Genomic DNA, 231,473 nt, shown 5'->3' on the forward strand with positions numbered 1-231,473 from the left:
ATCTGGTCAATTTGTACTTCTTGCTTTTGAACAAAGGACAATGATATGTTTTAGCCTCTTATGATCGAGAATACGCTGCCAAGTTAGTATATAGACTATAAGTAAACTTATTTTTTGTGAATTACATAAGTACAAATGTAGAAGCTCAACACACATGCACACTCACCCTTATGAACACATAGACACAAATCCTACCCCTATGAGCATCTTCGAAAGACTGTACCGACATATCTCGAGATTGCGAGGTCACCATAGGTGCCTCGACGGGAACAACACCTACCACTGAAAGCACCACGTTGTTAAGTCCTAAAATAAATCTTAGAAAATACGAACACCGTGCCAAATCGAGGTCTTAAACCTAGGTGGACAACTTCCACCACAAGGGACCTAACCAATTGAGTTAGGCTCAGTTCACAGAGTACGAGTAACCTTATTTTGTCCCTCAAGAAAATTAGGGGCTACGACTTACAACCTCCGCCCCCCCTATGTTAGTCATTCTGGCTCTGTATTTGTGCAGCAAAAAAAGCATCTGAACGTGGACATAGAGGGTGTACAGGTGCATTGACTATTGTATGAACTAGGTGAATTCCCCGCGAGTTGATGCGGGATTTTCTTAAAAATAAATTATTATATACATGGCATTACTATATGGTATTCAATACATTATGTATATATACATGTATATAAATTTGACTTGCATATATTTTATTGTATTAGATCTAGTAAAAAATTGTACTTCTTGCTTTTGAACAAAGGAAAACTAATATTTGGTTACATTATAGAGGAATTGGTGATGAAACAAATAGTGTATGCACATGATGTGTATGTTAATAGATTAAAGAGTTAAAGTATTTCACATGATATAGATAACATGGTCATTTTTTATAATTAATATGGGATGACATGGATTTAGTGGAGAATGATGTGGACACCTTGAATGAAGAGAAAATTTATCTAGTGGGGTTTAGTTTATAAGAGTATATGATCTGGACATCTAGTACTACTCCTAGAACGACTCACATAGGGGGACGGAGGGAGTATACCACCACTAAAAAATATTCACATGTGTGGATGATGTTCATGTTCATATGCATAGCTAGGAGAACCAAAGAAAAAAAGAAAAGAGACTTGATTCCATCCTTTTGAATATTTCATCTTTTTATGTGGCATAAAATTAATCCCATCTAAGCTAGGTTGTATTGGAGCTAGCTACGATGAACCCTGTGTTTGAATGAAAATGCTGAGAGAGAGAAGTGGTCAAGTTTGTGGAGAGAAGCTGAACGATTCTTTCCGTTTGGTAGAGCTCATCCTGTTCCATAATTTTTTTTTGTGAAATATGATTCTTTGGGAAAAATGATTCTAACTAGTTCTAAGACAAACCATATGTGAAAGGCGAAATGTGAATTAAGAGAAGCTACTATTTTTTTTGCTTCCAACCTCCTAATTCATTTTAGAGGATTATCTATCAGAATCAACACACATAATCACTTGTGTCCCTGAAATACTGCTTAGACTGCTGTGATACTAAACTTTAGTCTCTGTCACATTGGATATTTGGATATTAATTTAGAGTATTAAATATAAACTAATTATAAAACTAATTACATAGTTTGAGACTATTTTGTGAGATGAATCTATTAAGCCTAATTAGTCCACGATTTAACAATGTGGTGCTATAGTAATCATGTGTTAATAATAAATTAATTACGTTTGATAGATTTGTCTCGCTAATTATTCTACTCTTATATAACTAGTTTTATAATTAGATCATATTTAATTCTTCTAGTTAACATCTGAATGTTCGATATGGAGAAATTGGCTATTATAGGACTCCAAACAAGTGGTTTCTCTATAATAGTATTCTTAATATTGATTTATCCAAAATAGGACTTCAAACATTTAGACTAAGCTCTAATGACATTATGTGTCTTTTTAATCTCTTTTCTTATCTAAATACATGTATTTGTTCCAAAATGATCTTTTTTTACCCTTCAGTCATTAAATTGTGAGATCAACTCTATTACAGGAAAAAAATTCACCGTGGCCTAGCTGGTTCACTGTCTTGCCGTCTTCTTGGCTGGCCTTGGCTAGGCTAGCTGGCATGGTCATAGCTGACCTGGCATGGCTGGCTGTGACCATGGTAGACTGGCCACCATATACGTCATGCCAGCACAGTCAGCCAGCCAGCACGCACGAACAGTCGGCCTGCACGCACAGCCAGGCAGCTAGCCAATGCAAGGCAAGTCGTGGGAGACGGCAAGGCAGCGAACCAACCAGACTATGGTGAATTTTTTTCATGTAACAGAGTCGACCTCACGATCTAATGATCGAAGGGTAAAAAGATCATTTTAGAAACAAATACATATATTTAGATAAGAAAAGAGATTAAAAAGACACGAAATGTCATTATAGCTTAGTTCAAATATTTAGAGTCCTATTTCGGAAAAACTAACGCTAGAAATCCTATTATAGAGAAACCAATTGTTTGGAGTCCTATAGGCTATAATAGCCATCTCTTTGAGATGTCACATACTAAACTCTTGAATCCACGTTACCCCGTACTCAAGACCCTGCAATAAAATGCCATGTATGTGGACTGTGGTAGGCTGCTACTGCTAGCCAATGACGACGTGGATTGTGATAGGCTGCTACTGCTAGCCAATGGCCACGCACATGTTGGGGTGGGGGGTTGACCGGGTGGATCGGAAACCACCACGGTACACGCATGATGGATGCATGGTCCACGTCCGTGAGACTCTTCAACAACATCTGTACCAGGTTCAGCTTGCCTATGGGGCTATGTCCATGTGTCAGCGCCAAGAGGACATCCAATCGATAACCGTGACAGTGACAACAACCTGTTGGTTGGCGAAGACTGCCATCACTTACGAGTTACGACCGGTAGCACGCAGTGACCGGATGGCTCTTGCACAGTAGTTGCACTACTTTCTTTCTGCCCCGTGAAGTAGGAGGCAAGCATATGCCAAAAATAAAAGCACTCCTTCCATTTAAAATTAGTATGTAAATTTTACAAATTTCACGGTGCAACGTTGACACTCATAATGCACGTACACTTACTTCTATGAATGCACATAGGCAATTCTACCTCTATAAGCATCTTTGAAGGCTAAACCGATAAATTCTCAAGATTGACGAAGTCACATATAAACCCCTCGCCGAGAGGATAGAGATCATTGAATTCTTTTTACTAATACATTTTTAATAAGCATTTGAGATATCATGGTAAAAAATTCTTTTACTAATACATTTCTTAATATAAATTTTATATCATTAGGTTCATATTGAAAAGAGAGTCCGTGTGATTGTGGTTTTTCATCAAAAGAGGTGCTTCTCAGTTTCTTGGCCCTTTTTCTTGAACTTGCTTATTTGGCCTTAAAATGAATTTTCTTTGGTTTCTAGGCCCTTCCGTTGCTTTGATGGGCTAACAATGTTAAACTATACATGAAATTGCTCTTTTACCCTTAGCTTGAAAAATAATTATTGAAAAAAATGATTTCATGCTTAAAAAATATTTTACCTTGTTTTAGAAAATTATTGATAGAGGTAGCTTGAAAGACCTGTGATCTATAGCCTCCTTGCCAAGGGTAAAAGAGTCATTTCGTGTACATGTTAACACCATTAGCCCATCAAACTATCAGAAGGATCAAGAAACCAAAGAAAATTTGTTTTAGGGCTAATAAGCAAGTTCGAGAAAAAGGTCCAAAAAACTAAGCAACACTTTTTTTAGGCAAAGGAAATAACTTCCTCACATAAGTAACATATTAATGGAGTAAGTGTGGTCAAAGTCTTGTCATAACAACATAATTAAAAACACATTTACACTAATTCAAGTGGAGGTAGTACCAGATACGAAGTTGAAATGAATGTCCATGCTGCGAGTTGATATATTAATGTTTAACCTTTTTTCTGCTTATACTTATCTTGAAAGCTAGCCCTCTAGGCATCCAGATCATATATCATCTTAGTATTTGACCAATAAAATAAGTGAATATGTCAATTCTCAATGTATAGGAATTACCATGTTAACTAGGAAAAAAAATTTGAAGTAGCCCCGACGAATGCCCAGACCAAACTTCATGTGTCGCCATTGGGCGGAATCTGCTTTGGCAGCCTAGAGTTCATCGCTAATCGCCCCATCATATAGGTTGTTTGCTTCAATAGCTAGGATTTCATCAATGGTGCCTTTAGTGACTGTAGCTCTAGGATCGATCACAGCTCTAATCTAACAAGCCTTTTTAGTGCCCTGACCTTGAAGGCGGGCTATTGGTATATGTTGACATCCTAAAGCATCACATCCATGACCACTCTAGGTTGGATCCTTACCCCAAGGATAGCCACTACACCTACTATGCATTGACCAACATATTATCCTGGCTCTCTGATAGACCATCAATAATGCCACCAAAGAACGAGTTTTATGACCCTAAGGATGAACTCATGTTCGCCTTAAGAACAAGGCATACACCTACGAGCGGGAGCTCGCACATCGAATGCACCCTCGCTCTAACCTCCATCTATGATCTCTTGGAGGACCCCTCTAGTGATGACTCGCTTTAGCCAACAGCTACCACCCTTCCCATGCATGAATGGAATATGGATAGCCTTTGCAGCAAAAACCATCGGTAGCAAATCTAGGACCATTCATACACCACCAGGTCAATCACATGCTAGGAGAAAGAAGAGTACCTACACAAAAGGCACAACATATTACCATAATGTTGTATTATCCAAGATTTTGTATTACCCAAATGATACTAAATACATGTTTACACATAGTATAACTCCATTGGAATATCCATTTGTTGGACCATGTCAACCACTCATGCAATTCCATGTGCCAGTACTAGTCACAACAAGGTGGCGGCAGTCGACTTTCTTGTATCCATAATATGCAATGCATATGATGAATCATCATGAATGCATAGTCCCTTATTGAAGCACAATGCTGCCTTATTAGCCACCCATTCAACCATAATCCATGCCATTGTAAACTTTGGTGATTTAATGGCAAGGAGTCATCAACAAGTCTAACATGAATCACTCATGATGCATCATCAAGAGGAGACATCGCATAATTGGAATAGAGCTGAAAACATGCATTGTTCCACATCCATCACCGATCTCACCAACCACCCAACATTGAGCATAATCAATATAGGCACAAACCAAGGCATGATTCAATTGTAAGCTTACACGGGCAATCAAAAAATTAAAGCAAGTTATTATTGTTGCTGTATTATGCTCTATTTTGTTCATAAAACATAGCATGGGGCACATCCCTATGTGTTACTTGACTTTATCAAAGTAACATGACCGAGTCTAAGCACAATTGGGTGAAACATTTCCTTGGGAAAAAGTAGTATATAGAGACATTTAACACGAAGATTCATAGCACCGAATGTAACAATATCCCTACACACATGAAGAAAACCCCCTCCAATGTAAAAGAAAGAAAATATATTAGACTTCCACTCAAGATTTAACCTCAAATTACATGACCGAATATTCAGAAAACATCTTTATATATCCTAACTTTTCTGATCAATAGCACCATATTAATTATCAAACTAAAAATGCTTTGCAAACCATATATAGGGCATATGCATGACATAGAATATATATTCCTATCTAGATTACTACAATACAAAAAAGAATGAATACATTACTATATGCATGTAATAAGGGATTCCCGGTAACTTTGGCATTCACAACAAAAAATAATAATGCCTCTTATTACTATAGTTAATCTAAGTCATCAGGTCACCCTGAGGATTTCCTACCGGACTGCAGACATACGCAGCCTGACTTCAATAGTTCTCTATCTCCAGTTTGAATTAGTGTTCTAGAATCCAATGAAAAGATAAATAAATGTACCAGAACTAGAACTTTCTAAAATCCCTAGACTTAAAATTTGACAATTTGCTGGTCTTCACCTACACTTGCTCCGTAAGAGCGACCTTATTCAAGATATCTCAAAACAGAACTAACAGTAGAAATCATCACAAGATCCAGTAGAACCTGACCAATTCACCTAGAAAGATAAGTTGTCTGGCGACAATATGGAAACCATTGAATTAGCAAATTTTCTTTCTTCACACAATAATAAAGTCGAACTACTAGCTAACATAATATATATTGCATCTCTTAATAACTATATTGGTAGTAGCCTTAACAGACCCTTTAACAAAACCAACATAATTACAACTCAATTATACATATCCTTGTGGTTCTTTCCTTCCAACCTAACAGCACAGAGAAAGGGTGGCAAAATTCATGCAAAAAACTAGATGAAAACATTTAACAATCTTGCTAAATATTTCCCTTCCCTTTAGTAACAAAATGCTTGAACGCTTAAAAAAACTAACTTTTGTTAAGGTCGCCAAATAGTCAAAGGGTAGGCATAACTTTGTTAGAACCATTCTAGCATACTCACCTTTTGTTTAGACATAAAACACAACAAAGCTATTTAGCATTCTGATCCAACCAACTGTAGCTAATGCATCATTTCACTTGGGCCATCCCAATATAATCATTTAAGAATCCCACTAGACACTAAACTAACCACAATGACAATACATACAATAAACTAGTTCTCCATCTTAAGCTCACTTTAGAAAATACCATGCAAATTAAGCAATTGCAACTAATGAATCACACTAATAATTCCTGAGCATGATCTCTAATGGAACTGCACATAGTAGTTCTGTGCGTGAACAATTATACAAATGCTTCACCCAATTAGGGCTCCACCAAGATATACTTCATAATACCCCCCAAATAGTTATGCCTAGCATCACCATGTTGTGTTAGTGGTTAAGATAAATATTATACAAGGTGATTGGAAAGAGGAAGATATTATACAAAACATCACCATCTGGTTATGTATAATAGTTTGAGAACAAAATGGCTCTACTGAGAAATAACCCTATAGTAGAAACAAACCACAAGATAAAAAATAGAACAAAACTTCAATATTTTGAACTAAATTTAGCTCACTTGCTGTGTATAAAAAATTCTATCATATAGTTGTTAGGTTTACAAGTCAAAATACTATACATTTCAATGTTAAGGCTAAAAATGCAACCACTCTAAAATCTAGGTTAAGGACATAATTATCCACACACACCTCAAACATACGGAGAATAAATAACAAGATATGTGGGCCAGTCTACTCCACACCCAAACTAATAGTTTCATACATCCTAACACTCAAGGAACCTAACTTGACATTGTGGAGAAACGTCTAGTGGCCAATGCATTCGATGACCCACAATAATACTCCCTCTATTCCAAATTTTGAGACGTTTTAATTTTTTAGATACACTGTTTTAACTATTCATCTAGACAGTGTGTATATCTAAGTGCATAGCAAAAAATGATGTATCTAGAAAAGACAAAACGTCTTATAATTTAGAATTGAGGGAGTAATAATTAACTTTTATAATTGGTATTGAAGTATAGTCTGGTCCTACAAATGACAACAACAAGGGACCAAGGCCCTGCTTGCGGCAGCTTTTTATGTTGTAGCTGCAGCTGTGGCTGCAAACAAATAACTAATATCTATTATAGCTACTATATATATATCAAATAGTTGTATGAGTAGGCTGAAAGCTTTAGCTCTGATTTCTAACCGTGGGACTATCAAACTTATACCATTGAAAAAATAAACTTGCGAGCTTACAAATTCAAAGGAAATGATAACCCATTGCAACAACACGTACTTAACAAGTAGATAATATCCCTAATTAATACTCGCATCCGAACATATATATATAACACATGTAATGAAATGCACATCCCATTCCTAGCCTATTGTGCAAAGTATTAGTAATTGTAGCACCCTACTCCAACTAAAGCTATTATAGAAAAGTCAGAAAGTTTGTAGCAACTCATTTATATTATTGTAAGCAAAGAACATTGCACTTTCATGTAAATATATTTCAAACATGGCATAAGATGTATTGCAACTCCTTGTGTAACAACCTTACTTCTCAATAGTTTACCAATGTCAAGTGGCACACTGCCAACAAATATTTAACAAATACCCTGCATCAAACAAATATTTAACAAATAAATTAGATCAACATAATTGTAGTAAGGTGGTTCATACATGCCTCCATGTCCCTAACAACCCATAATGCATGCCTGTCGATGTGACCCAAACATACCCATGAAAGCTATAATGGGTGAGATAAACTTCACAAGCAACAACCATGAATATACATATAATGGAAATTAAGTATATAACAAAAAGATTAACCATAATGTTAGGCTAGGATCTGAGCAGTTAAAGCAAACATCCTCATATATAATATAGCAACTGCCAGCAAACTCCCTAGAAGCCCATGATATTAACAATTAAAAAATCTGAGGTATTTCAGAAATGTGTTCTATGTAAACACTAGAGCAAGGTTGGCACACATTAGTACATTACAGAATTCATAAACATTTGTGAATCTGACATCAGATAATTAAAGTAAATCATAACAACTCCGACACATAATATAAATAAGCATGCTCAGATGATATCATATGTATATGTAATCATTCAAACCAAATAACATTGACAAGATACCAGATATGAGGACTGCAATTATCTGAAATTCCAGTTTGCACAGCTAGTGCACAAATGAGGTGGAACTGATTTTGTCTTAATTAATAAGCATACGAAAGATGGAATGTTGTACGGGTGCTATGGTAAAAGAAGACATAGTAATGCCATGTTGCATGGTATATCATACAGATGCAATGCTATATTGAGTGAGCTCACACAGTATGTAAAGAAAATTCAAAGAATACTGATTAAGAACTATCCAACTATTACTAAGGCCAATCTCAGTGGGTGTGCCATCTGAGTTTGATTTTCATTTTTAAATAGGTTGTTACATAAGTATCTTTTATGACATGACACTGTATTGAAGAAAAAAGAGAACTCTTGGCATGATTATCAACTCTCTATGAGTTTTGAAATTAAATGCCTATGAAACCATAGAATGACACTCTCCTTGAGAGTGTGTATTTCTTCCAAGTTTTATTTTTATATATATATATATATTATATATATTATATGCCAGTATTGGAAACAACGCCATAAAACTTCCCTCTGAGACTATCTAGACTAAGTACTTCACATTATGTAGGAGTTGAGACCGGTGGGACGAAAAGATGGCCAACCGCTAGGCGAGCAAAGCTCAGGTTGATAAATTTATGGGAGAACCGGAAAACTCATACCAGTGGGAGAGGATGGCCAAGACCAACCACTAGGACAAAGCTTAGGTTGATGGATTTGGGGAAGAACCAGAAACCTCATGCGCGTGGGAGAGAACGAATAAAGGCCGGAAATCTTTACCCTTACGCGTCACGCACATGAGCACCACAATGTGCACCCCCGTCTCTCACCCTGCTTAGTGATGTTGGGCTCTTTGCCAAGTCTTATATATGGAGCGCTTGCTCAGCTTGCATATGTTCTATATGTTTCAGGCGAGCACACAAGTACCTGCTGTGACATGACGTGCTACTAGTTTTGACGCCTCCATTGTTGCATACACGGGAAAAATGAGACGACTGTGACTGAAATCTTACTAACAGGAGTATTTTTTTTACGCATGGAGGATAGAACTGATTTTATATAGTGAGACTATGTGATAATCATAGATGATATACTATACGATGGAAGAGGTAACATATATACATGAAAATCATCATACCAACAAAGGCAAGCATTTGAAAACAAACCATTTCACGAACTTGCATACGACAGAGTTCATTACAACAACATCATGTTGAGTACAAGATAAATAATAACTAGTTCACCAACTCAATTCAAACTGACAAGACTGAACTAAGCATCCAAAATGTCGAATGCGGGAGGAATAAAAACATCACATACAGTTCTCTCAGAGCATATGTCGTCACACTACTTGATACCAGCGGTGGCATAGGAAGCTACATGCTCCCCAAGTCTACGCCATGTTGAAGCTACATAGCACGTGTGACGGCTATGGACATGGAACGCACCAAAATGCGGTTGATGGGACTTGCAAAACCGAAAGAACACCGTGCCACGATCAACCGAGAAGTAATAGTTGGTTCTCGGCAGAAGCACCGCACCTCGTGGTCCGGTAAAAATAGCCCGTTCACCTAGGTCAAGGATCGGCAACAGCGTTCCCTTCTCCAGATCGACATGGAATAACTCGATCTGTGTCTCCGTTAAGCTGCTACGGGCACCGAATCGTACAACCTGCTCCAGGCTGCAGACCGCCATGAGCCTGCCGCTGTCGTCCACCAGACTGACAGTGCGGAACTGCTGCACCATGTCGGCCGCGACCACCAGCTGTCGTTGATCCAGGTCTAGCACCATGAGGTTCGTGCGGTCGACGCAGTAGAAGCGGCACTGGAAGGTAGCCGTGGATCTCAGTGGGAACTCCGGGTTGAGGCCACCAACCGGGGTCCAGAGCGCGTCTCCGGGCTTGACCATGGCCATCTGGTTGATGCGGCCGAAGTAGACGACGACGGTCGACGCGTCGGCGAAGCCGGCGGCCGTCACCACGTGGTTCACGCGGAACGCGAAGGGAATGGGCCCCCAGTGTCTGTCAGCTGTCTGCAGCGTCTGCAGCGACGGGAGGTCGACGACGTGGCGGGTGAGGGGGTTCAGCAGGCGCACGACAAGAGTTGTCATCTCGCACACCACCAGCATGCCCTCCGGCGCCGCGGCGGGTCCAGGGATCACGGCGTGGCCGGCGAGCTCCGGCAGATGGACCTTGATGATCTCCCGGGTAGTGACGTTGAGCAGCTTGCGGCGCGTGGGCGTGGGCGTGTCCTCAGGCGCCGGCGGCTCCGTCAGCAGGATCCACCGGCGAGGGTGGAAGCGGTGGTCGATGACGTGCTCACCGAGCTCACGGGGCTTCTGGGTGCTGCTGCCGGCCATCCACAGCTTGCACACCGCGCGGAACCGCATGAAGTCCGCCACGTCGCGGTCCCGGACGCGGTCGGCGATGGTCTCCACCGCCAGCGACGTCACGCCAGCCCAGTCACGCCTGTTGGCGACGATGGGGACGATCCAAAAGTATTTGTAAGCGATGACTATATATATATATATATATATATATATATATATATATATACACACACAGAGCAGAAATCGGCGACAGATCTCGACTTCTCGAGTTGTCTCTCGGCGACAAGACGAAACGGAGATCGCAAATCGGTCGGATTATATTGCGCGAGCCAAGGACAAGGACGGAGGGCGAGAGAGCGCGCGTACCATTTCGGGTCGCGTCTGGCATGGCCAACGCGCTGGGCGATGCGCTTGGACCTCCTCAAGGAAGTCTCCGCCGTGGTCGCGTCGGGCGCGGCTGGTCGCTTGGTCGCCGCCGGAGAGGGGCCGCCGGCCCGGGCGGCGATGCGCTGCGACCTCCTCACGCTCGAATCCGCCATGGTCCTCGCGCGCGCGGCGCGGCTCGTCGCTCGGTCGTCGTCGGGGAGGGGGAGAGGAAGAAGAGGGTGGGGACGACTGCGGGGGCTGCGCGCCGGCGGAGAGTCGGAGAGAGGAGAGGAGGTCCACGCCTGCCTGTTTAGGCCAGTGTGCTTATATATAGGGCACCGATGACCACTGAGAGGTGGGCCCGAGCAAAAGAAACGGTCGGGTGGCGCGGGCGCGGATCCCTATCCCTAACACGTCACGTTGCTCGATCGGTGGGGCAGCGGCAGCAGGCGGCGGCGGGGCCGGGGGGAGATGTATTCGTGCTGGGCTGGCTGTCTGTCAGGGGCACTGCGCGGCGGCATGCAAAGGAGAGCTAGCTCTGCCGGCGTCGGTTGGCAGAGCGCTGCCAAGGAGAGCTAGCCCTGGCCCTGCCGCGCGCGTGAAGCTAGGCGGCGGCCTTCTTGGCGTCCATGTTCCTTCGGCACTTCGGCTACGAGCGAGCGAGCAACACGCGCGCGTTGCGTTGGCCTACCGGGAGCGGGAGGTGGGTGGGTGGGAGTGGGACCCGGCGACCAGCGTCCAGCGCGTGACGGCAAGTGGGGGCCCCTCCTCCGTTCTGGAAGCAGCGCGTCTCTGCAGCTTCCAAATTAAAACTAGCTAGCTAGGGGCAGCGGCATGGCTGGCGCCTGGCGGTGGCGGGCAAGCAGGGCCAGCCGAGAGGCGCCGAGGCCGCGATCGAGGCTCCGACTGTCCGAGGCAGGAACAGCTGTGCCGGCTTGGCAAATTGCTACTATGGTCGATTCTCGATTGGAGTTGTTGCCACCAAGAGCGAATTCTCAGTTTGTAAGTTAATTTAGTTACTATTAATTAATTGCCTTCCCATTTCAATATTATATACTCCAGGCAAATTGTGAATGTGACAGTAAGGCTAAGCAGAGGAGCATTTATAGATTACTCGTTTTAGATGGTTGCCACTTTCATACTTGAACAATGCATGGGTACTTATATATATATTTTTAAAATAACTAATTAAGTTACGATTGATTTTATGAAACTATTTCCTCAATATCTATATATACATAATATATCTATATCTATATCTATATTATATTTTCTCAATATCTATATCAAATATTAAACTATTTTGCATACAAACAGCCAAACAACCTTACAATATATTTATAAATAATACCAAAGGCATACGGACTGGGCACATACTCCCTACATAAAGCACATAGGGATCATCAAGCACTGTCGATGCAACATCCCACTTTTCTATATACTCCTGCAGACAAACATGGGAGCTCCTCGGCTATCCAAACAAAACACTAATTCACGAGCGTTCATTTGAAATAAATCTAGCGGACAATCTTTCGACCAATCAAAGTATCCTTTTTAAAAAAGTACTCAATTCGGCATGATATCATTTTTGGACAGACCTAGAGACACGTACTCCCGGACTCCTTTTCGGACGGATGTTGCGTGCGCTTTTTTTCTTTTTGTATGCAGCCACACGAGCGACGGTAGTTTCACTTTCATATTTTTTTTAAAATCACAAGCATAACTTAGAAAACTGAGTTACACAGCATAACTTTTAAGATTAATTTAGTAGTTCTAAGTTATACAACATTACCTTTTTCTTTTTGCACAAAATTTATATTATTAAAACAGTTGCGAGAATAGCATTCTCTTTACGTTTCATTGTTTTTTTTTCAGAAATTAATCATTTGGGAACGTAGAAAAAAAGATTTTAAAAAGGGTGGGGGAGTAAAATAAAAATAACTTTTACACCTTATACTACACAACAACTTCCTTATAGATAATGTGAAGCTACGTAACAAGTTACATAATAGATTTGCATAATTTATACAACTATGATATTCAGCATCTATTTGTTTTTAATTGAAAGATATGCAATATATATAATGTATAAAATAATAAATTCAAATAACAAAGTTGACTAGAAGAAACACTACAGTTAATAGCAAGGCTCCAACAAGGCCTGGATCCCCCCTCCCACGCATTCGGCAGCTAGGACTACACATCCCGCCGCCTCCGGCCATGCACGCGAGGGGAAATCCTTTGGAAAGGGCACCAAAAGGAGCAATCTCGCAGTTATGCAAGGGTCTCTGAGGGATGGGGAAGGAATGGTCTGGCACAGGTGCGACTGCAGTCTGCAGCCATTGAGACGTCCGAGCTGCAGTCCGTGGTGACCTATAGCTTAGCAACATGAGACCTCCAGCTACAACAAGATCATCAATTACCAGGCGCTGGTGACTTGATGCGTGGTGACCGATGTCCATGCATGGCCATGCGGACGTGAGGACATGTGATGTCACAGTGACTAATTTTAACTTACAATTACAAAATACAATTGAAGGAATACCTTCATATACGTACATGTATAATGAGGATCTATAATTCAATCCGTAGCCTCTCGTGCAACGCATGGACATATATCTAGTATCTCTCTCTCTCTCTATATATAAGGTAACGTGGATAAATAGGATCTTAATCCAAATATATCTCTCATCTTGAGTAGTAACTTGAATAGGAACCTTAGTCCAGTTTCGAATCAATTTTGCTTTACCTACGTGCGTGAGTCCAGGTCTGTGTCCGGATTGGTTGGTGTCAAGGTATGCTATGTGTTTCTTTTTAAATTGTCCATGTCCTTACTGATTTGGGCCTTATTTAGTTCACTCCGAAAACCAAAAATTTTTCAAGATTCTCCGTCACATCAAATCTTAGAGCATATGCATGAAGCATTAAATATAAACGAGAATAAAAACTAATTGCACCGTTTGTCTGTAAATCACGAAATGAATTTTTTGAGCCTAGTTAGTCTATGATTGGATAATATTTGTCAAATAAAAACGAAAATGCTACAGTGCCACCGTTTCTTCGCACGTGCAGCGCCCACTTTTTTAAGCAAAAGTTCAGCGTCCAATTCGGATTTGTTTGGCACAGCTCAACTTTATTAATAAAATTTTTTAAAAAAATAGTTTTATGAGCAACTTTCTAGATGAAGCTGAGTTGTTTTGAAAAAAAATATTTAGTAAAATAGCTTCACCAACTACTTCACGCATAGATTAGAGAGAGAAATGAGAAAGAGAGCTGTAATAAGCTACTTTTTCAGCTTCATTCCAACTCATGTCTTTTGTGAGAGGAGAATGAAAACAGCTTCACCTATAAAACTATTTTAGAAATAAGTGTTTAAAAAAATAATAGCTCAGCTCAAAAAGCTGTTTGAACTGTACCAAATAGGCCTTTCAATAGTCGGTTTTCAACTTCCCTTTCTAATTTTGTTTTTCTATAAATATCAATAAACAATATAATAATACTAACCTTTAACCTCTACTTTAAGAAATATATATTTTCACCGCTAAATTGTTGATATAGCTTTGATTAGAAATATCTTATCATCATAACCTTGCTCGGCCGATGGTCTAACCGTGAATTGAAATCTAAAAGAGATCTTGTTTAGTTTAGTTGATGAAAAATTTTAGTTTTGTTACTATAGCATTCGTTTGTATTTAATAATTATTATCTAATCATAGACTAACTAGATTTAAAAGATTCGTCTCGCAAATTACAAGCAAACTATACAATTATTATTTTTTTATATTTATATATAATGCTCCATGCATGTGTCCAAAAATTCGATGTGACGAAAAATCTTTAAAAAATTCGAAAAATCTTTGAAACTAGGTCCATAGTTTGCTATTCAATTTAGTCTAATAAATATTTTTCTGAACACAATCTAGGTGAGGGCTACCGTATACAAAAATCGAGAGATGCTTCCCGACATAATCATTAACGGGTAGACCAGTCTTTTGACATATTGGCAACTGCTACCTTGCTTGATTTAATCAGATATTAGAATTACACTTTTTATGGGTACAGAAAAAAAATTAAGTAACTTGATATCTAGTTGTAGTGCTGTACCAATGTATGTAAAGTATGAAATTAAATTATGATATATTTACAAGTAAATGTTTATATGTGCTTTGTAACAGTAGAAAATAAAATTATCAAGATTATATTTTAAATTATATATAGGCTTTATAGGATATTATCATATTATTACCAACATTAGTTTATATTATGGATATCATAGTCATCATAAAACAAATAATAGCTTTTTATAGAAAGAGCAAAATTATTCCTCTCCTCATTTTTCATGAATGTTTGGTACTTTGGTAAAATACATAGCTGTGAACGCATAGATTTTGTGTTCGGTAATTTTGCATAAAGTTATCACACATGTGGATACCTTTCTGATTTAAAATTTATTATTTTTATATCTCACAAACGAATTCGAATTTGGATAAGATCTTTTACAAGATTGTGTATATAATCATATCATCTACATGTGTGATTTTTTTGGTGAATTTAGACAACATTTTTGCCGTGGTTTGCACGGGTTTTCATGAAGGTTGTGGTTTCCACTAGATATGTTCCCTTTCTATTTACCATAAATCTAATGAATAAACTATAAAATTATACATAACTAAAGTATTTTTATTTTTAACATGAGATGCAAGGTTTTTTCTTTGTAATATACGTGCATATTTGCTATCCATATTCTTACAATATTAAAAGAATTTTTCTCTATATTTTCATTGTTTACTCTCTTTATCTCCGCCAATTCGTCTGTCTCTTCACTTCTCCAAGCATTAGATTTTTGTTGGTTTCCCTAGGAGTAGTATGCTATAAATTATTGATACGAGTGGTGATTGGCTTAGTATCAGTTTGTTCGCTTGAGTTTATGAGTCAAATCAGTCAGTCACTTAGCAGTGTTTTTCTATCACAACAAATCAGCGAACAGTACAATCATGGCTCAAAATTGGTTTCCAAAACACATTAGAATAAGACCATGTATCTTCTGTTGCAACACATGAGCATATTTCTGGTATTATATGATTACAACTATGTTGCATTGTAAATACAAAATATTAGGTTCTAGGTTACAGAAATAAACAACATTTTAAATACCCAACGTCAAAATTTTGAGTCCTCTATTCCAAAATACAACATCAAGTGAAAACAAATTAATAAAGAAAAAATTGACTTTATTATAGGCTAGTCCGAGAGGGTCCAACATAGGTCACCCCAACCGTCGGCTCCATGAGCAAGATCCACCGGAGACAATGAAAGCGATGGTCGATGACGCCTACGTGGAGCATGTGGGGGTTCGTGGTGCCCATCCTCCACGGAGTGCACACCATGCAAAACCTCAAATTCCGCCATGTAGCATCCAGGACGTAACCCATGACATTCACTAGTAGCAGACTGGTAGTAGGCATATGCGCGCGAGAACCAACGACGAGGGCAAAGAGAACCATAAAACCAAGAGTATATCAGTGCATGCATAGAAATCAAAAGAAATGACGACGCAGAGGCAGATGTCGAGTTCTCGACCATAAATAACAGATGACAGATATGGAAAAGGAGCTAGAGATGTGCGAAGGACTGAGGCAACACTAGAGCGTACTAGTTAGGGTTGGCTTCCGCCAATGAAGCATGTTTTGTGATGCACTGGCATCTCCTCATGGGTGCCGCCATGGTCGCTTAGTTAGAAGGGGATAAGAGTGTGGAATAGGTCAATAAGGCCATTCCGAGTCTAATGACATAATACTTGGATATCCAAACTTGTCGTGTGGCTAAATCATTTACCACAAAGCAAAAGGTGTGTGGGCCAGCCATTCACCTCCAACATAGAGATGTAAGGCGGGTTACCTGCATATAGGCTGAATTTTTCTAGGTTCCCCACAAAAAGTTGTCCTATTGCAAGTTCATGGACAACCCACCTTGCATCCCTACTCCGATAGATCTACCTCGAGGACCTGCTTAGTGGCCATGCTAAGGAGCTTGCAGTTCATGGCCCTAATCATCGGCTCCGTCACGATCTACATCTCGGACCTTCTAAATCGATGCGGTTGTTGCTCTAGGTCCACCGCTAGGAGCTCGGTGTGGTTGACGTTGTAGAAGCGGCCCTAGAAGGTAGTCATGGATCTCTACCAGAACTCATGGTCGAGGCCACTTACCAAGATCCGACCCGCATCTCTAGGCTTGGCCATGGCCATCTGGTTGTCATTGCCGAAGTAGACCACGATGGTGGACATGTCGGTGAAACCTGCTGCCATCACCCTCATGGCTCTTACGAAACATGTCTGGCCACCTGCTGCCACCCTACAATGTCCGTAGCATCAGGAGGTCAACGACGTGGCTGATGACGGTGTTGAAGACATGCACGATAGGACCTCTCCTTGCGCACCACCAACATGCCCTTCGGCAACGCGATGGATCCTAAGACCCAGGCATGGCCATCGAGCTCTGACAGATCATCGACCTTTATTATCTTCCTTATGGCCACATTGAGAACCCTGCGACGTGTGGGTGTAGGCTCAAACGCTGGGTTCGTCAGTAGGATCCACCTATGAGGCTGGAAGCGATGGTCCATGATGTGTGCATCAAGCTCGTAGGGCTTCTTGGTGTCATTGTTGTCCATCCACACCTCGCACATCACACGAAACCATGTGAAGTCTGCCACGTCACAGTCCACGAGGCGACCGGTGACATTCTCCACACCAAGGGCGGCAGTCCTGCCCAATCACACCTCTTTGCGTGGGAACCAGTGGCGATGGGGATGTCAAACACAAAATCACAAGCCAAGTATTAATAAGAGACTAACTACAAATGTATACAGAGAAAAATCAATTATAGATCTAGAGTACTCTCTCAGATAAACGAAATGGATCAGATTGTGTGAGGGAAGGACAGAGGACCATAGCACGTACCATTCGGGTCATGACTTCGGCAAGGGAAACACACCTGGTGATGCTCTTAGACCTCCCCACGGTTGTCTCCACCATGGTCGTCATGGCTCATCGCTCGGTCATTAGAGAGGGATAGGCATGGTGGGGACTACGGCTGCATGTTTAGGTGAGTGGTTATAGGGCATGGAGGTGGGCTCATTTTTTCTCTCTAGCAAAAAACTATCAGGAGCTAGGCGCGGATCCATATCAGTACATACATTATGTTTTACATGGCAATGCATGTAGTGGACAAGAGCAGGTGGTGGTAGGGTTAAGACACACTACCCACACTAGTACGCAGACTGCGACCTTCGCTACCCGTGGTGGTAGGCAAGTGCATGCGAGAACCAATGATAAGGGGGCAAACAAAACCACAAAGTTGTCATGTGGGTAAACCATTTACTTTGTGTGTGTGAACCACTCACCTCTGGTAGATCTACCTCGAGGACCTTCTTAGTGGTCATGCTGAGGGGGTTGTGGTTCATGGCCGTAGTCACTAGCTCAATCATGATCTACATCTAGAACCTTCAAAATCTTACTAATGGGAGTATGCTAATTGTTTAACCACATGGAAAGAACTGATTTAGAGACACTATATGTGATAATCATAGATGATACACTATATGAACAGGTAACATATATACAAGATATCATCGTACCAACAAGGGAAGCATTTGAAAACAAACCATTTCACATACTTGAACATGACAGAGTTCATTACAATAACATTATGTCAAGTACAAATTCATAACTAACTAGTTCACCAACTCAATACAAATTGACGACATTGAACTTTGCAGTAATGTCGAATACCCCAACTATCAAATCAAATTATTATAATGCAACAACAGTTTACTAGAGGAATAAAACGTCACATAATAATATGACATCACAAACCACAATGGTCTCAAAGCATGTCGTTACTACTCGATGCCAGTATGAGTGGTGACAAAGGAAGCTACATGCTCCGCAAGTCTACCCCATACTAAAGCTATATAGCCCATGTGACACCTACGAACTTGGAATGCACCAAAATGCCTAGGGTACCTTCTAAACCGAAAGTACATTGTGCCACAGCTTGCACACCAGGCAAAACCGCATGAAGTCTGCCATGGTCGACGAGGGCGAGGCTGGTCGCTTGGTTGCCACAGAGGGGCCGGCAAGGGAAACGCGTCGGGTGGCGATGCGCTGCGACCTCCTCACACTCGTCTCCACCATGGTCCTCCCGCGCGCGTGGCTTGTTGCTCGGTCATCGGAGAGGGGAGAGGAAGAGGGCAAGGATGAGAGGACTGCGGGGGCTGCGCACCGGCGGAGAGTTGGAGAGGAGCAGTTGTGGGGGTTGTGGGTTGCGCCTGCCTGTTTAGGCTAGTGCTTATAGGGCACTGACCACTGAGAGTTGGGCCTGATTTCTTATCTCCAGCAAAAAGAAATGGTCGGATGGAGGGCATGGATCCCTATCCCTAACACGTCACGTTTCTCGGTGCGTCAGTGGCAGCGCGTGTGGGAGTGGGTGACATCATCGAGATGTAGACGTGCTAGCCTAGCTGTGTCAGGGGAGGTGGCGGCATGTCGCATTGCCGCTGCAAAGGAGAGCTAGCCCTGCTGCACACGTGAAGGCGCCGGAGCCCGGAGGCGGCGGCCTTGGCATCCATGTTTGGCACTTCGGTGGCTACAAGCGAGCAACACGAGTGTTGGGTGTGTTGGCCTACCGGAAGGTGGGTGGCTCATCGCTCGGTCATTAGAGAGGGGATATGCATGGTGGGGACTACGGCTGCACGTTTAGGTGAGTGGTTATAGGGCATGGAGGTGGGCTCATTTTTTCTCTCTAGCAAAAAACTATCAGGATCTAGGCGCGGATCCATCTCAGTAAATACATTATGTTTTACATGGCAATGCATGTAGTGGACAAGAGCAGGTGGTGGTAGGGTTAAGGCACGCTACCCACACTAGTACGCAGACTGTGACCTTCGGTACCCGAGGTGGTAGGCAAGTGCATGCGAGAAAAAATGATAAGGGGGCAAACAAAACCATAAAGTTGTCATGTGGGTAAACCATTCACTTTGTGTGTGTGAACCACTCACCTCTGGTAGATCTACCTCGAGGACCTTCTTAGTGGTCATGCTGAGGGGGTTGTGGTTCATGGCCGTAGTCACCAGCTCAATCATGATCTACATCTGGGACCTTCAAAATCTTACTAATGGGAGTATGCTAATTGTTTAACCACATGAAAGAACTGATTGAGATAGAGACACTATATGTGATGATCATAGATGATACACTATATGAACAGGTAACATATATACAAGATATAATCATACCAACAAGGGAAGCATTTGAAAACAAACCGTTTCACATACTTGAACATGACAGAGTTCATTACAATAACATTATGTCAAGTACAAATTCATAACTAACTAGTTCACCAACTCAATACAAATTGACGACATTGAACTTAGCAGTAATGTCGAATACCACAACTATCAAATCAAATTATTATAATGCAACAACAGTTTACTAGAGGAATAAAACGTCACATAATAATATGACATCACAAGCCACAATGCTCTCAAAGCATGTCGTTACTACTCGATGCCAGTATGGGTGGTGACAAAGGAAGCTACATGCTCCGCAAGTCTACCCCATACTAAAGCTATATAGCCCATGTGACACCTACGAACTTGGAATGCACCAAAATGCCTAGGATACCTTCTAAACTGAAATTACATTGTGCCATAGCTTGCACACCAGGCGGAACCACATGAAGTCTGCCATGGTCGACGACGGCGCGACTGGTCGCTTGGTTGCCACATAGGGGCCGGCAAGGGAAACGCGTCGGGTGGCGATGCGCTGCGACCTCCTCACACTCGTCTCCGCCATGGTCCTCCCGCACGCGCGGCTCGTTGCTCAGTCATCGGAGAGGGGAGAGGAAGAGGGCGAGGACGAGAGGACTGCGGGGGCTGCGCACCGGCGGAGAGTTGGAGAGGACCAGTTGTGGGTTGCGCCTGCCTGTTTAGGCAAGTGCTTATAGGGCACTGACCACTGAAAGTTGGGCCCGATTTCATGTCACCAGCAAAAAGAAACGGTCGGATGGAGGGCATGGATCCCTATCCCTAACACTTCACGTTTCTCGGTGCGTCAGTGGCAGCGCATGTGGGAGTGGGTGACGGCGGTGAGATGTAGACGTGCTAGCCTAGCTGTGTCAGGGGAGGTGGCGGCATGTCGCATTGCCACTGCAAAGGAGAGCTAGCCTTGCTGCACGCGTGAAGGCGCTGGAGCCCGAAGGCGGGCGGCCTTGGCATCCATGTTTGGACATTCGGTGGCTACGAGCGAGCAACACGCGTGTTGGGTGCGTTGGCCTATTGGAAGGTGGGTGGCTCATCCCTCAGTCATTAGAGAGGGGATAGGCATGGTGGGGACTACGGCTACATGTTTAGGTGAGTGGTTATAGGGCATGGAGTTGGGATCATTTTTTTTCTCTCTAGCAAAAACCTATCAGGAGCTAGGTGCAGATCCATATCACTACATACATTATGTTTTACATGGTAATATATGTAGTGGACAAGAGCAGGTGGTGGTAGGGTTAAGACACGCTACCCACACTAGTACGCAGACTGCGACCTTCGCTACCCGTGGTGGTAGGCAAGTGCATGTGAGAACCAATGATAAGGGGCCGAGGCAAACAAAACCACAAAGTTGTCATGTGGGTAAACCATTCACTTTGTGTGTGTGAACCACTCACCTCTGGTAGATCTACCTCAAGGACCTTCTTAGTGGTCATGCTGAGGGGGTTGTGGTTCATGCCCGTAGTCACCAACTCGTTCATGATCTACATCTAGGACCTTCAAAATCTTATTAATGGGAGTATGCTAATTGTTTAACCACATGGAAAGAACTGATTGAGATAGAGACACTATATGTGATAATCATAGATGATACACTATATGAACAGGTAACATATATACAAGATATCATCGTACCAACAAGGGAAGCATTTGAAAACAAACCATTTCACATACTTGAACATGACAGAGTTCATTACAATAACAGTATGTCAAGTACAAATTCATAACTAACTAGTTCACCAACTCAATACAAATTGACGAATTGAACTTTGCAGTAATGTCGAATACCACAACTATCAAATCAAATTATTATAATGCAACAACAGTTTACTAGAGGAATAAAACGTCACATAATAATATGACATCACAAGCCACAATGCTCTCAAAGCATGTCGTTACTACTCGACGCCAGTATGGGTGGTGACAAAGGAAGCTACATGCTCCGCAAGTCTACCCCATACTAAAGCTATATAGCCCATGTGACACCAACGAACTTGGAATGCACCAAAATGCCTAGGGTACCTTCTAAACCGAAATTACATTGTGCCACAGCTTGCACACCAGGCGGAACCGCATGAAGTCTGCCATGGTCGATGAGGGCGCGGCTGGTCGCTTGGTTGCTAGAGAGGGGCCGGCAAGGGAAACGCGTCAGTTGGTGATGTGCCGCGACCTCCTCACACTCGTCTCCGCCATGGTCCTCCCGCGTACGCGACTCGTTGCTCGGTCATCGGAGAGGGGAGGGGAAGAGGGTGGGGACGAGAGGACTGCGGGGGCTGCGCACCGGCGGAGAGTTGGAGAGGACCAGTTGTGGGTTGCGCCTGCCTGTTTAGGCAAGTGCTTATAGGGCACTGACCACTGAAAGTTGGGCCCGATTTCATGTCACCAGCAAAAAGAAACGGTCGGATGGAGGGCATGGATCCCTATCCCTAACACTTCACGTTTCTCGGTGCGTCAGTGGCAGCGCATGTGGGAGTGGGTGACGGCGGTGAGATGTAGACGTGCTAGCCTAGCTGTGTCAGGGGAGGTGGCGGCATGTCGCATTGCCGCTGCAAAGGAGAGCTAGCCTTGCTGCACGCGTGAAGGCGCTGGAGCCCGAAGGCGGGCGGCCTTGGCATCCATGTTTGGACATTCGGTGGCTACGAGCGAGCAACACGCGTGTTGGGTGCGTTGGCCTATTGGAAGGTGGGTGGCTCATCCCTCAGTCATTAGAGAGGGGATAGGCATGGTGGGGACTACGGCTACATGTTTAGGTGAGTGGTTATAGGGCATGGAGGTGGGCTCATTTTTTTCTCTCTAGCAAAAAACTATCAGGAGCTAGGTGCAGATCCATATCAGTACATACATTATGTTTTACATGGTAATGCATGTAGTGGACAAGAGCAGGTGGTGGTAGGGTTAAGACACGCTACCCACACTAGTACGCAGACTGCGACCTTCGCTACCCGTGGTGGTAGGCAAGTGCATGTGAGAACCAATGATAAGGGGCCGAGGCAAACAAAACCACAAAGTTGTCATGTGGGTAAACCATTCACTTTGTGTGTGTGAACCACTCACCTCTGGTAGATCTACCTCAAGGACCTTCTTAGTGGTCATGCTGAGGGGGTTGTGGTTCATGCCCGTAGTCACCAACTCGTTCATGATCTACATCTAGGACCTTCAAAATCTTATTAATGGGAGTATGCTAATTGTTTAACCACATGGAAAGAACTGATTGAGATAGAGACACTATATGTGATAATCATAGATGATACACTATATGAACAGGTAACATATATACAAGATATCATCGTACCAACAAGGGAAGCATTTGAAAACAAACCATTTCACATACTTGAACATGACAGAGTTCATTACAATAACATTATGTCAAGTACAAATTCATAACTAACTAGTTCACCAACTCAATACAAATTGACGAATTGAACTTTGCAGTAATGTCGAATACCACAACTATCAAATCAAATTATTATAATGCAACAACAGTTTACTAGAGGAATAAAACGTCACATAATAATATGACATCACAAGCCACAATGCTCTCAAAGCATGTCGTTACTACTCGACGCCAGTATGGGTGGTGACAAAGGAAGCTACATGCTCCGCAAGTCTACCCCATACTAAAGCTATATAGCCCATGTGACACCTACGAACTTGGAATGCACCAAAATGCCTAGGGTACCTTCTAAACCGAAAGTACATTGTGCCACAGCTTGCACACCAGGCGGAACCGCATGAAGTCTGCCATGGTCGATGAGGGCGCGGCTGGTCGCTTGGTTGCTAGAGAGGGGCCGGCAAGGGAAACGCGTCAGGTGGTGATGTGCCGCGACCTCCTCACACTCGTCTCTGCCATGGTCCTCCCGCGTACGCGACTCGTTGCTCGGTCATCGGAGAGGGGAGGGGAAGAGGGTGGGGACGAGAGGACTGCGGGGGCTGCGCACCGGCGGAGAGTTGGAGAGGACCAGTTGTGGGTTGCGCCTGCCTGTTTAGGCAAGTGCTTATAGGGCACTGACCACTGAACGTTGGGCCCGATTTCATGTCACCAGCAAAAAGAAACGGTCGGATGGTGGGCATGGATCCCTATCCCTAACACTTCACGTTTCTCGGTGCGTCAGTGGCAGCGCATGTGGGAGTGGGTGACGGCGGTGAGATGTAAATGTGCTAGCCTAGCTGTGTCAGGGGAGGTGGCGGCATGTCGCATTGCCGCTGCAAAGGAGAGCTAGCCTTGCTGCACGCGTGAAGGCGCTGGAGCCCGAAGGCGGGCGGCCTTGGCATCCATGTTTGGACATTCGGTGGCTACGAGCGAGCAACACGCGTGTTGGGTGCGTTGGCCTATTGGAAGGTGGGTGGCTCATCCCTCAGTCATTAGAGAGGGGATAGGCATGGTGGGGACTACGGCTACATGTTTAGGTGAGTGGTTATAGGGCATGGAGGTGGGCTCATTTTTTTCTCTCTAGCAAAAAACTATCAGGAGCTAGGTGCAGATCCATATCAGTACATACATTATGTTTTACATGGTAATGCATGTAGTGGACAAGAGCAGGTGGTGGTAGGGTTAAGACACGCTACCCACACTAGTACGCAGACTGCGACCTTCGCTACCCGTGGTGGTAGGCAAGTGCATGTGAGAACCAATGATAAGGGGCCGAGGCAAACAAAACCACAAAGTTGTCATGTGGGTAAACCATTCACTTTGTGTGTGTGAACCACTCACCTCTGGTAGATCTACCTCAAGGACCTTCTTAGTGGTCATGCTGAGGGGGTTGTGGTTCATGCCCGTAGTCACCAACTCGTTCATGATCTACATCTAGGACCTTCAAAATCTTATTAATGGGAGTATGCTAATTGTTTAACCACATGGAAAGAACTGATTGAGATAGAGACACTATATGTGATAATCATAGATGATACACTATATGAACAGGTAACATATATACAAGATATCATCGTACCAACAAGGGAAGCATTTGAAAACAAACCATTTCACATACTTGAACATGACAGAGTTCATTACAATAACAGTATGTCAAGTACAAATTCATAACTAACTAGTTCACCAACTCAATACAAATTGACGAATTGAACTTTGCAGTAATGTCGAATACCACAACTATCAAATCAAATTATTATAATGCAACAACAGTTTACTAGAGGAATAAAACGTCACATAATAATATGACATCACAAGCCACAATGCTCTCAAAGCATGTCGTTACTACTCGACGCCAGTATGGGTGGTGACAAAGGAAGCTACATGCTCCGCAAGTCTACCCCATACTAAAGCTATATAGCCCATGTGACACCTACGAACTTGGAATGCACCAAAATGCCTAGGGTACCTTCTAAACCGAAAGTACATTGTGCCACAGCTTGCACACCAGGCGGAACCGCATGAAGTCTGCCATGGTCGATGAGGGCGCGGCTGGTCGCTTGGTTGCTAGAGAGGGGCCGGCAAGGGAAACGCGTCAGGTGGTGATGTGCCGCGACCTCCTCACACTCGTCTCCGCCATGGTCCTCCCGCGTACGCGACTCGTTGCTCGGTCATCGGAGAGGGGAGGGGAAGAGGGTGGGGACGAGAGGACTGCGGGGGCTGCGCACCGGCAGAGAGTTGGAGAGGACCAGTTGTGGGGGTTGTGCGTTGCGCCAGCCTGTTTAGGCTAGTGCTTATAAGGCACTGACCACTGAGATTTGGGCCCAATTTCTTGTCTCCAGCAAAAAGAAACGGTCAGATGGAGGGCATGGATCCCTATCCCTAACACGTCACGTTTCTCGGTGCGTCAGTGGCAGCGCGTGTGGCAGTGGGTGACAGCGGTGACATGTAGACGTGCTAGCCTAGCTGTATCAGGGGTGGCGGCGGCATTCCGCATTGCCGCTGCAAAGGAGAGCTAGCCCTGCTGCACGCGTGAAGGCGCCAGAGCCTGGAGGCGGGCGGCCTTGGCATCCATGTTCGACACTTCGGTGGCTACGAGCGAGCAACACGCGTGTTGGTGCGTTGGCCTACCGGAAGGTGGGTGGCTCATCGTTCGGTCATTAGAGAGGGGATAGGCATGGTGGGGACTACGGCTGCATGTTTAGGTGAGTGGTTATTGGGCATGGAGGTAGGCTCATTTTTTCTCTAGCAAAAAACTATCAGGAGCTAGGCGCGGATCCATATCAGTACATACATTATGTTTTACATGGCAATGCATGTAGTGAACAAGAGTAGGTGGTGGTTGGGTTAAGACACGCTACCCACACTAGTACGCAGATTGCGACCATCGCTACCCGTGGTGGTAGGCAAGTGCATGCAAGAACCAATGATAAGGGGGCAAACAAAACCACAAAGTTGTCATGTGGGTAAACCATTTACTTTGTGTGTGTGAACCACTCACCTCTAGTAGATCTACCTCGAGGACCTTCTTAGTGGTCATGCTGAGGGGGTTGTGGTTCATGGTCGTAGTCACCAGCTCCATCATGATCTACATCTAGGACCTTCAAAATCTTACTAATGGGAGCATGCTAATTGTTTAACCACATGGAAAGAACTGATTTGAGATAAAGACACTATATGTGATAATCATAGATGATACACTATATGAATAGGTAGCATATATACAAGATATCATTGTACCAACAAGGGAAGCATTTGAAAACAAACCATTTCACATACTTGAACATGACAGAGTTCATGGCAATAACATTTTGTCAAGTACAAATTCATAACTAACTAGTTCACCAACTCAATACAAATTGATGACATTGAACTTAACAGTAATGTCGAATACCCCAACTATCAAATCAAATTATTATAATGCAACAACAGTTTACTAGAGGAATAAAACGTCACATAATAATATGACATCACAAGCCACAATGCTCTCAAAGCATGTCGTTACTACTCCATGCCAATACGGGTGGTGACAAAGGAAGCTACATGCTCCACAAGTCTACCCCATACTAAAGCTATATAGCCCATGTGACGCCTACGAACTTGGAATGCACCAAAATGCCTAGGGTACCTTCTAAACCTAAAGTACATTGTGCGATAGCTTGCACATCGGGCGGAACCACATGAAGTCCGCCATGGTCGACGAGGGCGCGGCTGGTCGCTTCGTTGCCAGAGAGGGGCGGCAAGGGAAACGTGCCGGGTGGCGATGCGCTGCGACCTCCTCACACTCGTCTCTGTCATGGTCCTCCTGCGCGCGCGACTCGTTGCTCGGTCATCAGAGAGGGGAGAGAAAGAGGGTGGGGACGAGAGGACTGCGGGGGCTGCGCACCGACGGAGAGTTGGAGAGGACCAGTTGTGGGGGTTGTGGGTTGCGCCTGCATGTTTAGGCTAGTGCTTATAGGGCACTGACCACTGAGAGTTGGGCCCGATTTCTTGTCTCCAGCAAAAAGAAACGGTCAGATAGAGGGCGCGGATCCTTATCCCTAACATGTCATGTTTCTCGGGGCATCAGTGGCAGCGTGTGTGGGAGTGGGTGACGGCGGCGAGATGTAGACGTGCCAGCCTAGCTGTATCAGGGGAGGCGGTGGCATGCCGCATTGCCGCTGCAAAGGAGAGCTAGCCCTGCTGCACGTGTGAAGGCGCCATAGCCTGGAGGCGGGCGACCTTGGCATCCATGTTCGGCACTTCGGTGGCTATGAGCGAGCAACACGCGTGTTGGGTGCGTTGGCCTACCAAAAGGTGGGTGGGACCAGGCCACCATCGTCTAGCGCGTGATGGGAAGTGGGGGCCCCCGTTTTGGATCAGAATAATTTCCCACAAAGTAAAACGTGTATGGGTGAGACATTCACCTCTAGTTGTCTACCATGAAGTTAATTCCCATCACCTCCTTATCCTCATGGAACACATTTGAAATTGGCCCCAGGTGGCAACCGCTGTCGTGTCCTCAGTGTCGAAAGGTCAATGATGTGAATATGTGATGGGTCAAAAGGTTAAGGAGGCACATGACAAGAGTCCTCATGTGCACCACTAGCATGCCCTCTGTTGCCGTGTCAGGACCTGGAAGCAGGGCACGCCCATCGAGCTCCGACAGATCAACCTTTGATGAACTTCTAGGTGGTGACATTGAGCAGCTTGCAGTGCGTGGGTGTAGACTCAAACGTCAGCTCCGTCAGCAGAATCCACCGGTCAGGGTGGAAGCGGTGGTCGATGATGCATTCATCGAGCTCATAGGGCTTCTTGGTGCCACTATCATTCATCCATAGCTTGTAGACCAAGTGAAACCACAATTAAATGATGTCACCCTAGAGGCAGTCGGTGACGTTCTCTACCAGCAGTCATGGTGTGCCAGCCCAGTCATGCCTGTTCGCAAAGGAACCAATGAAGATGGGGACGACAAACACAATCATGAGCCATGTATTTATAAGTGACTGACTACACAGAGATGGAATCGACGATAGATCTAGAGTTCTCTCTCGGATAGACAAAACATATCAAATTGCAGGAGGGAAGGATTGAGGTCGAGCACGCATATGATTTAGAACTGAATCTGGCAAGGGAAACACGGTGGGGCAATGCACTTCGACCTCCTTGCGGTGGTCTTAACTATGGTCATCATGGCTCGTTGCTCAGTCATCAAAGAGGGGAAAAGTAGGGTTAGGATGAGAGGGCTACGAGGGCTACATGCCGACGGAGAGTCAAAGAAGGACAGGTGGGATGTGGTGATTGCGGCTGCCTATTTAGGTGAGTGGTTATGGGGCATGGAGGTAGGCCTGGTTCTTCTCTTTAGCAAAAAAAGGTTGGGTATTAGGCACAGATCCCAATCCCTATGTTTGTCACGGGTTATGTGGCAACGCGTGTAGCAGCAAGGTCTAGACGCGTTATAGGTGTCACATCGCAAAGTTCAAAGGCATCATGTGTGGCACTGGCATCTATGTTTGGTTATGAGCGAGTAGGAGCACCCATGTTGGTTGGGTGATGCCTTACCTTGGCCTACCCAGAGGTGCATGGGACCTGGCGTTCAATAGATGATATCATTGAGCATGATGGGCACTAGACCCATTTGTTTTGGAAATAGTGCATATGTGGCTTCCAAAAAACTAGGGGCAAATTTCAAGCAAGCGGGTGGGCTAACCAGCAAGCACATCTAGTTCACCATGTGGCACCAGTACGAGCCCATGACCTTCACTACTAGTGGTCGTAGGCAAGTGCATACGAGAACCGACAATGAGGAAGACAAACAAAACTACAAAGTTGTCTTGTGGGTGAAGCATTTACCACAAATCAAAATGTGTGTGTGGGTGAGACATTCACCTCCAACACATGGCTAAGGAATAAAAACATCACATGCTATAGTGCTGTCAGAGCATATGTCGTCACTACTTGATAGCAGCAATAGCACAAGAAGCTACATGCTCCACAAGTCTACCCAATATTGAAGCTATATAGCCCGTGTGACGCCTATGAACATGGAACGCACCAAAATTCCTTTGGGACTTTCTAAACTAGAAGTACATTGTGCCATTTCTAAACCAAAAGTACATCATGCCACGATCAACCGAGAAGTAATAGTTGGTTCTCGACAGAAGCACCACACCTCGTGGTCTACTAAAAATAGCCAATTTACCTAGGTCAAGGATTGGCAACAACATTTCCTCCTCTAGATCCACATGGAATAACTCAATCTGTCACCAGTGAACTCCTACGACACTAAATCTTCAACCCGTAGACATTCACCTCAAGCAGATTTACATCAAGGACTAGTTGTGTGGTATGTGACCCTCAATGGGATCCACCAGCAAGGGTGGAAACAGTGGTCAGTGACCTGTTCACCACGCTCATGTGGCTTCTCAGTGCCAATACTGGCCATCCATAGCTTGCACACTAGGAGAAACCACATGAACTCGGCCATGCTACCATATTAAAGGCAATCGACAATGGTCTCCACCGCCAGCAATGGCAGGCTAGCCTAGTCACGCTTGTTCATGCAGAAACTAGCGATGATAGGGACTACAAACACAAAATCATGAGCTAAGTATTTATAAGTGACTGACTACATAACTACTCAGAGAAGAAATTGATAGTAGATCTAGAGTTCTCTCTACATAGGTGAAATGGATCAAATTGTGTGAGGGAAGGACGAAGACCGAGAGCATGTACCATTGATGACTGACTTTGGTAAGGGAAACATGATAGGCGATGTGCTTGGACCTCTTCACGATCGTATTCCCATGGCCCGATTTCTTATCTCTAGGAAAAAACGGTTAGGTACTCATCACAGATCCTATCTACATACGGCATGTTTTATGGGTAGTGCATGTAGCAGCCAGGACCTGGAGGCGACACGGTTGAGATATGTTGTAGACCTCGGACCGCAGAGCGCATAGGTGTGCTGTGTGTGCGTGTGGCATCCATGTTCAGCTATGAGTGAGTAGGAGAACCCTGCATTGGATAGGTGATGACCTACGTCGGCCTATCCGAAGGTTGGTGGGACCAGGCAAATTACAACAGTGACACTGAGCATGATAAGGAGTGGGCCCTTCATTTTAGAAAATTTGCATACATGCCTTCTAAAACTAGCAATGAATTTCTAGCCGACGGGTGGACTAAGCAGTGAAAGCAACCAACGAGCATAGGTAGTCGGACATGTGACATGGGTACGGAGCCCGTGACCTTTGCTGCGAGTGGTGGAAGGCAAGTGCGCGTGAGAACCAACGAAAACGAGGACAAACAACCACAAAGTTGTTGTGTCGGTGAACCATTTACCACAAAGCAAAAAATGTGCGGGTGACACATTCACCTCCAATAGATCTACCACAAAGTCGACACTGGTCACCCTGTGATCCTCCCGCTACCAGGCTACATCGTCCTTAGTGTCGGGAGGTCAACGACATGACGGGTAAGGAAGTTGAGGAGATGAGAGCCATCTCATTGTGTAGCACCAGCATGCCCTTCAGTGCCACAGTCGGTCTTGGGACCACGGCGTGGTTGGCGAGCTCTAACAAATCAACCTTGATGATCTTCCGAGGGGTGAGGTTGAGCAGCTAATGGCATGTGGGTGTGGCCTCAAGCGTCGACTCTGTTTGCATGATCCAACAGTGAGGGTGGAAGTGGTGGTCGATGACACATTCACCGAGTTCACGAGGCTTCCCGGTGCAGCTGTCGGCCATCCATAGCATGCACACCAAGCAGAACTACATGAAGTCCACCACATCACCATCTTATAGGCAGTCGACAATGGTCTCCACTGCCAGTGATGTCAAGCCAACCCAATCACGCTTGTTCACACTGGAACCACCAACGATGGGGACAACAAAATCATGAGCCAAAGTACTCATAAGCGACTATATAAATATAACAAAAATTGAGGATAGATCTCGAGTTCTCTCTCGACGACAGACAAAATGGACTAAAATCGGATTGCGCAAGTGAAGGACGAAGGGCGAGAGAGCGTGTACCATTTCGGGTTGACTCTAGCAAGGGCATACGCTTGGACCTCCTCAAGATTGTCTCTGCCATGCTCATCGCAAGCGTGACTAGTCGCTTCGTCGTCGAAGAGGGGTCAACAAGGGAAACACGTTGGGCGGTAATGCACTTTGACCTCCTCACGGTCGTCACCACCATGGTCCTCGAGCGGATCATCGCTCGGTCATTGGATAAGGGAGAGGAAGGGTAGGAACGAGAGGGTTGTGGGGGCTACGCCTCAGTGGAGAGTTAGAGAGGGACCAGCGTGGGGGCTACGGCTGCCTGTTTTAGTGCTTATAGGGCATTGAGAGGTGGGCCCAATTTCTTGTCTCCAGCAAAAAACGATTGGGTAGATGGCACGAGCTTGCAGATGCCCCTTCATACATCGCACTTTACGTGTGGAAGCAGCAGCACGGGTGGTGGCAGGCGAGCTAAGTAGCAAAGGAAACCAGTGAGCACAGCTAGTCGGCCATGGGGCACTAGTATGCAGCCTATGACCTTCACTACCAATGGCGTTAGGCAAGTACACGCGAGAACCAACAATGAGAGGGACAAACAACCACAAAGTTATCATGTGGGTGAACCGTTTACCACAAAGCAAAACATGTGTCGGTGAGACATTCACCTCTAGCATATCTACCATGAAGCTGACACCTGTCACCTCGTGATCCTCATGGAACACATTTGAAATGGGCCCCCTACGGCTACCAGGCCGCAACGTCCTCAGTGTCGGCAAGTCAAAGACATGACAGGTAAGGAGGTTGAGGAGGCAAATGACGAGAGTCACCTCATTGCATAGCACTAGCATGCCCTTCTGTGCCACGATGCGTCCAGGGACCATGACATGGCTGGCAAGCTCTAGCAAATCGACCTTGATGATCTTTCGGGTGGTGAGGTTGAGTAGCTTGTGGCGCGTGGGCGTGGCCTTAGGCGCCAGCTCTGTCTACAAGATCCAATAGTGAAGGTGGAAGTGGTGGTCGATGACATGTTCATCGAGTTCACAAGGCTTCTCGATGTAGTTGTCGGCCATCCATAGCATGCACACCAACCAGAACTACATGAAGTCCACCACATCACCATCTCGATGGCAGTCAGCAATGGTCTCACCAGTGATTTCAAGCCAACCCAATCACGCTTGTTCACACTAGAACCACCGACGATGGGGACAACAAAATCATGAGCCGAAGTACTAATAAGCGACTATATACATAGAACAAAAACTGAGGATAGATCTTGAGTTGTCTCTCGATGACAGACAAAATGGAGTAAAAATTGGATTACTCGAGTGAAGGACGGAGGAGGACAGAGTGAGTACCATTTTAGGCTGATTCTGGCAAGGGCAGCGCGCTAGGCGATGCGCTTGGACCTCCTCAAGATTGTCTCCGCCATGGTCGTCGTAGGCTTGACTGGTCGCTTGGTCATTGGGGAGGAGCCAACAAGGGAAACACGCTGGGCAGCGATGCACTTCGACCTCCTCACAGTCGTCTCCACATGGTCCTCAAGTGGCTCATCGCTCGGTCGTTGGATAGGGGAGAGGAAGGGTAGGAAGAAGAGGGTTGCGGGGGCTATGCGTCGATGGAGAATCAGTGAGGGAGTGAGGGTTGCGGTTGCCTTTTTAGGTTAGTGCTTATAGGGCATTGAGAGGTGGGCCCAATTTATTGTCCCTAGCAAAAAAACGGTTGGGTGGACAGCACAATCTGTGGGTTGTGGATGCCTATCCCTTCATACGTCACACTTTACGTGTGGCAGCAGCAGCACGGGTGGGGGCGAGCGAGCTAAGTAGCGAAGGAAACCAGTGAGCACAACTAGTCAACCATGTGGCACCAGTGTGCAGCTTGTGACCTTCACTACCAATGGTGGTAGGCAAGTGCACGCGAGAACCAACAATGAGAGGGACAAACAACCACAAAGTTGTCGTGTGGGTGAACCATTTACAAGAAACCAAAACATGTGTGGGCAAGACATTCAACTCCAACATATATCTACCATGAAGTCGATACCTATCACCTCGTGATCCTCATGGAACACATTCAAAATGGGCCCTCCCGCTACCAGGCTGTAACGTCCTTAGTGTCGGGAGGTCAACGACATGATAGGTAAGGAGGTTGAGGAAACACATGACGAGAGTTGTTTTTTCGTAGCACCAGCATGCCCTTCGGCGCCATAGTTGGTTCTAGGACAACGGCGTGGTTGGCGAGCTCTAGCAGATCACCTTGATGATCTTCTGGGTGGTGAGGTTGAGCAGATTGTGGCGCGTGAGCATGGCCTTAGGCATCGACTCTGTCTACAAGATCAAACAGCAAGGCTGGAAGTGCTGGTCAATGACACGTTCACGAGGCTTCCCGATGCAGCTGTCGGCCATCCATAGCATGCACACTAAGCAGAACTACATGAAGTCCACCACATCACCGTCTCAAAGGTAGTCGACAATGGTCTCCACTGCCAGTAATTTCAAGCCAACCGAATCACGCTTGTTCACGCTGGAACCACCAACGATGGTCATGAGCCAAAGTACTCATAAGCGACTATATACACAGAATAGAAATCGAGGATCAATCTTGAGTTGTCTCTCGACAACAGACAAATTGGACTAAAAATTGAATAATGCAAGTGAAGGATGGAGCGTGAGAGAGAGAGTACCATTTTGGGTTGACTCCGTTAAGGGCAACGTGTTAGGCGATGCGCTTGGACCTCCTCAAGATTGTCTCTGCCATGGTCGTCGTAGGCATGACTGGTCGCTTGGTCGCCGGAGAGGGGCCGACAAGGGAAACACGTTGGGCGGCGATGCACTTCGACCTCCTCGTGGTTGTCTCCACCATGGTCCTCGAGCAGCTCTTCGCTTGGTCGTTGGATAGGGGAGAAAGGGTAGGGACGAGAGGGTTGTGGGGGCTACGCGTCAGTGGAGAGTTAGAAAGGGACCAATGTGGGGGCTGCAGCTGCCTTTTTAGGTTAGTGCTTATAGGGCATTGAGAGGTGGGCCCAATTTAATGTCCCTAGCAAAAAAACGGTTGGGTGGACAGCACAATCTGTGGGTTGTGGATGCCTATCCCTTCATACGTCACACTTTACGTGTGGCAGCAGCAGCACGGGTGGGGGCGAGCGAGCTAAGTAGCGAAGGAAACCAGTGAGCACAACTAGTCAACCATGTGGCACCAGTGTGCAGCTTGTGACCTTCACTACCAATGGTGGTAGGCAAGTGCACGCGAGAACCAACAATGAGAGGGACAAACAACCACAAAGTTGTCGTGTGGGTGAACCATTTACAAGAAACCAAAACATGTGTGGGCAAGACATTCAACTCCAACATATATCTACCATGAAGTCGATACCTATCACCTCGTGATCCTCATGGAACACATTCAAAATGGGCCCTCCCGCTACCAGGCTGTAACGTCCTTAGTGTCGGGAGGTCAACGACATGATAGGTAAGGAGGTTGAGGAAACACATGACGAGAGTTGTTTTTTCGTAGCACCAGCATGCCCTTCGGCGCCATAGTTGGTTCTAGGACAACGGCGTGGTTGGCGAGCTCTAGCAGATCACCTTGATGATCTTCTGGGTGGTGAGGTTGAGCAGATTGTGGCGCGTGAGCATGGCCTTAGGCATCGACTCTGTCTACAAGATCAAACAGCAAGGCTGGAAGTGCTGGTCAATGACACGTTCACGAGGCTTCCCGATGCAGCTGTCGGCCATCCATAGCATGCACACTAAGCAGAACTACATGAAGTCCACCACATCACCGTCTCAAAGGTAGTCGACAATGGTCTCCACTGCCAGTAATTTCAAGCCAACCGAATCACGCTTGTTCACGCTGGAACCACCAACGATGGTCATGAGCCAAAGTACTCATAAGCGACTATATACACAGAATAGAAATCGAGGATCAATCTTGAGTTGTCTCTCGACAACAGACAAATTGGACTAAAAATTGAATAATGCAAGTGAAGGATGGAGCGTGAGAGAGAGAGTACCATTTTGGGTTGACTCCGTTAAGGGCAACGTGTTAGGCGATGCGCTTGGACCTCCTCAAGATTGTCTCTGCCATGGTCGTCGTAGGCATGACTGGTCGCTTGGTCGCCGGAGAGGGGCCGACAAGGGAAACACGTTGGGCGGCGATGCACTTCGACCTCCTCGTGGTTGTCTCCACCATGGTCCTCGAGCAGCTCTTCGCTTGGTCGTTGGATAGGGGAGAAAGGGTAGGGACGAGAGGGTTGTGGGGGCTACGCGTCAGTGGAGAGTTAGAAAGGGACCAATGTGGGGGCTGCAGCTGCCTTTTTAGGTTAGTGCTTATAGGGCATTGAGAGGTGGGCCCAATTTAATGTCCCTAGCAAAAAAACGGTTGGGTGGACAGCACAATCTGTGGGTTGTGGATGCCTATCCCTTCATACGTCACACTTTACGTGTGGCAGCAGCAGCACGGGTGGGGGCGAGCGAGCTAAGTAGCGAAGGAAACCAGTGAGCACAACTAGTCAACCATGTGGCACCAGTGTGCAGCTTGTGACCTTCACTACCAATGGTGGTAGGCAAGTGCACGCGAGAACCAACAATGAGAGGGAGAAACAACCACAAAGTTGTCGTGTGGGTGAACCATTTACAAGAAACCAAAACATGTGTGGGCGAGACATTCAACTCCAACATATATCTACCATGAAGTCGACACCTATCACCTCGTGATCCTCATGGAACTCATTCGAAATGGCCCCTCTCGCTACCAGGTTGCAACGTCCTTAGTGTCAGGAGGTCAACGACATGATGGGTAAGGTCGTTGAGGAGGCACATGATGAGAGTTGTTTTTTTCGCAGCATCAGCATGTCCTTCAACGCCACGGTTGGTCTTGAGACCACGGCGTGGTTGGCGAGCTCTGGCAGATCGCCTTGATGATCTTCCGGGTGGTGAGGTTGAGCAGATTGTGGCACATGGGCATGGCCTTAGGCATCGACTCTGTCTACAACATCCAACAGCAAGGGTGGAAGTGGTGGTCAATGACACGTTCACCGAGTTCACGAGGCTTCTCGGTGTAGCTATCAGCCATCCATAGCATGCACACCAAGCAAAACTACATGAAATCCGCCACATCACCATTCGGAGGTAGTATGCAATGGTCTCCACCTCCAGTGATGTCAAGCTAGCCCAATCACGCTTGTTCGCAATAGAACCATCATAATGGGGACAACAAAATTATGAGGCAAAGTACTCATAAATGACTATATACACAGAACAGAAATCGAGGACCGATCTCAAGTTGTCTCTCGGCAACAGACAAAATGGACTAAAAATCGAATTATGCGAGTGAAGGATGGAGGGCGAGAGAGTGTGTACCATTTTGGGCTGACTCCGTTAAGGGCAGCGCGTTAGGCGATGCGCTTGGACCTCCTCAAGATTGTCTCTGCCATGGTCGTCGTAGGCGTGACTGGTCGCTTGGTCACCGGAGAGGGGCCGACAAGGGAAACATGTTGGGTGGCGGCGATGCACTTCGACCTCCTCACGGTCATCTCCACCATGGTCCTCGAGCGGCTCATCGCTCGGTCGTTGGATAGGGGAGAGGAAGGGTAGGGACGGGAGGGTTGTGGGGGCTACGCGTCGGTGGAGAGTTAGAAAGGGAATAGTGTGGGGGCTACAGCAGCCTATTTAGGTTAGTGCTTATAGGGCATTGAGAGGTGGGCCCAATTTCCTGTCCCCAGCAAAAAAATGGTTGGGTAGATAGCATGAGGTGTGGGTTGCGGATGCCTATCCCTTCATACGTCACACTTTACGTGTGGCAGCAGCAACACGGGTGGGGCGGGCGAGCTAAGTAGCGAAGGAAACCAGTGAGCACAACTGGTTGGCCATGTGGCACCAGTGTGCAGCCTCTGACCTTCACTACCAATGGTGGTAGGCAAGTGCACGCAGAACCAACAATGAGAGGGACAAACAACCACAAAGTTGTCGTGTGGATGAACCATTTACAACAAAGTAAGACATGTGTGGGCGAGACATTCAACTCCAACATATATCTACCATGAAGTCGACACCTTTCACCTCGTGATCCTCATGGAACACATTCGAAATGGGCCCTCTATAGCTACTGTAGCATCCTTAGCGTCAGGAGGTCAACGACGTGATAGGTAAGGGGGTTAAGGAGGCACATGACCATAGTCGTCTCATCGCGCAACACCAGCATGCCCTTTGGCACCACGGCCTACCGCAGGACCACGGCATGGCCGGCGAGCTCCGTCAGATCGACCTTGATGATCTTCCAGGTGGTGATGTTGAGCAACTTGCGGTGCGTGGGCGTGGCCTTAGGCACCAGCTCCATCAGGAGGATCCACTGATGAGGATGACAATAGTGGTTGATGACGTGTTTACCGTGTTTACAAAGCTTCTCGGTGCTGCTGCTAGCCAACCATAGCGTGCACACTAGGCGGAACCACATGAAGTTCACCACACCGCTGTCCTAGAGGCGATCGACGATGGTCTCCACCGCTAGCGACGTCAGCCAGCCTAGTCATGCCTATTCGTGCGGGAACAACCGACGATGGTGACAACAAAATCACGAGCCAAAGTACTTATAAGAGACTATATACACATAATAGAAATCGAGGATAGGTCTAGAGTTGTCTCTCAGTGGCAGATGAAATGGATCAAAAATCAGATTGCGCGAGCGAAGGATGAATAGCAAGAGAGTGTGTACCATTTTGGGCTGACTCCTGCAAGGGCAACGCACTGGGTGATGCACTTGGACCTCCTCAAGGTCGTCTCCACCATGGTCATCGCAGGCGTGACTGGTCACTCGATCGCTAGAGAAAGGCCAGCAAGGGAAACATGCTAGGTGGCGATGCGCTTCAACCTCCTCACGGTTGTCTCCACCATGGTCCACGCGTGGCTCATCACTTGGTCGTCGAATAGGGGAGAGGAAGGGTGGGGATGAGAGAGTTGTGGGGGTTGCCCGCCAGTGGAGAGTCAGAGAGGGACAAGTGTGCGGACTACAGGTTGTGGTTGCCTATTTAGGTCAATGCTAATAGGGCATTGAGGTAGGCCCAATTTCTTGTCTCCGGCAAAAAAATGGTCAGGTGGACAACGCGGGCTATGTCACGCTTTACATGTGGTAGCACGGGTGGGGCGGGCGGGCTAAGCAGCGAAGGCAACCAACGAGCACACCTAGTCGACCATGTGGCACCAGTACGCAGCCTGTGACCTTCACTACCAATGGTGGTAGGCAAGTGCACGGGAGAACCAACAACGGGGGGACAAACAAGCGCAAAGTTGTCGTGTGGGTGAACCATTTACTACAAAGCAAAAGGTGTGGTCGAGACATTCACCTCCAGCAGATCTACCATGAAGTCACATGTGTCACCTCGTGATCCTCATGGAACACCTTTGAAATGGGCCCTCTGCGGCTACCTAGCTGCAGCGTCCTTAGCGTTGGGAGGTCAACATGACGGTAAGGTGGCACGTGACGAGAGTCCTCTCACACACCTCTAGCACGCCCTTAGACGTTGTGTTGGGGCGGGAGCACATGGTCAAGCTCCGGTAGATTGACCTTGATGATCTTTCGAGTGGACGTTGAGCAGCATGCGGCGTGTCGGCATGGCCTCAGGCGTCAACTCCGTCAGTAGGATCCACCACCGAGGGTGGAAGCGGTGGTGATAGATATAGCATGGTGGATCCAAAAAAGATAGTGGAGTAGTAGCTATCTGCTAATAACTATTTGTTTTATATCCAAACAAAGTATACTGACTAATTATTAGTTAGATCTCTAATATAACAAATATGTCACTAGTTAGACCAAATCAGACAATAACAGCTAATAGGAAGCCAACTTTATCCCTTCGCGTGACTGCCTCGCACTCACACGCTGTGAGGGGGTGCTCACAAGCGTCGTCAAGTGCTCGTCTGTCGTGCCGCACCCCTCCACCCTGTCTCGCTTCCCTCGCCCCACCACTTGCCTTCGCACCACGCCTGGCTTCACACATAGCTCACGCTGCCTTCCATTGCTAGGGCCTCCTCTGCCTGCCATCGGGCCACCAGCATGGGGGCAGTGTTGCATCCCTATTCTAAGCAGATCCCCTCCCCTAATAACAGGAATTTCAGTTCTTCATCGTGCTCCCGTCCCTCTTCGCCTACGGCCCTACCACGTTGGCCGACCTAAAGCTAACCACCTGTGCTCCTGTTGTCGCCCGCCACCTTCGCTAGGTTCCGCAGCCTGACCGCGTTGGACCTCGATGCCATATTCTCCGGTGAGAAGGGGGTGGGAGCGACTGGAGACCATGACCTTGACAACCGTGCCAATGCTGGAGAAGCTGTGGCCAACAAACATCGCCTTTCACCATGCCGCCCCCAACAAGGGCCTCCCTGTCCCTGGCTCCTCCGGTGGCTGAGCTAGGTTCCGTTGCCTGACCGTGCTAGACCTCTAGTAGTCATATTCTCCTGAAAGAAGGGGTAGAAGTAGCTGGAGGCCACGGTCTCGACAGCCACACCAACGCTGGAGAAGCTACGGATGGCGAACATCGCCCTGCACCATGCCAGCCCCAGCAAGGGTCTCCCTATCCCTGGCGCGTGGATCATCCACATGCCCAACCTCCGGTGGCTGGAGCTGCGACTGACGATGGCTAGCGCTGGCTCTTGGGAGCTGGGGGCACCTTCCCAAGCCTGACTACGCCAGCATCATGCTGAACACCCAATAGCCAAGAGACTATGAAGAGGCTGCTCACTGAGCTATCTAGCGTCAGGGAGCTTGAGATCCGTAACTTTGACTGTGCCACATTTCAGGTGTGTGCGAGCATATACCACCATCAATGCATAAAAGCTTTTCACAGAGCCGTTTTTTTATTTCCATAAACAGGCAAGCGGACCACCTCTAACAAATGATTCTGTTAATTAGCTGGGTATCCAAACACCCTTACAACTGATAGGTAGATTGTGAATTGTTATCCAACTAATATTAGCTATGTGATATTAGCTAGCTAACTACTACTATCAAGTATCAACTAATGGATCCAGACAGGTTCTAATTATTTCAAAATTCGATAAGAAATGTGGGCGAACCAGTCACCACAAACAGGAAGTGTGCAAGCCACTTCCCGCAGCAGCTACTGCTGAAACAACACACTTTGTGCACACGCAGTCAGGCACGGCAGGGTACAGTTGGGATCATAAAAAATATCACTAGAAATTAGCACAGCAATACAATGTACACATTTCCAGAAGGAGATATCATGATTGTTAATGAGTTTATAACAAAACTAAAACAGGTGGAGAAAAGGAATTCTGCAAAAAAAAAAAGAAAAAAAAACTAGGTGCCCCTAGCTCGAAACAACCAACCATACCACACACAACAAACTCAAAACCAGCACATCAATGTCCCTATAGAATCAGCCACCACGACAACACCAAATGACAACTGATGAATGTTAACTAGATATAACGAATGGAATAAAAAATATGCCTACAGGGAAGGAGGAAGCAGTTCAAGGATGTCAGACTATGAACAAAAGAACTCTAAGCCAAACGAATGCTTCTTGGAAGGCAGATGTATTGTATAACTAGAAGGTGGTATTGCTTTCACCTGCAGATATAGAGCTACCCTCCGACTTCACCACGACCTCTGCCTCTGACTTCACAGCCATCGAACCTTTTCCGATGTCCAGCCCCTGGAGCCGCCCAAGCGAGTCTTGCTGCATCATATCCGAGAGGGAATTGGGGTGGGATAGCATCTGGTGACTCGGGACATTCGGTGGCGGCTGTTGGAAATGATGTGGCAGCTGAATATTTCCATGCTGCTGAACTGTGTGTTGCTCTGAGAGCTGGAAGAATGAAGGGCTGTACGAGATGTGCTGCATTCCCATATTAAATTGTTCATTGGACTTCGACATCTCACCTGTTGCTATCTTAAGCCTCTCCACTTCCTGCTTCAGTGCATCATTTAGAGCTGCATCGGTATGGATATTTCGTCAATAAATAACAGTCATCTGAGAATCAGTGCAATGGTTGCAAAATTTACAGATTGTTCAAGCACTACTAAGTACTAACTAACCATGTGTTGACATGGTACAGCTTCTGAAAAAACAGTGCATGAGCTACCTAATATGAAGCTAGGCTACAACAATGGGACACCCTCCCACATGAACTTATTACGAAAAAATGAATAATGCTCACCATCACGCAGTTGAGCCTGCTGCTCCATGGCCTGCAACCTTATCTTGAGCTCAGCATTTTCCGCCGAAAGTCCAGTTGTGTCTCTCTGCCGAGTAAACAAATCAGTGTGAAGGATATTAAGCATATTAATACAAGAGTAAATTGCAGACCTCGACCCAAAAGTATTATGTGATCCTCGTTTGGGTTGGTCTATTTGGCTCCCTAACATATTTTAGTGATCTTATCCCGGTCCAAACTAGACATGGGGACACCTAGAACCCAACATGGCCATCCATATGGACGCGATTTAAGCCAAAAAAAAACTAAGCCAAGTAAAATTTTGATTTCATTGTTCTTTGCTGATGCCTCAATCGTCTGACATGCTCGGCACAGTGAGCCTGCGCGGTTCGGAAATGTCATGGGCCTCCCACTCGAGCACCTCATTGCAGCAGGTGGTCAACATCAGGTGAACAAGGTCAGGAAGGTGCTAGGGGCCGAGAAGGATCCAGTCAGTTAGGGGGCGGTTGGTCTTCTCTTTCCTCTCCCTCATCTCAGCGTCGCAATTATCCCTCTTCATCTAGTTGCTTTCCTAGTTGGCATAATGGCACAGTGTTGCTGGCCTAGCACACCTCACGCTCTAGGTTGCCCTCGCCTTGCTAACCTTAGCCAAGTCAGGGTGCTCTACAGCGAACCGCAACACGCTATTGTCGATCCGTGCAACGAGGTCAAAGGTTTGGCAAGCTGTGTTCTCATAGTGGATGGGAGCCAATTGTTTTGCTAGCACGTATGGCATGGCTTGTGACCCCACCACAGGTTGCATCACGGACCATTCCACGGCGAGGCCAACGACATGGTGATAGACCCTATGTGGAGCGGCCCACATCAGAGGGGGTCATGCCCTGATGCGTGCCTAGGCGGTGGCAATTAACTGGCAATGGGGCGTCGAGACGTAATGACGACATGGGGTCATAGCAGTTCCAATTAGGCAGTAATTGCCGAGACACATCAAGTGGGCGCGATGTCTGGCCGGGCTATGCACCGAGCAGTAGCATGTACAAGTGCGGCAAGGCATTGCATGGTGCAAAGCATAGCGGCACGGCTAGCTCTGCCGTGGAGGGTGGGCACAGAGAAGTTGCCCGAATGGCACAATGGCTAGGCGACGGTGCACCTTCCTCGCCGAAAAAGAGAGCAGGAGAGAGAGGATTGGAGGAAATGAGTGAAGACAGTCTCATGCGTCCTTACTTGGCTATGAACTCACCCGCTAGCTCTAGATGGACGAAAAGAAGAGGTGTGGCCGCTAGAGTCCAAGGGCACAAGTCCATGCATTTCAAATCCTAGAAGGGACACAGGGCATCTGGAGGGTTTCTAGGGTAGTGGCGGCAGGCCCACCCCTCCTTGGCATGCGCAATATGGATGCTCGAATCAAGGACACTGTGGACTTCGACCTGTAGCGTCCACATGATCACCTTCAGTGAATGACCCAAGCTCCACAAGATCACCGGCGAGGTCCAAACTCTGCGACGACCCTAGCGCAGCCACGACCTCCATGCCCACCTCCTTCCATTGCGCCGACTAGCCCACCCGTAGTCCCCGTGGCCCTGCACCCACCTGCCAATGCTACCTAGGCCCACTCATGTGCGAGAGGTGGGGAAAAAGAAAAGGAGCCGAGGTGAATAGATAAGGCAAGCTCAGCGGGTTTTCTTCTTAAATCATGTCATCCACTGCAAGCACGCATGCCGCACATGACTTTACAAGGCACGTGGATGGCCACATCAGTTCATGGGCGTTGTTGTGTCAAGTTTGGACCAGGATGAGATCACTTGAATACATTAGAGAGCCAATACGTGATTTCATAGTTTGGGGACCTAGACGAGAATCGCATAATATTTTAGGGACCGGACATGCAATTTATTCTTAATACAAAAGACATGGACACATTGCTCGTAGATTCAGAAAACAGAACCAGACAAGATCTGCTGAAAGTATATGCTTAAAATTTGAAGTTGCTAGCATAAGATTAACCAAGTAAGAAAGTGCTTATTGCAACGAATTGGATCAATGGGGATAGTATAGTCGCCAAAACTACAGTGCTGCTCAACCGAGAACACAGTTCTTTTACTGCCATCGACCAAGTATTATTATTCAGATCTCCAACTGTTGAGAAAACTATATAAAACAACCCCAAAGAACATTTCGCCCTAATCACTACATGTGGCATTAGTCAATACTCAACATGATCACATAAACTATCCTAGCATGTGTTATAGATCTCATTGCATGTGCATCAGTCCAAAGAAAATATTATACTAACTGTTGATTTGTAAAGCAACTGGAGTTTAGCTGATACAGGTTACAGCCTTACAGGTATGGACTATGGAGTGCAGCTGGTTGCACAGTATATAACAAATAAAGTGTCACTGTGCACCGTGTTATTTTCACACTAAAATAAATGAACTGAACACAGTTCAGCAATACATGAGGCAAGCAGAAGGATGAAAGGCACCTGGAACAGTGTTAGCTGCGCTGAAAGAGTAGTAGCCTCTGTCTGAAGAGTTTGAACCTTCCGCTCCAATTCTGTTATATATCGAGCTTTTCTTTCCTTTGACCGTGCTGCAGATTGTCTATTTGCAATAATTCTGCACAAAACCCAAGCTCAGGAACTCAATAGGCATTCATAAATTATAGGTTACAAATACAACAAGCTGGTTAGATGATTTAGGTAAAACAAAGTTGATTTGGACAGATCATACAGTCAACTGATTAAGATAATTTATAGGTAAAGTAATAAAGTTAAAACTAGTTGACTTAGATTTACTAATCTGTTAGGTAATGTAGTAAAGTTCAAACAGTTGAAAAGGACAGATGAAAGTTAACTTCCTAAGTTCAAACATTATGGGTGTCAATACAAAGATCATGAATAATATTTACGACAGTTTGCCAACGCTCCAGAAACTTAACAGAATTTCTCATTGTATTTCTTCTGCCTGTCATAAAAAAAATTCAAGGTATAACGCTACACACAGATCTGGGAAATTAATCAAAATATGGTTGTGCCACAGAAGCAAGGTCAAAAATTAGTAAATGCCAAATAAAACTTAATAGCTTCAACAAGTTTCAACAATCACATAATGAAAAGAAAATCAATCAAATCCCGTTTGGAGCTCTGTCGCATCTGTTAGCAGCTGCAGTAACCTATTAATCTAAGCTAAATTAGTTGCAAATTTGATAGTGTTTCATAGCACAAATGAATATCATGGTTTAAGTGTTATTTTATTAGCACTATTGCAACAAATATCGCCTAATATTAGATAAGTTAAATATTAAACAAATATTACAGAAATCAAAATGTGGCTGTAATCCAGAGGCAACTGTACCAGCCAGCAAAATGTAACCCTAAATTATAAATACAGGTTTACACAGCTTGCTTGTAGTGCAAACTCTTAGGAAAATACTAATGTCCAGTGCAGTTAACTGGAACAGGAAAAATATATATATTTGTGATATAGAACTATAAGGCACATTTAACAGAGTATCAACATTCACCCCAACTTCATTTAACATGTTGGAGGGCCTTAGGCATGACATAATAGGAAGATAATGACATAAAACACTGCATGCCTATTTAATATGCGACAATTTTCTGCCATTTACAGCCTCTTTGCTGATTTGAGAACTGTTGGCAATGAACAGCCTCTTAGCTGATTTAAGAACCTGTTTCGACAATGAACAACATAAAACAATCTTCAAGAGTGAGATACTAGCATACCTAATAAATACATCGATACTAACAATGTTTGTGCGAGTAAAAGTGACTATGCTATCTCCGTTGTATCAATGATTGCCAATACAGAAACGTATCAACGATAAATAATTAAATGTTACCAAGGTCAACGAGGACTTTAGGTCTTGAGGAAAGCAAACATGGAAACAATCACATGAATTATCACAAGAGAAACACCATATCGTATAGCTTGGCCCTAATACAAAGTTTTGACAAACTAAATTTAACCATCTCCAGTGTAACTTTAACATATGCCAAAAGGGAAACAATATTTGTAGCATATAATTTTGTGCTAGAAAGAACCAGTTAGAACTTAGAAGTATGCCACGCTACTTATTGAGTATCTTGGAGGGAATCTTAGATAACGCGGAGTGTCCAGCGAGGAAAACATTGCAGCAAAGCAAATAAATGTTGTGTCCTGCCTCTTTTGATCTCCATCTCTGTTTACTTAAGACTAAACGAACAGAAGCACCTTTAAGGACCATGTCACTAACCAACTAAACAAATACAGACACCTCAATAACTTTAAAAACATGGAGAGAAAAATACCACGAAAGCAATTTAAATTGATGTCACATCCCGCCAATTTCGGCCTGTGCCTTCTGCTTATTTAAGGCTACTAAACGACACGAGACACCTTTACAAACTAAGACACTAACTAAGCAAACAAAAAATGACATCTAACTTTTTATGGGTGCTTGCTTTCACTTGGAAAGAAACCTAGTACGCGACAAGGATGAGCTAGCTATATCCAAATATCCAATTCAGTTGGTCAGCTTGCTGCAACCCTATCCAATAAGCTTCCTTTCACTATCCCGATGATTCCAAACCACGTTTCAAGTAGTTGGCAAGACTCACAGGTGGCGATGCTTCTTCTTCTTTTTCATTTCGGTGCACACAATACCAAAAGTCATTAAGCATTATGCCGCTTTTCATTTTTCAATCAATATAGATCATAAAAAGTAAGAGCCATCTCACCTGCAACCCTACCAACCAAGCAACTACCAAGTGCAGTCCTAGCTAATAGTGTCAGAATGCGAGGACGGTTGCAATGGAAGAAGGGAAGGAAAAAAAAAGGCGTCACCTTTTGGCGCGCTTGGGGTCGATAGCAGCGAGCTCAGCGAGCTGCTCGGATGACATGGCCTTCTTGGCCTCCATGACCTCTCCGAACACGCCTCCGCCGCCGTCCTGCTGCCCGCCCGGGCCGCCGGCGCCGGCCCCCATCCCGAAGCCGTCGAAGGAGGCGCTGTGGCGGTGCTTGGCTGGGCGCGGCGGCGAGGAGGTCTCGGCGGCGCGGTCGCGGTCGGCACCGGCGATCTTGTCCATGTCCATGAAGGTGGAGAAGAGGTCGTCCTCGGAGCCGATCTCATCGAAGCCGCCGGCCCCGGCGCCGGCCAGGTCGTCCGGGAAGCGGAAGGCCACCTCAGATCTGGCACGGCGGTGGTGGCCCACGCGCGGCGGGGGCAGCCCGGCGCCCGGCTGGTGCTGCGGCGGCGGCGCAGGCGCCCCGCCCGGGACCGGCGGCAGCGGGCAGGGCAGGTTGAGGTTGGGGCTCCGCCCCGGCGAGCGCTGCGGCGGGTCGCCGGGCTTCGGCGGCATCGCCATTGCGACGGGCAGGTCTGCTCCTCTCTCTCTGTCTGTCTCTCTCTGGTCGGCTGGGCTGCGCGTAGTTTTTGGGTCGGGGCTCGGGAAGCGCACGCGGCTACTCCAACTCTTCTTGGCTAGCTGCTCGTAGACAGTGGCGTGTTGGGTTCTGAAAGAGAGTGGAGTGCGTGCGGGATCTGGGAACGAAGGAGGTGCCGGGTGGGGTGGGGTGGGGTCATGTGATCGCCTGCCTTGTTTCGGGCTTTAGGCCTTGTTTAGGCCTTGTTTAGTTCCCAGAAAATTTTGCAAAATTTTTCAGATTCCCCGTCACATCGAATCTTTAGACGCATACATGGAGTATTAAATATAGACGAAAATAAAAACTAATTACACAGTTCGGTCGAAATTGACGAGACGAATCTTTTGAGTCTAACTAGTCCATGATTGGACAATATTTGTCAAATACAAACGAAAGTACTACAGTGTCGATTTTACAAAATTTTTTGGAACTAAACAAGGCCTTAGTTCCCAAAAAATTTTACAAAATTTTTCAGATTTCCCGTCACATCGAATCTTTAGACGCATGCATAGAGTATTAAATACAGATAAAAATAAAAACTAATTACACAGTTTGGTCGAAATTGACAAGACGAATCTTTTGAGCCTAGTTAGTCCATGATTGGACAATTTTTGTCAAACACAAACGAAAGTGCTACAGTGTCGATTTTACAAAAAATTTTGGAACTAAACAAGGCCTAGTGGGCTGGACACATCTTGGGTCGCTTCAAGAGCAGATAAATGGGCTGGATTATGGATGGACCTGTGGTGGTGATGCAATGTTGCTCATAGGCCTTGGAACACCAAGAACAAGCTATCAGCGGCGGAAGAAGGGACTTCTAAGAGCATCTCTAACAATTTACTAAAATTCATTTGGTAAATATTATAATTTGACAACTTTTTAAAATATATAACAAGTGAAATAATAGACTATCTTCAATAGTTTGGTATTTTTACTTAGGAAATTTTTTTAAAAAAATAGACCTAGAACCTACCAAAGCAAATCAGCAGGACCAGCAGAATCTCTCCCGTGACATCCAAAGAAGAACAGCCGGCTAGCAGCAGCATCACCTGACACGCGAGGACCTGCCGGCCAGCAGCAGCATCGTCACATCTTATCGGTCGCATCGGACCATTCAGCAGCACAAAGCAGGACCGTATACTCCAATCACAATCATACCACGACGCCATTCACAGTCTGCGCAGGAAAGAGAAGAAGTCACGCCAACTAGAGGCAGCGCTGCGCGAAGACCAATTGCCAAGCTCCATGCGCACGCGCATATTTCAAGTTGGAATAAATGTACTGTTGGAGACTATTTTTTCTTGTTTTGCTAATTTTTTGTGAACGCCAAATTAAAATAGCAAACTGTTGGAGATGAGTGGTAATGCTTTTTATAAAAAAAATAATAAAAACAGGATATCATTGATTATTTTAAAATTTTTGAAAAAGTTGAGTTATATTAAGATTTTATTTATTTATATGAGTGAAAATATAACAAGGGAAAAACTAAAAAGAAAGAAATAACGAGGCGAACCTCTGTTGCTGTGAAAATAGTTGAAATCGAATACCGTGAATCTCACAATGCCAAAGACATCCAATGATCCAAACACCGGAAAAACTCAATTCCAATTCCAAATTCCATCCCTGAATATCTACATACAAACGCTACCTTATGCTTTTCGTAGGCAACTCTTCTTGAACTAAAAACCACATCTATTTGAGTTTGAGTACGATAAGAAAATCTTGTTATTCTCCAACTATGATGTGAACGTATGATGCGACTTTAGTGACTCAGCATTTTTCTTCGTCATCACACATGCAAATGTCTAGAAAGAAATTGTTGTTGAATCCTCTGTTGGGCCGGCCCAGCAAAAATGTGTTGTGCGGAGCGAGTAACGCCCTTATGGAGTAACGGGCCAGGCCCAATTCAATTTGCTCAGCGTCGCTGCGCGCGTGACTTTTCGGCATTGCATTGCATAAGTACCACCTTGTTGACAAGCTCTGTTCCTGTCCAATGCAGAAGCATATAATAGGACCAAGGCGACATTAGGAAGACACGCAGCTGCGCGGTGAGCACAAAGCGAACTATTCTTTCGCCTTTTACTAAAGAAATACCGGCCCCCAAATAGCAGCATATGCTAATTTTTGAAGGGGATTTTTCTTTTGGAGGTCCCCACAATTAAAATCAAACTTCTCTTTTATATAAATGAAATTATAAATAAAAAAAAAAATTACAAAACTGAACCATCTAATGGAAATAATAAAATTGATAAGATTTTTTATTTTGAAAAAAATAAAGTTGTTTGCATAGCGATTCGTGAGTTCATAAAATAGAAAATTTCTTTTGTGGGTGTGAAAGTAGTGTTTGCTAACGCTAACCCTTAATGTTAAGGCGAACATAGCAGAAACGCAATAATTCCTCTTTATAGAAAAACAAACTACTTTTGGATTGAACATATAAGTTATATGGGCCAAATTTGTTCAAAAAAAGTTTTATGGGCCAACATAACACAACCAGACTTGCAGTGCATTGAAGAAAATAATTAGCCCAGAGGTGGCACACTAAACATTTCGACTAAGAAAAACAGAAGTGGCAGTGAGGTTGTTGGAGGACGTTTGGAGCCAGAGTCGTTTTAGAAAAGTCATAATTTGTGGCTTCGCCAAAACGTCTCCGATTCCTCTATTTTTTTACTTAAAAACAACTTCTTTAGAAAAACGTTTGGCAGCTAGAGTCAGAGCTGGAAAGGAGCTCTGCCAAACATGCCCTTAACATCTCCGAGAGACCAAGAGGCTCTCTACATGTCTTTTTACCGTTACAAATTTAGAAAAAAAAAACAGACTCCATCACTCCAATATACTTTTCAACCACTCTCCATTATTCTCAATCTCTTCCCCTCTACTAATAGAAAGGCTAGATTTGATGTCTACATCCTCTCATAAAAAAATAGAATAAATCATTGGATATATAGAACAAATTTTAGATAGTGTTAGATACAAAGTTTTTTTTTTGCTATGTTACATACTAAGTTTAGAGATGCTCTTAGAGTTGCTCAAAGAAACCACTATCTTTTCTTTGAGGGTTTTATTCTAGAAAAAATAGTCCATTTTTTCACTTCACATTGTACAAGCAAAGAGGCCTCTATCCCTCTCCCTCCTGAGAATACAATTTTGGAGGGTCTAAAATGTTTGTTTCCTCTTTAGATTGTACAAATAAAAAAAGACTACTATCCTTTTTTAGTACAATCTTGGAAGATCTAGGCCTTGATTGTTTTTCAATTTGCATTGTGGAAACCATCATTTTTGTATATAAGTTGATGAAGTGGGAAACGAGCAAACAATTTTTTTCTCTCAGCTTCCACAATCTATTTGGAAGACTTAGGCTAGTCTCAGTGAGAATTTCATTAGAGTATCATTTGCATTTATTGAGCTTCCACATAAGCATTTTTTATAATGTGGCAATGTTTTTAAGAAGAAAGAGAATAAGTGAGTTTTATGGAGATAAAACTCTTTTGATACGAGTACCAACTCTTTATGAGTCATATAATTAAGTGTTTATGAAACTATAGAATGAAACTCTCTGGAGGTTTCGTCCAAGTTTCATTTCATTCTACATGACATGGCAGTCTTGAAAATGACGTCATGAAAATCTCCACAGAGACTAGTCATAGGGTCTGTTTGGAGGGCTCATGGGGCTCCTCTACTGTACCTCCTCCAACTCCTCTCTCTGCAGTTTATTTCTAGGCAGAGCCAAAGCCGTTTTTCTAGGAGACCAAGCCCAAGCCTCTCGAAGCCATACCAAACGGGGCTAGAAGTGTAGTGAGCCCCAAACCCTGATGTGTACAGTACATTTATAATCTTTTGTAGGCAAGGCAAGACTGGTACTTTCAGCATCAGTTAAAAGGACCTAGGAATGCATGGGTTTTTCCTTTTCTGCTTTTTTCTTGTGAAATGAACTGATTCCTATAAAATCAATGACTCATGTGAAATTCCTGTTTTCCAAAAGGGCCCTTAGATGGGATGTACAGTACAAATCAAGTATATGTGGGTTATTGAAGCCAAAGGGTTTAAGCGTTATTTGATTACAACACCAACCAACACAAGAGCACGGTGGTTACAGAACTTTTACAACATACAACCCTGGGGGTTGGTTACACAGCCTCATACGTACACGTAAGTTACTCCAGCCTCCAGGAGAAGCAACTCCATGAAACCCAAACCCCACAGAAATTTGATTTAGAACTTTCACATCAAAACTCACCAGCTTTTCCTGAAAAAAACCAAGAGGAGCCGATAAGATACACACGTCAAAGCACACTGACAACACCCATCAGTCACAGACGCACGCACGCCGTCAAGTAGCAGCAGGAGCAGCAGCATCGTCGGCAGCCTTGTCCTGCTGGTTCTCGCCAGCCTCGTCAATGGCCATGGCGTCCGGTTCCCGCTCTGCTGATGCTGATGTGACGCGGCCCTCGTTGGACGTCCGCTCCTCACTCTCCACCGGACCTGGCGGGACCGTGGCCGTGCTGGAGCTGCCACCTCCTTGCTCCCCCACCAGGCTCGTCAGGCCGTTCTGCTTCATATAGTTATCAAGGGGCCGGCTCGCCACTTCCAAGAGGCCCATCATGCTCACCGGCCGGGGCTGCTGCACGCCATGCTGTCCATGATCGCCACGGGCGGCAGGGGCAGGGTGGAAGTTGAGGTCGATGTGCCCCTTGTTCATGTCGGCCACCTTGTCAAACATGGTCACATCACTGTTGTCTCGGGTGGTGTCCAGCGTCTGCGGGGATCTTGACAGGTTGCTCCCCTCAGGCTCTTCTCTGTTCACCCATGTGATCTTCTTGCTCGCCTCTGCCTCCTCTCGCTCCGACTGCCGCTGCTTCTTCCTCATCATCAGTGTCTTGAACCGACGCCTGACTGTCATGCACACGTTGCAGGTGCACGAAGGGTTGTGCTTCGGGCCCTTGCCACTGGGCGGCTGGATGCACACAATGCATGTGCAGCCAGGGCGATGCCGGGGGTGCTTTGTGGTTGTCGCGACTGAAGCGGTGCCTTGGTTCCCGACTTCACCAAATACTGCAGCAGTGGCCAAGGCGTCAAGGCTGGATGCATCCATTTCAGCGACATTCAGCTTCAGACCATAGCTGCCCTTTCGCCTCCTCATTTCTGCAATATACATTGTATGAGCAAAAGCTGCAGTATGAGCTCCTCCTCTACAAAGTCCTGACAAAGTTGACTTATCAAAATATATCACCAAAATATATCTGCCTCACTTCCTCATTAGTCATTAGTCATTACTCAAACCAATCAACTGTTACATTGATTATGGTAAAGAGTTATGGCTACTCTGGATGTGTATCTCTTAAGAGTTACACAGCAAGAGGCCTTTTTTGCATGCAAGCCAGGGCTAAGGGCTTGAACCCTGACCACCAGCCTCCCAACTGGAGGTCCTACCACTGTTTATCACTGTGTTTAAAATTTTGTTTTCAAGGTCAGTAAACATAAGTAAATTGTACCTTCATACTGCTGCATAACACTTTGCAACTCTTTCGGGGTCAACTCTTCAGGCGCAGAGCAGGAGCAGCTGGAATAGTTGAATTTAAAGTATAATGAGAATTAGTAGGAGTAACAAAAGTAAGGATAGAGCAGTCCAGCAAGGGAGTAAGGGACAGTGTCACAGACAAATGGCCTCCAGCAAGAGATAGTGTCACCCTCTACTCTTAATGAAATTCGTACATGCCTAGGTACGGTCTTGGAAAAAACAAGGGATTGTCACAGAAAATTGGCCTGATTCCAGCAAGTTTTTTCAATACGAATCGTTGAGAGAGATCCCGAGAGAAAAGAACATCTTTCAAAGTACATGGACAAATCTAGCAAATCCAGGATCAAGTGTGACTAAAATTCTGGATTGACCTAGACTACGGATAAGACAAGACTGTAACATGAAATGAAACAGATCAGATGAAGACCATATAATTCATTGTTCCACACCAATAAGATCATCACACCAAAGTTTCAGAATTCTAAGACTAAAAAGATTGATCGGATCGCACATCGCCCAACGCATCAAGAGAGAACACAATATAGCATTACCTTTTTGGGTCCCATGAGTTGTCGGTGCATGTCCATTTGGATGCAACAATAACATTAAGAGGCAACCGACGCCATTTTGAGCACTCATCACATTGAATCCACTGATCTTGTTCCCTACAAATCCAAAATTAGAAATTTGACATAATTGGCACTTGACACCAAGTCACCAATGATATGTACATGACTCCCATTTAGACAACAAACCCTCAAACAGTATGACAACTACACAGTTAATGCAATAGGTGAATGAATGTCACTGCTTTTTCAATTTTTCTTTTTCATTTCCACCTCTTAAAGCATTATGGCATTTCTTTTTCAGGGAAGGTATATAAAATTCAATCTCAGGCATTGTCCTAGAATTAGATGTGTCTCGCTTAGATTGTCCTAGATTGGAAGAAGATCTTAAGACATAAGTAATTTCAGGTTTTTTTATGTTAGGGGAAAGGTATTTAAAATGTGTTATGAAAAAATACAACTCATCATGGATACTATTCATAATCACTCAAAAGTAAACAAAAAATAATGATACTGTATCTTTTTTCCGATCATTTACTTACCCTGTTGCACGGATGGTGAAAATTGATCTCTTTGCAAAGACAGGGGGTTCCTGCATGTATGTACTATGGTTAGAGCAGGTTGAAGATCATTCAAGTATTTTTGTGATGAACAAAGATCAGATTTTTGTGCCTGGCAGAGAGGATGCTCCATGATTTGGAACAAGAACAATGAAATGAATAGCAAACTTACATCATATTCTTCAAATTCATAGTCCTCAATCATCACAACAGTTGGCTTTGCAGTGGGAGCAGGGCGCAACAACTCTTGAGCCTCTTCCCAGGTAAGCTTTAGTTCCATGGCATCTTCAGCATCGATTAAGAACCTCCTGCTTTTGGAACCAATATTGCGACTACGTTTTTGTAAAAATTGCAAAGACCCCTCATCTGGCCTGCCGCCAAATTTATCTGCCTTATTCCAACTGACATCCCCATCAGCTGAGTTCATATGATGATCATATAGAGAGCTTGGATGGAGATCTGCAGCTCCCTTTATTGAGTGAAGAAATCCAGGATAACCACTTACTACTCCTATGTTCTCATTTGCAGTAGAAAAGAGTGTCTCACTGAGAATGGAACCATTTGCAATAGCCGAAATCTGTGAGTCCTGTGTAAAAGTAATAAACAAACATTGAAGCAAAAACATGAAAAAGGAGATAAAAAACAAGCAATTGCCACAACAACAGATTTTCTGATGGATAATCTAACTTACTGGCAGACTAACAGTATTTGTGGCCTTCCGAAAGCCCATAACAAGTTTCCCTCCAGGATCTATACGACTAAAGGTCACTGCAGAAAATACCCACACAAAAAAATGATTCCAGTAAACAACATTCCGAGAGCATGATACATGACATAATACTATTCGTATTCGGCATAATTTACTATAGCATGGAAACCATGTGAAAAATAGTAAGAAGCTATACCATATACGTAGTATTAAAAACAAACTTCAATCAACAAAGAAGTGAAGTGCATGCTTGCAAATAGATGCTTATTATCATGTCCAAGGAAATAAATTCCTAATTACCTGTATCGCCAGCTTGTAGTTGCAAAGACTGTATGCATGGTGTAACACCCTCCAAGACGTACATTCTGCTGTTATTATTTGGCCAAAACCTAAACTGAAAATGCCATTCTTTTCCTCTTGCATCTTGGATTGTCAAGGGGCGACCTTCTGGTTGAGAAATTGGGGGGAAATATGCCTACACAGAGAACCCTGTTAACTCAGGATGACAGAAACAATGGGGAAAGAATGCATACACAAGCAGCTTCCTGCACTAGCAGTAAATTTCGTGAACAGAAGCAGTAGACCACAACAATGAAAAGATGCACATTGATTAATTATTTACATGACTATGAGAGTATCCATGGACATATACTATAGGAACTCAAATAAGATCATTGCAGTGCTACCATAGATATGGTAGTGGTTCAACATTAGGATGCATTTAGGTTGAACAGTAACTGCAAGACATTACGGTGGATTTTCCAATTTTAACATATACACAATGTACAGGATGACGATCCCCTTCGTATATGGTAGATGGTATATATGTAGATCCTATTGATCCAGGACAATACCATGTTTATTTTTGTAAAATATGGACAGGAGGAAGGTCAAATGCTTTTGATGTTCCTTCCAAAGAGCTTTTGGAAGATAAATCAGCAATGTATAATAAAAAAAATACTTAAATTATTAAAAGGGAGCCAAACAAATGTTAAAGTTACCTCAGCACAAGCTTTTGGAAGAACAAGGCGCCCTATGCGGCCTGCATCACTCGCACTCAGGACCTTCTCGAACAATGGAACGATTGTGGAATTTGAACTTGCAAAATATAGTCAAGGAAGACAAAAGAAAACCTACATCTGTTACAAAAAGAATTTATGCAGCATATTATGTGGGTTTAAGCCTAGTGAGCTATTCTGGAGCCTTGTATCTATAAGTTACTAAATGTCAGAGATGAAATGTCACCAGGAAGTTGACAATTTCAAATGTATGAAGGCCTTATCAAGGATACTCTCCAGATATTTGTTGCAGCTCTTGGTCTGTTATTCTTGGCCAATACCGAGGAAGTAATTGATTGCGGCCCCTTCCCTCAGCAGGCGGTCTAGCAACACGAAGATGCGGAAACATGTCTCTCGTTGGATCAAAAGCAGCACCTTCACCAACCCTTGGTGGTCTGGTCAAGAAATGCCGAGCCCTTTGTGCGTGCTGATAGGGAGATAGTGTAGTGGCAAGTTCTCTTCCTTCAGCAATGGCTGTTGTTGGCGATAGCATAGGTCTTTCCGCTGTTGAAGTAGCCTCCATCCTGTTTCCATTGCTTGCAATACCTAGGCTCATGCTCAGACATGCCTCTGAAAACGATTCACTTGTGCTATCTGTAGTTGGATCCTTATTGTCATCTCTTCGAGTACATTGAGGTGACTCTAATGCACTTTGAGACCTAGTTAGGAAAGGCCTTCCCATGTCCCCAATACTAAGGGTTGGTTGTTCCCATTTAATCTGCCTTGAACCATTCTCTATCTCTTTTTGTCTCAAGATGTTACTGCTTTGTCCAGCCTCTATGCCTCTTACCATGAACAGGTGATTGCTCTTATTTACAATAGCAATATCATCATTTCTGGAATCCAACATAAGAGAGGGTGGTTGTTCAAATTTTCTACTTGACAATAACTCATCGGTTTTACCCAAAAACCGCAGATTATTTGGACATTGGAAAAGCTTTGGAACCACTTGGCCAGAAGCCTGTAAAAAGTACAATCAGAATATTTGAAAAGGAAAGGTGGATAATGCGACAAAAAAAACTTACAGACTGAGCTGCTGAATTTTTCATGCAAGTGACACATTGAACTCCTCCACTGTCAAGTAGATCATATGAGTTCTTTGAGGCAACACATCCACAATGGAGGCGCTGAAACAGTAGAATTTCATAAGAATACTGTTGCATTACAGTTCAGCCCAAGAATTTGGAGAATCGATTCCTCTGCAGTCGACCGCATGGTGTATTTGTCACTGGCATATGGGCCTGACGACCTGCCAGTGACAAAGTCACCAGACACCAGGGACTCGACTACACTCAACTGCAGAGGATCTCATCGTAGAATTTGCATGTAATTGCGGCTTGGGTCGCCACCTCACCTTCCCACAAAATGAGCAGTCTCTCCATCCTGATTCCTTTTGGTGAAATATATCACAAAACACAAACTGTTCATATGCCAACCTAGATACACCAGAAACCGCACGTTAGAAATTAGAATGGGGCCAATCTAGTAGGAATTAAACAATAATAAGGATTTCCTAAGAGAGAGAGAGAGAGAGGATGAAGCAAGTCCTTAAAAGAAACAAGTTCTTATATTATTGTTTGAAAAACAAAAAACATGTACTTCCTATAATCAAACCAAATGGTGAACAGAGCATGTAGTTCCCGCAGAACCAATATCATCGTTAAAGGGTGAACTGTTGGTACCAAGCAACAATTTTGTTCCAATCCCATAGCACAAAATAGGTGAGGCAAATAGTCGCCTCTACCAAACAGAGGTGAGGCTCATCCCTGACACCAACCCGGTCAGAACTCATTGGGGGCAAATCCACAGTGACCGATGCAAATGTCAGTGCGCTTCTTGCTTTCAGTGACGAACGTATGAGAGTCCGAGCCAGCTGAACACTGACGAAATTCTCAATTGCAGCTAGTACCAAATCGGTTCGTCAGATTCTACGACCCACCCAGCAGTCGAGGCATAGTCAACGCAACTTTCCGGAGTCTCTACACGCTCCAGCTCGGCACGGTTTCCACATAAATCCGCTCGTTCGTTGGGTTTCGCTAGGGACGAATGATGCGCAAAATCGCCGCACCTTTATACAGCATCAGGTGGAAAAAAAAAAGAAGGGAAAAGGGGGAACAAAGTCGCAAAGCATCGAAACGTAAAAGGGGAGGACTGAGGACTGAGGAGAAGGCGAACGGCATGAACCAATTCCAGTTCACCCATCCAATCCAATCCAGGTGCCCGCCCCATTCGCATGAGGACGGCGGCGGCGCATAGGACAAGCGGAGCGGACATGGAGGAGTAGGATCGTACCCGCACTTGTCGCAGAGCAAGGCGAAGCCTCCGGATCGCAGCGGCCAGCCCTTCCTCCAGTCCCCTCCCGCCCCGACCACGGACGACGCCGGCCCACCGCAGGCCGGGTTCATGCACCTCTTGGCCGCCACCGCGCCGCCACCCGGCATAGCCATGGGTGGCCGGCGAACGCAGGCACTCCTCTGATCAAAGGTGAGCTGAGCGCATCGCCCACGGAGGGAGAGTGAAAGAGAGACGGGGCGAAAGACGAGACACCCAGCTAGAGGCGGTGGGGGAGGCGTAGCTTTCCGGTGGATGTGGAGGGGACAACGAACGCGCGCACCCAGCCGCGGGCGGTCGCTGCTGGCGATTGGTGCATGCGGGTGCGGGGAAGACAAGGAATGGAATGGAATACGAGGGGGATCGGGGAAGGGATGGGGCGGGGCGGGGCGAGGCGAGCGAGGAAGCCGTAGTGGTGGTTGTAGTAAACTAACAGCAACAGCCCATCCTCCTCTCTCTCGGCGCTGTTGTTGCTAACGACTGATTGATAAAAAAGAAGAAAAAAAAATAGTCCTAGTACAATTATCACAGAAGAGTAGAGTAGTGGTCAGTCACTCACTCGCAGGGGTGGACGAAATTTTTTATATGTTTCTTCTGAAAAAACAATTGGCAGGAAAGCAAAGTGATGAGTCCTTTTCAGGGCTGGAGCATGGCAAGCATGCACGCACGACATGGTCCTCCGGTCTGCTGCTTTTTGTATTTCTTGCTGCGCTGGCCGGCCGGGCCGGGGAGACTCCGAGAGAATCGATCGCATGAGCTAGCGCTATAGCTAGCGCAGACTCCAGCAGGAGTACTATCACAGGCAGCCAGGCAGCCAAGCCAGCGTTGCGTGCCACGAACGACGACTTTGCTTGCCTGCCTGGACTGCAGGGGTGTGCCTGTTCCCGCAGGCGTGCAGCGTGCTACTACCTTTGCTGCATGCCTGCCTCTGCCTGCCCTGTTTCCTGCACCATCGTCACGCTGCCTCTGATTCGTGGTGGATCATGGAGGAAAAAGAAAACAAACCCCGTGGGCGCCATCGACGTGCATGTAGTTGAACGCGCAAGCAAGAGCACCAGTAACCCTAACATACACATTCTGAATATATATTTCTCGGGTTTCCTATGTGTTTTACTTATTTAGGCCTTGTTTAGTTCCGAAAAGATTTTGGATTTTTCATTTTCGTTTGTTTGTGTCAAATATTGTCCAATTATAAACTAACTAGTCTTAAAAAATTCGTATCGTAAATTACAAATAAACTGTGTAATTAGTTTTTATTTATTTTTTTGTATATTTAGTGCTTCATACATGTATCATAAGATTTTATGTGACGGGAAATTTTGAAAAGTTTTTAAATTTTAGGTGAACTAAACAAGGCCTTAATATTCATCGGTGAAGAGAACACGAAACAGGATGATGCATGCATGCATGTCAATGCGCAGCGCAAGGCAACAGTAGTAGTGAATGCGAAGGGAATAATGCCGGGCCGGCCGATTCTGGCTGACCACTTTGCAGCGCGTGGCAGGCAGTGTACGGCCAATTCAATGCCCCGCGCCGCGCCGCGCCGGCCGGCCATCGAAGGCACCTGATCCGCCTGGCTCGCCTCCGCACGAATCGTGTCGTAACGTCGCCTTCAGGCTCAGCTGCTGCAGCTACCAGTGCCAGCCTACCACTACCAGCCCAGGTGGTGGCCGGGAACCCGAGCCTGAGGCGGCCGGGCGTGGCGCCCCGCTCACACGCGACACGCACGGCTCGTCCTCCTCGTAGCGAGCGAAAACGTCGACTTTGTACTGTAGCCTCGGCCCGCGGCAGGCAATTCGCCAAGGTGGTGGTGGGTGTGGCTCGCCGCGCCCGCGCGCCAGTCGCCACGACGGAGACGTGGATGGACATGGACGCCGCGGGGGCGGGGGCGGGGCCGGGGCGAGGCGTCCACGTCGACGTCGCTCGCGGACTCGGCGTGAACATGAAGCTGCCAAGGGCGCCAGAGCATCATGCGTCGTCCGCTGCCGACGCACCAGGTGAAGGTCACCAGGTGAAGATCGCGGACGAACGATGGCCCAAGGGGCACGGTTGGGTTTGGGTTACGTGCGGCCGACACGAGTCCCCGTCGCGGACAGTGACGGCGACGGCTCGGGGCCGGAGCACGGGTTTCCGGGCCCTCGTGGAAGTGAGTGGACCACCCGATTCGCCAGCCGAACGATGAGCATTCAGGACGTTGAACGGGACACCGGCCCGTACAAGTATACTACTCAGCCTACTCCTAGCTACCTACGAGTACGGAGTATTCCCTCCATACCACGAAGAAATCATGTAGGGATGTGAAAAGATTTTAGATTTCGCTACCGTAGCACTTTCGTTTGTTTGTGGTAAATATTGTCCAATCATAGACTAACTAGGATCAAAAGATTCGTCTCGTGATTTACAGTTAAACTGTGCAATTAGTTTTTATTTTCGTCTATATTTAATGCTTCATATATGTGTCGAAAGATTCGATATGACAGACTGACAGGGAATCTTCAAAATTTTTTGGTTTTTGGGTGAACTAAACAAGGCCTAGGCCAATAACATGGTCTCTAAAACCTAACTTTGACTCCTATATGTATACTTTTATGAAATCAAAAAGTGGTATATATATACTTTTTATAAAAATATTTTTCAAAACAAATCTATTCATATAGTTTTCACATTCTAAATTCAACAACTTAAAAGTTATTCATGATTTATATTCCCAATGTTTGACACCTTGTCCAAAACATCTTGTAAACTTTTGAAATTTTAAAGAGATCTAAACAGGCCCTGTCAACTTCTCTCAAATTTAATTAGCTTTATATAAAATATTAGCAATATTTATATCACTAAATAAATCTATAAAATATATTACATAATTTATATAACAATATTAATTTTATATTATAAATATTATTATTCTTTTATATATAATTACTTAAAATTAAAAAAAAACTTCTCGAGATCAAGGCTATACTGTTTGGACCTGGTGACTGGAGAGGTTGGTCCCTGCAGTTTTTTTTTCTACAAAACTAAACATATTCTCATGAAAATCTATAAAACTCCTTTTTCCTATAACATTACTATATTCTTTTCTCAAATATGCAAAAAAAACAATTGTGCAATATTATAATTAAGTTGGAAGAGTTTGAACATACAAACGACATACTTCGGATGCCCTACTAGGTGGTCTAGATTTAGGTCTTGTTTAGTTCTGAAAAGTGAAAACTTTTCGATACTGTAGCATTTTCATTTGTTTGTGACAAATATTATCTAATCATAAACTAACTAGAATTAAAAGATTCGTCTCGTGATTTACAGCTAAACTGTGTAATTAGTTTTTGTTTTCGTCTATATTTAATGTTTTATGCATGTGCCACGAGATTCGATGTGACGGGAAATCTTGAAAACTTTTTGGTTTTCAGGGGTGAAGTAAACGGCCTTAAGTAGAAAGCATGTGCGACCTCGATTTTATATACGCTTGGCTGGCGAGAATGGAGGAGGAGGTGTCGCCTACTGACTGAACCTAGGATGGCGGCGGTGGAGTCGGCACATGGAAGAGGTGCAGGTGGGAGTCCATATAGGGCGGAAGGGTAAAAAAAGAAAAGAAAAAAAAAAGAGGAGCACAATAGAGTTAACTTTCGTATTTTTCAGTGCTTATGTAAGGATTGTTCTCAATTTGTGTTTCATTTTGTCTATGTACTGTACTTTCTCTATATTTGAAAAGGAAGTCGTTTTGACAACGACACAGTCTCCAAAGCATAACTTTAACTTCTTATTCTCATAAAAATATTTATCAAAAAGTGATATATGCATATTATTATACGAAAATATCTTTGAAGACAAATCTATTCATATATCTTTCTCATTTTCAAACTCAACATCTTAAAAGTTATTCATGATTTATATTTCAAATGTTTGACTTAAACATTGTCCAAAACGACTTCTTTTTTTAGTACGGACAATGGCGAATCTAGTTGAAAACATCGTTGGGGTCATGAAGGTCAACTTCACTATGTGATATAATTTTTTGTAAGTCCAAACAGTAATTTATAAACGAATTTATAGATTTCGTCGAGGTCGGCGGACCCCGATGAACTCCCCTAAATTCGCCCCTGAGTACGGAGGGAGTACATATGAAGGAGAAAGACTACCATATCAACAGACAATGTGTGTGCTGAGCATATTATTATTCAAAATCGTAATAAAGCTATCTTTTTCTTAAAAAATAACTGATAGTAATATGATTATAAGGCTGGTACATATATCGTTCTTTTCTGCTACAGTAGATCATGGATCAGATGTGTACACTGTACACGGGTTCTCTGATTTGATGTTGTTTTCCCGCGACGGCTAACTAGCTAAAAGGTGATTCTCCACGATGCCCTGATAAGCACCTTCAGCTGTTTTTGTCAACCATCAACCTCGTCTACTGTAAGTATCTTTGCTAAGGCCTTGTTTAGTTCGCAAAAATTTTCGGTTTTGGCTACTGTAGCACTTTCGTTTTTATTTGACAAACATTGTCCAATCATTGAGTAACTAGTCTTAAAGGATTCATCTCACAAATTACAGGTAAACTGTGTAATTAGTTTTTATTTTCGTCTATATTTAATGCTTCATGTATGCGATCAAAGATTCGATGTGACGGGGAATCTTGAAAATTTTTGCGAACTAAACGAGGCCTAATATGTGACACGCCATATATAGTAATTAATTAGCAAATGTTTTGTTCTTTTTCAAAATCTGATTAACTAAAAGCCCTTGTAGTATAAACCGATTTCACGACCTTGCATTGCCGATAGATCCATCGAGCATGCATAACAAAATTCATAGCTTGGTGAGAAAAAATAACGAACAAAATAAACGTCATTTCCTACAAGGGCCATGGTGATTTTACAAAGATAGAGGAGAAAGGCATGGAACGGTCCCACGGAAAAAAGTTAGACGATAAGCATGGGCCGACGACATCCTCACCTACTATATGTTTGTGCATTCTTGATCAGCAAGCCCTTAATTAGCTTCATATATGGAACTGACGTAGCATGATAGAGCCATAGAGGAGCGTATTCCTTTAAGGCGATGCTTAACAAACACTTGACATATGGACACAACATATATATATATATATATATATATATACAACCAGAAACGGGGTGGGTTTAATTTACGCTATTGGTTTATGTGTGGAAGGTGTGGACTAAAATACACTCAGACATACTCTCTCCGTCCTGTATTATAGTACTCAATTTTTGTCCTCAAATATAATGCATTTTGGAGGATAAAACTTCGCATTAAATATTCTCATTTATTAACCAATCATCATTAATCATATTGATGATAGCGTCTGATTAGGAAATAAAATGAAAATACATGCATCTTTTATGTTCTCTTTTAATTTGTCTTAAAATTTCTAGAATGTGCTATATTACAGAATAGAGGGAGTAGATGTCTCTCGGTGATTCATAATAAGTCTAAGCAACAACGGTAGGAACACATGAATTATGCAGAAAAAACAACACACATGAATAGAAAAAACTTTCTAAATTTCAAAGAGAGCATAATTAACTTGCAAGACACCATAATTAAGCAAGGCAATTAGACCAGCCCCAGCACGACACCATGGATACTGGTCTCAGGCTCAACATCCACACTCAAGGTCCATGTCTCAGGTTAGCTTGCAGAGGTGGCAACTGCTTCATTTGACAAAAACGTAGAACACTCAAGAAGTCATGTGTTGGAGACTTGAGTAGCAAGGAAAAAGTCATTGGTACACGTTTCTTGGGACCATGTGGCCACCAAAAAATTTGTGTGCTAGGACAGTCGATGACAAAGGCACAACTGGGATGACAACCTGCGCTGGAAAAAACAACCGCATAGTTTTTATCCACATGGTCTTTCACTTTTGTTTGAGGCTAAGATCCCTATCAACTTGTGTTGGTGAATCCCTTACCCACAAGAGAATGCTATGTTGCCCATTTCACCACCTGGATTTCTTCGCACCTAGATACTATGTCATACACATGTGTAAGTGCACCTTAAGACATGGTAACATTGGTTCATAACTTGGTGGCGCTAGCTATCTCTTACTAGGGCAACAGCAATAATGCTAGTAGCAAACGATGTTAGCTTTACCAAAAAAAACTATGGTCCATGTAAACATTATTGAATCCATGAGGCGTCACCTATGCTCATCGCAAACTTAGCACTCTAAACTCACATCTCCGCCACCAACACAATACATGGTATTGCTATCTACTCCTGTCGCCCCATTAAAGGGTTGTACTAACATTTAGAGAGAATACCACTACAAGAGAGAAATGGCTTGCATAGCCCTACATTTGTCATCATTACTTGTTGCATAGAGGTTGCCACCGCTACCTATGAAAGGATAAAGCTAAGCAAGGTTCGTACTAGTGAAGAGGTGCAGTTGTTTTTTATAGGCATGGGACCCACATAAGTGGCCTCAACAACACTCTTTCTAGGACTTAATTTGAATGCCAAAACGACTGAAAATTTGGGACAAAGGGAGTAGTTGCTTGAATGGATGTGGTCCTCCTAGTAGAAAGTTATGTACTTGGGTGGGGACTATCCCCACCATGCACCCATGGGCACCCACCATGGATTTTGCCACGTGTCCATGCATAATCATCCAATCGGGACGATGGAAAGAAAAAATGCAACTCCTTCTTCTATGATTATGCATGAACACATGCATGGTATAAATATATGGTGGGTGTCCACGGGCCGGTGCATGGTGGGGATAGTTCTATCATTTGTTTTCTTGAAGTAACATCATCTTGGAGTCTATTTTTCTCTCCTGATTAAGGCGTGCATGTCCTTGTTATCAATAGAGACTACTGTGATCTTTGCAAATCTCTCTACAAGACCACCACCATATCATCTCCTTTTACATGGACAACTAGCACAGATGTATAGAAGTTTAGGTTGTATCCCATGGTGTAGAGTTGGACAAGCGCTTAGCAATTCCATGGGTGCATATGAAAATGTGTGTGCATATGCATGCACCAGCGTAAGCATACATGCATGCGTGCGTTACACAAGCACACGGAGGCGTGAAGTAGTGCTGATGCGGTAATTAACCAAATAAAGGAACTGTTTGTGGGGAAATCTACATTGGGATGCTTGGAGTTACGTTGCCATCGACCCAAACAGCGTTTGCATGGGAATCTACGGTAATCCCTAATATAATCATCCGACTTTTGTGGCGTGGGTGGGATAGACCGATCGATCGAGATTTTGGCGAAATCAGAAAAAAAGAAAGTGGCAGTAGTTGGAGTCGGACAAAGTGTGTGTGTCTAATTCCACGACGACTTGAAGCTGAAAACTCGAGAAAAATATCTTCTTGTGTACTCTTGCTCGATCCAAAGTATTCCGTGCAGTGACTATGTACTACAGGAGAAGAGCACGTACGTAGCTAGTCCAGTACACAACCACAGAGCTTAGCTCTGCAGCCCGGCCATGCATCACCGTCCGTCCCGGCACTCATCGATCATCTTGTCCTTGAGCATCACGCGGGGTGTTTTTTTTTTCCGGGTCGGTGGTGAGAGTCTGGGAGATGGCGGCAGCCGCGTCGGCGGACGGAAAAGCTTGCCGGCCGCTTGCCGTGACCGTGACGTGCGTGACCAGCAGCAGGTCGGGGGGGGAATGGATACGTACGTACGATGAGCCAAAATAATCGGTCGGCCGAGCCGACTAGGCAAAGCTAGCACACAAAGGCTGCTGGCACTCTGCTCTGTGTTATATTTTCTTTATATTTGTACAAAAAAAACTTTATATTCACATTAGGAGGTTATTTTCACGCGTACCAAATTTAAAATAGGCATGCCTATATATGGCTATGATGAGAACAACCATAATAAAAAAAAATCTTCGCCAAGCAAGAATGCTTGTCGTCTAATAGGTTTGGTTTTTTTTCTTGAAAAATGGAAAGTTGATTTTCTACTAGTAGTACTAAACTGGAATATTTTATTTTTCGGAAAAAAGTTTGCCAATTTTTCTTGTTTTTTAGGCAGGCACCCATGCTTTTACTACTGCTGAAAGGAAACGACGTACGGAGTACTACCACTACCGTACCTATACATGCTACTCCGTACAATTTAGGCCTTGTTCAGCATGAAAATTTTTGGTTTTTACTGTAGCATTTTGTTTGTATCTAATCGTGGATTAACTAGTCTTAAAAAATTTGTCTCGTAAATTACAGGCAAACTATGCAATTAGATTTTGTTTTTATCTATATTTAATGCTTCATGCATGCATCTAAAGATTCGATGTGACCGAAAATCTTAAAAAATTTGTGAAATTTTGGGAACTGAACAACGCCTTATTACTCCTTTGTCTCTGGGCTGGTCTAGAGACTTGTTTAGTTTTACCCAAAATCTAAATTTTTTTTGAAGATTCTCCATCACATCAAATCTTATGGCACATGCATAAAGCATTAAATATAGATGAAAACAATAACTAATTGTACAGTTTGCCTGTAATTTGCGAGATGAATCTTTTAAGCCTAATTATTTTATAATTGGACAATAATTACCAAATATAAACAAAAGTGCTATCATGGCCTTGTTTAGTTCTAAAAATTTTGTAAAATAGACATTGTAGTACTTTCGTTTGTATTTGACAAATATTATCCAATCATAGCCTAACTAGGTTCAAAAGATTCGTCTCACAAATTACAGGTAAACTATGCAATTAGTTATTTTTTATCTATATTTAATATTACATGCATGTGCCGCAAGATTCGATGTGACGAGAAATGTGAAAATTTTTTAAAAACTAAACAAGGCCTATACTTAAAAAAAATTTCACCCCAACAAGGTCTGGGTGCTGGGTCTGCCTGATCTGATCTGAGGGAATATTTCCATCAACAAACATGGACATCATTGCTCCAGTCAAGGGTTGGTTGGGCCCAGCCCAGGTCTGCCACTGCGCCAATCGCAATCCGCAAACAGGGCATGGAGGGAAGGGAACACGCGCGAGCCCACGGCACGAACCCAACCAATCCCCACCTCATCACACCAGGTGCTGCGCCTGCGCCATGCTTTGCCGATTGATGCCCACCACTCCCACTGCCTGCCTGCCTGCCTGCCGCTTCCGGTCCAGCACTGCCACTGCCACTGCCACTGATCGCATCTCATTTCACAGGCAACATGCATCATGCCTACTGTCACATTTGCCAGCCCGCCTGCTAACCTGACACCTTGCCTATTCATGCAACGGATGCAAAAAAATATTAGCAGGCTCATGCTCTTTCTGCGCTCCTTTTATTCAGGGCAGCAACACCAACGCACTTCAGTGTTCAGTCTCAACAACAATATTTACAGAACGCTCAACGATTAATTACTGTGTTACTACGCAGCGACGCACGGCACGACTGCAGGCTCTAAAAGTGACTAGAGAAAGAGAGAACTCAACCGGCTCTAAACTGCGGTGAGAGACCCTAATCTGCTCTGACTTTCAGGGAGGAAAAAGATAAAAAAAAAACAAAACAAAACAAGAAACAGGGTGTGCTGTGATGAAACAGTCTACCGTCCAATACTCCTGTCCTTCAGAATCGTATCAGCATCCAATTCTCTCGAGGCAGCCGACTTCTCTGTCGACGTAGAGGACTGCCACCGATGCAATGCAAATATGCAATGATACTGACTCTTTATGCTCGATCCATGTAAGCCATGCCGTTTCAGATGTCTGCGTGGTCGACGGGGACGACAGAGCGATGTTGGTTCGGCATCTCTTGGCTCTCCAGGGGCATGTACTGGGCCATGATCGCACGGATCTCTGAATCCATGTAGCTCTGGGGATAGACAGGAACAATGAGTCATCTCTTCTTAAGGTTAACTAAAATGCATAATCGATCTCTACCAATCAAGCAAAAACATTTTCTTTGAACTCAAACAAAAACATTACCCGTAGCCTGTATTTGTACACGGCGTATGCTCCTGCTCCAGCCAAGGCAAGGCCGATGAAAATCACCCATAGGAAGCCCCAGCCCAGGGACGAACTAGACTGTTTGCCTGCAGCATTACATGGGGGAATTAGCGTCACATTACTATTACTGCTGTAAACAGTTTGCGTACCCATTTGAGAAGAATGAGGTGTCCGGTTAGATAACTCACTGATACAGGTATCATGCTCTCTGATGTATAGCGAATTGCTGCCACCGCAGCTGCACTCGTAGCTTCCCCATGTGTTCTCACAAGCGCAATCCTTGCACTGGCAGAAAAGCTTCTCTTTGCATTCATCGACATCTGCAAATGGCAAGCAGAAAGGCATTGCATGAAAGGAATCAAGGAGGCTCAAATTGCTGCCAGCCCGGTGCCATCATTGTGTTTGATAAATTGACAGTGATAGCTCTATTGGAGGAATTTATAATTTACTGAAGCAAATATCATGGGCGCAAGCACAACTACCAGTCTAGCCAGGTGCAAAGGTATTCTTCTTTTTCGAAAAAAAAGAAAAGGCTGTCTTGCAATATAAATTATCCTAAGCTATAGTTGCAAATGAGCATATTATGTCAGAAACTCAACGTGAAACATATTTCCCAAAATGTTGTAGAGCAAACTTTTTCCCCCCAATAAAGAAATAGGTACAGGATTGCCATGCTGATTCGGTCAAAAAAAAAAAATCCCGGATAATAGTAGTACCTTCGCAACTGTTCATTCCGTCACCCCTGAAACCTGATGGGCATTTGCAGCCTTTAGCTTCTTGATTCTGTAGAGTTCTAGAATTAGTTTTTTTGCTCCAAACAGCAGCCACAAGCGAAGCTGAAAATGAGACAATATCTAAAAGAGGTTATCTTACTGAGCAGGCAGAGACAGTCTTCCCGTTCCTAGTCTCGTTCCAGCAGCCCCCATTGTTGATCTGGCACCTACCGAGACCAGAAGCTGCCAAAGGCAAGCCAATCAGCATAATGGCATGAATGGAAAAACTAGGTTCAAACTTAGACCTTATGAGAAAAGATGGTAAATGTGAAACTATTACCTTCACAGTGGCTGTACCCATCACCTATAAACTTTACACCATTGACAGTAGGGCATTCACAAACACGACCACGGAAGGTATCCTACAATATAAATCTCCACAAATTATAAATGTGTACTCAGTCATGAACAATGATGAATAAGGTAACAAGCACCCCCACCCCCACAAACCCCACAAAAAATGTAAAATTGTACCTTGCACGCAGAAACATTGGTAGCCTTGTCTAACCAGCAACCTCCATTGTTCTCCAAACATTCATTTGTCTCAATATCTGCAAAATAGAGAAGCACCCCACAGAAAAGGAATGCAGCATCAGAAGAAGTCCAGATACAGTTCTTTAAAAAAAAGGAAAAAAATCTCACAAACCTTCGCGCAAACAGACATCAGGTTCGGTTGTCTCCTCAAATCCCGAGCATACTGCTTTCAGCACAGATCTTTTTTCCAGTTTGCCTAAAGGGAAAATTAAAATGATGGCATAAACGGTGTTGAGGCATTCAAGACTAACTGTACATGATGATATGTGCCATACCTCTGTATTGTCTGTTATTGACGACAAGAGTTGGCAGTATAGTTACATCGCCGCGAGAACCATGCCCAATCTAAAGGATCGAAAGAATAAAGATCACCCGGCCAAAGAACAAACTGAAAAATATATGGAAGGAACCCTGACAATCTAATGGTTCATCTTACTTGAGCATCCTGTTCTGCTTTGAGGACTGGATTTTCTTTATCGGCGTCAGGATCTCCAACACACTTGTTGATTTTCTCAATGTCCAATCCTATAGAAACAACAGATGAATAAATTTACAGCAAAGATATCTTCATTTTTTTTCGTATATAACCAAGTCACGTGGATAAAGTTTACAAGACCTACCAAGTGAATTGATAACACCATGTGCACATTCACGTGTGTATTTCTTCTCCTTCATTGGGCACCTAACAGCAAAGTCGTGCACATAATCCCACCACATCCACGGCCTGCGAGTTTCATTGGCAACTCTGAACACGCAAATTTGAATCAGGTTCTGAACCACAACATCTTTGCCGTCATATCCAATGCTGAAATCCTGCTCTGGATCTGGTGCGCAATATCTGCCATGATTGATACATTGTGACTTGCACTGTTTGCTCAGGATAAAAGCTTCTGGACAATACCATGTGATATAGTGAGGGGTGAACTGGGTGTAACCCCTTTTCTCAAGGGCCTGAGCTATTCCTCTGAAGCTCCTCACGAAGTTCATTTGCATGTCACATTTAGCACCGCATTCATCATTGCTGTTTGTCCAGAACTCATACTCCACACGCTCATCAGGATGGGGCAGAGATTCCCTCCAGTCCAGAAGAACATTCACCATTTCTCCATTTTGCAGTGCTTTCCTGAGGTCGTCTCCAAATCTCTTGGTCACAAGTGCCGAAGGAATTGTGATGTTCTCAATGTGCTCTGTGCCACTGGATTCTGGAGAATCCATTGTGATCAAAGGCTCGACTTTGTCGTCGGCAACAAGAACTGCTGCAGCTCCAGCATTTTGTGCATTCCATCCCTTGGTTGTGAAGTAGCAGTCTGCACACCACAAACCATTAAAGATCATAAGCGATTTGCCTGTGGGTCATGTATCTACAATTTCAATATTTTTTTTGAGAGAACAGGTATCTACAATTTCAATTTCGAAAGACAATCCAAAATAAGATTTTAATTAAACTTAGCAGTAAAAATTTAAGGAAATTAATGTGGTTCGGTCAGTTGTAAACTTTGATGACACAGGTCAATAATCTATTCTTACCACAAGAAAGAGAAGAACCTAGTCGCAAAAAAAAAGGAAAAAAGAAAGAAAGAGAAGAACCTTTATGGAGACATAGAACTAAACAACTGGGACAAGCAAAGCCTCAAACTAGATCTCTAACTCTCAAAGTCCTGGCTCACTCAAGGCACAGCACCTTACTCCTAGTTCTAAAAAAAAAGGCACAGTACCTCCAAAAAGGCACAGCACCTCCAAAAGTGTACCCAAATCTTACTCAAAACGCATTTGTTGTCCAAGAAAAAAAATAGCGAAACCTTGCACTTTGCGGTTTGAACCCACTACCTTTCACTGTCAGTCTTGGCATATGGGAGCAGGAATATTTTTTTTTAAATGAACAGGAGGGGCGCACCCCTACTGGTGAATTAAAAAGGCAAAAAAGGAAGCGTTTTTACAGAGCTAAGAGGAGGGGAGGGGGAGACAAATCAGGAAACAAAAAAAGAAATGAAGAAAATCAACCAAACTAAGAAAATTACACTAGATTGCTTATCCATAATTCAATCCAGGAATATATAGCCATGTAAAACAATTCAGAGAAACAAATGCAGTGTTATACTTGGGATTGGATTTCATTGTGAAATAGGCAAATATTACCTAACTGACGCGTGCATGGAAAGATAACCACGTACTGTTTCTGCAAATAAAAAGAATGTGAAGAGGCGTAACCTCTCTCGGACAAAGACCTGTGTTAACCTTCGGACGAGGAAGCTGTGTGCCCCAAGATCATGAGTTCAATTCAAACTGAACATTTCAAAAGTAGAAAGACTTCCAAGTTCGAGCCAGTGCAGATCATTCAAAATTAACACGTCCACTGCAGTATATCTTAAACTGTTGTGGTTTATGCTGCTAGTTAGTCGCTCGAGAGGACAAATGAAACGCGAAAGCACACGTAATAACAAACCCAAACAAATTAGCGGTGGACATTTCTACAGTGGCATGTGCACACAGAATTCTATGTTTAGTTAATACTATACTATAATCTCCTCATCGTAGATTCAATCAGATCAAAGAAATCAAAGTAATGAAACTTATAAGAAATTAATTAAAGGTAATTAAGGGTGATGGGATGGCCGGCCGGATCATCGTACCTCCGCGATCGACGAGTAGAAAGACGGGCAGACCGCCGGACTTGGGCTTGAAGGAGAGGCCGGAGGCGTCGAAGGGCCTGCAGGCCTTGGCATCGACCTTGGGGTAGACGACGACGCCGTGCATGGTGCCGCCGTACTGCGGCATGCCGAAGTTGCCGATGGCGCACTCGTAGACGCCCCGGAGCGCGGCCGGGGACGTGACCCGCAGGCTGTTCTTCTCCACCACGAACCGCGCCGCCGCACGGTGCGCCGCGAGCGCCAGCAGGACCAGGAGCAGCAGCAGCCGCCGCCGCCGCCTGGCCGCCGTCGTCGTCTCCATGGACACACGATCGACACGATCCGAACCTAGCTTTGTTGGTTCGTTCCCGCCGGACGGCCGATCCGATGATCGGATCGAGCTGCCAAGAAGTGGGCGGCCGGAGATGGGATGGGTTCTGGGAGCCGAGCGAGGGGCAGGCAGGCACCCTTTCCGTGCGGCTTGGGTGGCTTCAGGACAAGAAAAGGCGAGGCGAGGCTTTTGCGGGCGGGCGGGCGCGAGCGCAACAAGGGACCTGCGCCCCGTGCCCGGAGGGTTTGGTTTTGACTGGGCCGGCCGCCAGACGTGGCGCTGCGCGGTTAGGCAGACCGCGCGCGGGACGGTGACGACGGTGGCGTTGGCCACTGGCGAGTGGCGAGCGAGGAGGAGGTCGATCTCGTGCGCGATACGGTGCGCCAGCTTTGCGTGGGGTTTCGTTTCGGGGACCGGGCCACCTTTACGTACGTTCCGCAGCAGCAGCAGCAGCTTGGAGAAAGGAGAATGGTGGATCATTGCAAGTCGACAGTTCCACGTCCACAACCGTCAGCATCGATCCCTTTGTGTGCTCGTGCTACAGCTTCGGTCCTTTTATCTACCACTTCCATTCTATAAAAAAAGAGAAGATGGAATTTCTGTCAACCAAGACGTGGCGGAGGCTTTACATTCTAATATTCCATCTAGTCTTCTTCAAATAAATGCATGTCTATATCTTGAAAAGTCAACTAATCTTAATTTTAACTATCTTTTATTATAGCAACAAAAAAGTATCCATTTTTATATCTCTAACCAGATTTACTATGAAAATATATAGCGTATACTTTCTTCAAACATGAAATTCTTAACGTCCTAGGCTGTTGGACCGTTTTCGCAAAGCTTGACGTTGTACGTCTTCATCATGGCTTCTTGACACGATTGCCCCTAGACAAGACAAACCGCTCATTGTGTGCCCGTCTGTTCCGAGGCCTCGTAAAATAGAATTGGCAGAACGAACGCCGTGGAGTAGTACAAGCAGCTCAAACGTTGAACAAACGAGGGGGCAACAAAAAGCTATGGCCACCGGAGATCAAACCTGAGTCGCAGCACTCAAGCCTCCGCGTACTAACCGGTTGAGTTGGTTTAATTTCTCTTACAAAGAGCACCTGCAACAGTATTTATCAGGGACAGAGATGGAAAAGTAACCTCTAATTAATCACTCTTTGATAAACACAATCATATTCTAAACGTCAAGAATTTCGAGTATAGAAAGAGTATATGACATCACAAACATTCCGTCTAATGATTGTGTTTATCAAAGAGTGATAGCTGAATTCGACGATGCAACTATCCATGTACAATGTTTTGAAGTTATAATCGTTGGATTCAGCATAAAGACCACTCTCTCTGGCTGTGGTGTTCAAAAGACTTTGTCTACCTGTGCATTGGATGTATACAATCTTGTCTCGCGAACGCAACTATGACTAAGGGTTTGTACCAAAATTGGTTTTTGTAAATAAAAAGGTACTTTAACTACGACAGCCATTGTTTTCCTAGAGAACTCCACAAAAATCCTTTAGCATGCTGAATATATACATACTCGTAGTCATAATGGATGGTGCATAATTGTAAATAGCAAAAGTAGCATTATTCGATAAGGCGATAGAATTGTTTTACACCGATAAGGCGATAACGATTCAAAGGCAAGCAGCATTATTCGACAAGATCTTAGGAAGACAGTGACAGGGACATTAGAGCATGACATCATGGTCCAAATTTAATCAGCTAGATATATTGGTGGATCAATTTATAGACACAGTGACTGAACAAAATGCAATAATCAGCCACAGGTTTTAAACACATGCATCTTGGACCAATATTTTAGAAATGCCATCAAGATCATATAACACAGTTGAACCAAGCAGTTTCTGTGTGATGAAAAACAAGTCAAATGATCACTCCCCTCGTGAGGATTACATGCAAGAGGAATGCCTACATCTGAATAAAATCAAACAAGGAAACATGAGGGGGTCTCATATTATTTGCTGAGTTATACAAGTTCTCTTCAATCAGGAATCATCCCGGACAAAAGTGGTGTATCAAAGTTGCAGTTGCAGACTTGCAGCCTTTTATGCCTGGAGAATCATGCCTCTGGTTCAGGTTTCTCAAAGAAAGTTTTCTTAATCCAGTCAAATGGCTGCAAAAGAAGTCCAAAAAATTTTCAGAATCTCAGGTGAAAGAGGCGCTAAAACAGCAGGGTACACAGTAAAACAGGAAAAGACCAGAATCGAGGAAAGAAACTAAGATCTTTAACAAAACACAATAAAACAGGCACAAGGGCACCACATCCTCTGTTAAAGAATCAGGTGATTCAAAAGAATGGATCAACTAGAGTAACCTCAAACGGTTGCATTTACATAAGTTTCAGGCCTCAGCACATGTCTTAATCCAATAGGGTGAGACGAATAGAGTTGTTGCGTCACTAAAAGGAGGAAATCACCTTAAGGTGCCAAAAGAAACAACACCACAATTCAGCAACATTGCTATTATTTCAGCTCCATGGCTATTGTCATTACAAACTCAAATGACCTACTGTAAGACATGCATTATCAGGAATACAGGTGAGACCTATAGGTACACTTGTTTTCATTAAGAACACACATTCTTATTTCTCCACATATAGTACACAAGTAAATAGCTCCTAAATAAGTTCATCAAACATGAGCATATAGGCACAAGATTTAACATGACTATAAAAAGAACCAGGTGATGCAAATCAAGGCACCAGCAAAAAATATCGATGTGTTACAAATTTCTAGTGGCAGGAACCATTGTCAGAATTATGTTAAATTTCTGCCAAGTGGTAACAGAAATTTGTGTATTCTGCAAAATTACAATCAAACAAATCCTGGTCAAATATATTACGTTTGTGTGATAATGACCTGGTATCAAGTTTATGTCTACTTCAACGTTTGCTATACCTTATTTATTGCAACGATTTTCTGATTCCTGAGACACATTTGACATAGCAATTCCAATATATAACTTTATAGCCTAGGACATATTCATTAGATTCATTCGATCGAGAGGCCAAGTTTGACTAAACAACAAGCATATCACAAGTCAAACCCCAACAGAGCGCCTAATTGTTGATCAAACCAGGGTACGGATCCCTAAGACCGATCTAACATCCGCAGATCCAGACGAACAACGACGATCACACCACACGAGCATCACGGATCCGATCTGCAACAACCAAACCCTAACACCGACGCAGCAAACAATTCCACAGATCAAGGACGTGCTACGCCTAAGAGCCTTCTACCCGGGCGATCCACGGTCCATACACCGGAAAAAGCTAACGTCGGATATATACGAGATGCGAGCAGGCCGATGGATCCTAACCTGGACGAGGTAGAGGCCGGCGGTGCCGGCGAAGACTCCCCAGGAGGCGGCGGCCACGATGTCGGTGGACTGGGGGCGGCTGCGCGGGGAGACGAATCGGAAGAGGCCGGAGCTCGACGCCGGGAGTGCCATCGCCGCCGCCGCTAATCTCGGTTCACCCTTCGCGTGTCGTCGGCTTTCTCTCTCTGAGGCAGGTGAGGAAGGCCGGTGAGGAAGGCAGGTAGGCCTATATTGTATAATAAAAGCCCACGAGAACTATATGGGCCTGATTTGCAAAAATAATTGAGGCCCATACTTTTGGACTGGAATCCAAAGGATACGTACATGTAGATGTAGCCATGTAGGCACGTGTTGGTATGGCGGCCTTGTTCTTTTTTGCAGTGCAAATACGAGAAGAGGTCGTTCCCAAACCCGTAAATAAATTTAATCTATTTGTAAATTTATGAACAGACCTGCTTGCATTTTTACTCTCTCTAGTGAGTCTTCTGTAACTCCATCGTCGCACCGTCCTCCCCTCCTTACCATTTTTGGAGGCTCCTATAGGCTCTGTTCGTTTGAGCTTGCGTCAGAAGTTGAAACAAATAACTTAGTTGTTATATAAGTTGACTTTTAAAAAATTGGCTTGTGATGGTAAATGAACTAAAAGACGCTGAGAAATACCATCTTCTCGCTCGGTGTGCTGAGAAGCTAAAAGATCATTAAAATACCAATAGCGAAATACCAACAAACAAAACCCAAAAGTTAAAAACTAACTTTTAAGTAAAAGAAACTACAGCTCAAACAAAACAAGCTGCATGATATACGACTCCTTGAACACCTACACTAGGCCGCCGTTAATCTTCTCCCCGTCCATAATAAACAAAGCATAAATTCTGTTTGGTACCGACGCTCGGTTTCGGCAACACATGGCTATGTTTAGTTCTCATACAATTTTTTTTTAATCTAATCACATCAAATATTTAGACATTATATATAGATTAAAAATAACTAATTATACAGTTTATATATATTTTAGAGATAAATTTTTTAAGTTTAATTAGTCCATAATTGATACTAATTGCTATAATTACAAATGTGCTACAATACCTAAAAACGTTTTTTCCGCAAACTAAATAAACAAGACATGTGTAGAAAAAAAGGATGAGAATTACGATCGAGTAGGCTCAAGTGGAAGCAGAAGAGGGACCATCGGCCCATCTCCGATTGTTTTTGTCACATCCTTTGGCTCCTAAACCTCATTCAATATGGTGACAAGCCCATGACAATGGTCGTTGCGGCCGAAACTACAAACCTAAGGAGGAGGTGTTGAGCCTACATTGAGCCATTACCAAAAAAGAAAGGCTTGTTCATGAAAATGCATATTTTCTTATCTTAGATGAATGGTATGCCTATCAAGCAAGAATTTTGAATTACTTGGATTCCTTATGCAAAAAACTTAGTCCGATTTATTAGTGACTAGTAGATCAATCAGTTATGGTCCGAGTGACAAGAATTAGGCCAGGTATGCCGATTATAATCAAGTTTGCTATATGTGGGAAACAAGCATGGTTGTAATTAGAGCAAAATAATCTGAGTTCGGGTCATATACTACTAGCGATGAACAAGTGATGTTTTTTTGGTTATATATTACTTTTATGTATTATGTTTTGGATATTATTTGCAAAGATACAAGTATATTTTTAACTCGAAACTAATATAGTTACACAGAGACAAATATTTCCCTATGTTTACTTATTCTATAAGGCCAGTCTCAATGCATAGTTTCATTGCACAGTTACCAAGACTATAAACTACGTAACCGAGCCACATGAGTTTCATGGGAATGAAACTCCTCTCTCATCTGATGAAACTCCTTCATTTAATGACCCTGCCAAGTCAGCAATTTTGTTTATGTGGCACCCTATTTAATGTGCATGACACTATCATGAAACATGCATTGAGACTGGCTTAACAAAAAGTGCTACTCAAAATTGTATTTTGGAGATGGTGTTGACGTCTAAATAAAACGTTACTTTTGATTATTCGTGAGTGGAGGGAGTAGGATTTAGCTGGAATATGAATCAATAAATTACTTCCACTAGTTCCAAATTACCTTTTCGTTGATTCTTTTAAATAATGATTTGTTGATATATTATTTTTACTACGTATCTATATTAAAATCTATGTACGTACATAAAAAAAATTTAAAATATCTTATAGTTTAAAATGAAGTGAGTAGTGTTCTGGCTTTTCCTAAGGGCACTCACAATACAAAACTCTATCACACAATCCAAGACAATTAATCTCTACAACTAAAAATTATGGAAAGGACCTATCTACCACACTCATGGTGAAGCCACAACTCCCATCCCTTTTAGCCATGATAGGCTATCCCATCAACCTAGGCCCACTCACCCATACATGCAAAATTATTTTAGCGAATTTAAAAAAATCATAACTTTTAAACCGAAGATATAAATTAAATTCCGATTGCACCATTAAATTTCTCATAACAAATTCTTCAAAACAAGATCACACATGGATATATTTACATAAAATTTTATTAATGATTATTTATCTCTACAACTAAAAATTATGGAAGAAACATAGAGTATGTGGATTTTAAAACCTGTAACAACGTACGGGCATTAACCTAGTTATATATTATTTATAGTATTTTGCTGATGTCACAACATATTTATTGAAGAAAGAGGTAGAAAAAATAAGACTCCAAGTCTTATATAGACTCTAAGTCCACATTGTTCGAGGTAATAAATAACTTTAGACTCTATGATAGAGTCTGCATTGTGAGTTGTCCTAAATCAGATAGTTTCGAGTTTTTTTTATTTGGATTTCTAAACCCCTATCAAGCATATAGTAAGCCCGTGAAAGCAGCGTGCATGATGTGACAACATGGGGGCTGAGCGTGACCCCAAGATACATGGATGGAACCACTCGAGATACTGTGAACCATGCACTTGCATTGGCACAAGTCGACAGTACATGGGGCACAACAGGCTATACACGCAGGTAGTGAATCAGATGAGCACGTCCAAATTCGAAAGAAAAAAAGAGATGAGCACGTCCAAAAGACGAAAAGAACAAGTTGCTGCTGCTAGCTGGCTAGTGTCCGATCCATACCTATCAACCTCTGAATTATTGCGAACCCATCTGCAGGCAGCCGGTTTAACTTTTCCGGTGTTCTCTGATGGCGGCTGGAGTCGGTGAAGTGAAAGGGATCAAATCTAGCAAGCAACACTGAGATTTTACTTGCGTGGCAAGTGGTTTTCATCTGCACGTAAAATCTGTCGACCTAAAAAGTAGCTGTCATTTGTGGATAAACTAGTACAGCACATCAGTATCACATATCCAAACTTGTGTGGATTCACTAGCTCAAAGGAAGATAACAAAGATAGCAACAGATTAGCATTGATGAATTGTAAAGTACAGAGATTAGCATATTGCTGAATTGTAAAGTCCAGATTAGCATTGCTGAATTGTAAAGTCCATGAGCAATTGTCGTTGCAGCACGCCTTCAACTTAAGAAACTGACATACTGAATTGATGAACAGTTGAACACACTTAAATAAAGGTTTATATGCAGGCTAAAGTACTAGAACTACTTGGCAATGCACTATATATGTGTAGAATGTTCAGAGGAATAATACTGTTTCAACATGTGCAGGAACTTTTAACCCAAAGGGCGCGGCTTATCTCTCTTTAATTAGACCTTAATCTTCAAGTGGAAAGCTCTAGCTAGGAGATGATCTTTTCTTTTTTAACTTTCACTTAACAAGCAGAATACGCCAAGCGAAAAAAAGCACTATGCTTTTACATCGGCCTGTAAAGTCCATGTGACAGGAAATATATTGGATGCAAACTGACTGGGAACTTCAGTCTTCAGACCACGCGACTTTGCATTGCCATGAAGTTTTCTTTGGTTTTCTCGATCTCATGCTTATCTATCTCTCCTAGAGAGGAATGAAGTTGATATTTAACCGTTTCAGATCAGCATAGATTGGTGAGATCTATTGCTCAACTAATCTGTCGTCGTAGGGTCCATCCACGCACGTGCTATACCTTCACTCGTTATTGAACTGATCAACAAACCATCAAGTTATATATATCAGTGTGGCAGAAATCCAGATGTAGACAATGGTGCCGACCTCATGCCCTACTATTGTAAGCTGTAAGTTGTAAGTTGTAACCATTAATTGGCTAGCATCAGAGCCTTCTGCGCTTTTGATTAGTTTTCTGCAGTTGTGGGCCTGCATATTTCCTAATCAGTTGTCCGCTTATCGTGCAAACAAATCAACTATTATATTCTTGTTGCATCCTAGCTAGTATATGTATACTCTACCTTGATACATAGTGGCTGATCACGTTCAGAAAGAAATTTATGCCTTGCGCATTAATTGTATTTTTTTGCTTGCTTCCATGCAGCCTTTTGTGTTGTACGCAAGCTAGACAGATTAATTGTTGGTGGTGTAGCAACTTTATTTGCACCTTTTCAGTAGAGTGATAAATTTCAGTTGGGTTCCTTTCTCTCTAGTCTCTAGTGATGATTGCTCTAGACAAAAAAAATGCGTTCTCTTTTTATGAGTTTTTTTTCTCAATGCATACATGTGTCGAGTGGTTGATGAGCTATCCATTTTAATTTCTCTATGTCCTTCCCCCTAAAACATTTTTTTTTGAACTGTAAACGGGGGGGAGAGGTTCCCCACCTTCCCCTAAAACAATTGCATATGCACTATATATATACAACGTACTAGCTTGCTACTAGTCAAAGTCTTTGGAGTGCAAGACTTGGAAGTGGACGAGAGTGAGCAATATTGAAGTTGGGCTGACAGTAACTCGGCCAATATTGAAGTTTTTCTAACTTGTGCTGTCACGAGGGTCCTACGTGGATCTCCATTGGTCCAACCAAGCACCGATGCAGAAAGAACCTAGTGGTTACCCGACTATATATAGTGACAGGAATGATCTACAACAAAACCACCATATATATACAATTTGATAATTGGCTTCAAAAGCTAGCGATAGAGAGAGTTAGCACAGGCCACAAAACCGGCTGGCCCGGTTGGCAAACCCGTGTACTGACCCCCCACAATATCGATCATATATATTGTTCACTGCTTGCAGCTAACTGAAGTGCGCATTATGAATCCTGGAAAGATGATTTCGCCGTCATTGGCATAATTATGTAGATTATGTCTTGTTCGTTTGGCTGATAAGCCATGACATACTGTTGGCTGATTTATTATGAGAGAAAAACACTGCTGAATGACTGGCACCCAAACGAACAAGGTGAATTCATTATTGCATATGACATATATCGACCCCAGTTCTTTAACCAAATAAACTATTCTCTTCGTCAATGCTTTGTACTGACCATGAATATATTTGCTGCATAGACTGTTGCTGAGCAAACGTTGAGGCTAATTGGATTTTTTTTGTACTTGTTTTTTCCCTAAACAAACAAGAAGCAGATACTCATCACATACTTAACGCACAATCAGCTCTACAAATGCATACATAAGAATGACGGAATTACCATGGACCTTTTATCTCCAACTATCACGTCGCGTACAACATCATTTATTCCTTAAATAAATTCAAGAAAATAAATGTATCCTTGCCATGCCTTTGTGAACCCAAGTGGATACATTCCACCATAAAAAAACCTAATTAACTACTTCAGCCTAGCTAATTCTTTGGATTGATGTTTGCACTCTGAAAACATGCTTAATAAAACATGCATGAAGCTGAAAAATGCATGTACCCATTTCAAGTTGAGGATTTAGAATCTGGATAGAGATAAGTTCTACACAAATAAACTTAAGGATCAATTGAGCTCAGTTCACTTGTATACTTCCTACGAGACAACATATTCGTTGTATTTAGTCATGCATATATATATGTACAAATGCACAAAATAAGGCCTTTACAATACAATTCATATCCTTTTGGCCTATATACGTGGGCAGCAAATATACATATGCAAAACCTGTTCAGGATGAACTAGAGGTCTTGCCTTATTGTATTAATTACCATTATACATCATCCATGTGGATACCAACTATGTCATGCATGGCTAGCTACTACTAGCCTACTACTAGTACGACTTGTGCAAGTGCAAGTAGTAGTGCGTGCGTGCATGCATGCATGCATGCAAACTGCAAACGTGGCATTGGCTGGATATGCATGCATACATCAGCCTTTGTCAGGGATCGAAGCCAAACAGGTCGTCATCCCCGGCGTTGCCAAAGGAACCAAACGGCGAGCCGGTCATGAATCCGAGGCTGCTAGGAGACGACGGGAAGCTGCCAGGGCCACACGCCATGCCGCTGGTCCCTCCCGGCCAGTACTCCGCCGGCGCGGACCCCACGGTGGACGACGAGGCCATCGTCCCCGCTGATCCCACCACCATGGTTGCGAGCTGCGCGGCCGGCGAGCTCCTGCTGCTGAGCACCTCCTCGCTGCCGCAGCGGTAGTCCTGCTGCGCCTGCGCCGCCGGCAGAGAGGAGCTGTAGCCGAAGCGAGACAACATCAACATCGGAGTCGTCGTCGGATCAAAGCTTAAGGCTTGTTGGGGAGGAACAGCAGTGGTGGTGGTGGATGACGACGATGCGCCGGCGGCGATGGTGGTGCATCCTCCGAAGCTGATGAGGTTCGCGCAGTCCGGCGGCGGAGCGGTGTCTGGGATGACGAGCGGGATGGTGGAGGGGTCCTGGCAGGTGTGCTGGCCGTAGTAGCTGATGATGAACTCCGACGGGTTGGCATCGGAGGCCTGGACCTGCCTTGTCGCCATGCACCTTTGCTCTGGCCTGTGCGTGCACCTGTAGTAGCTCCTATATGCACATGTACATGCATGCAGTCATGCAGATGCAGAGAGAACTGGTCTGCTATAGTAGTGGTTCTTTAGTTTTTATTTTGTTTTTTAGAAAAGGTCATGTGATCAACTAGTGCCACTGCTACATATAGAAACACCATATGCATGTAGTGCCATATTATATTTATCGATGAATAATAATGTACATGCATGAGGCTTTTGGTCCAAAGCAACATATATATATAGTGCTTTATGATTAACTGGATATATAACCAGCATGCAGTTGCAAGTGTTTGGTATGCATAGCTTTAGTTTAGTTTTTCTTTATTATGGTATAGGGGGAAAGTATACTCAATGATTCTGTCATCACTATGACATACTATGTATACGACATGTAATACCTATGCATGACATACAAAAGGAGCCTTGAGTAAGATTAGAGGCCAACACATACCTCGGATTAGGGGACTCATGAATACGTTTTTGACCGTATTTTCTCCATGCTTTGCCATCGTCGAGCTTACTGGTAGTGACCATTTTCACGAAGGGGCTGTGCGATCTGCCATATGCATCATCCCGATCACATACAAAAAGAAAGATCGATAACCATCATACACCAAGTTTTAATTGGATGGACCGCTACTTCATGTGAATTATATATAGATATATAGATGCATGCTTATTTATAGAAATTAAACATGCATTCAAGTAGTACTTTTGCACTGAACCTAGATAGATTAACCTTTTGAACTTTCAGATTTGACAAGTGAAATCACAGTCTTGTTGGAAAGAAGAAAGCGCATGCAAGTTTTATTAAGTTTCTCCCTATCATTGGCACATAAAGTTTTATACAGCTAGCTAGGTATCCTTCAAATTGCAAAAGTAAGCAGCATAGGTAGTGGCTCATGCATACTCCCTCCGTCCCAAAAAGAGTGTCGTTTTAGAATTTCAGACATCTTATTTGACCATTCGTCTTATTCAAATTTTTTACATAAATAATATATATTTTGTTAAGACTTAGAGATACTTTGCTCATGCTTAATTTATTTTGTAATTTACATAAAATTTTTGAATAAGACGAACGGTCAAACACGATGTCTCAAAGTCAAAAACGTCACTCTTTTTGGGACGGAGGGAGTATATCCCAATAATGCATGCAAAACGGCGAGCTAGCTAGTTGCGCAGTTAAAAATTAAGGGTTTTGATTAGCCTTTATTTTTCACCTTCTCCTGGTGCTGCTCCGCCGCTGCGGCCCGGACCCGGCCGCCGCCTCGCCTCGCCTCCTCCTCCGCCCCTGTCCCGGTCCCTGGGCGGCGCCGGTGGTGTTCCAAGCCGACATGGCGCTCGACAGGCTGCTCAGCATCCTGTCAATCGTCAGTCTGAGCTCACTGGTGGTCCCTGCCGCAGCCGCGATCGAAGGCGTGGGCGACTCCTGCAGCATGGTCTGGAGCTTCGTCGCGCCCTCGTGCACCTCCATCAGCCTGTCCATCACCATCCGTGGCGCCGCCGTAGCAGGCGGTGAACGCCGGCCGCCGCCGCCAGCGGAAGACGCCATGCCCGCTTGCTAGCTATCTAGCTACCAAACCAGCGGTGCAAGTGCATGCATGCCCACCTGCCCGGCCGTAGCTGGAGCGATGGGGTCGTCGGGGAGGGAGCAGCTAGCTGTGCTGCGGCTTGTTTTTATTGGTGGCCGGTGGCCGCGGGGGGAAGTTGGGAGGAAAAAGGAGAGGAGGGCGCGGGATGGCGAAAGAGGAAGTGGCGTGGAAGAACATGCAGGCACATGTGGGTCCCCCCTGGGCCCTACTCGGCCCCCCACTGAACCGAGCGCAAGGCGACGAGGGAACGACCGCGCGCGGGAGCTGATCGTCATCGCCGTGACGCACCACAGTGAGGTCATCCATGCCTCAGACCTCACAGTGAGTCACTGGCTCAGTGAATACCTTGACCAGGAAAAAAGAATGGTAGAAACTTCTGTTATAATGGTACAATTAATGTAAAATAACAAAATACTGGTCAAAGTTATATTCTATAGATAATGAAAATTATCATTTGTTTTGTGACTAGCTAGGAGTATATACATAATCGATGCATTTATTCTGTTTAGTGAATCAATGGTGCGTACTCCTAGTTGTGTGTACTTGACAATGTACAATCAGAAATTTTTCACCTGTCGATCATCAAGGTGCTATAGCTAGTGATTTGAGGTAAGATGTATTTAGCTATTTGTGTTCATGTACAATAGCCTGCAGTCTCATTTAGTTTTGCTATTAGCCGCTAAAGAGCACCTCTTTTGAATGTCAACATAACCCGAGATTTAAAACGCTGCTTGTCATGCTGTGCAAACCGGAGCAAAATGGGAAATGAAAGCCCAACTGGTGTACAAGTAACTCGGGCGCCATGCAATGCAGCGAATGGTCCCAGCGAGGGGGAGAGCATCTTTACTCGCAGGCAATTTTCTTATGAAAACTTGTGCATCTAGGCTGACTGGTCTTTTGCCCTGACACATGCATGACGGGAACAGGGCGACAGATGGAAATTAAAATAGGAATTAGCCACCACAAGTTTTGTATCTTTTTCACATGTGGGGGAGACATGTAACATGTCTCTGTCTTCCACGTAAGTGTAGAGTACACTATTTCAAGGACAAGGTACATCAGAAATTCAGATGAAAGACATGTTGGATAGCATAGTTGAAGAGACGAGGTCAAAGACAGTGTTGCCCATTTCATTTGCCATGTCGACCGCGGTCACAAGTGGGCGTAGCCAGGATGCAGAAGCTACCACACAGCTCCCAAAATCATGAGATGAATTAGAGATAGTACATCGCCAGTAACACAAACTAAACATATATTGATATATATATGTGTGTCCGACTGTCCGTAAAGCCTTACTGCATCTGCAGACTGCAAGCATGCATGCTTCTGAACAGCAACCAGACAAACTGTGATGGAGTTCTTGCATGCTCTTCTACATAAATAAAAAATGGAGTTTATGTACGAAGCTAAAAGGACTACAGGTATATACAAAAAAAATCCTAAAGTTACAACGTAAATGGCACCATAGTGGGTGCCCTAGAACAATTTGAAGACGAGGGTGTGGTGCTTCCTAGAACATCCTCCTATTTTTAGTACTGGGAAGGAAAATTAGTGACCTAGTAAAACTAACTCAACTGCCACGACGATGGATCGAGGCTCTTTGATAAACCTTCACTGGAGAACATAAGTCATTTCTTAACTTATTGCTGGTTGTCATGTTGCTCCATTATTCGCCTTCTTTCAGCAGCTAACCCAGCCGCAACAGATGGAGGCAAACTTCTCAAGCTATCACCATAATCTTGATCTGCCTGTTCTAGGGGTTCATCAGGCCCGGTCATCGGGAATAGTGACTCCACATCCTTCAGCGTCAAAACAGGCTCATCTTTGAAGTTTTTGGATTTACGGTTTATAGTAGAGCAGACAGCTCTGCTCCTGTTCAATTTGTAGATGCTCTCTTCTATTGTTTTCTTCACCTGAAAATAAATAATACATCAAAACCCGTTTCCAAGAATATACTCCCTCCATTCCAAATTATAAGACATTCTAAAAATCTTGGAGAGTCAAAGCATCTCAAGTTTGACCAAAATTATAGAGAGAATTACAAAGATTTATGACATTAAATAGATATACTATGAAAATATAATTAATGAAGAATCTAATGATACTTAGTTGGTATAATAAATGTTATTATATTATCGTATAATTTTGATCAAACTTGAAATGCTTTGACTTTTCAAGATTCTTAGAATGTCTTATAATTTGCAATGGAGGGAGTATTAAAGAGAAGAAGAAAAAGGAGAATAGGATGTAGCGCTTACTATAAAACGGTGAACAAATGTGCTTTTGTCTTGCCCAACTCTATGTATCCTGCTGATAGCTTGTGCCTCAGCGGCAGGGTTTAGTAATGGCTCCACTAGAATAACATGTTGTGCTTCTAGTAGATTAAGACCATTTGCTCCATGCTGTATAAGCATCAGAAGTACTTGAACAGGCTTCATGTTGGAGGCTGTCTTTTTCACTTCATCTACATTTACATTGCTCACCTGACCCTTGAATCGGGAGAGGGCTGCCTGTGATTTTCTGAAAAGAAAGCAAACTTTCACAAAGTCATTTCATTGCTCAGAAGTCAGAGCATATAGAGTACTTCCGCAGTGATAACCATATAGCTGAAAGATCAGAAAGCAACAGTTTGGCCAATCAACAAAACTGAAAGAACGATTCTATATATTTTATCGCACCTTCCTCCTTTCATCCGAACATATGAAATGTTGTTAGCAGCGAGGGAGTGCTCTAGTACATCCAGTACATCATTCCAACTTGAGAAAACAAGAACTTTAGCTGTTCCATCAGTTGAAGTGATTCTCAAGATTCTTCTTGTAACAGCTTCAATCTTCATCAGGAAAAGAGAAAAGAAAAATGGGATCACATACAATAACCAGGCAAACCAGTAGAGGAGCTTGCTTAAGTATATGACCTATCTCCTTCCCTCTGCAAATATTTAACAGCAAGTGCATTATAGAAGTATAGTTAAACAATAACACTTTCAGACTCTTGAGAATATAGTCATTCCGTCTTACGGGCATTTCCAGGACTCTTTAGAATTTACGGGTTTACATTATTAACTTCAACATACAATAACCAAACAAACCAGAAGTTGTGGTACCTGCATAAGTATGGCCTGTCCTCTTTTTTTCCCTTTGCAAACAGTTAGCAGCAACTGCATTATAGTCTAGGAGATAGTTGAATACTAATAATGTTTTGAGGGACTTTTAGAACATAGTCCTTCCATCTTATAGGGTTACATGATTAATTATGTGCATGGACACATTGACACAAAGGTCCTACTTTCAAATGTAGTCATGCAAGTTACAAGCTAAAATAAGCAGTAACCACAGGGTTCAAATGCAGAACAGATAGAATATCCACAAAGTAAGGAGATTGCATGAAACCTTTGTTCCATATGAACCTTGGACAGAAATAGTGCTTTCAGCCAAATCTTCAGTGCTCTTTTCAGGTTTGTCCCAAGCTTTCTCAACTACAAAAGCAACATTCTCAATATCTGTTCGCTGACGGCATGTGGGACACATAATCCATTTTTTACGCTTTCCGAATTGGGCTGCAGTTTGTTCTGTCATGTAAAGACAACCTGAGAGCAGTAAGAAGATAATTTAGTCAAGGTCAGGAGTTCACTATACATCATATGAGTACTTGAACAGACAAGTGGCATGATTATCCAATTGCATGTCCTGAAGTTACATCAGCATTGAACTTAGCAGAAGGGTAAGATTGCTAAAGTAAATTCCACAGCTCAAAAGGCAGACAGACATGTTATACCCCATGACTCCATCCCTTCTAAACTATAAGTTCACAATTTAGCTTTGTCCTAAATCAAAACTCTCTAACTTTGACCAAGTTTATAGAAAGGCACATCAACATCTACAGTATCGAATTAGTTTCATTAAATTCTCCATGAGTATGTCCTGGTGTTGCATTTATTTGAATTTGTATATGTTAATATTTTTTTCTAAAATCTTGGTCAAAGTTAGAGAAATTTGAATTTAGGACAAAACTGAAGTGAACTATAATTTGGAACGGAGCAGTCAACAGTATCTATCTTATCTAGGAGTACTGCTTTTCTTCAAATTGGTGTAGCTTTGAACAAATTTGAACACAGAACTTGCATAGATACTCACACTTGCAGCATACAAAATGACCACACTGGAAAACCATTTTCTGGTCAAAAACCTTCTCCTGGCATATAGGGCATGGTTCATTACGAAAATCAGAGACAGTTTGCCCTATGACTGAACATGAAGCAACTGTATCAACGGCGTCGCCTGCTTTAGCCAATGATTCACCATGCTGGTTATGTGTTTTCTTGTTACATACCGCCAATCCCTAAAAGCACAGATGTGATCTACATTAAAAAAAAAGGAGCCACGCAAGAACAGGACTCTGTAGCAGAGGTATTATATTAAGATGATATTAAACCAAACAAATAATGAGTGACCCATATGATATAGTACCATAGTGATATCTTTGGGAACAAACAAGTTATGTAAATTGTACACTAACTAAAATGTGAAGTTCTGTGGCAGAAGTTTACTTGAAGTTATCACACACCTTTAAGTACCGGAGTTGACCTCTAACACGGGCTAAAGATGAGAGTGACATGAATTTTTCACTTGTAAACTGCACATTATATGGTATGAGTTCCTCTCTAGTTACAATATTGGAAGCACTAGGTTCATCGTCTTTCTCTTTGAGCTGAAGTCTCGAGATGGACATCTTGATCTCGTCATGAGCACGCAATAATTGGGTTTGAGCAATTGACAGAAACCTTGCTTGAGGAAACTCCTTGCGCATAGCCTAATTATCATGTCATGGTTAGCAACGAGCTTGATTTATGTCAAAAGAGAAAGAAACATTTTCTACCTCAAAAAGAAGTAAATGTTTTTTAGCAATTGCGGAATATTGCTTTCCCAATACTGTCTTTGAGTGATTCCGGATAACCCTTAATGCAGTCTCGGTTCGAGAAGGATGCCTGTAGACCTGTAAACATTGGCAGTATTAAAAAAATATAACAGATAGATAACACAAATGGAATAATGGATCAATATCGATCGCTTCAAATGCCAGGTCAGAGTAGCTCAGAAGAAGCTTTAAGTGATGATGGTCCTTGAAACACCTTTCACAGAGAGCGAAGGCGGATGGACTGATCAATACAGATCTTAGAAGACACATGGTAAAAGATAAATAGAAGGTGTAACATTATTTTCCAGAGAGTTGGAATTGTAATGCTATCCTTGAAAGAGGTGTGTTTAGAAGAAGAAGAAGGGAAAAAAAAGAGGAAATGACAACTATCGATAGTACTGCATGCAGGAATGGAAGTATGTAACACACCTGTATGTTTTCTCGAGCTGATCTAGGATTGTTATTGTCATAGCCAGGTTCAGATTTTCTATTACGGAAGAAGTGATTGAGCTCATATTTTCGCCTCTGTAGATCCTGTGCTTCTTCTACTGAATCAATGACAGAATCATTGGTTGATTTCTTAACAAGAAACAGACGTGCTTCATACCTCTAAAAGAAACGAAGAGATTAAATCAATAAACGATGAATTTCATAGAGGCACAAAAACATCAGCAAGCCCTGGTGCATATTAACCTGAAAGAGTTCATCTAGCTCACATTGGATACATAAAGAACCAGTGCCATCATAGCATTTTGGACAATATCGCTGGCCCTCAATGTCCTCATCCCTTGGGTTATCCATTGTTTTGTCAACTTCCAGAAGTCTATCCATAAGATGTTGCCTCGAACTTTTTAGAGAATCAATGTCAGCTTGAATTGCATATTTTAATCCAGTGATACTTTTAATCCTGTGAAAGAACAAAACAACCAATTTAACCATCAACTATAGAAATAAATATTGTTTGAACATATATTTAGTGATATGAATCCTTGAAAAAAAATGAATCGACATAGGTACCACGGAGAATATTAAAACAAGTTTGCTGCAGACCTGGAAGATATTCCCCTTGAACCCAAACCAGTGGTGCTCTTACTAGAAGAATTATCAATCTTCTTGATGAGTTCATCAGCAGAAATGTTGTTCTGTTCAATGCAGTCCAAAGCATGCAGCCACCAATTCATATGCCCACTCTGTAGCTCTTTAGTTTTATTCAAGACCTAAAGGTACGCATGCTCAGTATGAGGAGAAAAGGGAAATGCTTGGATCACATAAAACTTACCAAAAGAATACAATAATAACAGAAGACAAAGAAAGATAAATAAATTAAGATAGCTTGGTGCGGCTCAAAAAAAGATAGAAATGTACTGAACTTACCTCTGTGAATGATGCATTAAAATCCTTCTGCGCTACTACCAGCTTTGAAGTAAAAACTGACAAGTATTTTTCTGTGATTTCATTGCAAGTCTTCCTCAAGCAGTCATTAGCAAAACATTCCGATGAAGAGTGGCATCCAGCGACATTCTCCACTCCCACATCTCCAGTTATGCATGCTTGTCCAATTGTGTTTTCATCTTCTTCAGATGCTTCTAACCCATTAGCTGTCAAACTCGAAACACTGTTTTCACATATTTTATTTCGTTTCACACAAAGTACATTTGTCTCAACAGTGTTAGTTTCCTTTCTTTTTCGGCTGATTGAAACTTCAGAAGCCAGCTTTTTTAATGGGCATTCTTGTAAATATTCAGAACTAATTCTAAGCAGTTCTGCAAGATTGTAGTTGATATGAAGATTCAATAGAGGGTCAACACGGAAATCATCAACATTTTCATGAGCCAATGCCAATGCTTCTTTGTACAAAGAAATAGCTTCTTGGTTCCTTTGTTCAATAACAGCTAATCCGGCAAGACCATTCAGGGCAACTACAATTTTTCTCAGCTCTTCCTCTCCTTCAATTTTTGCTTTACCAATAAGAACCTGGATGCACAAAAGTATCATGGGCAACACTGAGCGCGTTATTAAAAAAATTGCACTACAGAAAACAGGTAGCAACCAGGACTGAAACATAATCAGCTATTCACCTGTAAAATTTCATCCATTGACAAAGGGTTATGCTGCAGGGAGCAGAGACCAGAACTCCCCACTTGTGGGTGGCAACATGCCTGCCGAAGTTTCAGCAGTGGGACTAGGAACTTGGCAATGTCGTCATTGGAGAGGTAAACATTTAGCACAGCATTTGAATCTACAAGCACGAGGTAGAAAGAACCTTCAGGTTTTTGGATAAAGGACATTAGTGTGGCAACTAATCAGCCATTGCAACATGTTTAATAAAAAGAGGTAACCTAGTGCTGAAAGCTCAAGGGACAAGGAAACTTTTAGGCAACATTACAGAAATATTTAACAGTCTTGCAAATTCGCTATTACCTATAAATGCCTCTGAAGATGGTATTATCCATATCTCACTCGAAATGGAATTCCGTCTATATTATCTACTTTAAAAAATGTCCATTCCAACTTTTTTTTTGGATCATTTTCTATGGAAAAGCATGAAAACCCTGACCCTGAAGAATTAATGTGGAAACATAAAATGGTTGATCTGGTGGATAAAGTACCTGAAATTGATTCTCTTCTATTGGTGTCATTTCTCAAACTTCTAATAATTTGATGTGCATGGTCCATGCAGGTTGCATGCTGCTTCTTATAGAAATATTCTTCAATGGAAGAAAAGATGAGCCATGAAAAACACTCTTCTTGCGGAGGCAGCTGCAGTTCACCTGAGACATGAATTTTGGAGGAACGCCACATGATTTCCCTCAAGAAATTGTGTGCATAATTCATTGCTACTCCGTTCCCCCTCTGCAGTTCAGTTCGATGAGACAAAAGGAGAATAAACTCAGACCAATTATCTCAGTAAAACCAAATGCTATCAAATCAAATCCTACCAAGTAGCAACAAGCGTTACATGCTGTGGCAACATTATTGATTTCATGTATGCTATAAAAAAACAACAAACCAGCACTACAAAGTTCATTGTATCATGAGGTTCTTAGTCCTTATAAAACATGCTTGCCTATGTTTTCAGACTATATGGACCTAGATGGTAAGAACTAAGAACCAATGGGCCAACTGTAAGACTTGCACTACCCAGGCTTTATGTACTTCACTAGATCCATCATCACCACCATGAAATTATGGTATTTGAGATCTGTCAGGCAAGTGATCACAGTTTATAAATGATAAACATTACAGCATGACAATGACTAGCATGTGACAGATTCAGTAGTAGCAGGCAACATACCTCATACGGGTCTCTAATAATGTCCACCCACCATCTATATGTGTCAAATGGGTTTGTCCTAAGAAAACGTAGAAGCCCGAAGAGATCATCAAGCCTGCGTTGTATTGGGGTTCCTGTGATACACCACCGGTGTTGAGCATTTAGCCTCAATGCCATCTCTGTCACAGAAGTCTTGCTTGACTCTACCATCTGAGCTTCATCCAAGCAAAGCCGCCACCAGTGGATCCTTGTCAGGACAGTTGGAATGACAGGATATCTAAAGAGCGTAATGACAGTTCAGCAGAGGCTCAACCAAAGTTAATTTAACTTAAGAATAAATGGCATGTCTGGATAACAATGGGATTCTTACTGTAAGCACTCAATGAAGTACTTGGACCGAACAAGCTACTGCACTTCTATTTCAACTATTATCAGTGTACCCTGATTCTAAGTGATGAATAAGCTTGAGTCAGATATTCTTTCAGATTCAGCTTCACCAGATTTTTAGTACTCACATAATGTCAGATCAATGAATAGGTATCAAAATTCAAAATATGTGAACCATGAACCCAGCACAACAAAAAAGGAAAGCATAAAGATAAAAGTACAGTGGCACAAATCTCTGAATTGGTGTGGTATGTCAGCTTGCATTTGACTTCTCCAAGAAAAATGGATGTTAGACATCAGTAGTAGGTTTAGCTCCCTCATTAATTTTGTTTTAATTGAAGCAATTTATTTTACACATGCTTTTTTAGGACAATTATTGTACACATGCTAGCAAGAATGTTATAGCTATTTATACAGAGAAAACATAAGGAAGAATCATGCAATTACCTTTTCCTAAAATTAGGAAGCAGATCTTCCTAGGGTTATATTTTCCAAATAACAACATTAGTTTGAAGTAGTTTCAGCTCATTGATATCTTTGCAAGGCAGCAGTATGTATATGGGTTATTGTTGATATTTAGCTTTCCTTGTCAAACAGCAACACTGTAAACCCCCAGCCCCTGCATTTGCCTCAAACATGGAAAAAAATCCATGATTTCCTGGTTCTGAGGAAATGTATGTTTCCTATAGTTTATGGAGGGTTTGAAAACTGGAATCAGTCTAACCTATCATGCCAACCTTCATTGTGAAACTAAACATTACTTGCCTCTTTTGAAATCTCAAGAAACGGCGATCACCGTCATGACGGTCAAAATCATGTGATAGATCTTCTTTCAAGACATCATAGGTCGTCAAGACAACATCAGCAGTACTTATCTCAGCCATCTCATTTTTTTGGATGGTAGCAGGATCCAAGTTCCTTGCACCTTCATAAATGCAAACTTTCAGAGATCCTGGCCTTGTGTGTCTAGAGTATAGAAAAACAGCTGTCAGTACTATCATTATATGCATATGCCTGTAGCTATACCATACCAAAGAGGCCAAAACACTCAAAAGGATAAAACTGGATAAGGCACTTGAAGCTTCATTCTTGGTATAGACTGCACTAGAGTCGACACGTCTTATTCTCGAAAGCTTCCCATCATGGGCACCCTCAACAAAGATCCATCATAAGGATTTTTAACATAAAGTTGCAGAACTTCTATACTCAAAATAGAAGCAGTGAAGAAGAGATTGAGTGTTACGCGGCTGAAACAATGAGAGCAAAATAACAGCCTTACATTCTAAGCAGAAAACAGAGATTTCAAAACTGAGAGCAACAGCAGGCAGTGTTGATGTAAACGCTAAACACTAAACAGATGCAGCCATTTAAACACCGATTAAACGGACACAGCTGGCCACCATGTAGCATTTGAATGGTGCTTAAATGGCTAACCGAACATTTAGGCGAAGCAGCACATAGTGTTACACAGTATGTCTCTCGAGCTCTCGATATAGTAAAGTGTAGCTTGGAAAATTTGAAAAATATTGATTCTGATATTCAGAAATTATGCGCAAAATTGTTCAATTAATCAATTAACATTTGAATAAAAGAAATCATACCGGGTAATCTCAGAGTGCCATTGTGCCAATATTGGTGCGGGGCATACTATCAATGTAGCATGGCTGAATATATTAGTTTGAGTTGCTTCAGTAAGCTCCAAGCACAGTCCACAAACGTATTTGTCTTCTGTCTCGACAATAGAACACCTGGGTTTCTTTTTCCTTCTAATTCCAGACTTCATGGTGCTTTTTTTGTTTGTTGATGCTACATCTTCAGTGGTATCATCAAAAAGTATATCTTTCTTGGGTGAGTAACCAACACAATCAGCATGTTGCCAAGCATCACAAATGTCACATTGGACCCATAGACCCATGTATGCAGAACTTTCACTCGCAGCACCACAGATGCACTCAACCCTTTCTACTTTCTGCCTCTTAATTTGATCCATTTCTGTTTTGTTCTGGGAGACAGAGAAGTCTAATGAAATTGGTCTACGATGAGCAAAAATGCACGCTAAAAGCTCGACAGTTTTCCCCAAGCCCATTTCATCTGTATGAATTGAGCACAGAAAAGGAGTGTCAGCGGTAACTATCCAGAATGGTAAAAATCATAAAAGCAGTATAATAATGAATTGATGAACACAATTGTTATCGACTTACCAGCCAAAATGCCCCCAGAGACATAAGGTGGAGAAGGCTCTGGTTGCAATGAAATATTTCCGCTGCATAGTAAGTTGGTAACAGATATGTGAAAATCTGATGTATTCACAGGAACAAAGGAAAAATTGAAATCAAGATTGGTGGAAACATTATGTGTATGTAAAGCAGGTTGCTCAAATAGTACAACAATATGTAATGAACTCAAGAAATCTCAAGCATACTTAACTAAACAAGCTACAAGCGTATCAACCAGATTTGATTAGTGTTTATACACTTCAGACTTACTTGAACGGATTATAGAACATCCTGGAATTCTTGTGAATAAAATCAATAGGAACACAATATGGTGCAGAATTAGCATATCCTTGATGGGGTGTATTTCCCTTTTCACGTTGAACCATCCAATGCGCTGCACGAAGTTGATATGGTCTGAGCTGAGGAACTAAATCAGGAAGATCCTCTTTCAACTGTTCTGCATTACTAACAACAGGAACAAAAGATAAGTATCATAACAATGGCCAGGAAAAAAGTATGATACATCCTAAGAATCATAACGAAGCTTTGTATAACTCAAATAATAGATTCTGATCACACAAGCACATATGGTATATCAATAATAAAAAATGGCAGCAAGTAGTTATCTTTAAATTTAAATGCTTTCATTTCATCTTCATGTTAAAGCACATGATTATGAGGTTAGAGTAATAGTGAGATGTAAGATACTCACGTCGAAGGCTTAACGGCCTCATAAAAAGCGGCAAGATCAAACTGTGAATCACTCTTAGGTGCCAAATCAGCATTACCACCATCATCAATTGGCACACCAAGGTCATCCAACCCATATATGGCAGCCGATGTTGTGACCTCAGGACGCAGCCAAGCCATCATATTCATCAAACTCTTCCTCCATGGATGCCTAGCCACCTCCAGCAGTGAGTCGCACGCGCTGAAAGCCTGTTCCATCACCTCCACTCTAACCCGAAACGACTCAACCCTCGCCTCACCCATATCCTGAAATGCTCTGAACGACTGAACCCGGAGCGTGACGAATCTCAAGCTCACCAAATGGGCGAGACCCGATACACCTTCATCAGGACCATCAAAACACCCTGAGACCACATATTCTGGATGCTTCCCTTCACGGCCACCATGGACGACATACTCTAGGAGCACGCAATCCGACGGCACAACGGGCCACTGGCCCATCCTGAACCCCTCCTCCGGCGCGTCACGCACCCGCAGACGCAACGAGAACGTCGACGCCCCGAATGCCTCCTCCAACGCACCTTCTTCCCCATCCCCGTCGCCGGAGACGCTCACGTCGCGGAGGACCACCTCGGCGACGTCGCGGTGGTCGACGTCGGCTTGAGCCCACGTGGTCCTATCCACCTCCACGCAGACGTCTCTCCTCGCCTCGCCCTTGGTCCCACGCTTCGTGCTGCCGCTAGGGCTCGGCGCGTAGGGGTCGGCCTCGGCCGCCGCAGAGGCAGCGCCCGCAGCTCGAACCGGCCGCGATTTCTTCCTCCCCATATGTGGTGGTGAACTGGTGATTCAGGCGGTGTGGTGGACGTGGACCATTCGGTGGGGCCTTGGACGCCGGAGCGGAATTGGGCGTGGAAATTATCAGAAACCTGTGCTAGGGAGATTGGAGGTTTTAGAAGGAGCCGACGAACTGACGGACCGAAACTCTGAATGGAGAGGACGGCGGAGGAAGGGCGACCGGAGTGTGTGTGTGTGTGTGTGTGTGTGTTTGTTTTGAAATCGAGTGTGTTTTTTTTTTTTTGGTTTATCTGGCTATACCAAAAGGAAATCGTGGAGTTAAAATTAGTTTTATTTCAATTTCATATGGCTCATTTGTTTCAATAAAGAAAGCTAAAGACTAGTTAGAATAATTTGTGTTTATTTGATCAAGTACGGTGTACTTCCTCCATACTCACATAAGAATTCATTTAAGACAACGATAGAGTCTTCAAAGCCTGACTTTGACTTGTAAGCCCCACTTATTATTTCTCTAAGCATTGAAGCTATCAACCTAAGCAATGCACTACCATATTGAATTAAAATCCACTAAGCAAAACCTGAATAACTATTTATCTCAACATACAATGCACTACCACATATATACAATTAAAATCCAATAGCACACATGACAACTGTAGTGTCCACGCCAGCAAAATAAATAAGTATAGTCCACATCATCATACTACACAATTCACTAATCCGTAATTTTTGCAGCAACGCACGGGGTATGCTCTTAGTATTCTCAATGTTTTGACACCTTGTCCAAAACAATTTTCTTGGTATGGAGAAAGTATCTATTTGAATGGTACTTTAATCTGCCATACTGCAACTTAGGCACGCTGCAATAGGTCACTACACTGTATATGGAATGCTTCCACATAGAGTAGATAAAATCTTTGAATTTCATCAAGAAAACCCGTGTGATTCATTCAGGATGGTGTTGTTTCAGATACACTGTTTCATTGGCTATTGTCAGTTTTGTCCATTAGTACCTATTCGCTGGTCTGAAAGGCTGAAAATATTGTTTGCTGATTTATCGTAAGAGAAAAATACTATTAGCTGGCAGAAAAAATACGGTTGAAAAGACAAACAAATGGGCTCATTACATAACCCATGAGTGAGCTAGGATATCAACATTCCAGAGATCAGACATCCCAGTTGGGATGGCTCTGTTCCAAGAAATTCAATCCTAGGTCCCAAATATAGCAAAATATATTAAATAAATTGGCATAACACATTTAGAAGGTCTATTTTATGTATGAAATTCAATAACACATACTGATCTTAGGTCCAGAACATAGTACAATATTAAATATCAAGGCAGAGCACATTTAGAGGATCTATCTCAAGTATGTCCACAGAAACATGTTGACATATCGTACGGTTGTGGCTAGCTACAAGCTCATCGCCTCTTGGATTTTTATTACACTCACTGCATGCATGGCAGCACCAAACTACTCTGACTCAGGTGTCCACGGAAACGTGCTGACATAAGGCATCCTCGTGCGGTTATGGCCAGCAACAAACTGATCGCCTCTTGGATGTTTGATACGCTCGCTGCATGCATGACAGCGCTCATAATCCATATCCTTCCTTATTGCAACCTTAATGTCCCTCACCATCTCATGACACCCACCTGAAAAGATATCACAAAATGTTCACATATTAACAACTCAAACACAGAAAATGAATACCCATATGAATAGATATGACAATCTTCACATACTAATGATCCAAACTAATCAACAACTTCAAACTGATCAACAACTTCAAATGCTTCAAATGCAGGGAACTCTCAAGAAACAATATTTCAAGCAAAAAACAATTAACCAGAAAATAATTGAATTAAGAATAAACAGCAAATAGATCTAAACTTTCACTCACCGAAACAAGAGTCATCGATGGCAGATACACTGAGGACACGTATAGGATCAGTATCCTTACACGCCTGAAGATTTGGAACCAGCATGAGCTCAGCGAAGAACAACCTCTTAGGCAAGTGTGAGTCTGAGGTGGGGGTCGCAGTGAAGTTCACGTGGGCATATGTGTTGTGATCTACGTCGGTGAAGCACTTAGAGAACAACACCTTTGCAATCTCAAACTTATGCTGTATCATTCGACCACATAATAACTGATCAGTAGAATGTATTGTCAAAGAAGTTATCTATTGAAAAAGAGATAACATACCGTTTTCTTGGTAGAGTTGTACCACTCCAAAGCAAGAGTGGCAAAGTGTTGTGCCTGAGAGCAAACTGGCCATCCAGAAATATCTGCTTGCCTCTCCATCTCCTTAGCCGTCAAGTGCTCCTCACTGCAAGTTAAACTTTACTTAATTAGAACTAAATAAACCAGAAATGTAACAAGGTTTGAACATGTCATAAAATGTAAGAGTGCACTTTTGTACAATTCAATTCACGTAGTTAAGAATAAAAAACTGTTATTAAAGAGCATGGTTAGGTCTCGACGTTAACTAGTTCTATATCACACATCATTAAAATCTAGAGCAAAGCATGGTCTAATTGCCTAAAAAGTAAACATCAAATAGCTCTTGATATACAACTTAGACATAGTTTGCTGGAACCATATTCCCTTGTGCTTGACTAAATTTGTAAAGGAAAAAGTCTACATCACCACATGAGGTTTGGAGAGGTGTCTACTTAATCACCCCCCCCCCCCCCCCTCAAGTGTAATACCAGGTATTGGACACATTAAAGTTTGCAAAACAGGTCATTTTACCCCCTAGGGTAGTTTTGCTAGGCGGTTTTGACTGTGGCAGCAGTTTTGCCTAAGTGCCACGCTAAGGTGCAGAAGGGTGCAGGGAGAGAACAGAGTAGATGTTGGAATTGTGTCACACACAAAGGGGTTTTTTGGAACTGCGGGCAGTTTTGGCACTGTGTCTTGTATTCATTTATAGCATAAAGTAAACTAGGGATACAAGAAGCTCTCTAGAGCATATTCTCTGGAATATAACTTAAGCCAACTTGGCTGCTAAGAAACCACTCCCTCTATCACAAATTGTAAGTCATTCCAAGAATCTTGGAGAGTCAAAGCATCTCAAGTTTGACCAAATTGATACGGTAGGATAATAACATTTATGATATGTGAGTGATAATCTGCTGTCCTCCTTTGCTCCTTGCCCTGCTGTTTTGCAGGAACATGTGGTCAGCTTCAGCTGCCACTGTAGAAGTATGGCAATGGGCCATTGTGTCAAGTACACCAGCTAAAGTAGAGGGTTGGTATAGTCAGGTACTAGAGTACTTGATGGCTGATATAAGCCATGTAGAGTAGTTGTATGGAGTGGTGTAGTCACCATCCAAGTAGTGTACCAGCAGGTACATGTTTTGTGTATACATACTCTACCTATGCAATCAGAAAAGGCAGCTCATTGCCACCAAATGCAGTGTCCAGTCTTCAGCCAACGCTGAAGACAGTTGTGTGCTGTGTGTGTGTGTGCGCGCGTGCTGAAGTGAGCTCTGCTCACCTTCTACCTTGGGACAGGGGAGAAGGAGAGGAGAGGGGAGCAGGTGCTGCTCACCTCAGGCAAGTGCTGGGCCAACATGATATCAACTAAGTATCATTAGGTTCTTCGTTAATTATATTTTCATATATATCTATTTGATGCCACAAAACTTTGTAATTTTTTTTATAATTTTGGTCAAACTCGAGATGCTTTGACTCTCCAAGATTCTTGAATAACTTACAATTTGGGATGGAGGGAGTAGAAGATAATAAAAATAAACTAGTAAATAGATAAAGGTAACTTAGCACTAGGCTTAACAACAGTAGAGAAGGAAGCAGTGATAGAAATTGATGCTTGCTGCTTGCTTTGTTTAGTGCTTAGTCGGGTCTCAGCAGCATTTCAGTCAGTTATTCAGATGGTAAGAGGATAGAAAAGTAATTCCAGTCAGATGGCAAAAGAATTAAAAAAAAATTATCAAACAATGTGAATGTGAACTGAGATTTCTCCGTGCTAATATGTTGGATCTGAACTTTTTTCTGCTGTTCATGGCCTTAGAAAACTTTCTAAAAAGTCACATAGATGAATATTTGATGCCCTGTCATTTTCGAGCAGTGTCTTGGGAGTTGACATGGATGTTTAGGTTTATCAAACTTTGCAATGTCCTAAAGCAAACAATAGAAATACTTACATTGTGTCGCTGGGTGGGTCATATATGAACACAGGCTTAGTGCCAGCCAGGCTGCGGTATAAAGCAGCAAACTTGACCTTGAAAGCACGGAAAGCAATCTTGGCCTCCTCCGTGTCACAGAGATCCTCATCCTCTTCCTCCAAGAGTCTAGCTTGCTCCAACAGATTACGGTTCGACTCCTCCTCTGCCTCCTCACAGTCTCTTGAACCTTCACGCATCACATGAATGGGAAGAGTGGGAACCGTCCTTAGAAGACCACCCTGGTCCGCCCATGCCTCATGCAGACACCAGGTGGACGGAGACGGATCATACCCCTCAGCCATGAAAGTCGGCAGAGTTTTCTTCTCTTCCTCAAACCTCCTCATATCCTTGAGCCTGGCCTGTGTCGCCCTCACCACCTCCTCCCTCGACTTCCTTGCCTCCTCCGGCATAGCCCTCCATACCTCCTCCGGCAGAAGAGGAGGCAGAGCCCGCCTTACCTCCTCCGGCAGATTTATCTCCTCCAGCATAGTTATCTCCTCCAGCAGAGTTATCTGTGTACCACATAAAAAGTAGTTCTTCTAATTAAAACTTATTATCTTACACCACCCATGAGAACCATATTCTGACTTTTATCTGATTAAAATCCAACTAGAGGTTCCATTGAACAAATAACAGATCCGATCCTAAGAAAAATAAAGCTTTCAAATAAGCATGGGAGATCAAATGAAATACAGCAGCATGCTACGAACCTCTACCTAGAGAGCCCAACTGAGACATTGTAGAATGGGCTAAGCTTCTTTCAAAACCATATGTAAGATGAAATTGATAGAATTTATAACAGCACTAAGGACTAATAAAAAAACACAAATATTAAGCAAGGAATTAATCTCATTATTGGAATAAATCCCGAAACTGCAAACTATCCGTTATCAAACAAAATAAACTAATAATAATCCTAATAGCATACCAAAAGTCTCCTACACAATTAGGCAGAGTTACCTGTTTAGGAACGATGGCGCGTGGGATCCTCCTCCATCGCCCGGGCGTCCTCCGCCTCGCAGCCGTCGCGGACGTGCCGGCCGTCGCGGATGTGGCGGACGGCCCGCTGCCTGATGCCCCCGACGTTACTCCGGCGCCTCCGTCGATCGAACCAAACTCCATGTTGCAGATCGGATTGATAGACGGCGCCTGCTTGGGGTGGGGGAGATGAGGAACACGCCGCCGCCTGAGAGATGCTTTCTCCTCCTTCTCCCCACTGCCCTTTTTTTTTTTTTAGAGAATCTCCCCGCTGCAGGTTTTTTTTTTGTGAGAGGAAGGTAGGATATATATTATCACTTTGAAGTGTTTACATAAATAGATACAGAAGGAGGGGACTCAAACCATATATATGATATATCTTCGAGAATCAAGCCTCCCTATTGAATATCCTACCTTCGTGTGCATACTGCACATAATTAATAAAATCTATAAAAGACCCCGCTGCAGGTCTGAAGGGGCCGAATCGGCTTCGGCACGGACAGCGTGCTATCAGCCCAATAGGTGCGGATGGAGGACCAGGTCGGACATTGAACAAACCTCAGCCCAACGTCATGAAAAGTCAGCCCATCGCTACCGCACTTTTCTGACATAAACTAGAAAATTTTTTTAAAAAAAAAAAACGGCGTTGCCGCGCGCCTGTGTGGAATGCCTACCATCGTGAAGCCAACTATTGTGAATCCCACCCGGAATAGGTAGCCCCAAAGGCGGAGTACTTTATCCCAAAACTATAAAACTGAATATTTTATTTTCCTAAATTTTTAAAATCGGTCAAATATAATTTTAGAGGATGGTTTATCTTTTTCTTTTCTATTTATTTCTTCTTAATCTTTAAAATTATAAAATAAAAAGTTCAATTTTGTTGGACTCTAGATCTACCATTGAATATATAATATAGTATATTTTAGTATAAAGTTTTTGTTATAACTTTAAATCTATGTTTTTCTGTAATTAATTTAAATAATTTGTATATGTAGTTCTTATGGTCCAACTATGGTAACATTTTTATGGTGAGTTCATTATTCTATGCTTGAACTATGATAAACGTTCACGATCTAGGCTTCGAACCAATACTGATTCGGTCTCCCGCAACCATTACACTATTGCTCCGTTAGTTATCAACCACGCGAACGCGATTGACCTCGCCAAGAAGGCTTTCCTGCAAGCAAATCGAGAACATGGGCAAGAACGAGATGAACTCAGTCTGAAATTACAAATAAATATAAGGCTCTGAATATAAGGAGAAGTTCAAGTCTTTATTCGAAAAGACCAATCGGCACATGCGAACAAGACCAAGAACAGAGGCCCTAGTTTAACAGCAAACGATCTTCGCGATATAGTTATAGCAAACGATGTCTGTTTCACAAGAAAAACAATAACACAATAAAACTCAGCCTAACGAGAGCGGCGGTGGCTAATTAAAGAGTCTTGGTTGTCACCCCACTGAACGCGCCCCCCTAATGGGCCCAAACACGATACATAGGTCCAACGGATCAAAAAACGGTATCATAACACCCTGGAAGATTCTAGACACTGACTTTTTTCTACAGTTTCCATTGATTTCGAAAGGTTTTTGATGTGAGGCCAGTTACATTGGCTTTTTTATCAAATTAGCTTTACATGCATTTATGGACCGTCGAAAACAGAGTCCGGATGCGCCGTGTGACTAATTTTATGATAGACTGGTCCTGAATCCCGAGAAGAGCTCCAATTTTAGTTGGATTGGGTCTCCACTATAAGAAAGATGGATTGGACGCACGTGTTGGACCTCCTCCACTCCTTGGTTTGTATGTGATGGAGTAATGTCCTCATCAATTTTACTCTAAGGCCAGTCTCAGTGGCCCGTTTTAATGCACTGTTTCCAAAACAAATCCGCTGATAGGGCATCAATGAAACGAATAATGAAACAACCTCCACGATGCATGAGTTTCACCTTAACGTTTCCTAGACTGGATAAAATATTTAATTACTGTAAAATAATTAAAATAATTGGTTTAGCCCGTCGTCTCAGTGGCAGCGACTCGACGGGGCTATGGACCGGGCCGGCACATGCCCGCGCGCTAGGCGATGCTCTTCGTAAATATTTTGATATCTCAGGGGTGACTATCCATAACTACCAACGGTTGCGATTTTATGACTCGAACCTGGTAGATGTCAGCCAACGTGTTTGGTTGCTTCTGTTTTTTTTTTCTAATTTTCATTGTATTGAGGTCTTGTTTAGTTCACCCCAAAATTCCAAAACTTTTTAAGATTTTCCATCACATCAAATTTTGCGGCACATGCATAAAACATTAAATATAGATGAAAATAAAAACTAATTACACAGTTTGTCTGTAAATCACGAGATGAATCTTTTAAGTCTAGTTACTTCATAATTGGACAATGTTTATCAAATAAAAACGAAAGGGCTACAATGTCGTTTTTCCAAAAAAAAAATAAACTAAACAAGGCCGGAATATTTAGACATATACATAGAATACTAAATATAGACATTTATTGAATTAAAAATATAAGTAGTGAATATTTTGTGAAACGAATTTTTAAGCCTAACTAGTCTATGATTAGACACTAATTGCCAATAAAACAAAAATACTAAAGTACATGTTAAACTTTAGCACCTTTAATTAAACACCTCCACACTTGAGGCAGCGATTGAGGCCTCGTTTAATTGGTCAAATCAGGGGTTGTTTGGTGAAATGTTTTACTTTTTTAGTTACTATAGCACTTTTGTTTGTATTTGATAATTATTGTTCAATTATAGACTAACTAGGCTTAAAAGATTCATTTCGCAAATTATAGGCGAACTATGTAATTAGTTATTTTTTATCTATATTTAATGCTTCATATATATACCGTAAGATTTGATATGACCAGGAATCTTGAAAATTTTATAGTTCCTAAAAAGTATTTAAAGTATTTCACATAATATAGATAACATGGTCATTTTTTGTAATTAATATAGGATGTCATGGACTTAGTGGGAAATGATGTGGACAAATTGCATAAAGAAATAGAATATTTAGTGGATCACTTAGTGAGAAATAATGTGAACATATAAGAGAGAATTTATCTAGTTAGGTTTAGCTTTTATAAAAGTATATGATTTCTTTCTCCTTTTTCTCCCTCCCTGTGTATACTGCTGCTGTGCAGGAGCCGAAGGCACCGACATCATGATATCGGCCCAAGACATGGGAAGAGAGGCCCAGTTCATCGAGCAAAGCTCGGCCCAAGTCTATGAAAAAGTCAGCCCAGTTTATTTCTCCCCCCTTCCTAACAATCTGCGTGGTTATTGAGACTTGGACTTGTTTAGTTCCAAAAAACTTTGCACTTTTGTTTGTATTTGATAAATATTGTCTAATTATAGATTAAGTAGATTCAAAAAATTTGTCTCGCAAATTATAGGTAAATTGTATAATTAGTTATTTCTTTTATCTATATCTGGTGTTCCATGCATGTGCCGTAAGATTCGATATGATGGGAAATCCAAGAAATTTTACAAAATATTTTAGAAACTAAACAGGGCCAGTGATAAGTGATAACGAAAACGGTAAACAGTAATTCTCAATTTCTGAAGATTGTTTTCATGATTTTTTCTGGTTTCGGGGATCAAGCAAAAACAGAGTATAGGATATGAAAGATGATATCTATACCTATCTATAAAGAGGCAGAATTTCAGTTTGCCCACTTTTTTTCTGCCGCCACCTAAATCCATCCGGCTCGGAATCGGCGGTAGCTTAAGAGAAAAAAGAATACAATGGACACGCGAGATCCGCTGCCCCAGAGGTATCCTGGGTCTCGAAGATAGGGGACGAGCCCTCGCCTGCTGCCGACCGGGACACGGCCTCGCGCTTGCCTACTGCTGTCCGAGATGCGCGCTCGCTTGCCGCCGCCCGGTTCACGGCCTCGCGCTCGCCTGCCGCGCCCAGGCCCGGAACACAGCCTCATGCTCGCCTGCCGCATGGGTTGTGCCCTCGCGAGCCGCATAGCTACGGAGCACCGAGATAAGAATTGGATGGGCGGTGTGGAGATGGAAGGCGTGGTCGCGTGGAGACGCAAATTGTCCGGTAGTGGAGCTAGATACATCTCCCCATCTCCCATGCCTAGAAATTGTCTGGTAGTGGGTCCCACCCATGCCTAGATTTTTCTTTGGGTAAAAGGTTACTGTGGAAAAAAAATTTATTCGGAGATATTGACTTTATCACATTAGTGAGATTAAATGATAAGCTATCGTGAATAATATATGTTATTTATCCATAAGCACAAATGATAAGTTATTTAGTAGCATGGAATCCATATGAGATAACGTGTTGTCTAACTCAAATATGGTGTGCCCATGAAAGGTTATAGAAAACAAAAAAAATTGAAGCAAAAGTATAAAAATATCTTTGAAAATTGCTTCTAATCTCTTTGGCATAAAATCACTAACGTTTAGAGAAAATATAAGTAGTCTTCTAAGTTCTAATTGAATGATGATGGTCCTCTAGAGAAAAAAAATTAGATTGATACTTAATTAAATGACAATAAACGTAGTAAAGTACAATCTTATACCCCCTACGTCCTAAAATACATCATGTTTTTGACTTCTAGACAAATTGTTTGATTATTTGTCTTATTCATATTTTTTATAAATGATAAATAAATAAATTATTATTAAAGTATATCTAATAATAAAAGGTCACAACAAAATAGATAATATTTATATCAAATTTTGAATAAGATGAACGGTCAAATAAGATGCCTCAAAGTTAAAAGTATCACTTATTTTGGGACAGATGAAGTATCTATTTACCTATAGTAACAATGATGTTCTTCCCCGGCTCCCACATAAATAGATGTCTTATTTCTATCGTTGTTTGTTATTAACATTCGATATTTTTTCCCCGTTGCAACGCACGGGCATGTTTTGCTAGTAACGATAAAAGGACATGGACCGAAAGCAAAAAAAAAACGATGTGAAGGGTCCTAGACGAATGAGAAATATTGAATTTTACCGTCTTTAACCAGCACAAATAACAAATCATGTGAAGATCCCTAGACGATTTGGCAAAACTAAAGTGGTAGGTTCTTTGATCCTTCCGTTTGATGTAGTAGTTTTTAACCACTGAGAGCAACGTGGTGTCTTTTTAAACACTAGATAAAAAGATACTCCTTTCATTCTAAAGTACTCCCTCCGTCCACGAAAGAGTCAATTTCTAGAATCCGTGTCAGTCAAACTTTTTAAAGTTTGACTAACTTTATAGAAAAAAGTAACAACATCTATGATATAAAATGCACATCATATAAAAATATATTCTATGGTGAATCTAATGATACTAATTTGATACCATAAATCTTAGCATTTTTTTCTAGAAATTTGGTCAAAGTTTAAAAAATTTGACTTAGGACAACTCTAGAAATTGACTCTTTCGTGGACGGAGGGAGTACTTATCATAGTTAAATTTGCACGGTCTTTTATACATATATTTGACCACCTACTTTTCTATAATTATTTCATGGTCCTTCATTTTTAAGATTTTGCAAATATTTTTCAATCAGTTCTACACATGTAACATGCATGTTTCCTAAATAAAACATTTAAAGGTTAGTTATGTTTGTTGTTTAATTGGTTTGACTACAAAATTTGATCTAAACGATATGTTTTTCTATGACTACAGAAAGTATGCAAAGAAATTCATATTTGTAGTTCTTGTTTTTCAAATTACGGCAATATTATCTTTGAAAAAAGATACTGGAAATTTTACTTTCTTATACACTTGTGTTTCTTCATCAGGCACCTTGAAATTTCTTGTTCCCAAACAAGGCCATGATGCTTATTCTTTCTCAGACTCTCAATGCTGGATATTTACACATTTCATTATACAGCATTGTCACGCTTCAAAAAATGGCAAACAAACAGCCTATAAATCCAATACCGCACCTAAAATGAATAGTCAAACTATATATACCTATAATAAGAAGAATTCCCATTCGAATTCCAAAACCTGAACCTATTCCTGCAATATACACAAGCCTTTGCTGCTATTTACTTGATCCTGATGGCTCCCGCTGCTGGAGTCCCCTTGCCGGGCATCCATGGGAGCGCCCAACCGGACCCTTTCCTCGCTGATCTCTTCAGCGCACCAATGTCTTCCTCATCCGAGTCATCGACGTCGTAGTCGTCGTCGCCGTCTCCGTCGTCGATGCAAACGCCTTTCCCTTTCCTGTCGTGCTGTCTCACGTCAGGCGTCGTCCGCTCGCTGAAGCTCTCGTACAGGTCAGGGGAGTGCCGCAGCAGCTCGCTAGCTGACCCGTACCCCATCAGTCGATGCAGCCGCCCCACGCCTTTCGTCCCGTCGAGGGTGTCGAACGACGTGTTCCTCGAGACGGGCAGCCGCTGTTCGTCCTCCGTCGAGTAACTGCTGAGCCCGAAGGCATCGATGAACGGCGCGAACGGGTCGGATCGTTCGTCGCCTTTGCCGACGTGCAGCTCGGAGCCGTCTATGCTGCACTGGTCGACGGAGTCCTGGTAGGCCTTCTTCCTGGCCGGGTCCCTGTAGGAGTAGGAGAGGACGGTGGAGCAGGAGCCGCACCGCAGCTTGCGCACTGTCCTGGTCGAGACGGCGAAGTCGGCGGGCACCTGCACCAGCTTGAAGCAGCTGGAGCAGACGATGAACGGCGCGCCCTTCAGCACCGGCCGGCAGTGGTTGCGGGGCGGCAGGCGCCGCTTGGGCTCCTTGCCTGCCGGTGGCTTCCGCGGCGCGGACGGCTCCTGCGCTCTGGGCCTGCAGCAGTATCCTCGGCAGCTGCTGCACTCCGGTTTGCCGTGGTGGCGGCAGCAGCCGTGCCCGTGATGGCACGGCCTCGGCTCCACGTCATGGCAGCACGGGTGTGCTCTGCACTGACGGTAGCGCCGTGACGGAAGGCCACGGGGAGGAGCAGCGGCTTGACGGGGCTTCACCGCACGAGCTGCGCTGACATGGTGACCACGGTGACCGTCGGTAGCAGCAGCGGCGTGACGAGCTCTGGCAGGGAAGCCCGAGGCCGCCGCCGCCGCCGCACGAGACACGTAGCCTTCTTGCTTTGGAAGACGAGCAGGGCGCGCGCGTGGCTGGTTGAGCTCTGGGGACTTGGTGAAAAGTTCAGAGAGGTCGCCTTTCAGCTCATCCACCGTCTTCAGAATCTTCTTCCGCAAGGGCCCCAGATGTTCTTCTTGAATCTCATGGCGAGATGGACTCCGCGCCTTCTCGCCGGCATCATCCCGTGCAGGTTGAGCAGCTGCGGGTTGAGCTGATGACTTCGGCGCAAGTTCTTGGCGACGGTCATGGGGGTTCTGCGGCTGCACAGCAGCTTCACCAGAATGTTTCTTTCTCGCAGCATCGGTCGATTCGGCCTGGCGTTTCATCCCCTTCTCTGTGTCATCCTGCGATTCAGGAGTGGCCTCTCTGTTTCCTCCGGAGAAGCCGGCACCACCGACGCCCGACTCTGCACCACCGGCATCACTTGGTCCGCAGCCTTCAGAGTCGTCACGGACTTCCTGACCGACCGCGATCTGTTCGCGGCTTCTCTTCTCGATCAGTGCCACTTGCTCAGGGACACGATTCCTCGCCGGGCCACCGGACTCGCCCCGGCTCGTGGTGTCCGCGCCCGGACGCCCGATACTCATGGCGGCACTAGCGTCAGGGGTGCTGCTGGTGCTGGAAACATCGCCGGAGGCACGGCTCCTCGCGGCGGACACAGGACCACCCGACCCGCGCCGGCTCGTCGCGTCGGTGCCTTGGCGCCTGCTGCTCGCGGTGGCGTCAGGAGTACTGCTGGTGCTCGCGACGTCACCGGACGCACGCGTCCCGGCCGACACGAGAGCGAGATCACCGGAACCGTGCCGGCTGCTTGTCGCGTCGGTGGTGGCTCGGTGCCAGCTGGTCCCGACATGAGGAGGGGGCGGGGTGCCGGACCTGCTGGTGCTCGCGACATGAGGAGGAGTCGGGGTGCTGGACCTGCTGGTGCTCGCGACGTCGCTGGCGTCCAGGTGCCTGCTCCGAGGAGGCAGACCGCTCCGCGACGGCGACGCCGTGGCCGCGTCTCCCGCGCTGCCGGTGCCGGTGCGGTTCTTTGCTGCACGATCGAGCACGTACGGGAGAATCCATCAGAAACCAAACCAAAACCTCTGAGAGCAGAGCGAGCAACCAAATGCAAGCTCCGGAAATCGGAATGGGATTCGGACTTGAGGTTACCTCGAAGGGTAGCGCCGCATCCACCGCATTGGTACACCGGAGCGCGGGGCTCCTCAAGAACGCAGGGGCACCTGGGGCATCTCACGCGGCGAACCGCTCTGGCGTCTGAATTTTCCATGGGCCGGTAGGCCCCCAGGACATCCGGAGAAGAGAACGGGAGCTGTCAACGATCGGAGAACGCTACGGCTGCCTGTGGCGTCAAAAGCAAACAACAGGGAAACACCATCAGCATTCTGTTCATCAGTTCATGTATCTGTCGATAAATTTGCGCCTCGTAATTGAAGAGATTAGCGGACATTGCTTGCTAGCAGACAAAATGGGGGGTGCTTGAGAATGTAACGACGCCTAGCAGGCAAAGTCTGACTCAAGTGCGAATGGTGACACACTGACACAGAAAGAATGGTAAGCATGTACGAATAACAGCGACCGCTACGTTTGAACTGTTCTTTTTTGGGTTTTCATTCAGGAGGACACGTTTGAACTGTTCTTTTTTTGGGGGGTAAATACTAAGTGCAATGAAAATTGAAAACGCTCATTTGCTGCCACTACTTTTTTTTTAAAAAAAAATGAGGGAAACAATAAAACAGCTGTTAGCCCACTGGCCATTTCCAGTTAGCTTGTGCTACTTAAGCACAGGATTCCAATTTCCAGGAGAGAAATTGCCTAGTACTCCTAATTAACTTGCGTTTGAACAGAGCAAGAACAAAACAAGGAAAACAGGTGTCTGACGAGATTACAAGCTCAAGACCCATGCGCACGTAAACCACGATGGAACCGGGTAATTCCAGAATCGCATCGCATGCAATCCGAAGTACTACTGTAGGAGTAGTAGTACCGAGAAACAAGCAGAGCAGCACGCGCGCGCGTGAGAGAGAGAGAGAGAGAGAGAGAAGAATGGGAACAGAGCCGGGCACTCACCTCTGAGGTCTCCTTTCCCTTCGTTGCTCCTGTCCGTCGTCGTGCCGTCGCCAACTGCTCCTCCAACTCCAATTCCCCGGCCGGAGTGCGTCGCTTTATACGCCTTCCAACTCGCGGTAGTTGCGGGGCCGCCTACCCGGCCGAACAATTCGCCAAGGGGAGGCGGGATGGGCGCGCCGAGTTCGATCGCTGAGCGGCAGCTCCTCCGCCGCCTCCGTGGATACGCGTGTGGAGAGGCCGGGGCCGTGGCCTGTGGCCTGTGGGGGAGCAATAGAAAAAAGAATGGCGGGGAGAGCGGAGGGTGAGGTCATGGCGCGTGCTCGGCAAATATTTATACGCGGAGGCGGAGGCGGAGGCGGAGGAGGGAGCCGCGGTGCGGGGCGACCACTTCAACGACAACGAGTGGGCTGGTGGAGACGTCCACTGCCTGGGCGTTGGGGCCCCCCTGCTGGCCTGGGCGAGGGAAGGAGAGGGCCAGGTCGCCCGGGGACTAGGCGAGAGACCGTGTCGCCGACGCCGGTCGCGGGTGCCACCGCGTCGTCGTCTTCTCATCTCATCCCGCGCGGGCGGGTGGTCGCGGCCGCGCACGTAGGATTGGAATTGGAACCGTATGTATCCCTTCTGGATGCCAGCGTGGTGGATGCCGATCCGATCCGAGTGGTGGTGACCTGACCCCCGTTGGACTGGAGCCCTGGACTGCCTGGCGTGGCACCCGCGCGCGCGTTTTCTCCGGGCGGGCGACCGCGACGGGAGTAGGGCTGGCACCGGCAGGCGCCCGACGCGGCTGCTTTTCCTCCTGACCGCGCCCACGCGGCCCGGGTGGGGATTGCGGAAAACGCGAGGCGGCGGCGAGTGGTGTTGGTGTGGCCCGCCCCCAGAGGATTGTTTGCCGTTGCCAGGCCCAGGCCCCGGGCGAGGTGGGCACGGCGGGGTAGCTGGAAAAAGGTTGCGAGGTTTCGTAGAGGCGCAGGTTTCGAAAATGAACTGCATGGGGCCGGCACGCACGGCACACCGCGCGCGGTCCAACCAAGCGTCGTTCGTGCATGCGCTCCGCGAGGTCACGGTACAGAAAAGGCAGGCAGCATATCATATCATCACATGGCATGATTGTGCGCCGGACGGAGGAACGGACGCATGAGTAGCTCGTGGAGCAAGCGTGGCGTAAAGCCATTCAGGACTCTCCACCGAGCTTCCGGAAGGTGTGCTCCTACGTGTACATCCATGGCGGCTCAAAGTGTTCCTTATCTTAAAAACTTTTCACTCGGTTTCATCAAATATTTAGATTCATACATAAAATATTAAATATACAGATAAAAATAACTAATGTACAATCTACATAGAAATCGTGAGACAAATCTTATAAGTCTAATTAGTCCATAATTAATCATAATTGCTACGTTGATATACATATGCTAATGACAGATTAATTAAATTTAATAAATTATTTTCGTGGTTTTCAGACAAGTTATGTAATTAGTTTTTTAATTAGTAGCCCACCCCTTTCGATATCCCATAAAACACACCCAAAAACTATTCACCTATGAACTAAATAAGGCCAAAAAAATCTAGAAAAAAAGTATCCTTATCACACTCTTTTACCTTCTCGGTCTTGGCCCGTACGAAGAGCCCGTTTGATTACCTCTTATAAACTTTAGTCTTTTTATCATATTGAATGTTTGGACACATCCATAAAATATTAAATATAATCTATTTACGAAACTAAAAACATAGATTAAGACTAATTTTTGAGACAATTTTTCGAAGTCTAATTAGTCTATAATTAATGATAGATTAGTCTCTAATTGCTACAGTAAAAAATACTAGTGGTGGATTACTTACGTTTAAAAATTTTGTCTCGTGATTTACTAACGGAATCTGTAATTTGTTTTTTTATTAATATCCGAAATCTCATGAATCATACTACTCCATTTGTCCCAAAATACGTGCAACGTTTATATCTCTAAATATTTTTAATATATATTTAATCAAAGTTATTTCTCGCGAAACAAGAACGACTTTATATTTTGGGACGGAGAAAGCACGTAACATCCAATGCTACATCTATTCAACTTTGGTCTCTCTAACTAGACACTTCACAAATAAAATGTCACAGTGGACCGGTCTGACCCACTCAAGAACGAAGAATGTGCATGCGCGTTGTTATATTATTTTCTCTCTTCTTCCTCGCGCGCCTACTACTACTCGTTTTGCCCTCTAGCTACTACGTACACGGAAGTGGGAACGGAAAGCCCCGGTTGCGAAAAGCCGGAGGGGGAGGCGCGTCATCCTGTACTGTACGGGCGGCGGGATCCTCCAACGAGGCCTGGTTTAGATATACCAAAAATCCAAAACTTTACAAGATTCTCTATCACATCGAATCTTACGGTACATACATAAAGTATTAAATATAGATAAAAATAAAAACTAATTACACAGTTTGCCTGTAAATCGCGAGACGAATCTTTTATAAGGCCTTGTTTAGATACACCCAAAAACCCAAAACTTTACAAGATTCTCTATCACATCGAATTTTGCGGTACATGCATGAGGTATTAAATATAGATAAAAATAAAAACTAATTACACAGTTTGTCTGTAAATCACGAGATAAATCTTTTAACCGTAGTTACTCTATGATTGAACAATGTTTGTCAAATAAAAACGAAAGTGCTATAGTGTCAAAATCCAAAAAGATTTTGCATCTAACAAGCCCTAAATGCGGCCTCGAAATGGAAAAGGCGTTTGTCAGCCGGTAGCAGTCGGTGGCAGTGGCGCAGGTCAAAACACACGAGAAGAAACGACAACCAAGAAAGCAACGGCAGTGATGAGTTACGACATCGTCGGCCGGCCGGCGCACGTGTGGCCGCGCCCGAGCACGGACGGTGCCGTGCCATGCTTCCAGTTCCATGTGCCCAACCCCCCCCCCAGCTGATCCACCTGCACTGCACTTCAAGGGCAGCTGCGAGTACCGGTTAGGTTACAGCCAGGGCGCACCAACCCCACGGCGGCTCGCTGCTTCTTTTTTCTAGGGTCTTGTTTAGTTCCAAAATATTTTGTAAAATGGACACTGTAGTTTTTTCGTTTGTATTTGACAAATATTATCCAATCATAGACTAACTAGGCTCAAAAGATTTGTCTCGTCAATTCCGACCAAACTGTGCAATTAGTTTTTATTTTTGTCTATATTTAGTACTTCATGCATGTGTCTAAAGATTCGATGTGACGGGGAATCTGAAAAATTTTGCAAAATTTTTTTGGAACTAAACAAGGCCTAGGAGTGGTAGAAATAGCTACTTTTATCTCTCGTGTCTTCCCATGTTCAATTTTCTTGCTAAATTTTAAAAATGGTGGTTCTAGATCTTAAAAAAACTGTTGGTCTTTCATTATGTCCCTAAACTATCAAAACAATAATTTTAGACCTTATTAGACTATATTTTATTTGCCTTAATTTCATCCATGAATTATTAAGCTTCCTTCTAAGCTCATTCCATGCCTTATTAACTATAGTGTTTTTTTCCTATGACATGTCATATTTTCATGCCTTCGTAGGTCGTGTCTCCTTTTTGGTATCGTCAATGCCCACGTGTTGACATCGAGCAAGCGCATCACAATCCGATCATGGGCCCTTGCTGTGTCACCCATGTATATTCCACCCTCTATGGCTCGACTCACCCGTGGTCCTCTCAATGGTGACCACCTGCCTCTATCTGTGATGGTGGAGTTGACAATGTATGGCCATAGTCATCAAAGTTTTGAGATGCTAGGGTCCAGCAACGAGAATCGGTAAACCTAGTGGCTTATTGAAAATGGGGATCGAGTACATGTCTAGTTGTAGCATATTTTTTTAAAAAAACATCAAACAAGAGACACTACTGCTAATATACTAAAAGGAGAAAATACTTTGATTGACCAATATTTTTTTCTTTAACTTTGATTGACCAATAATCTACAACAGAGCTGACAGCGAAGTTAATTGGAGCATCTAGAACTCTCTTCCGCACATGTTGTTTCGTTTTGCCGTAGTGCATAGGTGGTTGCGGTTGTTAGTTCTAGTTCGTGGAAGGTTATGTCTTATGTCACGTTGACGCCGTCTATATACAAATATATATATATACCGTTTCGAATAGAGTCAACAACTTAGGAAGTTAGGATAGGACGATCCACGCATGCATGTGCAAGTCAGACCAACAATTTCTATTTTCATAGTACGTTGGGAAAACGACTAGTAGGTTGAACGGTTGAAAGCGATCCTCTTACGAATGAAGGAATCAACTACCATGTCCGATCCTATGTTATGTCGCTTTGCTAGGCAAATGTGGATTAAACAAGTGGATAGGCGAACTGAGCTGCCATGTCTGTTTCAGCACGGAAGCGCCTCTGGTTACTTTGCCAGTTCCAACAACAAAGTAAAAAAAAAAAAATGTGTTGAGTGTGAGACACAAGATTGTTGTAAATGTAAAGTGAGTAGTGAGATAGCTATGGAAGCGCAGCGTTAGGTAGCTGGGCTGAGATACGGCTGGGCTTGGCCCAGCTGCCGACCTGGGCTCCTCTCATCGACCCAAGTGACGGGCTGACGGCTTCCCATGTCACCAGCGAAAACTCCGCTGGCGCTGCGCGTCGCCGTTGGTCAGGTCAACAAGGGTTTCCCGCGAGTCGGAAAAAGATAACGAGCATCGAGCAGATCACTCCCTGTTTAGTAAATAGTAATAGTTTCGTTTGTATTTAACAAATATTGTCTAATTATAGACTAACTAGTCTTAAAAGATTCGTCTCGTCAATTCCGACCAAACTGTGTAATTAGTTTTTATTTTTATCTATATTTAATACTTTATGCATACGTCTAAAGATTCGATGTGACGGGGAATCAGGCCTTGTTTAGTTCTAAAATTTTTTGCAAAATCGACACTGTAGCACTTTCGTTTGTATTTGACAAACATTGTCCAGTCATGTACTAATTAGACTCAAAAGATTCGTCTCGTCAATTTCGACCAAACTGTGTAATTAGTTTTTATTTTCGTATATATTTAATACTCAATGCATGCGTCTAAAGATTCGATGTGACAGGAATCTAAAAAATTTTGCAAAATTTTTTAAACTAAACAAAGCCACAAGGCCGAAAACGAAATCGACCTGGCGGCAGGGCAGGCTCTGGCCCACCGTTTGACACTGACAGGTGGGCCCTCCCACGCCAACGTGCCTGGACTGGCGTGCTCGTGCTCCGCAACGTGCGCCATTTTGGAAGCCACACGCCTTCCGCTTTCCCCTTTCGTCCTCCTTCCTCCTCGGCACTCCCCACTCCCCGCCACCAACCAAAGCAATCAACCCGCGCGCGGCGGCCCCCTCCCCCGAAGGAGAAGAGCGGGTCGGAGGTCCGAGGTCGGAGCTGAGCGCGCCCCCCATCTTCCGTTCCATCGGCGAGAGGTACTACCGCGGAATTCCCCCGCTCCTTCTTTCCCCTGCGCTGCATCCCGCATCTTTTTTCGTGAGCGTTTCAGACCGCGCCGCGCACAGGGGTTCCCGCTCGCCAGTGATCCGAGGTGCGCGGCGAGAACGCACGGTTCGATCTCTCTTGATCTTGGCGTGCTCGCCCGTAATTTTCGCTTGATCGGTTCCCTCGTTCGATTCCTCCTGCAATCTGATCTCTTCTCGTGGCCTGGATTGGTTGCTTGATGCTTGCTCTGTTACGATTTGGTCATTTGGATGTGGGCATGTCAGCATGTGGTCGAGCTGGGAAGGAGAGCAGGCGGTTTTAACAATTGGTTGATTGCCTCGGCCGTGGTACCGATCCTTTGCCCACGTAGGTATCTGGACTGGGCTTAATTAGGAGCTTGTTGGCAGCCAGCCGGGATCCCACACACTGTGATTTCATTTGCTGTACACAAGTAACTGCTACAGGATAGTGTCTATAGGATGATAGAATTGGTGAGTATATGCGTTATGCATAGGTAGCTCTTAATGGTGTTGCTAGGATAAGGATTAGGAGGATTTGGGTAGAATTTTAGAGTACAAGCATAGGTCCTGCTCTGTTAGGAAGCAAAAAATCATGTGATTTGTTGCTTTCTATAAAAGCAGGGTTTGTGCCTCTATTCTAAAATTTTGGAGCTAAGTTACGAGAACTGATGTAGGGGTAAAATCACAATGTACTCAAAAAAGTAGGGGCATTTTCGCAAGGGCAAACTTGTCCTTACCGAGCCCATTTAACACCGTTACCCTGCTGTTCACAGAGTAAGGGTAAACTGAAGCTTCGTTTTCACAGAGTAAGGGTAAAATCGCAATGGCGAGAAAAACAAGGGTAAAATCACAATTAGACTTCTAAATAAGGATAAGAACGCAATAGCCCCTTCTTTTTTCCTGTTCCTCTTCTGGTAAAAGGCAAGGTTAACCAAATTTCTATTTTGTCTTCAGCTTTGTCTGTTTCAGCTTCATGAGTTCTGGGAAAGCACTGGCATCCAACGTCCCTTATTCAACAGTGAACAACAGCATCATCTTTCTCTGCCTTTTCGCGGGATACTTGGGAATTCCTGGTGGAAGGTTCAGTGGAGGGAGCCTAATTTAGACACTGTGGTAGAAGCTTGGCCTAAGAGCTTGTAGGCTTTCAAGCTTTTGAAATGGTTTCTTCTCAGCCATCCTCTCTGACTGCAATCCTCACACAGGGCCCCAACCTCTGTCCAGTAAAGATACTTCTCCCAATGGGCCCTCCAGATGTTGTCTCCTCAGATAACATCGAGTACGATTTCTCTGATGTTTTTGGTTCCACCCCGGTCCAAACACCAACAAACCTTGGTGGTCTTGGTCCAGATAGTCCTTCACCTACTGTTGAGTCCAATGAAGAATTTTATAGTGATCCTATTATCATCATCAACCGATCCCATTCTCTTGTTGGTCCAACATCACTTGTTAGCCGCTCCTTGCGACTTAGCAAGCTTAGTCTAGGAAAAACCGAGGGATCATCGGAACTTGTAAAGTGCCTCTCAGAAGAAAAGGAAGGGGACCAAGGGCAGCTCAGTGATGAAGAGCTTGGTAATGCTATGACGGAGGATGAGGGCGTTGGGCTTGATGATTTTGAAATCTTGAAGCTTGTTGGCCAAGGGGCTTTCGGTAAAGTATTTCAGGTGAGAAAGAAAAACACCTCAGAGATATATGCAATGAAAGTTATGAGGAAGGACAAGATATTAGAAAAAAATCATTCTGAGTATATGAAAGCCGAAAGAGAGATATTAACAAAAGTCGACCACCCTTTCATAGTGCAGCTGAGGTACTCATTTCAGGTAAACTATTTGTGTGCTACTTATTCACTCTACATAAAAAAAATTAAGTTTGGTTAAATCCTAGTACAAGTTTTTGATTGTAATGCTCTAACTATGCAGACGAAATATCGACTTTACCTTGTCCTGGACTTCATAAATGGGGGACACCTTTTCTTTCAGCTCTACAAGCAAGGATTATTTAGGTATCTTCCATTTTTTGGTAGTAGTTTTATTTGCCCAAGGCAGTAACATTAGCACTGAAACTAAACTGGTTTTACATAACAAGGGAGGAGCTTGCACGAATCTATACAGCTGAAATTGTATCTGCCGTAGCGCATCTTCATGCTAATGGAATTATGCATAGGGATCTCAAGCCCGAAAACATCCTTCTGGATGCTGAAGGCCATGTAAGAATCGCTGACAATGACTACCGACCTTCCTTTTCCAGTTCCCCATTTTGCTAACATCTCATCATGCACCCTACCTTTCTAGGCCATGCTCACAGACTTTGGCCTTGCGAAGGAATTCTGTGAAAATACCAGATCAAACTCTATGTGTGGCACTCTTGAGTACATGGCCCCAGAAATTATTCTTGGCCGGGGACATGATAAGGCTGCTGACTGGTGGAGCGTGGGAATCCTGCTCTTTGAAATGCTTACAGGCAAGGTGAGTTGTGTGGTTCTCAACTTCTCATCAGATGTTGCCATCTCATTTGCTTTCATTGCTAATTATTCATACACTTGGCAACACATTGCAGCCCCCATTTGTTGGGAACAGGGACAAAGTTCAGCAGAAGATTATAAAAGATAAACTGAAGCTTCCTTCATTTTTGTCTAGTGAAGCTCATTCCCTCCTGAAAGGCGTAAGCTTTTACATCCATTTCCCTTGATCGCGTTATTCATTTAATCAGGGCACAAGCGTTAGCTTAATTTGATCTCACGTTCTCTATCCCCTCCATTTTCCAGCTCCTGCACAAGGAACCCAACAAGCGGCTGGGCAGCGGCCCTGGAGGCAGCAATGAGATAAAGAACCACAAGTGGTTCAAGCCAATCAATTGGAGGAAGCTGGAGGCCCGGCAGATCCAGCCAAGCTTTCGGCCGAACGTCGGTGGGCTTACCTGCATTGCCAACTTCGACGAGTGCTGGACGAAGACTCCCGTGCTGGACTCTCCGGTGACCACCCCCGCTGGCGGCGGGCACAGCCACTTCGCAGGCTTCACCTACGTCAGGCCTGCGCCGATCCTTGAGGAGGTGAACGCATCCAGCTCCAAGGTGAAGGACTAAGGATGTTTAGCGCATTGAAAATGTGCTTAAAATTTTGATCGAGTGACATGTTATGGAACGCGAGTTATGTGCAGAAGAGACGCTGGTTCTGTATCGTCTATTAAAACATGTAGCGTTAGCGTGGAAATACCGGATATGGAAATATAACTTACCTCCTTCATCCATTCCTCCAAATCAGATCCAGTGACTTAAAATAGATCTAGCCATGAGACTTGGTTGTTTTTATAGTAGACAACAGCATAGTTCACGGTTTCAAAAAAAAAAAAAGACAATAATTCACGTCCATAATTTGGATGGACATGTACATAGCAGCTTATCAAAGCACAATAAAACACAAGTTGCTATGTAAATGTGACTTGTAGCTACATTACAGATAAAGCAGGCTGATATGTACATGTCCGTTTGAATTATAGACCTGAATTATTGTCTTTTTTTTCTTTTTGAAACTGTGAACTATGTTGTTGTCTGCTATATCTATAGCCTTGTTTAGTCCCCAAATTTATTTTGCTTTGGGCTACTGTAGCATGTGCGGTGTGCCGCAAGATTTGATGTGACAGAAAAATTTTAAAAAAAATAATTTTTGGGTGAAACTAAACAAGGCCCAAGTCTCATGTGTTGAAGGGCTGGATCTGTTTTGAGCTACTGGATCTGATTTGAAAGAATGAATGGAGGAGGTAAGTTAGGTTGTGACTTGCCGAAGGCAAGTCACTGAATCCTGGACAATTAGCTCAGGTTCTAGCTTTTGTACTCGAAAATATGTTCATAAGGTGAAATTTGGTTATGGTAAATGTTAAGGCAGTGTTGGCACTGTTTGGTTGGGAGCTTCTCTCATCCTTTGTCCTTTGATCGGCTCTAATCACACTATTAGCCAAGCGAAAGTCAACCCCATCCACTAAAAGGAAAACGCCTGCACCCTAGCACTGAAAATTTAAATTTTAGACCAAAGAAAAGAAAACGCATGTACCCCAACATGGAAATCTGAAGAGGAGGTTTAATTAAATAAATGGAATTTCACACAATTTACTCGTTAAATGGTATGTATGGTGACTTTTTGTTTGGTGGATTTAGAGGGAGCTAAAGAGAATATTTTACCCATTAAATGGTATGTGCATGACTTCGTTTGACGGATTTCGAGGGAGCTAAAGAGAATGTTTATTTAAATAAATCAGAAAAAAAAGGTGACAATTTTTTAGAAAAAGAATGGAAATTGGCTTTAGATGAGGTTAAAAAGGAGTATTATTAAATAAATCAGATAGAATTCATAGGGAAAAAGTGCTTGGATTGATTGTATTACATGAAGGAAGTAGACCTTTAGAGTGGTTTTATAGGAGGCTAAAAAGGACTATTACTAAATTACACGAGACAGGAAGTAGATCTTCAGAGCTCCGATGTCCCAGCTCAGTTCAGATTATTATCCTCCGAATCCGATACAAATAAAGCCCGTCTCCTAAGTATACGTATAGCAATATTAAATGGAGAGGACCATTTATCTAAAATGGAGCAGTTAATTAAAAAAAATTATAGCACACTGTAATATTAGTCTTGCATTATTAACTTCAGATGTACATGATCCAATTAAAGAAAAATACTTTGACCAATCTTGATGAACTCATGTTTGTGACCGCAGGAAGAAGTTTAACAGAGTGATAACCGTTGTCACAGGATTATGACAACAGGGAGTCGCTTATCAGGAAGCATGACATAGCCCATTGTCACAGGATTATGATCACAGGGAGTCTCTTATCAGGATTGTGCCACAGGACTGCTACATCATTTGATGAATCCTTTGAATGACAAAAGGCATTGTTGACAGATCTTGCTCAACATTGCACGGAAGAATCTGTAGTCAGCAAATAATCTAATATTGTTGATTTGGTATGGCCCCAATTCCAGTTTCCAGCCATATATAGATATTAAGGCAACCATAAATTGAAACTCAGCTGCATTAATATGACACAGAAAACAAGAAATACACGACCACAATGGTCGTAGTGCAAAATTGGTTACCAAAACGGAGCACAAGCTCAATTCTAACATCATATGGCAGCACACAGGACTAATAATGCAAAGCTTTGTTTTGTGTTCAGGCCTTCCGACGACCAACTTGCGCAACGAATCCAGCTTTGATTGGAGCAACGGACCTTGAAGATCCACACTGTAGATAGCAAAAGAAATGGCTCATTAGAGTTGGAACCAAATATGAGTCTTCCATTCTGATTTCAAAGAATAGCCTCAGAACTTTGCAGATAATATCAATGTTTTACTCAAACAATGTAGGCAAATAATTCTGCAACTCATCATAGGCTACAAGAATAAACACACAAGAAAGCAACACTATCTATATAAACATAAAATTAAGTGATAGTGCAACTGATAGCAGATATATTACAGCACAAATTAATGACTCTATTTAAGCCTCAGTAACTGCACCTCTTATCACAGAAGACTAGTCAAACAATGTAGGCAATAAAGTTGCAATTCATCATAGGCAAAACCATATAGTGGCGTGATGGTTCCATGCAAGTGTCAACTAGAACTCTAGAAGTGTTCACCAAGTAAAAGTAACATGGAACGGAAGTGAAAAGACATGAAAAGGCAATAAGAAGAAGCTATAATATTTGGTCTTCCAATATGATCAATGAAAGACTCAGATTTTGCAGATGTTATCACAAACTCAAACAATGTAGGCAAATGATTCTGCAACTCATCATAGTACACAATGGCTGGACCAAACAAGGGCTAACAAGCCAATCCGCAAATGCAAGGAAAAATGAGTAGAAAAATCAGCAAAAATTGTTCCATTTTGAAAGGATCTTAAATATGCGCAAAACTATCTAGAGCGCAAGTAAGATTGATACAGATAATGCATGTTGTGGAATTGTTTGCCTCAGAAATTGCACTTCTTATCAGACTTTCATCAACAACCCTAAACCTTAATAAAGTTGCAACTCATCATCGGCAGAAAATACACAGATGATGGGTGAAAGGATCTTAAATATGCGCAAAACTATCTACAGCAGCAAGTAACAATGGCTGGACCAAACATGACGGGATAAATAGCGCCAATTACCAATGTATAACAAAAAATAGTCATGTATAAAGTGTAAGGAGGCGGGAATAACGATGATCAATGAAAGACTCAGATTTTGCATATGTTATCACAAATTCAAACAATGTAGGCAAATGATTCTGCAACTCATCATAGTCTAGAATACAATGGCTGGACCAAACATGGATTAACAAGCCAATCGGCAAATGTAGGGAAAAATGAATACTAGACAAATCAGCAAGAACTGTTTCATTTTGAAAGGATCTTAAATATGCGCAAAACTATCTAGAGCAGGAAAGTATGAGATAGTAACACTGATAGCAGATAATGCATGAAATGAATTGTGGAATTGTTTGCCTCAGAAATTGCACTTCTTATCATAATTTCATCAACAACCCTAAACCTTAATAAAGTTGCAACTCATCATCGGCAGAAAATACACAGATGATGGGTGAAAGGATCTTAAATATGCGCAAAACTATCTACAGCAGAAAGTAACATTGATACAGATAATGCATCGAGTGAATTGTGGAACTGTTTGCCTCAGAAATTGCACTTCTTCTCAGACGTTCATCAACAACCCTAAACCTTAATAAAGTTGCAACTCATCATTGGCAGAAAAATACACAGATGATGGGTTAAAGGATCTTAAACATGCGCAAAACTATCTAGAGCAGCAAGTAACATTGATACAGATAATGCATGGAATGAATCGTGGAATTGTTTGCCTCAGAAATTGCACTTCTTATCAGACTTTCATCAACAACCCTAAACCTTAATAAAGTTGCAACTCATCATTGGCAGAAAAATACACAGATGATGGGATAAATGGCGCCGATTTCCAATGTATAACAAAAAACAGTAATGTATAAAGTGTAATGAAACAGGAATAACGATGATCAATGAAAGACTCTGATTTTGCAGATGTTATCACAAATTCAAACAATGTAGGCAAATGATTCTGCAACTCATCATAGTCTAGAACACAATGGCAGGACCAAACATGGGCTAACATGCCAATCCGCAAACGTAGGGAAAACTGAGTACTAGAAAAGTCAGCAATAATGTTTAATTTTGAAAGGATCTTAAATATGCGCAAAACTATCTAGAGCAGCAACATATGAGATGGTAACATTGACAGCAGATAATGCATGGAATGAATTGTGGAATTGTTTGCCTCAGAAATTGCACTTCTTATCATAATTTCATCAACAACCCTAAACCTTAATAAAGTGGCAACTCATCATTGGCAGAAAAGTACACAGATGATGGGTGAAAGGATCTTAAATATGCGCAAAACTATCTAGAGCAGCAAGTAACATTGATACAGATAATGCATCGAGTGAATTGTGGAATTGTTCGCCTCAGAAATTGCACTTCTTATCAGAATTTCATCAACAACCCTAAACTTTAATAAAGTTGCAACTCATCATTGGCAGAAAAGTACACAGATGATGGGTGAAAGGATCTTAAATATGCGCAAAACTATCTAGAGCAGCAAGTAACATTGATACAGATAATGCATCGAGTGAATTGTGGAATTGTTTGCCTCAGAAATTGCACTTCTTATCAGAATTTCATCAACAACCCTAAACCTTAAAAAAAGTTGCAACTCATCATTGGCAGAAAAATACACAGATGATGGGATAAATGGTGTCAATGGAATGTATAACAAAAAAGAGTCATGTATAAAGTTTTAGGAAACGTGAATAACGTAATGTTCCCAGAGCCATTGGAAATCTATCACAACAAAACTGCAGGAGCCTCATCCTTCATGGTTTTGCAAGATATTTTACCTGTTCACAGCGAAGGAAGAACAAACGGTTTTCCTTAGACAGAATGGTATCAGGGCTCTTGCATCCATTGCAGATGACATACTCATCTGAAAAATTGAGTCACAGGGAGATAAACAGTAAACAACCATCATATTTATTCAATCATATCAGGTATGTTCATAAAAAGGAATGCCATGCCATCTGTTCAAAAAGGGATACTACAACCATCATCGCAATCAAATTGGATAACTTACTGATGTATCTCCTCAGGATTGCTTCAAAGTTTTTGGGGGCAAATCTTCCTTTGATCACCAACCTTTGTTGCCCATCAAGTGACCCACTTGTTCCCATTTCAGCGAGCAAAAACATCATCACATGCTCAGGTTGCCTATGCATCCTGAAGATACAGTTAAAGGTCAGTTTTTTGTAATTTTAACAACTGGAGCACAGAGAGGACTCAAGGTCAGAGAGTATCAGTCAAAAATTTGCTGCCACAATTAGGTTGAAACTTACGTTTTACACAAATCCATAAAATTAACAAAAACTGTCTTCTTTGTCCCCTCCCTAAGAACTTGTGGTGGCCTCATAACGGTCCTACGCCTATCCCCAGCAAGATCTGGGTTGTTCTCGCGAAGAATGTTGAACACTCTGTCCAGCAGCTGCAACAGATAAATCTCAAGGTTAAATTTCAGAGACAAAAAGGTAACGCATCGCTGTAGTGATTTGGTTCCTCCATGGTAGTTATATATTGGAGATCCACAGCGAAAAGAAGTAACCAAAATTATCAATAAAGAATGATGCATATTTGAATGCACCCAAAGAAACAGGTGTCAGTAGCATGCAAGTCATAACGACAAAATGTGGTTGTAATGTCATAGAACACTAGAAACGCGAAGATGTAAAGCTCTGGGGCAATTGTGACATATAAGCCAAGAGGCTACCAAATAGTGACATTTTTACTAATAATGACTAATGCACAGAGATCCATGTTTACAAGGGAAAAATATTTGGCAGAAAATATCTAATCACCTCTTCATATTTATAATCCCGGTCAGTTCCTTCCCAAGGGTATGTAGGGCCACCTCCAAGCTCAATGCCTTCCCCTTGTTCCTCTACAGCTTGATCATCTGAAGAGCAGGGAGTTAGATATTGCAGAAGTAGTCAATGAGAGCAAAGTTCAATCAAGTGAAATGCACCTTGACTGTCCTCCCCGTCTCCAAGGTCGGCAAGAGATGAATCAAGATCCACCTGAAATTTTGCGGAATGAATAAATGTGCATCCTCAATTCATTTTCTGATTCTTAAACATTAATTAAAGATTATCCAGTCCAGCTCCAAGTGTATCTGACGTACCTGCTTCTTCTTTTTCTTCTTCATTCCAGTGAAGTTAAGCTCAGCAGGTTCTGTGACTGCCAATGTTTCTGTCTTCTCTGCAAGCTTGTCCACTTCATCAGAAGGTTCTTGGATGACAACCTTCTTCTTTTTCTTCTTCTTCGTTGGATCGAAGGGGGCAAGCTGTAGGAGAGGAAAAAAATTAGATACATAAACATGTAGTGCAACAGAACCTCGAATCCAACCCACAACTCGCGAGCTCAACCCTAGCTAGAACCGCTTCGAATCTGGGCAAGCAGCCGGACGGCACTACAGCTCGATCAGCGCAGAGACGGGGGGGAAGAGCCGGCTCACCTCTGAGGCCTCCTCCCTCCTCTCCAGGTGCTCCTCGTCCGCCATGGCTGACGCGGTCGCCTTCAACGCCGAGACGCTCCTCCTTGAACCGAGCGCTCCGATCCCTGCGACGGCACGACGAAGGTCAGATCGAACGCGGGGCGCTGGTTCGACTGGATCGACGCGAGATGCTCGGGTGGGAGTTCTCACGGGCGGAGAGCGCGAGCGAGCGAGCGAGCTAGAGACGACGGTGACGGCGGCGCGGCTCTTCGAGTTAGGGTTTTCTCGGTGGAGATCCTTTCGCCTTATCTTTTCTATTTCTATATACTCCTCGCACTGGTAATGCAAGGGTTATATACGCAAAAACGCCTACAGCGGACTGCCTCAATCTCAGCCGCCTGATTTTGATCGGACGGGTCCTCGGGCAACCTGATGGCGCTGGACTTGGAGATATATGCTACAATTTGGAGGGTCTTACTGAAAACGTCTCTCTCAGCGTCAACCCGAGCCGTTGATACGCAGTACATCGTTCTTGGAAAACTCCCTTAACAAAGTTGGAATTGGAATTGCGTGCCAATTGAGGAGTCGGGTGAGCCAGTTGAGGACTCAGAGTCAGCCAGCCAGTCAGGTGCTTATCAAATGCTCTGAAAGATGAAACTGTAAAAGGATTTGCAATCGAGCAGGCACCTGTAAGCACAAGAACACCATGGAACAAGCCTACCATTTTCAATTTTCCAGCGGAAGAATCCTACGCTCACCAAGATACAGAGTTTCAAACTTTCAACGGGAAAGCTCAGTCTCAGTTCATTCTATCTGAGGCTGAATGCAACTATGGTTTACATGAACTCAATCATAAATTAGCTAACAAATCAAATGAGCTGCAACTGGCAGCAACCGATCAAGCAAACAAACTCCACTGCTGCACAGGATTACACTGATGGAGGGTTCGACTCCTTGGATTTCTCATCAGACGACGCGCGGCTCTCCGAGGTGGACTGGCGGAGCCCCTCGATCATCCTGATCACCTCCTCCATTGCTGGGCGCCGGTCTGGCGACTTTGCCGTGCACACCATGGCTATCTGCAGCATTTGTACCAGCTCCTCCTCGATGTTCTGGTGCTTCATCAGCTCGACGTCGAACACCTCGGCCGTCCACTCCTCCCGGACCACCGAGTGCACCCATCTCGGGAGGTCGACGACGTCGTCGTTCCCCTGGGTCTGGAGTGGGGCTTTTCCTGTGAGCATCTCCATGAGGAGGACACCAAAGCTGTAGACGTCGGACTTCTGGGTGATCTTGCGGCTCTCGACTGTCTCTGGAGCACGGTAACCGACCACAACGCGAGATGCATTGACCGGCACACTCATCAGTGCACTAAGGCCATAGTCTGAGACAGAAGGATTGTGATCTTGGTCTACGAGTACGTTAGTTGACTTGACATTGCCATGGGTGAGCTTCACGCCTCCTTCTGCGTGTATATGCGCAATTCCATATGCTGTCCCAAGGATGATCTTCACTCTGGAGTTCCAGTCTAATGGTGTCTTCTCAGTAACACCCCGGATACCTGTTGATCAAGAAAAGCAGCAAGAAACACTCATTAACAAAACAAATTGATATCTGAGTTATTTGGCGCAAGTTGCACTCTGTAGCATGAAAATGTCAAGCTATGTAAAAGCAATGCAAGTGCAGCTTCAGCCTTCGGCAAGTGGAAGATACACATATGAAGGTGAGTCTTCTTTCCAACCATATTGAAGAATAGACCCAACTAATAATATCTAGTCAGTGACATAACTTTAGGTGTTAAACTGAGAGAATTATAATAAAATGGCAGAGATACAGCAAGTTATGTGATTCAAGCTAAGCTTGTTGTCAAGGGTTGGCACTTTTAGGAATGCTGGTCTGTTGTTAGTTCTTGAATTGAGTATTGACAAATCACATCATTAATATTTTTGAAAAATACCACATCAGTAATATGTCTGTAGCAGTGAAAAAGCATACCATGCAACATGGCTGAAACACTTCCAGTGTCAATATAATCATAGACAATAAGCTTCTCATCTTTGGAATAGTAGTAAGCACGTAGCGGGACTAGGTTTGCATGTTTGCCCAACCTCCCAATGAGCTCCATCTGCTGCTCAAACTCTCTTTTCCCCGCCACAACATCTTTTAATCTCTTGACTACCACGACAGTACCATCTTCAAGTATAGCTTTGTAAGCCGTTCCATAACTACCCTTACCGAGGACTTCCGCAGAAGCTCTCAGTAGATCCTCCAAGTCAAAGCTATAGGTGCAACCTTCCAAGAACACTAACTTATTCTTCTCAGCAATTTGGACACCGCTACTGAATTCTTGCTTTGGCTTCTCACTCCTGGTGGCAGTACCCTTACTTTTGGAGTCCACATCAATCTCGTCCTTGCCTTTCCTCTTTGAAAAGCACACAATCAACACAACCACGACTAGCATCAGCAATGCAAACCCACCAACAGCAACTGCAATTATGAAACCCATGCCTAGTTTCTTATAATGATGGGGCGAAGGTGGAGATTGAGGCGATGAAGATGATTCAGGTGAGGGTGTTGGTGAAGGAAATGAGCATTCAGCTAGAGGTAGCCCGCACAGTCCAGGATTCCCTAAAAATGAACCCTTTGGAAATATCTGGAGCGAACGAGGAATTGAGCCTTTCAGTTCATTGTTGCTCAGATTTAGTAGTTTCAGACTGTGAAGCTTGAGATCAGGGATGGATCCAGAAAAAGAATTATCTTGCAAATTAAGAACAGTTAACTGAGTAAGGTTTTGTAAACTTGCAGGTACTTCTCCTGTGAAGGAATTGTAGGAGAAGTCTATTACACTGAGGCTAGGACTGAAGGAAGAAGGCAACCTTCCTGAAAGTTCATTGTGCTGTAGGTATATGGAACGTAAAGAAGGAAGTACGGTCACATCAGATGGAAGACTTCCAGTCAATCGATTAGACCGCAAGCTCAGTACTTGAAGAGAATCAAGCTTGCCAAGAGTGTTTGGAGGAATTGCTCCAATAAGACCAGCAGCTGGTACCCTCAATTCAAAAACTTGTGACTGGTCTGCTGAGCATTTTACACCATGCCATGAACATATTGAGGCATTTTTGTCCCAGTTGAGCTTGTTTCCATGATATACTGCAGAGACAAAGTCGAGAAGGGCTTGCTTCTCCGAGGCTAAGTCGGCTACAACCAAGGGGTTGAACACTGATAGCAGCAACTGTATTGAGAGCAGAATACAGAAAGGGCTCCTAAGATTGAGACAATCCATCTGATGAATTTCCTTGAGCAAATTAAATGAGCAGCATATTCAATTGCCTATATCAGGCAAAGTAAGCAACCCTGTTCAATAAAAATAGAGCATAATCAGTGACAAATGCTACCATACTGACATTAAGATGTCAAATGCAGGTGAGTGTTTCTTCAGAAGGCAACTGAACACATGTCAGCAATCATTGCATGTCCTGGACTTAACCCAAAAAAAAGGTGTGTTTAGGCAAAAGTGTGCATTCCTCAGCAAAACGCGTGGGGTAGCACAATAAACATTCATTTCCAGCAAGTGACTCATGACACTGACCAAGATACTTTGGAAAAGAAGAAATTCCCATCAATGTCTAATGATTACAGAGTTCTCATTCCAACCAATGCAACTTGCTTTTTCATGGTTTCATTATAGAATGCATGCCAAATGTATCATTTGAAATCAGTATGTATTACACGCCATCGAGAAAATTTTATTCTAAGCTTAATTTTGGTATATATATATCCCCCTAGGCGCACAGCGCAGTAGCTGCTGGGTATTTTACTGAGTGATGTGGCATCGTAAAAACAAGGTACATAAATTATACCTTCAAAGAATCGAACACAATAAAGTCAAATAAAAAACAGGACCTATAAAATCGTGGACAGAAAGCAAATAAAGATAAAGAAAGGGAGAAAAAGTGAAATGATCCGGTCAGCATATAAAAGTCAAAAGCATCAACAAAGTAGGCAGAAAAGAGGGAGCAAGAACAAAGGTGGACTCATCATAGCGTTCACAAAGATGAGCATGGCACATCATGTATCTGATGTTTATTACTTGTTCACGAGAAGGAGTATCTCAGGCTGTCATGGAGAGCATTCTTACACTGAGACGTAACAATATTGAACAAACAAATTATCATGTCGCAACTTTCTGCACTCTTAGCCTCTTAGGACTAACATGGAGCAGAGCAGCCTTACCATCTCATAAAGGGTTCTGCAACTATGGCTGTGACCACCGAAAAAAGACTAATGTGATCTGAGACGCCACTAAAAAAAGTTGAACAAAACGAGAGAGAAACAAAGGCACAGGTTTAGCTAATCTAACCTAAGCTAATTCAAATGGGAACTCGGGAAGATCCCACTGCCAGGAAGACGTGTATGTGGGAAACTACCGCACATGCCAATGTGCGCGGAGATTTACTGCATTGTTTACAGACTACAAGATCTAGATTCTAGAACAATACAGAGTTACTTAACCTCCACTTAAAGAGACCCTGAGACGAACCAATTCCTTATTCAAGCCAGCAAGTGACCTGGGAGCAGTGCTCAAAAGTCCAAGATCAACACCAATTAGCTGTTTGCAAGGATCCATGCATTTTTCAAGTGGTAGCTTGTAACTCCAAGAGCGAAACCCAAGATTGACCGCAGGCCATTCGAGGGTACGAGATTAAATTTATAGCTCAAGTGGGACTTATTTTATTTTGAGTCAATTCTAAGCAATAGGAGGAACATGCTACAGGAAGAAGAGAGGGAAAAAAACATCATAGCATAGCAGCTACTGTTTACTAGCATTAGTTACAGCTAGATGTCCAGATCCACCACACAGGTCGATACAAGAACTGGAACTCAAAAGGAGATCCAACGTTTGTCCATTTCAATCAAGGTAACTAAAACAGCAAGACTGAAAGGAAAAAGGGTTAATTTAGTGGAGCATTATGGATGTATGTGCTGCTTACAGCACCTGTCGTTTGGCGCCAAAGACAACATTACTGTAGAAGCATATATCCCAGCTTGCCTAAACTACCGGAAACAGGAAGCTAAACAGCGCCGCCAAACATCAATCAGTGTAGCTGAGCACAAAACACCCACTGATGCAGTAAGGTTCAGCTAAAATCATGAGAATACATACACCTAGTGGGGGAAATGCGTGGATTTGGGCTCCTATTCCCTGAGTACGCAGAGGATGTCGAGTCGTGGAAGGACAGGCAAAGCACCAACCTTTCCTTGACGGAACCCCTTGTGAAATCGAACACTGCAGAGGAGAGAAATGGTACGGTTGCATCAATTATTAGGAATTCGGCAGGCCAGCTAGTACAACTGAAACTCGAAATGCAAGGGCAAAACCCAAAACGTTCACCTCTGCCTTGTCTTTTTTAATAATGATGATGAAAAAAAAAGACACAACCAACACGGCTAAAAATCCTTCTTCTATAAAGTCTAATCAAACCAAACAAATCCATCATGCTCCCCGTCCCATTTCAAGAAAATTTGCTAAAGTAAAAGACGAGATTTTTTCCAGGGATGGGCGAAACGCTTAGCTAAGGTATGCACATCCCGCGAAGCGGCCTAGGAGGATGAGCGCGCGCAGGAAGAAAAACGCAAAGGAAGCAGAGCTCGGAGCAGCAGGGTTTCAACGCGGAGCCGGAGCAGAAGCAGAAGCCGCGAGGGCGAGGCGGGGTTTACCTCCGCCGGCGATAGCCGCCGGTACAGCGGAGCGGAGGGGAGCGCACCGAGAGCCGCAGCAAATGCGCGTGCGGGCTCAGGGCTCGGCCGTGGCGCGCCCCTGTCGGCAGGGCGAGGATTTGCGCGCTGCTGCAGTGCTGCCGAGTGCCGCTGGGGGGGGCAGGGGCTTTGTTGGGAGTCTGGGGAGACGGCAGACGGAAGAGGGGGGTCAGCTCCCAGGACAGGAGGAGAGCGACGGGACGGAGTGAGGAGAGAGAAAAGGAGGTGCATTAAGAGCTGGAATGAAACGGGGGCAGTAGCAACGGCGCCTCTGGCTGGCTGGGCTGCCTGAAGAAATTTGGAGGAAACAGTGACAGACAAAGTGCTGTACACTGCACTAGACACTGTGCTTCTACCAGGTACTGTAGCACTTTCGTTTGTTTATGACAAATATTGTCCAATCATAGACTAACTAGGCTCAAAAGATTCGTCTCGTCAATTCCGACCAAACTATGCAATTAGTTTTTATTTTCGTCTATATTTAATACTCCATGCATGCATCTAAAGACGAAAATAAAAACTAATTGCACAGTTTGATCGAAATTGACGAGACGAATCTTTTAAGTCTAGTTAGTCCATGATTGGACAATATTTGTCAAATACAAACGAAAGAGCTACAGTGTTGATTTTGCAAAATATTTTGGAACTAAACAAGGCCACTGTTCTAAAAAAATTTGCAAAACTTTTCAGATTTCATCACATCAAAAATTTTAGACATATGCATGAAGTATTAAATATAGACAAAAATAAAAACTAATTGCACAATTTGGTCGGAATTGACGAGACGAATCTTTTGAGCCTAGTTAGTCCGTGATTAGATAATATTTGTCAAATACAAATGAAAGTGCTACTAGTGAATACTACTGACCAATGATCATGCCTGGTATTTTTTCCCTGTCTTTTAGGCCTAGTTTATTTTTAAAAAAAAATCAAGATTCATGTCATATCAATTTTTACGACATATGCATAGAATATTACATATAGATAAAAAATAATTAATTATACAGTTTATCTATAATTTACGAGATGAAACTTTTAAACCTAAATAGTTCATGATTAGACAATAATTATTAAATAAAAACGAAAATTCTACATTAGCTAAACCAAAAAATCGCCAACTAGCAAGGCCTTAGCCTCTTTGATTGCATATTTAATTTTCTGTTTTTCATGCTTTTCTATAAAAGATGTACTGGTTTTTTGAAATTCTTATGAAATTTCTGTATTCTAAAGAGGATTTTAGTGCGCTCATGAGGTGAGAGAATTTGTGGCCTCCATAAAAAACTTCTATGATCCAAATTTTGTTTAACAAAAATACAAAACATGTCATTATAATTTTAGACACTCAATAGGATTTAAGTGCATTAAATAAACACCCTTGCATCGAATAGCTAGCTAAATGAAAAAACAACTAATTAATAGGGTCCTCTATAGATCGGATCCATTAGCACTAAAAATTAGCTAGCTAGTAACTAATATTAGTTGTTAATTTTTAGCTAGCTAATTTTAACGGAGGACTGTTTTGATCCACTTGCTAATAGGTGGTTGGACAGTGAGTTGAAGGTGCATATGAACTACTAGCACCTATTAGCAGTTCCAAAACCTACTAAATAGAATCAATAGTTAGCAGCCCTCCAGCTAATAATTAGTAAGTTTATCAGCAAATCTATGTGGATCCACTAGTACTAATTTAGCTACTAATTTGTAGTGCTAATGGATCCAAATATACCCTTTATTAAGAGCCTCTTTGGATATCAGAGCTAAAATTGCTAGTTTGCTACTAAAATTAACCCTGGTGTGTACTTAAATGGGAAAGCTAATATATGGGTTAATTTTTAATCAAATCTCCAACTAATTGTTAGCCAACTAGCTAGCTAACTTTAGGTTTGAGGTAATTTTAGCCCAACTAATAATTAGCTCTATCTTATCCAATATGTTCTAATTTCATATATCTTTTAATCTAAAATGGTAAAATGTTATGTTTGTTGGATTATGGAATATTCCTAATTTCTATATTGTTCCTTCTAACTAACGAGCTAATGATTGGTAGGAAGGACACAACACAAGATATACACACTATACAGATATAGGAGCTTTGTAGGGTTTTCTCACTCTTGATTTTGATCCTAAGAGTGTCTCTAGTAGTTTTGGCTCCGGCTATATGGTGGTTCATCACTTGACACACTATCCAAGTTTCTTTAAGTAGCTCTTATACCATTTTTTCTTCTCTGTGGTTTGGACCCTGATAGATGGGTTGCAATCTTGAAAAATGCAAGAGCGATAGACGAAATAAGAGGCAGATGCTAGCATACTTTCTTCCCTTGCCCTTCTCTCTCTACTCTTATAGGACACCTCTAAAGATGACTTATGAGCTAGCTCTAAGCAATTTCATATCAAATAGAAGTGAGAAAACCTATATCTTGAGATCAAGAGATAATCTCTACTCTAAGAATATGTGAAGTTGTCATGTGTGGCTATTTAATTACATTATGAGCTACATACTAAAAGTTAACATTATTAAAAAAGTTGTCTTAGAGCTAGTAACTATCTCATGCATGATGTCAAGGATGCCCTGAACATGTGTACTATATACCAACCCAATTAAGTCTCTAGCCACCTAGCTATAAGTAGTATGCGGCCATTAGTGAGGGCTACTCCTTTAGTCCCAAGAGCATGTCATTCTGGTTTTCTTCTAAGCCAACCTAATTTATTAAGTTTGGTCAAGTTTATATTAAAAAAAATACCGAATTTTATATCACCATGTAAGTAGCATGCATTAATTTACTATGAAAAATATTTTTTCATAGTATTACTTATTTGGTGTCATAAATGTTATTAACACTTAAGTATAAAGTTGGCCAATAAACCAAATGAAACCTCGACATGATTGCTAACAATCATAACAAGCTAATCAAGTCTGCTACAGCAGCTGCTTCCAGTGGTACTTGTTCTCCTTCGCCACCGTCACTTCATTCAGCATGCACGACCGTTGATGGAACGCAAACCGTCTCTGCCTGCCTGCTCCACGGCCAACAATGCAATCTCCAGATAGGAAGAATCAAGAGATCCTCTTGCTTGAACTGGAAGTTGCATCTCAACCCGTCAGTTGATCATTTTCTGTAGCAGATGCAGATGCACCGGTTATTATTGCAGAGGCATATACGTTGGTGCAGCAGCGTAGTACGTACGCGCAAACCACCCCAGACTGGACGGGTCCCCGTCGCTAACGATCGAGCTATAGGCCGCCTTCATTTGGGGCAGCTAGCATTTCCTAGCCGTACGTGTTGCAAGCTGACAGTGGATCATCGATCCATGGAGGTGTTGGAGGGGTCGGTACGGTGGTGCCTGCCTTGGACCTGAAGAATGCACGGAATGGGCGGGCAGCAGAATGGCAGATGGAGGAGCTGTCCGGTCCATGTCCTGCACTGCACTAGCTGCACCACCATTGATCCATAATCCATTCACCGGCCGACAATCACAGTGGCTGGTACTGGGTACGTGGTGGTAGCTAGGTTGGTACGAGCTCTGGTCCATAGCCTTTGCCTGTGATGCATGCACGTCAACATGGCGACTTAAGTTGTAAAAAAAAAAAACATGGCGACTTGTCATTGCTTGCTGTTGCGTTCACATGGTTTAGGGGGTGTTAAAAAGATACTGTAGCGTTTTTGTTTTATTTAGTAATTAGTATTTAATTATAAACTAATTAAGTTTAAAAGATTTGTCTTGTAAATTATTCATTTTAAATTTTATAAATAGTTTATATTTAGTACTTTGTGCATATGTCTAAACATTTGATGTGGTGCGAGCTAAAGTTTACTACGACGAACCAAATTAGCTATGTTGCATGGAGTGAGTGAGTGAGTGAATGACAGTGCAGGACTTGAGTTCGTTTGTAAGCAGGGTACGGTAGCAGTTTTACAGCAGCTGGTGAATGGGGAATCAAGAGGCAGATTGCTATGGATATAGCCCTGTTTTGGTTTGCCCTTCTAAATTTTAGTTGCTCTTAAATGATTTAGCCCCTTTTAGTCACTCTAAACTGAGTAGGGAGGATTAAAGGCCATTTAGTCCTATTTAGTTACAGTGTTTAGGTAAAAGTGACTAAATAAAACTAAATAGGACTAAATTTAGAAGCTGCTAGGTGAATGAACCAAACACCAAATAATTGTTTCCTCCAAGGCTACAATCCCCCTCCCTTCGAGGTAACTTAAGGAGTATAGTAGGAGTCAACTGGCTGTTGTTTTGTCAGTTTGCTCATGGAATCCTTAACGAGACCCCCCCCCCCCCGGCCCCGGTTTAATTTAATTATTCAAAACTGTTGTCCATCGTCTACCATTGAGATTTTCATTGTGGGGTGACATTCAGATATAAGCACAAGCACAGACCTCGCACTCTGCTGTGCGTGCATTGTCAACTCTCTTTCCTTGACAAATTGCTAGCATGTGTGCAAACAGTTACTACTTTAATTCTTTTTTATTTGCAGTGGAAAAAAATTACTTGTGTGACTTCCAGCTGCATGCATGGTTGGTGGTCAAAATTGACAGCGGCACACGTGTTGCGGATTTGTCAGCATCTTTCGGAGCCGGAGTCTCCGGGTTATATATATGAGGGAGTGATCTTTTTCCCCAGTCAGATGAGAGGCAGCGACGTCAATGCGCAAAGCAGATACATCCGGCTGAAAGAGAAATATAATCGATTGGAGTACACCCCCGGTCGCAGCTGGCTTAAGAAAAATCCGGCTCTGACGAAAGCTACTCTATCTTCAGCTAATTGCCCAGCCTTGGTTAGGTACACTCAAAATCCAAAAATTTTACAAGATTTCTCGTCATATCGAATCTTGCGGTATATACATTGAACATTAAATATATATAAAAAATAACTAATTGTACAGTTCATTTATAATTTGCGAGACAAATCGTCTTTTGAGCCTAGTTAATCTATGGTTGGACAATAATTACTAAATACAAATAAAAGTGATACAGTTAAAAATCCAAAAACTTCTTAAATCTAAACCAGGCCTAAGGCTAGGAGCAGCTTGATGAGAGCTAATCCTATTCAATATATATACTCGATGTCAGACGATGGCGTTTGGTTTTGTGGAGCCATCATGCATCGCTGTGACTATGACGCTGTGTGCATATCCATGCATCTTTGATTTTCAAAGCCTCGCGCGTCAAACCCTACACACATGGAGACCTATGGATCGAGTTATTGTCGGATGATGTGCATGTATATCGTCGTGAGCTGTGCGTAATGCAGGATTCCATGCAGCCTTCTTTTCTTTCTCTCCTGAAAGCCATTCTATCAGCCCCCCTTTTTTTTTGGTAGCCGCTAGTACGATCGAGCTAAACAGATTCTAGCGTAGTTGGATGGTTGGAACTAGCGTTAATTTGAATGCAACGAACAACGGCAGTGTGCACATGCTCTTGGCATCTCATGCCAGTGTGGAATCTTCTCTGCAGGCACAAGTCTAATCCAGAGATCGATCAGTAAACAACAGGGATTGGGGTTGTTGGCTAGTGGCTTAGGTCCTGTTTAGATTGGAGATGAAAATTTTTGGAGTGTCACATCGGATATGTCGGAAGGATGTCGGGAGGGGTTTTTAGAAACTAATAAAAAACAAATTACATAGCTCGTTAGAAAACTGCAAGACAAATCTATTAAGCATAATTAATCTATCATTAGCACATGTGGGTTACCGTAGCACTTAAGGCTAATCATAGAGTAACTAGGCTTAAAAGATTCGTCTCGCGATTTTCAACCAAACTGTGTAATTAGTTTATTTTTTTATGTACATTTAATGTTCCATGTATGTGTCCAAAGATTCGATGGGATGGATGAATTTTTTTTTTTGAATGGGGAACTAAACAGGGCCTTATTAGCAGGTGCGTTTACACTTGTTTATGCAACTTCCCAGTGGGTCAGTCTGGTGCTCTAGCCATCAGCTGGTTCTCAGGAAGAAAACAAAGCATGCAAAGACAGTTTCAATTTCCCCAGGAAAAGACATACACAAGGCTACGACAAGCTAGCCAAATTTTTTTTAGCAAATATATTTACTCTATATTAAGCCAAGAAGATCCTGCAGGTAGGTATTGGAACTTGGAAACATGCATATATATGGTTTTAGCTTATTATATATAGTCGTTCTAATCATGCATGGCGGATGCCGCCAAGAGAATGCTTGCAAGAAACAGCATGCCGGACCGGGGTCCGGGCTCTATCTATATCTTGACTCAACGAGAATATCTCTGCAAGTGTACATACGAGATACGATACGATACGCATGCTGCATCATGCATATGCATGCATGTACGCACGTTGTTTGTTAGCAGTCGGATATATAGCTAGCATCGGCGGCGAATGTTCAATGATGATGCGACCAGCGACGACATACGGTCCTGATCTCGACATTATTTCTGTCATGTGGTATACTACGCACACTTACATACGTACATATGTTATTTCATCTGCACGTGCGTGCCGGTGTGACTCTCATCATCCTTTTTTTTCGGTCGCTACGGCCCTATTTAGTTTTCATCCAAAAACATTGTCCCATCACATCAAATATTTAAACACATGTATAAAACAATAAATATAAATTAAAATAATTAATTGTATAATTTATATGTATTTTGTGAGATGGATATTTAAGTCTAATTATATAATCTATGATTGAACATTAATTGCTATAATTATATATAAATGTGCTTACTATCATTTTTTGTTCTTTTCGTGAACTAAACAAGCCCTTAACGACTTTTTGTGTATGTGTTAGCGCTGTAATTGTAGTAGCAGTTGTATGAGTACAAATGATGGTATGTGACTAAGGGCACTCACAATGCAGACTCTATCATAGAGTTTAAAGTTATTTATTACCTCGAACAATGTAGACTTAGAGTCTAAATAAGACTTGGAGTCTTATTTTTTCTACCTCTTTCTTCAATAAATATGCTGCCACATCAGCAAAAAACCATAAATAGTATGTAATTAATTGTCTTGGACTCTGTGATAGAGTCTTGCATTGTGAGTGCCTAAGGCTGTCTCCAATGGGAGACCCATTTGGGAACCCAAACCCAAAATGGGTCTCCAACACAATACCTATAGCCTCCAACAGAGTACCCATACAGAAAACCCATTTTAGGTATCAGGAGAGGCATAACCCAAATTTGGGTATTCTCTCTCCTCGAGACCCATTTGCAGAGAGTGTTTTCTTTTATGTCTCGTTGCTGGAGAAGACTAAAAATAAGTATAGAATCTTTTACCTGTAGCGCTACCAAAGGATAAATGAGTCTTGTATTTTGGGTGATGATTATAGTGTAAGGCAGCTTTGATTGTGTCGACTGTCGAGTGGTTGAGCGGCATATGGTCGCGCACTGGGAATACATAGAATGCACCTAGTAGCATTTAAGTGCCGCATTTTTCAGCTGAAAAGTGGCATATGATCACTCGTTTGTTGCCTGTAGGACGTGTACGTCGTGGTACCACCGGTGTGATTCCTGCAGAACTTGACCATATCTTCTTGAACAGAGACCTGCCGCATTCCAGAAAAAATTTATAGAGAAGTGCTCCAGTACTCCTCTTCTAAAAACTGCACGGATCTCAAAGCATCTATCTAATTAACTAATTATTTTTTAAAATTATCTTTTACCGGGTTTCACCTGAGCCCATTCAAGCCCGGTCCATGCCTATCCCATACCCAAGACGAACCCTAAAACCCCTTGTTTTCTGTTTTCGTGAGGTCCGGCAAGGAGCAGACTGCAGACTAGTATGTGTGGGACTGGGACGTGTCGCCGCTCCGTCCTCCTTATATTGCAGGATTGTGTAGCTAATCGTCCGGTGCGTTCGTTTTGTTTTAGTGAGGTCCGATGACACTTACAAAGAATAGAATGGATCAATGCTGTGGAGAGCCAGGGGACTGCGCAATGCACTCGCCATCATGGCGTCGCCGTACGCCGCTGGAAAGCCAGCGCTGCCGCCCGCCGGCGCCGCCACGGAGAGCTCGCATGAGGAGGTCCACATCTCTTCCTCCGATGAGTCTGCTCCTTGCTTGTGGGCTAAAAATGGGGTGGGCTTGAATGGCCTGGGGCCAGGCGGGGGCAGCTAAAAATAAATTAGCAAAATAATTTAATTAATTATTAAATGAGCCGCTTTAAGATCTGTGCAAGTTTTAGAAAAAGGAGTACGGGAGCAATTGCCAAATTTATATAATTTTGTACATACCTAGAGACCTTTTCCCCCCTCGTGTCGAGTAATAAAACTAAAGAAAACAGATGAACCGACAGATCGACTTAGGCCTTGTTTAGTTCAAAAACTATCAAAAATTTTCAAGATTTCCCGTCACATCGAATCTTAGGACACATGTATGAAGCATTAAATATGGATAAAAATAAAAATTAATTACACAGTTTACCTGTAAATCGCGAGAAAAATCTTTTGACCCTAGTTAGTCTATGATTGGAGAATATTTGCCACAAACAAACGAAAGTGCTACAATATCCGAAGCCAAAATTTTTTACAAACTGAACAAGGCCTTAGGCATTGTTTAGTTCCTGAAAAATTTTGCACAATTTTTCAGATTATATTTCCTGTCACATCGAATCTTTAGACGTATGCATGGAGTATTAAATATAGATAAAAAATAAAACTAATTACACAGTTTGGTCGAAATTGACGAGACGAATCTTTTGAGCCTAGTTAGTCCATAATTAGATAATATTTGTCAAATACAAATGAAAGTGCTACTATTTCTATTTTGCAAAATTTTTTGGAAGTAAACAAGGCCTTAGTGTGTGGTCTAGCTCTCGGTAGCTCCAAAATGTTCGTGTGTGTTTAATCCATGGATCAGGATCGCCGTTATCCGTGACAGAAAGGTGCATCATATGGGTGCAGACTGCAGAGCGAGCTCGCCGATGACGTAAGGGCTGTGTGTGCTGAGAATAGTATTGGCAGTAGTATCTAGCATGCACTGTATTATATATGTGTATTATTTTGTGTCGTAGATATTAGGTCTTGTTTAGTTGCACCTAAAATTCAAAAAAAAATCAAGATTTTTCCAGTACATCAAATCCTGCGACAAAGGAAAAAGTTTACGTAACCCCCTCAACTATACACGGTGGACTACTTAATCCCCTAAACTATAGAACTGGATTTTCTATCCTTGAATTTTCCAAACTGGTCAAGTAACCCTCTCAAATAGTTTTAGATGGTGGTTTTGCTATGGTTTTGCTTTTTTTATTTTTATTTATTTACTTTTGCTGAATCTTTGAAAAAAACATAGTAAATCACAGAAAAATCATAAAATAAAAAATCTAATTTTGTTAGAATCTATATGAGTAGATCTACACAGTAAAGATATAATACAATATACTTTAATACAAATTTTTTGTTGTAGCTTTAAACCTATGAATTATTGCAATTAATTAAGCATAGATTTAAATCTACAGTAAAAACTTTCTAGTAAAGCATATCATATTATATGTTCTCTATGTCGATGTACTCATATGGAGTCCACTAAAATTAAAATTTTCATTTTATGAATTTTCTATGATTTAATATAATTTTTTAAATATTTAGCAAAAATAAATAAAAAAGAAAAAGACAAAACCACCATTCAAAACCGGCGAGGGGGTCGACCAATTTTGCAAAGTGTAGAAAATCTGGTTTTGTAGTTCAGGAGGTCAAGTAGTCCACCCTATATAGTTAAGAGTGTTATGTAGACTTTTTTCTTGCGACAAATGTATAGAACATTAAATATAGATAAAAATAATAACTAATTGTACGGTTTACTTATAATTTATGAGATTATTTTTTTGAACCTAATTAATTTATGGTTGGATAATAATAGTTAAATCTATATCTATCTATAAAGAGCCAAAATTTCAGTCTGCCAATAGATTTCTTCCGTCACCATGTCCGAGCCATGTTGGAACAGTAGAGGGAAGAAAGAAGGGAAAAAAATCCAACAAAATCGAAACCATGATGGAATCGCACTCTAACAAAACAACCAGAGTCCTTGTCGCTCTTTCCTTCCAAAATCTCCACCAAAATATAGAGTATTAACATAAAAGCAACATGACTTAGAAGACAGCAAAAACGAGAAGAGTCCAATCTGTAAACCACAAGACAAAATCCCTCTCTAATATAACAAGACATCATGGGTCCGTATTATATTTCCTCTTTGGGTACCAAGCAATTGCAGATGGAATCCAAATCGACAATAATAAGTGCAATACAACGAGTCAATTAAAAATGTTAAGCAACAAAAACTTGCAAAGCAGGAAACAACAGGAGAGAAAGGATTCCAGATAAAAGAAAAAAATCAAGATGAAAAGGAACTCTAAAAGCTATGCCAAGAAAAGAACCATGTTCTTTACGAGATCATAAATAACAGCCCAATATATGTCAAGAAAAATCTACTATAAAACAGATCATTGTCAATACATGAGGAACTCGGCTTCAAAAAAGGAAGGAAAGCATGGCCTCAAGAAGACTTTGATCTAGCTAACCCGGCGCACCTAGCTTGTTGAAGGGCAAAACTCGGCGCACCTAGCTTGATGAAGGGCCAAACCCAGCGCGGGGGACTTCGATTGGTCAACTTGCAAGGAGGAAGAAGCAGATCTCGTCATCCCGCGTCAACCCTGTGCAACAGTGCGGCAAAGCGAAGGCATGGATTCGTGGAGGCGTGCGGCCACCAGGAACACGGGCCGTCGGAGCACTTGGGCTGGCGCCACGTGCTTGTTCGCTCTCCTCTCTCATCACCAGAGCGCGAGAGAAAGGCGACGGAAGAAGAGATGAAGATAGGGTTTTTGCTGTAAACATCGACTCATGGATTTGTTCCGGACAGAAGCGTTCTTAGCCACTGGATTGCTATCAACGGCTCAGATGAAGCCAACCGTTAATTGGGCCTGTGGGGCAGCGTGGACCAGGCCTAGCCTAGGTAGCTGAAGTTAAAGCCCACACCGGTGCCTGATGACTCAGCCAGACATCACAAGGAGAACACGGTCACCAAATCAAACGTGCTCGGCATCTTACAGTAGCGGCCATCTAAACACGGCATGTAAGTTTTCGGAGTCACCAGTCCACTCTACAATCAGGGATGGATGCTTACAGAGCCACAAGAGCTAGGAACAGCGGCAGAGGCTTTCATATGATAGTGACAAAATCCATGGGGGATGAGTCAAAGCTGAGATGGATGGAAAGAAAATTCAGAAAAGCAAGGTGGAGAAGCCAGCTCTCGTGCCTCGTGTATGTATGCTGCCGCTGCTGCTCTAAGCCTCTAACAATGCATAGCTAGCTTTGTATTTAGTTGAGAATTAGAGCAGCCGCAGTGTACGCGTCGAAGGCGGTGCTATACATTTAATGCGGCTATCGTACCCAGTACGATACACTGTGGCCTCGTTTCGATGGAGAAGCAGCTCCCAGCCATAGAACCAACCGCTGTGCAATAAAAAAATATATTACTGTAACATATGGCATGGCTCCAACGGCTCCAACTGCCATGAGTTGATGAGCATTCAGATTTCAACGGTCCTTTGCAATACACGAAAGTGAAATGCAGGTCACTTACCGTTGCCTTGAAAAAAAAGTGTTCGTTGTTGCTTCCTACATCACAACGCTTCTTCAAAAGGAGCCCCAGCAGCTTGCTTCCTTCCTCCCAGCAATCCTCTACTGCCTCCTTGTTCCCAGCAGCCTCCTCCTCTGCTTCCAGCAATCTTTCCCTGCCTCCTCGTTCCAACAGCCTACAAAAAAATAGAGAAGCAAACTCAAAACAACTCAGTACTCATATTCTTAGTTCATATGGAGCCCTCAGAGGGAAGTTTTGGTAGGTTGCTCGCCATTGATCCTAGAAATCCAAGAGCAGATAACACAAACTTCCAGCACATCCCAAAATTCGCACCCAACACTTTCAACAAGACTCAATTCCCCACCCCACCACCACCATTCAATCACTCCCATTATCCCCAACATAGTCAACCTACTTATGGCATGCACAACTTGAATCCCTTTGGTGGTGTAGGCAACCTCCAACAGTATGCCCAGTTTTCACCAAGTTATCAAGGTTTTCAACCATTACCCAACTTTGGCTTTCCAAGTGGAATGGTTGTAGGTGCTGCTGGTGGTGCATCTTCACATGGCTCAGATTCCTCAACCCCGCAATCACAAATAAGAGAGCCGGAGCAAGATGAAGAAAAAGAATATTCAAGCGCCAGCAGCCCCGATGAAGGAAGGAGGGCTGTGAGAATTAATTACACTGAGGACGATAACCTACGCCTCGTAAGTCTCTGGATTAAGCATTCAGTAGATCCAATTCGTGGCACAGATCAGAGCAGAGAGGCCTACTGGAGCAAGATAGCAGAAGCATTCAACTCGGGCCTGGCTGAAGGTGCAAGAAGAAGGTCAAAGGGACAACTCAAAAGTCATTGGGTAAGAATTAATGCAGCTGTTACCAAGTTCAATGGGGTCTATGGTCGAATGACCTATTGTAGTGGGGAATCTGATGACATGTTGATGGACAAAGCACGTGCTGCATTCAAAAGAAAAAACAAGAAAAAGCCATTACACTTGAGTATGTCTGGAAGATTCTGAGAAAGGAACCCAAATGGTTCAGAAGTATACCTAGTATGGATTGTTCAGAAAAGAATAAAAGGACAAAAGTAGATGAATCTGGAGCATACACTTCATCTTCCAACCAAGACACAGACGAGGGGGAGACATTCAAAGAAGTGCGGCCTGAGGGGCAGAAGAAAGCAAAAGCTAGGATGAGAGGGAAGGGGAAAGGAAAGGCCATACCAGAATCTCCCCTGGGCTTGCAGCCAGATGAAGACATGGTTTTGTTTCATGATGCTATGTTGAAGAGAGCTAGTGCACTGGAGAAAACAGCAGAAGCATCAAAGGAGCAGGTTAGAATGGAGAAGATAAAAAACTACATGCAACAGTTTGATAAGGATACTTCGAACATGAGTCTAGCAATACTGAAGCTGCACGAACAACTCTTACAGAATCTAGCCAAGGAACTATTTCCATCTCCAGAAAACTAAGCAGATCATTATGTATTAGTGAGGACAGTGTATGTGGCACTACCTTTATGTATTAGTGTGTGGAATTTATGTTGTAGTAATTGTATGTGGCACTACCTTTATGTATTAGTGTGTGGAATTTATGTTGTAGTAATTGTATGTGACACTACTATTATGTACTATTTTTAATTATTGAAAATATCAATATTGGTTTCTGCCTGTTTCTGCAATGTGCCACCTGCTCTCCTTGTTCTCAATACCTGAAAAAAAGAGACATGAAACTCAGAACTAGCTGGTGGAAAAATATTTAATGTTGTTGGAGAAACTAGCTGTTGGATAAACTAGTTGTTGGAGAAACTAGCTGTTGGAGAATCTATCTGTTGCAAAAACTAGCCGTTGGGAAAACTAGCTCTTGGAGAAGGCAGCCGCTAGAGAAGCCATCTATAAATATTGTGAGCGACAGGAAACACACAACTCATTCATTCTCATATGCTACAATTCCTTGTACTCTATTGACCAAACTAGACCTCTACCAACAAATGGCTGAAGACTCTGAAAACCAGTCCATCACTAGTGAGGACCTCCAAAAACTCATGTTGGAGGAAATCAATGACCCAATGGTGGCTCAAGTTGAGACAAAAATGCAAGCTCGGATTGAAGCTAAACTTCAAGCACGGTCAGGCAGCAGCGTCAACTCGCGAAGGTACATTAATAGGGATCATGAAGCTGGCCATGCAAAATTAGTTGCTGAATACTTTGCTGAGAATCCTTTGTACACTGAGTACCAATTTCGTAGAAGGTTTCGGATGAGAAAGCACATATTTTTGCAAATTGTGAACGCATTAGAAAATTGGTCCCCGTATTTTCAGTTAAGGAGAGATGCATTTGGTAAGGTGGGTCTTTCACCGCTGCAGAAATGCACGGCTGCCCTCCGAATGTTAGCTTATGGATCGCCAGCAGACCTTATGGATGAAGCATTTGGAATTGCTGAAACTACAGCTTTAGAGTGTCTAATCAAGTTTGTTCAAGGTATTAGACACATATATGGGGAGAAATATCTTAGAAGACCTAATGATGAGGATATCCAACGGTTACTCCAAGTTGGAGAGGCACGAGGGTTTCCAGGGATGTTGGGAAGTCTAGATTGCATGCATTGGCGATGGGGAAATTGCCCAGTTGCATGGAAGGGACAATTTACCCGTGGTGACTACAAGGTACCCACTATCATGCTCGAAGCTGTTGCCTCCTATGACCGCTGGATTTGGCATGCCTTTTTTGGCACACCTGGTTCCAACAATGATCTAAATGTGTTGAACCAATCTCCATTGTTCACACAAGTGCTACAAGGGAGAGCCCCAGAAGTTAAATTTACAATTAATGGTTCAGTACAATATGGGTTACTACCTAGCTGATGGAATTTATCCTGAGTGGGCAACATTTGTGAAAACAATTACTTTACCTCTAACTGAAAAGGACACACTCTTTGCTCAGCATCAAGAGGCAGCAAGAAAAGATGTGGAGTGTGCTTTTGGGATTCTACAAAAACGATCGGCCATTATACGTCATCCAGCACGTCTATGGGATAGGCAAGAGCTAGAAGATATTATGATGGCATGTATTATTCTGCATAATATGATAGTTGAGGATGAGAGGGACTCCTATCAGTTGCATCTAGACACCACATATGAAGAGGGTCGAGCTACCCGACCAATTGAAGGACTAGACCATGGACCAATTAATGGATTTACTAGAATTCTAGAGATCAATGATATGATTCATGACAGAGAGACTCATAAACGCCTGCGTGCAGATCTAGTGGAACATATATGGCAAAATTTTAGTGGTCGACAACCTTAGAACATGTAACCTGTAGATGTCCTTTACATGTATCTTTTGTTATTTTTAGTTTTTCTATTATTGTTGTAAACATAAATCTATGAAAAAGTACTGCTTAATAGATTACACAAAAAGATTCATTCATCGATGTCAAGGTCTGCAACTCTGCATCCATGTCCATCGCTTCCCTAACAACTGAAAGAAAATCATCAAGTTCTTACCCTGATTAGTGTGCTATCATCGCTGTCTTCACTTCAATCGTGGCCGTCAGTCCCTAGGACGACGGAAGAGGTCACCGTGTCGTCCTCCCTCCTCGCAGCTCGCCAACGCCTCCGCGGCCTCCTCCACACGGTCGCGCTGGCTGATGCCGTCGCCTCATGGACTGCAGCAGGCGGCCATGCCCTTCGTCAACGAGAACCATCTGTTGTCGCCGAGGTCTCCCATGGGTACCATCGCGCGCCGCCCCGTGTCGACGAAAGCTAGTCGGCAGTCTACCTTGGGGTATACCCACGGTAGTAGTTTATCGGTAGACGGTGCGCAAACTACGAACTCGATGGTGACGCAAGACACGGACAAGCTTTTTATCCAGGTTCGGCCGCCGAGTTGGCGTAATACCTACGTCCTGCGTCTGGTTGTATTGATTTGTGTTGAGAGAATATGATGTGTGACTTGTCCTCTAGGGGACCCCTGCCCCTCCTTATATATCCTGAAGGGACAGAGTTACAAGCAAAGTATCCTATTTGGTACAAAATCTTGTAGCCTTGCGGTGCACGCCGACCAGTCGTGCGCCGCACGTCTTCATCTTGTGGGCCGAGCCACCTCTGATGGTGCGGCCCATATAGGCCCATGAGGGTATAGGGGTTTATACCCCCACACCCCGCGGTACACAAGGAGGATGGGGAAGTGGCGGAGGGCGGATGGGGACGAGGCAGCGGCGGATGGGAAGTGCAGCAACGGCGGATGGGGAAGTGCAGGAGGGCGCCGCACGAGGCTTGGATTGGTCGGATTTGGCGGATCGACGAACTTGGATGGGAGCCGCAGCGAATCGGCGAAACGGAGAGCGAAGATGAAGAATGGGGAAAGAAGGCTGACGGAGATATTGCGCGAAAGAAACGCTTCGTGTCCTTTTTTTCTATGTGTGGGTCCCGCTATCGAGCCGGATTCGGTTCTATACATTGTGAGCTGAGTACCAGGACCCGTTAAATCATTGGTGGAGCCCTCTATCGAACCGAACCCGGTGCTTCCCACTACGGCTGCTCTTAGGATATCCTATATGGGTGTGTCTGTGAGTGCCCTGTTGTCAAAGGTTTAAAAATTATTGTCGTTGGATATACAAATTGTGAAGGTACGCCATGAATTTAATTCTTGCAATAATGCATCGACATAAGTTAGGCCTTGTTTAGTTCCCACAAAATTTTGCAAAATTTTTCACATTCCCCGTCACATCGAATCTTTAAACGCATGTATGAAGTATCAAATATAGACGAAAATAAAAACTAATTGCACAGTTTGGTCGGAATTGACGAGATGAATCTTTTGAGCCTAGTTAGTCCATGATTGGACAATATTTGTCAAATACAAACGAAAGTGCTACAGTGTCGATTTCCCAAAATATTTTGAAACTAAACAAGGCCTTATAAAGAATTTTTTTCTGATCGGATAATAATTATTGCTAGATTCTTTTCTTAGTCACATATTACAAATAATTAATGATATATACAAATGATATGAAAATAGTTTGATGATAAATCTAGAGTATTATTTTTATGTTACTTTTTTCTCCTATTGCAACGCACGGACATGTACAAATGAAAGTTGGACAAGGCTCGAACAGCCAAACCATGCATGATGCATGCCACTTTCCGCGTGTGTACCACATGGAAAACCGAATATTGTTATCCATGGTATTGCTATATGCATACAAGTGGTATGGTACGTAATATAAAGGCGAAAGCTGAGAGCGGCACTGTGGAGAAGTCGTCCCCGCCCACACACGCGTGCCTGCGCTGCGCGGCACTGCACAGCATGCAAAAGCAGGGGGGGGGGGGCAGCCGAGCGCGTGCAGGTGGCAGCGAATTGAACAAGCAGCAGGCCGTCTTTCTCTGCGAAAGCATGCAACGAAAAGAAGAGCGGACCCCGGCGTGCATTCTGCATATGCATGCAACATTGCATGCACGCGTACGAGGGTGTGCCGTCGCCGTGTACCGCCGCCACGCACGGCAAGGGAACACACCAGCTGGGACCGCGAGACCTTGTGTCGTTGACAGGGGCGGCTGCATGCGCTGCTGACACGCCATGACACGCGCCCAGGCCGACACGTCCCTTTTTTTTTTGGACTCCGGACCCCTTTAGTTGAGTTTTTATTTTTTTGCTCTGACTACTATAGCACTTTTGTTTTTTATTTAAATTATTATCCACTCATACACTAATTAGATTTAAAATATTCATCTTAGAAATTATAAGTAAATTATGTAGTTAGTTATTTTTTATCTATAATTAATTCTCCATACATACATTAAAAAACTCTCTCTCTCTCTCTTTCTGCGACGTCCCAAATTAATTCATTAATTAAGGAGGAATATTAGAAGGGAGGAAAAGGAAACTGTGTGTGCGAATGCTTGCTGGGCTGCAGTCAAACCCCACGGGCCACACCCATCAGCTAGTAGCTGGTGGAGGAGAGATTGGGTTGGGCTTCCTCCCTTTCCTTGTGCAAGACGACGGCCCAAGCCTCAAGTCTCAGAAACGTGGGCAGCAGGAGGCCTTTTCGCTCTCGCTCCCACAGGCCCACTTGTACGTCGCCCCCCTCCGATCCGTCGTCGTCGTGTCCGCGCCGGCGCCATTGCTCGGGACAGCCTGCCGGTGCCAGTGGCGGCCACTGTGCCATATGTCATGCCACACGTGCAACGTTGCGTCGATATCACGGAGACGACAGCAGTGCGTGCGTGTACGTCCTTTTTCCTCCCATCCCATCCCTCTTGAACGGTTGAACCCATGGAGACCACAGACAATGCACCATCTGCTGGCTGACTCCTCCTAGTCCTATCCTACCTGCAAATTAATACTAGGCTATAGCTCGACCAGCACCAGCACATGATCGGTCCTGGATTCCTTGCATGCGTATACAGAGTATAGCCACACTGTCAAAGGAAGGACTACTACACCCACCGCCCGGTGTAGCTTTTCAATTTGGGCCTTGTTTAGTTCCGAAAAAGTGAAAACTTTTTCGGTATTGTAGCACTTTCGTTTTTTGTGACAAATATTATCCAATCATGGACTAACTAGGATTAAAAGATTCGTCTTGTGATTTACAGCTAAACTGTGTAATTAGTTTTTGTTTTCGTCTACATTTAATGTTTCATGCAAGTGCCACAAGATAATCTTTGAAACTTTTTGGTTTTCAGGGTGAACTAAACAAGGCCTGGGGTTCTATTCTATATGATGATGATGCTGTGATCCACACTATGCAATATAGCTATATACGAATCTCGAGCGGTCCACTAAGGCCTTGTTTAGTTCCAACAAATTTTTTTGTAAAATGGTCATTGTAGCACTTTCGTTTGTATTTAATAAATATTATCCAATTATGAACTAACTAGGCTCAAAAGATTCATCTCGCAAATTACAAGTAAACTGTGTAATTATTTATATTTAATGTTACATAGATGTGCTGTAAAATTCGATTTGACGGAAAATCTGAAAATTTTTGCCCTTTTTTTTGGAAACTAAACAAGGCCTAATATCTCGATCAAATATTATCATAAAAAATATCATATTAAGATCAAATATTTTTATTTTTTTCCTTGCTCCAATAGTCATCTAATTAATACTCTTTACTTTTTATAATCACCAATATTTCTCCCATCTTCTTATATCAAATAAAGAGAGAGTTGCATCCTTCCAATGGGCCATATCCCAACTATCATTTTCAGCAATCTTTTTTCTTCTCTACGCATATTCTGACCCCAACTTCTATATAGGTATCGGGGAAAAATATTGCCTATATGCCAACGAAGACAAGTATTGCCTATGTTCTAATGAAGATGCAATTTCAGTCCTGGTCAAATTTAAACTGTTTTAACTCTGCCTAAGTTTATATAAAACTGTAGTATCGATCAACATAGACACTCTGATAAATAGGTATACTATATATGTAAATATATTTCATGACGAATCTAATGATACTTATCTGATATGATAATATTAGTGTTTCTAGAGTAAAATGCACCGTATGTTATTAACCAGGTCTTCCAACTTCTAAAGTGTATTTGTTGGTCCTTAATAAACTTTTTCAAGTGGTTGATCGAAAGTTGATGCGCCTATAGCTAGCAGGTATGTGATCACCCCTCGTAAATTCGTTTTGGGATGAAGTTGATAGATCAAGATGGCATTCCCTCAAACTTAGCTAATGGACCTATATAAATTTAGTCAAACTTAGCATTTAGCATCAGAGATTGTTTGACGTAGCACGATTCTTAAAATGCTTACTTGAAGAGAGCAAATGCACCCACAAAATATGCAAAAAAAAAATTGTAGATTTAATTAAAATTTTATCATATATGCACCCCTACAACTCATGTATATGCACTCACAAGCCAAATGCAACCTTGTGATTTGCTCTGGCTTCACACATTTGTCAAATCAAACATACTAGCCGCTAGCCGCTACTATTAATGCTAACTATATTGCCCTCGGGCCGCACGCCCGGTAAATGCGCCAATTGCAATATAATGCAGCTCAATTTTGCTAAGAGCAAAGGCAATGATACAACTCGCTGCGGGTGAAATAAACTCCATCGTGGCATTCTATTTAATGTGGCATCGGCATGCAGAGACACATGCAACCAGTGGAGAATGAGTGGAGCAGGAAAACAGTAGATGGGAACACAAGCCTGCGCATACCACTCACTTCAAGCCGGCGTTTCAGCAGACGTCCGCTCTGCATTCTCTCTCCTTTAGGCTCCCTTTGGTTGGGCTTTTGAACCTGCTTTTGCTTTTGTAAAAGCCAAAAGCCAACCAAAGGGCCCAAAAGCCACAAGTGCTTTTGCCCAAAAGCAGCTTTTCTCGTAGTACAAATCCAAAAGCACCTCACCCCCTGCTTTCACTGACTTTTGGGATCCGTTCAGTTTTTTTTTCCAAAAGCCACAAGTGACCAACCAAATGATTTTTGGATTTCTCAAAACTCACATGGCACAGCAGCTTTTCAAAAGCTCAAAGCTCACAGTAGCTTTTCCAAAAATCACAGCCCAACCAAACACACTCTTAATCTCTCTGCCAGCTAGGATTCAGCCCGCTTGCTCTAAGTGCGTGGTCTCTCATGGGCGAGGCAACGACGACCTCTCGCTAAACGCAAGTCAGTGCTAAAGTATTAGCTAATACGTAGTAGTAGTAAGTGGTAAGTAACAAACATCCAATAAGCACCGAACGAATCTCTGCGTTCTATATATATATATATATATATATATATATATATATATATATATATATATATATATATATATATATATATGTTAGTCAACTCCGATCCGCACGTAAGGCGTTGTTTTGACCTCTACGACGACGGCCGGCCGACCCCGGCGGTGCACGCACGTAGGCACGCATGCAGACAAACTAAAGCAGCTCCACTCCACATATCCTATCGCCCTCTGGTTGTGCATGCCGACGCGGGAAATCAAAGATCGTCGTCGTCGAGATCCAGGCCAGTACGACGTTTTTTGACCCCTGCGACGACGACGGCCGCCGACCGGCGGTGTGCACGCGCGCAGCAGATCGACAAACTAATAAAAGCAGCTCCACACATATCAAATATCATATCGATCGATCTCTGGTTGTGCGCGCCGACGCGGCCAAGATCTCGTCGATATATCGCACACGACCATGCATGCATGTGCCTTGTCGTCCATGATCGGACTACTCGATCATATGCATATATATATACATGGACACGCATGCGGAAGACATTTCATGGAAACATCGCCACTCGATCTGTCAGTGGTGTCGTGTACTGGTTCCCAATTGCCAGCGATGAGATCATCAGGGCCGACCGACGACCTACCTGATGGTCGATCACTTGCTCCGGCCCGGAGGCTTTTGCATGCTCTGCTTCGTCGCCCGGCACTCAACGTCAACTTGCCAATATTTCATGGAAGCTCGACTTGTACTAGCTAAAGATACTCCACTGACACCATTCTTTATTTCTAATCTGGAAGCACACAGTAAGCTAGCGCATGCCATTATATTCGCCAATATGCATGCCACTACCTTTGGTGTCGTCGTATCGCCCCATCTTTCGGTGGTCAAATTACTATGTTTAGTAGTACTACGACGTATATACACTACACGCACTCTGCTCTCGATCGCTCGCTTCCATTTCGTGCGTGACACTGTGATACTCCAATTACAGCACAGTGTTCGATCGTATGTATTATTGTTCGCAGACGAATTGGAAGAAGGTCAAGATGTAGCACGTAGCAGGGCACTGGCCGTGGCCACGTGTTGCGCCGCCGGTGCGTGCAAATGGCGCGCGCGCGCGCGGCAGCAATGGCGTCACGGACGACCGGCGCCGCGAGTGGTGGATTCACTGCACCTAATCCAAAAGGCATCGTACCCGGCCGGGCCCCGACCACACTAGATAGCTGCTATAGGAGGGGCGCGCGCGGGCACGGTCAGGCGTGTCATGCATGCATGTCGTCGACTCGTCGTACGCGCGCACGTACGCCGTAGCCCCTGCTTTTGCTCGCTTTGCACCGGGCAAAAGTCGCCGGCCGACCAATATAATGCTGAGCAAGCTTTAGTCAAGTGTGCATGCACCACCCTGACCCCCTATTCTATCTATATATTAAACCCACCAGCTCTACTACTTTGCTCATCGATCTCTTCTCGGCTAGCGGCTATGCTAGGCGCACGTACTACACAGCTGCTTGCTGAGGTCGATCCTGTCGTCTTTGGTGGCCGGCCACTGAATTATAGGAGCAGCAGTATATAGCTATATCCGGCAGTGATCGATCGATCGAGACGATCCAATAATTAATGGCGGCGCGCTGGACGACGACGTCCGCTCGCCTGGCGCCGCTCGCCGTCGCCTTCGTCGTGCCGTGGCTGTGCTACGTGCTGGAGGCGGCCGAGGGGGCGCCGTGGTTCTGGCCACCGATCGGCGGGGGCGGCGACGACCCCTACTGTCTGACATGGCGCGTGATGGTGGAGGCGAACAACGCCAAGGGGTGGCGCACGGTGCCGGCGCAGTGCGTGGGCTACGTCCGCGGGTACATGGCCTGGGGCCAGTACCACCGGGACGTGGCCGCCGTCGCGGAGCAGGCGGCCGCCTACGCCACCCAGGTCGCGCCGCCCGCCGGTGGCGACGGCCTCGACGCCTGGGTGCTCGACGTCGATGACACCTGCCTGTCCAACCAGCCCTACTACCAGGTGAAACAGTTCGGGTACGTACCTGCGTACGATCGAGGACGTGCAATGCATGCATCGACGATCTATACTACGTATATATGAATGAATGCATGCAAGAACAAGCAAGCTGCAGCTTGGTTATCGTATCGTACGTATGGCGGGCTGACAGAGCAAGAGCATGCAGGGCGTATGATCCTGTGGCTTTCAGGGCGTGGGCGAGCAGGGCGATCTGCCCCGGGATACCTGCGATGCAATGGCTGTTGCAGACGCTGAGAAGCAGAGGGTTCAGGGTGTTCGTGGTGACCGGGAGGGATGAAGAGACCCTGGGCTCCTGCACGGCCGCCAATCTCGCCGCCGCCGGCTTCTCGGGGTACGACCGCCTCATCATGAGGTACGGTAGCTAGCTAGCTATTACTCTTGGATCCTGGGCCGGCCCGTGACTGTGTTCCGGCCCGACACACAGGCCGGGCCTTAACAACCTGATGTGTGTTTTTGCAGAGGCGCTTTGCACCGTGGGCAGAGCTCGGTGGCGTTCAAGTCGGCGGTGCGGAGGCAGCTGGTGGAGGAGGAGGGGTACCGGATCCGCGGCAACGTGGGCGACCAGTGGAGCGACCTGCAGGGCGACTACGCCGGGGACCGTGTCTTCAAGGTGCCCAACCCCATGTACTTTGTCCCATGATCTCACCTCACCACCCGCGGTCGGTGCGTGCCCCTGCCCCTGCCTGCGCGATGGACTCTACTCTACTCTACTCTACTCTACTGTAAGCAGTGAACTGAGCCTGCTTCCCTATGAACACACAGAGAACAACGGAGGTGATGGATCTCATCAGGTTCAGATTTGCCGATCGATGAGCTAGCTGCTTGGTGCTTGCAGTTCGTGTATGTGTTTCACATACAGTACGTATACGCAGACAAAACAAAACGGGACCAACTAACCCGGCAACACAGAAAAGAATTGGGCCCGTCACGAAAGGCGTTTGGATGGACGCTTCATTTAATTTGTGCCCTATACTAGTAATCGCTCCATCATAAAAAGAAAAAAAGAACGTGCTTCGCAAAAAGAAAATGTTTTTTTTTGGGGGGGGGGGGGGGGGAAACCGAGGAGTACACTGTAGGGTTGCGGTAGGACGATTCTTTTGTCTGGTAGCGAGCTACGAACGAGACATGCTTACGTGCACGTAACTATCGGTCACATGCCAGTTTGCTGCTGCCCGCCTCTGATGATGAGATCAGTGCGACTGTGCGAGACGGATGATCCATGGATGGGTCCATCTGTCTGCTGCCGGAAGCTATAGGATCAGCAAGGATTTGATTTGATCCCCTCCCGGCGCTCGGTGATGCGACGGCAAACGGCATACAGAACAGGATCACGGGAAGCAGAGCACGCACGCGGCAGGCCTCGCTTTCCGGCCTGCCTGCCTGCTCCCGATATTTCACGGAGCCTGGACCCGGACCCGGACCCATCTATCGGACCCCCCACCGGCGGCCCCGCGCCACTACAGGGGAATATGGCGTTGGTGGCCACTGGCGACCGCGACGTCTGTTCCGGGGCTCGCAGGCATGCCGCGCTCCATCGCTGCTTCCACTGCCCAAAGCCCCAAACCTTGGCTCTCGTCTCGCCCGCGGCACCTCCCTGATCAACTCGTGCATATATATATATATATATATATATATATATATATATATATATATATATATACATATCGATCGGTGTCTGCCAACCCTGCAACCCAACACCGCCCCAACGCATACACAACCAGCCGGCCAGAGGGCCAAGTTACGAGCGAGATGGAGATGGAAGCGGTGGTGGTGGCGGCGGCCGCCCTGTGCGGCGCGCTGGCGCTCTACCTGTACCACGCGCTGTGGGTGGCGCCCGAGCGGGTGCGCGCCGCGCTGCGGGCGCAGGGCGTCGCGGGGCCGCGCCCCTCCTTCCCCTACGGCAACCGCGCCGACATGAGGCGGGCGGCCGCGGCCGCGGCCGCGGTGGCGCCAGCAGCAGGGACGACGCAGCGCGGCGGCATCGTGCACGACTACCGGCAGGCGCTGTTCCCGCACTACGAGAGGTGGAGGAAGGAGTACGGTACGTACGCGATCGCAGACGCATGCATACATGTCCGCTCGTCCGTGCATGTGTGTTGGTTGTTGTTACGATCACTTGGACTGCGTGCCTCTGTGTCTCTCTGCTGGTGCTGCTGGGCGGTTAAAGGTTAATAGTGCGCGCGATCCAGTCCAGCGGTTACTGCTGTCAACTGACCACGCCGGCGCGTGGGGGGGTAGGATATGCGTTTTTTTTGGAACAAAAAAGAAATAAATATATCACTATAACAGATGCACTGTTAGCACACGATGAACGACGACGAAACTATGCTGCTACTGCAAATGTTTTTGTTCGGTGTCTAAAAAGCTCCATATGGGAGTTTGGGCAAAGGTAATAGCGAAGAGCTGTTTATTTTTTTTTCTCCTCTCTCAAATGAACATTGTGGCAACGAGCTTAAGCCTAATCTAGCGGTACCTTGCATTGGGATGGAGAGTAACAAGTTTAAACTTTTAGTTGCTGTACATTTGATTGTGGAGATAAGGTAACATTGTAAGAACCTATTTGGCATAGCTCACAACATGAGTGTTGTGATTTTTTTTTACCAAACACTCTTTTTCTAAAACAGCTTTATGGGTAAAGCTATTTTTCTTCTTCTCTCGTAAATATATGAGATGAAATAAAGCTAAAAAAAGTAGTTTGTTCTAGCTATCTCTCCCATTTCGTTCTTTCATCCGCGTACAAAATTGGTGAAGCTATTTTATCAAATAACCTTTTCAAAATAGCTTGGCTTTATTTAGAAAGTTGCTTATAAAGCTCTTTTTCTTAAAAAAACAACTTTATTGTGAAGTTGAGTCGTGCCAAACAGAGCCTAAACATGATGGTGTCATTATCTATTCAAATTACTCCATCCTTTTTCAAAAATAATTGCACGTCTACCTTCAAAAAAGTCAAATCCTTTTTCAGTTAAAAAAAGAGATTAATATTCTAGTATTTATGTTGCGAATTAATTATTAAATTAGCGTTGAAATATATTTTCATAATAAGCATATTAAAATATGCAAATGTTGATAATATTATTTATATATCTAGATAAGAAGTTTGAGTCCATCTCGTCGAAACAGGAATGTATATATACCAACCTGATATGCAGTACAAGCACGAATGAAGAAACATAATAAGTCAATAATTGAACAGTGGGTGGTGGGAACTATTCTGGCTATACCATCTAGAGATAGATAGGCATATGCTTCACGCGAAATGACAATCTGGTCCAAAACCTAGTGAAAACAATAATTGAACTGCTAGCACGCGCTTTTTTTTTCCTAAAATAAAAATCTTATATTAAAATATAATGCTAATGCGCGAACAATATCGCTAGGCCGATCTTGGTTAAACTAGTTCCATCCCTTTTTTATCTCTTTGATTGACCGGACGACCGGCGGAGTAGTGTCATATACTAAAGCATTGAATGGTGCCCACAGAAAGAGAGATAAAATATAATTAAAAAAAGGCAGAAAGGAAACAGTTGAATGGTAGCCAGCGCCTGGCTTTCGTTTCACGACTTGTTTAGTTCATCCAAAAACCAATTTTTTTTCAAAATTTTACTGTCACATCAAATATTACGACACATGTATTAAGCATTAAATATAGATAAAAACAAAAACTAATTAGACAGTTTATTTGTAAATCACGAGACGAATCTTTCAAATCTAGTTACTCTATAATTGGACAATGTTTGACAAATAAAAACAAAAATGCTATAGTGTTAAAATTAAAAAACTTTTTAGATCTAAACAATACCTCAATCAGAATTCCATCTTTTTGGCCGTCTTTTTGAGCGAGACAAATGCAAATAATTGCACAGTAGGCGCAATGTTATGGGGCAAATGATGTGATAATGTGTTGAGCTAGCTAGGTAGCTAGCTGTTGTGTTCATTCCCTCCGTGACCGGACAGAAGCACACAGGACACAACCCAACAGTCTTGCCGGATAACTAGAACTCATCAGTTCTATCACCAGGCAATTGAGGCTCTTTTCAGGATTCCATTGAAATGATTATTAGTCAACGCCTGTCCTCTAGATCTCTCTTGTAGACCCATTTGGAGCAAAAGTTGTCTTTTGAATCTTGTTGATGAAGAAGATCAAAAATAGATATTGAAGCTTTTGCCTGTAGCACTACCAAAAAAACAAACGAGTCTTGTATTTTGAGTCACGGTTGTTAAAGACAATCTAACTATATATTGTTCAAATAAATAGACCTACCCCGGCGGGCTTTTCACTTGCTAGATACTACTTCCTTCACTCTAAATTATAATTTTTTATATAAAAAAAAATAAATTGTTGTAGCTCTGTTCTTTTTTTTTTATACCTAATTTTGACTGAATTTATTTAAAAAAATTGAAACTGAGGGGCTTGGTCCTGTTCCATTGACTGCTGATGGTAAGGTTTGTCCGATGTATAGCTGACGGTGTTTCTGCCAACACCGACTGCCCGCAGGGTGGCCGGCCAGCAGCTCGGATCATGCACTGGCGGCTGGCCGTCGATCACCGTCCTAGGCAGTAGTAGCCGCGTCCTGATCATTGTCATAATGGTGGGCTTGCCTGCGCGTCTGCGTGAACCTGAATCTTCCTGGAGCGGGGTTCACCTGAGACGGGTACTAGCTGATTTGAGCCGGCGATCCGATCCGCCGCCCACCACAAGTGATGAGTAGTAGTGACAAGGTGCTGCCTGTCCTCGGCGCCTCAGCTCTGGATGGTCCTCCTCCGTCCTCGTCGTCGACGTCTCGCGCCGGGCCAGCCGCGCAAAGTGATTGCTGCGCCTTTGGACTGATCTGATCTCCTCTCCTCTCCTCTCCTCTCCTCTCCTCTCCTTTGTCGCACATTGCCAAAAAGCAGCACGTACTCCTACTTGCCGATTCCCGCACGCATCACGCTCACGCGTCGTCCATGCCTGCCTCTGCCTGAGTGGACTACTGGTGGAGTGGAGGACAGTATCGTTTGGCCTTTCTCGGTGTTCAGTCTGCCACGCAACCAAATTCCGTCCATCTGTCTCCCCTGTCACCTGTCACATCAAACGCAGATCCACAATCATGCAGTACCATCGATCGTATTGTGTTTCCAAAGCATGCATTAGCGACAAATTATCAAGTGTGAACGATGACGATGATTACTTACGTGCTAATTAATAACGCCTCAATACACGCCGCGCTGCGTGCAGGCCCGATCTTCACCTACTCGATCGGGAGCATGGTGTTCCTGCACGCCAGCCGGGCGGACGTGGTCCGGGACCTCGGCCGCTGCGGGACGTCGCTGGACCTCGGCAAGAGCTCCTACATGAAGGTCACGCACCGGCCGCTCTTCGGTGACGGCATCCTCAAGTCCAGCGGCGAGGCCTGGGCGCACCAGCGGAGTCTCATCGCGCCCGAGTTCTGCCCCAACAAGGTCAAGGGCATGGTGGACCTCATGGTCGGCTCGGCCACGGCGCTGGTGGCGTCGTGGGAGGACAGGATCAGCAGCGGTGGCGGTGGCGGTGGCGCGGAGCTCGAGCTCAAGATCGACGACGACATCAGGGCCTACTCCGCCGACGTCATCTCCAGGACGTGCTTCGGCAGCAGCTACGTCAAGGGCAAGCGGATCTTCGCGGCGATCAGGGAGCTGCAGAAGGCGGTGTCCAAGCCCAACCTGCTGGCGGAGATGACAGGACTCAGCTTCCTCCCGACGAGGACCAACACAGAGGCGTGGAGGCTCAACAGGGTCGTGCGGGACCTGGTCCTGGACGTCGTCAGGGAGAGCGGGGGCGACGACAGGAACCTGCTCAACGCGATGCTCCGCAGCGCCGCGGCGGAGTCCGGCGGCGGCGGCCGCGTGGCGGCGGTGGAGGAGTTCGTCGTGGACAACTGCAAGAACATCTACTTCGCCGGGTACGAGACCACGGCGGTGACCGCCGCCTGGTGCACGATGCTCCTGGCGCTGCACCCGGAGTGGCAGGACCGGGTGCGCGACGAGGCGCGGCAGGCGTGCGCGGCCGGCGCCGCGCCGGACTTCGCATCCCTGCACAAGATGAAGAAGGTCAATTCAGACGACGTGCTACACGTCAGCAGCACTCACAGTAGCATGCACGCACCCCACGGCTCACAGCGATCTCATCTATTGCTGTTGCTGTTGCAGCTGACGATGGTGATCCAGGAGACGCTGCGGCTGTACCCGGCCGGCTCGGTGGTGTCGAGGCAGGCGCTCCGCGACGTCACCCTCGGCGGCGTGCGCGTGCCGGCCGGCGTCAACATCTACGTGCCGGTCTCGACGGTGCACCTGGACCCGGAGCTGTGGGGCGCCGACGCGGGGGAGTTCGACCCGGGGCGGTTCGCGGACGACGCGCACCACCAGCGGCAGCCGCACGCGTACCTCCCCTTCGGCGCCGGCGCGCGCATCTGCCTCGGCCAGGCCTTCGCCATGGCCGAGCTCAAGGTCCTGCTGGCGCTCGTGCTGTCCAGGTTCCACATCAGCCTGTCGCCGGCCTACGTGCACTCGCCGGCGCTCAGGCTCATCGTGGAGCCCGAGCACGGCGTGCGGCTCGTGCTCAGGAACGTGGAGCCCAGCCCAGGTGCTAGCTAGATGGGCCTGGGCCTGGGCCTCGTTAGTTTCTTCCACGCTGGGCCTCCTCACTGAAACGGAAGTTCGGCCCAGTCGCTAATAATCTGCTGGGTGGTCACGGCGATTGCATTGTACAGATTGGACAGCAACAGGGTAGATGTAGAGGATATTCAAGGTGGTGTCTGTTTCTGTCATTCAGATTGTGTTTTTTTAAAATACACTCAACGTGGCGCACGCACGCATATGCCCTTGCTGCGGTTTGCGATTTGCAAGCATCAGCTAAGCAAGGCACTTCCATGGTACTACTAGCATACCATATTATGGCTTCTCTGGATCAGCACTTTCTGTCTGCTTAAAGTACCTGTAATCAGGGGATGATAAGAATAAATGTTGCAGCTGAGAGCCAAGATTAGGTGAAGACCGTGTGGTCATAATGGGGTGTTCTGGACAGTGGACACTAGATAGTACAAAAGCATCATTCCTAAATAATACATGGTGAAAATGACAGCGACGCGTGTGAGCTGGACAACAACGCTAAAGCTGCCCCCAAAACCCGCGGACATTGTTACATATATCTCCAGACCTCCTCAGGGAGGAATCCAGATGGGGTTTTCCTATTCGTTTCTAATAAATGACTATGCAAATCCTGTCTGCACTACCAGATGAGGTTTTCCTATTCGTTTCTAATAAAGGCTCAGATCCTCGATCTTCCATGGGCTTACTGACGAGCGAGTGTTGCAAAAGGCACGTTTTTTTTTTCTTTTGGAAATTCTACATTTGATTGTACAAGGAAAGACGCAAATAAGTTTCTGCACAAACTGACCAGACTTCCACCACGAACAAAGACTTTTCCATCACTTGTCCATTCAGAAAAGCATTTTCTCATATTATTCAGAGTCGGAACCGGAACAACTCGGGATTTTCCAGAGACCCAAGATTCCTCTACGTCCATATACAAGCAAAGCATAAAGATGGCGCCAAAGACTGTATGTGTATGAATTCACACCTTGAAATTCTGAAGAAAAATGCTTGGTGATCCCAAAAACCGCCGATACCTGAAACTTACCTGACAACAATGTCTAAGATAAACTTAATGCTGTTGTTTCAAAAAGATAACCTTAATGCTGAAGGCAAGTTATGGCCAGGTCGTTGCCTAACTACGTTGGGTACGAATGGAGTCTACTAGGGCGATAGATGCCCCCATTTTCTTTTTCTCGTCGGGCGAATCCATAGATGCCCCCATTCATCTCAAAGCACTTTCAGAGCTGAAAAAGGTTCACCAGTCTGTTGCTTAAAGATGGGAGCTAGGAGAGGCCAAACTGAACAGAGGCCGGACGACCTTCAGGAAAAGGTAAACTAACAATTACAAACTGGATGAGGATTGCTGGTGTTCGGCAGAGATTCGTTAAGAAACACGGCACTTTTCGCGTGGACAGAAGTTAGGAAGAAACTCATAATTCAGAGACACCGATCCCAGCGCGTAGTTGTCGTGATCGTTGATCAGTAGTCTGATGAATTGATCGATTGGATAGCGACTGAAATATGGCCACACGTTTTCGGGGTTTCCGAAACGCCCTCGCATGACGTTTATATATCGGGGGAGAAAAAAAACGTTTCCTCGCCGGACGAAGCAGGAGAGGAAATGCACTGATGAGATTGCCCAAACTGGGCGCTTTCTTCACGTGAGAAACTGGCAATTCGCTGTATCATTATATTTGGCAGTTTCTCCCATTTCAAATCACTCCGAATGTATAGAAGGCCACCCGGCCGGTTGTTGGATCGGAGAGCTTAAAGAAAGGAGACCAAACTGAACAATGACCGTAATTCAGTCAGCAATTATAAACTCGATCCAGTTGCCCGGCGTCAGGCAAAGGTTCCTAAATAATAAGAAAACGCACGTTGCCGGACGCAATTCAGAATTCCCAGCGTGTAGGTGTCGTGGCCACCGGTCTCAGTCGATACAATTGCGATTCAGGTCACACGTTTTCCGGAGCGTCCTCGCATGTGGCCGCACTGTGCTCTACGATATCTACCTTCTTTAATTCACTCGTTTCCTCACCGGCTGAAGCAGGGACAGAAATGCGACGAAATTGCCTTGGCTTGCATAGTTGCATTCGCATAGACTGCTGCGTCATCGGATCGGTGGGTGGAGCAGTAGTCAGATCGTCTCACGTGAGAACTGGCGATCTGCTTTGCTGTAGTACCAATTACGCCTGCCAGCGCCAGTGCTAGGTGCCTGATTCCAGAACAAGAAGCATTGGCAGCCATGGATTGGAAAGACGTTCTCTTTGATCTGGTCTCTTGGCGAGAGAAAGATGCCTCCTCACCTAACCCCGGCAGCTTGCGATAGACGATAATGCTTGCTAGACCGGGCCTAGCTAGTTGCGTGCGACGAAACGCAGTACAAACAAGCCGAAGACTGGTTTCGATTTGATTCGCGCGTTCGTCTGCATGCAATGCAATAATGCATCATGCATGGACAGTTTTAACGGGAGTATGTATGTTTGGTTTGGTAGGCGATCAATAATTTCCCGCTACGAAGCACACGGGGCGGGCAATTCGGTCCGCGTCCCCCGGACGCGGACGCGCTCCTCCCTCCCTCCCCTCCCCTCCCCTCCCCTCCCCTTGCTGGTCCCTGCTATAAACAGCCAGCCAGCGCTGTCCTCGCGCTCCTCCAGAAATAAAAGAAGCGATTTTGACACCACACAAATTAAAAGGCGAGAAGAGAAGAGAAGAGAAGAGAAGAGAACGCAGGGCAGCCAGCGCGCGGCTCCGCTATCTGAAGCAGGCCGGCAGGGACGAGCGAGAGAATCCGGAGGTCGAGGTCGACCCAAGCTCGAGCTTGAAAGGATGGACTCGAACCAGGGCGTGGTGGCGGTGGTGAAGCCGACGCTGGCCAAGGGGACGCCGTCGGCGTCGTTCCGGCTCCGCAACGGGAGCCTGAACGCGGTGCGCCTCCGCCGCGTGTTCGACCTGTTCGACCGCAACGGGGACGGCGAGATCACGGTGGACGAGCTGGCGCAGGCGCTGGACGCGCTGGGCCTGGACGCCGACCGCGCCGGCCTGGCCGCCACCGTGGGCGCCTACGTGCCCGACGGCGCCGCGGGCCTCCGCTTCGAGGACTTCGACAAGCTCCACCGCGCGCTCGGGGACGCCTTCTTCGGCGCGCTCGCGGACCACCAGGACGACGCCGCGGACGCCGGCGGCAAGAAGGGAGAGGAGGACGAGCAGGAGATGCGGGAGGCGTTCAAGGTCTTCGACGTCGACGGCGACGGCTTCATCTCCGCCGCCGAGCTGCAGACGGTGCTCAAGAAGCTGGGACTCCCCGAGGCCAGCAGCATGGCCAACGTCCGGGAGATGATCACCAACGTCGACCGCGACAGCGACGGCCGCGTCGACTTCAGCGAGTTCAAATGCATGATGAAGGGGATCACCGTCTGGGGCGCCTGATCGTCCATCTAAAACTGTGTCAAGGTCAAGGCAGGGCATAAAAATTTAACCCAAGCTCCTGGATATGGTGGTCAAGAGATGGCAAGATTATGGGTAGTAGGTTAATTTCCTAATTAACTATTCTTCCAGGCTCCGTGTTTCGTCCAGACAGTGCGGCGTTCTTATTCTTATCTTATTAATTAGTGGCACCGATGCGTCTCTAATTGTCTAGTTGTGTCTGCTGGTGTTTAATTTTGTCGTCCTTCACTGGTCTAGTGGTGATGAGAATGCCCTGTGCTGTGTGTCTGACTGTCGCATAACCATGGCACGGCATGACATTACTGAAATTTAGGCCTCTGCCAGTTGATAAAAATGTATCAAACTCGGTTATTCTGAATTCTCCATCAGTGTCTTGGGTTGATGCTCGGCTCAGTTTCCGCGATGTGATTGTGCTAAATCAGCTCTCGAGGTTCATGCGTGCTCTGTTTTTTTTTTTTTTTGAATTAGTGGATGTATTGCTGCATATCTGCAGTTCCATGCTACCTTGTTCAACATTCAGATTAAGAACAGCATGGAAGCTCTTAGGACGAGATAAAAGAGCTCTTAACGCGAATGTCGACAAAAGATAAAAGAGCTCTTAGCATGGAAGCATCTAGGTGGGCCATAAAGATAGAAGTGCCCTTCTTATCGGACAAAACTTAAATCATAGAAGTACAATTATTTTAGGACAAGGGAAGTTTGTTGTATATACTGGTGTTGTTTGGAAATGTTGACAAATATCGGTAATTGGGTGTCATGGCTGCTCATCACTTCAATGGTGAGTTCGGCGATGACGTGCAACTACGAGCTCCATTTTGAGGGGGTGTCGTCGGGAGTTGCTTAATGTTAGTCATCTGGGTCGTGTTTGTTTGTTTTTTTTAAAAAAAAATCGGTTTTCCTCCAATAAATGGTATAGATATAAGATTTTTGGGTCTAGTTTTTTTAAATAGAATTAGTTCAATTTCTCTTTTTTTTTCTTAATTTTTTTTTTTGTGTGAATACAGGAACTCCCTGCCCTCTCCGAAAAGGCCCGTTCGAAAGAACGTAATGTGAATAAACGCAACGGAATCTACACAAGGAACACACGGCTGGGCCTTGTGGCCCACAAGTTGGCATTGCGGAGGAAGGAAGCAGCCCGGTGTGGCGGTGCGTGTTGGTGTAGCCACTAGAAGAGAGGAGGGGCCTTCTGCTTTATGGACCAAAGTGGTTCAGCAACTATAATCAGTTGGGCTACATCTTATATGGAGCCATGGGCCGTTCGGCCAAGCAACCAGTACATCATCTGTAGTTCTGTACACAATACACGCAGAAGCTTCGACCATCAAAATGAAATTATTTGACATAGTGAAAATATGCTAATAAATCAACGCGCCACTAATTCTCTCTCTCTCTCTGTCTCTCTCTCTTTGTGATATCCACTAAGGCCTTGTTTAGTTCTGAAAAATTTGGGAAATCGACACTGTAGCACTTTCGTTTGTATTTGACAAATATTGTCCAATCATGGACTAACTAGGCTTAAAATATTCGTCTCGTCAATTCCGACCAAACTGTGCAATTAGTTTTTATTTTCTTCTATATTTAATATTTCATACATGCATCTAAAGATTCGTTGTGACGGAGAATGTGAAAAATTTTGCAAAATTTTCTAGAAACTAAACAAGGCCTAATTATCTTCTGCTCCACGCGAACATGCCGTGTACTAGCCGATAACGTGGACACCCGACCGCGTACGTCATTGCCGACGTCTGGCACAGGTAAAGTCTCCGTGGCAATCACCCCGACCAAGGACGGTCCCGTCCTGATCTCACGCGCCAAATGGACTGCGTGCTCAACAGCCTCAACTGCTCATGCACGAAACACGATACATGAGCGAGAACGACGATGGCTAACCTCAAATAATCCCATAGCTCCCCGCCACGTACACTTGGTCACTCGTGACAGCGTGATGGGTTTCGCTTTCATGCTGATCAGTCTAACTTAACCCAAAGAGGCTAGTTTAACCAGTGAATCAACCACCGGTTTACCCCATTTTGAGGCCAACAGACATAACGGAAGCACAAGTAGTGGCGCGAGTGCAATCTTTGTAGAGAGACTCAGGCCTTGTTTAGTTCACCTCAAAAAGCAAAAAGTTTTCAAGATTTTTCGTCACATCGAATCTTGCGGCATATGCATGAAGCATTAGGGTAGGGTTTGCGTACGTGTGTTCATAGGGGTGAGTGTGCGTGCGTGTTGAGGGTCTGCGTTGTACCGTGTAATCTCAAAAAAAATATAGACGAAAACAAAAACTAATTACACAGTTTAACTATAAATCGCGAGACGAAATCAAATCATTGCGAGTTCATGGTCATTGGACGCTCGTCCTTGATGCCGGCCCCACCTGTCAGGGAGCGCCGCTCGTCAGCAGCAGAGTCAACTGGTCTCCCACGATCGCGACCGAAGGCGACGTTCGATGATCCAACGGCTCAGATGTCTCCCACACTGTACCCTCCGCCTCTCAGCTCCCTCCCCTTTTTTTTTTCACACGAACCAGTGTCCGTCGCATCGCAGCAGGCCAGTCCAGACAGAGAAAGAGAGAGAGAGAGAGAGGAAAAAAAGAAGAAGAAAAACTCGAGGAGTCCGCACACAAAATCCAAACCCAAACCCTCGGCGAGGACGCCACCGTGGCGACGACGGCGGCGGCGGATGCGGCGGGGCTGGTCCCCGCGGACCTGGAGCGGCGGGTGATGGCGGCGGTGAAGGCGTCGGAGGCGCGCGGGGACCCGCCGCTCCTGCGGGCGGTGGAGCTGTCCCGCGTCGTCGCTGGGGAGGGCGCAGGAGCGGGGCCCCTACCCAGCGCCGACCTGGCCGGGATCCTCGTCTCCAACCTCTGCTTCGCGCATAACTCGCCCTCGCTCTGGAAGCTCCTGGGCCAGGCCGTGGCCTGCCGCCTCCTCTGCCCGCTCCACGTCCTCGCGCTCCTCACCCCTAGGTGCGTCCGCGGCCGCGGCGCCCCGAGCGTGCTGAAATTGGTGCCCGTCTGTGTGCTCTCCGGTTACGTCTCTGTGGGTTGCGAGTGAGTAACTCATCCAGCGGTGGTTTTGTCACACAGGGTGTTGCCGCAGCGGCGAGCGCAGCCTGAGGCCTATCGTCTGTACCTGGAGCTCCTCAAGTGTCACGTCACGTCGTCTTTGCTGTCTATGGAGGCTGGGCCTAATCGTGACAAGTAAGACCTCAACTAGGAAATGTGCTACCACTAGGTGTGATTTAGTCATAGCATCTGGTATCTTGTGTGAGTATTTTTCTACTGTTTGTTAGATATAATCCCACATTTTTAGATCTGTATTGAGCACAGCATTATGTAGATTTTGTGACACAAATCAAAGGTACAAGCATCCCTGCCAAGCTGAATGTTTGAAATTTGAATTGCACCACTCAGTGCCAAGTTTCATACACACACTCTCTCTAGTTTTCTTTCAGATTTTCCTGTTATGCTCTCAATTTGATTGATATGCATCTAAATCTTTGAACAGGAGTGTACAATTAAATTACAATACACATCCTTATGACTTATGAGGTCAAGCTACATGTTTAAGATTGGGGTTCAATGGTGATGGTCTATGCTAACACTTTTTTAAAAAAAAATTCTTGTTATATACTTATATGCCAAGATTTATGCTCATCTGTGCATACCTTATACATTCTGTAATGTCATAATATGGGTTTGCCCCCCTCATGAACTTTTTGTTGCCCCCCCTCCTCTTCAAGTTTTCTGATTTCATCTTTTCAGTGTACTCAGCATCTATTATTCACCATTACATTGTTGTACACTATGGTACTACTATACACTACTGGAAGTTGCTCATAGGTAACTATTGTACTTCCCAGGATAGGGAAGTCCATTGCTGAAGCTTTGCAACTATCAAAGGTTTATGGATTTTCTGGAACAGAGTTTGGACATGTTGTCATTATGTTTGTGTTGACTGTTGTCAATAAACTGATTGATAGCATACTTGAGGATTGTGGCCTTCCATCTGCGATGGCAGAGGGGCAAGAGAGTGTATATGCCACTGATGGGCCACAGCCTATGGACTTAGATGTTAAAAGGGGATCTACTGAGAACCAAAATGAGCATCGCGAACAGTTACGCCGGAAGAACACTCTCATGGCTTTGGACGTGCTGCATATGATGGCTGCTGATAGAAAGATTCAATCATTTCTACGCTTGATATTCCTGAACATGTATGTTTTTTCATACCCTTTCTCACGAGATTGTCTATGTATTACCCTTTGGATAGATTTAACTTTGACTGGAAACCAAGGGTGAAATTAGTTACAGAACATTAGCCCAGCATTTCACATGCAAGTATGCAACAAGATACACGGTGTTTTAAGTGTGCCCACCCTATTAACATGTTGACCATGAAGATGTTATATCCATGATTTAAGTATTTCCCTTCTTGTCATGCACTCAACCAATGCACTTCGTAAACATGTCGGATACCATATATGAAAAAAAAATTCTTTACAGCTTTTCTACAGTATATATAGGGATAGTAATAGGCTTAACCAGTAAGCTCATATAGTAATATATTGTTCAAAGCAAAGATAGATTTCTAGAATCTTTTTCCCCGTAGATTAATATTTAGTCTTTTTTTATTTCCAAACAGTTACTTGAATAGCAATCAACTTCTCTGGTAGCTGTCAATAATATAGTAATAGGTTTCGTTACCTAAGCCTTCCATCTTTATTGCCATGACCTTGCACAAAAACTTTCAAAACGTACATCCCTACTTGTTTTGTATTTTCTCTGTTGCTAATAATCAGCATTACAATTGTGCTGACGAAGAATTTTTTCTAGGTTAGGCCTGAAAAGTTCAGTTCTCTACGCCAGAGGTTGAGTTCTATTGAAGCACACAAGGTGTCCTTGGAGACTCTACTGCCTTCTGGACACAAAATTAGTGACTTGTTAATAAATATCTGGAGAGTTTGCAAAACAGACTATCAGCCAAATAACAAACGCATTCTGGGTATTCTTGGTAATATGGGATCCAGTGGCTCCCTTCTGGGCCAACTTACTGGAGCTGGGAGGCCTGCCTGCTGGATAATATTTGATATATATGTGGAGAATGCAATTGATGGGAGGCATCTAAATCTTATATCAGCTATCGGGATTATAAAAGGCAAGTTTACATGTCGGTCCAACTATGTAGACGAAAATGATCTGCGTGTTTGCAATCAAATTATTCAGTTCTTGCAAGAGTGACATGATCTTGTTACTAAATATTGTGTTCCTTTTATTCAGAAATGACCAAGACAATGCAAGTGCTTAATGAAGCAAGCTGGCAGGAAACATTTAAAGCTCTTTGGGTTTCCGCCCTTCGTCTTGTACAACGGGTAAATAGACCTTTCCATGATAATTATGAATTGTATTATTTACATCCATGTGGCTTTCTCACTTGCAAAGTGTTATAACTAGGCTAGAGAACCTCTTGAAGGACCGATTCCTCATCTAGATTCAAGGTTGTGCATGTTGTTATCTCTTATACCATTAGCCGTTGCTGAGATTCTTCAAGAAGAAAGTGATATGCTTGGAGCTGAAGGAAACAAAATTCTTCCACAAAGACAAGGGCTTATATCGTCTCTCCAGGATCTGATCCAGTATTCAGGACTTCTTGTACCACCTTCATCAGTGGTGAATGCAGCTAATGCTGCAGCCTCAAAAGCGGCAATATTTAAGGCCAACTATAAGGCTGGGGTTGGCAACTCTAGCATGATGGACCAGACTGACTCTTCCATGAAAGCTGGTACTTGTACTCTTCATATCCTACCAATTAGTTAATACTTATCACGTTAGAAAGAAAACAGAGACTATGCTGGGCGAGACACATAAGTCCTTGGTATTATTATTTCTAATTGCCTCTTGAGGGGGTGTGGGGTTTCATTATCTGTTTCTTGCCAAAGGCATTCCATGGGCCTCTGCTAGTTGAGTCCCAATGATAACCACTCTTTGTTATCATATCGCTTGTTAGCTATGCTCGGAACATTTTTATGTCTTGCTGCTTCAGTATTCTGTTGCTCATAATAAATGCATTTTTAGCCCTTCATTGTTCTATCCTTTTTTCTTACTTTTACTTGACCATTTTTTTTCAGCTGGGAACATGCTCCATCTTATTATTGAAGCCTGTATCTCGAGAAAGTTGATCGATACATCTGCTTACTTATGGCCTGGCTATGTTGTACCATCTGGGACTTTAAAAGATACAGCTTTGCCCCAAGAATCCCCCTGGTTAAACTTTATGAAAGGGGCTCGACTTTCAGGACCCCTTATTGATGCTCTGGTCGCAACCCCTGCTTCAAGGTGTGTGTAAATTGGTGTATAAATTGTAATGGCCAATCATGACTAGTTTGCTCTTAAGACTTCTTTTCAACTAATAATTTACTACTTTAGTATGCTATATTACATCATTTGCTCTCGTGCAGAATTTTGAAATGAGAGCTAAAATAGAAGTATCCATATAGCGTGCGGTCTAAATTAGACTCCTGGGACTACTAGCTACCCTGATTCTTTATATTTTAAGTCAACTCTGCTTGATGTCTGGTTCCTTTGTTTGTACCTTTTTTTTTTGCTCTCCACTGCTAGAAGTAGAGATGACTTTCCACTCCTGGGGCTCCACTCATCCACATAATCACTCTATCTCCATCTCCACTCCCGTGCATGCTTGCCAGGTGCCCTGGCCCCTGCTGGCAGCACAGCACCCGTGCAGGTTGTCCTCAATGCCTAGCACTCTAGCAGCTGCAGATGCGAGAGTGGAGATGGAGATAGTGGATCTGTGGATGAATGCAACTGGATTGCTGGTATGGGCTACAGAAAGTGGTGCCATCAGGCACCGCGGGTGCGGTAGTCCTTGCAGCTGTGGGCAGGCGAAGGAGGTGGAGTGACTGGCTGTGAGATGCGGAGTTGAATGGATTGGATAAGGCTGCCTGGTTAGGATTACAGATTTTATACGTGTTTCTCCAGCTTCTATGTTGGGCCAGCCAGGCCTCTAAGCAATTTGCGCATATGAACAGTACTGGACCTAGCTACTTGAGGCCCCGTGGGGAATGGAGGACGACAGGCAGCGGATCATCCCTGCCCCCGTTAGACCCGAGGGGGATCAATTTTCCCCCATTTGGTTCCCGTGGGGCAACATTTGCAACCATGCCCATCCTCTAATTGGGGAATTGCCCGTGGGGAATCGAGTCCCCATTGTCATCTCTAGCTAACACCACCATGTTCCTGCCTTGATTTGAAATCCGTTTGTTTCTTCAGACTTCAGTGTTTCGGAGTTGGACAAATTATACAATATATTTTTTGTTCTCTACTATTATCATCATGATTATCCTGCGCTGATGTGTAATCTGTTTGTTTCTTCAGTGTTGCAGAATTGGACAAATTATACAGTATAGCGACAAATGGTTCAGAAGAAGAAAAAACAGCTGCTGCAAAGATTCTTTGTGGTGCATCACTTGTTCGTGGCTGGAATATTCAGGTACCTTGATTTACAGTTGTACACCTTACTGTGTGAAGACTGAAGACATTCCATATTGTCAACATATAGCTGACCGGAATTTTTTTATTCTTCTGTAAGAAAGTTAATTATTTTTTAGGTGAATCAATTTGACAATGTGGGTTGTGCATTTGATTTTCTTTTTCATAGTTACCACAAGGGCACTTCCACTATTTATTGACTTTGTAATGTTTTTTAATGGAACTTAGGAAAATTCAAATCTTAAGCTATTAGCATAGCTGAAAGTTCAGTATCGTTTGTTAGTCAAATGCATGTGAGAATAGTCCCAAAAATAATCAGAAATGTAGGGACGCAGGGCATTGACATGTTGTCATATACCAACATTTTGGGGACAAAGCTAGTTACGTAAAAACTGTAGAAAATCTTACAAACACACTTTGCTACAATGTTGTATGCCTTTTTTAACATTTGTGGCTATATGCTCATGCACATGTGTCAGGAACATGTGGTCGGTATGGTGGTCAAGCTATTATCAGCTTCTTTACCCTCAGATTCCTCAACTTCAACTCCTGGGAGCATGAGCCACTACCTTGCTCATATGTCTACGTTAAATGAAATCTTACTCGGTGTTTCTTATGGTGACGCCATCCACATTCTTTCGTTGTATGGAATGGTAATGATAATTGCAATATAACTTGCTTATGCTGTTTATTTGTCAATCTGTTATTGGAATATTAAACTAGGTGAATGCTTTTGCATATTTCTATTCAGAACAGATCCTCACCACTAGATGTGTGCTTTGCTTTGTCCCTCAAAAACGGTGTCTTATTTGTTTCAATGTCATCAAGGAGAAAAGTTTCATAACATCGTTAGAGACTTAAAATGTCAATAGATCAGTGTTTCTTTGCAATTGTTGTCCACATGCAATTTTGTGTTTCCCAGTGTGCTGTGTTCTTTTTCAGTTTGTCTTTTAGAGATATAAGGCATGCTGTTCCCTGTACAAGTACAACAACAGTTTAGGCCTTGTTTAGTTCTCAAAAAATTTCAAGATTCCTCGTCACATCGAATCTTGCGGCACATGCATGGAGTATTAAATTTATACGAAAACAAAAATTAATTACACAGTTTGCCTATAAATCGCGAGATTAATCTTTTGACCCGAATTAGTCTATGATTGGACAATATTCGCCACAAACAAACGAAAGTGCTACAGTACCCAAAATCCAAAAATTTTGCCAACTAAACAAGGCCTTAAAGGACCTGTACTATAGTTTTGCAACCCCTTGTTAACTTGTCATGTTTATTAGTAGAAGTTGTTGGAACTGTATCTGACTGTAACAACTTTCACTTGCTTCACTAACATTTGATGACTGCCCCAACCTCATTGACCAATAAGTGTAGTATGCAATTCTTTGTGCTTTGGACCATTTATTTAGGTATGACACAAGTAGTAGTTGTGTTATGACTTATGTGTGTTAATATTACTATGTCACAAATGTGAAACATTTTATTAATTGGGCAACAAAAATATTTAACATGGCTGCACTGATTGCTGTTCCTGAATTTAAGAAAATATTTATGTGATACAGGTTCCAGATGTTGCTGTGGCTTTAATGCCACTATGTGAGGCTTTTGGGTCAATAGCACCGCCACCTAATCACAAGTCTACCATTCTTGGTGAAACATCTGTTTATTCGGTCTTCTCTTGTGCATTTCTTTGCCTTCTTCGCTTGTGGAAGTTTTATAGACCTCCTCAAGAGTATTGTCTTGCTGGTCGTGGAGGCTCAGTAAAGCTGGAACTGACTCTCGACTATCTGTTGTTGATGCGCAATAAAGGCATTGAGTTCTCAAATTCATCTGCCCCTAATAGGGCTTCTTACAACAATATGGGCTCAGTCAATGAGGTTCCTGCTCAGCCGATTTATATTGATTCTTTCCCCAAGCTAAGGGCTTGGTATTTCCAGAATCAAGCTTGCATCGCCTCTACACTTTCTGGTCTTTGCAACAAAAACCCTGTCCATCAAGTTGCGAACAAAATTTTGAATATGATTTGCCGAAAAATGAATAAAAGTGGGGTATCATCTAGTAATCTTTCATCCACTTCTAGTAGTAGTGTCAGTGGTTCCTCTGTAAGTGCATCAGATGATTCTTGCCAAAGGCCTGCTGTTCCTGCTTGGGAATTTTTAGAAGCTGTTCCTTTTGTTCTTGAAGCTGTTTTGACAGCATGTGCTCATGGGCGGCTTTCCAGCCGAGACTTGACTACAAGTGAGTTGATTCCCCATATTGTATGTTGGTACCTCTCAGCATCATTTTATTTGCTAATGTTTCCGTACTGCAGGCTTAAGGGATCTTGTGGACTTTTTGCCTGCTTCTCTTGCTGCAATTGTAAGCTACTTCTCAGCAGAAATTACACGAGGAATCTGGAAACCTGTTCCAATGAATGGAATTGAATGGCCTAGTCCCGGTGCTTCTCTTCATTCCATTGAAGCTGAAGTAAAGGAAATTCTTGCATCTGCTGGTGTTCAGATTAACAGCTGCTATCCACGTATGTTCTGCATTCTGTTCTTGCACATCAACTTAGTTACCTTAGTCATATTTATTGTCAGGCTTCGCCATCAATATGCCAAATACCTTTATTCCACTTTTGTTGTCATAAAGCATATTATATTCTTTCAGGTGGTGTGCCGCCAATGCTTCCTTTACCTATGGCTGCACTTGTCAGCTTGACGATTACATTTAAGCTAGATAGGAGTTTGGAGTACATTCAAGGGGTCACTGGGCAGGCACTAGAGAACTGTGCAGGGGGGAGTTCCTGGCCAAGCATGCCCATTATTGGGGCATTGTGGACACAGAAAGTGCGAAGATGGCATGACTTCATCGTCCTCTCTTGTATGCGTTCTCCATTTGGTACAGACAAAGATGCAGTTGCGCAGCTCATCCAAAGTTGCTTCTCGTCCTTTCTGCAGTCTTCACCCAGTGGTTCTGACATAATTGCAAACCGTGGAGTTGGGGCTTTACTAGGGGACTCGATCACGAATCAAGGTCTTAGGCTCCCAATGGCACCTGGTTTCATCTACTTGAGAACATGTCGAACTTTCCATGACACTTACTTCGTTAGTGAAGTGATCCTCAAGCAAGTTATTGAGTGGTCTCACAAACTTGCAAATGGATGGTCTTTCAATGGGCCTCCGCAGTTGAAATCAGGCCGGACACCACTATCTTGTGCAGCATCCATGGCACATCAGGTTGCGTTGCTTGGTGGAGGTCTCCTGTGCATAGCAGGTGGACCACTTGTGGTCCAGGTGTTGTATGAGGAAACACTGCCAACACTGCTGCTATCAGCCAGAGAACAGAGTTTGAAAGGCCCTGGGCCAGTTTCTAGCACACTCCAAGGTTATGCCATGGCCAACATGCTCTTCTACAGTGGTAGCCTGCTTTGGGGAGCGGATAGGACTGATCCTGTCATGAAATTGTCTTTCCTCTGGAGGCGGCCACGGGTGGTGAGAAAACACATGGATTTTATAGCTGGTGTATTGGACGGACACATTCTTCTGGGCTGTGACCCGGGTACCTGGAAAGCGTATGTGTCGCAATTTATGTTCCTGGTGGTGAAGTTTGTTCCATCATGGTTGCGGGATATAAAGCTGGAAACGCTAAAGAAGATAGCAGCTGGACTTCGGAGTTGGCATGAACATGACCTTGCTCTATCTCTTCTTGAGCGAGGAGGACCGCAGGCAATCTCTCTTGTAGTCGAGGCCTTTATGTGATCCTGCCATTTGGACATCTTGTCCCCATCTGACATAGCAGCCGTTGTTAGAGTTTTGAGGGTTTGAGATTGGTGAGTAGAGGTCTAGCTGAAGTAATGAGGGTAACTCATCCAGAATTCCACTTGAGCTATCATGATAACTCTTCCAGAATTCCACTTGAGCTATCAGGATAACAGAAGTTCTCATGTATGGCGAGCCCTTCAGGGTTTTTGTGAATCCAATACTGAAGAACATGCAACCTACTAGGAGTGTATTAACTTCAGCCCTAACATGTAATATATGGAAAGTTCATTACCTTATTGTACTGAACTTTCTGTATTTTCCTTTTTGTCCTCTCGCCTCTCGGGCAGTCTTCTACATTATCGGCCGTCGTGAAGTTGTTGTAATGCATCGAAAATTTCTCACCTTTTTGTCCGTCAACCTCTTAACCGCAGTTTAGTCTCCTTGGTTCGGATCTCGCTCTTACTGCCCACACGTTGATGAGACAATATTTTCAATCCAAAGCCACTGCATTTTTAATTAAACATGAGACCAAGTTTTGAACAATGTCTGATATATTGGAACAAAAGATGTGATGGTTGCATAAATCTTCAAGCCATAAATTTTCTAAATGATCGTGCAAACTGTACATTTTAATAACACCTACTCCCTCCATCTTATTGTATGTCGTATGACTTTTTTTATTCTAAGTTTGTCCACTCGTCTTATTCAAAAAATTTGTGCAAATATAGTCAAATTTTAAGTCATTCTTGAAGAACTTTTATTAATAAACCAATACACCACAAAAAAAAGTAATATTTTATACAAAACTTTGAATACGACGAGTGGTCAAACTTTATATTAAAAAAGTCAAACGACGATGGATTGAGTACATTCTAAAAGTGATTCTAAACTGTACTCCCTTTGTCTAGAAAAGAATGCAATTATGAGAAATATGGCAGTTAAACTTATCTGATCAAGTTTATAGTAAATATTATTTATAAATATTATTAATATTTATGTCTTGAAATAAATTTATTATGAAAATATATTTTATAACTAATATAATGATATTTATCTTGTCTCGTGAGTGTTAGTATATTTCTATATGATTTTATTTAAAATTAAAACCGTTTGATTTCTCAAAATGTGAAAAGTGTATTTTTTTAGAGGGAGGGAGTATGTTTTAATAACACACTTTAGATCTATGTAAGGATGTGGGTGGTGTTTCAAATGGATACCCACAGTTCTTCTTTAATGTAACTTAATGAACTAAATAAAAAAATAAAATAAGAAATTGTTAATTTAGTTTATTAAATTGAATTATAGAAGAATCGCTGGTATCCGTTTGGAGCACCATCCCTATCCTTATCCTTTTTCCTTCGAGTTCCAGTAATCGAATTTTATCTTTCATCACAATATTGATAAACAAATTATATTAACTTTTTTCCCATGACGTGAGTCATGAGTCCTCAATTTCATTACTTAGTTAAAGAAAAAAAGTCTATATAACATCTTAAACTATCTAGGGTGGACTACTTCACTCCTCGAACTATAAAACCAGATATTCTACTGAACTTTAAAACCGGTCAAATAACACCCTCGAGTGGTTTTGGAGGGCGATTTTGTCTTTTTATTTTATATTTATTTCCGCTGAATCTTTGAAAAATCATAATAAATCACAGAAAAATCATACAAAACAAATTTGTTTATTTTATGATTTTTCAAAGATTCAACGAAAATAAATAAAAAATACAACCACCCTCTAAAAGAGGGTTATTTGACCGATTTTGAAAGTTCAGTGATAGAATATTCGATTTTATAGTATGGGGTGAAGTAGTCCACTCTAAATTGTTTGAGGGGTTATATAAAGTTTTTCTTAATTAAAGCAATGAAATTAGAAAGTAGTTTTAGCGCAACCGTCAATCTGAAAAGCGACCACAAACCAAAACACATAAATGCCATCTTGAAAGAAACAACTACCATGTGTCCATGTCATCGCATCAAAAGACATAAATTCCTACCGTGGCCACTGACACCGCGCACATGCTGCAAATACCGAAGAAACGAAGGAAAAGTTCGTATTGTCTCCCTTAACTTTAACAAAAATCCAAATTTTCTCTAAACCTTAAAATCAGGCAAAACATCTCCTTTAATTTTTAAAATCATTCATATTATCTCTCTAACCCCTTTATAACGGTTTTAAATACGGTTTTATCTTTTCTTTTATTATTTATTTTGGTTGAATCTTTGAAAAAATCATAGTAAATCATAAAAAAACATAAAATAAAAAATTTAGTTTTGTTAGACTCTAAGTAAGTAGATCTACATAGTGAACATGTAATATGGTATGCTTTAATACAAAATATTTACTATAGCTTTAGATCTATGCTTTTTTGTAATTATATGGAATAATTCATACCGCAGTTTCTACGATCCAATCATGGTAAAATTTTTATAGTAGGGTAATTATTGTATGACTAAACAGTAGTAAAAAATTCTTACTATGGATCACGTATAATTTAGTTATAGGTTTTATTTAGATTTATGCTTGTTAAATATAAATAGTTCTATAACTAAGCTATACATGAACCAATAAATATGGAATTTTTAATACGGTTCAATCAAACAATAATTAGCCCATCATAAAAAAATCATCATAATTAGACCATGCAAATTGCAGCTATGAGTTATTTTAATTAATTATAGAAAACATAGATCTAAAGCAACAAAATTATACTAGAGCATACCATATTATATATTCACCATGTATAACTATTCATGTGGAGTCCAACAAAATTAGGTTTTCCATTTTATAAATTTTATATCATTTACTATAATTTTTCAAAGATTTAGCTAAAATAAATAAAAAAGAAAAAGATAAAACTACATTCAAAACTGCTTATAACAAGGCTAGGGAAATACTAAGATGAACAGTTTTAAAAGTTGAGAAAAGTGTTTCGCTCAATTTTAGGGTTCAGGAGAAAAAACAGAGTTTCGCAATAGTTGAGGAAGGTAATGTGAGTTTTTTCCTTAGAAAAAATAGAGCTGGGCGGTTCCAAAGGGCCAATACTAACGGGCCGGTTGTGTAGGTCGGAACAAACCCTACTGTGAGGGCCCACACGGCCCACCAGGCGGGACTGCGGGAGGAATGATTTGGCGGGAACGTCGACAAAACGCCGCCGTTTCCCCTCCCCATTTCTTCCCCAAACCCTCTCCACTTTCGCCGGTCCGTCCGCCACGACCGCCACCCATTCGATCCTTCCACTTCCACCCCGACTCCGTCTCCGCTCGCCCCCCTCCTCTCGACGCCAGCAAAACCACTCAGCTACCGTCCGCCCATTCCGGTGGAGCTCCCTGCCAGAATGGAGGCGGCGCTGAAGGCAAGCATCGCATTGCCCCAACTCCCCGCCCTCAAAACCCTAGGCGCCGTGGGGCCCTGACGCCGCGCGGCGCTAGAATCCTATCCCAACGGCGGCGGTGGCCTAATACCGCACGTTTCTGTATGTGCAGGGCTATTTCGGATACTCAACATTCCGGCCGTACCAGAGGGAGATCATTCAGAAGGTCCTGGATGGGCGGGATTGCCTCGCCGTCATGGCCACCGGTAGCGGCAAGTCCATCTGGTACAGTCGGTCTCCCTCGCTTGTTTTTTTTGGTGTTTTATTATGACGAAATGACTGTGCGGCGCTTGTTTATTTATTTATTTATTTTGGGTGCGGTGTTGTCGATGGTACAACCTAAGTTCCAATGCGGCATTTATTGGATGATGAGTTGTACCTCTGGGCGCTTTCTAGATCTATTTTCTGTGAATCGTTGAGATATTTCTTGACATTGGTTGATTGATGGGTTGCAATGGAGCACATTTTGTTGGTAGAAATAGAAATGTAGCCTTTAAGCTATAACGGCCAGGTAGTTTTTGTTGCAGTGTGCATATCATTACATTTTCTGCCAGGGAATCGTCAGGTCAGCTGGAGTTTAACTGCACCGAGGAGATCATGATTAGAGAGGATTGTGCAGAGACCGGCAAAATTATCTTCTCAAAAGGACCTGACCACATTTTTCTCTGTTTCATAATTGTTGTCATCTGCAAAACCTTTTAGAGCTGTTTTGTTTACCAATTTCTACAAAAATCTACAGTAGGTTGTTGACACTAGAGCTGTGGGTTTGCAGCAGGATTTCAAGTGAAATGCTTCCTATTTGCTAATTTGTTTTTTGTAAGTATAGATATAGATATATATTTATATTTTTTCTCCTTAAATTGTTTGTTGATCTCTCACATTTCTTCAGAGAAAAAGAAATATGTTTTTGTCGAACTCATTTATATTAAGTAAATATTTTATAGTAGCCTCTACAGTTGGCTCCTGGTATATCCGGACAATAGGTTGGAACATAGACTGAAAGATTCAATTATTTTCTTTTATATACAAAAATTACTGTTTGATTATGGCAATTCCTCTTCTGGCAGCTATCAAATTCCCCCACTGGTTACAAAGAAGACAGCTGTTGTTGTAAGCCCTCTTCTGTCCCTGATGCAAGACCAGGTAGGGTTGAAATGTTCAATATATCCTTAGTGCTTTACTCACGTTTTTAAATTTCTTTTACCAAAATACTTGGTGAGGATTCATTTCCTTAAAACAGGTTATGAGTTTAAAACAAAAAGGTGTGAAATCTGAGTACCTTGGCAGCACCCAAATGAATAGCTCTGTCAGCAATGAGGCGGAAAAGGGTGCGTTTGATGTGCTGTATATGACACCAGAGAAAGCTATTTCACTTCCTTCAAGGTGAAACCCTATGGTATTTGGTATTACTTTAGATGTTATAAAAGCACATGGTGTGATGGACATGTTCTTGTGACACCATACCATAGTAGGCTGTTGCAAACTTGAATAGCTTGTCCTTCTGAATACGCAGGATTAGTGGAAGAGGTTGTAGATGCTTTGGTTAATAGTGAAGGCATATGTATATTGCTTCAAGTTATTGTGCTTGTGCATATCAACATTATTTTCATAGGTAACCAAGATGTAGCTATAAATAGAGTTGCAACGAGGACCCAACAGGATTTATTTCTAGGGAGCTCACAATCTTGGGCTGTTGAAATATCTGTCTCCAAAAGGAATGTGTGTATCCTTGATAAAATGCCTCTAATGAAATTGATTGTAAGTAATGCTAGTGACAGATATCTGTTTGCTCAAGGAAAGGCTTCTTGGCTCGCCTTCTGGTTTGTTGTTATGTGGGGACAGCTGTACTGTGATGTAGTGCAGCATGCTTGAACTGGCTCCAATATCCTCTCCAACGTCATCACGTTTGTTTAATATTTAGTTTAGAGGTTGAGCTGGCTTGCACATTAATATTGAAGTTTGTTAGTATGTTTTGTTGGTCTAGGATTCTAGGAGATGGCCGTGTAAAGCCATGCAATTATTTGAATAAAGGAAGCGTGATTAAACTCCCAAAAACCCATCCATCCTGTGCGCTGTATGTGGACGGTGTTGCTGTCATGGTTCCACCCTTGTTCAAGCATATGGTCCTGTGTTCGTGTCCATTCACCTTCCACTGCTACCACCCGGACCCTACAACCTTCAATCCTTTGATACAAGTTGCAATCCATCACACTTGGCTGCAATAAAACTTGAGAGTTCTGTCCTGGGTAGATTAATATTTATATAATAGTGCTGTCGCCTTATCAAATTTTATTATATGTGTCATGTAGACCTTGGCAATATGGATATATTTAGTAGGACCCTCCCCTACTGTTCTTCTGAAAGAAACAAATAATACATGCAGTTTTTACTAGGTTGACTTACTTTTCTTTTCCATTTTGTCCAGGTTTTGGAGTAACTTGCAGGCTGCTGGAATCTGCTTGTTAGCTGTCGATGAAGCTCATTGCATATCAGAATGGGGCCATGATTTCAGGTTGTTTCTTCTTTTGATTTGATAAATGGAACACTGAACACATCTTGTAAAAGTACAGGGTACTTAGTCATTTGAGTTTCATAAACAATATATTTATGCATTTTGGAAAATCCTGTATTCTCTTGTGGAACAGGTATTTGTGGTAGTTATATGTAATGGTGGGATGGATTTGTGTTCTTATTTATCCAGATTTTGGGCTGATTCTATTGCACCTTTGTGTGCATGCTTTTTCTATATTTTTCATCCCCCATCCTTTGATATTGAGTTGATTGGAAGCGGAGAAAATCTGCATTCTTCCCTCTTTTAACTTGATTTCCATAATTCAAACTCTCTTGCAGGATAGAGTATAAGCAGCTGCATTCATTGCGTGACCTTCTTGTGGATGTTCCCTTTGTTGCTTTAACCGCCACTGCCACAGAAAGGTATGAATTTTACACTATCACTTTGTTTTCTTCCTTAAAGGGGCAGGGTGAGATAAATAGCTTTAGAGCATTAAAACCCCCCTAAAGATAATAACAATGAGCATTAGATTATGCCCATAGTGGTTATTAGGTGTTTGACTGTATCCAGATATCATCAAAGAGATGACAAAATCATACTGTTGTATCCCTGGTGTCAAAGTAGCACATATAGTCTCTAAAAGCAGCTGAACAAACCAGACAAACATACAAATACGTAACTGTATATTGTGTAAATTGTCAGCACAAGTGGGCTCTCTCTCTCTCTCTCTCTCTCTGGGGGGGGACTAGTTTTCAAAACTGGTTCAACGTTACATGCTCATCCTCTTCTTTCATAATAATTTTGCAGGGTACGCCAAGATATTTCTACTTCCTTGGTTCTACGCAGTCCTCACGTGGTGGTTGGCTCATTTGATCGTCATAACCTTTTCTATGGTGTGAAAACATGCAACCGATCTATGTCCTTTGTAAGTGAACTTGTGAAAGATGTTTCAAAGAAGAGTGCTGCAGGTGAGTCAACAATAATATATTGTACGACCATCCGGGACACAGAACAGGTTTGTGAATCATAGTTATGTAATTTCAGACTTGCAATTGCTAATGCTTGAGAATGCAAACAGCAGTTTTTTTTTTCTGTGCTCCTTAAAAGTACCTGTGCATTTTTCAGATTATATAGATGCACATCAAATTCGTGCAATGTGAATTTGTTAATAATGGCTTTTGATTGTTTGAGTAACAAGCTCTTCCATTGTTTTTCTGGTCAATGAGACACTTAGATTCCATTTGGGTATGTTCACTATCTAAAAAAATTGGAAGTGGGATTTTAGAAATTTTATCTGTGGGTGTCTGGAATAATCTGATGAATTAGGGCTTCCTTGTTGACTTTGTGTAATCTGCTTTTAATACATACTAGATTTCCACTGTCTCAACTTGTGTAGATAAAAACAATCTTTTCCCCAGGTTCATGAGGCTTTAGTTACTTCTGGAATCAAGGCTGGAATTTATCATGGTCAAATGGGCAGCAGAGCTAGAGAGGAATCCCATAGGTTTTTCATCTATTCACTGTCTGCTCTATTTTGGGTGTCTGTTCGTTATGTTGTTTTTCTTTTACATCCATTTTCCTTGAGCAATGTAAATCCTTGACTATATTGTTTTGAGTTTCGACCAATGCTCACGATATTCTGAACCATTTGTCAGTATCCTCTCTGAAAAATGATTTTGTTGAACTATTTTTATTGACCTGTTACTCTTAGATATGCTTGACCATGTCATTATGAGAAATGGAATATCATGTGGTTCATAAGTACCATGATCTGGTTTAGTCTCAACATTCTCTATAAAATAGTTACTAGATTGTCTTTGTTCTGTTAGATTCACATTGATCATGCAATCAGTTAATTAGAAAAGTAAAACCTTTAGACAAATACTTAGGTCAAGGGGGATAAGAATGGTCAGTTGTTTGATTTATGCATTCAGTTTTGTACAAATTATGGTGGCAGATTTATGATTGATCATTGGTTATGTACTTATGTTGCTCCTGCAGATCCTTCATTAGGGATGAAGTTCTTGTGATGGTGGCAACTATAGCTTTTGGAATGGGTATTGACAAGCCTGATGTTAGATGCGTAATACACTATGGATGTCCAAAGAGCCTAGAGTCCTACTACCAGGAAAGTGGCCGTTGTGGAAGAGATGGACTGCCTTCAATCTGCTGGCTATATTACCAAAGAAGTGATTTTACAAAAGCTGATTTCTATTGTTCTGAGGCAAAAAATGTAGGTCAATTTTTTTGCATGCTGGATGTTTTCTCACATCATCCATGCAGCCTAGTGCTTCTGCTGTCTGCCTACTTGTTTTCTTAATGTTTTATTTCATTAAACAGGGAACCCAGAGAAAAGCAATCATGGATTCCTTCATGGCAGCACAAAAATATTGCCTCCTTGCTACATGCCGTAGAAGGTTCTTATTGCAGTATTTTGGTGAAGAACGCAACACTGACTGTGGTACGTTCTTTTTATTTTTTAACATTTATTTCTTGTCTATCCTTATCCTACAGCTTAATTTACTAGGTTATGAGGTATCATGCAACCTTACCTCGACTGCTGGAATTGTCTTGTAGTGACATTGATTAATGGCACATATCTTGATCTGCAGGCAATTGTGATAATTGCACAGCAGTGAAAAACGAGAGGGATTTGTCAAAAGAAGCCTTTTTGTTGCTGTCCTGCATCAAATCTTGCGGAGGACGCTGGGGCCTCAATTTACCTATTGATGTTCTCCGTGGATCACGGGTAAGTCTTTATCCCTTTTGTTTCAGTTTTCTACAATGGTGACATACATTAGCTGCCTGTAGTTCATTTGATCTATGTGTTGATAATTTTATCACTGGGAATGACCATATGTGACGGAATGCACTGTTACGTTTACTGAAGTCGTGGCATACTGTAAGCTTTTGAAGTCTCCATAATATTTTTTACTTTAGAAGATCAAAATGATTGAACCATAGTGACAACTCACAAAGTTCCTGGGTTGACGGGGTCGAGGAACGGGGTATCAGGTATGCTACTTGCGAGAGGTTTTTACACACCTGGTTTGGTGTCAATGCTTCTGGGTCGAGGGTTGATGCCTTAGACCCCGTTTTATGTGACTATGGATTGAACAGTAATTTTTTCTTAGAATTTAGTCTTGGTTACTAAATTGCTTTTTCTGGGTAGATGGGAAATATCAAATATTTTCTCATTTTGTAGGCCAAGAAGATTGTTGACAAGAATTATGATAAACTACAAATGCATGGGCGTGGTAAAGATTATTCGTCAAACTGGTGGAAAGCACTTGGTGGTCTCCTTATAGCATACGGTACTAAATACTAATGTTGACCTCTCTATTTCATTCTGTTATTCTTGTAGGTTGTGTGAAGCAACACATTTCTTTAATTGTTGATTCTGCCTGTGCACAGCCAATTCTGTTGCTATCTTTTCCCTGACAAAGAAGAAAGTATTTCAAAAAGATTTGATTTTATATGCAAGCAAATGGCATATTATGTACACACCTTTTTTTTTTCTTTTGCCATATAAGATATTCACAGCAGATATGGCCATAATAAGTACACTGAATTTTACTTTTAAGGCAATGCGTTCTCATGTACATCTTCACCTGTTGTTTACAAACTTCGTTGATTATCGTTTTCAGGTCTTGAAACCTGTAAAGCTTAGAAAGTACACTCTGTTTTCAAGGCTAACTTTCTACCAACCTAAACAGTAAGAACATTCATGAAAATCTCAGATATTGACGTCACACCTTAAAAGTTGTTTGAATGTAAACCTGGTTTATTCTTCAAAATGAAATACTGTTACTGGATATGTGCCAACTTTTCTGTTGTTACACTGGTTAGACCTTTGAAGTCCAGGGCTTTGATGAAACCCTTGTCACTAGTCTAGGTTTAAAGGCTGGCACAAACTTTCTTAAGAACAAAATCAGGGGAGCATCTCCTCCTTCTCGAGTTTTTTTTGTTTATTTTTTACTTGATATGTTGCTACCCCAAGCGTTAGGTTTTAGGACAATGAAATGATTTTGCCATCCTTAAATTGTGCTATAATTTATTTATTTTCTTCTTTTATCTATGTGCAGATTATTTGAAGGAGACTGTTCATGATACATTTAGATTTGTCAGGTGCTGTGTTGTGATTTCCTTATGGATTTGTAGTCATTGTATCTATTCCCTTTCTGCAGTCCTTTGCTAAGCTTAGTCTTGAAGTAAACTTTCCAGAAATGCTTAAGGACAACCGCCCCTAACTCAGCATCTATATATTCAGTGTCAGTCCAAAAGGGGTCAAGTTTCTCTCTACTGCTGATAAAATGGATGGAGCACCACTGGTATTTCAGCTGACTGCAGAGATGATTGAACTAGAGGAGCATGGTAGTTCACACCATAAAGAAGGTGGTGGTTTAAATCCTGTGCCAACATTAGAAGCTGAAAAATTTTCTGAGGTAGGTACATCAAAATACTATTTGTTAATCCCCACGCAGTCACGCACCTAGGAATTTCAGTTTTTTGTTCTTTTGTGCCTGATTAAATTTCTTGCAGGATGAATCAAAACTCTATCAAATGCTCCTGAATGTTAGGATGAAGCTTGCTCAAGATATTGGCACTGCTCCGTGAGTAAAAATTTGAACTACTGTAACGAGTTTATGGATACAAGTTCTTTAGCTATTTTATGCTAGAATTTGGAAAAGTTAGTGAACTGAATTTCTTTAATCCCACTTGTTTCAGGTATGCTATATGTGGTGATCAGACGATAAGAAACTTTGCAAAGATGAGACCTTCTACTGGAGCTAGACTTGCTAATATCGATGGTGTCAACCAGGTATTACTTTGAAAAGGTTACTTAGCAAACTATCTTTTGTTAATCCGAGTAGTATGCATCTCTGCAGTTCATCAAATTTTTAAAAAGACAATATTCTGACCATTCTTTTCTGTATTGTACTTATATTTTGATACTTCTGACTTTGTGTCTGCAGCATTTTATCTCACGTTTCAGTAACATTTTCATCCAAAATATCGCGCAATTGTCGAAGGAGTTAAACCTCCCATTGGATAATTCACCGTTACCAGCACCACCAACAAATCCAGCTGTAGAAAATATTGCTGGTTTACCAAAACCCTTACAAAACAATCTTCCTGGGATCTTGGGTGATGCAAAGCTGACTGCATGGGAATTGTGGCATAAGCAGGAGTACTCATTCCTGAAAATTGCTGTGAGTTGCTACAGTTTTCGTTTTCCACTGACATGATACTCAAGTTCACAGATTGATATGATCGTGTATTCTAGTATTTCCGCAGAGCAGTGCCAATAAAAGAGCAAACGGTTATTGCATACATACTTGATGCTGCTCGAGAAGGATGTGAGATGGACTGGAGTAGGTTTTGCAGGGAGGTAGGGCTGACACCTGATATAGCCACCGCGATCCGTCTTGCCATCTCAAAGGTTGGATCACATGACAAGCTGAAGCCAATCAAAGAGGAGCTCCCAGAGAATGTAATTCTCCCTCAGCGCATAATCACTCCATTTCTATTTGTGATTAAAAATAGTATTGCTTTCTCTGCAAAATGAAAACATAATATTGCTTCTGAAAAAAAAATAATAGCCACTCATCCACATTTTGTTGTATGTTCATCCAAAGCAGCATGAATATCTAGTTTACTTTTGTTAAAAAAAAATATCTAGTTTACTTGGGAAAAAAATGCTATATGACAATTGCAGGTAACTTATGAAATGATCAAGACATTCCTGACTATTGAGGGGCATGGATTGTCAGAGCAAGTCTTTGGTAGCGGTACTGCTGATGGGGTTCCTAGTAGAAGAGCAGAGCCCCCAATATCTTCCTCCCATGCAAGTGAAGCTGGCAGAGATGATATGGGAGATGGTGTCCCAGCAGCAGAGGCTAGTGATGCAAACCCTTCAGCAAAGAGAGGCCAAAATGTTTCCGCCGAGGAGCCAGCAACGAAACTGCAAAGGATAGACGAGCATGGGGCAGAGTCAACTGGCACAGCGACTGCCACTGAAGAGTCCGTGCTAGCTCTGGTTGCGAGCTGCAATGGGGTAAATGTACTAAAATATATTTTTTTTTCAAGCTTGATTGGAAATCCATGTGCGGGGATCCTCTGGTTGCGAGCCGGGGGGCCAACATTTCAGTGACTCACTCTGACTTAAACGTCAGGAACCGCTTCGGAAATCCTTGTCATTCCTGTGCTGACGAGTGGCATTGTTTCAGGTATCACTGGAGGATGTTGCCAAGCACTTCAAGGGATCCAAGAGAGAATCGGTCTTGGAGATATTGGAGGGCCTCGAATCTGAATTTACAATTTACAAGAAAAACGGGAACTACATGATCCTGTGACAAATTGGGGTTAGCTACATCCTATTTCTAGGAGCTTGCCGGCCTAGTCTGGGAAGGGGACATGCCTCAGCTGTGTGTGTGTATATATGTGCTGGCGGTGACTTTAGACTATGGTAAGGGCTGGTGGCATGTGCACATTTTGGGGATTGGCCAGAACAGGAGATGTACGAACGTGTGTTTGGTAGCACAATATGTCAGTATCCCTTTGTCATCTCGCGTATCTTGCCCATGGTTTATGTTTACTAATTCACTACGCTCTTTTTTCATGGGGCGCATGTGCTAATTTTGGGGATTGGCCTCCTTTTGGAACGAACGATTCGTGGTGAATGTTACAGGATCCACTCTTCTTGCAATTTTCCTATGTAGCTATTTGGAATAAAGTATCAAAGACTTAAGAATCACACATAATTACTATGGAATGGTGTAATTCATAAGAATTTCAGAGGAAATCTTGCACGAGGATCAAGTTTCTTAGAAGCTAAACTTGTGTGAATCTCTCTGCCCACAAGTTCTTTTGTCTTTGCTGTATTATATATAATATATTCAAATGTTTCATGTGAAAAAACATGTTGCATTCTAACTTATTTTTAATACTAACCACTCCAACAATACATTTCGTCTGCTCTTATATTTTACTATATATATGATTTATGATTATTGCGACCCGGCGTTCCGAAGAGAGTCTAGTGAAATCACGAGATGCCTTACAAGTTGCAAACAGAAGAAACCGTAGCATATTCATGCCCTTGGAAAGCAGGTGAACAGTTGTCTTTAAAAAAATTCGTGCCTCACGTGCCCGATGGGTACGCAGTTACACACAGCACAACACATTGCTATTGTCCTTTTGACGTACTACTCGGCACGACCGCACCGCACGAGGTTGAGCCCAGCAACCAACCAGCACTCCCTGAAGCCAGACCAGACCAGACCAGACACCCACTGGCAACTGGCTCCCTTCACTCGGCGGCCGCACCCAACCGCAGTGCGCCGCCGCGATCAAAGCAAACCCCAGGCCCCCAACCCGCCTGCACGCAACTGCCTCCAACGCGGCAACGGCAAGCGTAGTCACCGCCGCAGTGAGTGAGATGATCAGCGGAGGGGCCGCGGCCGCCGGGAACCCCAGGAGGAGGAGGACGCGATGAAGGCGCAGCCGCTGCTACCGGCGGCGCTCAAGAGGCGGAGGGGCCCGCGCGTGGCGGTGCTGGCGCTCGTCCTCTGCTCCCTGCTCGTGCCCTTGGCCTTCCTCTTCGACCGCGCCCCCTCAGGTACCTACCCTTCCTCGCTCGCTTCCTCTCAATGCGCATTGGGTTGTGAGCGCGGGGGCCGCCGCGCTCGGATCACCGCGTCTCCGCCGGTGGATCTGGGGCTCCAGCTCTCTCCAGCGGCTGGTTGGTCGGACGCCCGTCCGGTTACCGCGCGGCCGTGTTGATTAACAGCCCGCTTTTTGACCTTTCGGGATTGACTTCGGTTGGCTTACTTCCCGATTGGTGTGTGTGCGATGCAGGGTACGTGACGACGGAGGAGCGGCACCGGCAGGTACCCCCGCTGTTTCGAACCCCCTCTCTTTTGCCGGTAGTCGTTGTTGATGCTGATTGATTTGGACGTCACCATGTGCGAGCGGAGACGACGGCTCACTGATTTCCGCTATTTTTCTCACCCCTGTTTTTCTTCATCGCGTTGGATTCAGGAGGTCGTTCTGCCTAAGTTCGATCACGAGGAGAAGAGGCGTCCTACTGGCGCTGACAGCGGAAAGCGACAGGTCTGTTGGCTGTTACTCGATTGAAAGCGATTGTTTTCTTTGCGATTTTGTTTTGTTTGGAATGGAGGGACTTTATTGGGGGGCACCGAAATGATGACTATTAGTCATCACCTGTTTAAGACCGATCACGATGTTTGAAACTTTTCTAACGCCTACGTGTTCTGCAATTAGAGTCAATGCTTTGTGGTTGGTTCCTCGCCTGTTAGTGCTGTAGGGACAATTATTTTCAACATGTTACAAAGGTTCATTCAATCACTGTTTTTTTCTGCATGGAGTACAAATGAATATATCGTTCAAATTTGCTTAAGATGTGTGAAGGATGCTTCTCCAGTCCGTGACAGTTGCATTTCTCTCAGGAGGCGCTGGAGAAGATCATCCCTAGAAGTAGATCAGGAGTCATTCATCAACAGACACCCGAGAAGAACATTTCCAAAGGCAGTACAGGTGTCATTCATCACCAAACACCGGAGAAGAACATCTCCAAAGGTATGTCATAGCAGTACAAGGCCAAAAGTCCAAATGCCCTTGTTGCTAATGCTAGATCAGTGTTCAAGGTGTGTAAATTTTAAACTATGCCAAGATCATTGGGGTTGTACAACGCCTCAATTGTACCACAGTGAAAATTATATGTGGAAATCATTTCAGCTAGGGATGAAAATGATCGGAAAGGTTCATTAAAACTATTCCCAGTCAGTCGGAAACTCACCATACTTGAAATTTCACTATTTAGTGGCGACATCGATACAGTGCTGATTGCTGAAAGGAATTAGAAATCAAAAGCTCATTGAATTGAAACTAGAAATCAAAAGTTTAAATATGGCAATGGTCGGAAACATTCAAAACGATGTCACTTTGCTGGAAACGGTAAATGGAATATTTTATTTCCCCTTTCATCCCTAATTTTAGCTTTGCTATAGATTTTTTCCTGATGTTCATGGCCCTTCAATCTTTAACCTGTTGATGTTAAATTAAATTTCAGCTGTCAAGTTAGTTTTTTCATTTCCCTCCTCTTGGTTCCATCTCTTTTCCAAGATTTACTTTAGAACCTACCATCAATCATTTTTACCCAACTATCGCTTGAGTCCAGACAGACAAACCACCTGGCTTATGTTGACTATCATAAAATTGTCTTTATCACTAATGGTACTTGGTCAAAGCTATTTATTGGTAGTTGGTCCTTATCATTTTTTTGTGGGCATCTTTTTCATGTCTGATGTTGTAGTTATTTTGCTTTTCCTTACATCTGACTCAATAATTGCTCACATACACAGTTCTTCCAGCACCAAAAGTTGAACCATCAAAGGATGTGACGGATTCAACTAAAGTTGCAAAAGTATGGATCTTTAGCTTTCAAAGTTGTACTTTGTTGTTTCAGAACTGCTACTTCATGTCATTTCACATTTTTCTTATTTTAAGACATTTCGTTGAAGTTGTGTTCTAAGGGTCTGTTCTTTCTCTCTCTTTAATATAAGATACACAGCTCTCCTACATGTTCGAGAAAAAAAAGACACCTTTCGTTACCAAACTTTTCATGTAACACAAAAGAAATACACAAAATAAAACGGTCACATATCAATTCTGTTTAGCTCGAATGCCTAAGATCATAGGTTACATGATGCAGTTTTTTGAATAATTTCCCATCATGTTAACTAATCAAATAATGTAAAAGTTAAGCTCATCCCTGTACATTTTTCTTCAAAGTGTTTTTGTATCAGTGTTCTTTCTAGTTCCACCTGATCTTTTGCAGCCTGAGTTGTGCTGATGTTTGCCGAAACACAACCTGTCCTTTCAGGATGCTAGCCAAGAAGGTGAAAAGGCTGATGAAGTGGAAAAGGCGAAGTCTTGTCAACTTGAATTTGGGAGTTATTGTCTCTGGTCCATTGAGCACAAAGAAATAATGAAAGATCATATAGTGAAAAGGCTAAAAGATCAACTCTTCGTAGCACGCTCATACTATCCAAGCATTGCAAAACTTCAAGGACAGGAAGCTCTGACTCAGGAAATGAAGCAAAACATTCAAGACCATGAGAGGATTCTTAGTGTATCAACAGTTGATGCTGATCTTCCATCCTTGTAAGAATTTAATTTTACTTCTTAAGATCATAGTTCCTTGTGATGATTAGTCTTAAAGCTGATTGTGTGATGAGTATGTTACTAAGAACAAATTTTATTACATTGAATTTGGGTGTCCTTTAAGTTAAGAATGATCTTTTTTTTTTTTTCTGAATGCCCCTTAGGGAATATATTTATATTTATGCCTTACGAGACAAAGAGGTTTAATTCAATCTAGGGACGTTATTTCCAATTGTCAATAGGGCTTAGTACTTAGATAATTTGAATGACAAGTTATTTTGTGATTTCAGTATCAGCAAAAGGATGAAGCAGATGGAGCGAACAATAGTGAGAGCTAAATCTTGCACAGTAGATTGTAAGAATGTTGACAGGAAGCTTCGCCAGATACTTGATATGACTGAGGATGAAGCTCATTTTCATATGAAGCAGAGTGCATTCCTCTACAATCTCGGTGCCCAGACATTGCCGAAAAGTCATCATTGCCTATCTATGAGGTTGACACTAGAATATTTCAAATCATCTTCATTGGATTCTGATGATTCTCCTGGCAAGTTCAGTAGTCCAGAATACAGGCACTATGTTATACTATCTAGGAACGTTCTTGCGGCTTCTGTAGTGATCAACTCAACTGTGAGCAGTTCTAAGGTATTTGGCTGATATTTACAATGTTAATCTATACACTATCTTCTGAGCTGGGCATCCCTAGCATACTTACTGGTCTATTTTCAGGAGCCAGGCCACCTTGCTTTTCATATCCTAACTGATGCTCAGAACTACTATGCTATGAAACACTGGTTTGCCAGGAATTCATATAAAAATGCAGCTACCCAAGTCATAAACTACGAAGCAATTATTTTGGAGAAACTTCCAAAGTATACTATCCGGCAGCTGTATTTGCCAGAGGAGTTCCGTGTTCTCATTAGGAGCATTAAGCAGCCTACTGAAAACACAAGAATGAAATACCTGTCACTGTTTAGCCACTCACATTTCGTTATTCCAGAAATATTCAAGTATCTAAACAAGGTGGTTGTGTTGGATGACGATGTAGTTGTTCAGCGTGATCTGTCTTTCTTGTGGAATATTGATATGGGGGACAAGGTAAATGGCGCTGTTGAATTATGTGGTCTGAAACTGGGTGAAATGAAAAATGTCTTGGGTAAAACAGCGTATGATCCCAATTTGTGTGCATGGATGTCAGGGGTGAATTTGATTAATTTGGATAAATGGAGGGAGCATAATGTCACAGAGAACTATCTGTTGCTCATGAAAAAGGTTAGTATTACTCCAGGCCAGTAAATTCATGCTCTAGAATGTTATAAAAAGGGGTTGCATTAGGTGGTATGCCTTTCTATTTTTGCATGTTTACAGGTTTGAAAGAAATTTTCAGTCCAACCAGGTAGTTTGCTTTCTTTCATTTTCGTTGAAATTTCTCCAATAGAACTTTGAAAACAATGGTATCTTTTAGTGTATTTCAGATGTTTCTTCATATTGTTAGGTGGTTATTTATCTCATTCTTGTTTTGCTGCAGTTCAAATTCAAGGATGAACTGTCCCTGCGAGCAGCAGCATTTCCTCTAAGCTTGCTATCCTTCCAACATCTAATATATCCCCTAGATGAAAAATTGACTCTGGCTGGGCTTGGATATGATTATGGAATTGATGAAGTGGTTGCGCGGAGATCTGCATCATTGCACTACAATGGCAACATGAAACCTTGGCTTGAATTAGGTATACCGGACTACAAGAAGTACTGGAAGAGGTTTCTTGTCCGAGGAGATCGATTTATGGACGAGTGCAACGTAAATCCGTGATGCAGTTGGACCTGAAATCACAACAAGTGAGTAAATCTGTGACGCAGTTGGACCTGAAGTCAGAACAATTAGGATAGATGGCTACATCAGCTAGCCTTACTTAAGTTTGTGCCGGCAAATTGTGGAAGAGAACGAATTCTAGTGGTGGAGCCAGGATTTTTTGAGTTGGATATTCCCAACATGAAAGTAGTAAACACAAAAATATATATACAGTAGTATAAATTTGAGTAAATGCTGGGGACTGTGATCCATGGACCACCCTCTAGTGCCGCTCGCTCTTTCTAACAAATATTTCAAATCGTCGACTTCATCTTAGGCCTTGTTTAGTTCCTAGAAAATTTTGCAAAATTTTTCACATTCTCTGTCATATCGAATCTTTAGACACATATATGAAGTATTAAATATAGACAAAAATAAAAACTAATTGCACAGTTTGGTCGGAATTGATGAGACGAATCTTTTGAGCCTAGTTAGTCTATAATTAGGCAATATTTGTCAAATACAAACAAAAATGGTACAATGTCGATTTCCTAAAATTTTTCGGAACTAAACAAGGCCTTACAAAATCTTCATGACATACAGACAAATATACTCTCTCCATTCCAAATTACAAGTTATTTTAAGAATCTTGGACTGTCCTAAGTTTGACCAAATTTATATGATAAAATAATAATCATTATGATACCAGTTAAGTCTTATTAGGTTCTCTTTAATTATATTTTCATAGAATACTCATTTTATATTACAAATCTTAATATTTCTCTTTATAATTTTGGTCAAACCTAAAAACGCTTTGACTCTCTAAGATTTTTAGAAGGATTTATAATTTGGAACGGCTTATAATTTGGAACGGAGGGAGTACATGCCACAAAATAATATAACAATGCCAATTGCGCTATAAAATTTGGATTTGGGATTTAGAGAAGTGAATTATTGCAAAACTTGTCCATGTACCCTGCTAGTCCGTCTAGCTCGACAAACCCGAACATATATTAAGATCTAACTTACTAATTTCACCGGCCAATAGGTAATATGACACTAGCATATACTCATTTGGTCTCAAAATATATAGTTGACACTTTAGCTATGAATCTGGACAAATTATTAGCTGAAGTGTTAACTAGTTTAGGACAAAGAGAGTAGTCAACAACAAGATAAATTAATAGCCATGCTCCACTTTATATATCTGACACCATTGAGGCGCTGAACATGGTCGATGTGATGCCACCAGAAAAGACAGATGGAGCTAATACTACTTGCGCTGATTAATTACTAGCACTAGTACTTTCTTAGATGCCACACGACGGCCGCCCGATGCTTGATGGCTGTTTGTTAATTTGGAAGCGAGTACGACCGACGAGGTGGTGCAGTGCAGGCTGAAGAGATTATTCATGTCCTGTCATCTTCCTGAAATGGACTGCTGGAGGGCGTCAACTTAACGTCGTCTTATATTATGATGCCCTGGTAAACTACTGGTATAGGGCGTCTTATGCGATCATTCATGCCTTGTCATCTTGTGATGTCCTACTCATCCTTGATAATGAAGAAACATGCATGTTTGCTTGGTTCACGTAGCTTTAGCTATTTGCAGTATAATTTTTGCTCTGTAATTCGTAACTTGTCATCGCGCACCCTGTAATAATTCAGCGGTAAGCAGCCGGTTTAGCTGGCTATCATGCATGGTATCGTGGTGGTTGGCGCCATGACTTGGAGCTGAGCTAATCCATCAACACGCCTAATAACCAAACAATTGTTGACAGATTGTACGTCAGCACGTATTTATATGCATGATTAAGGATTTAAGGTATTGAACCCGATGATCATTTTCGACATGAGGTCGGGCGATCGACGACGGACTATATATATATATTACTGTCTCGTGCTGACATATAATGCATTATGCATGCAGGTATCAGGGAAATCGAGCGTACATCGTCCAAGAGTGCGCGGCGGTGTGGCTGCAAAAGAATATGCTCTGATCTGCTGACTGTTGTCGAACTGTTTTGGAGTAGTCTTTTCCCATGAGATAATATCATAATAATGATTTTGGAGGTAATTACACTTCAAATTTGTACCTATATTACATGTATAATAATAAAGTACGCTATATATGTTTCTAAATTCGAAATTACACACTTCTATCACTATTAAATATATAAAGTAAGCACATAATAGTTTATCAAGACTGAAAAATATCTCCTTAACAAATCACATGCCAATGACATCACTTTAAGTTATTTGTTGACAATAAAAATTTTGTAAGTGTTACTTTAAATAAGTTATACATTGTAACTGAGACATTATGCATAATAAGATTCTGACTCGTCCATAGGCATTGATTGATGGACTAGTATATACTGTATATATAAAGAGAGAACTGAGAAGGAGAAATTTGGGTCAATAACTAGGGTGTCGAGGTGCAAAGCTGCGCACTTTTTCAGTGGTTATTAATCAGTTTCGGTGGTTTCAGCACTCAGCAGCAGTTTCGGAACCAACTGCCACGTTTTGGGGACTATACTAGTACTACTGGCGCGTACTGGTGTCACTGGACGTCTGGACAGACGATATGCTCTGGACTTGGAAGACTTTGCTCTCATCATGGAGCATCACAAGGTGGTTGTTAGGAGCCCGCCCATCATGCCAAAATAATAAGAGATTAGGTTCTGGAAGCTCTCCAATGTGCAGAGAGATTCCTCCTTACCAACCAGTCGATTAACATTTTGTTCTCTCTTGGAAGACTGCTGAGTAGTACTAGTGATTGAGACGCCTATATATTTCTTTCTTTCGTTTCCTGCGTCCCTGCAGACGAGTTGAAGCTTGAAGCAGTGTGTACCTGCAACTCCAGCGCACCATGACAACCAAGGTTAGTTGCATGTGCCTACCAATTACCATGTTAACACGCACTGATTTTAAATGAACAAATTTGCATTAGCAGTGTGTATATCTTTTAATTTCTGAAACTTTTTGGTTTCGCCTTTGATTACTACTAGGATTCTACCTTGATCATTGAAGTGGACCTCCAATGCGAGAAATGTTACAAGAAGATTCAGAAAGTTCTCTGCAAACTCCAGTGTATGAAATAATCCTGTGTGTGTAAATCTGTCAAGTCAAATTTCATTTTATTTCAGGCCATAGCTTCATTAGTTTGGTTCTTTCCTCTCTCTTTGGATTTGGATTTGGATTGGAATTTGCATGCATGGAACATCTTTCAGCCAAGGAGATCATCAAGAAGATTGACTACGAGAACACCAAGAACAAGGTCACCGTCGTCGGTGCTTTCGACCCCAAGAAGCTGTCCAAGATACTGAGATGCAAGGCCTGCGACGTCATCAAGGACATCACCATCGTCAAGCCTCCTGAGGAGAAGAAACCCACAGAAGAGAAGAAGAAGCCTGCCGAGGAGAAGAAACCCACAGAAGAGAAGAAGAAGCCTGCCGAGGAGAAGAAGCCCGAAGAGAAGAAGAAGCCTGCCGAGGAAAAGAAACCCGCAGAAGAGAAGAAGCCCGACGAGAAGGCGAAGGCGAAGCCTGCCGCGGCGCCGCCGTCGACGATGGTGAACCTGCAGTTCACCAACATCTGCGGCATCTGCTATCCGTGGCCGTGCAACGACCCGGCGCACTGGGGCGGCTTCCACCACCCGCACCAGCTTCCTCAGTGGCCACCGTGCGGAGGGATGGCTCCGGCTCCGGCGCCGGCGCCTGCCCCGCCGGTTCACAACCACCCGAAACCGCCCTGCGGCGGTGGCCCTCAGAAATGGGCGCAGTGCGGCGGCCCTCCGTTCTGCGCAGGCTGCGCGTGGTGCGGCGGCGGCGGCGGCGGCGGCATGAACTGCTGGGCGCCGCCGGCGCAGCAGCCGATGTGCTGCCCCGGGCCGTCGCTGTGCAGAGGGTGCAACGGGTGCAAGATCGTGCGTGAGACCAAGTTCAGCTACGAAGAGTACCCCTCCAGTGCATGTGCCATCATGTGATCATCATCTTACTCCTACTTGTGTTGTGCTGTTCAATCTTACACTAATTAGCTCTCTGAATTTTGGTCAAAAAAAGTAATAGTGTAGTTAATCTTTTTCTTGCAAAGGAAAAGTTCCTTTTTTGTTGTGGTAATTTGTTTCTTTTTTTCAATTTCCATCCATAGTCAATCTTCAGTGCACAAGATGTGTTTATGTCCAATTATTTGTCCATGAACAGTATACACATTTTGTTCACATATACGTGTTTTCCTCCGTTCTAAAACATTTAAGTCATTTTTATATAATACTTCCTCTGTCCCTGAAAGCTTCAATTCCTAGAATCCGTGCCAGTCAAACTTGTTTAACTTTGACCAACTTTATAGAAAAGAGCATCAATATGTATAACATAAAATGAGTATCTTATGTAAATATATTCAATGATAAATCTAATGGTATTAATTTGGTAATATAAATCTTAGTGTTTTTTTTCTATAAATTTAGTCAAAGTTTCAAAATTTTGATTTAAAATAACTCTAGAAATTGCAGCTTTTAGAGACAGAGGGAGTAGTATAAGTTAAGGACTTGTATACGCGTGTAGCACCCACACGCACACTCTAATTAAAGAGAGCTCTGCTCAGGTATTCCCTAACTAAAAAACTTTGTGAATCTCAAAGCAAAAAGTAGTTAATGTGGTTAGGGGTGGATTCGTCAGCAGACAAATAATTCATTCTTATCCAACTGGGTCATTCTGCATGTATGTGTGCATGCAAATCTGCAGCTCACTATTTTCATGAGGATCTTGTTAAATACTAATAAGTATTATAAAATAAGAGGTGGTACTTGTACAATATACCAATTGGCAGAGTATAATGTTTCATTCGAAAAATGCATGCCTTGGGTTCAAATTTTTGCCAAAAAATTATGAATTTCAGAGGTGATAAAAAACTCCAAAATTTCACAATACTTTAGTGCATCTGCTTTGTTGTGTATATATAATTCTTACTCATATGTTTATGTTGCATATTCTTCTAAAAAATTCGTTTTGTTTAGATCTAAAAAAAATTAGAAAAAAAAATATATTTCTTGAGTCTTTAAAATGCTGGAATTTTACGAATTTTAGTGATTTGAAGGGGACGATGAAATTTGTAAAATTCGTATATCTTCGGCCCATGCACGGCCCGCTAGGCCACTTTTCGTGCCGGGCCGGCCCGATGAGCCCGACCTTTTTAGCATGCCGGGCTGGCCCAAGGCCCATCAAATACTAGACCAAAATTGCATACATATTAAATTATCTTAAAAATTTTTCTAACATTCCTTGATGCAAATTCGTTTTTTCTTTCTTTTATCATTGGGAAAAGAATATTTTTTGATGACATGGTACTATTAAAAAAATTAGAAAAACAATTAGTAACTACAACGGGCCACTAACGGGTCTCTCTTCTTTTATCGGGCCAGACCGTGCCAGCCCACGGGCCTAGGGTGTGGCCCAGGAACGGTCTGCTCCTCCGGGCCGGGCCAGCCTGGGCCCGCTAGTTACCGGACCAGGCCGTGCTTGGGCTGGGCCAAAATATCGGGCCTTGTGCTGGGCTCACAGGCCCGGGCTGCATGCCCATATATATATTATCTGGTTCTGGTCTCTGGAGAAGAAGTGTTTAGCTCATTAGCTGTTGCATACAACCTGACTGGTGATCTTTTCATGGAGCAGAATCTGCACTTGGAGGATCCAGTGTAGTCAAAAAATTCCATCAGTTACGGACTAAACTACTGTGAGCAAGCTGCGAAGCTTGCTCCTAATTAATTGTTTGGAGACAGCAACAGCTTATGGAGCTACGCTCATAGCACTCCAGCTGCTTGACAGTGCAGAAATAGTGCTCCGAAGAAGGAACCCTTTTCTCAACCAGATGGGGGCACGAAGGACCAACTAATTGCACATGCATGACTTCGCATAAAGAAGGACCTCGCATACAAGGCACGTCATGAAGGTTTGTCGTTCGGCAAAGTTCTCAAGTAGCTTGACAATCCCCAAGCTCAATCCAAACCATTCTTAATGCTGCTAAGAAGGTTACTGGCAAGCAGCATGATTATGCCCGTGCAAAGCTGTTGTACCCACATGTAGTACTATATGTCTGATGCGATCAGGTTTGCTTCTATCCAATCAGTTAAGTAATCAGAACAGAGAGTTGATTCTTCAGTCAGCGCTCAGCGGTGTTCTCGATTTTACTGCTGACTTTCCCAAGTTGGTAGTTATTTCACTCTGTTGTGCAAAGCTAAACGGGTTTCTTTGATGCTGTAGAGAAGGAGTACTGCCATGCACTTGGCATATATAATAAATCCAGATGATCCCAGGTATCATTAGATCCCCTTCGGATGCACTAAGGGCGTGAAGTACATGGACCGGGACACCGGGTGCGGCAATATGTGGAATCATTTCATTACTTAGGCCCTGTTTAGTTCCTCACCTAAAATTTTTTCATCCATCCCATCGAATCTTTGGACACATGCATAGAACATTAAATGTAGATAAAAAAATAAACTAATTACACAGTTTGGTTGAAAATCGCGAGACGAATCTTTTAAGCCTAGTTAGTCCATGATTAGCCTTAAGTGCTACAGTAACCCACAATGTGCTAATGACAGCTTAATTATACTTAATAGATTTGTCTTGCAGTTTTCTGACGAGCTATGTAATTTGTTTTTTTATTAGTTTCTAAAAACCTCTCCCGACATCTTTCCGACACATTCGATGTGACACCCAAAAAATTTTCATCTTCAATCTAAACAGGGCCTACATAGTTGAGAGTCACTTTGGATACCTCTCAATGAAGAGTCAAAAGGGTTCATTCATTCCTTTATCGTGAAAAATATAGTAATGTGTGGTAGATTTTTATATAATGATGTAGTTCAAAATTTGTTAGATGCTTGTTTATAAATTATAACTTTTTTTAAAAAAAAAAATTGCATGTATAATGGTTTGTATTTTTTTTTCCATTTACTCATGCGCTGCTATGACGTGGTGCTGCTGAGCCTGCGCCTACCAAACAAGCTCTCTCGCTAATCGCTATGCATGGTGCTGTGTACGCAAGGCGCGGTTCTTCACCTCGAGGTGTCGTGTCGATGGCTCTCTCGGTTTCACCCTCGACCTCGTGTTACATGCATTGCGCTCGAGGCTGGACGGGCAAACAACGGAAGAAATATGCTCGATCGTCAGGTCGGTTGCAGCAATAGACTCCCTTTTTTTTTTGGACAATCGCAATAATTAATAGTCTCCTTGTGAAATGCAGCATGCATGGCCTGCCCTGCTGATATATCCTTGTGACGACGACGCGCGCCATCAGGGCAGATCGATCTGTACATGTGCCTGCGAATAAATGAATGAATGCGTGCGCGCGATGCAGACCTAATTAATCCGATATTGCGATGGCCGATGGGGGGCCGCCGGATCGCGATGATCCAGCTAGATAACCATCTGATGCAATTCTGCATGCAAGCAGCATCCCGGCCGGCTGATCTCTCGTAGTACGTTATCAGCTGGCCACGACGGGAGGCCGTAGCTAAGACGACGGATCCACCACCACCCGTCGCGCCGGCCATGCAGCCGCCCCTCTAGTCTAATACCGTGCATGCGTCCCCATCCGGCCATCCGTAGCAGCTAGCTGTACGTACGTACGTACGTGACCAGTAACAGAAAGCTAGCGGCGTCTCCGATCCATGCATTCCTTCCCATATGCAGGCCACCGTATACGTAGCACTTCAATTCCCGGTGGTACGGTGGAGCGCGACGGCCGGCCACACTTATTGCATGCGACCGAATACATCTTGCAATCGGCCCGGCCGGCAATGCATGGTGACGTCCGCCCGTTTTTTGTTGATCAGTACGTACAGTAGTCAGTACGCAGAGCGATCGAACGAGCTAGTGCCCCTGCCTGCCTGCCTGCCTGCCTGCCTGCCTGGTGGTGTGCCTGTCTGCCACCTGAAAATCCCTACTACTGCTGTAGTGCTCAGGTCAGGTTCAGGTTGAGCGCCAATGTGACCTGCAGCGGAAGAACCGAAAACGGTGCTTACCGCCATTGACACCACACACGATCGAGCATGAGCATGCACTGGCCGGCTGATGACATGCATGCGAGTACAACCATTCCGATCCATTTGCATGCCCGTACCTAACCTGACGGTGAACGAAGCTACCTAGAAGGCCGCTCTAGATGCTTGCATTGCTTTGAGATCGACATGCTAGGACGACGGTGTGCACTGCTCATGTACATGCGATCGATCTACCAGTACGTGGTGGGGGTACGTACGTACGTACGTACTACCACATACAGTACAACTGTAGTGCTCGATCCCTCTGCATGTGTATGTATGTACAGCTGCATGCATGCAATGCATATGCTACACGACCCGGCCGCTCCATCAGGGCAGGGGCCAGGACAACATGTAAGGGCAGCATGGGCGGCACATGCCTTGACCTCGAGGAGGAAGACGAGACGGGCACTGCCACGGTACGTATGAACTGCTACTGTACATGTTGCAACAGTAGTCTGTACATGGAGCAACGCCATATATACTAGTAGTAGTCTAGTACGATAACTCCCCCCGTTGCTCTAGTAGCTCTACGCCTCTACTACATGTGCATATGCATTGGCATGCAAAAGGGTCTATTTAGGAGAGCTCCAGCTTTAGTTTCTCCGAATCACTCCCAACCAGCCAAATGCTTAAAATGCCAACTGATATTCATGTGAGCATAATCATATGCGGTGGGAGCTAAAAAAAATTAAACCCGCTTCATCCTCCTCCCAACAGATAATCAATTCTCATCAACTTCTCATTCCGCTAGTAGAATTATACTCATCAAAGAATTAAGAGCAGAGAGCTGAAGAAGAGCTCTGCCAAACGCACCCAAAGAATAATGCTGCCTTTCCTGATGACCGATGATGTTATACTTTGCATGGGGTGATGGACTTATCATGACCAGCCGACTTGCAATTTGCACGGTGGAGTTGGTCAGAGTAAGGACGTGGGTACCCACTGACAGGTGGGGGCCTATACAGTTTGGCATCTTTTAATTTGTTGGGTTGGTTGGTGGGACACGACACGAGCAGATGCATTGGCTGGCTCATTGTTTGCTGCTGCTACAGTTGTGCGGCTCGCATACTAGTAGAGAGCTGGAGTAGCAGTAGCACACTAGGAGTAGTAAGTAGATCAAGGCAAAAATCAAGGCTCAAGCTGCATGATGCAAGCAAATCAAGGCAAAGCAATTAACGGTCTGTTTGCCGCTGCTTTGACTGGCCTTGTTCATTTGCATGGACCACCCTGCGGTTTTGCACAATTATTCTGGCGGTGTCATGGACTCATGGTCATAGCTTAGGTATTCGCATGCAGCGGGTCTGATGCGATGCGATTCTCTCGATCGGCTTGGTCACGTGCCAACAGACACGAGAAGAAGAGGAGGACAGGACGCGCCGCGCCGAAAGGTTACGGCCTTTCACCACGCCTCGCCTGTCTGTCCTAACCTACGTAGTACGTGTCATCTTGCAAACGACAAACTAGCCATGCATGCATGCATATGCATGGGAACTTCTAGTTCTACGGCCGTGCCCGCGCCTGCATGCTGTTCCAAAGGAAAAAGTCGCAAAGCTAATAAAGTTTACGGCGCGCGGTTGTCGTTGCGGCGCAGTTGATCGTGGGCAGCAGGCATGTGCGCGCAAGACCAGGCCACGAGGTGCTGCTCTGTGGGGCATTGCGGCAATTGCATGCAGCACCGGTAGGCACAGGCGATGGTCCAGCTCCAGCTCCAGCACCAGCCGGCCGGCGCGAGGCAAGGCAGGCAGCGCCGTGGTCGGATTGGATTCCAATTCCATTCCATCTCGTCCACCGATGGGTGCAGTGCAGTGCAGTGCATGCACGAGATCGAACGCCGGCAGAGCGGGGCCGCACGGACACATGGGGCGTGACTAGGCCGCTGCCACGCTGGGCCCCACCGCCGTCCTACTCGCCCGTGATCTGCATCTACCCGTCGTTGTACTGCTCTGCTCTGCTCTGCTCTGCAAACGACGGAGTACTAGGATAGGATCCATCTCCACACCACTGGTGAATCACACGTTACAGCGCTTACGCTGCTTGGCTTGGTGCTGCAGCAGCAGCATGAGCCGCATGAGTACTACTCCATTAATCTTTCAACGCATCAGCATCAAGCACGCTGATGATGTCTATCATATGATGACCAGTACAGTCGCAAAGCAAAAGTTTTTCAAACATGTCGGAGCTAGCGTACGTACCACAGGTCCAGTAGCTAAGGTAGGCACCGCTTGAAGGGCTAGCAAGCTAATAGGCCTGTGTTAATTTATGCTCCAGCTTGTGCGCGCGGTTAGTAGCATTAATCCCGGAGTCCGGAGGGGAAAAAAAAGGAAAGGAAAGCAGAAAGAACGATAGCGCCATGCACTTTGTTGCGCGCCACCCGGGCCAGCGGCGTGAAGAAACGCAAGGCGGGCACAGCTGGAGCCGGGGCCATCAAATCTCCGGCGGCGACGCGAGATTCCGGTGCCGGTGCGCCCGCGGCCGGCCTGTCCTTCCGGTCTCCGCCTCCGTCGCCCGGCACACGAGCCACGAGCAGAGCATCGTCGACACGACATGCATGGATCCGCTTTCCTTTCCTGCCAACGGGCCAGTGCCTTCACTGATCATCTCATGACATGAGCAGGTGATAGTAGTATCGATACCTCTGATTACTACTGCTAGTACAGCTGAATACGACTGACCCGCGAACTACTGGCCTTCATCCATCCAGCAAATTATTATTGTGTGTGGCGCGGTATATTCTCCTTTTTCTTCTTCACAGACTCACCCGCACATTACCCGTCGCATTCAGATCCCTAGCTTCCGATGTCGACGTCGGCTCGGCTCGGCTCGGCACCGCGGATTGGTTACCCTTGATCTGATTAGTCCGACTACTGGAGGAGAGCTGCTGCTGCTGCAGGTGGAGGGGAGCACTGCTGGTGGCTGCTGCTGCATCGCACTAGCCAAGCCAAGGCAACAGCATCTCCAAAAGCGTGTCCCCGAAAGCATCGCCTTTCTACGACCCGCCCGCCCCGCCCCCGGTTGCCTTCATGCCTTGCCTTGCCTTGCCATTGCCAGCCACGGAGAAAAGAAAAGAAAAGCGGCAACACTATACGCAGCGCTCGCCGATCGTCTTTTCTTCGTGTGCCACGTTTCTTTCCTCGTTTCTTCGTGCGCCACGTTTTTTTTTTCCAACAAGACTATTAGCAACTCTTATCCTTTTAAAACCTCGTACTTGTTGAGCAAGTGTTTTAACTGTAACCAGGTGTTGTTACAAGAGTAACAGCCTGTTTGATATATTCCCCTTACTAAATTTTAGGCAACTAAACTTTAGTCACTTTAATAGCTAAAGTTTCAAACACACTAATTAAAAAGAAGCTAAAATAGTTTAGTTTTACTAGTCACCTAAAGAAGAAATAAAGAAATAAACAGAGAGGAAGAGATGGGAGACGAAGGCACCAAACCACACCGGCACCAGTCATTCACCTCAGAGAGTGACAGAGGGCAATTTTTTTTTCCATATCTTTCAATTTCCTTTCTTTTGTATTATAATAACACTGTGCACTACAGTAGATTCATTCAGACAGAAGCAACAGTAAAATCAAAGGGGGAAAAAAAGAAGAAGAGGTAAAAAAAAGTAAAGACATCTTTTTGTAGAGAAGTAGTACTAGTGACTAGTGAGCTGCATATGCATCTGCATCTGCTGAAGGACTGAAGAGTGGGGGGACCGGACCGTCACCCCCAGCCAACAACGCTGACACCTCTCCTCCCAATATTGACAACAAGCTCGGTTCAGCGTCAGCAGGCCGTGGAGACACACAAACACATAGAGTGGTCCTCCTTCAATCACACACACACACACCCTACACTGGGACTGGGACAGGTTTGTTTCTCTACTACTATAATCCTGTGAGATCTTTTTTACACACAGACACAGTGGACCAGCTGGTCTGGTCCTCCTCTCCAAAGCCTGTCTGTCACGTCTGTTTTGGCTTTGCAATGGCTGTTTGCATTCAGCAAGCAGAGCAGTGCTGTAGGAGTCCGGGGTTACATGTGGTAGCAGTAGTATCTTCTTGTGGTTGGTAAGCATCACACCTAGTGCTATCAGAGTGTTATATGAACTAGTGGCTGTTGTAGCAGTAGTATCATATCATGGACATGGAGCTAGCTAGGTAGTATTACATCAATGCTTGGGTGGGTGGTAATAGTAAGTACTAATGGTAGTAATTAGTGGTAAAGGCATGTTGTAATGTAATAGGAGAGCAAGCACTAATCTGTTACTGCGAGCTGCTTCTCAGCTTGGTGTGGATCTGCTCCTACTGAGGTTTGGTTTCATGAAAAAAAAGGAAAGGAAAGAAAAGGAAAAAGGAACTGAACTAACACTATGCTTCGACTTCTCCATTCTTTTTTGTTTCACCTATATTCCACTATCTTCTTTCTTTGCTTCTAGTATTCCTGCAGGGATCGAAACGAAAGTAAGAACACCATCATCATTCCACATCTGAAAAGCATATCATTTTGGAAGCATGGTGCTCAGTGCTTGAGATCCATCCATGGCTTTCGCAAAAGGAAGACGATGAAGTGCTTACTATGATTAGGCAGTAGTATCATACTCCCTCCCATTGAGGGCTAAACTTTACATCCCGATCGCGCCGGCGCCGTGATCGGAGGACAGCCTGCCAACCAACCGGATCGCATGATGCGTTTCAGGGCTTTGAGCAAAAATCATGGCGCTCGGATAGAATAGATAGAAGAACCGCGCGATTTGCGGGTACGATGTTTGTTGTATACCTGGACATGGGGAAGAAGTAGGGCTTTGGCGAAGGTATGTCCAGAGCAGAGGGCCTGAGATGGCCGGTGAGGCCGCCGCCATTGTTGATGCCAGCAAAGGAGGCGGCCGTGGCGTTACGACCGGGCGAGGCAGCTGCTGTGGCTGCGATCTCCGAGTCGCTGGGCGCGAAAGGATCGCGAGAGAACGCCGCGGCGGCGGACTTTTTGGTCGGTGACGCAAACGGGCTGTCCGGCAGGTTGTGCTCGGCACTGCAGGTGAGGGAAACGCAATGAGTTAAAAAAGAGTCACTTCCCACGGATCAGTTGGTGAAATGTTTGCTTCTCTGCGTTGCTGGATGAAAGCAAAATGTGATGGACGCAACAAATGATGGCGATAATGACTTGTTTAGCGCTAATTCCATTCCACCTTTGGTCACCGTCTGCGTTCGGGCTCGCATCGCCGGCAGATTCCTCCTTATCGCCTCCGTTGACCGCCGGCCTCTCCCCCCTCTGAGGAAGAAAGAAGCCGCTGCTGCCCTTGGGGCCGTGTTCCCCTGCTGAAATCGAAATCAACCAGGCACAGTTCAGAAATCCCGAATATCGCCAGCTATTCATCATCCCATCCGTGCACACGAAAAGGTGAGTGAAAATGGCGTCGCATTCTGTCGCTATCCCTACCGGAATCGGGCGGTGACTCGACGGTGGCAGAGGCGACAGCTCGCGTGGGGCTGAAGGGCATGCCGATGGGGCTCGGCGACGAGCGAGTCTTGAGGTCCAGCAGCTGCAGACCCATGAGGCGGCGGCTCTGGAGCTCCATGGCCTGCTGCAGCTCGGCTGCCTGCTGCTGCTGCTCCTCCAGCTTCCTCCTCAGCAGCATCTCGTTCGCGCTGTGCGAGTGCTGCAGCATCCTCGCACCTGACGGCAGGCACCGAGCGAGCATCAGTACACACTCGGTCTGAGCTCAGCACCGATCATTTTTGCAACAGATGCCGAAATGCCTTACCGAGCTGGTGCAGATCGAAGTGGTCTCTGGCGTCCAACCCGTTGGAGAAATCCACCCGCTCGCCTTGCAGCTGCTGCTTCCTGCAGCGTAGAGTAGCAGCAGAGCGATCGGTCAACACATGAGCGAAAAGCCTAGAGATGGCGGCAAAATGGAAGGTCGCGGCATGCCTGTACTTGTCGGGGACCTTGCCCTTCTCCTTGTAGGGCTTGACGAGCACACGCGCGTCGCAGATGAAGTGCGGGTTGCCCTTGGCCAGGATCAGCTTCACCGTCTCCGGGTACACGAAGGTGACGAACCCGAACATGCGCTTCTGCTGGTACGGGATGCGCACGTCGTGGACGGGGCCGTAGATACTGCAGCGGCTCGCCGGAGCCGGCGCACGCGTCAGAGACCGCGAATGGTTCGCGAGGGACCGGAGCAGCGCGCTGGTAACAGTTACCTGAAGTAGTTGGAGACGTCCTCCTCGCGGAAGGTGCTGTCCGCCGGGAAGGTGAGGTAAATCTGGCGCGACCCCGGGTTCATCATGCTCGCCAAGTCGGCGCGGTCCAGCCGTGGGCGCCCCAAGAACTTGTGCGCGTCGTCGCCGCCTAGCATCAGCGCCGCGGCGGCCGCTGCAGCTGCCGCCCTGCAAGAACCGGGGAGATCGTGAGCACGACAGAGAGCGGGAGAGTGTCTACTGTCTGAGAGCTAGCTCCTCGAACATGCATGGCAGACCTCTGGTTTTCGTTCTGCTGCTGCTGCAAGAGCAAGCTCAGGCACTTGGTAGCCGCGGACGGGGAGCCAGGGAGCGAGCCGGTCGGGGAGTAAGGGAAGGCCGCAGCGGCAAGGCGTTGGGACTTGGAGCGGAGCAGGATGTCCTGGCACTGCTGCTCCAAGGTGGCGGTGTCCATCTTAGCGCCGGCGAGAGCGGTGGCGTCGTCGGGGAGGCCGCCGTGCACGAACCGGCAAGCGCTGCCGTTCTTGCAGTAGCCGCGTGCGTAGTACAGGCAGGGCTTCCAGCCGAGTCCGTCTGCACCGCCAAGACAGAGCTCGCTGACCGAGGAGCTCCGGCGGTGCCCTGGGCCGCCGCCGTTGGCCCAGCCGAGGCCACCGTACGGGAAGAACCCGGTGGCGTCGCCAGCCCCGGGGCTCCGGCACTCGCTGGCGGCGTCGAACAGGGGAAGCTGGTGGCCGGCAGCAGCATCGTTGAGGAACGCGAGCTGCTCCTGCAGCTGGAGTTCGTCGAGGAGCGGGTCGCCGGCGGCAAAGAACGGCGACGGCGGCGCGTTGCCGCCGGCGGCCGGGCTCATAAGGTCGTCCCCGACGGCGGCGGTCAAGGCTTCCTCCGCCACCGCGCCATTGCTGATGACGCTGTTGCTCCTGGAGAACACGGGCGGCGGCGCCCACGACGAGGGCGACGACACCGAGAGCGGCGACGGCGCGGTGCCGGCGCCGGCGCCGCATCGGCCGGAGTTCTGGCGGGAGAGCAGGAACGGCGAGTGAGCAGCGGAGGTGGGCGTCCCAGGGCCGGAGCCGGGGGCCGGTGGCGGGAGCAGGCCGAGGTCCTTGCGCGCCTTGGCCATGACGGTGTGGAGCAGCGCCTCGGGGCCGAAGGCGAGGCGTATCATCTCCTTCTCGCCGTGGTCCTGGATGAGGAGGAAGCCCATGATCTTGGCGGCGTGGTCCGGGTCCAGCGCCTGGATCCGCGAGAACACCACCTTGGTGGCCTCGTAGGCGTCCATGGATGGCAGCAAGCAAGCACGCACCAACAGAGAGCTTCTTGTTCCTCTTCGTGGACCTCTGTTGTCGCTGGAAGCTACCGTGAGTGTGTGCTGGTACTAGAAGAAGAGTGAGGAAGCTCTGCTCAAGCTCGAGGCAAGCAGCTTCACTTGGTGCGGTGCACGGCCACTGGGGCAGTGAGCGGCTGCTCCATTTCCCAAAGCCAAGCCCCCGGAGGTCGCGGCGTCGGGCAAGCTACGCTACGCTACGCTACTCTACAAGGGGGAAGTAGGGGAGCGGAGCAGCTCTGATGAGTGCGCACCTCGCGCTGCCTGCATCGCTATCTTCTATCTATAAGCTCGCCTTTCCTCACTGTGCGCTCAGCTCTGTTGCGTTTGTGCTTTCTCGGGACGACGGAACGGATGCAGGGGACGGGCGGGGCCCCGGGGAGGGGACGAGGGACCCCGTGCGCGAATTCCGTTTCCTCCGGGGTGGTTCCTGGAATCCGTCAGCCGGGTGGAGCATTTCCGAGCGCATTTGGCTGGTCGAGGCGGGTGAGGAGGGATGAGGAGGATGCCCGGAGCAGAGCAGCGGATAGATAGATCTAGATCTCCGTGGACCCCAGCTTATAAAACTCGATCCACAGGCTTCTGTCACCGTGTCGCCACCTTCTCTTTTTTTTCCCCCTCTGTGTCCGGTCCTCCTTTCGGACGCGGAGCACGGAAGCGTAGTGTGTTTTGTGGTGGATCCATGGTCCTCGTTGGATATCAGGTACGTACCACCGTGATGACGGTTTACCAGCACATGATGATACATGCTATTACCAACACTTAGGCTTTGTTTAGTTTCAAAAAATTTTAGGTGTGACACTTTTATTTGTACTCTGTCCGTCCCAAAAAGAGTGACGTTTTTTACTGTCAGACATTATGTTTGACTGTTCGTCTTATTCAAAAATTTTATGCAAATTATAAAATAAATTAATCATGGGTAAAATATCTCTAATAATAAAATAAGTGTTAAAAAATATATAATATTTATGAAAAAAATTTGAATAAGACGAATGGTCAAATAAGATGTCTGAAATTCTAAAACGACACTCTTTTTGGGACGGAGGGAGTATTTGACAAATATTGTCTAATTATAAATTAACTGGTCTCAAAAGATTCGTCTCGTCAATTCCGACCAAACTGTGCAATTAATTTTTATTTTCATACAAGGGCCTTGTTTACTTCCAAAATTTTTTGCAAAATAGGAATAGTAGTACTTTCGTTTGTATTTGACAAATATTGTCCAATTATAGATTAGCTAGGCTCAAAAGATTCGTCTCGTCAATTTCGATCAAACTGTGCAATTAATTTTTTTTCATCTATATTTAATACTACATGCATATGTCTAAAGATTCGATGTGATGGAGAATCTGAAAAATTTTGCAAAATTTATAGGGAACTAAACAAGGCCAAGACCTAAAGAAGGCCAAATTTGCGGCGAATTCGTGCCAAGTCCGAAATCAAACGATGACGTGAGAGAATCTACCACGACCAGCAGGCGCGGTTACTGTTTTTTACTGTTGACTGGATCACTGGACTGTGTGACGGCCGCGATCTCGGGTGGTGACAGGGAAGGGGCCCAGGAGGACGCGGCGTTGCGCACCCACCCCGTCCCGTTCGTTTGTCCTTGTGGCTCCCCCCGTTCCGTTGTTGCTGCTGCTGCTGCTGCTGCTGCATCTCCTCCAGCAGGACGCAAGTAGAGCTTTGCGCGCTTTTCGCGATATACGGGGTGGCATCAAGATCCGAATCCAATATTTATAGCGATAGGCCGCGTTTTTATCCCTATCCTGACCCGTCCGTCGCCCAGACCACTGTTCCGCTTCACTTCACGCCATGTTACGCTGGACTGCATTTTAAACTACGGTCTACGCTTAGACCATTATTAGTGTTATTTGTACATATACTTTATTTATGGTAATAATTTTTTTGATTGTAGAGTAGTACACTCGATCATACTGAATCTAACCATATCAAGTTTTTTTAATTACAAATATGTTAGTAATAACATGTCAGGCTAAATTATTAGACCTAGAGTAATAAGTTTGAATGTACTGTATGTGCGCCGGGTAAACTGGACGGACACGAGGAATGTCTATGTTAAGATAGTAGTATTAGTACATAGGAGTATGTGTCTGTGTGGCTGGTAATCGCGTCTTGCAGTGTTTTTCTTGTCCCCATGACCATGATAATGGCGGACAGTACAGTCGCTGATAGAAGAGCGCGCTACTAAGGCCCTGTTTAGTTCCTCGCCTAAAAATTTTTCATCCATCCCATCGAATCTTTGGACACATACATAGAACATTAAATGTAGATAAAAAAATAAACTAATTACACAGTTTAGTTGAGAATCGCGAGACGAATCTTTTAAGCCTAGTTACTCCATGATTAACCTTAAGTGCTACAGTAACCCACATATGCTAATGACAGATTAATTATGCTTAATAAATTTGTCTTGCAGTTTCCTGACGAGCTATGTAATTTGTTTTTTTATTAGTTTCTAAAACCTCCTCCCGACATCCTTCCGACACATCAGAAAATTTTCTAACCCCAATCTAAACAGGCCCTAACACCGGGAAAGAGGATGGGGTGCAGACAAAGGCACCGGAAAAACACCAGTGTGGTGTGTGCAACGGAGTTCGTGCCGTTCCACGGCACTCTGCACAACGCACCTACCACTCTGCACAACGCCCATTTTGTCGTGTTCTGAGGCTCGAGTGGAATCATCATTTGTTTTACGCTTTCACTGCTTGGCTTGCCTTATTCTATGGCCTTGTTTAGTTCATCCCGAAATCTAAAACGTTTTTAAGATTTTCTGTCAAATCGAATTTTTCGACACATGCATTAAGCATTAAATATAGATAAAAATAAAAATTAATTATACAGTTTATCTGTAAATCGCGAGACGAATCTTTTGATTCTAGTTATTCTATAGTTGAACAATATTTGCCACAAACAAACGAAAGTGCTACAGTAGCGAAATCTAAAAAATTTTCAGAACTAAACAAGGCCATCGAGATTTTCACATGAATGTTATTATAAACATTGATAATTATTTATAAGTTATTAAAAAAGTTGAGTTTTATAGAACTTCTTTCCTCTCCATACCACTTTGGTCAGATTTAACACCATTGACGTTAAACTATAGGTATAAAAAGTCAAAAATTTCATCATATTTAAATATATAACTAATTTATTTTGATTATTTTAACAATCTTATATAAAAAACTCAGAAATAGAAAATTATAGATTCCGAATATATATATATATATATATATATATATATATATATATATATATATATATATATATATAAAATTTTTCCTACTCCTAGGAAGTAGTTACTCCTCTCTCCTAACCGGCACACATACACCTGTGAAACCTCTTAACGGGCCACGAGTGGGTACTAACGGGTTTAGATTTATGCGGATGTATTTGAAGTTTTCCGTACGCAACAACAGATGCGGACGGCGTCCGTATACATGACAATTAAATATGTGAAATATTAATTAAATAATTATCAAAGGAGCAGGGTTTGCAATTTTTTCGGATCTGAATTGGAGTCGAGTTATTTATTTAGTCGGATCCATTTTATTTTCAACGCAGCCCGGGTGCCCGTCGAGATGGCGGCGCCGCTCTCATCTTCGCCGAAGGTGTGTCATGTGCATGTACGTATGTTGGTATGGATTCTCCTCCATAATACGTCGTACTTTCTTGTTTTGCTCTTAATATTCTATTCAATCTTGACATTAATTTCTGAACTGAACTCATATGGCTTTTTTATCCTGCGACAGTTGCGTTCGGCCGGCACCTAGCGATGCCATCGACCGTCCTCATCTAGCTCACCATCGCATGTACCCTTACCGGCGCTCTAGCGACTCGACGGGGCCGGAGCAGGCACAAAGGCGCAAGACATGGAGCAGCACGGAGGCAGGGCGCCGCCACCAGCCTACTACTGCGCTGCATTACGCGAACCAGCTTATAGTATGCATCCGTGCATTAATACATCTATACCCGCTAGTTTCTGCAACATGCCAATGATGATTTTCCTGCATCCCTTTGGTCGATCTATACCTACTAATTTCTCATTAATTTTCTTTATGAACCATGTAGCAGATCGCATCTTGAGGAAGACATCTGTATTCAACCGGAAATCTTCCGGTCCGAACGTTCGGATCGGAGCACTCTTCCGACGATTCCCGCCAGTATTTCCCGCACGAGACTGGCCGATGATTCTCGCGCTGGTTCTGCTCCCTCTGTTCAGAGTCCCACGTGATGCTTTTCCACGCATAAACGCAAGCAGCGGCGGCCCACTTACATGCGCGACAGTTATTTCCATGCGCAGGTAAGTACGTAAGTTGCTTTTTTTCTTTTCTTTTTCTTTTTATTTATTTCCTTTTCTTTTTTTCTTTTCTTTTCTTTTTTCTTATTTTATTTTATTTTATTTTTCTTTATCTTTTCATTTTCCCTCCTGCCCGTTGTTGTTTAGTTTTCTTTTTTGTTTCCTATTTGTTTTTTCTTGGTATTTTTCTTTTCTTTATTTTGTTTTTATTTTTGTTTCTTCTTTTTCTTTTTCTCCTAATTCATGTTTATAGATTCAATTTATTTTTATTTTTCTTTTATGTTATTTTATATTTTAATCTTTCTTTTATTTTTTTTTCCCTCCTTATTTTTTTATTCGTTTTTGTGCTTTATTTTTTCCCTTTATTTTTTTCCTTTTTTTTTCATTCATCTTTTTTATTTTTTTTGTTTTTTTGGCAACACATTAATTTAGTGCTGGTTACAAAGGTGTTTATTAGATTACTTTTTGTGGCATACATGCATGCATGTGATTGAATGGCTACAAACGTCTTGATATTGATCCTACGATGGTTGTTTAATTTTTTTAGTGGACTAATATCATAGGAAGCGAGTGATACTATTTTTTGTTTCTGTTTTATTCAATTTTTCATATTATTTTTTATTTACTATCATTAATTAGTTTTATTTATTCTTTTTTATTTCTTTTTTTGTATTTATGTTTTTATAGTTTTTTTATTTTTCTACTTTATCTTACTTAATTTTTTTTTTATATTTCCTTTTTCTTTTCTATATTTCATGAGATGTGATGTAAAATGATGTTTTTTGCAACGTTTATGTGGTATACAATGCCATGTTCTTTGATGTTTTTTATGATGTTTATGTAGTATATGTAATGTTCTATGATTTTTTGTGATGTTCATGTGTTATACATGTAATGTTCTATGATATTTTTTTTGATGTTCGTGTGGTATTTTTATAATGTTCTACGATTTTTTTTGATGTTCGTGTAATATATATCTGATAATGTAATATTCTATATTGTATTTGGCGATGTTCTATATTGCATTTGGTGATGTTCGATGGTTCATTTAGTGATGTTCACTTAGTATATATGATGCTATATATATAGTGATATTCACGTAATATATATGCGATGTTCTATAATGTATTTAATGGTGTTCTATATTGTATTTAGTGATGTTCTATGATATATTTAGCGATGTTCATGTTAAAAAAAATGTCTCTATAGAATAAATATTCATTAATAAAAATTATCTAAATATATTCATGTGAGATCTTGTTTTGAAGGATTTATTATAAGAAACATAATGGTGAAAATAGAATTTAATTTGGATAATCGGTTTAGTAGTTATAACTTTTTTTAGTTTGTAGAAAACTTTTCGTATGTAACTCGATAGAATAAAAAATTAATTTGTTCCACCTGTGTTGGCTTCATGCACGTGCTGGCTGCGGGTGGGCGGCATGCACATGTTGGCTGACTGCGGGTGGGCGGGAAAGGAAGACATGGCGCGGAAAAAAATCATCGGACGAAGTTTGCGGTCCGGCCGCTCGGACTCTAACAGTTCCCGTATTCAACTATGTCATCCGCCGGTCCATGGTTCATCCCTAGGACGACCACAAAGCATTCGGTGTACCGGCGACCAAAAAGCAAGCTGAGAGACAAATACTAGTTCTAAAATAATATATTCGTAATAATGTATGAACTGATACTTCTGTTTAATAAAAGGTATCTACATATACATATACTTATTTATGAAAAAAAGTATGTACATGCAAGTATACTAAGCAAACTTCCGTGTATCTACATATACTCATCTATCAAAAAAAAAGTATGTACATATACTAATTAAGCATACTTCTATGTATTTACATATACATATACTCATTTGTTGAAAAAGTATGTACATATACGAATGAGTATATTCTCATACTCTCTAAGTATATACATAAATACTTTTTTAAAACAAGTATTTAATTAATTTTCAAAATAATGTGTACGTACACATACTCCTTACTATAGCAGTACGGATGTACTCAAACTCAACAAGTATGGATCCATACTGGTTGTTTTCACATGGATGCATATACGGCAGGAAAAAATGTATACGTTTTCAAAGAAGCAAACAAATCGGCACCAGCCACAAAATCACGGACGTCAACATGCACATGCAAACGAGCTGCAAATCAGATTATCAGTGGAGCAGATATACTCTTAACGGGTTTGTTTGTGCACATAAATCCAATTAGATAGGTGGTAGTAACTACTCCTGGAGTATAGAAAATACACCATATATATATATATATATATATATATATATATATATATATATTATCTTCATTGAATTCTGTACAAAAATGATATAATTGGATACGATTAATATGTCTTAGAAAAAAAAATCATACTTTGTATAAGTAATTAAATAAAAATATTTTCTAAATAAATATTATACCTCTCGGTGTCATCTACAACTTTCTAGTTTTGAGTTTTTTCATTTGAGATCGTTGAATTGCTCAAACTAAATTAATTGCATATTTAAATATGAGGGTTTTTTAACTTTTTATACATGCAATTTAACACTGTTAGAGTTAAATCTGATGGACGTGGCGTAGAGAGCAAAAGAGTTTAGAGTAATGACACCTATAAGAGCTCAATTTTTTTTAATAAATTTGTAGGTAATTATGAACTTTTATAATGACATATATGATGTACAGGAGTAGTACAGTATGAGTGAAAAAAGAAGACGGGAATCATCGACGATTTGGTTTTCTTTTTAAGTACGAGTACGAGTAGGAGAGGTAATCACGAGTGGCTTATCTCAAAGACTCAAAGAGGGACGGACGGATCATTTCCACCCGAGACGAAAAGACGTATGAATAGGCCTGAGCCAGAGGGCGGGGCTGGTTGACCTCGCCCCGTGAGTCACAGTCATCACAATGATCAGTTAGGCCGGTGCTCCCCCGCCAAAAGGAACAGTTTGGCCGTTATTCTTAGCTTTGCGTGCTTCAACAAACACTCGGAAATTGCAGGCAAAGCACACAAGGGTGAAACCAAGAGGGCGAGCGCGTGGTCGTCAGGCAGGTTCGTCCGGGGCGGTGGAAACCAAGCGGGATCGCGCCTCCGCTTGCTACCCCCTGCGCTGCGCCGCTCATCAACCGGTCCGGTCTCCCTCGTCTCACGGTTCGCTTTCGCCGTCTAGCGGCCCAGGCCAGCCCACACAACGGAACAAAACAAATACGTACTACTCGCAATCCCATCATCATCATGGATCATGCACCTGCACACACGCTCGACTCTTATAAGGCCTTGTTTAGTTCACCTAAAAACCAAAAAGTTTTCAAGAATGTCCCGTCATATCGAATCTTGCGGCACATGCATTAGGCATTAAATATAGACGGAAACAAAAACTAATTATACAGTTTAGCTGTAAATCGCGAGACAAATCTTTTGATACTACTTAGTTCATGATTAGATAATATTTATCACAAACAAACGAAAATACTACAGTAGCAAAATCTAAATTTTTTTTCCTAAACAAACAGAGCTGAGCTGACGACCCGGGATAATTTCGACATCACTTTCCCCCCACGGGATGACGGGACCCGCACATAGCCGGTGGACCCTTATCGTTCTTGTTGCTTTGCTGTTGGTTGGGTCGACGCTATCTTTTTTCTTTTCTTTTCTTTTGCCCTCTCTTTCCATGGTCCGACTCCGGGCCGGGCAGTCTCGTTCTCTATTGTCCGGTCCATCCGAGTATTTTAATAAATTACAGTGTTTTTTATAATATATAATTTTATTATTAACAGCAAGTGGCTGCTATAAGAGATACAGAGTGCAAAGCAATGGGGCTGAACATGTGATGTATGAGAGCAGGACAGATTAAAGTAGAAGAGGATTGCACTTGAAAGAAACTTTGTCTCGCTAAAGTATTAGCCGTACAGTTTTGATCTCTCTTGATCCTATAAATCCTATTTCCAGCCAAGGTGGAAAGATTGATGAAGGTTTGAGTGTAGTACTTGATTCTCCAGTCCGGTGGATTAGCTTGATCAGGAGCATTAAGGAAGTGCACCAATTGTTGGTTATATGAAAGGAAGGAAGGAAACCTCCTGCAAACCAAAAAGATTAGTGATAGTTGCCATGAAGGCAAGCGCGGCTGCTTCGGCCATCAGTACGAAATTGGTTGCCTTCATAATCGTTTTTAATGTAGATGGTTTGCACCGAATGCACCTGGTTGTTGATAATGAAAATACCATTGCTTGCATTCCTAGGTGAGTTAGAAGGAAGATCAGGAGATGTGGAAGTATCGGTGTAGCATCTAACAACTATCAGTAATGCCGGCAATCGAACAAGGTAGGAGTCACTGTCATTTGGTCCTGTAGTGGAGAGAGGTGTACCTCTGTGGTTGGTAGCGCTTGGATGGTGGCCCTGTTGAGTATGTGACTGCACCAAAGATACATGTTGTAGAGGATTTGGAGTACCTGGTGTAGTAGAGGGGTTGGGTTGGACTGTGTCGTGGGGAGCAGTGTCGGTGGAGTCCAGATGGGTAGAGCTGAAGAAATCATCATTATCAAGGTTGGCCAGCATAGCAGCAACTGCACTATGGTTGCTTGCCACATCTAGCCATAGCTCCCTAGGGGGCCAAATTTAGTCTGTTTGGTTGCCTGTGTGGCCTTTGGGGACATGCCAAGGCTGGCCAGCCGTACTCTCGGGGCCTGGCCCAACTCAAACGCTCGAATCGGACATTCAACCTTGGCCATGCCCGAGCCAACCAACAATGATCCTTCTCGTCATCGCCCATATGCCTTTGTTCGTCCTCTTCCTTTCCCATCACCGTCCGCATCCCTCCCTGTGAAGCTCGCATCCACGGTGACAGAATCTCACACGGCTTCCCTGAGCGCTCGTTAGCCGCGCCCATCCACTCCCCTCCTTCTCATACTTCTCATCATCGCCATTGGAGCCCCTCCTTCTCATCCTCGCCAGCCACCAAGCCCCTCCTTCTCGGACGGCTTGAGCTTTTCGGAACTAAACAAGAAAAAAAATCTCCCGAGAGAGAGGGGAGGAGGAGCACGCCGTGAGCTTAGGAGGGAGAGGCCGGAGGCGGCGTGACAGATCGTGCAGCACCGTGTCGCTCGGACCGGTTTACGGGGGGACCCGCGAGCCCATGCGTCGGTGAGGTGGTGGGCCCCACTTGGCGCACGAGCTGGAATGGCAGCGGCTGCGGCTGCGGGGAGGTGGTGGGCGGTGGTCCTTGCGGTGGCAGGTGCTTCTCGGGCCGGGACGGGTTGTCGCCAACACCAAGGGTGTGTCCTGCTTGATCTCGTACGCACTAGGGAGTAGGAAGTGACCCACGCGCTGCCCCGATTTGGATTCATCCAAAGTTTGAAATCTGTATAACTGGGATGGAGCATGGATAAGCTTGATTCTTTTACTTGGTTCGATTCGTGCTCTTCATGCAGTAGGCATTGCCTGCTCTCTCCTCTACCTTGAGAGACACAAAATGTGCTACCTTGAGAGAATGCCGCCAAGATGTTGCCACCAAGCTGCCGTTAAGATGCTCGAGAAAATGCTTCAAAGGGGTAAACTCATCATCTTAAAGAAGAAGTGGATTTATACAAACCAAGCCAACCAAACAAATAAAAATTTATCTTAGCTAGGCTCCGCAGCGCATGCAACCAAACAAATAGATCTTGGCTTGCTAGACACGAGCTTGGACTAGCCTGCCTTAGTTTGGCTAGCCAGGCTCATGTAAGAAATGAACCAAACACATACCAAACACATCCTATGTTTCTCTTGTCTTAATCTCCAGATGATTTCAGACGGCAACCAACTAGTGTACAATTAAAAGTATAACTCACGAGAGATAATATTTTTTTTCTATGGTAACACACAGATAAAATTAGCTATCGCCGGAACAAGAATAAAAAGAATCGGGCATCTGATACCTAAGCGAAGCATATTGTTATTATATGATAATATATATGGGATGAATTTCGACGTAAAATGCAATTGGATTCGACATTGTTCATTTTGCAGTTTGTGCTTTTGTCAGGTGGATTTTAGTTGGATTTCTCTATTATGTGCATTTGGATCCTGTCGTCCAGTGCCACCACGTCCGTTGAGCTCTCGCGCAGCCGCAACGTGGCTGCTGCTGCTAATTTGGTTGGGTATATATATACTATAACCAATTTGCTTTGTGGTGATTGAACAATACCTATAGGAGGGATGCTAGTGTCAGGCATTGTTTAGATGCGAAAAGATTTTGGATTTCGCTACTGTAGTATTTTGTTTATTTGTGGTAAATATTGTCTAATTATGGACTAACTAGAATCAAAAGATTCGTCTCGTGATTTATAGGTAAACTGCACAATTAGTTTTTATTTTAGTCTATATTTAATGCTTCATGCATGTACCGAAAAGATTCGATGTGATGTAGAATCTTAAAAACTTTTTGATTTTCGAGGTGAACTAAATAAGGCCTTAATAGTATGGTCTTTGATGAATTGTCAAACTGAAATTTAGGATTTGTTTAGGGCAGTCACAATGCAAGACTCTCACAGAGTCCAAGATGGCTTTAACAGATAAACTCTTTACAATACTTTATGCTGTAAAACAAGAGGAAGAAAAGAATTAATTACGTATTATTTATAGTATTTTGCTGATGTGACAACATATTTATTGAAGAGAGATAAAAAAAAAATAAAACTCCAAGTCTTATTTAGACTCTAAGTCCACGACATAATAAATAAAGACCGAGTGCCCTTACGCGGGTTGAATCGTACAGTATGTACCACGGTGTCGTGCGTGCGTAACAATCCCGAGGCAGCACCCAGCGCGCTAGCATACATGCATACAGGTTTGGATCGACACGTGGGCACATGGATCCAAATATGCAACGCCAGCGGGGGACGGGGCAGCATGAGCGCTGCCACTGTGCCTTTTTTTTGTACTACTACAGTAGGAGTAGTCCGCATTCCGCAGCAGCAGTGCAGGCAGGGCCGGCAAAGGAAGGGGAGCAGAGGAGGAGCTTTTGGCTCGTCTTTCGCAGCAGCAGTGTTGGCTCTCTTTTTACCGCCTTTTGTGCGCACGCGCCCGGCCGCACCCGCACCCGCACGGGGTGAGTCATCGATCGGGGCTCCGGCGAGACGCAGATGCAGATGCGAGAGACGAGAGGCCTGAGATGCGGAGCCCCACCGCCACCGTTTCGAAATGTTGGATGATCCATGCCTACCATAGCGCAAGGTGGATCTGTGGACCGAATTGAAGCGCGCGGAGACCTGTGGACGGGCATTACTTTACTCATCATAGTACGCGGCGCATCCTGCTCCCGGCGGACGGCTACGCGCTGTTTCTCTCGTCCACAGCATCTGCACCGCACAGCTAGTCGTGTGAGAGCAGAGCAGATAGAAGAGCACCAAGCCCGCCAAGGAGGGCGCAACACTCGCTGTAAAATCACTTCCGGTCGTTCGTCGTACCGTACCAGCTGTTCTTGATCGACGCGATGAATGCATGCCTTGATCCATCCAACCCCAACCTAGATTAGCTTGCCGTTAAGTTACATCAACTCGGAGTACGTACTGCTCGTCGTCGACTCCATCGTCCATTATATATTGGCTCCATTTCCGCTGCGCGGCTAACACAATATATAGATAGCGCCTTGGATCCATCCGGCTGACGACATGGCACGTGTTCGGGATGTAATTATAATGGCTGCCCGGTGCGCCGGTGCCGGTGGGTGGCGTTTGGATAGGACCAGGTGCAGTGTGTGTTTACAAGCAGGATCGAGGGGGCAACTCTGCTCCGTGCTCCCTCCACCCGGTCCCGGTCCCGCCGGCAACCAGCACTCCAGCAGATCATCGTGCAAGAGCATACATAAAGCATTGCATGGCCTCACCCATCTATATATCCCCATTGTCATTGTGCACCCGCAAGCAGCTAGCGTTGGGCGACGCCACGGGCCACGCCGTGCTGCATATTGCATTTGCATGGACTATATTTTCTGCATCTATATATACATGCACCATCCATGGCAGGCAGAACAGCAGCGTACATTGCCCTTGGTCGTCGCATCGACGGCCGCCTACCCTGACCTCACCAGGGGGACCACGTTACATTACATTATATACGTATATTGTTGTTGGCACAATACATTGTCAATTCGCTGTTATACTTCTAGTAGCAGTATTATTGGAGGACTAGTACTTATATACTTACGGATCGCATGCAGTTACTACGTAGTACTACTTCTCTTTTGACCAGATCTGTGATCTTTGTCCAGTTCAATTGTTGGAATGATGCACCCGGTTGCTGGTCTAGCTAGGTTGCATGCATGCTCCACAACTTCACGACACAATACCACATCATTCACCACGTACCGTGGTCCTTGCATGCGTTGGCTCCATCCACAGAAATTATATATACCAAAGGCCTTCAACAACAACACCCTTACCAAACCTTGGCCCTTTTTTAATCTCCTTATTTGAATAAACTGGTAAAATCTCTCTCTCTCTCTCTCTGTCCACCAGCTCTTACTTAGGCCTTGTTTAGATCGTTTTTAGATTTTGACACGGTAGTATTTTCGTTTGTATTTGATAATTATTGTCCAACTATACACTAACTAGGCTCAAAAGATTCATCTTGCAAATTACAGGGAAATTGTTCAATTAATTATTGTTTATCTATATTCAATGCTTCATGTATGTGCTTTGTGTCACAAGATTCGACGTAACGATGAATCTTAAAAAGTTTTTTAATTTAAACTAAACAAGGCCTCATCCATGTATTGTAATATACAGTATGATTGGGATGATGCACCCCCCACCCGCCCTCCCCCTGAGCTACTAGCTTATAGCCTACAAAAAACAGTATAGAGACTGTTCTTCTTGTCTCCCTACACAAATGTGAGAGACAGAGACAATAATTTGATATATGCATGCATGCATGAACCCAAAAGATTAGCTCAAACAAATCATTCGGTACATGCAGATACTCCCGGATATATGCGCACATATACACACGTAATACTCCATATACTACTACTAGTTCGCTAGATCAGCAGTCTCGATCGACGGTTTATTCCTTTCTGTTTATGTTGGGACCTTATACTACGGAGAGGGATCCCATCCGCTGTTTCGGCCGGTTGTCATTGGTCGACAGCGACAACGTACTCTCCCTGCCTTTAGTACTACGTACGTGCATTGTCTGGTCGGTTCGGATGATGAATTGATGATCGATTAACAAACACAAAAAAAACAATTACCCTGTGAATTATAATCCTAGTCTGGGATTCAATCCAATCGGCCTCCTAATCGCTCGCGTCGTTTAATTAATTAATTGGTTCGTTAGTTCGTCATTATATGCAACTAATTAAACAAGTGACTCCTGGATTAAGCTATGGCGGGGTGTATGTGGAGCAACAGACAAAGAAGAAGCTGCGTACTAGTACTAGGGCCTTGTTTATAGATGTGAAAAATTTTTGGATTTCGATACCGTAGCATTTTCGTTTGTTTATGGTAAATATTGTCAAATCATAGACTAACTAGAGTCAAAAGATTCGTCTCGTGATTTACAGACAAACTGTGTAATTAGTTTTTATTTTCGTTTATATTTAATGCTTCATGCATGTACCACAAGATTCGATGTGATAGTGAATCTTAAAAACTTTTTGGATTTTGGGGTGAACTAAACAAGGCCTAGTACTGGCGACAGAGAGTAGGAAACAGGGATGGATGCATGGCATGGCATGGGCCGGGGCGCCACGACCACCTCTCACGCCTACTACTTCTGCTCCGCGTGTCGTCGCTTTCCCAAACGGATGGCGACGTACCACGTACTAAACTGTTACTTAGCACTAGTATACAGAGTACATCATTACAATACACAGTTGTGAGTTTAGTGACCGGCGGAAGGATCCAATCCAATTCTTAATTAGTTATTACTCCTACTATACTACATATATACCGTACTGATATCCTGTACGAGAGTGACTAAGGATGTCTATAGATCCATTAAATACTACCTAAGAGATTGTTTGGATGTCAATGTATGGACCTCAGTTTATGTGTTGGAGTAGTTTAGGCCTTGTTTAGTTCCAAAATATTTTACAAAATCGACATTGTAGCTCTTTCGTTTGTATTTGACAAATATTATCCAATCATGGACTAACTAGGCTCAAAAGATTCGTCTCGTCAATTTCGACCAAACTGTGTAATTAGTTTTTATTTTTGTCTATATTTAATACTTCATGCATGTGTCTAAAGATTCGATGTGACAGGGAATCTGAAAAATTTTGCAAAATTTTTTGGGAACTAAACAAGGCCTTAATGAAAAATTTAAACTAAATTTCACAGCAAACCACGCTCCAATACAAATAGATTGAAATAAACAACTCTAAAATGATCACCGGTTGGGTGATCGGTAAATTTATTTGGTATATCCCAAATATAATACGTGTTGAAACCCATTGTTGGGAAAATGCTCTCCGCACCTCCCAGCAATACGGTGGATCGAGGACCTTCTCACTCGGTGCCGTGAGAGGTTTGAGCGCTAGCGAGCAGTGAACTCAACAGTAGGTGAATACAGTGAATGCTCTCTCCCTTTATTAATGACGGCATCACGCCCCTTATATAGGGCCTGGAAACCGACCTAATGACGTTTACATAAATACCCCGTGACGGTGGGGGGGATATTCCAGTATATTCTTACATCACAGTCTACTGACCCTAAGTCACCTGCGTAATTTCACATTGCAAGCCCTTCGTTTATCCTCTGTCTGGGGCTTCAGCTGGTCGGAGGCTTGGATCCTCCGCCCAATTGCGGATCCTTCGACGCTTCAGTGTCGGAGGTTCCTCTGTCTGGCTGGGCCGGAGGTTGCTCGACCCGGCCACCCCGGGAGTTCCTCCTTAGCCTGGTCGAGTCGGAGGTCCCTCGGCCTGGCCGCGTTCTCCCGCCGTCCTCGGACCCGGGAGGGTCGGAGGTTCCCCCCTTTCCTTGCTCGTGGACCTCCGCCGGTGTCTCAGTCCCTGCACACACTTAGCATGACCAGACGAGTCGTCAACATTAGTATTTTCCGATGAAGGATATCCTCCGACGCCTGAAGGATATCCTCCGACGCTTCAGGCGTCGGAGGTTCCTCGGGTGAAGGATAACCTTCGACGCTACCAGGGGGAAGGATGCAGCTGTTCCCCAACACCCATTTTATATATTTATTAAAATGTCTCGAAAGGCATAAATGGCTCCTCCCTTGAAATTGCTTTGAGTATCCTTCCAGATACTCCATATACCAGGGAAGAAGCATATCAAAATCCAACTCCATATGCCAAACAAATTTGCATCTAGGGTCATATCAAACACACCCATGCATATTGTAAGATGAGCAGTGATTTACACCAATGGATCACGCAAAAAAAAAAAATCTTTGATAATACTTGACTAATGACCATGATCTAACATAAATCACTTCGTTTCACATAAGAGTAAAATAAACTGGTGATCACTGAACTCTCAAAATGTTGTTTCTAGGTCATCGGACTTATCTACATCTTGATGCCACATGTCATAACGGTTGTATCCACATCTTATTGTTTTTATCAAGCAGGAATTTAATTAATGGCAAAACAATCATTCGCCTACATCTTCCATCTAAGGAACACTAGCTTTAGCCTTGCCATCACCAGTACTGATAACGTCGTGGCCTTTGATGTTGAGCACATGCTAAAGGGTATGCAATACAGCACTAGATTGGACGTAGAGAGAAGGAGAGAGCATGGATAATTGGTGATGGAGAGAGAGAGAGAGAGAGAGAGAGAGAGAGAGAGAGAGAGAGAAGGAGGATGTAGATGGAGAGCCACGTAGGCCTAGGATGGTTGAAGCTCATTTTGACCTAGAGAACACAATGTAACAAGTTCAAGTACCTAAAAGTAAAACTTGACTGCGTGTCACTCCAAGATAAGTTCAGATATCTGAAAAATTAAAAATACATTTTGAGAGTTCGAGAAGTTGGATGACACTATGAGTCAAGTTTTTGAACCGCTATTGTATTTTATTCTTCACATATAATTCAAGATTCATTAAATATCTATGAACAAAAAATGCCAATTTAGAATGTTGCGTTCCGTAGACATATGTCATTTTCTATGCTTTCATATCTCAGGAGTCATGACAAGGTTTTGCACAACTTGCACGACGCATATGTGGATGCAACGGTGGGTACTGCACGCATGGACTCGCAGCATGCAAGCATGCATGGCGCCATATGTTGGTGCGTGACAGGCCGTGTGGACTACCACCACGTACGTACCGCCCGGTCCACCCTTCATGCACACGTACAATGCACAGACAAAGGAAACCGCCCTCCATGCAGTCCTGCACGTACTGCACTCTGGTCTGTCTTTAAAAAAAAAATTGTTGTTGACTTTTAAACATGTTGTTTGACCATCCGTTTTATTTAAAATTTTTATATAAATGTCATTTATTTTAATATGGCTTATTGGATCATTAGAGATACTTATAATGATTTATCTATTTTTAAATTTGCACAAAAATTTTAAATAAAACGGTCAAATATGATTGATCAAAATCAACAAAAACGATGTTTTTGAGACCGAGGGAGTATATGTAGGTGCGGCGCAGCCAATGCAAGGCAACTCGCTGATGGGTGTCTGTTCAAAAGTCACAAGCTGCATATGCATGTATGCATGAATATACGTACATGGCAAGGAAACAAAGGATTTTTTTTAAATGAATATGGTAAAACTTTCGTTTGTATTTAACAAATATTATTTAATTATAGACTAACTATATTCAAAAGATTTGTCTCGCAAATTATGGACAAATTTTGCAATTAGTTATTATTTTTATTTATATTTAATACTTTATATATGCGTCGTAAGATTTGATGTTACGAAAAATTTAAAATTTTTTACAATTTTTTTTAAAAACTAAACAAGCCAATTCATATCCGGCCGTCAGAATCGACCTGAGCACCAACCGAATTGAATTCCCCGGCCCGACTCGATTCGGCAGGCAACTTGTTGCAATTTTTGATATACCTGTTCGTTGTTTTAAAAAATTATGATTAAAATTATTGTTGACTAATTTATTATAAGATAACAATACTATTGGCTGACACAAAAAGTATACTTAAAAACAAACTCATAATTCGCGACCGATCCATCCATTTTTATCACGATTCGCACCCACGCAGACAACGTACGGCTTTGAACCAAGACGTTAATAATGGCGTCCTCAGCTAATCTTATGGCATCCTCAACGGGAGAAGAAAATCGTCAGGCAAGGCCATCTCACACTACTACAGTACTTTTAATGGAAGCGGTCAATATGGATTAATAGAGTCAAGGCCACCCTTAATATTTAACCGAGGCGATTGTTCGAGAGACAGGGCTAGACGAAAATAATAAAGATGAATAACAAAGACGAGTAAAAAAGGGTGTCACCTCCATTTAAGGGCATGTTTAGATTAGAGATGAAAAATTTTTGGATGTCACATTGGATATGTCGGAAGATGTTTTAGACACTAATAAAAAAACAAATTACATAACTCGTCTGAAAACTGCAAGACAAACCTATTAAGTATAATTAATCTATCATTAGCACATATGAGTCACTGTAGCACTTAAGGCTAATCATAGACTAACTAGGCTTAAAAGAGTCGTCTTGCGATTTTCAACCAAACTGTGTAATTACTCCCTCCTGTCCCTTTTAAGTGGCGCAATCCCATTTTTCAATTTGGCCGAATTAAGTGGCGGAGTTAGTAGGCCAGTCTCAGTGGGGGTTTCACGAGGATGTCATGCACATTTATTAGAGCGCCATGTCAGCAAAACTACACTTTTTGCATGAAACGAAGAGGAGAGAGAAGGAAGTAGTTTCACCATGGTGAAACCCCGCGGGCGTTGTTTCCCACGCGGTGAAACGGGATGAAATCCTCACTGAGGACTAAGTCGTTTCACTATCTTGCATGTTATCCAATCATTTTGCAGTAATTAAATGCTTTGCCCAGTTTAGGAAACGTCAAGGTGAAACTCATGCATTGTGGAGGTTGTTTCATTATTCGTTTCATTGATGCCCTATCAGCAGATTTGTTTTGGAAACAACGCATTGAAACGGGCCACTGAGACATATAACGAAGCTAATTATGGTTGGAATTTATTATCTAGCCACATAACAAAGCGCTAGACACTGAACAGTTGCATGCGTGAGCCATTCAATTCGCTTCCCTTTTTCACGGTGGACCGGAGGGAGTAGTTTGTTTCAGGCATGTGTTTAAAAATTTAATGGAATGGATACAAGTATTAAGAAAAAAAAATAATAACACTTGATTGCTGAGTCATGCGGGTTGAGAAGAGGAGAGTTTTCTGAGGACAAGTGCGAGACTAGCAATTCCATACTAGCGCGTTGCTTCCTTCCTCCTTCGTCCAATGAAATTGTACCTAGCTAGCTATTTAATCCCCGTTGATGATGTCCTTAATTAGGCGGCTGGTCTGCGTGAGACATCATTTAACACGCCATTAATGGACACAATTAATGTGCCATGTCCGTAGATAAGGCCTGTGTGTTGTTGTGCCTCGAGGAGTATTTCACTCCGTTTTTTTACATGTCACGTTAAATATTACTATCTCTGTCCATCTGTTTTAGAAAATCTTTATAGTTCCACAATATATGAATTGTAGATTATGAAAGTATTTTTTCATATAGCAAATTCAAAAACATAAATCGTATGTCATGAACTTGCATAATTTTTTTTATTAAATTGATGGGCAAATATATACAAATATTTAACTTAGGATAGAACTAATACCACGTGTAAACAAAAATTAAGGAAGTTTTCTTGGAACAGAGAGACTGACTCTTTGTCTTTAGACTAGAGATAGTTACACTTTATATAGTAAGATAGATGATATATATTCTAGTAAGATAGATGATATATATTCTAGATAGACTGTAGCTTATAATATGGATAGGACCACATGACACTTCTCATGTAATCTTGAAATATGTAAAAGATCTTAGCTCTTCTTAACCAAAAGTTAGTTTTTTTTCTATTTTTTATTAAAATATCTTTTTTTAAAAAAAAAAAACTTTCAACGGGGGCATTGATCACTTGGAGTTAGGGGACTAAAAACCACATGGTGATGCAACCTGCCCGTAGCAATAATCAATCGTTCGTGCTTTTCGTTGACTGAGTTTCTAACATTCTTGTCGGCGTATTAATGGCCTAATAATATGCATTATCCAGTGTTAGCAGCAGGGACCCTAATGTCGCTAATTAATGCTTCTGACACTACGACGGAGGTGGTGGCTATGCTGTTGTTTAGGATAGGCTAGAATTTAGAACTGGTTATCTATGTGGTTATGATATATTGTACCCTGGACTGATGCTCCATGGACTGATTGTAGCCAAAGATAATTTTGTGACCAGGTACTGATGCGCTCTCTCTCTCTTTCTCTCTCTTTTCAAATTAAAGATGTTTCCTCACAAAAAATAAGAAAAATAAAAAAGAGGTTGAAGCCAGAACTCTATCCATAATCTTTAGTGACTTTTTTTTTGCGAACGTAATCTTTAGTGACTTTGATGCTTTGCGAATTGCTAAGTATATGTCTCGACGGCCATTACTATAGTTCCAATGGATAATTTCTATACAATAATTTTTTATCAATCACATTCATTATTCTCTCTCCATTCTCAACCAATCATATCACTTTATATCTTGGATCTTGTGTAGATATTGTTTCTAACTTAGATCTAGTTTCTATGATTTTTTTGCTCTATCTCTTCAATAACTATCGTACCACATCAACAAAAAAATACTTAGGTGACAACATAATTAATGTCTATAGAAACTATGATAGTTTCTGCATTGTAAGTGCTCTTAGGGTACTCACAATGCAAGACTCTATCACAGAGTCCAAGACAATTAATTACATATTATTTATGATATTTTGCTGATGTGACAGCATATTTATTGAAGAAAGATGTTGAAAAAATAAGACTCCAAGTCTTATTTAGACTCTAAGTCCACATTGTTCGAGGTAATAAATAACTTTAAACTCTATAATAGAGTCTGCATTGTGAGTGACCTTAGCCAGACAACCTCTAGCTAGTTTAATGATGGATTAAATATAAGTACAAGCTCACGCGCTAGCCAGTCCGACAAAGGAACAGAAAGACCTACTACTGCTGCTGCTACTACCTTTGCAAGTTGCAACTAGCATTGCTATGCGCTGATGCTGATGGCCGTGCCTCACAAACAGAAGACATCTTGTCCACGACGAAAAACCTTTCTCCATCCCCAACAGACATCTTGTCAGTTTTACTGTAGTATTTGTCAGCATTTAAGATACCAAACAGGATCTAAACTATTTTAAGGACGACCGACCCGACTCCGTAATGAAGCCTAGCTAAGCTAATCACAGTGTCCCACACTCCTCACAAGTCACACTGTGTGTTTTGTTCGATGTTCGGGCCGTGAAATGCTGACATCACCTACTATGATACGTTTCGGTCGAGAGAGGCCCGTTTAGTTTCCAAAATTTTTAAATTATTAAGTTTCTCTACCATATCGAATCTTTCAACATATACATAGAGTATTTGTAGGAAATAAAAGCAATTTAGCGATATATAAATTAATTCCGACAATAAAAAAAACCAACAACATGTATCATAGATATATGATCAAGACTAGCACTATGATCTGAGACGAAGTCACAACATCTAATGCTAAGGAACAGAAAGGATGCGAGAACGAACAATAAGGAGAAGATAGACATTCTTACAGTGACGTTGTCGGTGCGAAGGAAGAAAAAGAAGACCGTCGATGGAGATCGACAAACACCGAGTGTAAAGGGAAGAAGACGTCCAGCGAGAAGTCGCGACGACGCTTCCCAAAAACCTAATACGTCCCTTCCCTATGCAGAGACGCGAGGAGACGTAGGCTTTGGAGCTTGCCCTCCCGACACCGATGGCATGTCGGCGACGGGATGGGGAAGACTGCGGCAGCGTAGCAATGTAGCGAGGAAGAGATGAATATCTTGGTATTGAGGATGACATCTCGTTCCATATTTATACACGCGTTGCACGTAGCTAAGGAAAGCAATTAGCCGCTCAATCAATCACAATATTATGGTTACGTGTTGTTTATGCACTTACCATAATAAGAGAATAATTGCTTACCAAATAGGTTGGCACAATTTTCTCCATGCATGCAAAAATTTGAAGTAGCAAAAGGAAGTCGGAGCGAGAAATCGCCGGACCATTCACGCGCATGTCGTCGCCCCACCGAGCCGAGCCGAGCGCGCCCATGTGGTTCTTTCTTTTTCTCTCCCCAATAGCTTCAACAAGATGGAGATAGCTCAACTATTTAGTTAGCCTCTCTCCTCTTGAAACAGCAAGGTGGGACTAAAGTCCCTCACCTTTCCATATATGCATGCGTGTGTCAGTGGGCATTTGGGATTTATTTGAAATTGCTTGGCCCATGACCCAAAACATTTAACACTATTAAATATAGATTAAAAAATAACTAATTGTACATTTTATCTATAATTTGCGAAACGAAACAGTAATTATCAAATATAAACGAAAAGTGCTACAATAGCCAAAACCAAATTTTTTTCCCCAACTAAACAAAAGCCTTACGGTGATTTCCAATAGAAAAAGGATAATACTACAGCAGCCGAAACCAGCTTTCCAAGAAAATCTTGAAAACCTTTGGAGCTAGGTTACATAGCATGCTTGGCAGCCTACATGTACTTTATGTATGGAGGAGTTCAATGAGAAATATCTCGAGCCTTGTTTAGTTGTTAGGGCCTGTTTGGAACGTAGGAATAAAAAATACAGGAATAGAAGAAAATATAAGAATAGAAAAAGGAATGAGATGAGAAAACAGAGGAATGAAGAAATACAGAAATTTTATAGAAATGTGTGTTTGGAAAGCAGGAAGAGAAGAGTGTAGGAAATTGAAGTGAAGCACTAATATCACATGTTTTAGAATAAATAAAATTACTATATCTCTTAGCTGAGGGTAGACGAATAATAAATAATAATGTAAATCACCCTCAAAAAATAAAAAATAATGTAATACTTAATGAATGATTAATTTTCAACATGTTTATGATTTTTTGAAATTTATTTACACATGAATGTTCTGCAAAAGTTTATATGACTATTGGTGCTCACTTTCCATGTCATGTATTTGTGTATTTATAGCACTTCGATGAAGTAGAATCACTGCACATAAACATTGTTTATTCCCAGGAGTGAGTTCGTAAGCGACACAGCCACACAGAAAAGATTTCCCTCAGCTCAGAGCTCATTTTCTATTTCCTCCAAAAGTACAGGTTTGTTTACCTTTCCTCAGGAATGAATAGAGCTAAATCCTTTGTTCCAAACGGTGGTACAGTGAAAAATACTATAGGAATCAGGTTCCTCCATTTTTCCTACGTTATTCCCATGATCCAAACACACCCTTAGAGTGAGAAGTTTTTTAGCGCTGTGGTATTTTTCTTTCTGTTTGACAATTATTATTTAACTATAGATTAACTAGGTT

General features: G+C 43.5%; 19 protein-coding genes across 27 annotated transcripts; 8 read left to right on the forward strand and 11 right to left on the reverse strand.

Moving 5' to 3' along the window:
* On the reverse strand, positions 9,862-11,457 carry LOC8074449. The gene is made up of 2 exons (XM_002463346.2): positions 11,285-11,457; positions 9,862-11,057 (listed from the first exon to the last, which is right to left on the reverse strand). Exons 1-2 carry the CDS (start codon positions 11,455-11,457, stop codon positions 9,938-9,940), a joined length of 1,293 nt encoding a protein of 430 aa, XP_002463391.1. The 3' UTR covers positions 9,862-9,937.
* LOC8074450 (transcription factor RF2b) lies at positions 41,117-47,666 on the reverse strand. The gene is made up of 4 exons (XM_002463347.2): positions 46,966-47,666; positions 44,604-44,736; positions 42,122-42,206; positions 41,117-41,894 (listed from the first exon to the last, which is right to left on the reverse strand). Exons 1-4 carry the CDS (start codon positions 47,484-47,486, stop codon positions 41,509-41,511), a joined length of 1,125 nt encoding a protein of 374 aa, XP_002463392.1. The 5' UTR covers positions 47,487-47,666; the 3' UTR covers positions 41,117-41,508.
* On the reverse strand, positions 51,544-58,686 carry LOC8074451 (B3 domain-containing protein Os07g0679700). Its single transcript, XM_021453294.1, has 12 exons — positions 58,248-58,686; positions 57,310-57,391; positions 56,981-57,082; positions 56,189-56,916; positions 55,899-55,995; positions 55,198-55,372; positions 54,880-54,956; positions 54,361-54,774; positions 54,171-54,220; positions 53,614-53,727; positions 53,037-53,104; positions 51,544-52,686 (listed from the first exon to the last, which is right to left on the reverse strand). Exons 1-12 carry the CDS (start codon positions 58,400-58,402, stop codon positions 51,875-51,877), a joined length of 2,874 nt encoding a protein of 957 aa, XP_021308969.1. The 5' UTR covers positions 58,403-58,686; the 3' UTR covers positions 51,544-51,874.
* LOC8074452 (vacuolar-sorting receptor 1) lies at positions 67,525-72,816 on the reverse strand. The gene is made up of 12 exons (XM_002463349.2): positions 72,157-72,816; positions 70,147-70,833; positions 69,963-70,051; positions 69,802-69,871; positions 69,639-69,722; positions 69,467-69,543; positions 69,273-69,354; positions 69,093-69,175; positions 68,936-69,002; positions 68,408-68,539; positions 68,199-68,305; positions 67,525-68,085 (listed from the first exon to the last, which is right to left on the reverse strand). Exons 1-12 carry the CDS (start codon positions 72,473-72,475, stop codon positions 67,972-67,974), a joined length of 1,911 nt encoding a protein of 636 aa, XP_002463394.1. The 5' UTR covers positions 72,476-72,816; the 3' UTR covers positions 67,525-67,971.
* On the reverse strand, positions 81,699-84,349 carry LOC8074454 (WRKY transcription factor 22). The gene is made up of 3 exons (XM_002463351.2): positions 83,864-84,349; positions 83,095-83,199; positions 81,699-82,659 (listed from the first exon to the last, which is right to left on the reverse strand). Exons 1-3 carry the CDS (start codon positions 84,193-84,195, stop codon positions 82,032-82,034), a joined length of 1,065 nt encoding a protein of 354 aa, XP_002463396.1. The 5' UTR covers positions 84,196-84,349; the 3' UTR covers positions 81,699-82,031.
* On the reverse strand, positions 85,471-96,789 carry LOC8074455 (E3 ubiquitin-protein ligase SHPRH). Of its 4 annotated transcripts, none has more exons than XM_021453848.1 (19): positions 95,739-96,782; positions 95,297-95,491; positions 95,012-95,073; positions 94,412-94,901; positions 93,576-93,776; positions 92,445-92,700; positions 91,759-92,002; positions 91,228-91,388; positions 90,524-91,123; positions 90,200-90,366; positions 89,843-90,056; positions 89,579-89,758; positions 89,111-89,227; positions 88,799-89,044; positions 88,369-88,573; positions 87,625-87,821; positions 86,914-87,065; positions 86,494-86,755; positions 85,471-86,148 (listed from the first exon to the last, which is right to left on the reverse strand). In XM_021453848.1, exons 1-19 carry the CDS (start codon positions 96,539-96,541, stop codon positions 85,876-85,878), a joined length of 5,025 nt encoding a protein of 1,674 aa, XP_021309523.1. In that variant the 5' UTR covers positions 96,542-96,782; the 3' UTR covers positions 85,471-85,875. The 4 variants fall into 4 exon arrangements, with proteins under 4 accessions (XP_021309523.1, XP_021309526.1, XP_021309525.1 ...); XM_021453851.1 differs by having other exon boundaries at positions 95,297-95,483; positions 95,739-95,844; XM_021453850.1 differs by lacking the exons at positions 85,471-86,148; positions 86,494-86,755 and having other exon boundaries at positions 86,936-87,065; positions 87,642-87,821; positions 95,739-96,789.
* On the reverse strand, positions 97,736-102,016 carry LOC8074456. The gene is made up of 5 exons (XM_002463353.2): positions 101,662-102,016; positions 100,681-101,213; positions 98,720-98,843; positions 98,417-98,639; positions 97,736-98,168 (listed from the first exon to the last, which is right to left on the reverse strand). The coding sequence occupies exons 1-5, from the start codon at positions 101,821-101,823 to the stop codon at positions 97,987-97,989; spliced, it is 1,224 nt and encodes a 407-aa protein (XP_002463398.2). The 5' UTR covers positions 101,824-102,016; the 3' UTR covers positions 97,736-97,986.
* LOC8074457 (protein ENHANCED DISEASE RESISTANCE 4) lies at positions 107,424-111,134 on the reverse strand. Its single transcript, XM_021454617.1, has 3 exons — positions 110,826-111,134; positions 109,908-110,097; positions 107,424-109,788 (listed from the first exon to the last, which is right to left on the reverse strand). The coding sequence occupies exons 2-3, from the start codon at positions 110,023-110,025 to the stop codon at positions 107,720-107,722; spliced, it is 2,187 nt and encodes a 728-aa protein (XP_021310292.1). The 5' UTR covers positions 110,026-110,097; positions 110,826-111,134; the 3' UTR covers positions 107,424-107,719.
* LOC8074458 (serine/threonine-protein kinase AtPK2/AtPK19) lies at positions 116,047-120,171 on the forward strand. The gene is made up of 7 exons (XM_002461172.2): positions 116,047-116,245; positions 117,230-118,092; positions 118,192-118,274; positions 118,358-118,478; positions 118,564-118,737; positions 118,829-118,933; positions 119,037-120,171. Exons 2-7 carry the CDS (start codon positions 117,433-117,435, stop codon positions 119,352-119,354), a joined length of 1,461 nt encoding a protein of 486 aa, XP_002461217.1. The 5' UTR covers positions 116,047-116,245; positions 117,230-117,432; the 3' UTR covers positions 119,355-120,171.
* On the reverse strand, positions 121,098-126,175 carry LOC110432389 (eukaryotic translation initiation factor 2 subunit beta-like). Its single transcript, XM_021452709.1, has 9 exons — positions 126,053-126,175; positions 125,864-125,967; positions 125,531-125,692; positions 125,375-125,426; positions 125,208-125,305; positions 124,692-124,837; positions 124,433-124,575; positions 124,200-124,285; positions 121,098-121,509 (listed from the first exon to the last, which is right to left on the reverse strand). Exons 2-9 carry the CDS (start codon positions 125,906-125,908, stop codon positions 121,438-121,440), a joined length of 804 nt encoding a protein of 267 aa, XP_021308384.1. The 5' UTR covers positions 125,909-125,967; positions 126,053-126,175; the 3' UTR covers positions 121,098-121,437.
* LOC8078562 (probable inactive receptor kinase At5g58300) lies at positions 126,550-131,791 on the reverse strand. 3 transcript variants are annotated; one of them, XM_021452708.1, is made up of 4 exons: positions 131,561-131,791; positions 131,096-131,129; positions 127,838-129,196; positions 126,550-127,403 (listed from the first exon to the last, which is right to left on the reverse strand). In XM_021452708.1, exons 3-4 carry the CDS (start codon positions 129,123-129,125, stop codon positions 126,772-126,774), a joined length of 1,920 nt encoding a protein of 639 aa, XP_021308383.1. In that variant the 5' UTR covers positions 129,126-129,196; positions 131,096-131,129; positions 131,561-131,791; the 3' UTR covers positions 126,550-126,771. The 3 variants fall into 3 exon arrangements, with proteins under 3 accessions (XP_021308383.1, XP_021308382.1, XP_002463400.1); XM_021452707.1 differs by having other exon boundaries at positions 131,009-131,129; XM_002463355.2 differs by lacking the exon at positions 131,096-131,129.
* Positions 153,292-154,892, forward strand: LOC8078564 (acid phosphatase 1). 2 transcript variants are annotated; one of them, XM_021454816.1, is made up of 4 exons: positions 153,292-153,877; positions 154,027-154,233; positions 154,341-154,544; positions 154,644-154,892. In XM_021454816.1, exons 1-3 carry the CDS (start codon positions 153,471-153,473, stop codon positions 154,519-154,521), a joined length of 795 nt encoding a protein of 264 aa, XP_021310491.1. In that variant the 5' UTR covers positions 153,292-153,470; the 3' UTR covers positions 154,522-154,544; positions 154,644-154,892. The 2 variants fall into 2 exon arrangements, with proteins under 2 accessions (XP_021310491.1, XP_021310490.1); XM_021454815.1 differs by having other exon boundaries at positions 153,293-153,877; positions 154,341-154,687.
* Positions 155,551-160,887, forward strand: LOC8078565 (cytochrome P450 714B1). The gene is made up of 3 exons (XM_002461176.2): positions 155,551-155,922; positions 159,097-159,947; positions 160,047-160,887. The coding sequence occupies exons 1-3, from the start codon at positions 155,631-155,633 to the stop codon at positions 160,488-160,490; spliced, it is 1,587 nt and encodes a 528-aa protein (XP_002461221.1). The 5' UTR covers positions 155,551-155,630; the 3' UTR covers positions 160,491-160,887.
* LOC8078566 (probable calcium-binding protein CML32) lies at positions 163,125-164,317 on the forward strand. The gene has a single exon (XM_002461177.2). It carries the CDS (start codon positions 163,320-163,322, stop codon positions 163,917-163,919), a length of 600 nt encoding a protein of 199 aa, XP_002461222.1. The 5' UTR covers positions 163,125-163,319; the 3' UTR covers positions 163,920-164,317.
* Positions 166,473-175,715, forward strand: LOC8078567 (mediator of RNA polymerase II transcription subunit 33A). The gene is made up of 12 exons (XM_002461178.2): positions 166,473-166,905; positions 167,026-167,139; positions 167,802-168,155; positions 168,780-169,096; positions 169,219-169,310; positions 169,393-169,720; positions 170,067-170,274; positions 171,331-171,445; positions 171,924-172,097; positions 173,014-173,689; positions 173,763-173,969; positions 174,101-175,715. Exons 1-12 carry the CDS (start codon positions 166,661-166,663, stop codon positions 175,189-175,191), a joined length of 3,921 nt encoding a protein of 1,306 aa, XP_002461223.1. The 5' UTR covers positions 166,473-166,660; the 3' UTR covers positions 175,192-175,715.
* Positions 178,368-187,731, forward strand: LOC8078568 (probable ATP-dependent DNA helicase RecQ). Of its 2 annotated transcripts, none has more exons than XM_021454063.1 (20): positions 178,368-178,553; positions 178,684-178,796; positions 179,639-179,714; positions 179,812-179,954; positions 180,997-181,083; positions 181,422-181,505; positions 181,891-182,098; positions 182,502-182,587; positions 183,085-183,316; positions 183,424-183,544; positions 183,696-183,832; positions 184,289-184,397; positions 185,169-185,211; positions 185,354-185,528; positions 185,626-185,696; positions 185,812-185,905; positions 186,060-186,296; positions 186,371-186,577; positions 186,803-187,147; positions 187,314-187,731. In XM_021454063.1, exons 1-20 carry the CDS (start codon positions 178,536-178,538, stop codon positions 187,437-187,439), a joined length of 2,712 nt encoding a protein of 903 aa, XP_021309738.1. In that variant the 5' UTR covers positions 178,368-178,535; the 3' UTR covers positions 187,440-187,731. The 2 variants fall into 2 exon arrangements, with proteins under 2 accessions (XP_021309738.1, XP_002461224.1); XM_002461179.2 differs by having other exon boundaries at positions 186,803-187,141.
* Positions 188,232-193,339, forward strand: LOC8078569 (probable galacturonosyltransferase 7). Its single transcript, XM_002461180.2, has 9 exons — positions 188,232-188,704; positions 188,944-188,975; positions 189,127-189,198; positions 189,555-189,684; positions 190,470-190,531; positions 190,991-191,271; positions 191,562-191,916; positions 192,001-192,543; positions 192,800-193,339. The coding sequence occupies exons 1-9, from the start codon at positions 188,578-188,580 to the stop codon at positions 193,079-193,081; spliced, it is 1,884 nt and encodes a 627-aa protein (XP_002461225.1). The 5' UTR covers positions 188,232-188,577; the 3' UTR covers positions 193,082-193,339.
* On the forward strand, positions 195,665-197,282 carry LOC8078570 (protein PYRICULARIA ORYZAE RESISTANCE 21). The gene is made up of 3 exons (XM_002461181.2): positions 195,665-195,944; positions 196,072-196,153; positions 196,294-197,282. The coding sequence occupies exons 1-3, from the start codon at positions 195,933-195,935 to the stop codon at positions 197,046-197,048; spliced, it is 849 nt and encodes a 282-aa protein (XP_002461226.1). The 5' UTR covers positions 195,665-195,932; the 3' UTR covers positions 197,049-197,282.
* LOC8078571 (zinc finger CCCH domain-containing protein 53) lies at positions 204,589-209,131 on the reverse strand. Of its 2 annotated transcripts, none has more exons than XM_021453832.1 (9): positions 207,568-209,131; positions 207,293-207,478; positions 207,021-207,206; positions 206,854-206,933; positions 206,529-206,765; positions 206,278-206,404; positions 205,872-206,120; positions 205,670-205,756; positions 204,589-205,535 (listed from the first exon to the last, which is right to left on the reverse strand). In XM_021453832.1, the coding sequence occupies exons 1-8, from the start codon at positions 208,572-208,574 to the stop codon at positions 205,717-205,719; spliced, it is 2,112 nt and encodes a 703-aa protein (XP_021309507.1). In that variant the 5' UTR covers positions 208,575-209,131; the 3' UTR covers positions 204,589-205,535; positions 205,670-205,716. The 2 variants fall into 2 exon arrangements, with proteins under 2 accessions (XP_021309507.1, XP_021309506.1); XM_021453831.1 differs by having other exon boundaries at positions 206,278-206,407; positions 207,568-209,127.

Source organism: Sorghum bicolor, chromosome 2 (genome assembly GCF_000003195.3).
Source record: "Sorghum bicolor cultivar BTx623 chromosome 2, Sorghum_bicolor_NCBIv3, whole genome shotgun sequence".
Classification (NCBI taxonomy): domain Eukaryota; kingdom Viridiplantae; phylum Streptophyta; class Magnoliopsida; order Poales; family Poaceae; genus Sorghum; species Sorghum bicolor.

Excerpts from the sequence above, each read along its gene's own strand:
- LOC8074449 (XM_002463346.2), bottom strand. The coding sequence starts at position 11,457 with ATGGCGGATTCGAGCGTGAGGAGGTCGCAGCGCATCGCCGCCCGGGCC. Across the intron at positions 11,058-11,284 it reads GCCAGACGCGACCCGAAATG|GCGTGACTGGGCTGGCGTGA; the intron begins GTACGCGCGCTC and ends CGTCGCCAACAG.
- LOC8074450 (XM_002463347.2), bottom strand. The coding sequence starts at position 47,486 with ATGGCGATGCCGCCGAAGCCCGGCGACCCGCCGCAGCGCTCGCCGGGG. Across the intron at positions 44,737-46,965 it reads GACCCCAAGCGCGCCAAAAG|AATTATTGCAAATAGACAAT; the intron begins GTGACGCCTTTT and ends GGTTTTGTGCAG. Across the intron at positions 41,895-42,121 it reads GCAGGCTCAACTGCGTGATG|CTCTAAATGATGCACTGAAG; the intron begins GTGAGCATTATT and ends ATACCGATGCAG.
- LOC8074451 (XM_021453294.1), bottom strand. The coding sequence starts at position 58,402 with ATGGCTATGCCGGGTGGCGGCGCGGTGGCGGCCAAGAGGTGCATGAAC. Across the intron at positions 56,917-56,980 it reads AAAATTCAGCAGCTCAGTCT|GCTTCTGGCCAAGTGGTTCC; the intron begins GTAAGTTTTTTT and ends TACTTTTTACAG. Across the intron at positions 54,957-55,197 it reads ACTACAAGCTGGCGATACAG|TGACCTTTAGTCGTATAGAT; the intron begins GTAATTAGGAAT and ends TATTTTCTGCAG.
- LOC8074452 (XM_002463349.2), bottom strand. The coding sequence starts at position 72,475 with ATGGAGACGACGACGGCGGCCAGGCGGCGGCGGCGGCTGCTGCTGCTC. Across the intron at positions 70,834-72,156 it reads TCTACTCGTCGATCGCGGAG|ACTGCTACTTCACAACCAAG; the intron begins GTACGATGATCC and ends TGTGGTGTGCAG. Across the intron at positions 68,306-68,407 it reads AGAGCATGATACCTGTATCA|GCAAACAGTCTAGTTCGTCC; the intron begins GTGAGTTATCTA and ends GTAATGCTGCAG.
- LOC8074454 (XM_002463351.2), bottom strand. The coding sequence starts at position 84,195 with ATGGCGTCTTCCGCTGGCGGCGGCGGCCGGCGTTCACCGCCTGCTACG. Across the intron at positions 83,200-83,863 it reads CGGAGCAGCACCAGGAGAAG|ATCGCACAGCCCCTTCGTGA; the intron begins GTGAAAAATAAA and ends TGCATATGGCAG. Across the intron at positions 82,660-83,094 it reads CATGAGTCCCCTAATCCGAG|GAGCTACTACAGGTGCACGC; the intron begins GTATGTGTTGGC and ends ATGTGCATATAG.
- LOC8074455 (XM_021453848.1), bottom strand. The coding sequence starts at position 96,541 with ATGGGGAGGAAGAAATCGCGGCCGGTTCGAGCTGCGGGCGCTGCCTCT. Across the intron at positions 89,759-89,842 it reads AGCTAGATGAACTCTTTCAG|AGGTATGAAGCACGTCTGTT; the intron begins GTTAATATGCAC and ends CGTTTCTTTTAG. Across the intron at positions 87,822-88,368 it reads TCATTTTGTATGCTGCAAGT|GTTGTCTTTACATGACAGAA; the intron begins GTGAGTATCTAT and ends TACTGCTCTCAG.
- LOC8074456 (XM_002463353.2), bottom strand. The coding sequence starts at position 101,823 with ATGGAGTTTGGTTCGATCGACGGAGGCGCCGGAGTAACGTCGGGGGCA. Across the intron at positions 98,640-98,719 it reads ACAACTCTACCAAGAAAACG|CATAAGTTTGAGATTGCAAA; the intron begins GTATGTTATCTC and ends CGAATGATACAG. Across the intron at positions 98,169-98,416 it reads CATCGATGACTCTTGTTTCG|GTGGGTGTCATGAGATGGTG; the intron begins GTGAGTGAAAGT and ends ATATCTTTTCAG.
- LOC8074457 (XM_021454617.1), bottom strand. The coding sequence starts at position 110,025 with ATGGAAAATTCAGACGCCAGAGCGGTTCGCCGCGTGAGATGCCCCAGG. Across the intron at positions 109,789-109,907 it reads ATGCGGCGCTACCCTTCGAG|CAAAGAACCGCACCGGCACC; the intron begins GTAACCTCAAGT and ends TCGATCGTGCAG.
- LOC8074458 (XM_002461172.2), top strand. The coding sequence starts at position 117,433 with ATGGTTTCTTCTCAGCCATCCTCTCTGACTGCAATCCTCACACAGGGC. Across the intron at positions 118,275-118,357 it reads TACAAGCAAGGATTATTTAG|GGAGGAGCTTGCACGAATCT; the intron begins GTATCTTCCATT and ends TTACATAACAAG. Across the intron at positions 118,479-118,563 it reads TTCTGGATGCTGAAGGCCAT|GCCATGCTCACAGACTTTGG; the intron begins GTAAGAATCGCT and ends CTACCTTTCTAG.
- LOC110432389 (XM_021452709.1), bottom strand. The coding sequence starts at position 125,908 with ATGGCGGACGAGGAGCACCTGGAGAGGAGGGAGGAGGCCTCAGAG. Across the intron at positions 125,693-125,863 it reads GGAGGGAGGAGGCCTCAGAG|CTTGCCCCCTTCGATCCAAC; the intron begins GTGAGCCGGCTC and ends CCTCTCCTACAG. Across the intron at positions 124,576-124,691 it reads TTTATGGATTTGTGTAAAAC|GATGCATAGGCAACCTGAGC; the intron begins GTAAGTTTCAAC and ends CTGTATCTTCAG.
- LOC8078562 (XM_002463355.2), bottom strand. The coding sequence starts at position 129,125 with ATGGATTGTCTCAATCTTAGGAGCCCTTTCTGTATTCTGCTCTCAATA. Across the intron at positions 127,404-127,837 it reads TGTTTCAGCCATGTTGCATG|GTATCCGGGGTGTTACTGAG; the intron begins GTATGCTTTTTC and ends CTTGATCAACAG.
- LOC8078564 (XM_021454816.1), top strand. The coding sequence starts at position 153,471 with ATGGCGGCGCGCTGGACGACGACGTCCGCTCGCCTGGCGCCGCTCGCC. Across the intron at positions 153,878-154,026 it reads TACCAGGTGAAACAGTTCGG|GGCGTATGATCCTGTGGCTT; the intron begins GTACGTACCTGC and ends AAGAGCATGCAG. Across the intron at positions 154,234-154,340 it reads TACGACCGCCTCATCATGAG|AGGCGCTTTGCACCGTGGGC; the intron begins GTACGGTAGCTA and ends GTGTTTTTGCAG.
- LOC8078565 (XM_002461176.2), top strand. The coding sequence starts at position 155,631 with ATGGAGATGGAAGCGGTGGTGGTGGCGGCGGCCGCCCTGTGCGGCGCG. Across the intron at positions 155,923-159,096 it reads GAGGTGGAGGAAGGAGTACG|GCCCGATCTTCACCTACTCG; the intron begins GTACGTACGCGA and ends CGCTGCGTGCAG. Across the intron at positions 159,948-160,046 it reads CCCTGCACAAGATGAAGAAG|CTGACGATGGTGATCCAGGA; the intron begins GTCAATTCAGAC and ends TTGCTGTTGCAG.
- LOC8078566 (XM_002461177.2), top strand. The coding sequence starts at position 163,320 with ATGGACTCGAACCAGGGCGTGGTGGCGGTGGTGAAGCCGACGCTGGCC.
- LOC8078567 (XM_002461178.2), top strand. The coding sequence starts at position 166,661 with ATGGCGGCGGTGAAGGCGTCGGAGGCGCGCGGGGACCCGCCGCTCCTG. Across the intron at positions 170,275-171,330 it reads GTCGCAACCCCTGCTTCAAG|TGTTGCAGAATTGGACAAAT; the intron begins GTGTGTGTAAAT and ends TTGTTTCTTCAG. Across the intron at positions 171,446-171,923 it reads TTCGTGGCTGGAATATTCAG|GAACATGTGGTCGGTATGGT; the intron begins GTACCTTGATTT and ends CACATGTGTCAG.
- LOC8078568 (XM_021454063.1), top strand. Across the intron at positions 178,797-179,638 it reads GGTAGCGGCAAGTCCATCTG|CTATCAAATTCCCCCACTGG; the intron begins GTACAGTCGGTC and ends CTCTTCTGGCAG. Across the intron at positions 183,833-184,288 it reads ATGTTCTCCGTGGATCACGG|GCCAAGAAGATTGTTGACAA; the intron begins GTAAGTCTTTAT and ends CTCATTTTGTAG.
- LOC8078569 (XM_002461180.2), top strand. The coding sequence starts at position 188,578 with ATGAAGGCGCAGCCGCTGCTACCGGCGGCGCTCAAGAGGCGGAGGGGC. Across the intron at positions 188,705-188,943 it reads CTTCGACCGCGCCCCCTCAG|GGTACGTGACGACGGAGGAG; the intron begins GTACCTACCCTT and ends TGTGCGATGCAG. Across the intron at positions 191,917-192,000 it reads CAACTGTGAGCAGTTCTAAG|GAGCCAGGCCACCTTGCTTT; the intron begins GTATTTGGCTGA and ends GTCTATTTTCAG.
- LOC8078570 (XM_002461181.2), top strand. Across the intron at positions 196,154-196,293 it reads AGTTCTCTGCAAACTCCAGT|CCAAGGAGATCATCAAGAAG; the intron begins GTATGAAATAAT and ends AACATCTTTCAG.
- LOC8078571 (XM_021453831.1), bottom strand. The coding sequence starts at position 208,574 with ATGGACGCCTACGAGGCCACCAAGGTGGTGTTCTCGCGGATCCAGGCG. Across the intron at positions 206,934-207,020 it reads AAGGTCCCCGACAAGTACAG|GAAGCAGCAGCTGCAAGGCG; the intron begins GCATGCCGCGAC and ends TCTACGCTGCAG. Across the intron at positions 206,766-206,853 it reads CTTCGATCTGCACCAGCTCG|GTGCGAGGATGCTGCAGCAC; the intron begins GTAAGGCATTTC and ends GCCTGCCGTCAG.